The sequence below is a fragment of the Anomaloglossus baeobatrachus genome, chromosome 2, assembly GCF_048569485.1.
Source record: "Anomaloglossus baeobatrachus isolate aAnoBae1 chromosome 2, aAnoBae1.hap1, whole genome shotgun sequence".
NCBI classification, from domain to species: Eukaryota; Metazoa; Chordata; class Amphibia; order Anura; family Aromobatidae; genus Anomaloglossus; species Anomaloglossus baeobatrachus.
Window position 1 is genome coordinate 416,600,301 of NC_134354.1, and position 288,358 is coordinate 416,888,658.

Genomic DNA, 288,358 nt, shown 5'->3' on the forward strand with positions numbered 1-288,358 from the left:
TGGAAGGAGTATCATACCACTGCAAATCTACCAAGACCCGGCCATCCCTCAAAAATATCATCTCAAACAAGGAGAAGACTGATCAGAGATTCAGCCAAGAGGCCCATGATCACTCTGGATGAACTGCAGAGATCTACAGCTGAGGTGGGAGAGTCTGTCCATAGGTCAACAATCAGTTGTACACTGCACAAATCTGGCCTTTATGGAAGAGTGCTACGAAGAAAGCCATTTCTCAAAGATATAAAAAATATAAAATATAAAAAGTTTTGTTTCAAATTTGCCACAAGCCACCTTGGAGAGATACCAAACATGTGGAAGAAGGTGCTCTGGTCAGATGAAACCAAAATCAAACTTTTTGGGCACAATGCCAAACGATATGTTTGGTGTTAATACAACACAGCTCATCACACTGAACACACTATCCCCACTGTCAAACATGGTGGTGGCAGCATCATGGTTTGGGCGTGCTTTTCTTCAGCAGGGACAGGGAAGATGGTTAAAATTGATGGGACAATGGATGGAGCCAAATACAGGACCATTCTTGAAGAAAACCTGTTGAAGTCTGCAAAAGACCTGAGACTGGGACGGAGATTTGTTTTCCAACAAGACAATGATCTCAAACATAAAGCAAAATCTACAATGGAATGGTTCACAAATAAATATATCCAGGTGTTAGAATGGCCAAGTCAAAGTCCTGACCTGAATCCAATCGAGAATCTGTGGAAAGAGCTGAAAACTGCTGTTCACAATCACTTTCCATCCTACCTAATTCAGCTCGAGCTGCTTGCAAAGGAAGAATGGGCAAAAATTTCAGTTTCTCGATGTGCAAAACTGATACAGACATACCCCAAGCGACTTGCAGCTATAATCGCAGCAAAAAGTAGCGCTACAAAGTATTAATTTAAAGGGGCCAAATAATATTGCACGCTCAGTTTATTTTTTATAAAAGTTTAAAATAAGCAATACATTTCGTTCAACTTCACAATTGTGTCCCACTTGTTGATTCTTCATCAAAAAATTTAAACTTTTTATGTTTATGTTTGAAGCCTGAAATGTGGGAAAAGGTTGAAAAATTCAAAGGTGCCGAATACTTTCGCAAGGCACTGTATATATACAGTACAGACCAAAAGTTTGGACACACTTCTTATCTCTAGAACAACTATTAAGAGGAGACTTTGTGCAGCAGGCCTTCATGGTAAAATAGCTGCTAGGAAACCACTGCTAAGGACAGGCAACAAGCAGAAGAGACTTGTTTGGGTTAAAGAACACAAGGAATGGACATTAGACCAGTGGAAATCTGTGCTTTGGTCTGATGAGTCCAAATTTGAGATCTTTGGATGCAACCACCGTGTCTTTGTTGAAAAGGTGAACGGATGGACTCTACATGCCTGGTTCCCACCGTGAAGCATGGAGGTGTGACGGTGTGGGGGTGCTTTGCTGGTGACACTGTTGGGGATTTATTCAAAATTGAAGGCATAATAAACCAGCATGGCTACCACAGAATCTTGCAGTGGCATGCTATTCCATCTGGTTTGCGTTTAGTTGGACCATCATTTAGTTTTCAACAGGACAATGACCCCAAACACACCTCCAGGCAGTGTAAGGGCTGTTTGACTAAGAAGGAGAGTGATGGGATTTTATGCCAAATGACCTGGCCTCCACAGTCACCAGACCTGAACCCAATTGAGATGGTTTGGGGTGAGCTGGACCGCAGAGTGAAGGCAAAAGGGCCAACAAGTGCTAAGCATCTCTGGGAACTCCTTCAAGACTGTTGGAAGACCATTTCCGGTGACTACCTCTTGAAGCTCATCAAGAGAATGCCAAGAGTGTGCAAAGCAGTAATCAAAGCAAAAGGTGGCTACTTTGAAAAACCTAGAATATAAGACATAGTTTCAGTTGTTTCACACTTTTTTAAGTAATTCATTCCACATGTTTTCATTCATAGTTTTGATGTCTTCAATGTGAATCGACAATTTTTAGAGTCATGAAAATAAAGAAAACTCTTTGAATGAGAAGGTGTGTCCAAACTTTTGGTCAGTACTGTATATACACACACAGTCATACATACTGACATACTGTACATAGATACACATCATACAAGCACACACAGACACATTACAGATATTTTTAAAATGGGGAAGCCGGCAGCAGCCTCACTTCAGCTCTTTCCGGGCATGTGGCTGTGCAGGTTGCGCTGCATAATGGACATCACTTTAACAGACCTAGCCGTGCACAGTGCACACTGACACCGCTGTACATACATCGCATAAGAGGCTAATGGCTACAGTATATACATCACAGACGGCTGGGGGTTTGCTCATACAGGTGTGGGGGCCCATAATGCTCTGGGGGTAGCTCATACAGGTCTGGGGGCCCATATCGCTGTGGGGATGGCTCATACAGGTCTGGAGGCCCATACTGCTCTGAGGATGGCCCATACTGCTTTCGGAGGGTGGTTCATACAGGTCTTGGGGGCCCATACTGCTCTGGAGGGTTGGTCATACAGGTCTTAGGGGCCCATAATGCTCTGGGGCTTAGCTCATACAGGTAAGGGAGCCCATACTGCTCTGGAGGGATGGCTCATACAGGTCTGGGGGCCCACACTGCTCTGGAGGTGACTAATACAGGTCTGAGGCTCATACTGCTCTGGGGGCGGCTCATACAGGTCTGGGGGGCCCATACTGCTCTGGGAGGGTGGCTCATACAGGTCTGGGGGCCCATACAGCTTGGGGGAAGCAAGGGAGAGGTGTACATACGGTTCTGGGCCAGCTTCCTGGTGATACTGCACTGCGGCTTCTCTCTCTCTTCATCTGTGGGACAGGAGTGAATGTTGTGCTAGCTCCAGTCTCATGTACAAAAGCAATATTAAGAGGCTAAAATGTAACTTTTAATCCTAATAGTCATAAAACCTAGATTAGGTAACAAGTAACCCAAAACTCCTTGGTGGTACCAAGGAGCCTATAGACATATAGCAAAATTATCAAAAAAACACAACAAACAAACAAAAAATATTGAGTATGGTTATTTGTTCCATCCTGCAGGATCCTTACTGCTGTTCCATGTGCTGAAAATACGGTTGTGTAACCCTAGCCCAAAGAGCACAGGGAGATAGACTGCTCCCTGCTACATCACTTGCCAAAAGTTAGATTTCTGTACCTGACAAGGAGTATCACCCATTAATGAGACCGCACCTCAACACTGAGTGCCAATGAGTGGGGGTTTACTTATTGGTGATATAGGGTGAGAGGGATCAGTCAATTAATTTGTTTCACCCATAACTGACTGAGCCTTTCCTCCTGTATCAACCCTGACAGACTGAGCCCCTCTCCCTGTATCAGCCTTGACTGACTGAGCTGACTCCCCCTGTATCAGCCCTGATTGACTGAATCCCTCTTATAACATCCTTGACTGACTCAGCCCCTTTTCCTGTATCTACCCTAACTGAGCCCCTCCTCCTGTATCAGCCCTGACTGACTAAGTCCCTCCCCCTGTATCAGCCTTGACTGACTGAGCTGACTCCCCCTGTATTAGCCCTGATTGACTGACTGAATCCCTCTTATATCACCCCTGGCCGACTGAGCCCCTCATCATGTATCCACCCTGAGTGGCTGAGCCCCTCCCCCTGTATCAGCCCTGAATGACTGATCTCCTCCCCTATATCAGCCCTGACTGACTGAGCCACTCTCCCCTGTATTAGCCCTGACAGACTGAGCCCCTCCACTTAGAACACTCTGACTGAGCCCCTCCACCTGAATCGCCCCTGACTGGCTCAGCCACTCCCTTTGTATCAGCCCTGTTTGAGTGAGCCCCTCTTTCACCCCTGACTGGCTGAGCCCCTCACTCTGTATTAGCCCTAACTGATGGAGCACTTCTCCCCTTGAGACCCCTGACTGACTGAGCCCCTCCTCCTGTATCAGCCCTGACTGAGCCCCTCCTCCTGTATCAGCCCTGACTGACTGAGCCCCTCCACCTGTATCAGCCCTGACTGACTGAGCCTCTCTCCCCTTGTAACCCCCTGAGTACCTCTCCCCTTGTAACACCCTTGACTAATTGAACCCCTTCCTTACATCAGTTTTGATAAATGGGTACCATTGGGTTTTTACATTTTGCCAATTGATAGTCTTGTATTATATATATGTAGCTATATAGTGAGCCCAAAGAATTATTTTCTCTAGGGCCCAAAGTGCTCCAGTCCAACGCTGGGTTCTACTTCTGAGCCCTCTCCACAGTCCATAACATGGTTCATTATTTCTATAGTCATCATGGAGCATGAGCAAGTTAAAATACTGTAAAATGTCATTTATATGGGAAAGTGAATGGAGTAAAAATGAAAAAAAAAAATCCAATTCCCAAAAAAGTGTGAAAACTACATTATATGTAACCAAAAGTGATGGTAAAAATGCAGCTTGTTCAATATAGCTACAGTTGATAGAAGCATGTAAAAGTTATGGCTCTTGGAACGCACTAGTGAAAAAAAAACAAACAAAAATAAGTGTGTACTCAAGCCTCAAAATAGTTGTGTCCTGAAAGGAGCTAAACAACTTTTCACTTTCATTGTTCGGGAGGATGGCCATTTTCAAGATGACTGGTTTATCAAATGTATTGCTATTTCTTCATAAGCCCTAAAAGACCTAGTGAATATCTGTCAAGAAGGCGACGTGTTCATTGTCCTACTGACCTCTGCTGTTGATCTGCTCTAAAGAGAATAGTTATATCCTTTGGCCGGTACTATCTTCTCTAATGTATAAATAAGATTCTTGTCTCAATCATATTATCCACAGTAGCCAAAATACTAGGTAATACTAGTATTATGATGACATAAAAACAGTGGTCACATAAAGGTCTCGAGAGATTTTCAGTTGACTGAGCATCTGGTCCATAAATATTGTGGCAATGTCAGCAGGTGAATAGATTCTAGAAATGCGTGTACTCCCATTGATGTTATCACTTTTATAAGACTTTGTAAATCACTCGCTCAAGCTGTAAAAAAAACTTGTGAGATTTATGATTTTAGCTTGTAATATTTCATTAGTTCATGGGAAATAATTTTTTCTTTTGCTGGATACTGATTAATGATGAACTCATTACCCTACTCCAGGTTATTTATAAGTAGGTTGATAAAATGTGGATCCAGTATACACACTATTGTTGGCTGACAACGGTTTTTAGTTTCTCATTTCACACCTTTCTCTAATCTTATTGCATTCACTGAGATGTTAACACTTTACACATTTGCAACAAAGTCCTCAAGAATGTTTATGGATCAATTTCTACTCCCGGTCCACACATAAGAGGCTGTGTGATTTGGATAGTCTGACTTGCTGGGAGAAGACAGCAATTTATAAGTACACGAACACATGCACAGTGTACAACTTAGGCTGCTTTCACACATCAGTTTTTTGCAATCAGGCACAATCCGGCGCTTTGCAGAAAAAACGCATCCGTTTTTTTTGCCGCCGAATGCGTTTTTTCCTCATAGACTTGCATTAGCGCTGGATTGTGCTGCATGGCCTTGCATTGCGTCCGTTTTTTGCTGGATGCGGCATATTTAGTCAATGCGGCGGCCACATGGAACGTTGCTTGCAGCATTTTTTGTCTGCAGCGAAAAACCGCATTGCGCCGAGGTCGGAGCGATGTGGCGCGATTTACAATGCAAGCCTATGGACGTGGATGTGGCGTCCTGTGGCAAAAACCGCATCTGGCAGCCGGATACGGTTTTTTGAACTGCGCATGCTCAGTATCATACCGGATCCATCTAAAAACGGACGGGCCGCATGGAAAAATTTATGTAACGGATACATTCTTTTCGCCGCATCCGTTGCATAGGTTTTTGAGGCGGATTGTGCCTGATGCAAAAAAATGATGTGTGAAAACAGCCTTACCTGTTACGCACATAAGTATTCCAACAGGGGTAAAAAGGTAATAGAGCCTATCTCTATTAACCCTACTGGTTCATGTACAGACTAGTATCACTAACTACACAACACCCTGATAGCTCTTTCACAGACTGGAACACCACTAGCCGAAGAACTATAAACCCACAAATCGGATCTGTCGCTTGAAAGGTCGGCGAATTATTTTTCGTACCTCCTGAGGAGCTAGAGGAGAGGTCGCAATCATTACAAATCAAGATAAGGTATGCATGCAGAACGGATCCAAGGTGTGGAAACATAAAACACGTACACAAGTGGACAATGGAGAATTAATAAATCATGAAAGGGTGAACTCCTAAGAATCTAACAGACCTTGTAAAACTGTAGGGTGGAAAAAAGCGCAATAGGGTCTTACCCAGTATGAGGGTAGACAGACAAGACAAAGAAGCACTCACCTGGTGAGGTTGTGCCAGTCACAACCCCTGATGATAGCCTGTGAGTGCCCGGTGGTTTAGCTGCAGCCCCGGGAGAGGAATTTTGTATCACACAGGTAGAAGAGAAGACCGGGTTTATGCCGCGCTAAAAACCACTGATGTGTGTAAATTAAAAGATTTCCTTTTTATTTGACAGTTCCTACGCGTTTCAGAGACATCCGTCTCCTTCCTCAGGAAAAGAAATCATATTACAGCAAGGCCGCTTGGACCTATATATAAGGAGCAAACAGCCATGTATGCATTAAGGACTGTCCGTATGACTCAGAGCTGATGACTCAGAGCCACATGGTAAAGAAGAGAAAAAAAAAAAGAGAGAAAAAGAAGAAAAAAAGGAAAATGGAAAAATTGTGAACAACAGAAAAAAGTGTCTGAAACAGCATGATCCCAAGAAACATGGATAATTCCAACAAAGGGAATACTGAAAGAATAGAAAATAAATAAATACATGAAAACAGTTGTTCCTCGTGTTATTTAATAAATTCAGGGGGGAAGGGATGTGTTTAAGATGGTGTGTGTTAGGGCCAGGTGGACGGGCAGACCCAGGAGGTGGATCCACTGGGCCGAACTCCTTGATGATGGTAAGGGGTCCGGTAGCTGGAGCACTACAGGTAGCAGGACAGTCCGTGTACAAGAGGAGAATGCAGAAGTCCCTGGGACCACGGAGTCACTGAGGGTAGTCCGGGTGACGGAGCTCAGGTTCGGAGGCCAAGATGTTGTCAGGCGGAGTCCGGAACCGATGGAGCGAGCAGACGGGTCACCGCAGGGATCAGAGAGGGAACGGACTGTCAGGATGGCAGATAGGCAGCGTTCGGGGTTCGGGATTCGGCAGGACCGGATGGCGAAGCAGGATCGGCTCTAGAAGAGAGAGAGGTGAGTATCTCACAGGAACACAAGGAGACCTGACTCCTAGCTTGGGAAACACGAAGAACAGGCTCCGCCCACTTGGACACTTAACCCTTTTATACCCTGTACCTGTGTGCCCAAGTTCCTGTTAGTGGACGCTGGCCCTTTAAGAAAGGGTCAGTGACCGCGCGCGCGCCCTAATGCGCATGCGCGAGGCCCGGGTGCCAGAAGCCAAGGCAGGGAGCGGTGAGGAGGACGCAGCAGAGCTGGGCTGGGGCTGAGAAGCCGACGGGCGCCAGGAGCGGGGACCAGGACGCCTGGGAACCGCCAGCAATGGAGGCTGGAGACCGGGGAGCGGCGGAGACCGGACAGAAGAACCGGGGAGCGACGCAGGGAAGCCGGGGAGCGTGGCAGGTGAGCCGGGGAACAGAGCAGGGGACCCGGGGAGCGTGACAGTACCCCACCCCACGCCCTCCTCCCCGCAACAGGGACAGGAAGGCACGGATCAAAGGAGTACCCACATTAGCCCGGGGTTCCCAGGACCTATCCTCAGGACCATAGCCTGCCCAGTCCACCAGGAAGAACTGTCGGCCCCGTACAGTTTTCATGGCCACGATATCCCTTACCGCATAGATGTCGTCATCGGCAATAGGAGGAGGAGCCGAACTGGCAGCAGCGGAGAAGGGACCAATGACAACCGGCTTGAGCAGGGAGACGTGGAAGGAGTTGGGTATCTTCATCGTGGCCGGGAGCTGCAGCTTGTAGGAGACCTCATTGATCTTGCCGAGGACTTTAAACGGCCCGATGTAGCGAGGTCCCAGCTTGTAGGATGGTAGCTTCAATCGGACGTACTTGGAAGCAAGCCAGACGAGATCTCCTGGAGAGAAACACGGAGGGTCCAGGCGCCTCTTGTCTGCGTGTCTTTTCATCCGCAGGGAAGCACGTCCAAGGGACGCCTTAACAGAGTCCCAAATGGTTGCAAAGTCACGGGCTACAGCATCAGCAGCAGGGACATCCGAGGAAGAGGATACAGGTAATGGGACGGAAGGCTGAAGTCCGTAAACGACATGGAAGGGAGAGCTGGAGGAGGACTCACTGACGTGGTGGTTATGGGAGAATTCAGCCCAAGGAAGAAGCGTGGACCAGTCGTCATGATGGGCGTTGACGTAGTGACGTAAGAAGGAGGTCGTTCGACTGAGGATGGTAGGCTGAAGAAAAGTCCAGAGTCACTCCCATATTTTTGCAGAGAGCCCTCCAGAAGCGGGAGGTGAACTGAGTTCCTCTGTCGGACACAATGTGTGATGGAAAGCCATGCAAGCGGAAGATGTGTTGTACGTAGGCGTCAGCGAGTTCCTGGGCAGAGGGCAGTCCAGCCATAGGGACGAAATGAGCCATTTTAGAGAACCGATCCACCACGACCCATATGACTGTGTGTCCGGAGGACAATGGCAAGTCCGTAATAAAGTCCATCGCAATGTGTTGCCACGGTACTGAGGGTATAGGCAGAGGCAGAAGACGGCCATATGGCAGATGTTTGGGCGTCTTATTCCTGGCACAAGAGGAGCAGGCTGAGACAAAAGAAGCGACGTCCGTGCGAAGGGATGGCCACCAGTAATGACGTACAATTGTACTCCATGTTCTCTTCTGACCAGCATGACCGGCTATTTTCGAGGCATGACCCCAGTGTAGCACTTTTTGCCTGTCAGTCTCAGAGACATAGGTCTTCCCGGGCGGTATTTGGGCCAGAGTGACAGGAGTCACCGGAATGATCTTACTAGGGCAAATGATGGGCTGGGATGTCTCCTCCTCCTGCTCCATGGGCATGAAAGACCTGGACAAGGCATCTGCGCGTACATTCTTGTCCGCGGGTCGGAAATGGAGCTGGAAATCAAATCTGGCAAAGAACAAGGACCACCTGGCTTGCCGTGGGTTCAGTCGCTGAGCAGACCGCAGGTATTCCAGGTTCTTGTGGTCCGTGTAAATAATAACGGGGTACACGGCTCCTTCCAGAAGGTAGCGCCATTCCTCCAGAGCCAGTTTTACTGCCAATAGTTCTCGGTCACCGATGGTGTAGTTGCGTTCAGGCGCTGAGAAGCTCTTGGAGAAGAAACCGCAAGTCACCATCTTCCCGGAGGAGGACTTCTGCATGAGCACTGCTCCAGCTCCCGAGGAGGAGGCATCCACCTCCAAGGTGAACTGTCGGTTTAACTCCGGACGGTGGAGCACAGGAGAGGAGGCAAATGCCCGCTTCAGAGAGCCAAACGCGGCGTCGGCCGCAGGTGACCAGTCCTTTGGATTAGCCCCCTTCTTGGTCAAGGCGGAGAGAGGAGCAGTCAGAGCAGAGAAGTGAGGGATGAACTGGCGGTAATAGTTGGCGAATCCCAGAAAGCGTTGGATTGCCTTCAGTCCAGAAGGAGGGGGCCAGTTGAGAATGGAAGAGACCTTCTTCGGATCCATCTGCAGTCCGGTATCGGAGATGACGTAACCCAGGAAGGGAAGAGAAGACTGCTCGAAGACACACTTCTCGTACTTGGCGTACAGACGATTCTCCCTCAGTCGTCGTAGTACCAGCTGCACGTTCTCTCTGTGGGTCTGGAGGTCCGGAGAAAAGACCAGGATGTCATCGAGATACACCACCACACAGATGTAAAGAAGGTCCCGGAACACGTCGTTCACCAATTCCTGAAAGACTGCTGGTGCGTTACACAGGCCGAAGGGCATCACACAGTATTCATAGTGCCCATCGCGAGTATTGAACGCGGTCTTCCATTCGTCCCCCGAGCGGATGCGGACCAGGTTGTAGGCACCCCGAAGATCCAACTTGGTGAACACACGAGCTCCTCTAAGCCGATCAAACAATTCGGGGATGAGCGGCAGAGGGTACTTGTTTTTCACGGTGATTTGGTTTAATCCCCGGTAGTCTATGCATGGACGTAGATCACCTTCTTTCTTCTTAACGAAGAAGAAGCCTGCTCCAGCAGGAGAGGAGGATCTCCGAATGAATCCCCTTGCCAGGCTCTCTGTGATGTAAGTAGACATGGCCCTTGTTTCGGCTGGAGACAGCGGATATATCCGTCCTCGAGGTGGTGTACTTCCCGGGAGCAGGTCGATGGCACAATCGTAAGGACGATGTGGCGGAAGTACCTCTGATTCCTTTTTGTCGAAGACATCCGCGAAGGACCAATAGGCCGAGGGCAGTCCCGGTAGGGACTCTGGAACCGGAGGTCGTCGGATGGGTTGGATGGTCTTCAGACACTTCTCGTGGCAAGAGGAGCCCCATCGGGTGATTTCACCAGTACCCCAGCTGACTGATGGTTCGTGTGTCCATAACCAGGGAAGTCCCAGCAGGATTTGATGGGACATGTGTGGAAGGACGTAGAGAGCGATGTTCTCGGTGTGCAGAGCACCGATACGCAGTTTGACCGGCCTGGTGATCCACGAGATGGTGTCAGAGAGGGGTCTCCCATCCACAGAGGCAATCACGAGGGGTTTGTCGAGTGGAGTAACAGGCACCTGGTACTTGTCCACCGTGGCCTGCTGGATGAAATTGCCTGTTGCCCCAGAATCAAGGTACGCCTCAGCCGTGAACCGCGTATCTCCCGTTGTCACTTGCACAGTCCAGGTAACCGGGTCTGAGAGAGTCCCAGCACCTAGGGTGGCCTCTCCTACCAACCCTAGGCTTTGGAGTTTCCCGGCCTTTCTGGACAGGAGCGTAGCAGGTGTGTGCCCTCTCCGCAGTAGAAGCAGAGGCCCTTGGCGAGCCGCTCTGCTCGGCGTTGTTCAGACTGCCGCACACGGTCGATCTGCATGGGCTCGTGGACGGAGACACCAGATGCCGTTGACTGAAGTACGGCGGGCTTCTGCGGAGGAGAGGAATGCCGTACCGGACGTCTCTCACGGGACACCTCTTTGGATCGCTCCTGAAAGCGAATGTCCACTCGAGTCGCTAGGGTAATCAGGGCATCCAGGGTGGACGGTACGTCACGACCAGCCAGCTCATCTTCAATTCGACCCGAGAGTCCTTCCCAGAAGGCGGCGGTTAGAGCCTCATTGTTCCACCCGAGTTCCGAAGCCAAGGTGCGAAAACGTATGGCGTATTGACCCACCGTCAGAGTCCCCTGACGTAACCGGAGAAGAGATGAGGCAGACGCGGAGGCGCGTCCGGGCTCGTCAAAGGTGCCACGAAATGCCTGCAGGAACTCCTGGATGTTCGTGGTCACAGGATCCTCCTTTTCCCACAAGGGGTTCATCCACGCCAGTGCCTCACCCTCTAGATGGGACATGATGAACGCGACCTTGGCTTGGTCGGAGGCGAACAAATGCGGCAGCTGCGTGAAATGGAGGGAGCATTGGTTTCTGAATCCCCTGCAGGTCTTGGGATCTCCGGCGTACCGGGGTGGTGAGGCCAAACGAAGTCTTGAAGCATCCGAAGAGGCTGCCACGGGGGCTGGAGCCGTGGATTGTCTAGTGGAAGCCCGAGATGCTGAAGATGTAACTGACGCTTGTAGCGTGTTCAGGCGGGCGTCCACAGAAGACATGAATTGCAGCATGCGGGTCTGAGTCTCACGCTGGCGTGTGAGTTCCTCCTGCAGGGCTGCTAGTGCTTCAGCGGGATCCATGGCCTGTTCTTACTGTTAGGGCCAGGTGGACGGGCAGACCCAGGAGGTGGATCCACTGGGCCGAACTCCTTGATGATGGTAAGGGGTCCGGTAGCTGGAGCACTACAGGTAGCAGGACAGTCCGTGTACAAGAGGAGAATGCAGAAGTCCCTGGGACCACGGAGTCACTGAGGGTAGTCCGGGTGACGGAGCTCAGGTTCGGAGGCCAAGATGTTGTCAGGCGGAGTCCGGAACCGATGGAGCGAGCAGACGGGTCACCGCAGGGATCAGAGAGGGAACGGACTGTCAGGATGGCAGATAGGCAGCGTTCGGGGTTCGGGATTCGGCAGGACCGGATGGCGAAGCAGGATCGGCTCTAGAAGAGAGAGAGGTGAGTATCTCACAGGAACACAAGGAGACCTGACTCCTAGCTTGGGAAACACGAAGAACAGGCCCCGCCCACTTGGACACTTAACCCCTTTATACCCTGTACCTGTGTGCCCAATTTCCTGTTAGTGGACGCTGGCTCTTTAAGAAAGGGTCAGTGACCGCGCGCGCGCCCTAATGCGCATGCGCGAGGCCCGGGTGCCAGAAGCCAAGGCAGGGAGCGGTGAGGAGGACGCAGCAGAGCCGGGCTGGGGCTGAGAAGCCGACGGGCGCCGGGAGCGGGGACCAGGACGCCTGGGAACCGCCAGCAATGGAGGCTGGAGACCGGGGAGCGGCGGAGACCGGACAGAAGAACCGGGGAGCGACGCAGGGAAGCCGGGGAGCGTGGCAGGTGAGCCGGGGAACAGAGCAGGGGACCCGGGGAGCGTGACAGTGTGGAGGAATCCACTAAAATGAGGGGGGACATTTATATATAAAAAAGACGTCCGGGGACTTGTACTTTCTAATGCTTAGTATGCATTCTATTTCCGTAAAGGAGACATGCTCCGATAGGAAGCAAGTACAAAGAAAAAAAGCTAGGGCGCCTGCGCGGTAGAGGTGATACAAGTTCAAGGAACCGAGGGGTGACCAGAGTTCACTACCGTGGGAACCAGATACAATGTGCTTGCGCTAGACAAGCAGAAGAGGAGGTTTTGTCAATCTAGCGGCAATGAGTGCAAAGAGTGCAGAAAGACAGCAAAAAAAGTGTACCAGACACATATAGCAGTCATTTGCATGAAGAATAAGAGTATTAACGAGAGATGGAGGAACATAGGGGACAAATACAGAAACGCAATAGAAATAAATAATACATGGTAAAACAATAAGGCTATCCTTATTGTAGATATATATAGGACAGTGTCAATTTAAAAATTACTACATTGTTTTCAAATTATAAATATAAATACAATATTAATTCAATAAAACACAATAAATGAGTAAAAAGTTTGTTAGCACTAGATATAAAAACAACGGCCAAGCCACTATATAAAACCAGATAAAAGTGTACTTCATAACTGATGGGGGATAAAAACGAATTAATAAAACAAGTCAGTGACCTCATTTAGACCAAAGGGTTTTAACGTATTTAGTTTGTTGATCCAAAAGGTCTCCTTTCTGCTCAGGGTTTCCATTCTATTGGGGGCATTTGGGGCTATCTGCTCTATTTGTGTAATATTAAAAACCATCCCCTTATTGTGTTTCAGAGTGCAATGCTTAGAGAGTCCATGGAGCATATAGCCTATCTTCACATTGTGCCTATGTGAATTTAGCCTATTGTGGAGGGCCTGACTCGTCCTTCCTACATATTGTTTCCCACACACACAGTCCACTAAATATATAACAAAGTCCGACTGGCATGTTAAACGACTTCTGATGGGGAAATTTTCTGAGCTCCCCTGAGAGCAGAAAGTGTTTTTTTTGTGGCAAATACTTTTACAACAGAGACAATTTTTGAGACCGCATCTATAGGAGCCAATTATGGTAGCTGTTTTTTTTATCAACAGAGGAGTTTTTAACCTGCTGGGAGCTATAATATTCTTAATGGTCAGCGCCCTTCTAAAAGTAACCCCTGGGCGAGCAGGTAACATATTTCTAAGGATGGGGTCACTTAGTAATATCCACCAGTGTCTGGAGAAAATATTTCTAATGGTTAAATTGTCACTGCTGTAAGTAGTGATGAAGTTAGCAGAAAAATCGCCCTTTCCAGCAGCATTAATAATCCCTCTTGTACCCGAGATAGATGCGGTCTTTTTGGGTTTCAGCATGTCTCTTTGTTTCAATTTGGCTGTCTCTAGGTAAGCTTTTTTCATCAAAGACCTGGGGAAGTCCTTCTCAATGAAGCGATCCCTCAAAATCCCAACCTGTTCTTTAAAATCAGCATCTAAGGTACAATTCCTTCTAATCCGTTTATACTGATTTATGGGGATGTTGTGCAACCACTTAGCATAGTGTTCACTGTGATTGTGAATGTAACTGTTTGCATCTACTTTCTTAAAGAAAGTTTTTGTAAGAATTTTGTGGTCTTTATGAAATATGGTGAGGTCCAGGAAGTTTATCTCCTTTTCATGCACAGTGGGGGCGAATTGCAAGCCCCAATCATTATTATTTAGGTGCTGAGGAAGGATTCTAAATTATTATGTTTACTATCCCAGATGATGAACAGATCATCTATAAATCTTTTGTAGACTATGGTGCTGCTATCAAAAATCCCATGTGTAATAATTCAAAGACCCCAATAAATAAATTTGCATATGAAAAAGCTGCTTTCGAGCCCATGGCTGTGCCAAGGCACTGGTGATACAGATTGCCATCAAAAGTGAAAAAATTGTTAGAGAATTAAGCTCTTTCCCTCCACTAAAAAATCTTTTTGGGGTTGTGGGATTCTGCTGTCGTTCTCAAGAAAATATGAGAATCAAAAAAGTCCTAGGTGATGGTGAATATTAGAATACAGGGATGCTACATCAATAGTAAGAAATGTGTAGGAATCCTTCCATGGTATATCCTTTATAAGGTCAATGAGATGGGCTGAATCCCTAAGGTGGCTACTTAAACTGGAGACATGTGGTTGCATGATTTGTCAAAATAATTTGATAAATTAGCCGTCAGGGAATCTATACCAGATATTATCGGCCTCCCCGGGGGATTTACCAGACTTTTATGGATTTTGGGAAGGTGGTAGAAAAATTCCATACTGGGGTCCTTTACTTGTAGAAATCTCTTATAAAGGATATACCATGGAAGGATTCCTACACATTGACAAAACCTCCTCTTCTGCTTGTCTAGCACAAGCACATTGTATCTGGTTCCCATGGTAGTGAACTCTGGTCACCCCTCGGTTCCTTGAACTTGTATCACCTCTACCGCGCAGGCGCCCTAGCTTTTTTTCTCTGCACTCGCTTCCTATCGGAGCATGTCTCCTTTACGGAAATAGAACGCATACTAAGCATTAGAAAGTAAAAATCCCCGGACGTCTTTTTTATATATAAATGTCCCCCCTCATTTTAGTGGTTTCCTCACTGAGACTGCTTTTTTTGTCATTGTCAGACATTATAAAATTTTGAATCAAAATAATTTTCAATCGCAGTGTCCTTGCAGTTCTGTTCCTCATTCTTTATAGTTTTATATATATAAATAAATAAATATAAAAATATTTATATATATATATATATATATATATATATATATATATTCTTTTTTACAAAAGATGAGGATGTCCAGCTCTTCAGGCAAAAAAATCACGTCTTTATTTTATCATGCAGACACAAAGAATGACATGACCAGCACAACGCGTTTCAGGTGAAAGCACTCACCCTTAATCATGATACTGGATAGATGGTGCTGCAAAGCTTATATGCAAATGCTAATCAGTGTAACAGATGTTTAAATTACTTCAGCACCTTACATGCACGCAATAGGTTTTACCATGAAAAACATTACATACATATACAATTAAAAAACAATGATACAATACAATACAATACAGTACACATTTTTCAATGGTTTTCTGGATTTGAAGATATATACGTTTATAACCAAACCAGTTGCAGTGCGCCATTCAGTGTGTGCAGATAAAACACCTTCAAGTTTAATGCACATACAAATGTGCGAATATATCATATTTAAATAAATAAATCTGCACTCAACAAATAGCGCACACCGGAATTTTTTTACAAACATATTTACTCATGTATATCCCCATGTATATGCACACATATTGCCCTTCTATATATGTGCTCAGTTGTCATACTATGTAAAAGCTTTTAAGTTCCGACATGGAAGTTTAATATCTATATTATGTGGATTTTCCTGCACTTCGGAGTACCTAAATGCTTATATATGAACTCAAATGGATTTATATACTTTGAAGGAAGCTTCCTTCAAAGTATATAAATCCATTTGAGTTCATATATAAGCATTTAGGTACTCCGAAGTGCAGGAAAATCCACATAATATAGATATTAAACTTCCATGTCGGAACTTAAAAGCTTTTACATAGTATGACAACTGAGCACATATATAGAAGGGCAATATGTGTGCATATACATGGGGATATACATGAGTAAATATGTTTGTAAAAAAATTCCGGTGTGCGCTATTTGTTGAGTGCAGATTTATTTATTTAAATATGATATATTGGCACATTTGTATGTGCATTAAACTTGAAGGTGTTATATCTGCACACACTGAATGGCGCACTGCAACTGGTTTGGTTATAAACGTATATATCTTCAAATCCAGAAAACCATTGAAAAATGTGTACTTTATTGTATTGTATTGTATTGTATCATTGTTTTTTAATTGTATATGTATGTAATGTTTTTCATGGTAAAACCTATTTCGTGCATGTAAGGTGCTGAAGTAATTTAAACATCTGTTACACTGATTAGCATTTGCATATAAGCTTTGCAGCACCATCTATCCAGTATCATGATTAAGGGTGAGTGCTTTCACCTGAAACGCGTTGTGCTGGTCATGTCATTCTCTGTGTCTGCATGATAAAATAAAGACGTGATTTTTTTGCCTGAAGAGCTGGACATCCTCATCTTTTGTATTATTTTGGGCTGTGGCAGTGCCTGTCCGTGCTCCAGGACGAAATCAAGACTGAGCTTTTTCCACGGTGAGCTGATTCATACTATTATTCTTTTTTACACATTGTTTTGAATTTTCACTCACAATCTCTGTATCCCCATGTAGAATAGAGAACTAAACACCAGTATATTCACCTATACGCCATAGGTTCGCACACCATCTTAAACACATCCCTTCCCCCCTGACTTTATTAAATAACACGAGGAACAACTGTTTTCATGTCTTTATTCATTCATTTATTTATTTTCTATTTTTTCAGTATTCCCTTTGTTGGAATTATCCATGTTTCTTGGGATCATGCTGTTTCAGACACGTTTCCCTGTTGTTCACGATTTTTCCATCTTTCCTTTTTTTTCTTCTTTTTCTCTCCTTTTTTTTTTTCTCTTCTTTACCATGTGGCTCTGAGTCATCAGCTCTGAGTCATACGGGCAGTCCTTAATGCATACATGGCTGTTTGCTCCTTATATATAGGTCCAAGCGGCCTTGCTGTAATATGATTTATTTTCCTGAGGAAGGAGACGGATATATAACGCCTGCCTGGATCCACAGACTCAGATGGGCTGTAAAGGGGAGGCTAGGGGGAAGCCACTCACCAAGCAGGACCCCCAGAACCCTGAAACCCTTTAACCCCTCTACAGGGATTTGGAATTACACAGGGAACTGGAGATCATTACCTGTGGAAGGCTGCAGTCCGATGAGAGTAGTAGTCAGGCAGGGTCAAACCAGGAATTGTGGAACAGGGACAGAATCGGCAGGCAATGACGTAGTCAACAAATGTAGCAGAGGTCAAATCCGGATCGGGCAGCGAGGTACATAAACAGCAGGCAGAAGGGTAGTCAGAAAACAAGCAGAAGTCAGCACACAGGAATCACCAAACAGAATAGGACGTAACAGGAGCCAGGAAAATCAGAACTATCTCTAGCAGTGGTCATGTGACAGGAGGGGGAATAAGAAGGGTGTGGTGTCTTCCCATTGGCTGTAGCTGAACGCTGGCAACTTCAGCTGGAAGACACATGCCACCCACAGTCAGCCAGCGGTACTGCACATCCCAAGCTAACCCAGCCCAGTGGATGATCGGAGCCTGCGCCCACCGCTGGCATCGACTCCTCTCCCATCACCAGCACCATCCACGGCAGGAACACGGCATCGCCTGGCGATCGGAGCAGAAGTCGCTGGAGCAGACTCCGACGGTGACGTAACAGGATGTCTCTGAAACGCGTAGGAACTGTCAAATAAAAAGGAAATCTTTTAATTTACACGCATCAGTGGTTTTTAGCGCGGCATAAACCCGGTCTTCTCTTCTACCTGTGTGATACAAGAATCTAACAGAAAACAACGATCGGAAACTCAAATAAGAAAACACAGAGAAAACAACACTGGTCTCTGCCGAAATCCTTTAGCTGCATGATAGAACTCCTTAGCAGCAATTTAAATAAAAATATAGCCGGTAGAGAAGGCTAGAATCAGGAGAGTATAAACAGCCCCACCTGGGATGTGATAGGACAGAGAAAATAAGCAAGTGAGAACACTTGAAAACCAAAAGGAGAAAACAAAGGTAAAAGAACATCAGCATTTGGACTGCGACTAACCAGGCTGTGGCTCAGCAAGGAAGGCAACTGACCTTGCAGCACAAGGTTGCCAGATTGAATCCTGACCCCGAGGCATGGCAATACCTAAGTGTAACCAGTCTTTTAGTATCAGAGCTGCCAAGATGAATTACAGGAAGTTTAGGGCAGGTCTTTGTCTCTCTATTCCTGCTCTTCTGTCTAACTGCATACAGGAATATCAGAGAGTCAAGCTTTTAGTTTTGGGCATACAGGCCATTGTACAATGCATCCTGGGATGTGAGGGAGAGGAAGTTCCTGCACTTATAATGCTAGTAGAATGCTGATATAGAAGAAATAGTAAAAAAACAAGTAAATATCATGTTACAGAGTTTGATTGTTAGGACAGTAATTGGTCTACTGCTGGCACCACTGCAGTCAGTCTCGATCAGTATTTATTAACAATTTTAAACTGGTTAATATAAAATAGTAGCTGTTGAATATAATGTAACCTTGACATACTGGGAGAAGCAGTACCCTGAATCTAATATATAAAGCTGAGTTTATGTATGTATGTATGTATGTGCGTATGTCTGCTAAAGGAATCCGCACCGTCGCATTTACAATCACGAAATTTTGCACAGACACCTCATGTGACCCAGGGAACATCGTAGACTATGTTTTGACAGGAAAATTTAACCCCCGCCCTTTACAGTTACTCTCCAAAAAGCTGCCGCCATTAAAGAGACATGAGCCAGGAACTACAGTTTATTAATAGGAGCTGTGATTGGTTGCTATAGGAACAAAGGACATTCATAGTATAAGAAGCTTGTGTATGAGGTAATATGATGTCAGTGGGGAAACGGATAGAGAGAGACAGACAGAGACAGACAGGGAAAGAGACAGAGAGATAGAGACAGACAGAGACAGCCTGGGAATGAGACAGACGGGGAAAGAGACAGGCCATGGAAAGGGACAGACCAGGAAAGAGACCGAAAGGGGAAAGAGACAAACCTTGAAAGAGACAGACCTTGAAAGAGACAAACCTGGAAAGAGACAGATGGGGAAAGAGACAGACGGGGAAAGAGACAGACGGGTAAAGAGGCAGACGGGGAAAGAGACAGACGGGGAAAGAGAGAGACAGACAGACACAGACATAGAGACAGACACAGAGATAGACAGACAGACACAGAGACACAGAGATAGAGACAGATAGACTGATACAAAGACAGACAGATAGAAACAGACAGAGACATAGACACAGACAAGGAAAGAGACAGACAGAGAGACAGACAGACAGCGACACACAGGCAGAGACTGGGAGAGAGACAGTTACTATCCCAGGCAACGCCTGGGTACTACAGCTAGTATTAACATAAAAACAAGTTGTCCGGTAATGGACAACACCTCATTATTGCGCCAGGGTGATGAAAAAAAAAATAATACCAATAAAAAAAAAAGAAATCTCCTGGATTGGTACCACACTAGTGAATGCAGCACTGTGTTACACTATGTTCTTCTGGCTGACTTTCTTTTCTGAAGGTAAAGATCATATGACCACTGCAGCCAATCACCTGCTTCCCATCAGCTGCATCCTTCAAATTTTATCCAAGCTCAAAGAAATACTGTTCTTGACAAACAGTAAGTATATTAAGAAATACACCGCTTATACCACATACACTTAAAGGGGACCTGTCAGTAAGACCATCCATGTGCAAGTAAAACATATTAAAGATGCATCACTGTGCAAAAATTCTGCTTTAATTAAGATGTAAATTAGGTTTACAAGTGCACTGATCAGTGTCTACTACATTACAGCGGATGGCTCTGTAATAAGCATCCTTCATAATGGTTTATACTACCTCTGCTTGCATACATGTAGTGTTACTGACCGATTTCCTTTGTACTGGAATAATAAACATTTTAATGTGAGTGCTTCTTTAAGAATGATCACAAAACAAAGCAGTCTTAACTTTATTTTTTGATTATAAAATTCGGCAGAATTCTTTGCAATATTGGAATTCTTATCACATCTGTTTTTTTCTTTCTTTTCAGAAACAGAATTATTTTAAGAAAAATCAGAACATTCATTATTGTTGAAAAAAATAATATCAAATAGTTCTGTAATGTTATAAATAATAATAAAAAAAAAATTCAATTAAGTATCTGGTTTAGACAAACTCTTGTAAAATAAGGCATTTTATAGTAGTAGGGCTAGTCCCATGATCAAGACCCCTCTAAGGGTGGCTTTACACGCTGCGGCATCGCTAGCCGATGCTAGCGACGGCGAGCGTGATAGCACCCGCCCCTATCGATATGCCGATATGTGAAGATCGCTGCCGTAGCGAACATTATCGCTACAGCAGCGTCACACGTACTTACTTGCTCGGCGACGTCGCTGTGACCGGCGAACCGCCTCCTTTCTAAGGGGGCAGTTCGCTCGGCGTCACAGCGACGTCACTAAGCGGCCGCCCAATCAAAGCGGAAGGGCGGAGATGAGCGGGACGAACATCCTGCCCACCTCCTTCCTTCCATATTGCTGGCGTGTGGCAGTTAAGGAGAGGTTCCTCGTTCCTGCGGCGTCACAAGTAGCGATTTGAGCTGCTGCAGGGACGAGGATCAACTTCGCCCAAGCGACAGCAGCGATAATTGGGAGAGGACCCCCATGTCAATGAGGAGCGATTTTGGACGTTTTTGCAACGATCCAAAATCGCTCCTAGGAGTCACACACAACGAGATCGCTACAGCGGCTGGATGTGCGTCACAAAATCCGTGACCCCAACGAGATCGCTGTAGCGATCTCGTAGCGTGTAAAGCACACTTAAGAGTCTCTCTCCAGGGCCTGGATAGGAGAGAAGGAAGAATATCTAACCTCCTAGGGTGCTACTAAAGGCGGTGATGCAATTTATGAATTTAAAACCATAAAAACAACTAGAACTTGTGTGTATGTATCCCACAGTACAGTAGGATGTGAGTATTAGCTCGGTGTGGGACCATCTATCAGCACCTGTTACCAATTAGCAAGTTCTCAGTCCCCTTCAGTGCAATTTACTTACACTCTATATCAGCTTTTTCTAGATGTGATAGCATTAATACCTTAAAGTCAGCAGTTTTTTACTACCTTACCTGAGAGCAGCATGATGTAGGTAAAGAGATCCTGAATCCAACGATGCATCACTTAGATTACTGGGTGCAGCCCTTCTGACACAATCAGAACTTTTAGATTTAGTGATGTAGCAGAGGTACATGAGATAATAGAGATTATACATTGACAGTGAGGTATCATTCAGAGGAGGGGGCGTGCCAGACTGCCATGTGACTTTGTAGACTGCGCAATGATAAGGATCCTGCTGCTTAAACAAACATAGGAAATAAACAACAGATTGAAACTTGATAAGAAAGGCATCCCTGAATATTCTGTGTAACCCTTGCAGCATACTGGCTTCAGATTACATAGCAAAAACGTGCTGACAGATGTCCTTTAATTCTTTAATTCAAAATGACATGTGGGTATGCCATTGCTAAGGCGTATGAGTGTTGTGGGGGCTCAAAAGCCGAACTCTTTCCACCTGTGGTAGGTACATGCTGTCTATATTACATAACTGACAACTGTAGTGCCCATCAGCTCAAGGCTATATGGAGGAACTAATAGATTACCATGTCACCTGGGGGCCCCGCAGATCGCTGCCATCCTGGTACTCCTGGGGGGCACTGATTCTGTCGACAGCTGTGTTATAGTGAAAATATGCATGTAAATACCTGTATTAGTAAATGTACATCATCCAATGCTACCCATGACAAAAATGCCAAAGCTTCATTTTACGTTTCACTGTCACATTGAGACTAGGGATAATTGTTTAGTCTAATTCACTAGTCCATAGAACACAATAAAAGGGTGGGAAAAGTCAAGTAAGAAGAAACATTTGCTCATCTCTATATATGACCAAACATTTTACCTTTAGTGCATTTACAAGGGTGGTAGCATTGGGGTGCAGAGATGTACCACTACAAGACCTCATATTCTTCGTGTTGAAGTCTTTTGTCAATGACTGCGTCACGTTTATTTCAGGAATGAGTTTTAGGAAATGCAAAATATCTTCCCCAATTTAAGTCAATGGATGAAGAACCAAAAATACAGTATATACAGTATATACAGTATATTACAGTATATTACAAAGTATTTAATTACTATCGTATTGCTTTTGTGTTTGTACTAGATTTCATGTACCGGTATACTGTATGTAAGGCGCCATATCTGTAACGTTCCACCAGAAGCTGATTATAGGTGATACAAACCTATTACAGTCCCTATTTTGTCTCAACATGCCAAGATGTTATATTTGACCTTTGAAATAACATAACAGCATTGAATACATTTGTTTACTCTTGTACCGTACCTAATAATTTGTAAAGTTCTATTATAATATACAATATGCGATTGCTTTACACATAAAAGACAATCATTTATGCTTCACAATGGCTGTGATTTCTACATGAAATGCACCTATTATTCCTGAAGATAGCTGTCTCCTGCAAGCTCCTCTACTTCAACTACCAGGAAAATTCTTTCATCATCCAAGTACGATCTGTTCTGACTACATCTGGGGAAACACCAAACCCCGTATCACATACAAAATCCTGCATCCCCCCAGATAAGGCCATAATTGGATTCCTACTAATTACTAAAAATTAAGGCAACCTTCCACATGGGCCTGAAGACTGACTACATTTCACATGTATAGACATCCTACATGTTAACTCTCCTACTAGTTAACCTACTATGTTTACCCAAAAATAAGACACAGTCATATTTTTTTTTGCCTTAAAAAAAAGCACTAGGGCTTATTTTTGGGTAGTGCTTATTCTCGGGGAAACCCAGTTGAAAGAAACAATCAAAAATAGGCACGAGCAGGCTGTAGCAGCACCTGCCGTGACCACGTGGGCCCGCTCATTTCATATGCATGTCCATCCTCCCGCCCATCCTCTTTAAGCTCTGAAGCCGGCGCTGACAGGTGGGCGGTATGATGGGCGGGGGTTACGCGCATAGTAAACAGCCGGCCCGCATGATCACCCCTGGCAACTACAGCATGGAGTGATCATGTGCGGCTGTATTCACTGCCCCCCACGCATCATCATCAGCGCGGGGTGCAGTGAATAAGTATACTCACCGGTCACTGTTCCCTGCAGCATCACGATGTCCACCTGTCTGCTGGCCAGCTGATCTGTGTAGAGAGCGGTGAGCACAGGGATGACGTCATCGCTGTGCGCACTGCTAGTCTCCACACAGGTCAGCGGGAGACAGACAGGAGGACATCGTGATGCTGCAGGGGAACGGTGACGGCTCCACACAGGTCAGCGGCACTGCTGCTGACACAGAGAGGAAGATGATTGATGCTGCAAGGAGTGAGGAAAGGTGAGTATAAATGTTTATTTTTTTCTGTGCCATAGGATACAGGCCATATAGCAGGATGGGGGTATATAGCAGGATGGGGGTATATGAGCAGGATGGGGGTATATATCAGGATGGGGGTATATATTAGCATGGGGGTATATAGCAGGTTGGGAGTATATAGCAGGATGGATGGAGGTATATAGCAGGATGGATGGGGGTATATACCAGGATGGGGGTATATTATGAGCAGGATGGGGGTATATAGCAGGATAGGGGTATATGAGCAGGATGGGGGTATATTGCAGGATGGGGGTATATAGCAGGATGGGGCTATGCAGCAGGATGGGGCTATGCAGCAGGATAGGGCTATATAGCAGGATTGGGGTATATAGCAGGATGGGGATAATTATCAGGATGGGGGTATTTATCAGGATGGGGGTATATAACAGGATGGGGGCTATAACAGGATGGGGGTATTTATCAGGATGGGGGTATTTATCAGGATGGGGGCTATACCAGGATGAGCAACATATATACAAGGATGGGGATCATATACAAGGCAGGAGGATCAATACCAGGATGGGGTACCTTAGTAGAGAATTTGGGGACATTACCCCCCCATAATAGTGTCAGCAGCAGATCCTTGTCCCATAACAGTGAGTCATGTCCACATTTTTTGCTTAAAATTTTATTTTCCTATTTTCCTCCTCTAAAACCAGGGTGCGTCTTATGGTCCGGTGCGTCTTATAGTCCGAAAAATACGGTAAATGGGTGTACATCTTACTGTAGTTGCAAGCATGGAATAGTTTTGAATAGTTACAACATCTTTCTAAATGTGAATTGTAACTGAGATTTTACTATTTTTTGCTGTCATGTATCCCTAAGAAATAATTCTTTAATTATATGTTAACATCTAATTTTAAGCACATAACATTGTTGGTTATAAGTGACTTAGTGACCAAATGTAGAACAGGTGGAGGAAGGTTGAACTAGATGGACCTAGGTCTTTTTTCAACCTAAGTAACTATGTAATTAATAACATCATAACAAAAAAACGTGAGATTTATATTTTAATATTTTTTGAACAATAAAAACATTAACAAAAGGTAAAAATATAAAAACATCTTTAAAAATGTTGAATAGCACTGTAAAAGTTTTCATTTTTAACACTGTTTACATAAATATCCTTCAAGACATGAAGAATGTTTTTTCCAAACCTACTCTAAAATCTCACAAACATGTTGGTTTTAGAAAGTATAAGGGTTTTGGCCAGATGGACCAAACATGGTCGATGGGTCAAACATGGCAGCAGGATCACTGCTGAAAGAAACAGGAGCCTGAAAACTAGGAGCCATGGGATATGAAGGCCAACCAGGGGCTGCGGCTGGAGTGGGGTTTGTCTGGGTAGCTGGGGGTGTAGCCTGAAAATGATTGTTATTTTGTTCAGCAATCCCCTGCAGGTTATTTGACAGAAAACACAGCATATTCATTAGCTCTGGCATACCCACTTCTCCCACCCCAGTGGTCTGCTGCCCCACAGGTGGCAGCCCTTGTTCTGCCATCTCCTTCTCCTCCCTTTCCACATCTTCTACTATAGATGTGAATATATCATCTGGAACATCGAGCTGCTCCTCTCTCAACACTCTGGTGACCTTTCTGGGACATGAAGACCAGCATGGATGGTTTGGAAGAAGCAGAGCCAGTAAAAGGTGAGGATGTTCCTCCTCGAGACCTATAAAATACAAAACATGATTCAGCAAGTAAGTGCACCCTTCAAAGGTAATGATTACAAACAATGAAACCATACATTTAGCCTCTTTAATTGTAACACAAATAAGTCATATTCCAAAAAACTTTCAATAGATGGCATGGCTATAGATTCATCTTTACAGTCTGCTATACAATTTTGGATGGCTCATACCCTTTTTATTTACTTACATACTCCATCCCATATCAGAATATACCAGTACTACAGCATCTTCAAATACTTTTGATTCTCTATGATCCTATATTAGTGCATTTTTATACATATACTTTGGTATGTCTTTCATTTCTTTTTAGAATTTCCATGCCCTCGGCTTTATTATTTTTTTCTAATTCGAGTCACCAGTTAGAGCTTCATGCATACCATAAATGATACCACTCATATCACACTCACAATCCAGTTTTGCGTTACTGCAGCATATTTTTTTTTATACTTGTTTATCACTCTATTTTTAGTGTTTTCACTCTTTTCAGGTGCTCTTCTATTACTTTCCATCTCATCAGACATGCTTTTACTGTCATTTGGTTAGAACTTCATTCATACTCTGTGTGCAAAATTATTAGGCAAATGAGTATTTTGATCACATGATGGTTTTTATACATGTTGTCCTACTCCAAGCTGTTTAGGCTTGAGAGCCAACTACCAATTAAGTAAATCAGGGGATGTGCATCTCTGTAATGCAAGGAGGCTGTGGGAAAAAAAGGGCGCAAATAGGGTCTTACCCGGTATAACAGTGTAAGGTGAATGTGAGAAGGGACACTCACCTGATAAGGTTGTGACAGTCACAACCCCTTTGTCAGCATAAAAGTAACGTGGAAGGCAGCAGTCCCGCGAAACGGAGTAGTTACGGACAGCAGGAGAAAAGCAGGTTAAAGTACCGCGCCAAACCACAGGAGTACAAATGGAATTAATAGATCTCTTTTCTTTATTTTCACAGGTCTACGCGTTTCAAGGACATATCCGTCCTCTTCCTCAGGACAAATGCAGAGAATACTATAGCGAAACTGAGGCTACAGGCTCTAATATATGTGTAAGAAAAGAGCCACGTATGCATTAATTGCGTCATCAGCCTCCCCGTGACTCATAGGCACGTGGAGGAGTGAATAAAGTTCAGAACAAAAAGAGAAAAAAAGAGAAAAAAAAGGAAGAAAAAAGAAAAAGAGAAAAAAAGAAAAAAAAAAGGGAGGAAAAAAGGGGGAGATGAAAGCAAAGAAAAAGAAAGAGAATAAAGAAAAAAGTGTGGAAAAATGAAATAAATAAATGGATGAAAATATAGTGATTGGGACTCAAATGTCATTAAAAAACTGTGTGGGAACCTACGGATCCACAAAATAATATGTGCATGTCTTAATAAAAAATATGTGTGATGAATTTAATAAATGAATAAAAATGTGCTATGATGGTTGTCACTATCTTTTGAAATAGCATATAGAAAATGTGAAAAAAACTAAATGAAGGATCAACGTAAAAACATGACATAGGATCGCTGTGCCAGAGCAGTGTGAGCAGCTCTGCGGTAGAAAGATTTACAAGTGAAAAAACAACGGGGCGGGAGCGGTGAACACTCGTTATAGGAGCAAATAGAAGTTGACAGCGTGGGAAAAAATGATGTGCGCCTGCGCGAAAGGTGAAGTGAGGTGAGAGCGTGCAGGGAAAGGAAATAGTGAGCGCCTGCGCGAAAGGGTGACTAGAGGTTAATACCGTGGGAAAAAAGGACATTGCGCTTGCGCGAAAAGGAACAAAAAAGGGGGGGTGGAAGCCGTGTAGATAATAATCCGCGGTCAGCGGCTAGGGGCTAGGAAAGTGATTAAAAACAAAAATGAGAGTGGGTGAAAGGAAAAAAAATGTTTAAATCACAAACGGAATAAGTGAAACCGAAAAGGAAAAAGACCAGTGGAATTGAATGGATGAGAATAGGACTTTGGGTCAGAAGGGGGAGAAAGCGTTCACTAAATTAGCGGGATCCCTTTATAAAAATGTATATATAGAGGTACTTGGAGGGGAATCAAAATCTAAATCTAATTTCACCCACTCTCATTTTTGTTTTTAATCACTTTCCTAGCCCCTAGCCGCTGACCGCGGATTATTATCTACACGGCTTCCACCCCCCCTTTTTTGTTCCTTTTCGCGCAAGCGCAATGTCCTTTTTTCCCACGGTATTAACCTCTAGTCACCCTTTCGCGCAGGCGCTCACTATTTCCTTTCCCTGCACGCTCTCACCTCACTTCACCTTTCGCGCAGGCGCACATCATTTTTTCCCACGCTGTCAACTTCTATTTGCTCCTATAACGAGTGTTCACCGCTCCCGCCCCGTTGTTTTTTCACTTGTAAATCTTTCTACCGCAGAGCTGCTCACACTGCTCTGGCACAGCGATCCTATGTCATGTTTTTACGTTGATCCTTCATTTAGTTTTTTTCACATTTTCTATATGCTATTTCAAAAGATAGTGACAACCATCATAGCACATTTTTATTCATTTATTAAATTCATCACACATATTTTTTATTAAGACATGCACATATTATTTTGTGGATCCGTAGGTTCCCACACAGTTTTTTAATGACATTTGAGTCCCAATCACTATATTTTCATCCATTTATTTATTTCATTTTTCCACACTTTTTTCTTTATTCTCTTTCTTTTTCTTTGCTTTCATCTCCCCCTTTTTTCCTCCCTTTTTTTTTTTCTTTTTTTCTCTTTTTCTTTTTTCTTCCTTTTTTTTCTCTTTTTGTTCTGAACTTTATTCACTCCTCCACGTGCCTATGAGTCACGGGGAGGCTGATGACGCAATTAATGCATACGTGGCTCTTTTCTTACACATATATTAGAGCCTGTAGCCTCAGTTTCGCTATAGTATTCTCTGCATTTGTCCTGAGGAAGAGGACGGATATGTCCTTGAAACGCGTAGACCTGTGAAAATAAAGAAAAGAGATCTATTAATTCCATTTGTACTCCTGTGGTTTGGCGCGGTACTTTAACCTGCTTTTCTCCTGCTGTCCGTAACATCTCTGTAATGAGGAGGGGTGTGGTGCAATGACTTCAACACCCTATAGAAGGTGTGCTTACTTATTAAACAACTTCCTTTCTTTTGGCAAAATGGGTCAGAAGAGCGATTTGAAAAGTCCATAATTGTGAGATGTCATGAGAGAAATGCAGCAGGCTTGAAATTGCCAAACGTTTGAAGCGTGATCACTGAACAATCAAGCGTTTCATGGCAAATAGCCAACAGGGTCGCAAGAAGCGTGTTGGGCAAAAAAGGCACAAAATAACTGCCCATGAATTGAGGAAAATCAAGCGTGAAACTGCCAAGATGCCATTTGCCACCAGTTTGGCCATATTTCAGAGCTGTAACGTTACTGGAGTATCAAAAAGCACAAGATGTGCCATACTCAGGGAAAGGTCCAAGGTAAGGAAGTGTTACGGGGGACCGGCAGATTAGGACCAGGGGGTATATATCCCAATTGCCATTCGGGGCCCACCGTGCTACAGATGGTAATGGAGCTGCTAGCACCCTGTAGGTTAGGCGGAGACTATAGAGCTGGATGGCTCTGAGATAATCCAGGGAACCGGTCACGTGTGTAGTGACACGTCAGACCGAACGACAACCCAGTTAGCGTTTTGGTGGAATTTGGGCAACCCCGACCACGTGTGCAGGGAACATGTCAGGCCGGATGGTAACCAGGTAGCGTTGAGCGAGAAGACCGCTGCGACAGCGCCCTGTCGGCCACGTGTGTCAGACACGACAGGCCGAGCGGTCCTTCGATTAGCGTTTCTGGTCACTACGCGAATGGCCACATGTGTAGAGGACATGTCAGGCCAAGGGATCACACCAGTAGCGTTGACTGGGAAGCCAAGGAGGATAATAGGTTCACACACCCAATCCTGGAACACCCTGTTAACTCCACAGGGGTCCTGGGGTATGCTGTCCGTGCGCGTAGGAGGCACAACCAGACAGGTGACGCAGCAGGTATGCTGTCCGTGTGCGTAGGAGGCAGAACCGGAAAGGTGACACAGCAGGTATGCTGTCCGTGTGCGTAGGAGGCACAACTGAACAGGTGACGCAGCAGCCGCAGCCCAGTTAACGCCATTGGACTGCTATAGCACAACAGGATCGGTAGCAAGGAAGCACGGCGCCTGACCCTCATGTGCTGAGCCACGAATCTTGGCGTGACAGGAACCGTTCGCCTAGCCCTACCTACCGCTTCCAACAAGGCTTAAGCCACCATAAATTCGAAGTGAATATGAGTGAAGACTGCGCACCTCCATGTTGTCTCCAGCCCCTTTTATAACCTAGATCCGCCCCAAACCCAGAGTGAAACCACCAAGGTCCAATAGCAGAGTGCCATATCATCAGCGACGTCACCAGCGGCCAATCCGGAACCACCACGTCATTGATGACCTCATGGCAGCCACACCCCAAACACTTCACCAGTCATCGTCTGATGACCAATGGTGAGGTGCCAGAGCATGCTCAGTAACCTGAACAACAGACTCAGAAATCGGACTGCCTGAGCATGCTCAGTAGGCACATCCCAGAACTTAGACACAGCACGAAGTCCAAGTACCTGTGCAAAGAGGCTGTTAGGATTAATTGTGGGAGCATGCTCAGTAGCCTGAACTGAAGACATAGTCTCAAAAATGACAATCAGGCTGAGCATGCTCAGTAGGCAAAACACTGGGCTTAGACTCTGGCTGGGGTAAATCGGCGCACTCATGTGCAGTAGCCGCCTCTCCACACTTAGACGTGGTGGAAGGAGCAGCCAACTGGACGACCCGAGGTACGGCCAAGAACGGCAGCCGGTGCCTGGGCGCAACAGGAACCGCAGCAGGCTGCTTGCGGCTATGGCGGCGCCGGTTCGTAACAGGAAGGCTGAAAAACGACCACCTTTGAACAAGAAACATAATATAAAACGTCAAGACTGGGCCAAGAAATATCTTAAGACACATTTTTTCAAAGGTTTTATGGACTGATGAAATGAGAGTGACTCTTGATAGGCCAGATGGATGGGCCAGAGGCTGGATCAGTAAAGAGCAGAGAGCTCTACTCCGACTCAGACGCCAGCAAGGTGGAGGTGGGGTACTGGTGTTGGGTGGTACCATCAAAGATGAACTTGTGGGACCTTTTCGGGTTGAGGATGGAGTGAATCTCAACTCCCAGACCTACTGCCGGATTCTGGAAGACAACTTCTTCAAGCCGTGGTACAAGAAGAAGTCGGTATCAGTCAAGAAAAACATGATTTTCAGGCTGCACAATGCTCCATCACATGCATCCAACTACTCCACAGCATGGCTGGCCAGTAAAGGTCTAAAAGATGAAAAAATAATGACATGGCCCCCTTGTTCACCTGAACTGAACCCCATAGAGAACCTGTGGTCCCTCATAAAATGTGAGATCTACAGGGAGGGAAAACAGTGGACCTCTCGGAACAGTGTCTGGGAGGTTGTGGTGGCTGCTGCACACAATGTTGATCGTAAACAAGTCAAGCAACTGACAGAATCTATAGATGGTAGGCTGTTGAGTGACATCATAAAGAAAGGTGGCTATATTGGTCACTAATTTTTGGGGGTTTTGTTTTTGCATGTCAGAAATGTTTATTTTTAAATTTTGTGCAGTTATATTGGTTTACCTGGTGAAAATAAACAAGTGAGATGGGAATATATTTGGTTTTTATTAAGTTGCCTAATAATTCTGCACAGTAATAGTTACCTACACAAACAGATATCCTCCTACGATAGCCAAATCTAAAAAAAAACCACTCCAACTTCCAAAAATCTGAAGCTTTGATATTTATGAGTCTTTTACGTTGATTGAGAACATAGTTGTTGATCAATAATAAAAAAATCCTCTAAAATACAACTTGCCTAATAATTCTGCACACGGTGTATGCTTCTATCTATATGCATGTTATACGGGCTTTACACGAGACGAGCTATCGTGCGATGCATCGTCAGGGTCACGGTTTTCGTGACGCACATCCGGCATCGTTCACGACGTCGTCTCGTGTGACACCTGAGAGCGACGCAGTATCGCTCACAAATCGTGAGTCATGTACTCGTCGCTCAGTTTTAAAAAAATGTTTAATTAAAATGGCGCCGGTTGTTCATCGTACCCGGGGCAGCACACATCGCTCCGTGTGACACCCCGGGAACGATGAACACAGCTTACCTTTGTCCCGCGGCTCCCGGCGTCTATGCGGAAGGAAGGAGGTGGGCGGGATGTTTACTTTCCCGCTCATCTCCGCCCCTCCGCTTCTATTGGCCGGAGGCTGTTTGACGTCACTGTGACGCTGATTGTCCCTCCCCCTTCAGGAAGTGGATGTTCGCCGCCCACAGCGAGGTCGCTCAGCAGGTAAGTACGTGTGACGGGGGTTTCACGACTTTGTGCGACACGGGCAGCGATTTGCCCGTGACGCACAAACGACTGGGGTGGGTACGATCGATCATGAAATCGCACGATCGGTCGACTTGTGTAAAGCAGGCATTAGGATTGGAAATTAAAATATGTATCAAATGTATCATTTTCTATTTTGTTGATAGCTTCTGCCCCTTTTTATGCGCACCCCCTGGATGCATCGTGATGCCACATGTATGCCCCAGTGTTGGGCATTCCCACTGACATGGCATGTATGTGTACTCTGTACACATTAGTAGTAAAAGGCCGAGTCCAATGTTTCACCATGCCACCTGTGGGAATGGCATCTTGGTGACTCTTTATAGTCGGGGGTCAGTGAATGGGCTTCCAGATGTTTTACACAGTTACTCTGTCTCATCTCTCCCTAAAGGGAATATGTTTTGCTATGAAATCTGAGAGCAGCGTAATGTAGAGACAAAAACCCTGTTTTCAGTGTTGCACATACTGGGCTGCTTGCTGTAATTTTGATAGTCTCCTGCTGATAAATCATTGATTTTATCAGTAGAGGACTAGTAAATCTGCTGGCATGTAGTCATCATATTCATAAGCTCTGTATAACCATACTCCCTCTGATTGCCAGCTTTTTGCCTACACACAGCACACATAGAAAGCTGCCAATCAGTGGTGCGGGCTTATGCAGAGCTCAGGATTCTGACACTTGGTAGATCTGCAGCAGATAAAACACTGATTATAACAAAAATACAATGCAGCCCAGTAAGTGACACACTGCTGGAATCAGGGTCTCTGCCACTACATCATCATCTTCTCAAATTTGGAAGAAAAAACTTGGTGACTGATCTCTTTTAAGGTAATACTGGTGGAGACTCAGAAAATCATATACAGTGCCTTGCGAAAGTATTCGGCCCCCTTGAATTTTTAATTAAACCTTTTCCCACATTTCAGGCTTCAAACATAAAGATAAAAATGTTAATGTTATGGTGAAGAATCAACAACAAGTGGGACACAATTGTGAAGCTGAACGAAATTTATTGCTTATTTTAAACTTTTGTAAAAAAAAATGAACTAAAAATTGGTGCGTGCAATATTATTCGGCCCCTTTACTTTCAGTGCAGCAAACTCACTCCAGAAGTTCATTGAGGGTCTCTGAATGATCCAATGTTGTCCTAAATGACTGATGATGATAAATATAAGCCACCTGTGTGTAATCTAGTCTCTGTATAAATGCACCTGCTCTGTGATAGTCTCAGTGTTCTGTTTTAGGCCTGTTTCACACGTCAGTGATTCTGGTACGTTTGTGCTTTTTTTTAAACGTACCAGAATCACTGACATACGCAGACCCATTATAATGAATGGGTCTGCTCACACGTCAGTGATTTTTCACTGCATGTGTCTCCGTGCGGCGTACCCGCGTGTGCGTGATTGCCGCACGGAGACATGTCCATTTTTTTCTGGCATCACTGATGTTCCACGGAGCACGCAGTGGTATGGTCCGTGAAACACGTGCCAGAAAAAAACGTGCTTTTAAAATAAAAATCATTTTTACTCACCCGGCGTCCAGCGGCGCTCTCTGCAGCCCGTTCTCCCTGCTGCTTCTGAGCCGGCTCATTATTGTCGCGCATATTCATTATGCGCGACACAGCCGACCCGGAAGCAGCTGCTGCGGGGGTCACCGCCGGCCGGATGCTGCACCGCGGGAGCGATCAGCACCATGTACAGCGGGAGCGCGCACAGGTGAGTTGTTTTCTAAGTGCAATCACGGGCCACGGTGAACGGAGCCCGGATTGCACTTAGACAACCCACGTGTGCCGTGAATCACGGCACACGCAGGGACATGTGCGTGTTTTACACGCCAGTGAAAAACGTCACTGTTTTTCACTGACGTGTGAAACGGGCCTAAAGCACAGAGAGCATCATGAAGACCAAGGAACACAACAGGCAGGTCTGTGGTACTGTTGTGGAGAAGTGAAAAGCTGTATTTGGTTACAAAAAGATTTCCACAACTTTAAACATCCCAAGAAGCACTGTGCAAGCGATCATATTGAAATGGAAGGAGTATCATACCACTGCAAATCTGCCAAGACCCGGCCGTCCCTCTAAACTAATCTCAAAAAAGGAGAAGACTGATCAGAGATGCAGCCAAGAGGCTCATGATCACTCTGGATGAACTGCAGAGATCTACAGCTGAGGTAGGAGAGTCTGTCCATAGGACAACAATCAGGCATACACTGCACAAATCTGGCCTTTTTGGAAAAGTGGCAAGAAGAAAGCCATTTCTCAAAGATAACCATAAAAAGTGTCAGTTAAAGTTTTCCACAAGCCACCTGGGAGACACACCAAACATGTTGAAGAAGGTGCTCTGGTCAGATGAAACCAAAAAACGAACTTTTTGGGCACAATGCCAAACGATATGTTTGGCATAAAAGCAACAGAGCTCATCACCCTGAACACACCATCCCCACTGTCACACATGGTGGTGGCAGCATCATGGTTTGGGTCTGCTTTTCTTCAGCAGGAAAAGGGAAGATGGTTAAAATTGATGGGAAGATAAATGGAACCAAATACAGGATCATTCTTGAAGAAAACCTGTTGGAGTCTGCAAAAGACCTGAGACTGGGACGGAGATTTGTCTTCCAACAAGAAAATGATCCCAAACATAAAGCAAAATCTACAATGGAATGGTTCACAAATAAACGTATCCAGGTGTTAGAATGGCCAAGTCAAAGTCCAGACCTGAATCCAATCGAGAATCTGTGGAAAGAGCTGAAAACTGCTGTTCACAAACACTCTCCATCCAACCTCACTCAGCTCGAGCTATTTGCAAAGAAAGAATGGGCAAGAATTTCAGTCTCTCGATAGACACATACCCCAAGCGACTTGCAGCTGTAATCGCAGCAAAAGGTGGCGCTACAAAGTATTAAATTAAAGGGGCCGAATAATATTGCACGCCCCAATTTTCAGCTATTTATTTTTTATAAAAGTTTAAAATAAGCAATAAATTTCATTCAACTTCACAATTGTGTCCCACTTGTTGTTGATTCTTCACCATAATATTAAAATTTGTATCTTTATGTTTGAAGCCTGAAATGTGGGAAAAGGTTGAAAAATTCAAAGAGGCCGAATACTTTTGCAAGGCACTGTATGGTTCACTAATTGTCTCTGTTAGAAGTTTTCCGCAATGTAACCTGAAGACGGCATGCTACAAGAGTTATAACAGAAAATTCAGCCCCACGTGTCTTCTCTCACAGTCTTTTTTTGTTTACTTGCAATGCTAGTAAAGGCCTCTTATTTTTATCATTAGTTGGTATCAGCGGCGCGTGAGCTCAAGTCCGACTCCACCTCCCTCTGTGATTAGCAACGTCTGACTATGGAAATGTACACTGAAAGCCTGGTGTGAGCGGGACAGCTCTCCTAGCACTGCTACATGCAAAATCAAAAATCTTTCACTGTGTCAGAATGGCTGCTCACAGAAATCTAAATGATACATCATTGAACTCAGGGTCTCTTTGCCTACATCATGCTGCTCTTAAATGAGGTAGCAAAAACCTGCTGACAGATTCCAGTTACGCTTTAAGAAAATGAGCCATTCTCAGAGCAGTCTGGCTGCGGCTTAAGGCTACTTTACACACTGCGATATCGGTCCCGATATCGCTAGTGTGGGTACCCGCCCCCATCTGTTGCGCGACACGGGCAAATCGCTGCCCATGCCGCACAACATCGCCCAGACCCGTCACACATACTTACCTGCCCGGTGACGTCGCTGTGACCGGCGAACCGCCTGCTTTCTAAGGGGGCGGTCCGTGCGGCGTCACAGCGACGTCACTGAGCGGCCGCCCAATAGCAGCGGAGGGGCGGAGATGAGTGGGACGTAACATCCCGCCCACCTCCTTCCTTCCTCATAGCGGCCGGGAGGCAGGTAAGGAGAGCTTCCTCGTTCCTGCGGCGTCACACATAGCGATGTGTGCTGCCGCAGGAGCGACGAACTACATCGTTACTGCTGCAGTAACGATAATCGAGAATGGACCCCCATGTCACCGATGAGCGATTTTGCACGTTTTTGCAACGATGCAAAATCACTCATCGGTGTCACACGCAGCAACATCACTAATGCGGCCGGATGTGCGTCACCAATTCCGTGACCCCAACGAGTTCGAGCCACACATTTCATCCATTGTGCATTGTTTCTTTTCGCTACAATCAATGTGAAGATGCAAAGTTTTTGCCATGATTTTTGAAAATCATGGCAAAACTAAGAGAATACAGCCTAAAGTCCCCCATACGCTTCAGATCGCTCTGGTTGAATGATGGTTTGACCGGCTGCTATCTCGCCCAACAGTGTTGGAAGTTCCAAATGAGACATCAAAGAACCTAAAGGGGGCTTTACACGCAGCAATATCGCTAGCAAGCGTACCCGCCCCCGTCGTTTGTGTGTCATGGGCAAATCGCTGCCAGTGGCGCACAATATCGTTAGGAGCAGTCACACGGACTTACCTGCTTAGCGATGTTGCTGTGGCCAACAAACCGCCTCCTTCCTAAGGGGGCGGTTCGTGCAGCGTCACAGCGGCGTCACTAAGCGGCCGCCCAATAGAAGCGGAGGGGCGGAGATGAGCGGCCGTAACATCCCATCCACCTCTTTCCTTCCTCATTGCCAGCGGCCGCTGGTAAGCTGTAGTTCGTCGTTCCCGCGGTGTCACACATAGCGATGTGTGCTGCCTCGGGAATGCCGAACAACATGCATCCTCAACAATCAACGATTTTTTGAAAATGAATGACGTTTCAACTATGGATGATTTGGTGAGTATTTTCCATCATTAACGGCCGCTCGTTGGTGTCACACGCAACGACGTCGCTAACAATGCCGGATGTGCGTCACGGAATCCGTGACCCCGGCGATATATCGTTAAATACGTCGTTGCGTGTAACGGGGCCTTTAGTGACAATTATCTGTCAGGGGCCTCCATAGACTGTTGTTTATATTCAGCCGACATTAGTCTAATGTAAAGGGGGGCTTAAGTCTTTAAATTACGTACTCTTAATTAGACATTAACAATTTATTGGCATTGTGTAGGACAGTACACCAAAGAGATCACTGTTACTTGAAAAGCAGAGAAACTCCATCCTACTAGAAACATGTCCGGTGTAGCCTGTATTTGAACATCTTAATTCAAATTTCCCATTTTTTCTAAGAAAAAGTTTAAGTTTGTACATGATTTACTTACACAACAAGTCTTACCTGACCCCCCTAAGGGGCGAAGTTTGGCAGGTATTGGCTGGCATGCTGGAAGTGGAATTATAAAGGCCTCCATCTTGTGGGTATTGATAATTCCATATCTCAGTTTGCGGTTGAGGTAGGAAAAGAGTCGACCATATAACACAACATCATTGGAGGTCCGGGGGCAGAAACGCAAAAGGCACATATCCTATTTCATAAAATAAAAACAGTTCTTAACATATGTATAAGACAATGATATATTAGGAAAATCGAATGGATTTACAAAAAATTCTCAGCAATATATTCGCTGTACATTTTTGTTTCAGGAACATGTAGACTACCTTGAAGACTGATCTGCAATGCGACCGATGTCATAGGTTGTGTGGCGTAGGGTGTGTATACAGCACCAAACAACCTGCAACATCAATCGTACTTCTCATAGTGCTTATTAGGCCTGTTTCAGACGTCCGTGTTTCAGGTACGTGTGACATCTGTTTTTAACACGGATGCCGCACATACCCATGTTATTCTATACTGTTACTCACACGGCCGTGTTTTCAAACGGACCGTGTGAGCACTCTTGGCCCCGCCTGCACGCACACATGGAGAAATGTCCGTTTTTTCTCTGGCACCACGGGTGTCACACGGATCGCACACTGATGTGATCTCTGCGACATCAGTGTGACACGTACCCAAGAAAGCACGGGTCTTTGAAATAAAAAGATTTTTTATATTCACCTGTATCCAGCACTGTATTCTTCGGCTCTGCTGTCTTCCGCTTCTGACCCCCACTCATTATATTCATTGATTATTCACTCCACTGAAGAGCTGGAAGCAGGAGCAACGCATCGCTGGGGACAGGTGAATATCCAGCAGTGTGTGTGTGTGTGTGTGGACCGGGAAGACGGAGCATCGCGGGGACAGCACCAGGGACAGCATCCAGAGGACAGCATCGCCGGTGACAGGTGAGCATTCAGCAAGCAGTGTGTGTGCAGTGACGTCCAGGAGGTCATCAGAGTTCACAATGAACTTTGATGAACCTGTGAAGTTACCGTCCTGACACCTGCTATAGCGCGGGTGACGTGGGGGTGTCATCAGGATGTCATCAGAGTTCATTGATAACTCAAATGACCTCCTGGATGACACTGCACACACGCTGCTTGCTGAATGCTTACCTGTCACCGGCGATGCGGCCAATCTGTCCCCGCGATGCTGTCCCGATGTTGTCCCTGCAATGCTCCGACTTCCAGCTCCTCAGTGCGGTGAATACTCTATGAATATAATGAGCGGTGGTCAGGAGCGGGAGACAACAGAGACGAAGAAAACAGCGCTGGATACAGGTGAATATAGAAATTCTTTTTATTTAAAAGACCCATGTTTTCTCCGGTACCTGTCACACATATGCAAATACAGATGTCACATGTGTGACATACGCGAGACACACGTATTATACACATATGACCATAACCATGCGTGTGGCTTGTACCTGAATAAACACGGACAACTGAAACCGGCCTTACATGGATCTTTGAAGCCCTATACAATTACATGAATTTTACTGGGAATCCCCAGTCACAACCACATAGTGTCTCCCAACTATAATTTTTTTTTTTAAAGACAAATAAATAAGACAAGTACAGACACAAATACAGTTTATATAGTATATATATATATATATATATATACTGCCCAATGTAAACCCCTTATTGCCATAGGTGAGAAATGCGTTATCAGAAACACAAGGGGGAGAAGTATTATGTTAATAAAATTAACAATTAAATCCTATTGAGTCATGTGATAATAACACAGAAATAGCTCGATATAGTGATCTCTGAGGATAACAGAGTAACAAAGGACATATACATCAAATAGCAGTATCTTGCAAAATTAAGACAGGCTTAATAAGAAAAATGTCCTCATTAATTCACTAATTACTAAATTATCTTCAATTATGCGCCAAACAGCTCCATAAAACTCTTCTCTCTTACTAGTGTGTTTGGAGCTAACACTGGCTTATCTAAACATAGAGCCCATAGTTTATCATATATTGTTAAAGTTCCTCTTTTTCCGATGAACATGTTTTTCCATTAACAACAACCAATTCACTTTACTTTTAAATGTAGTTATTGTTGGCAACACATCAATCCAATACTGAGCCGATAGCTGCCTGGTTACATATACAAGTCTAGCTACTGCAGTTTTTACCCAGTCATGTGGAAAAATATCCTCCACCTTCCCAAGAATTATTATCTATTATTATAGTGCCATTTATTCCATGGCGCTGTACATGTGAAAGGGGTATACATAATAGGGACAAGTACGATAATCATAAACAATACAAGGCACAGACTGGTACAGGAGGAGAGAGGTCCCTGCCCTCGAGGGCTCACAGTCTACAAGAATACACAAGAATGGGGAATCATCAATGGAGATTTGGTAGATTGTGGTGATCATGTCAATCGCCTCTCTCCAGATGACAGTACTTTTGGAACAACTCTACATCATATGAAGGAGAGTACTCAATCTCACACATTGGACATAAGGGTGAGTTGTGCAGGTAACAGCAGACATAAACACTGGAGTTCTGTATATACGGTACAATAAAAATAGTTAAGACAGATGATGAGATTCACTTTCTGATAGTTTAGTGTTACGGTACGTGCCCACGATCAGGACTCACTGCCTCCTGGATGCGGCAGGCCCTGATCTGCGGGGTCACGAGTCTCCTCTGCAGGTGAACGCAGGAGACCGCAGCTGCTCGTGGCCACGATCCAGGCTCAGGCACTTGCAGCCTCTCTCTTCTGTCCTCCCTGCAGAGGACATTTGCCACTCCGCAGAAAACAATTGACATGCTGCGGCTCAGAAACAAGCACAGTGGCCATGAGATTTCTACAAATCCCATCCACCGTGCTTGTACTTTACTTCGCAGCGATTTGGACGCAGCTGAAACATGCTGCGTCCAAAACGCGGTAAAAACTGATCGTGGGCACGTACCCTTATAAAAACACATCAGGATATAGGATGGGTCAGTAACCATACACCTGAAGTGCATATTTTAGTACAGTTCTTAGAATCTTATTGTTCAGGCAATCAGGAGAGGTTTTCTTGCGTATCCTGGGTTAGCTGAATATTTGTTGTGGACCATTATATTGGTTGCTCTTTGGCCTTTTCAGAGACTGGAAGTCAGCACCAAAACATCCCAACACTCGTATATGCTTAGCACATGGCCGCATCTAGATTGCAAGAGGTCAGGAAGAAGGAGCACACTGGCAGGTACCAGCTGCAGTGATTGGGGAGGTTAGAAATCAGGGTAGGGACTGTTGGGAGGAGGATTATGTTGTATTCCCTGGCTCTGGTCTTTCAGAGAACATTCCCTCAGGACAAAGATGCTGCAGATTTTTCCTACAGATATGCTCTGGAAAAATCACCAACAGAATATAAGTGGATGAGATTTTACCAAAACAGGTGTAGAGGCAATGGAAATTGTAGAGCAAATTTTTTAAAGCGCACCAATCACCAGGATTTTTGTATATAACCTAAAGCCAGTGCTATACTGGCACTATCAGGCTAATTCTATACATACCTGTAGTGGTCAGCTCAGATGTATAGGTTTTCAAACAAAAGCAAGTAAAGTTTGTAAAATGAGCAGCTTTTTGAATAATAGTAGCTGCTGATCAGCTGATAGCTGGGTAATCAAAATGACTACCGCCCACCAGCCTGTCCGCCCTCCCCCTGTTATTTATGTTAATTCTATTATTATTATTAATATTATTATAGCGCCATTTATTCCATGGCGCTTTACATGTGAAAGGGGTATACAAAATAGGGACAGGTACAATAATCATAAACAATACAAGGCACAGATAGGTACAGGAGGACAAAGATCCCTTGCTTCGTTTTACTAACTGACTAGGATTTGTGCTGATGTCATACCCATGTGACCAGAAGGGGCGGGGCCTCAGCCAACATAGCTAATAACAGGAGGCAACATTATTTTTCTGTTGGCTGAGGCCTTGCCCCTTCTGGTCACATGGTATGACATCAGCAAAGGTCCTTCTAGTCAGTTAGCAAAATGATTCTATAATAGAATTAGCATAAATAACAGAGACACAATGGATAGGCAGGGGGGGCGGGATTCACTATGAATACCTACCAAAGCTATCAGCTGATTAGCAACTGCTGCCAATCAAAAAGCTGCTCATTTTACAAACTTTACTTGCTTGTGTTTCAAAAACTATACATCCTAACTGACCACTAAAGGTATGTATAGAGTCAGCCTGATAGTGGCAGTATAGCACCAGTCAAAATCTACAATAAATGAATTTCTATTGTGTTTGTTCTGGACTACTTTGACATCCTTACCAAAAATCACTGGTGAGGTCATGTACCAGTGATTATGTGTCACCACAAAATCCTTGAAGCCAAGTAAAAGAGGCCTACAAGGGACTAAGGAAGCATTGACAGGGAAGTGGCAGGGAATTGGTAATGTGAGGTTTTCTGTTTTGTAGATGATTAGTTGTTGAAATCTGCACCGTAGAGGCAAATCCTCAATAAAATCCACAAATAATTATGATTATTTTCTTGCCGATTTCACTGCGGATTCTTGATCAGATTTACTGAGGAATTTTATCCATAGTGGATCCACTCCAGGTCACGGTCCCAGACCATTTATCGACTGTGGATCGTTGATATTCTGTTCTTTTCAGTAGTGATGAATATAGGCTGATGTGGCAATATGTGAGACGTAGGCATAAACAACATTTATGAATTCTGCATATCCTTACCCTTTTATTTTCAGGCATTATATTATTCTCATAAGGTTTGTCAGAAAGGTTGTCAAAAACATTAATTTTTATCTATTTCTTTATTTGCAAAACATTGAAACTGCATTAAGATGCTTGTGACTGTAAGTACTGTGTGGCGTTTCTACAATCAGATCCTATTCCCAATTGTAGAGCACATACCGGCTCTAAGTCTGGGAACCCAAGCTATAGTCACAAAAGTGAACTTTGGAGACAAATGACAGCTTTTATCTTCCATCACAGGTTCTTCTAATTGCATTTACGGGCTTTTAAAGAGCTATCAATATTCTCCTAAAGTAATCCGCTAGTTCTCCTAGCTAAATGCTTTTCTTTGACATTTAACACATTAAAGCACGGCACACAGTGTTTGAGAATAATGACATTTAAACAGAATACATGATAATATGCATTTTGTAAAGTATTGATTAATAACAAAGAGATTAAGTCCTCACTAATAGAACTATACTAAATATTACAAAATTGCTGTACAAAGGCCACTAAATGTAACATACAGAATGACAATAATTGTCAATAGTTGAGTGAACCTCCCGAAATTCAGAGGGATTAGTCGGCAGCCGGGCTGAAAGACCCGGAATCAGAAGAAGAACGAAGAGGAGCAATAGCAGGACTGGGCCAGGAGTGGCAAGGATGGGGCAGGTATGGGGAGGGCAAAGGTGAGAAGACAGTATAATAGTCTATCAGACAGATGGACAGGCCTGGTCACATGCTCCTTCTCTAGCAGACATTTTATAGAATGGAGATCTGTGCCATCTGTGAGGACAGCTTCAGTAACAAGTGCAGAGAAGGATATGTGACGCCGATATAATAGTAAGTGCCACCAGATCATGCCCCCAACGCATCTGGTAAATTTGCGGGGGTGGCCCCATTATGTTTAATTCCCTCTGCTGTCAGCAAAAGACAGTGCAGTACAGCGGCTATAGGAGGCAAACGATAATTTTCAATGAAACGCAATTGTAAAAAGGATTTTTATCCTGAACTGCATGTATTTAAGTAAGAAAAAAAAAATTGTCCCCAAAGGTGGAGAACCCCCTTTAAAATATGTTAATACTCAAACTCAAACTGTTCAGCCTCACCTAGCCCTACGTGAAAAAATAGTGGACCAATCAGTTTGTAATACAACCTGTTATCCAAATTAAATTGTCAATTGTTTTCAATGTTACTACCCAGAAAGTGTCCAGGAAAAAGTGGAGAGCCGATAAGAATATAAGGCTGAGGCCACACGGGGATTACTGCGATCCTCGCATGACACTCGGCTCACCCTGGCAGTACAACAGGAGCTAAGGGTCATGCGAGTGTCATGCGACTGTGATCTGATCATGCGATCAGACCACAGCTGCGGAGGGGAGGGCTGGCGCTGCGGAGGGGAGGGCCGGTGCTACAATGGGGAGGGCCAGCGCTGCGGAGGAGAGGGCCAGCGCTGCTGAGGGGAGCGCCGTCGCTGCCGCGGAGAGGGAGGGATTTATTTCCCCATCTCCTCTGTAGCCGGCTGATGCGAGAATCGCACTGCACTCACATTGCACCGGCGTAACGCGAGTGCAATGCGATGTTTCCCTCGCCCCCATAGATTTGAATGGGTGCGAGTGAAACAGGATCACATTTCACCCACAGCATGTTGCGACTGTTTTCTTGGTCAGATTAGGGCTGAGAAAATGATCGCTCATGGGACTTGCCCCATAGAGTAATATTGGTCCGAGTGGAATGCGATTTTTTTTATCGCACTCCACTCGCTCCGTATTACTCGCCATGTGTGCTGACCCTTAGTCTTCAGTTGGAGCTTGCGTAAGGAGAGGACATGTTTGTATCCGGTGGCTGCACCTTATCAAGAGGCAGTTACCTTGTAGGGTCTCATGAATAAGGAGACATAAGTGGAGATTAGATGTGCTGGGCTATGCTGTAAAGGGCAGCATGAATCATGTGTGTTAGGTCTAATGGTAGCAATATACTCATTGGTGGACATCTTCTTCTGGTTTCCGTAGCACTCCTGGTCCTTCCGGCAGCATGTCACCACATTTGTAACCTGCCTGCCACCAGCCTTGTTCTGAGTCTCAAAAACCCAAACAGTGACCTCTCCTCCACATAGAAACCATTGTATGTTACAGTAGGTCACAAATGAAATGACATGATGCCAGAATGCCGCTGACAACGATAAAAACCCTTTCAGTGCCAATGACATATGCAATTCTTCCTTTTCTCAAACAATTTCTGTCACTAGAATATAGGGAAGAGACATTAGGTCTTAGCTTTCTAACGATACCAGGATCAAGGCTCCTTCAGGCTCTACTTCTCTGGAAGGCTGGGGTACACCCAAGATTGTTTAAATTTCTAGATGAACAATCCGTGATGGCCGACAGCAGTCTGTCCAAACAGTGATCGGGCAAACTGAGAATTTTCAGGCACAAGATCCTGAAAAAATATGGCTAATCATTCATTGTACATTTTTTTTTTTCTTTAAATATGTCTATTTGCCAGATTAGTTCATGGACAAATTGTACATAAGAACAATCCAACCTACAGCTGGCCACATTCTGACCGTTCCTAATTTTAGGTGTATCGGCAACCTCTAAGTGGTGGGAGAGATTAAACTACAAATCATAAAAGGACGAGAGCAAAAACGTTCAGAAGCGTCATGCAATAACTTTTGTCTTAGGGGTCTATTTTTCAGCCAAAGGTGTGAGTAAACTAGTAGTTTCCTATTTATTCATACCCAATTCCTCCACCATTCGGGCTTCGAAGTTTTCTGGTCTCAATAGGTTTATGATATTCTGAAAATATGTGCCAGTGACATAGGTATAAGTAACATATTCATATGTATGTCTCTTTTCTTACTTTATCTTATGGCTTAAAATATCCTAAGATGAGCGGTGCAAGATTACCAGCTTTATAAAACAACATTATTTTGAGGTAGCCTGTTGCAATGTCTTTTTAAAGAGGTTGTCAATGATACTGATTACCTAGCCTCATTATAAGTCATCAATATACGGTCTATGTTTACACATAGAACGCAGAGGTAGAACAGAAAAAAGCAGTTAAAGAGCCGAAACCCCACAGCTCCATACACTTTAGATGGCATTGTTGGGTACTACAGTTCGGCTAACTGAAGTGAATGGTAGCTGATCTGCAGTACTCGAGAACAGCACTACACAGTGCACGGAGCTGTTATATTGCAGCTCTGTACATCCTTAACTTCCAGCTTTCACCAGACCTGTGAACAGCTGATAAGTGGGCATGTAGGGTGTGGGACTCCCCAAAATTTTTATATTACAGTAGGGAACCTGTCAGCAGATTTGTTTCCTATAAGCTGCAGCCACCACTAGAGAGCCCTTATATACAGCATTCTAGGACACTCTATATAAGAAATCAGGCCGCGCTGTATAATGTAAAACACACCTTTTATTATACTCATCTAGGGGGCGGTCCGGTCCGACGAGCGCCGTTTATCTCAGTCAAAGATCCTTTCTTCTTGCGTTCTCCTTCCTTGCGCCATGTGGATGATGAATCCTATGTCATCCACACAGAGGCCTCCATTGCACCCTGCACACGCCCACTTCTCTCTGTCCTGCTGAGGGCAGATCAAAGTGTTGTAGTACACATGCGCAGGCGGTCTTTGACCTTTCCCAGCACTTGCACATTACAGTACTTTGCTCTCAGCAGGGCAGAGAGAAGTGTGCATGTGCAGGAGCGCAATGGAGGCCTCTGTGTGGATGATGTAGGATGTATCATTCAAACGGAGCAGGTTAAGAGGACGGCGACCGCAAGAAGATAGGAAGCACTAGATCAAGACCAGTGACACCCATCGGACCCGACCGCTCCCCTCAGGTGAGTATAATAAAAGGTCTTATTACATTATACAAAGCGGCCGGGGCTCTTATATATAGTATTCTAGAATGCTGTATATAAGGGTTTGCTGGTTCTGGACTCAATTTATAGGGGCCAAATCTGTTGACAGATGTCCTTTAAGGATGACTGCTTTAATATTGTTGCTGGTTAAGGGTTTTACTATTTTTTTTTAGGGGTTCTACTGTCAGTTCTCCTCAGACCATATGCATCAAACCAAGTTTTATGCATTTTTTTTTATGTTAATGATAACATGAATGAGTTTAGTGTAATGTGCTAAGCAACATATATAAGAAAAGTATATAGCACTGAGTATATTAAAAGTTTTATTTGTGTATGTTTGTGAAGTTGGGAAATATCACACCTGCCAGCCTGTCATGAACATGAGGGGGTCTAAATACCACTAAAATAAATAGAGTGAAATAAATTAGCTAAAAATGGTATTGATAAAAGTGTTGTTCTCAGAAGTTGAAAATGGGTACTGCAGAGATATAAATGATTGTGGTATGACAAATCTGCCTGGAGTCCAAATTAGATAAAAGAACCAGTTATACAGATGAGGAGCACTAACAATTTAGAGATTCTCAAAAGCAGGCATCTCTGTGGTAGGGCGGTTAGACAAAGGGGGTTTCAGGCAACAGGCTGTTTTTTCTCGTTTACTATTTACAGGGAGCCACTGACAGATGTCTACACCCAATACTTGCTCAAATACTAGGGAAAACTAATCGTAAAGGCTCGTTTACACAGCCTAATGCACAGTGTTAAATGACCGCCAACTGGCAACAGGCTTGCCGGTGGATGGTCATTTCATAGCCTGATTCAGGTGCATACTGAACAATCTGTAATAGATAATCAGTGAATCAGTGCCCATAAGCTGGCATTGTTCTCGGAAGCCCAGGTCCTGTTTACATAGGATGGCTTGCCGAGACTGATAATGTTTTGTGCGGTCCAAAAGATCATTTTGCTCATTTGTCGGGTGATCGTCAACCTGTTTAGACAGCATTATCCTTCACAATAATTGTGCAGTGTAAAGGGATCCTAAAGAGAATCTCTCACCAGGTTTTTGCTATCTCATATGAGAGCAGTATAATGTAGGAAAATAGATTCTGATTCCAATGATGTATCAATTAGCTTAATGGGTGCAGCAGTGACACAATCTGAGTTCTTAGATGTAGCTAAGCTCAGAAGGCTAACCCCGCCCACACCCCAGCTTTGAGTGAACTTTGTATATATTGACAGTGATCTGCTTATCACAGGGGGGAGCATGGTCGTTTTAGCAGGTGTTTGAGCTATAGTCCGGGCTGTGATAATCTCCTGGAGATAAAAGAAACATTGTAAATAAACAACAGCACACAGCCACAAAGTGACACATTGCTGAAATCTGCATTTCAGTTTCTACTTCATGCTGTCTTCAAATTACATAGCAAAAATCTGCTGACAGATTAATTTTAAGAATGGGTATTTTGTAGCCTAAAAGTAAAAGAATTTGGCCTAAGGAAGATCTCCACAGCATTTATGAAGTGATGACACTGCCCTAAGAAATTTCCTATCACTTCTCAACAGATTCTTAAAGAGGACGAACCAGCAGGATTTTTCTATGAGGTAAAGGCAGTGCCATACAGGCAGTAAGATGCTGATTGCAGGCATACCTGTTCTAGAAAGATCCAATGCTTGGTTGATTAAATATCTTTAATCAGAAGAAATGCACCGCACTTTGATTGATGTGTGCAATATGGGTGGGCCTTTGTGGGTCGGGTCCTCAGTGTTTATTCCTCCTCTAGCATGCCCCTTTTTTGTATTTGATTATCATGCCATGGCGCTGTTGCTGGTGGCGCGTGCACATTGCCACAGGACTCAGGTCTTCATTAAAATGGCGCCAGAGATAGCGCATGGGCGTACCGCGATCTCCAGCGCCATTTTATTGATCACACTGCGATGAAGACTGAGAAGCATCGGCATATGTGCAGATGTAAAAAAAAATAAATCTACGCACAAGCCGATGCTTCTCATAGTCGTCACCAAAGTTGTTCAATAAAATGTCGCCGGAGATCGCGGTATGCGCATGTGCGGACTCCGGCACCATTTCAATGAAGACCTGAGAACTGTAGCAATGTGCACGCGCCACCAACAACAGCAATGGCGGCATGATATTCAAATACAGAAAAGAAGGCATGCCAGAGGATGCCGGAGGAATAGGAATAAACACGAGGACTCGACCCACAAAGATCCGCCCATGTTGCACATGTTAATCAAAGTGCGGTGCTTTTCTGTAACTTTGTTTAAAGATATTTAATCATCCAAGCATCGGATATTTCTATAACAGGTATGCCTGGATTCAGCATCTTAGTGCCTGTATGGCACTGCCTTTACCTCATATAGAAAAATCCTGCTGGTTGGTCCTCTTTAATAGTATGGCTAGCCAATCAGATTACAGATTAAAGGTGCTTGTATTTCCAGTCAACTCCAGTGTGTGATTTTGTGTCCTGGGTATCCAATCCAGTCCATCAACTCCACATGCCTCCTTTACTGCCACAGGACATCAATCGCTTCATCAAGTGGTTCGCTTTTCCTACAAAACAATTTTACTTAGGGAATATGTGAATTTCAAATCCAAGTGCTGTGGTCACTTGATATAAAAGTCAATGTGAAAACAGCAATCCACCTGGATTCCGCAGTGAGTTCTGGGAATTAATGGCGCTTTATAAACAAATAATGACAACCAACTATATGTTTTACCGCACTATACAAGTGAAAACCACACCTATACATGAAATCCAAATTACCTTAAAGGGAACCTGTCAGCAGATTTGGGGCCCATAAGCTGCGGCCACCACCAGTGGGCTCTAACATACAGCATTCTAACATTCTGTATATAAGAAACCAGGCCACTGTGTAGAACGTAAAAATGACTTCATAATACCTATCTAAACAGTCCCTGCGGTAGAGTTGGTCATATGAGCGACTTCATTCTCCGGTGACGGTGCCTCCTCTTTTGGCCATCTTTGTCCTCCTTCTTCTGAAGCCAGGGTGCATGACGCGTCATACCTCATCCACACTCACCGGCATTGAGGGCCTGTACAGGCGCACTTTGATCTGACCTGAGCAGGGCAGATCAAAGTATTGTAGTGCACCTGCGCGGGACCGGCAAGTGTGGATAACGTAGGACGCGTCATGCACCCCGGCTTCAGAAGGGAGACAAAGATGGCCAAAAGAGGAGGTGCTGGCACCGGAGACGCCCATATGGCCCAACCCCACCACAGAGACTGTTTAGGTGAGTATTATAAAGTGATTTTTAAAGTAAAATAAGACTGTTGGGCACTGCAGCACTAGGCTGTGTAGTGGAGCCGTACTCACGGATTTCTGCGATCAGCTATTCCAGGACTTTTTAGCTGTTCCAGGTGGTGCTCTGCTGGTAGCGTGGTCAAGATAAAGATTATCCAAATGGAGAAAGAAAGCGGCAGCTCACTCTGGAGAATAGCGAACTTTATTCTGTGAATAGAAACATCATCACGAAAGGGGGGAGAGGTGAGTGCGGGGGCGGCAGACGGACGACAGCCGTTTTGCGCTGTGGCTAGTTTTTTGACTCGTCGAAGCGCTAGCCACAGCGCGAAATGGCTGTCATCCGTCTGCCGCCCACGCACTCCCCTCTCCCCCCTTTTGTGATGATGTCTGTATTCACAGAATAAAGTTCGCTATTCTCCAGAGTTCTCCATTTATAAAGTGATTTTTTACGTTCTACACAGCGGCCTCAGCTCTTATATACAGAATGTTAGAACGCTGTATATAAGAGCTCACTGGTGGTGGCCGCAGTTTATAGGCCCCAAATCTGGTGACGGGTTCCCTTTAATTTAACACAAATGAAAAAGAATCCTCATCGGCATCAAAATTGCATTATTCTACAGGCATGTTTTCTAGAAAGCATAGATGCCATAACAGCCCTGTCCTTAAAGGGTTAAGCAAAGCTCTTCCTTGCATCATGAATACAACCACTGGGGAAATAAAATCCCAACTGCGCTCCTGAAAGCATGTTGTAATATTACAAAGGAAGTAATAGGCAATCATTAGCTAATGGATCTCTAAAGGGCACTGATTTACTTTATCAAAGATAGAGGAAGCATGACACAAGCCATCATTTTCATAAAGTCTATTTATGGGAAGTTGTAAAAAAATTGAAAATTTCCTTTTATTATACTCCACAGGTCAACTTGGAACTTTAACAAAGAATACAGGCACAGTTCACCTTGAAATAAGCAAACTAGACGTTTAAAAAAACATTAAGAGTCAATTACACACATCCCAACTGTGTGCAGCGCACCAATTATGGACCTGCTCCAGATTGTATAAGTGTACGCACATGCAGACACATAGATCAGTGTAAGTGCATACATGTAGCTATGTCTACAAGTGGAAACAAGCTTTAGCAGGTCACAAGTCTTTAAAGGGAATCGGTCAGCAGGTTTTTGCTACCTCATCTGAGAGCAGCATGATGTATGCATAGACATCCTGAATCCAACTATGTATCACATATATGACTGGGTGCTGCCTTTCTGATATAATCAAAGATTTATTTTTTTTTGCATGTAGCAGAGCTGGGAGAGTTGTCCCCGCCCACACCAGCCTTTTAATGTTCATTTCCATTGACAGAAGCTGCTAATCACAGAAGGGGGCGGAGTCAGTCTTCAGCTCAAGTGCTCCCCAGTTAGACTAATGAAAAAGCAAGGAGGCATAAAGGGAACCTGTCAGGTGCAATATGTACCCAGAACCAAGAGCAGTTCTGGGTGCATATTAGTAATCCCTGCCTGCTAGTCCCTGTATACACTAGCGCGGGGACTAGTCCCAAGGGCGTTTCTTCCCTTAATTAGTCGGCCCACATAGCATGCTAGCACGTCCCTGTGGGCATACTACCATGCTAATGAATACGCAGCGACGCCGCACATACCTCACTGTTCATGGCGGCCGGCGCAGGATGTGTGCTACCATGCTATGTGGGTCGACTAGCTAAGGGGAGAAACGCCCTTGGGACTAGTCCCCGCGCTCATTAGCATACGATAAAAGATCTTTAGAAGCACTTTTCTAAAGATCCCTTAATCTATGCTAGTGTATACAGGGATGGTTAGGCAGGGATTAGCAATTTGCACCCAGAACTGCTCTGCATACTGCACCTTACAGGTTCCCTTTAAACTAACATTGCAGGTAACCAAAAACACACTTTGAGATAAGAGACGCCTGTCTATAATCTGATTGCTAGCCCTTGCAGCATGCTGTTTTAAGATTACATGGCAAAAATTTGCTGACCGATTCCCTTTAATGTCAAAATATAGTATAAATTATGTATTAAAGGGCTTTTCCACCCATATGATGAAGTCATAGGCGGACATACCGCTGGTGCAGCTGCATCGTGGCTCAGAGGTGAAGGGGGACCGCCAATAACAGCGACTATTGCAGATGGATGAGTAATAGATATCAGATATTGAGATCTAATATCAGATTATAAATTATTGTATAAGATTATATAAGATTTTGAGGGGATTCATAAGTAACTCTGCTTGTTATAATAAAGGCACCACAGATTTCTCAAATGAGTGAAGTTGAATATATATAGATATATATATATATATATATATATATATAGATATACAGTATATCGTGATGTTTTCATCATTATGAATAAGAGAGGGGTCTGATTTCAAATTAAGATAATTGATGAAGTTTAAGAATATAATAGCACGACTCATCAACTGACCCATATGTCAAAATTACTAACCACAACAATTCACTACATTTTAAAAGCCAAAATCCAAAAATATGGTAAGATGTTTACCATCATCTCAACTTCTGCGAGTCAAGAGAATTGGGAGAAGTGATGAACCGAGCCATTATAAAGAGAGGCCATCCACAGGTACAAGAGAGAATTGGGAGAAGTGATGAACCGAGCCATTATAAAGAGAGGCCATCCACAGGTACAAGAGAGAATTGGGAGAGGTGATGAACCGAGCCATTATAAAGAGAGGCCATCCACAGGTACAAGAGAGAATTGGGAAAAGTGATGAACCGAGCCATTATAAAGAGAGGCCATCCACAGGTACAAGAGAAAATTGGGAGAAGTGATGAACCGAGCCATTATAAAGAGAGGCCATCCACAGGTACAAGAGAGAATTGGGAGAAGTGATGAACCGAGCCATTATAAAGAGAGGCCATCCACAGGTACAAGAGAAAATTGGGAGAAGTGATGAACCGAGCCATTATAAAGAGAGGCCATCCACAGGTACAAGAGAAAATTGGGAGAAGTGATGAACCGAGCCATTATAAAGAGAGGCCATCCACAGGTACAAGAGAAAATTGGGAGAAGTGATGAACCGAGCCATTATAAAGAGAGGCCATCCACAGGTACAAGAGAAAATTGGGAGAAGTGATGAACCGAGCCATTATAAAGAGAGGCCATCCACAGGTACAAGAGAGAATTGGGAGAAGTGATGAACCGAGCCATTATAAAGAGAGGCCATCCACAGGTACAAGAGAGAATTGGGAGAAGTGATGAACCGAGCCATTATAAAGAGAGGCCATCCACAGGTACAAGAGAGAATTGGGAGAAGTGATGAACCGAGCCATTATAAAGAGAGGCCATCCACAGGTACAAGAGAGAATTGGGAGAAGTGATGAAACGAGCCATTATAAAGAGAGGCCATCCACAGGTACAAGAGAGAATTGGGAGAAGTGATGAACCGAGCCATTATAAAGAGAGGCCATCCACAGGTACAAGAGAGAATTGGGAGAAGTGATGAACCGAGCCATTATAAAGAGAGGCCATCCACAGGTACAAGAGAGAATTGGGAGAAGTGATGAACCGAGCCATTATAAAGAGAGGCCATCCACAGGTACAAGAGAGAATTGGGAGAAGTGATGAACCGAGCCAATATAATAATAATAATAATAATTTTTATTTCTATAGCGCCAACATATTCCGCAGCGCTTTACAATTCAGGAGGATAATATACAAACAAGTAACAGTTACAGAAAATACAATATTTAGAGGGAAAAAAAAAGAAAAGAAAAACAACCCGGCTCGTGAGAGCTTACAATCTACAATGAGATATGACGGGGAGGGGGGAGGGGGCGGGGGCAAGGTACAAGTGCTTATTTACAATGACAATCCAGCCATCTCACGGAAATGGGGGATGGTTTCCTGGACCAGTTGACCAGAGCCTTGAGATGCATTTGGGTGCCATGGAGTTTGATGTGGAGTTATGTTGTGAGAAGTTGTAGAGGGACTATGTGAAACGAATCTGATTAGTGAGTGTGATAAGCCGCCCTAAAAAGATGCGTCTTTAGGGTGCGCCTGCAGCTGAGTAAGTTGTGATTTGTCCTAACTTCTTTGGGTAGAGTGTCCAGATGGTTGGTGCAGCTCAGAAGAAGTATTGGATCCTAAAGTGGGAGGTTCGAATTAGTGTGGATGTTAGTCGAAAGTCATTTGCAGAGCGTAGAGAACAGGTGGGGTGATAGAGAGGAGGGTGGAGATGTAGGGGGGTGCTGCACTGTGGAGAGCTTTGTGGGTGAGAACAAGCAATTTGAATTGGATCCTATGATATATGGGCAGCCAGTGCAATGACTGGCACAGAGCAGAGGCATCCGAGTAGCAGTTAGCCAGATAGGTGACCCTGGCTGCTGCATTAAGGATGGACTGTAGAGGGGAGAGTCTAGTTAGGGGGAGACCAATTAATAGAGAGTTACAGTAGTCAAGGCGAGAGTGGATCAGGGCCACGGTTAGGGTTTTTGTCGTTTCCATTGTGAGAAAGGGGCGGAGTCTAGAGATGTTCTTGAGGTGCAAGCTGCAGGAGCGGGCAAGAGATTGTATGTGGTAGGTATATAAAGAGAGGCCATCCACAGGTACAACCCCTGCCCCATCATTGCACATAGAGGACTTTAAAACATGAGAGTTCGTCAGTTATTGGACCAGTACCCGGCTTCAAAGAGACAACTGTTTATTAGGAGCAATTTGCCTTCCTTGAACTGTCACAGCTCCAAGGCTTATTCTTCAATATAAGCTAGGACAAGAGATACTTACCATGTACAGGATAGTATACCTGCAAATCCATTCTATTCATTTCTCTCTGACCACCTGACGATGTACTTTGCTGTAGAAATACAGTATATCTCGAGTACACCCCTCACATTTTGTAAATATTTTTTATCTCTTCCTAGTACAACTCTGAATATATGACACTTTGATACAATGTAAAGTAGTCAGTGTACAGCTTATAGAACAGTGTAAATGTTGTGTGCACATTAAATAACTCAACAGACAGCCATTAACACCTTCACCACTCAGCGTTTTCCGTTTTTTTCCTCCCCTTCTTCTAAGAACCATAACAATTGTATGTGTCCATCAATATTGCCATATGAGGGCTTATTTTTTTGTGGGACAAGTTGTACTTTTGAAAGAAACATTAATTTTACCATACAGTGTACTGGAAAACAGTGGAGGGACGTGGCCTCACACAGGCACAGATCTTTATCAAGGTAATGAATATCTAGTACTGTACTGCTATCTCCATAGTTATGGATGAGATCATTTGACTGTTTGCACTTTTAAACTTATGTTGATGATCACTTGAGTCATGCTTACATAGAAGGTTGTTTTTTTACTGAGCATTAGCTTGTCTTACCACGTGCACGTTAATAACCCAGCTGATTCTTCCTTTTGATTCCTATTTACAGAGGAGACATATGCTGCACTATAGCTATATATATATATATATATATATATATATATATATATATACATACACTACAGCTCAAAAGTTTAGGGTCACTTAGATATTTCCTTATTTTTAAAACGAAAAGCACATTTTTTTTTTTCCAATGAAGCTAACATTAAATTAAACAGAAATACACTGTACTTTGTTAATGTGGTAAATGACTATTCTAGCTGCAAACATCTGGTTTGTAATGCAATATCTACATAGGTGTATAGAGGCCCATTTCCAACAACCACCACTCCAGTGGTGTTCTAATGGTACATTGTGTTTGCTAATTGTGTTAGAAAGCTAATGGATGTTTAGGAATCCCTTCAAAACCCTTGTGCAAGTATGTTAGCACAGCTGAAAACAGTTTTGCTGATTAGAGAAGCTATAAAACTGACCTTCCTTTGAGCTAGTTGAGGATCTGGAGCATTAAATCTGTGGGTTCCATTAAACTCTCAAAATGGCCAGAAAAAGAGAACTTTCATGTGAAACTCAACAGTGTATTCTTGTTCTTAAAAATGAAGGATATTCCATGTGAGAAACTGCCAAGAAACTAAAGATTTCCTACAACGGTGTGTACTACTCCCTTCAGAGGAGAGCACAAACAGGCTCTAACCAGAGTACAAAGAGAAGTGGGAGGCCCCACTGCACAACTGAGCAACAAGACAAGTACATTAGAGTCTCTAGTTTGAGAAATCAACGCCTCACAGGTCCTCAGCTGGTAGCTTCTTTAAATAGTATCCGCAAAAGGCCAGTGTCAACGAAAGAAAAAGCCATATCTGAGACTGGCTAATACAAGGAAAAGATTAATATGGGTGAAAGAACACAGACATTGGACAGAGGAAGACTGGAAAAAAAAGTGTTATGGACAGACAAATCGAAGTTTGAGGTGTTTGGATCACACAGAAGAACATTTGTAAGACGCAGAACTGTGAAAAGATGCTGGAAGAGTGCCTGATGCCATCTGTCAAGCATGGTGGTGGTAATGTGATAGTCTGGGGTTGCTTTGGTGTCGGTAAAGTGGAAGATTTGTACAAGACAAAAGGGATTTTGAATAAGGAAGGCTATCACTCCATTTTGTAACGCGATGCCATACCCTGTGGACAGCGCTTGATTGGAGCCAATTTCATCCTACAACAGGACAATGACCCAAAGCACACCTCCAAATTATGCATGAACTATTTAGGGAAGAAGCAGGCAGCTGGTATTCTATCTGTAATGGAGTGGCCAGCCCAGTCTCCAGATCTCAACCCTATTGAGCTGTTGTGGGAACAGCTTGACCGTATAGTACGTAAAAAGTGCCCATCAAGCCAATCCAACTTGTGGGAGGGGGGAAGCATGGGGTGAAATATCTCCAGATTACCTCTGCAAATTAACAGCTAGAATGCCAAAGGTCTGCAAAGCTGGAAATGCTGCAAAGGAAGCATTCTGTGCCGAAAGCAAAGTTTGAAGGAGAAAATTATTATTTCAAGTAAAAATCATTATTTCTAACCTCGTCAATGTCTGGACTATATTTTCTATTCACTATGCAACTCATTTGATAAATAAAAGTAGGATTTTTCATGGAAAAGACAAAATTGTCCGGGTGACCCCAAACTTTTGAACTGTAGTGTGGCTGTATGAGGGCTTATTTTTTTTTGGGACAAGTTGTACTTTTGAAAGAAACAATTTTACCATATAGTGTACTGGAAAACAGTGGAGGGATGTGGACTCACACAGGCACAGATCTTTATCAAGGTAATGAATATCTAGTACTGTATTGCTACTACTGGACTGGAACAGAACGGATACGGATGCCACACGGATGTATCCGTGGAAAAACAGGACCGTTTTTTGTGGACCGCAAAAACGGGACGGTCGTGCGAATGTAGACTAAGTTTTAACTTCTGATCTGTTTTCTATGTTCTACTGTGAATAAAATAAGGCATAAAGAGATTTCCAAATCATTGCATTTGTGTTTTCTTTACATTTTGCAGTCTACAAACTTTTTTTGGATTTGGGGTTGTTTCACTTATTGGGGTATGTTTTCCCCATTGCTAAAGAATGCAGAACAGAGGTTTCTCTACTCTTAATGGTGTCGAAAGTAAAGTAGAACGAGATGTTATTACAAAGACATATGCTCCAGAGAAAAGTCCCAGCCTTGTAGCCCTGTGTTTCTTATACAGCCATATAATACTACAATGACACCTTAACAGTCTTGTATTTCACAGCAGGAGGTTCGCTTTTCAATATGGTAAATACTTAATTTAAGGGGAAATGATCATTTATAGATCATTTCTATTTGTTAGCACAGCTATGTCTTGTCTCCGAAAATATCTTAAGAATTTCACATGAAGATAAAATTATCCTTTCAAGATCACACACGCAGCAAGTGCCTTGAGCATTTAGCTATTGATAATCTACACAGGCAATGCTCTAAAGATCAGATAACTCTGTGATTTCAACATGAAGGCTGCGAGTGCACGATACAAATGAGGCATGGAAGGGAGATAAATATGAAATATTTGTGCCAAGAAAGATAACAAAAAATGAGAAACAACAAGGTTATGAATCAGCATCTTCTTTTATCAGCAGGACACAATCCATTGTACGATTTCACCAGTACAAGTGTAACAATTACAGCTATGTGGATCTTATTAGATGCCATTTACATCAGAGATCAGGCGAAGTAATGAAAGCATACAAGGGACTACAAATAAATCTGAAGGGTTCTTTGCCATGCCTTATTTTCTATTCTAAACTTGTTAACACTTCCAGATTTAGGGTCAGCACATATTCTGAGCTTTCCGTCATTATCCCCATCAAACCAGCTGACGACATGGTAGAACCTTATGTGCAAATCAATGTCTGCCATGTAAGGGACCAGGCAGAAGGCTATGGCTTCTATTCAAAACAGAAGCCCAACGTCAATATGAACATAGCCTTAGATCAAGATTTCTGTTATGCTTTTTGAGCCATTGTTTTTCCTCATTTTGTAGTGAAAATAACATGAACCTTTACGCTTGCCTAATACTGTGTGCAACTGGCAGACAGGTAGTAGTAAGTATCAAAGGCTACCAGGCCTTAGGCACATACTTACCGTACATGGGTTGAAAAAAGACCTAGGTTCACCTAGTTCAACCTTCTATTAAAGGTTTGTTTCCTCTTATACAGAGATATTTGCAAGGTTTTACCATCACTTAGTATCGGTGGCATCCCAATCTGTGGAATATAGCCTAAGGCTGGCTTTGCACGTTGCGACATCGCAAGCCGATGCTGCGATGTCGCACGTGATAGTCCCCGCCCCCGTCGCAGGTACGATATCTTGTGATAGCTGGCGTAGCGAAAATAATCGCTACGCCAGCTTCACATGCACTCACCTGCCCTGCGACCGTCGCTCTGGCCGGCGACCCGCCTCCTTCCTAAGGGGGCGGGTTGTGCGGCGTCATAGCGACGTCACACGTCAGGCGGCCAATAGCGGCGGAGGGGCGGAGATGAGCAGGATGTAAACATCCCGCCCACCTCCTTCCTTCCGTATAGCCGCCGGCGGCAGGTAAGGTGAAGTTCCTCGCTCCTGCGGCTTCACACACAGCGATGTGTGCTGCCGCAGGAACGAGGAACAGCATCGTACCTGTCGCGGCAGCATAATTATGGAAAAGTTGGAGCTTGCAACGATGATACGATAATGACGCTTTTGCGCTCATTAATCGTATCATCTAGAATTTACACACAACGATGCCGAAAGTGACGCCGGATGTGCGTCACTTTCGATTTGACCCCACCGACATCGCACGTGCGATGTTGCAACGTGCAAAGCCGCCCTTAGGGTGGAGTCACACTTACGTGTGACTCGTGCGAGTATCGGATCGCACTGCCCAGACCGGCTGGCTTCTCTTCTGCCAGGAGCGGCTCCGCTGTATGTATTTCTGTGATGCTGACCCGCTCCTGTCAGGAGAGCCGCGGCCGGTCCGGCCAGTGCGATACATGTGACTCGTGCAAGTATCGGAAGTGTGATTCCAGCCTTAAGGCCGCTTTACACGCAACGAAGTCGCTAATGAGATATTGCTGGGGTCACGGAATTCGTGACGCACATCCTGCCTCGTTAGCGACGTTGTTGGGTGTGACACCTATGAGCGTCCGCTAACGATCAGAAATACTCACCAAATCGTTGATCGTTGACACGTTATTAATTTCCCAAATATCGTTGCTCGTTCTGGATGCAGGTTGTTCGTCATTCCTGAGGCAGCACACATCGCTACGTGTGACACCCCGGGAATGACGAACAACAGAGTTCCTGCATCCTCTGGCAACGAGTTGGGAGTGCCGTTAATGCGGCTGCTCTCCGCCCCTCCGCTTCTATTGGTGGGCCGCTATGTGACGTCGCACGAACCTCCCCCTTAAAAAAGAGGTTGTTCACCGGCCACAGCGTCGTTAGGAAGGTAAGTTGGTGTGACGCGATGTGCCCGTGACGCACAAACGACGGGGGCGGGTGTGATCGCTAGCGATGTTGCAGCGTGTAAAGCGGCCTTTAGGGTTAGCTCACACTGGCGTATAAATACGACGAGTGCAATGCAGGAAAAAAAGATATTGTACTTTAACCAATGTTATTCAATGAGGCAGTTCAAATCTGCAATGTTTTATCAACTGTTACAATGGACACGTAAATCGGACGAGACTCGCCAATGCAAGTCTATGGGTGCGAAAAAAAATAATCAGACGGCACATGGACCATCCTACTGGCATCTGTTTTTTACACATACAATACTATGCTGTAGCATAGAACACTGTAGATGGTCTTGTAAATGAATGTTGAATTATAGTTGCAGAGAAAAAAACGCATTGTATACGGATTTTAGGCGAGAAAATAATTGCACCCTCGCATGACATATGGATTTGCCTACACATGACACTTGTCCAACTTTTCTGGATGAATACGCAAGAGTGAGCAAACCTTAAGAATAATAAGGCCGTAGTGCTCCATCTCTTCATTGCGCTTTTCTTCAAGAACTGCACCAAGGCTTCACTTAAGAAAAACAAAAAATAGTGATACCCCTTCATTATCACGAACAATGAAGGTCCCAAGGGCTGGGCTACAACCATCATAAAGTATTCAGAGTGGGACAACCCCTGCAAACGTAATAAAAAGCATTAGGATTTCATGCAGACTTATCTTTGGTACACTGAGGAATGAACATGTGGTATGAAAATGGTATATGATGCAAATGGATGTCTCCCATTACCTGGAATAACTAAAGATGCAATGGTGCTTTATCTGATCTTACAAACTGAAATAACAAAAGTTCATTCTTATTTTTTACTGAAGATGAAAAGTGAACACTGACATACAGTGCTGGCCAAAAGTATTGGCACCCCTGCAATTCTGTCAGATAGTACTCAGTTTCTTCTTGATAATGATTGCAATCACAAATTCTTTGATATTATTATCTTCATATATTTTGCTTGCAATGAAAAATACAAAAGAGAATGAAACAAAAATCAAATCATTGATCATTTCACACAAAAATCCAAAAATGGGACAGACAAAAGTATTGGCACCGTTAGCCTAATACTTGGTTGCACATTTAGCCAAAATAACTGCGAACAACCGCTTCCAGTAACCACCAATGAGTTTCTTACAATTCTCTGCAGAAATTTTAGACCATTCGTCTTTGGCAAACTGCTCCAGGTCCCTGAGATTTGAAGGGTGCCTTCTCCAAACTGCCATTTTGAGATCTCTCCACAGGTGTTCTATGGGATTCAGGTCTGGACTCATTGCTGGCCACTTTAGTAGTCTCCAGTGCTTTCTATCAAACCATTTTCTAGTGCTTTATGAAGTGTGTTTTGGGTCATTGTCCTGCTGTAAGACTCATGACCTCTGAGGAAGACCCAGCTTTCTCACACTGGGCACTACATTATGCTGCAAAATTTGTTGGTAGTCTTCAGACTTCATAATGCCATGCACACGGTCAAGCAGTCCAGTGCCAGAGTCAGCAAAGCAACCCCAAAACATCAGGGAACCTCCGCCATGTTTGACTGTAGGGACCGTGTTCTTTTCTTTGAATGCCTCTTTTTTTTCCTGTAAGCTCTATGTTGATGGCTTTTCCCAAAAAGCTCTACTTCTGTCTCATCTGACCAGAGAACATTCTTCCAAAACGTTTTAGGCTTTCTCAGGTACGTTTTGGCAAACTCCAGCCTGGCTTTTTTATGTCTCGGGGTAAGAAGTAGGGTCTTCCTGGGTATCCTACCATACAGTCCCTTTTCATTCAGACGCCGACGGATAGTACGGGTTGACACTGTTGTACCCTCGGACTGCAGGGCAGCTTGAACTTGTTTGGATGTTAGTCGAGGTTCTTTATCCACTATCCGCACAATCTTGCGTTGAAATCTCTCGTCAATTTTTCTTTTCCTTCCACATCTAGGGAGGTTAGCCACAGTGCCATGGGCTTTAAACTTATTGATGACACTGCGCACCGTAGACACAGGAACTTTCATGTCTTTGGAGATGGACTTATAGCCTTAAGATTGCTCATGCTTCCTCACAATTTGGATTCTCAAGTCCTCAGACAGTTCTTTGGTCTTCTTTCTTTTCTCCATGCTCAATGTGGTACATACAAGGACACAGGACAGAGGTTGAGTCAACTTTAATCCATGTCCACTGGCTGCAAGTGTAATTTAGTTATTGCTAACACCTGTTAGGTTCCACAGGTAAGTTACAGGTGCTGTTAATTACACAAATTAGAGAAGCATCACATGATTTTTCAAACAGTGCCAATACTTTTGTCCACCCCCTTTTTTATGTTTGGTGTGGAATTATATCCAATTTGGCTTTATGACAATTTTTTTTTCATTGAAGACAAATTAACTGAAGATAATAATACCAAAGAATTTGTGATTGCAATCATTTTCAGGAAGAAACTGAGTATTCTCTGACAGAATTGCAGGGGTGCCAATACTTTTGGCCAGCACTGTAAGCAGAACTGGTGGTGCTTGTCCTTTTCGGTATAAGAGCTGGAATACAAGAATCACTTGATTTAATGCAGTAAATGGTTCACTACCTTTGTGCTTGCAGGCCAGATAAGGTCCACATATTCCCAGACTGATTCCTGGCAGATCACGCCTTTGCTTGTAATCATCTTTGGTAATTTCTGTGTAATATAAATAAAACATAAATAAAACATATAATGAACCTGGACAATATGACAATTCATATAACACGATATCAACAAGATGAAAGCTAGATGGGGAAAAATGCATTTCCAACAACTCAAAAATATCATTGTATATCAAGTGTTAAAAAATCCTAGCCCTCATTAATATTACCTAATACGGCAGTCTAATGAGCACAAGGCCCTGTGCGCACGCTGCGGTTTTGCTGCATGAATTGCTGCAGAAAATTTTCATAACCTTTCTGCAGTCCTTCCCCAGCAAAAAGCACACAGCACGCAGAGAGGAACGTTTTTTGCCAGCGGCAAAAAACTGCATAGCGCCGGGTGCGGCGCCGTGCGCCATGGTGCATAATGAAAGTCTATACGTGCCGAATCTGGGGGGATGCGTAAAACGCCGGACGCATGTACCGGTTTTGGTTTTTACTTCTGAGCATGCCCAGAAGTGATATAAATTCATTGCTTGTCAGAAAATCAATCACTCTTTCACTCTCTCTCAAACTCTCTCACTCACTGACTCATTCACTCACTCTCACCCACTCACCGATCATGGGCGCGGCGCTGCACGGCTGTCACAAAGCTCTGGCGGCTTCTCCTGATTTGAAAATGACGGCCGCTCATTATTCAATCTTGTATTCACTGCTTTCCCCGCCCACCGGCGCCTATGATTGGTTGCAGTCAGACACGCCCGCACGCTGAGTGACAACTGTCACACTGCAACCAATCACAGCCACCGGTGAGCGGGTCTATATCTTGCAGTAAAATAAATAATTAAAAAAAAAACAGTGTGCGGTCCCCCCAATTTTGATACCAGCCAAGATAGAGCCACACGGCTGAAGGCTGGTATTCTCAGGATGGAGAGCTCCACGTTATGGGGAGCACACCACCCTAACAATATCAGCCAGCAGCCGCCCGGAATTGCTGCATCCATTAGATGCGACAGTCCCGGGACTCTACCCGGCTCATCCCGAATTACCCTGGTGCGGTGGTAATCGGGGTAATAAGGGGTTAATCATGGCAGGTGTCTATGAGACGCCCCCAATGATTAACCTGTAAGTGAAAGTAAATAAACACATACACCTGAAAAAATACTTTATTTGGAATAAAAGACAAAAAAAACACCCTCTTTCACCATTTTATTAAAATCCCCAAACACCCCTCCAGGTTCGACTTAATCCACAGAGGTCCCACGACGATTTCAGCTCTGCTACATGAAGCTGACAGGCGCCGTAGAAGACCGACGTTCCTGGGAGCTCCATGCAGCAACTGAAGGTAGTGCCAGGGCGTGTGCGGTGATGATGCGTGCGGTGATGATGGGGGCTGTAGTGCCTGCGTGTGCGATGATGATGCGTGCGGTAAAGCCTGCATGTGCGGTGATGATGCATGCGGTAGTGCCTGCGTGTGCGGTGATGATGCGTGCTGTAGTGCCTGCGTGTGCGGTGATGATGCGTGCGGTAGTGCCTGCGTGTGCGGTGATGATGGGTGCAGTAGTGCCTGCGTGTGCGGTGATGATGATGGGGGCAGTAGTGGCGGGATGTGTGTGATGATGCGTGCGGTAGTGCCTGCGTGTGCGGTGATGATGCGTGTGGTAGTGCTTGCGTGTGCGGTAATGGTGGGGGCGGTAGTGGCGGTGTTTGTGCGGTGATGAAGGGTCTCTCTCTCTCGATCCGTCGCATCAGTTTTTACACAATCTGATACAGATCCGTTGCATCAGGCACAAACTGGATTGTGCCTGATTGGAAAAAAACTGATGTGTGAACTTAGCCATAGCCTAAAGGTGCTTGTTATTCCCCATTTACATGGAATTTCAGAAGATTCATGGTGCCCGAATCACAGGCAGCATGAGTCAGACACTGAAGATTATGAGTCACAGATGACTAGTCCCTGCCCTGCTCTCCAGGTTTTGCGCTATGTGTGTGTATGTCGGGAAGCACCTGTCAGTTTTGGGGAGCAGGGTGCAGAGAAGCTGTCAGGAACCTTACTCTGGCAAGAAATCCAGGACATGTACTCTCCATGTTTTCTCTGAAACGCTATAGTTACAGAATAAAATATACATGGCTGCAATAACGTAACTGAAGGCTGATTCATGCGGCATGTGATTCGGACAGCATGAATCCCATGGCAGGTTCTCATTAAAATAACCTGCATATATAAAAATATCTGAAGCGGACCTGAAAATCATGTTTTTTTTTATTTCAAGTAGATGTATTTATTTACCTCTCAAAATAATTAGTCAGTTTACATGCAGCATACATTAATACCCAGTGCTGTGTCATGGTCCTAAATGGAGTGGCATTGTGCTTGCTTGCCCTTCTGCTCCATTCTATCCCTTCTGATTAGACTGTACCCCCACGATATAACATTGAGGGTATGTGCGCACGTTGCTTTTTACCTGCTTTTTTGCTGCTTTTTCTTCTGCGCTGTTTAATGCCAAAATGGATGTGTTCTTCTATTCAAGCAAAGTCTATGGGAATTTGGGTTTCTTGTTCACACTATGTTGTTCAAAATGCTGCCTTTTTGTGGCAGAACTTTGGTCAAAAACTCAGCTTTTCAAAGAAGCAACATGTCAATTGTTTTTGCCATTTGGGTTTTGCACTGCAAAGCTGAGTTTTTGACCAAAGTTCTGCCACAAAAAGGCAGCATTTTGAACAACATAGTGTGAACAAGAAACCCAAATTCCCATAGACTTTGCTTGAAAAGCAGAACACAACCATTTTGGCATTAAACAGCGCAGAAGAAAAAGCAGCAAAAAAGCAGGTAAAAAGCAGGTAAAAAGCAACGTGCGCACATACCCTTAGCCCCTATACACTGAATAAGTGATACTGTGTATATCCTAGATTACCCATTTAACGCATTATCCCCTTGCTATAGCACCCCCTGGGGATGTTTTGAGTTGATATGCCATATGCCCAGTAACATATTCCCCACTACTAAAATCCACTTGTAATCGAGCGGTGGAATGATTTCCACTATAGCGCAGACAAACCAAAAAGAAACTACAAGATAGAAGTGGTGTCTTAATATCAGCACTGGACTGATGGATGTTATGGGGGGAAATGAAATGACACCAGGGGAAGTATGTAACTATAATACCAAAACAAAGGAGCATTCTTTTTAATTACAGTAATTAAATAACAGTTCTGTTTCATATCTAACAGTTATCGCTGTCAGTTTTTCCATAAAGATCTGCAAACAAAGATTATACTTTTGTTTTTACTAATATCCTACTAGACATTTGGCAGTGATCACAATGAAGACAACATAATGACAGGAATTCTAGGCAAGGTTTAAGGGACAGCAAACACAAGAAACACATACACCACAACTGTCAGCCAGACAATGGTTCTGCCGATTGTTTGGTGGCAGCTATCTCTGCTGACCCCTCTATACATAGGAGTGTTCATTTTATCGAGTGCTCCTGTGTAGTGATGGGTGATCCTCCCGATGTTCGTGTTTGGAAGCCTAGTCCGAATGTTTTGTAAAGATCGAATTCGGGTTCTCAGATAACGCAAACTTGCGTCCGAACACCGAATTTGGACTTTACACTTATGGAATGGGGCGGGAGGGTCTGTAAAATAAAGAATATAGTTAATAGTAAACATTGTTATTATACTTACAGGTCCCGCGACGTGTCCTGCAGACTCTGTCTCCCGGTCGCTTGTGCTTCCAGGTCTGATCATTGCCCCCGTGTAACCACCACTAACTTACACGACCTTCCATGACATCATAGCCTTGTGACCAGTCTGGTGTGAATGTTGTACAGACATTGGGTTACAGACTGATCACATGGCTATGACGTCACAGGTCATGTAACCCACGAGGTAACGACATTCACATTAGACTAGTCACATGGCTATGACGTCATGTAAGGTCCTGTAAGTCAAATGTAGCAGAGCTGAAGCTCCCTCGCCTTTGGACCATGTCAGAGGTTTTGTTTAAGTAATAAACATGGAGTCCTAAATGTCTTCTGTTATATTTCTAATAAAAAAATTTTTCTCTGTGTTGTTGTTTTATTTTACTGTTAAAACAACAAACAATCACTCGCTGTCAGAGAGTGGGCGACTGTGATTGGATGCTGGAGTAATCTGAAACCAGCCCATACATTCTATTAACTAGAATGTATGGGCAGATTCCAGTTTACTCCAACAGCCAATCACAGACGCCCATTCTGCATGACAGCGTATGAGATTGGCTGTTGGGTTCCTCACACATATAGTAGTGTAAAAATTAATTTAAAAAAATGACGTAGCGCTCTACAGTATTTTTGATTCACAGCGCAGATAAAGCGGACGGCTACGGGATGCCACTCCCATCTGCCTGGCTTTACTTTTTCTGGCAATCAAAATACAGAAAGCTCATTCATTTCTTTTCAATTATTTAAAAAAATAATTAAAAAAAATTGTGTGAGCTCCCACCGTATTTTGATCGCCAGTCAGGTAAAGCCAGGCAGCTGGAGGCTGGGATTCTCAGCGTGGTAAGGCCCAAGCGTTCTGGGCCCCCCAAACTAAATTCAGCAGCCCGAAGACGCCCCTGGAAATGGCGCATTGTTTCTTAGCGTCATTTTCAGGCACTTTACCTGGCTCGTCCAGCGGCCCTGATGAGGGTGGCATGCTGAGTAATAAAGGGGTGAATACCAGCTTTGTATTCTCAGCTGATGCTAAGTCCGAAATTCAAGGTGTCACGCCAAATTAGACATGCCCACCATGAATTTCTAGTAAACAGTAAAAAAACCCACAACATATAGAAAAAAATTTTTGTTAGACATAAAACAAAAAAAACATTTAGAGACTCCATCTTTAGTATAAAAAAAATCCTTAGTCCGACGTTGTCCACAGGTAGAGCAATGTCAGCTCTGCTTCATCGCTCTGTATAGACAAGTGTCTCTACAGAGCGAGAAGCAGGCAGAGCACTGTCAGCTCTGCTTCATCACTCTGTACAGATAAATGTCTCTACAGAGCGAGAAGCTTAGAGAGCAGTGTCAGCAATGCTTCATCACTCTGTACAGACAAGTGTCTACAGAGCGAGAAGCAGAGAGAGCAATGTCAGCTTTGCTTTATCACTCTGTACACTGAGGGTATGATTCCACTTGCGTATGACTCCTGCGAGTCTCGCATTGCATCACCTCGCATGGCCTGACACTCTCCTGACAGGAGCGCCTCAGCTGCATAGAAATACATGCAGCCGACCGCTTCTGTCAGGAGAGTGTGCGCTGTGCCGGGTGATGCGATGAGAGACTCAGACAGTGACAATCAAAGTTCAATCGAGTCTATGAACCATGGACTCGGGTGAACCCTGACGTTACCGCGAACACGGCCGACAACAGCCAAAGACTGATGAGTGACGAGCAGTGCAATGAATACCCCCAGAAGTTAACAGTAATTTTCATGACATCATAGCCATGTGACCAGTCTGTAAGTCAATGTCTGTACAACATTTACATCAGACTGGTCACATGGCTATGACGTCACGGAAGGTCCTTTAGTCAGTGGTGGTTACCTGGGTGCACTGCAATGATCAGACGTGGAAACAGAGGCAGCTGGGAGACAGAGTCGGCAGGACGCGTCGCGGGACCTGTAAGTATAATCATAATGTTTTTTTTAATAATGTGCTTTTTTTTTTTTTTACAACCCCTGGACCCGAATTGTAACACGAGCTTCCTAGGAACGCTCACGTTCTGGATTGTGTGCACAAACACTATGTGTTCGGTATGGACCCCAAACTTTACAGTTCGGGTTTGCCCATCACTACTCCTGTGTTCTCCTCGAGAGATCCACTGCATGCCTCCTTGAGTGGCAGCTTTTCTCGCCAAGAACAAAAGGATCAGCAGTCTGAAATACTGGATCATCATCTGTTCAGGTAAAGTGGAGGCCCTCATACAGATCAGACTGTTGATAAGTTCACCTATATCAATGGGTTAGGCCAACGTTGAGGGCCTTTAGATAGTTTTACCATTAAAGGAGTATTGTAACATTTTGAAGTTATCTGTCTCACTAGGTATGGGGGAGTACCAAATGAATCGCGAAAGGGAAGGGAAGGGAAACCCTGCGACTAGGGAAGGGGGAGTGAATCCTGACCGAATCTACCACTGGTTCCTGGGGTCCCTCACTACCCTAAATAGTTCCACATCTATGCGCCGAGCCAGTTACCTGAACATAGGATGACCCTAGACCTGGGCCCTAGATAGGAAACGGGTGGGATGAACTCTTTGTCAACCCATCAACTAAAGAAGACACAGGGAGCACACACATCGGGGAAAGTGCATGAACAACTTATCTCCAGATGCCTCAGAAAGAAGTTCAGCAAAGAGCAGCAATGATCCTACAGATGAGTGCAAGCCACCTGCTTGCATCCAGAGCTTGTGAAGGAACTGAAAATCACCAGCACAAGTCAAGGAAAAATGCGAGTATTTAAACCCAAGTGGAATTACAGATGATTAGCAGCTGAAGGGAAGAGGAGCTGTGCAGGGTCCTAAAGGGAAAAAGATAAAAACCTAGAAGAGGAGATACCTAGTAAACTGAACACTAACGACAGGAATAATAGAAAGTCAGGGAGCATTTTGAGCAGCCAAACGCTGTGACCTTTTATTGCCAGACACCACAGAACTGTCACTCGTCACACACTCGTGACATTATGCCATTAAAATGAAATAGGGGATAATTTCCTGATTAATGGTGGGTCCCCTCCCAGGAACTCCATGTGAATGAAGTGGAGGTCACTACTGCTTCATTCATTCTTATAGTAGTGCTAAAGACCAAGTAAGTGCACTGCTCGGCTACTTATGGTGGTCCTATAAAGCAGAGTTCCCAAATTCTAGTCCTGCAGGCCCACCAACAGTGCATGCTGTCAGTATTTCCTCAGTATTACCCAGGTGATAATGTAAATCACCTGCATAGGTGATTATTCCAACAGCTCTGCAATGCTGAGGAAATCCTGAAAACATGCACTGTTGGTGGGCCTTTAGATTGGAGTTGGGGATCACTGCAAAGTGGAAATTGAGCAGTAGTGAGCACACTGACCACTGCTCCATTCACATGGGGCTCTTCAGATCCCGATACTCGAGATCCAGCAATCGTACCCCCAGGGATCGGGAAGATATATCTTATCCCAATGAGAGGGAATAGCTTCCAAACTTGAGAATGCCCCTTTAAGCAGGTTATAGGATCTAGGGAAATGCCTATTCCTAGTGTTTCATTTTTCTTTAAGTCAGCAATAAATACACATAACTCAGCAGATAATTAGCTTTTGTGCCACTAAGTGAATTTACAGACACAAATCAATGTGTGCAACCAATAAAATATGTGCTGTCTGAATGTAAATGGTGATCAGACAGAGAACTTGCTAGGCAGGTGATGCCAGGGCTACGGCTAGGGAAATACCTTGCTGAACGTGCGGTACAAAATATATTACATGAAGGATCAGAGTGCTGGGGGAAATAACATGGCATCTTCATTGGAAAAAGGGAAAACCTTTAAATCAATTGCAGACTTTACAAAGTAATAACCAAAGTTGATGAGCCGGTCAACAAGGAATGGCTCCCATGAGGAACAAGAAAATAAGTTGTGTCTATCCGGGGAGTCATAGGAGCTCTTCCAGGCGACGGGTGACAAACCTTTCGGAAGTGGGGCTGCCTATTCCAACACACTTAGAACAATCCAGGTGATAGATCTGCAATATGGACTGTACTCTGGAGGGTAATCTATCTAACGGAGTTTATTATTGCTATTTAATTCTAGATGTATTTTATTACCTTATGACAAATCGATAGTTTTTTTAAAATCAATTGTAGATAATTAGTGTATTGTGATAGCACAGTTTAAGTAAAGGTAATTGATCGTCGGCAGTAGCTCATATGACAACCGAGATATACGGAAAAGCAATTACAGCAATGAAATAGCACAGATGGAAAACTCAAAAATAATATTATCTGGAAAAATCCCAAAACACGGCAATAAAAAGCGTTCAGCTGCTCTTTTACTTTACATCTGACCACTAAATGGCCAACACACGGCTGTACGGTTAGGATGTTTCTCTATGTAATCACGGAGCTGACCTGACAAAGGTGGGCGCTATAACCCGAAACTTGTACGGCTTTCACTTGGAACTGCTTAATGGCAAACATCTGAATCATGCCTTTCCATACTGCAGATTGAGATGAGGAGGCGTTCTGACTTTTACCGCCCAGGTCATCACTAAAAAAGGAAAGCAAACATTATAATGCATACTTCATAGCAGAAACCTCAATACATAGGCGAACGCCTAAAATAGGAAAATACTTTACCTTTCCATGCAGTCAATGGCTTCTCCTGCCTCTGAGAATTGAAGCTTCTCTCTATGGCTGTCTTCCTTGGCCTTTGTGATTGGTGCTTTTACTTTTCTCCACTGGCCCATATTATTTATATCTGAAGGTTTCATTTTCCCTGTAGAATGCAAGAAGACATCACTATTAGGGATGATCGAATACCTCAAATATTCGGCTTTGCGAATATTTTCCGAATACCTCGCCGCTATTCGACTATTCGATGCGCAATGTAAGTCTATGGGAAGGCCGAATAGTACCAAATAATTGTTATTCCATTTTTCCATAGACTTACATTGTGCATCGAATGTTCGCGAATATTGACATCAAACGAACTATTCGATCATCCCTAATCACTGTTAAAGATAGATTTCATGCAACATAACCTGGAAAACTTATCTTGGTCAATACTAGAAAAATCTAACTTACCCAAAAGTAATCAATTACCCTAAAAAGATCAACAACCATTGATGTATAAAGGCCCCTTTACACACGGAGACTTTCTAGCGATCCCACCAGCGATCCCAACCTGGCCGGGATCGCTACAAAGTCTCTGGTGAGTCGCTGGTGAGCTGTCAAACAGGCAAACCTGGCCAACGACGCAACAGCGATCCGGACCTGCAGAACAACCTAGCTAGTCATTGGGGATGTTGTAAAGCAGCTTTTTGAAAGGGAAGTCGCTAACGAAGTCGCTGTAAAGTCCCCTTTACACACTGAGACTTTCTAGCGATCATGCTGCACAGCGGGAAACAAAGGACCAAAGAATGGTCCTGAGAGATGTGTAGCGATCAGCAACTTCACAGCAGGGGCCAGGTCGCTGATGTGTTTCACACACTGCAATGTCGCTGGGGAGGTCGCTATTACGTCACAAAACCGGTGACATTACAGCGATGTCGTTTGCGATGTTGCAGTGTGTGAAGCCACCTTAACTGTTATTCCTTTCAGAGTAATATCCTGTTTTTTGACTAAGGGAATATGCGGTATTTAGGTGCTTATTCACATTACCAGAATGGAGCTCCTTATAGAGTATTAAAGCACCACACTAGCGGATTTTTTTTTTCAGCGCTGGAGTGGTGCTTTTAATATAAGATCCCTGCCTCTATTCATATACCGTATTTTTCGGACTATAAGATGCCCTTTTCTCCACCAAATGTTGGGGGAAAGTGGGGGGTGCGTCTTATAGTTTGAATTTAGGGCTGTGGGGAATGAAGGTGCTGCGGTGGAGCGGGTCATCGGGGGCATGAGCATGCTGTAGCAGCCTGCCGTGATCACGTGGGCCCGCTCATTTCATATGCATCCTCCTGCCTATCATCTCTCAGCGCTGAAGCCGGCGCTGACAGGTGGGCGGGATGATGGGCAGGGGGTGCGCGCATAGTAAACAGCCGGCCTGCATGATCACCCCTGGCAACTACAGCCTGGAGTGATCATGTGCGGCTGTATTCACTGCTCCCCGCGCATCATTATCAGCGTGGGGTGCAGTGAATCAGTGTACTCACCCGTCACCGTTCCCATGCAGCTTCGCGATGTCTTCTTCTCTGTGCCGGTCAGCTGATCTGTGTAGAGAGCGGTGAGCACAGCGATGACGTCATCGCTGTGCGCGCCGCTAGTGTCTACACAGATCAGCTGACCGGCACAGACAGGAAGACATCGCGATGCTGCAAGGGGACGGCTCCACACAGGTCAGCGGCGCTGCTGCTGAGGCACAGAGGAAGATGATTGATGCTGCAGGGAGTGAGGAAAGGTGAGTATAAACGTTTATTTTTTTTCTGTGCCATAGGATACAGGCCATATACCAGGATGGGGGTATATTATGAGCAGGATGGGGGTATATAGCAGGATGGGAGTATATGAGCAGGATGGATGGGGGTATATGAGCAGGATGCTGGTATATGAGCAGGATGGGGGTATATGAACAGGATGGGGGGTATATGAGCAGGATGGGGGGTATATGAGCAGGATGCGGGTATATGAGCAGGATGGGGGTATATGAGCAGGATGGGGGTATATGAGCAGGATGGGGGTATATGAGCAGGACGCTGGTATATGAGCAGGATGGGGGTATATGAGCAAGATGGGGGTATATAGAAGGATGGGGGTATATGAGCAGGATCATATACAAGGCAGGAGGATCATTACCAGGATGGGGTACCTTAGTAGAGAATTTGGAGACATTACACCTATAACAGTGTCAGTAGCAGATCCTCGTCCCATAACAGTGTGTCATGACCACATTTTTTGCTTAAAATTTTATTTTCCTATTTTCATCCACTAAAACCAGGGTGTGTCTTATAGTCCGGTGCGTCTTATAGTCCGAAAAATACGGTACTCACAATCTGACATTATAGGGATGATCGAATACCTCAAATATTCGGCTTCGGGAATATTTGCCGAATAGGTCGCCGCTATGTGAATATTCGATGCACAATATAAGTCTATGGGAAACCCGAATAACAACTATTTGGAACTATTCGGGCTTCACATAGATTTATATTGCGCATCAAATATTCGCATAGCGGAAAAAAAAAGAAGACATATCTAGCTTATATCTCTTTTTTCAAATATTCCTACAGCAGTAATGCAATGCCAGAGTTCCCTTATTCACCGTTAGCATTTTAGAGTGCAGCTGTATGTGTTTTGTAGTTAGAATGTGTTTTCAGCTATCACCTGTTCACACCTGTTGGATGTGCAGGTCAGCCTTTTTGATATATCTGTAGTGCATTTCTTTCTAAATTAATACACCGCCCTGTGACCAGTCTGTGTCCACCCTCTTTGATAGCAGGATCCTTTCTGCCCAGACATGGAGGTTTTTAACCCAGATAGTGGCATTTCCAGTTAGGTTCCCAGTATACAGAGATATACCTTGTCATGGTGACTGGGCTCACATGCATTGGCCAACACATAAACTAAATATCTCTTTTTTTCAAATATCCCTATAGCAGTAATGCAATACCCTAGTTCCCTTATTCAATGTTAGCATTTTAGTGTGCAGCTGTAATTATTTTTGCTATTTATAACTGCCCGGAAGTCTCTCAATGCAAGTCTATTACCACCAGAAAGAGGCTCTCATAGATTTAAATTGAAGAGTGACCTCCAGTGCACTCTTTGAAACATTAGAGAGGACACGAAGTGCCCAAGAATAACAGCAGCAACGCTAATAAGGTGAAAACGCCGGAGCGTGAATATAAGATCGGGAGACAGGGATCTTAGCCTAGAGGGGGTGTTACACGGTACGATATATCTAACGATATGTCGTCGGGGTCACGGATTCCGTGACGCACATCCGACATCGTTAGACATATGTGTGACAGCTACAAGCGACTGTGAAAGAGCAAAAATACTCACCTTATCGTTGCTCGTTGACACGTCGTTCATTTTCATAATATCGGTCACATTCCTGGATGCCGGTTGTTCGTTGTTCCTGAGGCAGCACACATCGCTCCGTGTGACACCCCGGGAATGACGAACACAGCTTACCTGCGTCCTCCGGTAATGAGGAAGGAAGGAGGTGGGCGGGATGTTTACGTCCTGCTCATCTCTGCCCCTCCGCTTCTATTGGGCGGCCGCTGAGTGACGTTGCTGTGACGCCAAACGTCCCTCCCTCTTCAGGAAGAGGATGTTCGCCCACAGCGAGGTCGTTTGGGAGGTAAGTATGTGTGACGGGGGTTACCGACTTTGTGCGACACGGGCAACAAATTGCCTGTGACGCACAAACGATAGGGGCGGGTGCGATCGCACATGCGATCGCACGAGATATCGACGCGTGTAAAGCAGCCTTAAGGTGTCAATAAGAGGAGGGGGCATGTCGCACTGTTGTGCACGTGACATTGTAGTCTAGCAATGATAATCACTAGGTGATAAAGCCTTTAGTTTAAGTAAACAACAGTTTTTAAATAGCTGGATTACTTTTTTCTTTTTTACTTTGGAGCCTATGGAAGATGGATCCGTTAACGGATTACTATTCATCTGCCATTTGAAACTGATTCAGTTAGCAAAAAAGGGATCCATTGCAAATGAAAGAAAAACGGATGGCTAATTAACAGATCCGTTTTCTGTAGACTTCAATTTTAAAAAAAATGGATATAGCTGACATCAGTTATTTAAAAATGGACTAAAAAGTTGTGTCTCCACAACCTTATGTCAGCAGATTGTTGCTGGATCCTTTCTAACAGATAAGTACTACATATTTGAACCTAGCCTTATATTAAAAGCTCCAGCTGCGAAAAACAAAACGCTGCAGTGGTGCTTGATTCCCAAGTTGTCTCTTGAGCAGTTCAGAGCAATGCAGTCTCCTTGGTTTTCTTAATTTTTGTTTTTTTGGCAGGGCTGTCTCTTCCTTGAGTGATAGCTTTGGTGAATAGCAATACTGTAGTATTAGTAAAACTATAAAGCTCAGCACAAGTTCTGCTATAACACATTCAGCTACCGGTGTTTGTTCTGGATTGCACACTTTTACCAAAATATATATATATATATATATATATATAGAGATAACAGGGCATTTGAACAAGCACACAGCTCAGTGATTAGGAGACCTGTTCTAAAGGGATGGTGCTGTATAACTGCATCTCTTCAGAAGATGTCAAGAAGGGGGAATGACTGCTGTATACAATCAATGGGTTGGAGAGCTGAGTGGGATGTTAAGAGTTAACCGTTCTCCTGGAATGTATCTACTCTACCTTCTCAGCCAGGGTATGGAGGCCAAGCTCCATGGTGGGAACAACTGTACATGAAAAAAGATAAAAAAAATTTCTCACATTTCATTCTCACAGCAGGAGAATGACACCAGATAAAAAAGCAAGTCAACTTTAAACTTGCTTATTTTCATGTTCTGTAACTAAATAAATCAATTTAAAAACTTGAGAAAACCCTTTTAAAGGAAACCTGTCATGTAGAATATGCGTTCTGACCTATCAGCAGACGCATGTGTGCCCTAATTACACCTCCCTACCCATCCTTGTGTTGTAAAATTGTGTAATATGAAAGTAATAAAAAACTTTTTATTACTTTCATATGTCCTATGCAAATAGCAGATCTCGTCGCCCCATGGGCGTCACATCACCCTGTGGGCGTGTGCATACTTTCCATGGTATCACACCCCTGTGAGCGTGATACCATGGATTCACACGAGTGACGTCCCCAGTTGCTCCTTCAGAATCCCGCGAGTGCGCACTTATCACTCCTGCAGCCTTTTCCGGATGCTCGTTGTCAGTTTCAGATGCGCTTTGTGCACGATCAGAAGAGTCTGATCATGCGCAGAGCGCGTCTGAAGCCGGCGAGTGAACACCCGGAAAAGGCTGCGGGAATGATAAGTGCAAACACACGCAGGATCTGAAGGAGCGACTGGAGACGTCGCACATGTGAATCCATGGTATCACACCCAAAGGGGCGTGATACCATGGAAAGTATGCACACGCCCACAGGGTGATGAGATGCCCATGGGGCGACGAGCTCTGCTATTTACATAGGAAATATGGAAGTAATAAAACGATTTTTATTACTTTCATATTACACAATTTTACAACACAAGGATAGGTATGGAGGTGTAATTAGGGCACATATGCGTCTGCTGATAGGTCAGAACGCATACTGTATGTGATAGATTCCCTTTAAGAGCTCTATCCTAGAAGCTTTGAGCAGGACATGGTTGCAGAGAGAATATCCCCTAGGCTTTCCATTCCAATACAGTCACAAAATACAGCAGCATTATGAGAACATACTGAAAGGTTTGAGCATTGTATGAACTCACAGGTAAAGAAGATTTGGAACTGCCAGAGTATTCAGCTTACCCATGCATATAAGACAATTGAGGTCCATAAGGTGACTTTTGTGATGAGCTGTTGTATCTGTTGTGTCCTCGGTTATGTTAACAACATCTGAACTCAATAAATCCTTGTTTTTCCAAGGAGCATCCTATGGATGAAAATTATATAATGCATCATATTAATCCGTTTAAAATATTAACAATGACATAAAAAGCATTTATAACCTTTACTTGCCATACAGCTCAGACCTAATCTCCCAAACCCTCTTACAAATAATCTACAATCCACACAAGACCCCCTTCTCTGTTCTCCCCTCATGGGCTCCTAACACAAAGAAAACCAATACACAATGCACAATTTTACAAACAATGTAATATGTCAGGCTTGCTTACGGGGTTGGAAATTACTTTGATGATCGTTGGGAGTCTGAAATACGGACCATTACTGATATTAAGATGTCCTGCAGTCCAAAAGTGAATAATGAAGAGAAGAAGCCTATGCTCGACCTTAGCTCCATTCAGACTGAGCCTAACTCTCAGGATTAGTGCTGTCCCACTGATAAGACCCATAGCGATCAAAAAGATATCCTCTATACCATAGATAGGAGATATCTTCCAAACTTGGCACAAACTCTTTAGTGGTGCTTTAAAATAAATAATAAAAATAAATAACATTTTTATCTGTGTATGACATTCTACATATAGTGTTTATAGCGCCTTTTCTAATCAAGTGGAATAATACAGCGAGCAGCAGAATAAAATATTGAACCACATAGTGAAGATTTTAATCCCTTCACCCCCTGGCGATTTTCCATTTTCCTCCCCATCTTCCAAGAGCCATAACTTTTTATTTTTCTGTCAATATTGCCATATGAGTGCTTGTTTTTTGCAAGACGAGTTGTACTTTTGAATGACACCATTTATTTTACTATACAGTCTACTGGAAAATGTAATTTTGGAGTTTGGAATTTTTTTATTGCCACGCCGCGTACTGATAAGATTAACTGATTTTATATTTTGATAGACTTGGCATTTCTGAACGTGGAAATACCAAATATGTATTTTTTTTTATTATTTTATTTTCAATGGTGTAAAAGGGGGGTGATTTGAACGTTGAGGGTTTTTTTTATATTATTTTAAAACTTTTTTATTGATTTTACTAGTCCTCCTGGGGACTTTAACATTACACTTATATAGGAGATACAGGCTCTACCACATATACTAGAGGTGCTTTGGGGATAAAGAATCACATAGTAAAGTAAATCCCAGCACTCAAAATGAAGACAAAGGGGGAATATTGCAAAAGTGAATTTATTGACTAATACACTGCAAAAGGAGCCTAACCAGAGCAACAGCACCAACGTTTCGGCATAGAGCCTTTCTCAAGGTTGTTGCATCACTGGTCAGAGTGAGGAAACACGGGTCTCGAAGGACAAAAGTGGCTGCAGCCTCTCTCCTTGCCACTGATGCCAGTTCCGGATCTCCACTGCAGGCGTCCTCTCACCTCACATAGTGATCCTGTCACCCCTTCACCCACGAGCATACTCTGCAAAACGTGTGGAACCTTACCTTTATTTACAAACCTCCGGTTGTCCTTCGAGACCCGGGTTTCCTCACTCTGACCAGTGATGCAACAACCTTGAGAAAGGCTCTATGCCGAAACGTTGGTGCTGTTGCTCTGGTTAGGTTCCTTTTGCAGTGTATTAGTCAATAAATTCACTTTTGCAATATTCCCCCTTTGTCTTCATTTTGAGTGCTGGGATTTACTTTACTTTAACATTACACTGTCTGATCGCTTCTACTACTTCAGCAAAAATGCTGTGTTCCTGTGAGTGCCGGCTCTCTGTCAGTTCCTTGAAGAAGTTGTCCACGTTGGGCACAAAAGTCTGCAGTCACTCTATGTGACTGCAAACATGTAAATCCTCACAGTCTACACAGTGCGCATTGTCAGGATTCTTCAACGCCGGATACAAGATTGGGCGGTTATGTGACCACATGTATGTGATATATATACTTCCAGCCACATTTGGAATAGACGTACGTGGCTTTTCTCATGTCACTGGTATAAAGTGAGGTTGCGCACGTCTAGTCAGAATAAGGCCAGGGAGATGCATATTGCATACTTGCAGTTACATGACCGCCAGCTTTCGTTGACAGCATGCACTGTGAGGAGTCACAAGTCTGCAGTCACATACAGTGACTACACACTTTCGGATCAAACCTGGATAACCCCTTTAATGTTCTGACATGGCTCATACAGAAGGTTTTTATGTCACTATAATGACACTAGTGAGATACATATGTGAAATAATGACATAAAGCTCTGTAATGTCTAAATTCTAAGAACCAATGATACAGAGAAAACCTTTATGCCTCTCTCAATCGAAAAGGGGCCACACATGCACAGTCACCATCTCTTAAAGTGTATGGGAGATGAGGAAACACAACTGCTTCTTAAATAAATCAGAATATCCTCAAAAAGTTAATTCATTTCAGTAATTCAGTACAAAAATGGATTTTCATTGGCTGCAAGCCATAATCATCAACATTAACAGAAATAAACATGTGAAATAGATCACTCTGGAATGACTCTATATAATATATGCATTTCCCTTTTTGTATTGAATTACTGAAATAAATTAACTTTTTGATGATATTCTAATTTATTGAGATGCACTTGTATCTGGCAGAGTAAGCCTATCTCTGTGTACCCTATGGGCTTTAATGAGAATCACTGTGCACGTGCTGATTTCCCCTCGGAATCCCCTCCAGAGGTCGGATTATCCCGGCAATCACAAACTTGCAGTATTCCATCTCAGATATTTACTCACAGACAGATCCTCCAAGGTAAACATTTGATCTGGTGATGTATCGATTTCTATTAGCCCCTTGTGTGTGAGTTTTATCATTTGCTGCTTTTGATTTAGCTCCTTCTCCTCTTTCTCAATCATCTCCAAAGTCTAGAACAGAGGGAGAAGAGTTATGATTCAGAGTCTGGCTAAAAGCGAAATATTGCTGTCTTGCCAAAGTAATGGCTCACATGCTGCCTCTCCTGGTTTCTCCAATCAGCTAGCTCTGGGCGAGCCATGTCTGCAGCGCTCATCTGAACAAGACCTTGTGGAGTGATCTCACCTAAGACCACACGCTGAAAGAAACCCTGAAAAATACAAGGCCAAAGAATATGACAAAGAATTGATTTACCTGAAGAACACAGAATTACAATCTAAATTGCTTCTTAAATTCTGACCTATGGGTATGAGCGCATATGGGGGCTATATAGATAACCTTTTTTCTATTTCAGGAGGACAATGTAATGTAGCATCTGTACAGAATTTCATTCAGTATGTTACTAGAAATGATGGCAACTTAAATTCCACATTTCACTCCCTATTGATGTACAAAACACCACTCCTGATGATATGGAATGTAAAGTAGTATGTGACGGGGCCTCATGTTTACATAGACGCAGCTCACATAATGTTCTGTGAATATGACATAATGTAAGAGATGAGAATACCCCTTTAACATTGTGGAAATTTGGGCACTATGTATGAAACCAAGTATTGCAGAAGGATCTATCGGATTATAAAGTGCACTTCTTAACCATAAAAACGCCTGCTAAAAAGTGTGTGATTAGGTTGTACGCACAGTGCGTTTTGTATCGTGGTGTTTGATGCGTCTTTTGATGCGTCTGAATAAGACGTTGTATGCACAAGATAGAATCCGGAGAAAAAAAGTGGATGTAATGCCAACATTTTTACAAGTTTATTAATGCTTGATACATAGACACAGAAACAAAAGATACGTCAGTACATGTAAAAGAGGTGACAGAAAAAGGCAGGAACACTACTGGCACAAATGTACAATGTAAAAAAGAGCACATAACCAAAGAGCATACATAGGTACAAGGTAACATATAACACCATAATAATGTCTTCCTATTCTCATTTGGTTTAGTACATTTTACAAAAAAGGGTACACAAAGTCCATCTATGTAGACAGTCTGTGGTACTACAAGTACAAAAAAATATAACAGGCAAGTGCCAATAAACACAGCTGTGCTACATACCAACCTAATGCAGGGTGTGTTGGAAACAAAAAGCCAATAGTGTAAGGTCTGGACAAGCCCCCCCGGGGGTGGGTAACGCGCGTTTCGCGTATTAAGATGTACCACGCTTCATCAGACCAGGGAGAAGTGTTGTATGCACAAGCCCTATAGATGCATTTCTTAATAAATCTTAATAAATAAATATCTTTATTTATCTTAATAAATAAACATGTTTTAGGCCGAGACAGAAAATGCACTACAGTCATGAGTAAATTTCTGCTAAAATTACGCCACTTTTTGGTGCAAATTAAAGTGAATATGTTGACAAGGTATAGACCACACCTTTTCAGATAAGCTCCACCCATCTACCTGAAAAGTGGTGGGGCTCAAGTAAAAATGCCAAAAGTCATTTTTGTATAGCTATATGCAAAAATGTGTGACTTGTATATATCAGTTTTTTAGCATAAATTGAAAGATGAATCCCACACACTATTGTACAGTTGCTTTTATGAGCGCCTGGTTGAAGAACCTGTCATCTCACTTACTGCCTAAAGAAGCACTCCCATTAACTTTTATACCCCAAACCTGTGTAAATGATAGTGTTGTGTCAGTGTGTTCATATACTCACCGATTGCCATCTGCTCCACGGTCTAGTGCTGTTCCGCTCAGCTATTGAGTCAAGTGATGGCGATTCCGGCTCTCTGGATCATAGTGTGCTCAATGTGTGAGTCAGAAGTCACCTTACAGTGTAAGTCTACATAGCCTTGTTCTGACATCCCATAGGCTTATATTGGAAAAGCCACCCCTCTGGGGCGTGTGAGCTGGAAAGTCTAAATAGCCATCATGTGACCCAGAAGAGGAGCTGAGCACTGCTGGATACCGGAGAGGCCGAAATCATTGAATTTATCAACACCCTGACACTACACTATTATTTACATAGATTTAATGGAAAAAAAACTTAATAGGAGGTTTCTGTAAATCGAAAAAAGCTTATTCACAAAAAAATAAGACAGACACAAAATGGCACAAAAGAAAAAAAGGCTTTATTTAGAAGTTAATTATAACCTAAACACTTTGAAGATTTATGTGGGTTCAAATTTTTCACTGCATACAAATAAATAGTGCGGGAGTTTGCAGATTGTGAAATACCTTATTTTTAGGGTCCTTTAGGTTGAATAGAAGACTTCTGTACTTATTTTTGTATCTTAAACCAGTATCCCGATACAGGCTAAATATTTCTTCTTCAACATTTTCCGCCAGTTTTTTTAATGTTTCCTCAGGCAACTTAAGATACCGAGTCTCCTTAACCCTAAAATGCCGGTAAAAATCAGTTCACATTATGTGAAAATGTAGTTAAACATAGTTAATATTGTATTTGCCCTTTCTAAAGATAGTTCTACAAGAATATAAATGTGAATGTACAGAATGAGGCAGGTTTCTTAATACTGTCAAATTCTTAGATGGTGCAAGCTTAGACTAGACTGTGTCATAAAATGCGTTCATTTTATCAAAGTGGCTCATGCTGTTTGATAAAAATGTCTAGCTTTAAAGGGAATCTGTCAGCAAGTTTATGCTATGTAATCTGAGGGCAGCATGAAGTAGGGGATGAGACACTGAATTCAGGGACGTGTCACTTATTAGGTTGTGAACTGTTTAAATACAATGAGTGTTTTATCAGCAGGAGATCATCATTGTAGGACTAGCTACTCTTGTGTCTCCTGGTCCAACCCCGCCGACTGATTAGCAGTTCACTGTCACTATACAATGTGCACAGAAGCCTGTGGGCCGAGTTAGCGTTCTGAGCTCTGCTGTAAGATACATGTAAAAAACTCTGATAGATGAAGGAGCAAATATCTGGTGACACATTCCCTTTAAGACTGCCAAGTTGGCTTACTTTCTGCCAAAAATGTGCCCCACAAGTTTGACACATTTCTTGGCGTATGATGTTGCATGTTATGCTACACGTTTCATGATAAGCTACACATTGTTTTGGCAAAACCACGGCCCCTTGTGGAACATGGCACAGAAACTGTCTAAAAAATATCACAAATATGTTGCAGATAATGAAAGACTGTTTTGTGGAAAATTATACCAAAATTTTGATGTATTTAGCTTAATAAACCCCCAACTGAACACACACATTTTGTATAGTGGCAAATGAAATACATCAAGGGTCAAGTAAGCGGTAGCAAGAGACCATTTAATCAATCTGAGCTTGGTGGCATGTGAAGCTTCTCGATAGGCAAATACAGTTAGGTCCAGAAATATTTGCACAGTGACACAAGTTTTGTTATTTTAGCTGTTTACAAAAACATGTTCAGAAATACAATTATATATATAATATGGGCTGAAAGTGCACACTCCCAGCTGCAATATGAGATTTTTCACATCCAAATCGGAGAAAGGGTTTAGGAATCATAGCTCTGTAATGCATAGCCTCCTCTTTTTCAAGGGACCAAAAGTAATTGGACAAGGGACTCTAAGGGCTGCAATTAACTCTGAAGGCGTCTCCCTCGTTAACCTGTAATCAATGAAGTAGTTAAAAGGTCTGGGGTTGATTACAGGTGTGTGGTTTTGCATTTGGAAGCTGTTGCTGTGACCAGACAACATGCGGTCTAAGGAACTCTCAATTGAGGTGAAGCAGAACATCCTGAGGCTGAAAAAAAAGAAAAAATCCATCAGAGAGATAGCAGACATGCTTGGAGTAGCAAAATCAACAATCGGGTACATTCTGAGAAAAAAGGAATTGACTGGTGAGCTTGGGAACTCAAAAAGGCCTGGGCGTACACGGATGACAACAATGGTGGATGATCGCTGCATACTTTCTTTGGTGAAGAAGAACCCGTTCACAACATCAACTGAAGTCCAGAACACTCTCAGTGAAGTAGGTGTATCTGTCTCTAAGTCAACAGTAAAGAGAAGACTCCATGAAAGTAAATACAAAGGGTTCACATCTAGATGCAAACCATTCATCAATTCCAAAAATAGACAGGCCAGAGTTAAATTTGCTGAAAAACACCTCATGAAGCCAGCTCAGTTCTGGAAAAGTATTCTATGGACAGATGAGACCAAGATCAACCTGTACCAGAATGATGGGAAGAAAAAAGTTTGGAGAAGAAAGGGAACGGCACATGATCCAAGGCACACCACATCCTCTGTAAAACATGGTGGAGGCAACGTGATGGCATGGGCATGCATGGCTTTCAATGGCACTGGGTCACTTGTGTTTATTGATAAAATAACAGCGGACAAGAGTAGCCGGATGAATTCTGAAGTGTACCGGGATATACTTTCAGCCCAGATTCAGCCAAATGCCGCAAAGTTGATCGGACGGCGCTTCATAGTACAGATGGACAATGACCCCAAGCATACAGCCAAAGCTACCCAGGAGTTCATGAGTGCAAAAAAGTGGAACATTCTGCAATGGCCAAGTCAATCACCAGATCTTAACCCAATTGAGCATGCATTTCACTTGCTCAAATCCAAACTTAAGACGGAAAGACCCACAAACAAGCAAGACCTGAAGGCTGCGGCTGTAAAGGCCTGGCACAGCATTAAGAAGGAGGAAACCCAGCGTTTGGTGATGTCCATGGGTTCCAGACTTAAGGCAGTGATTGCCTCCAAAGGATTCGCAACAAAATATTGAAAATAAAATTTTTTTTTTTGGGTTTGGTTTATTTGTCCAATTACTTTTGACCTCCTAAAATGTGGAGTGTTTGTAAAGAAATGTGTACAATTCCTACAATTTCTATCAGATATTTTTGTTCAAACCTTCAAATTAAACGTTACAATCTGCACTTGAATTCTGTTTTAGAGGTTTCATTTCAAATCCAATGTGGTGGCATGCAGAGCCCAACTCGCGAAAATTGTGTCACTGTCCAAATATTTCTGGACCTAACTGTATCTTTTAAACTACAATTTATTTCTTAAAGACCCACTCTTAGATTTAAAGCACTTTAAATCTAGGCCCCCTGCACCCAGTCATATACTCACCTTCCAGCGGCTTAACCTTTTACCGACACCACTGCAGTCCTACAGCGCCATCTTGTGCCCATAGCTTCTGACTGGCCGCAAATCAGACGCTACGTCAAAAGCTCACAATACATCTCTATGACAGCCAGAACTTGGCTCTCATAAACTTGTATTGAGCTGTGACCTACGGCACGCTCCATGAAACACTGAAGCTGCAGGCAGGTCACAAACCGCTGGAGACTGACCAAAGTGATGGCAATAGAGGGTGAAGCTGCCCGAAGGTGAGTATGAGACAGAGGCCTTACATTTAAAGCACCATTCCAGCAGTACAATATAGAAAAAAATGCTGTAGTGGTGCGTTAAACACTTTGTAGTACTTTACTGTAGAGTAAGGTCATTGATTTCATGATATGTATACAGATGGCCATTTCTGACAGATTCCCTTTCAAGGATTATTCATATGTTTATAAATGGGTATCGGCAGATAATGCTTGTAAATACAAGTCATTTTGCCATTTCATGAATATTAAAATTTCTAGTCGTTTTTTTTAAATATTTACTTTTGTTTTCTTTACGGCTTACTGCCTTAGAGACTGACCACTGAAGTTAGATAGCAAAAAAATGCTTTTGACATAAAAGCTCCTTTCTAGTGGACAAGTGAGAACAATTTTGAAGCTGGGCAACATTGCTGGAGCACACTGTTACCTCCTAATCAAAGGCAGCTAAAGCGCTTACAAGCTAGACTGAAACAGTGGTCAGTCACCTATTTAATGTGCTGAAAAGAAAAATGTTAATATCTCAAGAACTTGGGGCAAAATGATCGCAGTCGTAGGCATCACGACAGTTCTCAGCCCCAACTTCACCTGATATGCATCCAAAGGTGCATTTCCAGCTGAAATGCATCGTGGTGCAGAGACCCATCGGGTCCCCTGTACTGCGATACAAACTGCCGGCCAAAAAGAAGCCGGCAACGTTCATCTGCATTCTATTGATTGAGGGTGGTGTATGATGATGACATCATGCGTTGTCATAGCATGGACGCTGATGAAAGCTGCAAGCCACTGCGGGCTGGCTAAACAGGAGGACGCCTTGCAATGTTGGCGCCAGGGAAGGTGAGTAGAATGGGGTTTCTATGTTAAACAAAATGGAGACATATTTACCAGGATGGGCCTGGGAGGGGGACAGTATATACCAGGAGGGGGCAGTGGATACCAGGAGGAGGACAGTAGATCCCAGGAGAGGGACAGTATATACCAGGAAGGGGACATATATACCAATATATACCAGGAGGAGAACATATATCCCTGGAGGGTCCCAAGAGGGATACAAATAAACCATGATGGGGAGATATATACCATAAGGGGCCCCGAGAGTGGGGATATATATTCCAGGAGGCGGACATATATAATAATAATAATAATAATAATAATCTTTACTTCTATAGCGCCAACATATTCCACAACTCTTTACAATTCAGGAGTATCATAATGGGGGCATATATACCAGGATGGGGCTTAGAATAGGGAACAGATTTACCAGGATAGGGGTATACATACCAGGATTTGGCCCAGAATGGGGACATATATACCAGGATGGGCCTAGGATGGGGAACATACAGCTCTGGCAAAAATTAAGAGACCACTGCACAGTTTTATAAAAAATCAGCTAAACATATCTGACAGCCATTCCATTCCAGTGTCAGTTGAATTCCAACCAGAGTACACCTCTTTATACTTAATGTGCTTCTGATTAGGTGATCACCTGAACCAAATCTTATTTAATGAGGGAAAGTATACAAAACACTGCTGTGGTCTTCACAATCCTCTTGCAATAGGGAGAGCTGGATGGCAAAACAAGTGCTAGTAATATCCCAAAAGTAATAGGAATGAAAAAGTAACTTTTAACCATGCCAAAAGAGTTGAAAAGAAAAGTCTTGAGTGAGGAAAAGAAGGGCTCAATTCTGGCTTTACTAGCAGAGGGATACAGTGAGCATCATGTTGCCTCCATCCTTAAAATTTCTAAGACGGCAGTCCATTACAACAAGGTCAAGTAGCAGACATTGGGGACAACAAAGCTACAGAATGGCAGAGGGCGAAAGCGACTCTCCACTGACAGGGATGACCGTCATCTTATTCGAATGTCACTCAGCAACCGCAGGATGACATCAAGTGACCCACAAAAGGAATGGCAAATGTCAGCTGGGGTAAAGTGCACGTCAAGAACAGTTCGTAACAGGCTCCTAGAGGCAGAGTCAAGTCATGTAAAGCTAGAAAAAAAGCCTTTCATCAATGAGAAAGAAAGAAGAGCCAAGCTGAAGTTTGCCAGATGATAAGGAATGGACCATAGAGGACTTGAGTAAGGTAATCTTCTCTGATAAGTCTAATTTTCAGCTTTGCCCATCACCTGGTTGTCTAATGGTTAGACGGAGACCTGAAGAGGTGTACAAGCCACAGTGTCTTGCAACCACTGTCCACTGTGAAATTTGGTGGAGGATCGGTGATGATCTGGGGATGCTTCAACAAGGCTGGAATTGTGTAAACTTTGTGAAGGATGTATGAATCAAGCTGCATACAAGGTTATCCTGGAAAAACAATTGCTTCCTTCTGCTCAGGCAATGTTCCCCAACTCTGAGGACTGTTTTTTCCAGCAGGACAATGCGCAATGCCAAACAGCTAAGTCAATCAATGTGTGGATGAAGGACCACCACATCCAATCCCTGTCATGGCCAGCTCAATCTCCAGACCTGAACCCCATTGAAAACCTTTGGAATGTAATCAAGAGGAATATGGATAGTCACAAGCCATCAAACAAAGAACTGCTTAAATTTTTTGCACAAGGAGTGGCATAGGGTCACCCAAAAGCAGTGTGAAAGACTGGTGGAAAGCATGTCAAGATGTATGAAAGCTGTGAATAAAAATCATGGTTATTCTACAAAATATTGATTTCTGAACTCTTCCTGAGGTAAAACATTAGTATTGTTGTTTCTAAATGATTATGAACTTGTTTTCTTTGCATTATTTGAGGTCTGAAAGCAATGCATTTTTTTGTTATTTTGACCATTTCTCATTTTCAGAAAATAAATACAAAATTAATTGTTTGAAAATTTGGAGACATGTTGTCAGTAGTTTATAGAATAAAAGAACAATTTACATTTTACTCAAAAATATACCTATAAAGACAAAAATCAGAAAAACTGAAAATTTTGTAGTGGTTTCTTAATTTTTGCCAGAGCTGTGTATACTAGGATGGGAACATGTATACCAGGATAGGGGTCATACTTACCAGGATGGGGGGCATATATACCAGGATTGGGGGCATATTGACCAGGAAGGAGCCCAGGATGCTGGCATATATACCAGGATTGGGGGCATATTGACCAGGAAGGAGCTCATGATGGGGGACATTAGAACAGGATGGGGGACATTACTCTATAATGGGGGGGCAACTCATATGTCTTTATAAGATTTAGAACACTAAATGTATGTATACAATTGACCAACATTCGGTGGGGCGGCGGAGGTGACCATGTCCAAATTTTGCACTGAGCCCATTGAACTCTAGTTACACCAAACAAGAACCATTGCAAATTTTAATAAGTAGAAAATTGCAAAGGTGCTAGATTTTGCAAGCACTATCCAACAATAGCCATTTATAAAGATGGGAATAACCCTTTAACCTCTACAAAGATCTGTAGCTATGGTTTTGCAAATGAAAACCACTGGGACATCCTACATAAAAATGTTGCAATTTTTGCCCAATGAGATACATTTTACCCCTAGGGATAAGCAGATAACAAAGAGAGTGACAAGCACACATTCCCTGACTGCAGACTCTGACAAGAGAAACTTAAAAGGTTATTGGGCCAATCAATCAAACGATAAATTGGCCAGAAGTTACCCAATATGGCTGGCGTTATAGGACATAGCATAATAAGTGCATGGTGACAATACCTTCTCATCAGGACTTCATACAGTATCTGCACTGTGTTGTCGCGAACAGTTTTAGGGGACTTTGTGGAAAAAACCATGAGACTATTATGTGCCTTCTCCACTTCAAATGTCTTCTTAGATTTTCTTTTTCTCAATTTCTCCTTTGGATCTGAAAGTTAGAAACATATTTCTCAATCTTCACAAGAGCTTACAGTGAATGAAGCGCCATATCTCAGAACTGTAAGATGGAGGAAACTTACTTTTTTGCAGAGTCTTTGCATCAGGAAAAAGTATTCTTTATAATATTTCTCTAAGGCTGTGTGCACACGTCGCGTTTTTTACCGCGGAAACGCTGCGTTTAGAACCGCAGCGTTTCAGTGGCAAATTGCATGCGTTCAGCTTTCCCAGCAAAGTGTATGAGAAAGCCGAAAAATCAGTGCACACGCTGCGTTTCTAAACGCAGCGTTTTGGATGCCAAAAATCGGTGCGGAAAGAAAAGCAGCATGTCACTTCTTTTGTGCGGTGTGGCTGCGTTCTCTCCCCCATTAAATCAATGATGTGGGGTCAGAACGCAGCTACACCGCAGTGAGCTGCTTTTTTGTTGCGGTCCGCGGGCTTTGTCGGCATGCCAGAACGCATGCATTTACCTGGAAGTGAGGTCAAGAGGTTTCCTGTTGACCTCACTTCCTGGCAAAGTCCTGGAAAGCCCCCGGTGTCGCCAAAGTGCCCGCCCCAACCCCCGACCCCCCTCCCGAAAATCCAACATGGCCGCGCGCACAGTAGCGCACCGGCCGCCCTGCTCCTATGATTTCTGTCGCATGTGCCTTGAGACATGCGACAGAAAAATGCCCCCCAGGCCCTGCCCGGTCACCCCCTATTCCCCCGGTATTCCCCCTTACCTGTCCGGTCGCAGTGCTGATCCCCCGCGGCCCCCTCCTCCTTCACAGCAGACGCCGGCCGGTCACATGAGCAGAGCAGCTGACAGCCAGCACTGTGTTCAGAGAGCTGTGCTGGCTGCTCGCACTCTGCAGCTGTGACCCGGGGAGAGTGGGTGCAGATTTTTGGCACCCACTCTCCTCAAATGGAGAGTCTGCCCTCCTAGAAAATGGGGGTACGTTCCCTGAACGTGCCCCCATATTCTAGAAGGTCCAGAGGCGACGTGGGACATCCAAATGGATTTCTGCAGACCCATTTTTTTCAAATTTTTTGATTAAATTGGAGAACGAGGGAATGATTTGGGGAGTGTTTTTTCTAATAAAAAATGTTTTGTCATTTTTTTTTGCTTTTGTTTACTGTCAATTAGTTATGTCTGGTATCTGATAGACGTCGTGACATCACTAATTGCTGGGCTTGATGCCAGGTGACATTACACATCTGGTATCAACCCCATTTATTACCCCGTTTGCCAACGCACCAGGGCGCGGGATGAGTTGGGGCGAAGCGCCAGGATTGGCGCATCTAATGGATGCGCCACTTCTGGGGCGGCTGCGGCCTGCTATTTTTAGGCTGGGAAGAGTCCAATAACCATGGCTCTTCCCACCCTGAGAATACCAGACCCCAGCTGTCAGCTTCACCTTGGCTGGTGATATAATTTGGGGGGACCCCACGTTATTTTTTTTTTAATTCTTTATTTATAAATAAAAAAAAAAAGCCTGGGGAGCCCTCCAAATTGATCACCAGCCAAGATGAAGCTGCCAGCTGTGGTTTGCAGGCTACAGCTGTCTGCTTTACCCTGACTGGCTATCAAAAATAGGGGGGACCCCACGCCATTTTTTTCATTGTTTTTGTTTTTTTTTTGATAAATACTAAGCTAGGCACCCTTTAGTGCCACATGAAAGGTACTAAAGGTGCCAGCTTAGAATATGCAGGCGGGGGTGGGACGTTATATATATTTGACATCCATTCATCCATTGACGCTTTTTAGGCTGTGTGCCCACAATCAGGGTTTGCAGCGTTATGGGCGCTGAGTGTTTTCCCTGCGTCCATAACGCTGCGTTGTGCAGTAGAAGCACAGTGGAAGGATTTTTGGAGATCCCATGCCCACTGTGCTTCTTTTGTCTACAGCATAAACTGACCGGTAGCGTGGCTTCCCGAGCCTCAGCATGTCAATTTATGCTGCGGAGACGAGAGTGCTCTCTGCAGGTAGCATAGAGCTCCACAGCAGCCTGAACCCAAATCGTGGGCATGGGCAGCTGCAGGAAGGCTGACACTGTGTACTAGACGCCGTGTCGCTGGATCATGGCCACATAGCCTTAGGCCCCTTTCACACGTCAGTGATTCTGGTACGTTTGTGCCTTTTTTTAAACGTACCAGAATCACTGACATACGCAGACCCATTATAATGAATGGGTCTGCTCACACATCAGTGATTTGTCACTGCACGTGTCTCCGTGCAGCGTACCCGCGTGTGCGTGATTGCCGCACGGAGACATGTCCATTTTTTTCTGACATCACTGATGTTCCACGGACCACGCAGTGGTGTGGTCCGTGAAACACGTGCCAGAAAAAAACGTGCTTTTAAAATAAAAAGCATTTTTACTCACCCGGCGTCCAGCGATGTCCTCTGCAGCCCGTGCAGCTTGCTGCTTCTGAGCCGGCTCATTATTGTCGCGCATATTCATGATGCGCGACACAGCCGACCCGGAAGCAGCTGCTGCGGGGGTCAGCACCAGCCGGAAGCTGCACCACGGGAGCGATCAGCACCATGGAGAGCGGGAGCGGGCGCAGGTGAGATGATTACTGAGTGCAATCACGGGCCACGGAGAACAGAGCCCGGATTGCACTTAGACAACCCACGTGTGCCGTGATTCACGGCACACGGAGGGACATGTGCGTGTTTTACACGCCAGTGAAAAACGTCAGTGTTTGTCACTGACATGTGAAACGGGCCTAAAAGTGAGAATATTGTTGCTACAGCAACATTTTGGTGGAAGTAGCTGTGGATTCAAAATGCTTAATATACTCCTGAATAAAATCCTTGAGGGGTGCAGATTCCAAAATGGGGTCACTTGTGGGGGTTTTCTGACGTATAGGTACCCAAGGGGCCCTGCTACTGTGACATGGTGCGCGAAGTTTATTTCAACTTTTCCAAAATTCAAATGGTGCTCCTTCCATTCCAAGCCCTCCCATTTATCCAAACAGAATGTGGAGAAGGAAATGACATCACAGGGTTTTTTTTCCAAAGGTCTGTGTTCAACCAACTTTATTAACACTGACAAGTCTTAAAAAAACGCACCTAAAAAAACGCATGAAAAACGCATGAAAACCGCATGAAAACCGCATGAAAACGCATGCGTTTTCGATGCGTTTTTCTCAAAAAGCATTGTTTACAATTCTCCCCTCTGCCAGAGGGTGCGTTTTTTTCTGCGCTGAAAAAAAAGCAACGTGTGCACATAGCCTAAGAGATTTTTAGCGTTGATTTTGAGCTAAAGAATGCAGGAATCTGTCAGTAGGTTTTTGCGACCTCATCTGAGAGCACCATCATGTAGGCAAAGAGACCCTGAATCCAACAATATGTAACTTAAATTACTGGCTGCAGCCATTCTGACACAAAAAGAATTTTTAAATCTAGCAATGCAGCAGAGCTGAAAAAGCTGTCCCCGCCACACCATGCTATCTATAGAGATTGTACATTGACAGTAAGGTGTCAATAAGAGGAGGGGGCATGTCGCACTGCTGTGCACGTGACATTGTAGTCCAGCAATGATAATCACTAGGTGATCAAGCCTTTTGTTTATGTAAACAACAGTACACAGTCTGATAAGAGAGGCATGGTTGATTTTTGTTTTTCAACCCCTACAGCAAGCTGTCATACATAGCAAAAACCTGCTGACAGATTCTGTTTAAACAGCCATCTCAGGAGTGCTGGCAAGACCTCTATAAGATACAGTTTAAACTGTACTGTCATGAATGCCAAATTATGGGAGCCCATGGTTCTGGCAGCTCTTTTTGAGTCCCACCTAACAAACCCAGGCATGGATGTAGGTTTCTTTTTTTAAATCAGATCTTTTTTTATTAAATCATTAGGGATCAATACAGAGAGTATTTCACTTTTCATATAACTGATAACAATAAACAACAGATAAACACATGTGGTTTATAAATCAGGTTCTTTCTCTGCATGTATGTAAATATAGTAATAGAGTTCTCAAATCATAATTATATTATATAGCTTGAGCCTACAAACCTCGTGGCTCTACAAATAAACAAAACTTAAATTATGCAATAATGCCTCAGACTAACAGGAACACCTCCTCCATCAGCCGTGTCGCTCCACATCATATTGCTATACTCTCCTGCCCCTCCCTCTCCGTGCAGTCATCCATGAAACCGTTCCAGTCCTCTCTCACCTCTTCATTCAAAGTCCACTTCGTCACAGAAAAAATTAGTTTTAATTCCCTTCCTCACACATGCCATCACTGCAGGCACAACAGTAACCGGTCCAGCATTGCATCCCGAAACAGTGCACTAGAGGGTAGGCCCGGCAACTCCATCCATGGCCGCCAAATGCTGTAAAACTTTTTCAATGTTTTTCTTTTTAAATAAACTCCCCTTTCCAATCTTATGACGTTATTTAATTTGTTTTTGAGCTCTGGTAATGTTGGTGGTAGAGGGTCTAACCAGTGATATGCAAGTAGCTTTCTTGCTTGGTACAAGATACGGGCTATTCCCAGAGCTGTTGGAGAATCCGGATCCACTTCTCCTTCCCACAGACTCAACAGGCACAGGCGGGGCGACGGTTCTATTGAGATATGATATATTTGATCTATAAGTCCCAGGGTTTGGTTCCAGAAATCACCAATGTGTCCACACTCCCACATAACATGCATCAAATGGGCATCATCCTGTCCACACCTAACACACTGTGTGTTTGGTCTGAGTCCCATCTTAAATAGTAGACTGGGAGTTTTATATACCCTGTGGATGAGATATATTTGAGACAGCTTTTGGCACTCCGATACCGCCAGTTTAGGAACTTGTTCCAATATATCAGACCACTGGCCTTCCGTCAGGGGACCGACGTCTCGTTCCCATTTGCTTTTAACAATCAATGGATGTGTTTCCAGATGGGCAGGTAGCAATTTTTTATATAGTTCTGAAATAAGACCCTTAGAGGACTCAGATGTAAGCAGCCTATGTAATGTTTGATTATGTGTCACTGTTACCGGGTTTGTCCTCCCCTGTCTTTCCAGTGCGTGTCTCAGCTGCAAATACTGATAAAAGAAGACATGCGGAAGGTGAAACTCCGTTCTCAGTTGTTCAAAGCTTTTAAGAGTATTATTTTGTAGTACTTGTGACACTAAATGGATCCCTTTATCCTCCCATCCTCTGAACCCTACTAATTTTTTAATTTCTGGCAAGTCGGGGTTCTGCCACAGTGGCCAGAGCTCTGTAGGTCCGCTTATCCCCAAAAGAGACTTACCCCTGTCCCACACCCGGAATATCATAGCCAGTGTGGGATATCGTGCCCCATTTATCTGTCTTTGTCCCACATCCAACCGGCAACCTGGGTACTTCCATACTGATCCCTCTCTCACTATATCACCACTGGTATCATACCCTCCTTCTTTGCCCCAACCCCTCAGATGTTGCATCTGGGAGGCTATATAGTATATATATGGGTTTGGTACCGCCAGTCCTCCCTCCTCCTTTCCCCGCTGTAGCACTTCCAGTCGAATCCTAGCTTGCTTTTTCTTCCAAATAAGTTCCCGGAATATTGTATTAATTTTTACAAAAAATTCCCTACATATCCACACTGGAGAATTATGTATAAGGTATAGTAATTGTGGCATCATTACCATTTTAATTAAATTGGATCTGCCGATATTTGATAGCGGCAAACGGCACCAGGTATGCACTTTTGCTCTGAATCGCTGTAACAGGGGTTCCAGATTTAGGGCCTGGAAATCCTTCGGGATTGGGCTGACAATTACTCCCAGATATTTAAACTCCCGGACCACAGGAACTGGAATCTGTAAGTCCGAAAAGTCCCCCGGAAGGGGGTCCAACAGCATTAAAGCCGACTTGGACCAGTTGATTCGTAGACCAGACCTCTATCCAAATTCCCGAATGATATTCATTGCCGGCAAAATCGAGGAACGTACCCTGTCTAAATATAAGAGTAGATCGTCTGCGTATAATGATATCTTTTGTTCCATGGCTCCACACCGAAATCCCTCTACCTCCCTGGATTTCCGTATTGCCACTGCCAACGGCTCCACTGCAGTCGCGAATAGCAAGGGTGAAAGCGGGCACCCCTGTCTAGTACCTCTTCCAAGAGGAAAAGACTCGGAGACCCTGCCATTAACCCTAACCTTCGCCACCGGTGAGTCATATAGCAGTTTTACCCAATTTATGAATCTATGTCCAAAGCTTATTTTCCGAAGTACAGCCCACATATATTCCCATTCAAGGCTATCGAACGCCTTAGCGGCGTCTAAAGACAAAATTGCCCTTTCCCCCGGTACCTCAGAACTATGTTGAATTCCCAAATATAATTTCCTGAGATTCATAGATGTGGTTCTGCATGGAATGAATCCTGTCTGATCACTCTGCACTATAGATGAGATGACTCGGGACATCCTATTGGCGAGCACCTTGGCCAGCAATTTAATGTCTGTTTGTAGGAGAGAAATTGGGCGATACGAATCCGGGATCTCTGGATCTTTTCCGGGTTTTAATATTAAGACTATTAAGGCTTCCCTCATAGAGGGCGGGAGGACCCTCTGCCTTTCAGATTCTTCAAATACCTTAAGTAGTTTGGGTAGCAGTAAGGGTGCATACGTTTTATAAAACTCTCCAGGCAGGCCATCTGTTCCCGGAGCTTTTTCATTTTGTGTCTGGCCAAGCGCTTCCTCCAGTTCTTCCAATGAGATGTCCCGGTCCAGCAATTCCCTGTTTACATCACTCAGTGTAGGTAGAGAGAGAGCATCCAAATACTGCTCAATCTCAGTCTCCGTGAGGTCACAGTCTGATGTGTGTAGCCGCATATAATACCTCTTTATTTCTCTTATTATATCCTTGCTTGCTGTTACAAAGTCACCTGATTCCGTTTTTAACCTATTTATATAAGAAGATCCTTCCTGTGCTCTAATGACTGTGGCCAGTAGGTGCCCCACGCCCTCCCCTGCCATAAAATAATTTTGTTTAAGGAAATAGCGTTTTATTTTCTGCCACCGACATGAGATTTTCTTTGAGTGACATCTGTGCCTTCTCTAGAGTGTTTTTAGTTTCTACTGTCGGGTTGAGCACCACCGCAGCCTCCGCATCAGATACCTTCTGAATCAGACTCTGGGTGTAACATTTGGTTTGATTTTTGCGTATGCATATTTCTCTAATATATATGCCCCTTACCACAGCTTTCATAGAGTCCCAAACTATGTGTGGCGGTGCAGAGCACTCATTAAGATGAAAGTATTCCAGAATGTTATCATATAAAGATCCCCCAGATCCAGAAGGGATTAAGTTTCCAGATAGGCCTGGGCAGAGTGAGGGGGTTTCCCCATGCAAGCGTAACATGTAATGGTGAATGATCAGATACACTTCTAGGTAGGTAGGCCACCTTTTGTGTATATGAGGCCATAAGTGCGTTTCCAATAGCCAGGTCTATCCGTGACATGGTGTGGTGGGAGCTAGAGTAACAGGAGATTTGTTTGGTTGTGGGGTGTTGGGCACGCCAAAGATCTACAAAACCCAGCTCTGTTAGCATTCTAGCAAATGAAGTCGGGGCGGCGTTCTCCGATATGTTTCCCGAGTGTAATTTATCTAGAAAGGGATGTAAGTAATTATTAAAATCCCCTATCAAAAGCGTCGGCACAGATGGAAGGGAATCTAAAATAGACAATATCCTTTTTACCGGTTCGACTGAATATGGTGGAGGGATATATATCGCAACCAGAATAAATTGTATACCATACAGCGTGCAAAGCAAACATACAAATCTGCCCCCCGGGTCAATCACTGATTTGGTACATGAGAACGGGATGGATTTGTGCACCAACACACTCACACCCCGTGCATGGGTCGAGTATGTGGAATGATATTCATGTGCGATCCATCCCTTCCTCAGCCAATGAACATTATCCCTGACCATGTGGGTCTCGGAGAGACATAAAATAGCCGGTAAAAGTTTCTGTAGGTGATTAAATATAGCACATCTTTTGTTCGCATCTCAAAGCCCTCTAACATTCCACGCTACGATATTTAAAGATGTCGCCATAAGCGTAGACTAAGATATGATCCGGACGGATACTTCATACCTGGAGGAGAGAGGCGTTCTCCACCGATTCTCAAAAACATTAGGTTGAGCGACACGACTGAGGCACACCACACTTCCCAAACAGATTGCATCATACAACAATAAACAAGAAAAACAAGGAGAGAGATAGGGCTCCGCACACCAGTGCGCAGTGCCCCTGCCCTCAAAATCAAGTGTATCTTACACATTTCTCCCAAATAGAGAGAATCAGGGCTCAAAACACGCCCCAAGTCCATGCAGGGAGGGGGTTCACAACTCGCTAGTGCAGCGTGTGTCCACAATGAACTGGCCGTCTCCCAACCTGGATCCTAGATTAATTTAACTGTAATGAGCTCACCAGCATAGCGTCCCAAACAAAAACAACGCCTGGCGGCAGAAAGGGAAATCTCAGGTATTCTTCCTCCTCAGGGATCTCTCATTGATATCCAGCCAAGACAATGCCGCCCCAGCCGTATAAAAAAAATGAGTCTCTCCGTTCGCAGCAATCCGCAGCTTAGCAGGGTACATCATGGAATATGGCACTTGTAGGTTGCGCAATTGTTTTTTGATCTCAATAAATTGCGCTCTTTTACGTTGCACTTCCATGGAGAAATCAGGAAATATTGATATCTTCCTCCCATCAATTGCAAGTTCTTTGATATCTCTGGCTCTGCGCAGGATAGTGTCCCTATCTTTATAGTGCAGTAGTTTAATCAGGGGAGGGGGTGCTCCCGGCTGTGGGGCACGCGCAGGGACCCTGTGCGCCCTTTCAATGGTGAAGAAAGAGGATAGTATGTCTTTTCCCATGGTGTCTTTAAGCCATTTTTCAAAGAAATTCAATGGGTCATTGCCCTCCATCCTCTCTGGGACCCCCACCAGTCTCAAATTACTTCTGCGGGAGCGGTTCTCTAAATCATCCACCTTGTTTAGCAGTGTGGAGATATTTTGCGTGGCCTTTCCCAGCTCTCGTGACATTGGTGGTAATTTATCCTCTGTTGTACTCACTCTTTCCTCCTGCTCCCCCATACTGACAGTCACCCCTTGCAGCTCACGTTTAATACAGGCCATATCTGAGGTAACAGTTCCCATCTGGCTGCTTAGAGTGGCCAATGTGGTATTGCAAGAGTTAATTGCTGCCAGAATGTCTCTCAGTATGGCCTCAGTGAAAACAGGTGTTGTTTGCTCCACATCTCCCCCTCCTCCCTCTGCCAGCGCAGGCCTCTGTGTCTGCATATCTTGTGCTGCTGAACATGCAGGGACCAGGGTACTCACAGTCTCACCGTCGGGTATGTTTTCTCCCTGCTCCAGGGCCCGTTCAGCGCTGCCATCGGGTGCCTCGTTGTAGGTAGGCTCTGTGCCAGGGGCCACTCTGGCAAACCGCTCCAACCTGCTTGCTACTCCCACTGCTCCAGCTCGGGATGGTGTGGATGCCGGCGGCGCCATATTGGATTCTTCAGAGGCGCGCTCCTGCGCGTCTCTGTCCCTTTTATTGCTGCTGCAGGTCGGCATATCCTGGCTGTGCTCGCTTCCCCGGGTGTTATAAGTAGTGTTGCAGCCCTCCAGGGTCGGTAGTGCCTGTCAGCAAGGCCGGTGTGCAGGATGATTCAGGATCCAGGCAGGAGCTCACCCACGCTGCTTCCTCTCTACATGAGGTCCAGCATGGATGTAGGTTTCTAATGTAGTGCCTCATATGCCACACTGATTTTTAAACTATTATCGGTCAATTAGCCAAATTCACAAAAAGTAATAGTTTATATATTCTATAGCCCGATACAATGAACATAAAAATGTCCCTGATAATCAACTCCTTCACCCCAGCACATACATCATTACCACCTACTTCAGATCGTGGTGTCATCATCAACTATGGAGCTTCAAGTATGTCACTAATTATTAGGCTGGGTTCACACAACCGTATTTTTTCCATCCGTGAAAACCAGTCCTATTATGCTAATCAGAGTCTGATCAGAGTGGGACCTGCTTTTCTCGGAAGTGGAGAGGAATTTAAAAAAAAGAAACAGAGTTCTCCACCTACTTTATTATGTCAGGTCGTGAAAACGTTAGACTGCAAGTTGGATGCAAAATTGCAATTATTTGAAGTCATAAAGTAGCATGAAACGTTTTACCTCTTGTTTTTGTGTCCTTTTAATAGATGATTGAGCTTGTGGAAAGTCTTAATATATGATATGGTATCAAGAAGAAAGATACCGACCTGTACAGGTGTCCAAACACCTTAGATAGCAGCCAGCTAAACTCTCCCAACTCCTTCATACACAAGTTCTTGAGGAGAGCACAGTAAGACCTCATTTATCTTAACATCTTAGTTTTTCCCCATATGAGTACTATCTGTGTTTTTCACGGATAGAACTGGTTCCATTTATAATCTGTGGGGCTGTTCTAATGTCCGATGAGTGGTCTGCATCAAATCATGGAGACATCTGATCTGAGTCATGGATAAACTCAAGAGTGCAACTCTATGGGTTCGTGAAAAAGTCAGACAGTACTTGGTTACAATCCGTGTGCAAAGATGGTCAATTTTCATGTTTGTTTCGTTTGATATGCGAAGCTTGACAAACCAAAACGTAACTCGGATGGATAAAAACTGACACAATGACCAAACACTGATGAAAATGTAACTGACAGCTGAATGAGCCCTAAAGATGCATTTCCATCTGCCGAACACGGCTGTTAAATGACAGCAGATTAGCTATACAAGCCAACTAGTGATAAATGTCAGTTATATCAAAACTGTTCTGCTGTAGTTTTGTTCAAATCAAAGTTTATTAGAATAGAAGAAGATAATCAAACAATTGCACAGCGCGCAGGCAGAGGGTATATATCCAAGCTAGCTGCTAAAAACACAACAGTTCTTTGACTACACCTGCGCCACTGGCGACCAAAAATAACAAGTACAATTCGTATGTGTTTGAAATAGGAAGAACAAGTTGAAAAAAAAGAGATAAAGAAGAGGAGGTGGAAGAAGAATTTAGAGACAGTAAAGACAACAGAAACGTGGGAAAGTAAGATGAAAGGGGAAGGGTACAAAGAGTTCCCACCCGAGTGGACGCGCCCTCCTACATCAAAACCACATTTTCAAGGCTAACCTTCTAGGTACAGAAATAAGAGAATGGAAAATTACCTACATACCTGCCCCCCTGTGAATCCATAGACCCATATCCGGTGAGTCCCTGAACATGATCCACGGGGCCCACGTAGCATCAACTTTGTCCTTGTTGCCGAGTGTCTGACCTATCAAGGTCTCCATCCTGAAGATCTCGTTGCACTCTGCTATGAATTCATCCCGTGATGGGATTCTAGTTTGCTTCCAATATGTTCTGCTGTAGTTTTATCACTTACTTATAATGTTTTTGTTGTTGCTACAAAACACAGGTTTCTTTTGTGTCATTGGACCTAGCAGTGACAGACAACGTTAAGCAGGGTGCCATCTTGCAGTAATAGGGTGCCAACCTCTGTGACTAGGTAGAGCATATACCTAGGGCTAATCTAGGGTCAGTGTATCAGTGATATCAATTTCCTGCAGAACTTTTCATCTATTTTGCTACCCCTGTGACACGTTTAGGTAGTTTTTCCTGACCTGTACCAATTTTATTGGGAGTGTTCTATTTTTGTATTTGTGACTTGTTTATTTCATATTTATTAAACTTCATAGTTTTAAATGGGGATTTTTTTTTCCCCTTGTTAGCACACTTGTACATGCCTTCATAGCAAATGTATGCCTTGATGGCAAACAAATGAGCAGTAATGATTCTAAGAACATGACAAACAGTTAAAAGAATCAAAGTTGCAGGTGCTGACTTGGGCTCCAAAATCTCTATTTAATCAAGTACGTCTGGCATTTGCTAGAAACAATCAAATCCAATCCATTGAGGCTCAGCCCTACAACTTACAAAAATTAGAGGGTCTGCTGCTGTCCTGGTGTCAGGTACCATTGGATACTTTTATAGGTCTTGTAGAGTTTGTGTCTCAATAGGTTACAGCTGTTCTGCAGGCACACGGCTGACCTACACAATATTAGGCAGAGTTTTTACAGGGGTTGTGCAATACAGTCCCTGACAGACGTTCTGTAACTTATCCATGTTATGGAAATAAAAGCTTATAACTTGACTTTAAATTCATCCATTGGTTTTATAAATTACTCTTTTGAAAGCTGAAACCCTCCCAAATTTGGTTTAGGTTATGAAAATAAAGTTGCTGAAATATTGATCATTTAATGAACACAGAAAGGTCAGATTTTGGCAAGACAAAAGTTTTGGCACCCACAGAAAGTAATGTGAAATTCAAACAAATAATTAACTTCTAATACAAAGATAAGTTGGATAACATTGGTGAATGAAGTTGTGGTGCTATTAGAGCCATATTTAATATTTTGTTTGACTTCCATGAGCTTGAAGGACTGCATCCATGCGGTTCAACAATAATTCATACAATTTATTGATGAAGTCATCAGGAATAGCAAAGAATGCAGTCTTACATGCCTCCGAGAGTTCATCTAGATTCTTTGATTTTGTTTTCCAAGCTTCCTCTTTCATCCTACCCCAAACATGCTCAATGATGTTCATGTCTGGTGACTGGGCTGGCCAGTCCTTGAGCACTTTGATCTTCTTTGCCAGGAGGAACTTTGTTGCAGAGATGGATGTATGAGATGGATCACCATCTGCTGCAGAATGTGACCCCTTTTATGATTGGGAATGTAAGATGCAGCTAATACTTCTTGATGTTTTAGGCTATTGATATTGCCTTCCACCTTGCAAATGTTTTGCACACCCCCATATTGAATGTAACCCCAGAGCCTGATCTTTCCACCATCAAACTTAACTCTTTTCTGGATCCATACGGGCTCCAGTAGGTCTCCTGTAGTATTTGCAGTGGCTGTGGTGTAATTCAACTAAAGATTCATGAGAGAAATCCACTTTCTGCCACGTTTCCAGCGTCTATCTGTTTAGCAGGCTGTGGGACTTGGCAAATTCCACATGGTTTTTTAATTGCCTTTTGTTTAGTGCTGGTTTCTGGGCACTGATTCGACCATGGAGGCCATTTCGAGACAGAATTCTACAAACTGTTCTAGTTGACACAGGGACTTGAGGTGACCATGCCTTTTAGAGCTCTGCTGCAGTGGAAGAGGGACTGGTTTTGGATTTTCTAACCAATAAACCTTCCTCCTGAGCAGTTGTATTGCGGGGTCTGCCAGACCTGGGCTTGTCAAAAACATCTCCAGTCTCTTCAAATCTTTTTCTAATTCTTTGAACTTGACGCTGAGACACATTAAAGGTTCCAGCCACCTCTGCAGTGGATCTGTTCTTCAGCCTCTTGATAATCAAGGCTTTGGTTAAAGGGTGGATTTTTGGCATGTTGTCAAGTTGCAGTTCAACTGAAGGTCTGGGGTGCTGGGTTTCTTTTTATACAAACCCACTAATTAATCACTGATCATTTAGTGAGCACAGGTGAGGATGTAAACTAGGATTGGGTGCATTATATGACAAGGCGACAAAACTTTTGTCTTGCCAAAATTTGACCTTTCTGTGTTAATTAAATGATCGATATTTCAGCTTTGCAGCAACTTTATTTTCATAACCTAAACCAAATTTGGGAGGGTTTCAGCTTTCAAAAGAGTAATTTATGAAACCAATGGATGAATTTAAAGTCAGGTTATAAGCTTTTATTTACATAACATGGATAAGCGACAGAACTTCTATCAGGGACTGTACTTTTACATTGATGGCCTAGGTCAGTCATGGCGAACCTTTTACAGGCCGAGTGCCCAAACTGTAGCCCTAAACCCAATTTTTTTTCCGAAGTGCCAACCAATCCTATTATGTAAAGAATTGATTTTAATCTTACCTTTGCTGTCTTCTCTTCAGCAGGGGGCATCACGCTCATGCATGCTTACCACACATTGGAGCTGAGCCCCCTGCCCTTTCCAGACACAGCAGTTGGATTGATCTTTCTGGGAAAAAAATTGCAGCATATTAGACAGAGATTTTAGCCTGGAATGCAATCAGATGTCCCCCTGTAATCCACATCTACATTTCAAAGTCTGAACATCTTGAAATCCCATAAAGACGTACGAGTGGCTCCCCTCCCCATCATTGTGTACTTCTGTCCCCCTTCCTCGGCCACTTCCTGGTAAACATGTCCCCCATCCTGATATATATTTCCTACATTCTGGTATATTTGTCCCCATCACGGCCCCATCCTGGTAAATGTTCTCCATCCTGGTAAATGTTACCCATTCTGGCATGTACCCCATTCCTGGTAAATGTTCCCAATCCTGGTTAATTTACCCCATCCAGGTAAATGTACCCCTTCCTGGTAAATGTACCCTATCGTGGCATGTTTCCTCCATCCTGGCATGCATGTTTCCTCCATCCTGGCATGCATGTTTCCTCCATCCTGGCATGCATATTTTCCCCATCCTGGCATGCATGTTTCCTCCATCCTGGCATGCATGTTTCCTCCATCCTGGCATGTATGTTTCCTCCATCCTGGCATGCATGTTTTCCCCATCCTGGCATGCATGTTTCCTCCATCCTGGCATGCATGTTTCCCCATCCTGGCATGCATGTTTTCCCCATCCTGGCATGCATGTTTCCCCATCCTGGCATGCATGTTTTCCCCATCCTGGCATGCATGTTTTCCCCATCCTGGCATGCTGTGAGGGCCGGGGAGGACTGGTAGGCCCAGGAGGTGGATCCACTGGACCGAGCACCCCACCTGGAGGGCAGGGTACACGGTAGCTGGAGCACTAACGTGGCAGGAACGGGTGCAGGTATCAGGAAGCAAAGACAGGACCAGGTCACTAAGGTCACAGCGTACTTTAAGGCAGTAATAGGAAACAGGAACAAAGACCTGAGCACTTAGCTCACAAGACAAGGCATAGAAACACAAGTGATGATCAGGCGCCGCCCACATGGAGAGGCCAGTCTTATATACTCAGCACAGCCTCAGGTCATTTCCTGTTGCAGCAGTGCTGGGGCTATAAGACCAGGTGAGTGGGCGCGGCCCGGTCCTATACAGAACATTAGTCAGAATCAGACTCCTGAGACCAGGAACAGGACTCTGGGGAGCATGAGCGGGAATGGCAGGCGTGACCGGTGGACGCATGGACTGGACCAGTGAGGAAGGAGCGGTGGTACGCTGGCGAGGCTGGATCAGTGGGTACAGAGCGGTGGCGTGACACAGGTGTGACTGGCTCAGTGGTTACGGAGCGGTGCCTGGATGGTGAGACCGGCTCAGTAGGTAAGGAGCGCTGCTGGGACACCGGGAGCGTGACACATGCATGTTTCCTCCATCCTGGCATGCATTTTTCCCCATCCTGGCATGCATGTTTTCCCCATCCTGGCATGCATGTTTTCCCATCCTGGCATGCATGTTTTCCCCATCCTGGCATGCATGTTTCCTCCATCCTGGCATGCATGTTTCCTCCATCCTGGCATGCATGTTTTCCCATCCTGGCATGTATGTTTCCCCCCCATCCTGGCATGCATGTTCCCCCCCCCATGCTGGCATGCGCGTTCCCCCACCCCACGCTGCCATGTGCGTTTCCCCACCCTGCCATGTGCGTTCCCCCACCCCCACCCCACGCTGCCATGTGCGTTCCCCCACCCCCACCCCACGCTGCCATGTGCGTTCCCCCTCTCCCACCCCACGCTGCCGTGCGTTCCCCCACCCCACGCTGCCATGTGTGTTCCCCCACCCCACGCTGCCATGTGCGTTCCCCCACCCCACGCTGCCATGTGCGTTCCCCCACCCCACCCCACGCTGCCATGTGCGTTCCCCCACCCCACGCTGCCATGTGTGTTCCCCCACCCCCACCCCACGCTGCCATGTGCGTCCCCCCTCTCCCACCCCACACTGCCATGTGCGTTCCCCCTCTCCCACCCCACGCTGCCATGTGCGTTCCCCCTCTCCCACCCCACGCTGCCATGTGCGTTCCCACTCTCCCACCCCACGCTGCCATGTGCGTTCCCACTCTCCCACCCCACGCTGCCATGTGCGTTCCCCCACCCCATGCTGGTGCTGCCGCACATGAGTTATAAAAAAAAAAAAGCAACACACAACTTACCTTTCTGCACCCGCTCCACCGCTGCACGCTGCTCAGTTCCCATGCGGCCAGCAGACGGCGCTGGCGCCGCTCTCTGACGCTCCTCCGTCTCCTAGGCAACACACCTGCAGCCTGGGGGAGGAGGAGTGTCAGAGCGGAGGAGAAATGTCTCCTCCGCTCCAACACAGATTTGATCTGCCGGCGCGACTGCACTAGCAGACCAAAACTGCAGGATCGGGCGACAGCACGCGTGCCAACAGAATGGGCTCAGCGTGCCCCTGGTGGCACGCGTGCCATAGGTTCGCCATCACTGGCCTAGGTCATCAATGTCTGATCGGCTGGGGTCCAACAACCATTACCTCACCGATCAGCTGTTTTCGGTGCTGGTGGTGGCCCACAGCAGGCGGCCAGAAATGCTCAGTTCCTTAACTGCCCCATCAACTGATGGCGGCTGAGGCCAGGTACTGCCCCTCCGCCTCCCAGTCACATCAATAGAAGGGGGATGTGAAGTACCCAGCTGCTATCAGTTGATGGAGCAGTTCCGGAACTGAGCATTTCCGGATGCCTGCTGCTGGCACCGAGAACAACTGATTGGAAGGGTGCTGCCGGGTGTCGGACTCCAGCATCAGAAATTGATAATCTATCCAAAGGATAGGCCATCAATGTAAACAAAGTGGATAACGTCTTTAAGTTATCACAATCTATGTTTATGGCAGCTATCTTTCGTTCTGTTTTCTTATCATGTTCTACCAAAGACTATTAATGCCTTCTATCATCAATTTATTGCAACTGCTTTAAAAGCAGCATAAGTGGAATATGATACAATCAGTATAGGAAAGTAAATGAAAAAACAAAGAACCTTGTGATGCTACAAATGATGCTTCAGCTAAATGTATTTTACTTCATCTAGTTGGAACTGTTGTGCATGGTTAACATCTGATCTCTCCATGTAATTCCTAACACGCCATTGTCCAATTGTGTTTAATGTGTAACCCAGGGAAACCAGCGACAAAACGGAACTAGAATTTACAGAGATTAAAGAAAGGGGAAGAAAAGAAAAATGAAAGTTTCTCCACAATGTAACCTTCTTTGATGAGTCTAAATGCAGTAAATTACAGGCCACAAAAGACTGAACTAAAAATACAAAGCTCATTGTTTCTCTCAAGGTTATGTCTGTAGGAAAGACAATAAATCATTGACAAATCTACAAAAGATGACAAGGTAAATGTTGAAAAACAGCTAATTGCACCATAAATGCCTAAATTTCCCTAGAATTACGCCATCTTTCACGTGCAAAATATTGTAAAACACTTTATGCTAAAAATGCAAACGGGGCTAAGTATTACATGTCAGAGACTATCAGTCAAATGGAAGATAAAGGGGTTGTTCTGTATCCAGAAAGGTTTTTAAAGGGGTTGTCCAGGACTCTTAGGCTATGTGTCCACGGTAGAATGTACCTGCGGATTTTTCTGCATCAAAATCCGCAGCTTTCCCCCGGAATCTGCACCTTAGCATAGGTGCGGATTTGACGCGGATTTGACGCGGATTTCGTTGCGGATTTTGATGCGGATTTTGTCCATTGTACTCTATTGTGTTTCTGAATAAAGCTTGTTTGAAAAAAAAAGGCTCTTTATGTCATTTCCTGTCCCAACCCTCCTTTCTTCTCCATTATCCATTTTGTAATAAAGGGGCAGAAATGTTTAAAGGGAACCTGTCGCCACTTTTTTTGTAAAAAGCTGCGGCCAACACCATTGTGCTCTTATATACAGCATTTTAACAGGCTGTATATAATAACAACTGAGGGCTGTGCTTCTCAGCGGGATAAGGCTGAAGCATTCTCTGCCCCTCCCGCTGAGAAAAACAGTCCTCAGCTGCCCCTGAAAATGGCGGCTCCGTTGTGAAGCGCCATTCACAGGTGCTGTACCGAGGCTCATCCAGCTGCCCTGATGCATTTGGCTGGCTGGGTAATTACGGGGTTAATGCCAGTTTTCTGCAAACTGGCACTAAGCACGAGGTTCATAATGTCATGCCTGTGTAGACACGGCCATTATGAACCTCCATTTGGTAATAAAGAAAAGAAAATACTTTTTTAAAAATTTTATTTGAAAGAAAAACACACACACATCCCTGATTGCCATCTTTATTACTCCCTGAATCCCCCGACGATAATCCATGACAACTCCGAGCCGGGCTCCGATGTGCACCCGGCTGACCCGGGCACTGACGTCAGCCGGTGACAGCAGCCGTCAGTGTATTATTAAATGCTGCACAGCTCTTTTCCGGCAGCTGGGAACGTCTGACGTCAGAGCCCTGGTCAGCTGACTTAATTCGCGAGCGCGGGCGGGTCAGCTGACTGCACACCGACCAGCTGATGTGCCGGGCTCCGATGTGCACTCATGTGACCCGGGCACGGACGTCAGCCGGTACCAGCAGCCGGAAAAGAGCTTTGCAGCATCTCGAACACTGACGGCTGCTGGGACCGGCTGACGTCCGTGCCCGGGTCACATGAGTGCACATTGTCAGCTGTCGGTGTGCAGTCAGCTGACCCGACTGCGCTCGCGAATTAAGTCAGCTGACCAGGGCTCTGATATCAGACGTTCCCAGCTGCCGGAAAAGAGCTGTGCAGCATTTAATAATACACTGACGGCTGCTGTCACCGGCTGACGTCAGTGCCCGGGTCAGCCGGGTGCACATCGGAGCCCGGCTCGGAGTTGTCATGGATTATCGTCGGGGGATTCAGGGAGTAATAAAGATGGCAATCAGGGATGTGTGTGTGTTTTTCTTTCAAATAAAATTTTTAAAAAAGTGTTTTCTTTTCTTTAGTACCAAATGGAGGTTCATAATGGCCGTGTCTACACAGGCATGACATTATGAACCTCGTGCTTAGTGCCAGTTTGCAGAAAACTGGCATTAACCCCGTAATTACCCAGCCAGCCAAATGCATCAGGGCAGCTGGATGAGCCTCGGTACAGCACCTGTGAATGGCGCTTCACAACGGAGCCGCCATTTTCAGGGGCAGCTGAGGACTGTTTTTCTCAGCGGGAGGGGCAGAGAATGCTTCAGCCTTATCCCGCTGAGAAGCACAGCCCTCAGTTGCTTGCTTGCATCGGGCTGGACAGTGAAAATACAGCGGAGCACATTTTTTTTTTTTTTAAAAGAATTGTGAAAAAAGACCTGGGATCCTGTTTTGCCAGCTAAAAGCAAGCAGCCTGTAACTAGCTGCTTTTAGCTGGCAATCCAGAGTCCGGACACAACACGACTACACTGCCACTACTCTACACTACAAAATGGTGAAACTTCCTCTTCCTGAACTATCCTACATCACTTCCTGCGGATTTGTTTGCGAAATCCGCACCAAATCCGCAGGAAAAAGAGCCTGTGGGAACAGACCTGCGGATTTCTTGCGGATTTTACACCTTGCATTGACTTGCATGGGAAAAATCCGCAACAAAATCCGCAACAATAATTGACATGCTGCAGATTTTTCCGGATCAAAATCCGCGGCAAATCCGCCGCGGAAAAATCCGCAGCATGGGCACAGCATTTCCAAAATGCCATTGAAATGGCTTGGAAGTGCCGCTGCTGCAGATTTTCGGCAAATCCGCGGTAAATCCACGGCAAATCCGCGGTAAATCCGCAGCATGGGCACATAGCCTTAGGGTAAGTTCACACAGTGCGTTTTTCGCGGCATTTTTGCACAGTTTTCGGGTGCGTTTTTGCTCAGAAAACTGCATGACTTTGCTTCCCCAGCAAAGTCTATGAGTTTTCATTTTTGCTGTCTGCACACAGCGGTTTTTTTCAGCTGCGTTTTTGTGGTGCCACAAAAACGCAGCATGTCAATTATTCCCTTTTCACTGCGCTTTTCATCCATTGAGTGCAATGGGATGTTGAAAGACGCAATGAGAAACGCAAATAGCTGCGTTTTGGTGCGTTTCTAAGACCAAAAACGCAGCTATAAACGCAGGAGGTGGGTAGTAAAGTGACATGTACAGGAAGAGGATTCCTTCTGTCAGTAAACACAGAAGCGTGAATCCTCCCGGTGCCGTCACCGCCGCTTCCACCTCCAGTCCTGTGCATGTCTGCTGCCGTGCGGCGTCATGTACGGGCGGGAGGTGGAAGCGGCTGCGAAAACAAAAGTGAACAGTAGAAAAAAAAAAAAAAGTTATACTCACCTGTCTGCAGACTCCCGGTGCCATGCCCGCTCCCAGATCCTCCTACCGGTACCGCCGCTCGGGGTGTGTGCAGTCTCCCCGGGTGCGTATGCCTGCAGGATGAAGGACCTGGCGATGGATCACCTGATGCAGTCACCTGACGCATCAGCTGATCGTAAGTCTCGGGCTGACGCCGGCGCCCAGCCGGTTATCAGCGGATGCGTCAGGAGACTTCATCCCTGATTACCGGCAGCTGCTGAAGCGATCGGACGGGATCAGACTCCCGCCCCATCGCTCCAGGAGCTGCCGGTAATCAGCACATAAGTGAGTATTTTTTTTTTCCACCGATGCATCAGCTGATTGTATAATCGGCTTTTATACAATCAGCTGATGTGTGATGTGATTCAGCCCCTAGAACCTGACACATCATCTGATCGCTTTGCCTTCCAGCAAACCGAACAGATGATATTGGATCCGGATTGGACGGCGCGGGACCCTTGACCCAGGATTACTGCGGAGGGGGGGTTCTTTATTTCAATAAAGATGGAGTCACTAATTGTGTTGTGTTTAATTTCTAATAAAAATATTTTTCTGTGTGTTGAGTTTTTTTTTTATCTTTACTAGAAATTCATGGTGGCCATGTCTAATATTGGCGTGACACCATGAATTTCGGGCTTAGGGCCAGCTATACAGCTAGCCCTAACCCCATTATTACCCAGCGAGCACCCGGCATCAGGGCAGCTGGAAGAGTTGGATACAGCGCCAGAAGATGGCGCTTCTATGAAAGCGCCATTTTCTGGGGTGGCTGCGGGACTGCAATTCACAGCGGGGGTGCCCAGAAAGCATGGGAACCCTGCACTGTGGATTCCAATCCCCAGCTGCCTAGTTGTACCCGGCTGGACTCAAAAATTGGGCGAAGCTCACGTCATTTTTTTTTTAAATTATTTCATGAAATTCATGAAATAATTAAAAAAAAAAGGGCTTCCCTATAATTTTGGTTCCCAGCCGGGTACAAATAGGCAGCTGGGGGTTGGGGGCAGCCCGTACCTGCCTGCTGTACCCGGCTAGCATACAAAAATATGGCGAAGCCCACGTCATTTTTTTTTGTTTGGGGGGGGCAAAGAAATCCTGCATACAGTCCTGGAAGGAGGATGCTGAGCCTTGTAGTTCGACAGCTGCTGTCTGCTCTCCTGCATACACTATTGGATGGAGGCTGCTGAGCCTTGTAGTTCGACAGCTGCTGTCTGCTCTCCTGCATACACTATTGGATGGAGGATGCTGAGCCTTGTAGTTCGACAGCTGCTGTCTGCTCTCCTGCATACACTATTGGATGGAGGATGCTGAGCCTTGTAGGTCTGCTCCCCCTGACTCTCCCTCAAGCATACAGTCCTGGATGGAGCATGCTGAGCCTTGTAGTTCTGCAGCTGCTGTCTGCTCTCCTGCATACACTATTGGATGGAGTATGCTGAGCCTTGTAGTTCTGCAGCTGTCTGCTCTTCTGCATACACTAGTGGAGAATGAAGAACACATTGAAGAAGGAAATGACATCAGACCTTTTTTTTTTTTGTTCACTGATAAAAAACGCATAAAGACGCAGTGAGCAAAAACGCAGCAAAACGCAGCAAAAAAACGCACCAAATCGCGGCAAAACGCGTGCGTTTTTTGCCGCGTTTTTTTGCCGCGGGTGTGTTTTTGTGCGTTTTTTGCCGCAAAAAATGCACAAAAACGCAGTGTGTGAACCTAGCCTAAAATTGATGACTTATCCTTAGAAAAGATCTACAGGTGAAACCAGAAGTTTACATACACTATCTAAAAGACATATCTCCATGTTTTTCTCACTTTCTGACGTGAAATCAGAGTAAACCTTTCCGTTTTAGGTCAATTAGGAACCAAATTTTTTTATATTTACCAAATGCCAAAATAATGAATGTTTTAAGGCATTTTTATTTCTTTCTACAAAGTCAAAAGTTTACATACACTAAAGGGTACATTACACACAACGATATCGCTAACGATATATCGTCGGGGGTCACAGTGTTCGTGACGCACATCCGGCGCTGTTAGCGATATCGTTGTGTGTGACTAAAAGGAGCGACGAAGAACGATCGGAAAAACATCAAAAATCGTTGATCGTTGACACGTCGCTCCTTTTCATAATATCGTTGGTGGTGCATGCCGTTGGTTGTTCGTCGTTCCTGCGGCATCACAGATCGCTATGTGATGAACATCTCCTTACCTGCGTCCACTGGCAATGAGGAAGGAAGGACGTAGGCGGTATGTTCCGGCGGCTCATCTCCGCCCCTCCTCTGCTATTGGGCGGCCGCTTAGTGACGCCGCTGTGACGTAGAACGAACTGCCCCCTAAGGCTGCTTTCACACATCTGGTTTTAGCAGTGCGGCCAAATCTGGCTCTAAAACCTATGCAACGGATGCAGCGAAAAAAACGCATCCTTTGCATAGGTTTTTACATGCGGCCCGTCCGTTTTTTGCCAGTTGCGGCACGCTACTGAGCATGCGCAGTGCAAAAAAAACGCATGAGGCGGCCGGATGCGGTTTTTGCCGCATTGCGCCGCATCCGGCGTCCATAGGCATGCATTGGAAAAAGCGCCGCATCGGCCGGATGCGGCGCGTTGTTTTTTTTTTTTTGCCGGACAAAAAAACGTGCCAGGCAACGTTCCATCCGGCCGCCGCATGGGCTAAATATGCCGCATCCGGCAAAAACCGGACCGAACGCAAGGCCATGCGGCACAATCCGGCACTAATGAAAAAACGCAAACGGCGGCAAAAAAAAACGGTTGCGTTTTTCTGCAAAGAGCCGGATTGTGCTGCACAGCAAAAACCGGATGTGTGAAAGCAGCCTTAAAGGAGAGATTGTTCGGTGTCTCCAGCGATGTCGCTAAGCAGGTATGTGCGTGTGACGCTGCCATAGCGATATTGTTCGCTACGGCAACGATCACCCCCATGACAAAACAGCGACGGGGGCAGGTGCTATCGCTAGCGATGTTGCATCGTGTAAAGCACCCTTAAGAGTACTATGCCTTTAAACAATATGGGACGACACATATGATGATGTCATGTGTCTGGAAGCTTCTGATTTATTCGCAATATTTAAGTTAATTATGAGACCCACCTGTGGATGTATTTTAATGCACACCTAAAACAAACGGCTTGTTTGGAGCATCATGGGAAAGTCAAAAGAAATCAGCCGAGATCTCAGGAAGAGAATTATGGACTTGCACAAGTCTGGTTCATCCTTGGGTGCAATTTCCAAATTCCTGAAGGTGTCTCGCTAGTCTGTACAAACAATTACTGTATTCGTAAGTACAAACAAGATGGGAATGTCCAGCCATCATACCGCTCAGGAAGGAGACGGGTTCTATGTACCAGAGATAAATGTGCTTTGGTCAGATATGTTCATATCAACCGAAGAAGAAAAGGAAAAGACCTTGTGAAGATGCTGGGGGAAGCTGGTAAGATTGTGTCATTATCCACAGTGAAATGAGAACTGCATAAACATGGGATGAAAGGCCACTCTGCAAGTAAGAAGCCATTACTCCAAAAGAAACATAAAACAAGCCACATTAATGTTTTCAAATTCACACAGGAACAAATATGTAAATTTTTGGAGACATGTCCTTTGGTCTCACGAAACAAAAATTAAACTGTGTGGCCATAATGACCATCATTATGTTTGGAGGAAAAAAGGAGAAGCTTTGAAGCCTAAGAACACCATCCCAACTGTGAAACACGGGGGTGGCTGCGTCATGTTGTGGGATTGTTTTGCTGCACGAGGGACTGGGGCACTTCACAAAATAAATGGCACCATGAGGAAAGAGGATTATGTGGCAATACTGAAGCAACATCTCAAGACATCATCCAGCAACTTAAAGCTTGGGCAGAACTGGGTCTGCCAAATAGACAATGACCCAAACCATACTGCCAAACTGGTTACAAAGCGTCTTAAGTGTAACAAAGTCAATGTTTTGAAGTAGCCATCACAAAGCCCTGATCTCAATCCTATTGAAAATTTATGATCAATGCTGAAAAGGCCGGTGCGACCTACAAACATGGCTGTTACACAGTTATGTCAGGAGGAATGGGCCCAAATTCCTACCAACTATTGTGAGAAGCTTGTGGAAGGAGATCCAAAATGTTTGACCCAAGCCATATAGTTTAACGGCAATGGTACCAAATACTAACAAAATATATGTAAACTTTTGACTTTTCAGAAAATAATATAAATGCCTTAAAACATTCTCTCTACATTATTCTCTTTCATTATCATTATTCTGGCATTTGGTAAATATAAATTTGGGTTCCTAATTGACCTAAAACTGAAAGGCTTACTCTGATTTCTTGTCAGATAGTGAGAAAAAACATGCAGATGTGTCTTTATAGATGGTGTATGAAAACTTCTGGTTTCAACTGTAAATGTTCTTTAATTTATTGGCAAAAAAAAAGGTTATTGAATGGGGGTTAAAATGACCCGTAGTGGTAGTTATAGGCATTATGAAACATTTAGTTCTAGTGTTAATGGCCCTAAAGAATGGATTGAATCTGGAAATGAATTACCGTATTTTTCGGACTACAAGACGCACCGGACCATAAGGCGCACCCTGGTTTTAGAGAAGGAAAATAGGAAAATAAAATCTTAAGCAAAAAATGTGGTCATGACACACTGTTATGGGGCGAGGATCTGCTGCTGACACTGTTATGGGGGTAATATCCCCAAATTCTCTACTAAGGTACCTCATTCTGGTAATGATCCTCCTGCCTTGTATATACAGTATATGTCCTTCATCCTGGTATAGCCCCCATCCTGCTATATACCGTCATCCTGGCATATGGCCGCATCCTACTATACACTGGCATATGGCCGCATCCTGCTATATACCCCATCCTGGCATATGGCCCCATCCTTCTATATACCCCATCCTGGCATATGGCCGCATCCTGCTATATACCCCATCCTGGCATATGGCCGCATCCTGCTATATACCCCATCCTGGCATATGGCCCCATCCTGCTATATACCCCCATCCTGCTATATACCTCCATCCTGCTATATACCCCCATCCTGCTCATATACCCCCATCCTGCTCATATACTCCCATCCTGCTCATATACTCCCATCCTGCTATATACCCCCATTCTGCTATATACCCCCATCCTGCTATATAATCCATCCTGCTATATACCCCCATCCTGCTATATACCCCCATCCTGCTCATATACCCCCATCCTGCTCATATACCCCTATCCTGCTCATATACCCCCATCCTGCTCATGATATACCCCCATCCTGCTCATAATATACCCCCATCCTGCTATATGCCCTCATCCTGCTATACACCCCAATCCTGCTATATACCCCCATCCTAGTATACGGCCCGCATCCTGTGGCACATAAAAAAAGATAAACGTTCATACTCACCTCACTCCCTGCAGCATCGCTCCTCCTCCCGTCTGTGTTAGCAGCAGCGCCACTGACCTGTGTGGAGCCGGCCACGAACCCTGCAGCAACGCGATGTCCTCATGTCTGTGCCGGCGGCTGCGTGTGGACACGTGCACACAGCGATGACGTCATCGCTGTGTGCACAGCAATAACGTCATCGCTGTGCGCACCGCTAGTCTCCATACAGTCGCCGCCACAGACAGGAGAAGATCGCGGTGCTGCAGGGATCGTGGCCGGTGAGTATACTGGTTCACTGCACCCCACACTGATGATGATGCACGGGGGGCAGTGAATGCAGCCGCACATAATCACTCCAGGCTGTAGTTGCCAGGGGTGATCACGAAGGCCCGCTGTTTATCCCCCGACCATCATCCCGCCCACCTGTCAGCGTCGGCTTCAGCGCTGAGAGATGATGGGCGGGATGATGGGTGTGCATATTAAATGAGCGGGTCCACGTGGTCACGGCAGGCTGCTAGAGCCTGCTCATACCACCGATGACCCGCTCCATCGCAGCACCCTCATTCCCCGCAGCCCTACATTCAGACTATAAGACACCCCCCCCCCACTTTCCCCCAACATTTGGGGGGGGAAAGTGCGTCTTATAGTCCGAAAAATATGGTATGTTTAAATATTATACTCTAAAATGATTTTTGGATTAACTAACAAAACTGAATCCAAATAAAAATGGTTGCTAGAATACAAAATTTAAATGTAACAATAGCAACCCTTAAATAGGAACTGTTCTTTTAACAGTAAAGGAGATTATAGGAAACTTTGTAATATATCTTATCAGAGAAATCAGCTTATTTCCCCACTTATCAGACATACGTCCCCCTTTTCCTTGCCTCCTAAGCTGAACATCCACAGTGAAAAAGCAGCTCAGAGGAGATGGACTGCAGGCTTCATATGACACAGCCCATTATACTCTATGAAGACTGGAAGGGGTCAAGTGAGCAGCAGGGAAGAGAACAGACAGACAATAAAACATGGTGCAGAGCTCTGTAACACGTCTTTTACCTCACATCAGAGCTTAATTCAGATAAAGACACCTCAGCTCTGCTGTTATAATGTCCTCTATGTTCCTGCAGCTTGTGTATATGAGCTAAAAAGCGAATGATGAGCAGGCGCTTTCCCCAATCTGTGCTGTGCTATCTCAGGCCTCTTTCACACGTCGATGAAAATCACGAGCGTGTCAAAGGTGCGTATTCTCCTCCGTGTGCCGTGTTTATGGCACACGAATGTTCTCCGTGATAACACATGGAGAACGGGAACTTTCTGCTCATCTGTCCCTGGCTTTGCTGTCCATGGTGCTGATCTACGGTCTCTGGTCTTGCCGACTCCAGCAAAGTGAGCAAGTGACAGCAGCGGCAGAGACAGCAGCGCTGGAGAAGGTGAGTATAGAAATTCTTTTAATTTCACAGACACGTGTGTTTTCTCCAGTTTGTGTCACACGGATCACATCCGTGCGGACCGTGTGCGGTCCGTGTGACACCCGTGATGCCGGAGAAAAATGGACATGTCTGCATGTGGAGCACATGGGCACACGTATGCTCCACACGTACACAGGGGCCATGGCAAAACACGAACGAGTGCGCAGACCCATTCATTTTAATGGGTCTACGTGTGCCTGTGTCGCCGGCATGTGAGGTAACGGACCAAACACGTACCGGAGACACGGACGTGTGAAGGAGGCCTAAGGGAGAAATTACTGCAGCTCGTCTCCTCCCAACATCTCCAAGTGGATTGAAAATACAGATGGCACATGCAATGGGGAAATCTGGTGCGAATGCAGGAAATAAGTCATGTAATGGCCAAAAATTGCGGTATTACTTTTGTACACACACACACTGAAAATGTTTCTAGCGTTTTTGGAATGGTCAGTTCTTTTGTATGTGGTAGTGAGTGTATTGCAGATGGAATATTTGGATACTGTAAAGTCTCTTTGTCGATTCTGTCATTATTCCCATCTTTCTGGTACTAACACGACTTGTTTACGATTTTACTGTCTACTCTCTACCAACGGCCGCACACCAGTGAAGGCAGGTCAGACCCCAGTAAAGGGGTTTAAAGGATGAAAGCCAAACCAATGACCAGGACCTAAGTGGCGTAACTTGCTCCAGGTTTATCCATAAGGCTATGTTCACACACTGCATCTTTTCCTAACCAAAAAGATGCAGAGTTTTTGGCCCCAAAAAACGCACTCGTGATAAGAACGCATCAAAAAAACGCATGTTTTTACCGCATTTTTCCCAATGCGTTTTTTTAAGTCAAATCTATTGACTGGAAGGGCTCAAAAAAGCTGGCAAAAATGCGAAAAGAATTGACAAGCTGCATCTTCAAAAACACAGCCAAGATGCAGACAAAAAGAATGCATAGTGTGGACCGTAAAATAGAAATCTCATAGACTTTGCAGGGGGAAGGAAATGCATGCATTTGGGTGCATCTTTGTGATCTCAAAAATGCACCAAGGCCTTGTGCGCGTATTTGCCGCGTTCTTGCAAGTTTTTTTGGGTGCAGTTTTGGTACTAAAACTGTATGCATTTCCTTCCCCAGTCTATGGGATTTCATTTTTTCTGTCCGCACTTTGCAGCTTTGTTTTGGCTGCGTCTTTGGTGACCACAAATATGAAGCATGTCAATTCTTTCTGCGTTTTTGAGCCCTTCCAGACAATAGATTTTAGTTAAAGAAAGTACTGGGCAAAAACATAGTAAAAAAAACTCAGTAAAATGCGGCAAAACATGCATGACGAGGGTGCGTTTTTATGGGACCAAACACGTGCATCTTTGTGGTCACCAAAAAGCTGCAGCGTGCGCACATAGCCTAAAAGATACAGCGTGCGCACATAGCCTAAAAGATGCAGTGTGTGAAAATAGCCTATGAGTTTTAAAGAGTAACTAAACTTTCTTTTTGTTTTTTTAGATTTAGAAAGTTATAAAACTTTGAAAATCACTTTATTAGGGGATTTGCCTTAATTCATGTAAAACAATTGCATGTGAATGGCTTCCAAACCCTTGCTTTTCCTTGATCTATTTACCAGCCTACAGCTGTTTTGATTTCAGAACCTACTCATTTGGAGTACAGATGATAGCAGTGATGGGTCAGCACCATAGGCGGATTATAATGATGGCAATCTGGGCTACCGCCCGGGGCCCAAGGCTCCAGGGGGCCCATTCAGGGCAGTTAGTAAAGATGGCAATCTGGCCAGGTGTTCGGAGCCTCAGGCTCCGGGGGGCCCATGGTCAGATTGCCCTCATCTGTTATCAGCGGTGCGGTGCGCCGGGAGCAATCCTTCTGCAGAGTAGAAGCAGCGAAGCCGGAGGAATCCCCCTGTTGCTACAATGTATTTGCTCCTGTGAGGTGATGATGTAACCGGAGGGGGCGGGGCTTCCTCCTCCAGCGCGGGAGCTATGATCACTGTGTGTACTGTGGCTGCTGGAGACTGGAGAGGCTGAGGGGCTGCACCATGGAGCAAGGGGCTTCATACACAGGAGTAAGGGTGAGTAATGTGAGGTGTTTGTTTTTTGGGGGGTCGCAGTATAGCTGGATTTTCCAACATGGGCCTGCATATTAAAGGGAATCTGTCAGGGCAAAAAAGCGTTCTGACCTACAAGCAGCAGCCTGTGTGAGCTAGTAACCCCTTCCTACCCATCCCTGTGTTGTTATATTGTGTAATATGAAAGTAATAAAATAACGTTTTATTACTTATATATTCCCTATGTAAATGAGCAGGGTCTCTAGCCCTATGAGTGTCACATCGTCCTGTGGGCGTGATACCATGGATTTACATGAGCGACATCACATCAGCCCCTTCAGAATCTCGTGCGTGTGTGCGCTTACCATTCTCGCCACCTTATCCTGGTGTTTGCATGTCGGCTTCTGACGCGCACTGCACATGCTCAGAAGACTACTGTGGTTCCTGTCATGCGCAATGCGTGTCAGAAACCGACCAGCAAACACCAGGATGAGGCGGCGGTGAGAATGGTAAGCTCGCGCACGCGAGATTCTGAAAGTGCAGACATGACGTCGCTCATGTAAATCCATGGTATCACGCCCACAGGAGCGTGATATCATGGAAAGCATGTAGACGCCCACAGGGTGATGCAACGCCCATGGGGCTAGAGACCTATGCTATTTACATAGGGAGTATGTAAGTAATAAAACATATTTTATTACTTTCATAATGTACAATATTAAAAGAAAGGGATGGGTAGGAAGGGGTTAATAGCTCACACAGGCTCCTGCTTGTAGGTTATAACACTTTTTTGACCTAACAGGTTCCCTTTAAGGATTGTACAGTATGGGCCTGCATAATGAGGATTGTACAGTATGAGGCTGCATATTGGGAATTGTACAATATGAGCCTGCATATTGAGGGATTGCACAGTATGGGTGTGCATAAAGGCGGATTGTACAGTGAAAGTGCTGCATATTGGGAATTGTGCAGGGAAAGGGTGATTTTATTTATATGTGTGTGTGTATATATATATATATATATATATATATATATATATATATATGGGACTGGATGGGAAAAGGGGTGATCTTGTATGTGTCGGACTGCATACTGGGATGCTGTGCAGGAAAGGGGGTGATGTTACACTCTTGGGGAAGGAGGGGGTGATGTTACAGTTGTTAGAGGGCTGCGTACTCTGGGGCTTCATGCTGGGGTACTACCTGCTAATGGGGGACTGAGTGGGGAAGGATTAGGGTTAGATTTACTTGCTTGGGGCTGCAAGCTAGGGGGGCTGCATGGAGAAGAGGGTGATGCTGCTTGCTGGGGGGCTGTGTGGTGAAGGGAGTAATGTTATATGCATGGGGCTGTATAGGGAAGGGGATTATATTATACGTGGGGAGCTCCGTGCTGGTGGGGCTGAATGGTGAAGGATTATGGTTACTTATGTGGGGAAGTGGGTAGTGTTTCATATGTGGAGAAGGGGGTGATGTTACGTATGTGGGGAAGTCCTCCCTAGCCCACAATTCATTATATAGTTCTCAGTGTCCTCCCCATCCCACAATTTATAATATGGCCCTGATCCTGTACTCCCCACCCCACAATTCATTATGGGGTCTTCAGTGTCCTCCCTACCCCACAATTTATTATACAGTCCTCAGTGTCCTCCCCACTCCACAATTCATTTTATGTAATGATGATATTATGTATGCTAATGTACATAACAAGAGAGGGAACTATGTAATATATTGTATCTATATCTGTATTTGTAGCTTTGTCGCCATAAACAGAGGGGAGGAGGCAGGCACAATTTCTTGCACAGGAGCCCCAAACTGTCAGTGTCCGCCCCTGTGAAGATGGACCATTGAGTGGTGACCTGTTCTGTGGAGGTGCCTGCCGACCTGTTCACTAGGGGCAACCAACGGCGGCACACTATGTGAAAGGGGGAATGTTCTGCATGTATCATGATGTATGTAGTGGATATAATGGAGGGGCACACACAGTGTACAGGCCGGGGACATCTGTCCACACCAATCCCATACCCCATATATATTTTCACTACTACAATAAGGACATTTGCACATATTGTGCATTTCAGGTTTTTTACCTCAGTATTTTTTACAAATACAGAGGTAGAAAAGTCACCAAATACTGAACATGTGCACGTGACCTTACAAATAATGAGGTAAATAACTCACCAAATACTCAATGTGTGCATATGCCCCAAGGCCTTGTGCACACGTTCAGTATTAGAGTTTTTGTTACCTTAGTATTTGTTAAGCTATGTTCACATAGGGCGGTTTTGCAGTTGTTGTTTTTTCATTGGATTAGTGTAAATATATGCTAATAACAAGATGCAGCTTTTGCTCAGATTTTGCTGCAGAAAAATACACCCGGTGTGAACATAGCCTACGGTCATGTGCCCTGTTTAGTATTGGTGAGGGTTTTTTTTACCTCAGTATGTGTAAGGCCTCGTGCACACACTGAGAATTTGATGAGTGTTTTACTTCAGTATTTGTTAAACTATGTTCACACAGGGGTTTTTTGCTCAGTTTTTCATTTTTTATTTTTTTGCAATAGTCTTGTTTACAGATTGAAGTTGGACTGTTCAATACTAGGCCTAAAGGGTTTTACACGCTGCGACATTGCTAGCGATTGCTAGCGATGTCGAGCGCAATTGCACCCACCCCCGTCGTACGTGCGACATGTGGTGATCGCTGCCGTAGTGAACATTATTGCTACAGCAGTGTCACACGCACCTGTTCAGCGACGTCGCTGTGACCGGCAAACAATCCCTCCTTCAAGGGGGAGGTGCGTTCGGCATCACAGCGGCGTCACTAAGCGGCCGCCCAATAGCAGAGGAGGGGCGGAGATGAGTGGGACCTAACATCTCGCCCACCTCCTTCCTTCCTCATTGCCGGTGGACGCATGTAAGGAGATGTTCGTCGCTCCTGTGGTGTCACACATAGCGATGTGTGATGCCGCAGGAGCGACGAACAAGCAGCGGCATGCACCACCACCGATATTTCGTAAAGGAACGACGTGTCAATGATCAACAATTTTTGAAGTTTTTGCGAACGTTGAACGTCGCTCCTTGGTGTCACACGCTGCGATGCTAATGGCGCCGAATGTGCGTCACAACCACCGTGACCCCGACGATATATCGTTAGCGATGTCGCAACGTGTAAAGCACCCTTTAGTGTTTTTGTTTTTTTAAACTGAAGGGAATATTTATTAGATAAGTGGATGTTTTTAGGTTATAGTTTCACCAACTATTTTTTAGAAATTATCTGTTTCAGGTGTAAGATGATGGATCCATCACATGACCTGTCACATGACCCGTGTATAGGGATGGGGGGGGGGGGGGGGCCATAGATCCAGAACAGCTCGGGGCCCTGGTTACCCTTAATCCGCCCCTGGTCAGCACCTGTGACTTACTCTGAGTGTTCTTCTTAGGCCCGTTTCACACGTCAGTGAAAAACACTGACGTTCTTCACTGACGTTCTTCACTGACGTGTAAAACACGCACATGTCCCTCCGTGTTCCGTGATTCACGGCACACGTGGGTCGTCCATGTGCAATCCGTGATCCGTGATCCCGTGATTGCATATGGACATTACTCACCTGCCTTTCTCTGCTGCTGTCCATGGTGCTGAAGTCTCCAGCTCTGCAGCGTCCGCCCACCGCTCTCAGCACTTACTTCCTGGTCGGCAGTTCCTGCTTTCATGAATATTCATGAGCCAGGCAGGAGCTGCCGAAAGCAGAGGCTGCAGAGCGAATCGCAGGCAAGGTAAGTTGATCATTTTTAATATTTAATATGTCTGTGATTTTCTTGCACGTGTTTCACTGATCACACACGGATCACACCATAGTGTGGTCTGTGGGTCATCAGTGATGCCAGACAAAAACTGACATGTTTCCGTGCAGAATCACGGCCAAGGGTGCACGCTGCACGGAGACACGTTCAGTGAAAAATCACTGATGTGTGAGCATACCCATTCATTATAATGGGTCTGTGTATGTCAGTGATTCTGGTACGTTTTAAAAAAAGCACATACGTACCAGAATCACTGACATGTGAAAGGGGCCTTATCAGAACACTCTTCTGCAGCGGCTTATCATTTTTGACTTTGATGCCAATCCATCTTAAAGGCAATGTATGACCTATATTATTATCTTAATAATTAAAAGGTGTTGTCCACAACCCCTTCTGAATCCCTGTTTCCACCCAGTAAAACAATACCACTTAGGGTACACTCACACGAGTGTGACTTGTGCGAGGTTTGCATCACATCACCCGGCACGGCAGCACATTCTCCTGACAGGAGCAGATCGGCTGCATGTATTTCTATGCAGCTAAGACGTTCCTATCTGGAGAGTGTGCGCGGCCGCGCCGGGTGATGCAATGCGCAAGTCATACGTTTATGTGAGCGTAACCTTACACTCATCTCTGTTGTTGGCACCGTTCCAATGTTATAGGCCCTAGCTCTCCCGGGATCATGTACCTCTGTGGTATAACAATGCCACGAGATCCCTGTGGTCAATCAGTGCTGTCCGCTAGCTTTACTCTCCCTTCCTTCAAGCAAATTCAGAAATCTTGAAAAAATGAGACCTGCGGCTTCACTCTCACCTCCTCCAGTAACAGTAAGCCGGTAACAGGCGAGATTGATGACTGTGCTGGTTGTCCAAAGGGATCACGTGATATAGCAATGTCAAGCGAAGCCCAGGAGAGCGAGTGCTGACACCACTGGAGCAGAGCTGGCACTAGAGGTGAGTACAAGTGGTGTTATTTTACTGGGTGGAAACATTGGGATTCAGATGGGGTTGTCTGAGTAGTGGACAGTCCCTTTAAAAAAAGAAACTGAATTAAATTTGTTTCAAAATGTTGGTTTGCTTTTTTTTTTTTTTAAATTAAAAAAAAAAAATGTTTAATTTTCTATACATAGTTATGGGGACAGTCACCTTGTCTGAGCTGCTGTTAACTATATTCACATATTTGTTTTACAGCAGCTACATGTACCATAGGGGACAATAATATGGAGGTAAAACACTGTGATCTCAGAAGGTGTTCTATGCATGAATACTCTCATTGTGCAGAGAGGGGGAGAAAGGGAGCTGTGACCATCGTCGATTGTTAATGGTGTACCCTGTGTTATTTATATTTAGGCATTACCTTAATAAAGACAGGAGGATGTAAAAACCTAATTTAATCAGTAGGTTATTTTTCATCACACATTCATATAACTTTTAAAGTGGACGTTTTTGCCAATCTTCTATAATATGTGCTTTAGTCAAGGAGTCTGACTGAGAAGGATTGTAGCAGAAACTTCAATAATATCCGGCATCAGCACTTATTGTATTTTGTTTTATGGTTCATTAAAAGTAATGTTTGCCAAAGGGGATAAAAATTATTTTGTATTTATTTGGAAGATAAAGTACTTGCATAAATAATATTCCGTTTGCAAATAAAAAGATGATTGAGAGATCCCAGTATTGTGTCACTAGATTCATGCTGCCTGGTGCGATTTCAGCAACGTATGAACACTGTTAAAGGGACTGTGTCACCTGCAATGTTAGTATAAGCCGGTTATCTTTCTCATTAGTGGGTCTGAGGAGCTCTAGTCTGACTCTGCCCCTTCTCTGATTAGCAGCTTCTGTCTATGGAAATGTACACTGAAAGCCTGATGAAGCCGGGTGTATGCGTCCTGGCTTCTAACTGAAGTAGTGCACATGACCAAAAGTCTGCGATCATGCGCACTGAGCCGAAATCCCGATAGACGCGATGGAAGCAGAGAGGTGAGCGAGATCATCCTCTGACGCTGCACATTCATTAGAATGATAGAATGACCACAGGGGTGCACTAACATATGCTAATGAGGCCGACTAGTAAAGGTGGCTTTACACACTGCAACATCTCAAACGACATCGCTGTAACGTCACCGGTTTTGTGACGTAATAGCGACCTCCCCAGCGACATTGCAGTGTGTGAAACACATCAGCGACCTGGCCCCTGCTGTGAAGTTGCTGATCGCTACAAATCGTTCAGGACCATTCTTTGGTCCTTTGTTTCCCGCTGTGCAGCAAAGTCTCAGTGTGTAAAGGGGACTTAAAACACTGGAAACGAGTGATGTGTCACAATATCTGTCAATCACTATTCTCTGTCAGTCGGTCTCTCCCTCTCTGTCACTATCTCTGTCCCTCTCTCACAGTCTGTCTGTCATTTTCCCCTCCTCTCTCATACTCACCGATCCCCGACGCGGCGCTGCACGGCATTCACACTGCTGCTGCGGCTTTTCCTCTTTTGAAAAAGCCGGCCACTCATTAAACAATCTTGTATTCCCTACTTTCCCCGCCCACAGGCGCCTATGATTGGTTGCAGTGAGACACGCACCCACACTGAGTGACAAGTGTCTCACTGCACCCAATCACAGCAGCCGGTGGGCGTGTCTATACTGTGCAGTGAAATAAATAATTAAATAATTAAAAAAACAACGTGCGGTTCCCCCCAATTTTAATACCAGCCAGATAAAGCCATATGGCTGAAGGCTGGTATTCTCAGGATGGGGAGCTCCACGTTATGGGGAGCCCCCCAGCCTAACAATATCAGTCAGCAGCCGCCCAGAATTGCCGCATACATTAGATGTGACAGTTCTGGGACTGTACCCGGCTCTTTCCGATTTGCCCTGGTGCGTTGGCAAATCGGGGTAATAAGGAGTTAATGGCAGCCCATAGCTGCCACTAAATCCTAGATTAATCAGGTCAGGCGTCTCCCCGAGATACCTTCCATGATTAATCTGTAAGTGACAGTAAATAAACACACACACACACACACACACCTGAAAAAATCATTTATTAGAAATAAAAAACACTAACAAATTCCCTGGTTCACCAATTTAATAAGCCCCAAAAAGCCCTCCATGTCCGGCGTAATCCAGGATGGTCCAGCGTCGCTTCCAGCTCTGCTGCATGAAGGTGACCGGAGCTGCAGAAGACACCGCCGCTCCTGTCAGCTCCACGCAGCAACTGAGGACAGCCGCGCGATCAGCTGAGCTGTCACTGAGGTTACCCGCGGCCACCGCTGTAATCAGTGACAGCGGGTAACCTCAGTGACAGCTCAGATGATCGCGCTACTCACCTCAGTTGCTGCGTGGAGCTGACAGGAGCGGCGGTGTCTTCTGAAGCTCCGGTCACCTTCATGCAGCAGAGCTGGAAGCGACGCTGGACCATCCTGGATTACGCCGGACATGGAGGGCTTTTTGGGGCTGATTAAATTGGTGAACCAGGGAATTTGTTAGTGTTTTTTATTTCTAATAAATGATTTTTTCAGGTGTGTGTGTGTTTATTTACTGTAACTTACAGATTAATCATGGAAGGTATCTCGTGGAGACGCCTGACATGATTAATCTAGGATTTAGTGGCAGCTATGGGCTGCCATTAACTCCTTATTACCTCGATTTGCCAACGCACCAGGGAAAATTGGAAAGAGCCGGGTACAGTCCCAGAACTGTCGCATCTAATGTATGCGGCAATTCTGGGCGGCTGCTGACTGATATTGTTAGGCTGGGGGGCTCCCCATAACGTGGAGCTCCCCATCCTGAGAATACCAGCCTTCAGCCGTATGGCTTTATCTGGCTGGTATTAAAATTGGGGGGAACCGCACGCCGTTTTTTTAAATTATTTAATTATTTATTTCACTGCACAGTATAGACACGCCCACCGGCTGCTGTGATTGGGTGCAGTGAGACACCTGTCACTCAGCGTGGGGGCGTGTCTCACTGCAACCAAGCATCGGCGCCTGTGGGCGGGGAAAGCAGGGAATACGAGATTGTTTAATGAGCGGCCGGCTTTTTCAAAATAGTAAAAGCCGCCGGAGCAGTGTGAACGCCGTGCAGCGCCACGCCGGGGATCGGAGAACGGTGAGTATGAGGAGGGGAAAATGACCGACAGACTGTGAGAGAGGGACAGAGATAGTGACGGACCGACAGAGAGAGAATAGAGACCGATAGGGAGAGACCGACTGACAGAGAATAGTGATTGACAGACATTGTGAGACATCTCTCATTTCCAGTGTTTTAGGAAACATGCGAGAAATGTATTTAGAAAATCGCATGTCACTAGGATGGTGTGATTGCCGTCCCGTGACATCCGATTATTTACACGCTCCCATAGACTTGCATTGGAGAGACTCGCAGTAGAAACTTGCAAAAAAGCAGCATGCTGCGATTTTTTTCTCAGTCCGATTTGGACTGAGAAAAAAAGTCGCAAATGCGAGCTGAATCATTGACTAACATGTGTCCGATTCCAATGCGAGTTTTTCTCGCATTGCTCTACTGCGAGAAACTCGAAAGTGAGAAGCAGCCCTAAAGAAAACACACACACACACATAGGAAAAAAAATAGTATGTTTGAAAAAAGATTCCTTCATACGCCCTCGTTCACCAATTTATTAATTAATAAGAAATCCTCAAAATTCCTACATAATCCAATGGAGTAATATCTCACAAAGTCCATTGAATCCTATGAAGACTCGTTATGAAAATGAGGCTCCATAGGTCCCTCCCGGTCAGCGGCAGATCTGGAATTTCTCAAGCTCGTGAGAAATTCTATACCTACCGCTGACCGCAAGTGACGTTCTTAGAACAAGCCTCCAAAGGTCACTTGCGGTCAGCGGCAGTACGGAATTTCTCATTTTTGTGAGAAATTTTGTACCTGCTGCTTAACAAGAGTAACCTATGAAGCTTTGTTCTCAGAATGAGGCTACCTAGGATTTGATAGGCGCTGTAGGACATTACACCATTGGATTACGTCGGAACGAAACATGAAGAATTTATTTTTAATTAATAAACTGGTGAACGACGGAGTGTGGGGGAGGTGATAATCACGTCGGAACTTTGAGGGTTTTTTTAATTAATACATTCATTAATGGGTGAATGGGGGGGGTGTTAATCATTATTCAAATAAACTACTTTTTTTTTTCATGTGTCTTTTAACTGTAAATTTAGTGGGTTAGTAATGGGGGTGTTTGATAGACGCCTATCCAATACTAATTCCTGGACTTTATGTCAGCTGTCAACTCACAGCTGACATCAACCCCAACGGTATTACATCAATTGTCGCCACACCAGAGTAAGCAGAAAGAGCCAGGGAAAATGCCAGAATTGGTGCATCTAACGGATGCGCCATATCTGGGCTGGCTGTGGCAGGCTATTTTTAGGTTCGGAAGGGACAAATAACCATGGGGCTTCCCAGACTGATATTACCAGCTCACAGCTGTCTGCTTTACCTTGGCTGATTATCAAAAATGGGGCGAACCCTGTGCTGTTTTTTTAAAATCATTTAAATAAAATATTTCAAGAAATGAAGTAGGTTGCCATTTATTTTTGACAACCAGCCAAGGTAAAGCAGACAACTGACGGCTGTTTATCAAAAATAGGGGAGACCTAATGTAATTTTTTTTTCATTTGCTTTATTCACAGCAGTGTATAGGCATTTTTCCCATGCTAAAAATCTTGTTGATTGGCTGCACTGCAGCCTTTCAACAAACTTTATTGGCATACAAATAGCATTCTAAATCCAATCTCTGATATGGAAAAGTTTGTGTTCGAGTTCGAGCCCTGGACATCAAGTGTCCGGTACGAACCTGAAACTTTATAGTTCTGGTTCGCTCATTCCCAAAGCACAGCAAAGGGATCTCACTGTGGAAAGTTACCAGTCAGGAGAAGGGTACAAATAAGTTTCCAAGTCATTAAATATATCATGGAAGAAGTCATGATGAAGTAGCATAGAATTGTCACATCAGTGACATTACTTACAACTGGATGTCCCTCAATATTGATCCGGAAGGCTGCCAAGTGCCCACATCAACATTAAATGAGCTGGTGGAATATCTGGCAAACATTGGTTGTGTACTGCATGTAACAACAATCCCCCAGCAGCCTTAGGGTCCCGTCACACGTAGCGACGTTCCAGCAATCCTACCAGCGATCCGACCTGGCAGGGATCGCTAGAGCATCGCTACATGGTCGCTGGTGAGCTGTCAATCAGGCAGATCTCTACAGCGATCAGAGACCAGCCACCAGCGACCCATGTAACGATGCTGTGCTTGGTAGCCAGGGTACACATCGGGTAACTAAGCAAAGCGCTTTGCAAAGTTACCCGATGTGTACCCTGGCTACATGTGCAGGGAGCCTGTATCCGGCGTACGCTGGTAGCCATGGTACACATCGGGTAACTAAGCAAAGTGCTTTGAATAGTTACCCGATGTGTACCATGGTTACCAGCATACCGCTGGTTCCCTGCACATTCAGATCGTTGGTCTCCTGCCGTCAAACACGCCGATACGTGCTGCACAGTGGGAGACCAAGGAGCAAAAAATGGTCCTGATCGTTTTGTAACAATCAGCAACCTCGCAGCAGGGGCCCGCTCCCTGCTGCTTGTCACATACAGCGATATCGCTGGTGAGGTCACTGATACGTCACAAAAGTCTGTGACGTTTCAGTGATCTTGCTGTGTGTGACGGGGGCTTTAGGTTTTGGGACTGTTTTTTGGCAGCTGCAACTGTAAGTCAAGTGGAGGAGATTATGAATTATTCCAAATATTAGTTAATTTAGCAACAAAACCTTCAGTTGTCTGCTAAAAAGCTAAAGATGAAGTGGAATTTCACCTTTCAGCAAGACAATGACATGAAATATACAGTACTTCTAAATGAACAAAAGAATGGCTCCGCCAGAAAAAGATCACAGGTATGGAATGCCGCATTTAGAGCCCAGACCTGAATCCAATTGTAAATCCGTGGGTTGACCTGAAGAGGGCTGTACACCGGAGATGTCCTCAAAGTCTGACAGATTTGAAGCAATACTACAAGGATGTGCCATGGTGATAGACTACTAACCAAAAAACTTCAACAAGGGATGTCCATATTTATACAATCACATTATTTTAGTTCTTTATTTTTCTTTTTGCACCTAAAGAAATTTCAGTTTGTTCTTCAGTTGAATTGGACAGATTATGTGGACATAATTAACATCCAGATTAAGAGAGCGAGCAATCACAGCTCTCACTGTCTAATTGAGGTGAGACTAAAGGGGCTATTGATTGGACGCAGGGATCACTTGACATAACAATGTCACGTGATCCCTGGGAGAGAGTCAGACCACTGGATTGGTGAGTATAGGTGCTATTATTTACAGGGGGGAATTATAGGGATTGAGAAGGGGTTGTCCAAGAAGTGAGAAAAAAACGTGAAATGATTCTCCCTAGTATGATTTTTGTACATTGTGTGTAAACTCTTTCAATTCAATGTAGCTTGCTGAATTAAATCAAGAAAAAGAACTAAGATTAAAATATATATATAACTTAATATTCATGAAATGACCATAAGAATATGAGAGTTTAGAAGTACTGCTAAAGTGTTAAATCAAGTAAAGTTTTAGAATGCATCATTAGAGTTATATTACAACAGCTTTTCTGATGTGGCTGCCTGGAATGATACATTACAGACGTAACTGTGGCTAGAAGACTACGCACATAAAAGCAAGTACTGGTGCATAGTACTGCTTAATAACACAAGAAAGTACACATAAGAAATTCTCAACAACACAGAAACTTTAAAGCGTGTGTTTTTCTGCACTAAAATCCATCATCTAATGACGCCTGTTCTAAATCCCTCTGAAGCTAGAGACAAATACGATTGCCACTTTGTACGCCTATCTAAGCGTTACGGAACAGAGAAGTGGTGTTTTGCCACTGAACCATGCATTTGATCATTTAGGCATTTCCTACTTTTACAATAAGGTTTTGCAAGACACAGAATCTAAAGATGACTTAGTCTTCCAAGAAAGCAAACAGGTTTGCTTAGCGGGAATGTTTTTCATAAAGTCCATTTGATTTCCCCTTCTAATCTTATTATCAGTCTCTCTGCAGAGGATTGGGTCAATATGTCATTTTGATGTTATCGCTACGGCTTCTGTTTTTATTTCATTGTTGCTGCCTATATTGCTCATGGTTTCTCGGTCATCTGTCTGCGCTATGCTTGTTTACATTCTTCATAACAAGAAATGAAAAGATTAAGAAAAAGAAATGTTATGAGATCCAAGGCAACAGAGACAAAGTAAGTTTATTTAAGGGCAAAGAGGAAACTAGCCTGGATACAATGATATCTCCAGGATTTGAGTGCGCCACAAGTTCATCATGCCCTGGTTAACCCACACCGGTCATCTGGAGTCACTATATTGAATAAAACCATTGTGCATAAACTCCAAACTCTATAAAGGGCTACCATATGATGTTTTTCACTAGACACCCTGCTTAACAGATCCCAGAGGACAGTTTGAGTTTACCTTTTACCCCTGAACAGGGATCCTTGCCTTTCCTGCAAAGGCCCTTGGGTTGTGTTCATGCATAGCTGCTGGCTGGTGAAGGGGGATAGTATGCAGGATGTAAAAAACAAGCTGGGAAAAAAAGAGGATCAAAACCACTAACTAAATCACCATGTAAGGCCTCCTTCACACGTCCGTGTCTCCGGTACGTGTTTGGTCCGTTTCCTCACGTGCCGGAGACACGACCACACGTAGACCCATTAAAATCAATGGGTCTGCGCACACGTGTGTGTTTTGCTATGGACCGTGTGTACGTGTGGAGCATACGTGTGTCCGTGTGCTCCACACGTAGACATGTCAGTTTTTCTCCGTGATCCGTGTGACTTGCACCGAAGAAAACACGTGTTTGTAAAAAAAAAATCTATACTCACCTTCTCCAGAACTGCTGTCTCTGCCACTGCTGTCACTTGCTTCCGACCCCCACTAATTATGCTCATTGCATATTCACTGTACTGCGAGCCGGAAGCACCAGCAGCGGGGAGTCGGCAGGATCGGAGACTGTAGATCAGAACCACGGACAGCAACGCCAGAGACAGGTGAGCAGAAAGTTCCGGTTCTCCGTGTGTTATCATGGATAACACACGGAGAACACACGTTGTGCCATAAAAACGGCACACGCAGAACGATATACACCTTTGACACGTCCATGAAAAACTTGCATGATTTTCACGGACGTGTGAAGGGGGCCTTATACAAAGGTCTAACAGTTCAGGTTCAAAGGAGTTCAAGGGGTACAAATGGATGTCTCACGCAAAGAACACTAACATCAGAGTAGATGACCAGCTGACATGGATGAGGATTGGTGAAGAATCTTTTATTGGTCTCTTAGCACACGTCTAGCAAAGCCAACTGAAGACCCTGGACATTGGAAGTGATTAATTCCAGCTATACCCTATATACTATGACCTTTTTGGAGTTGTGCTAGCTGTAGAACAACAGTCTAAAGAGATCCTGTAACCTGCCTTTTTTGTTTCACTACCATGACTGCATGAGTGCCTTTGTTTTAGTTTTCATGCCTTTGAATGTGTAGCAGTCAAGAGACAATGGTCAAGTCAAAGTAATTGTCACAATGCGACTCTGGGATAGCGAGGGACAGGGGCTCTTATGCTGTTTCTCCTCAAGCTAGGAGACCCTAGGCTATCCCTATCCTGAGGGTTAGGCCTAATGGTGGAGTTGCCTGAGTCCTGTGATGGCTATGCTAATGACCAGAACTAATCTGATTCCCCCCTCCCACCAGGGAAAGAAGGGGCAGGAGTGAGATGAAACAGAAAAAAAAGACAAGGGAAAACAAAAACTCTGACACACTGCACACACACAGGAATAGACAATGAGAGACTCAGGAGAAAAGCAAGAGCAGTAAGGTAGATACAAAAGGCAACAAGGGTTAACTCCACAACTGCACTCAGAAAAAAATACCACAAACACCAGATAATCTGGATCATAACACCTCATCAGATAAGCTAAGAAAAACTATTGATGGCATAGAAAGAAGGATCTAGCCAGCATGTATAAGACACACTTGTCTTAGTACTCCTCACCTGGTTGCAGCCACACACGCTTGACATCATCTAAACTAAACAAGTTTATCTTGGTTTAATCACAACACAGGACATGGTTCTATTAATCAATGTCCTTAGTCTGCTTGTCTTCAGCAAACTGTTTGAGGGCTTTCTTTTGCATCAGCTTTAGAAGAGGCTTCCTTCTAAGATGACAGCTACACAGACCAAATTGATACAGTGAGCAGCCTATGGTGTGAGCACTGACACCCCCCCACCCCTTTGGTTGACCATGGTGAGGTTTATTCTGAGCAGATACTGTCTTGTTAAACTGCTGCATGAGAAGGCGTTATCCTAGTAGTGCTCAACCCCTTTAACATTTTTGTAACAACAGAGCTGTATGGGGGGATGTAATTTTCATTGATAGCATTTAGTTTTATGTAAGACTGTTTGATCACTTTTTATTACACTTTGGAAAAGAAAAATAGAAAACAAAAAAAATTTGATTTCTAAAACAGTATTCACCATTCAGTATTGTTTACATGTTAACTTTATAATGTGGGTAAAAGCGGATTACAGTGATTCTGAATGAGCTTACTCATCTTCTCGCACAATCACACCTCAACCCATCCCACCTCCTCCCCATGTCACCACATGCTTATCCCAGTCCTAACCTATCTGTTCAAAATATCATTTGCTTCTAATAACTTCTCTTCTGCTTTTAAACATGCCACAATCACACATGTCCTGAAAAAGCCACTCCTGGACCCGACCTCTACATCCAGTCATCGCCCCATATCGCTGCTCCCAATCACCTCCAAACTCCTCGAACAGCACGTCCACATCAAACTTTCCTCCAACATCTCATAGAGTTCACTCTTCTCCTATAATCTGGCTTCTATCCCCACCAAAAATTCCCTAACTAAAATGTCAACTTACCGCCATAGCTAACAGACAATTCTCTATACTCCTCCCTTTAGACCTCTCTTCTGCATTTGACAGTTGACTATTCCCTCCTACTACAGATCCTTTCTTCCCTTGGCATCAAAGACCTTGCCATTTCCTGGACCTCCTCATCCTTTACTAACTGCACATTTAGCATCTACCATTCCCATACTAGCTCCTCTTCCCGCCCTCTCTTTCTGTCGGTGTCCCTTAAGGCTAATTTCACACATCGTTTTTTTTCCATCAGGCACAATCTGGAAAAAAACGGGTAAAACGGATCCGGTGCCGGATCCGTTTTATCCCCATTGATTTGCATTAGCGCCGGATTGGGCCTGATGGCCTTGCGTTGCATCCGGCTTTTGCCGGATCCGTAATAATTGCCTAAAGCGGCGGCCGGAGGGAACGTATCTTGTAACGTTTTTTTGTCCGGCAAAAAAACTGCATCGCGCCGGATCCGGCGTGTTTTACAATAGAAGCCTATGGACGCCAGATCCGGCGTAATGCGGTAAAAAACGGATGCGGCCGCCGGATCCGTTTTTGTAAACTGAGCATGCTCCAATGTATTGAAAAAAAAACGGATCCAGCAAAAAAAAAAAACGGACACAAAGGATGCAAAAACGGATGCGCCGGATCAGTTTTTTGACGGATCAGGTATATTGGAACCGTCAAAAAAAAGGATCAGGCACATCAGTTTTTGCATATTCTGCGCCAGATCCGTTGCATCAGGCACACGCCGGATTGTGCCTGATGCAAAAAACTGATGTGTGACATTAGCCTAAGGCTCACTTCTCGAATCACTACTTTTCTTCATCTATGCCTTTGGTATGGGAAAACTCATGAAGTCCCATGGCTTCCAATACCACCTACACATTTATGACACTCAAATCTACCTCTCTGACCCAGACATCACCTCTTTGCTGTCCAGAATCTCAGAGTGTCTATCAGCCATATCCTCCTTCATCTCATCACACCTCCTAAAGCTCAATGTGGACAAAACTGAAGTCACCATCTATCCTCAATTCAACTCAACTTCCATAGCCAAGCTACCTATCACAATAGCTAGGAATAACCTTTGACTCTGACAAGTCCTTAAAACCACAAATCCAAGGTCTTTTCACATAGTGCTGCCTCGAACTCAAAAATATTTCCAGAATCTATTATCTTTCTCAACCCTGAATCTACTAAAATGCTAGTTAATGCCTTTATGATTTCCCGTCTCAACAACTGCAATATCCTGTTTAGTTTATCATTAACTCTGCTGCCCAATTAATCCAGCGCTCTACTCAGTACTTCTCTGCTTCTCCTCTCTACAATTCCCTACATTGGCTCACCAATTCTTCAATAAATCCAGTTCAAACTAATAATACTGACCTACAAGCTGTCTCCTCTATATATCGCCAAACTAATCTCCCAATATCTCCCCACAAGTACTTTCCGGTGCTCCCAAGATCTTCTTCTCTCTTCCAGACTACTATCTCTTTCCCCAATACCCTGAAGACTGTAAGCCCGTAAGGGCAAGGTCCTCAATTCTTTGTACCAGTTTATCATTGTAAGTTTGTTCATTAAATTTTAATTGTTGCCCGGTATAGTATCTGTCTCTCTGTCTCTCCCTCTCGTTCTCTCTCATTTCTCAGTCTCCGTGTCTCCTTCTCTGTCTCTCTGTCTGTCTCTCTGTCTGCCTCTATCTGTCTTTCTCTCTGTCTCTCTTTGCCTCCGTCTGTCTCTCTCTATCGGTCTGTCTGTCTGTCTCTGTCTCTCTCTATCCGTCTCTCCACCAAAATCATATTACCTCACACATAAGCTTCTTATACTAAGAATGTCCTTCGTTGACTATAGCAACCAATTACAGCTCCTATTAATGACCTGTAGCTCTCAACTCCACTGACTTTAATATAAGTAGGATTTTTGGTGAATAACTGTAACGGCTGCTTCTCACTTGCGAGTTTCTCGCAGTAGAGCAATGCGAGAAAATCTCGCATTGGAATCGGACACATATTAGTGAATGATTCAGCTCGCATATGCAATTTTTTTTCTCAGTACAAATCGGACTGAGAAAAAAATCGCAGCGTGCTGCTTTTTTGCGAGTTTCTACTGCGAGTCTCTCCAATGCAAGTCTATGGGAGCGTGTAACTCACACCATCCTAGTAACAGCCGATTTTCTAAATACATTTCTCGCATGTTTCCTAAAACACTGGAAACAAGTGATGTCTCACAATGTCTGTCAATCTCTGTTCTCTGTCAGTCGGTCTCTCCCTCTCGGTCTCTATTCTCTTTCTGTCGGTCGGTCTGTCGGTCGGTCACTATCTCTGTCCCTCTCTCTCTGTCCATGTCGGTCTATCCCTCTCCCCCCCTTTCTCATACTCACCGATCCCCGATCACCAGCGCAGCGCTGCACGGCGTTCACACTGCTCCGGCGGCTTCTCCTCTTTTGAAAAAGCCGGCCGCTCATTATTCAATCTCGTATTTCCTGCTTTACCCGTCCACCGGCGCCTATGATTAGTTGCAGTCAGACACGCCCCCACGCTGAGTGACAGCTGTCTCACTGCAACCAATCACAGCAGCCGTTGGGCGTGTCTATGCTGTACAGTAAAATTAATTTTAATACCAGCCAGATAAAGCCATACGGCTGAAGGCTGGTATTCTCAAGATGGGGAGCTCCACGTTATGGGGAGCCCCTCAGCCTAACAATATCAGTCATCAGCCGCCCAGAATTGCCGCATACATTACATGCGACAGTTCTGGGACTCTACCCGGCTCTTCCCAATTTGCCCTGGTGCGTTGGCAATCGGGGTAATAAGGAGTTAATGGCAGCCCATAGCTGCCACTAAATCCTAGATTAATCATTGCAGGCGTCTATGAGACACCCCCAATGATTAACCTGTAAATTAAAGTTAATAAACACACACACTGAAAAAATTCTTTATTTGAAATAATAAACAATAACAAATACCCTCGTTCACCACTTTATTAAGTACCCAAAAAAAAACCTCCATGTCCGACGTAATCCACGGATGTCCAGTGTCGCTTCCAGCTCTGCTACATGAAGGTGACAGGACACCACCGCTCCTCTCACCTCCACGCAGCAACTGAGGTGAGAAGCGCGATCAGCTGATGTCACTAATCGCGCTGCTCAATTCAGTCACTCAGGGGATTAGCAGTCACTGGTGAGTACTTCACGGGTGACCGCTAATCAGGACGTGACACAGACAGAGCCGCGGCATGACAATGAAGTCGGGTGAAGTTCACCCGAGTTCATTCTGATCGTGCGGCTGTCTGTGTCTGCTGTCATCTGCCATTCAGCTCTGCTATATAGCTGTCTGTATCTGCTGTCAGCGGCCATGTAGCAGAGCTGAATGGCAGATGACAGCTGCTGAGAAAAAAAGGATCACACACGCATTGCACACACACTGCAATCATGAGAAAAATCTCAGGATCGCAGTGCAGTTGCATTGCACTCTGACCTAATGTGACCTAAAATCAGCCGAGTTTTTTTCAGCCAACTCGGACCAATTTTACTCGCATAGATGTGTTTCCAGCCTAAAGTGCGGGGTTAATTTTTCCCCTCAAAACATAGTCTTTGACGTTCCCCGAGTCAAATGAGTTGGGTGTACAAAATTTCACGATTCTAAATGCGACGGTGCAGATTCCTTTAGCGGACATACATACACACATACATACATACATATACACATACACACAATTAGATTTTGTATTTTAACCCCTTATTACATGTACAGCACCACAGAAACAAAATAAACAATAATAACAAAAATATCTTCTTTAGGTTTTAGTTTATTTCTGAACACAACAAAAAAAAGTTTTTTCGTTTTTTTTAAAAAAAAAGAAACTTTTTTGTTCATCAAACTGAGAGTTGTGAGAGCTGCAATTTTCTTCTCCATTTTGTGATACATACAATCTTTTGATCACTTTTTATTTCATGTTTCAAGAGGCACTAAAACTACATTTCTGACATTGTTTTTCATAAGTTTTTCTGACATTCACAACAAATAAAGACAGTTTTACAGTATGGAACACAGAAATAAACACCAAACCTGCTTCTTTCTTCTTGGGAAACATTTGTTTTATTCTAAAATGTGACTATTTTATATTCAGAAGACTGCAGTTTGTTCTTTTTTTGGGGGAGGCATTTTTTTTAACACTTAAAAATCATTTTTTTAGTTTCTTTCTTTTTTTTTTTTACAATATTTATTAGTGCACAAGGGATCTTGAACACGTGATCCTTTGACCACTTGGACAATATAGTGCATTATTGATGTGATGCACTGTAATATCTCAGTCTGTCACTCTATTGTATACTGCAGACCTGTAGGCCATTGTTAATCTTTCAGCTGCCATAACACATAGTACTACTACCGGATGGGGTGAAATTTGCTTCAACCGGACATACTAGCACATCACAGAGATGGCGCATACACAACGACTATGTCCAAGCCATCTGCAGTGGGAGCTGGCCATCTGCATCTGCTGATACCTGAACTAGTTATGAACCCCGCAGAATGATTGTGGAGTGCTGGTGGATGGCTATAGCAGCTGGAAGACTTAAGCGGGCTTTACACGCTACAAGATCGCTACAACGATCTCGTTGGGATCACGGATTTTGTGACGCACATCCGGCCGCTGTAGCGATGCCTTTGCGTGTGACACCTATGAGCGATTTTGCATCGTAGCAAAAACGTGCAAAATCGCTCATCGGTGACATGGGGGTCCATTCTCAAATATCGTTACTGCAGCAGTAACGAAGTTGTTCCTCGTTCCTGCGGCAGCACACATCGCTCCGTGTGACACCGCAGGAACGAGGAACCTCTCCTTACCTGCCTCCCGGCCACAATGCGGAAGGTAGGAGGTGGGCGGGATGTTCGTCCCTCTCATCTCCGTCCCTCCGCTTCTATTGGGCGGCGGTTCAGTGACGCTGCTGTGACGTCGCTGTGACGCTGAACGAACCGCCCCCTTAGAAAGAAGGCGGTTCGCCGGTCACAGCGACGTCGCAGGGAAGGTAAGTGGTGTGATGGGTCCGGGCGATGTTGTGCGACACGGGAAGAGATTTGCCCGTGTCGCACAACCGATGGGGGCGGGTACGCTCGCTAGCGATATCGGTACCGATATCGCAGTGTGTAAAGCGGCCTTAAGGCTGTGTCCGCACTTTGCGTTTTCACCTGCGTTTCAGCTGCTTTTAAGGTCCGTTTTGAACTGCAGCGTTTTCATGCCAAAATGCATGCTTTTTGATTTTCCAGCAAAGTCTATGGAAAATTGGGATTTCCTGTCCGCACTTTGCGTTTCCAAACGCAGCGTTTAATTTGCATAATTTGTGGCAAAAACCATGCTTTCAAAGAAGCAGAATGTCAATTGTTTTTGCCATTTGGGATGCGTTTTGCTAACATTGAAGTCAATGAGAAGTAGCAAAAAGCAAGAAACATCAAAATTAAAGCGTTTTACCTGCTTTTTAGCTGCAGAAAGAATGCGTTTTGGAAATCCAAAACGCATGCTTTTCTGACTTCAAAATAATGGATTAATATGTCCCTTTACACACACACATAGTCCAACAATTAAAATAATGAAAAATATAAATTTAATGCTATTTTACCGTTAAATAGTATAAAACCGCTATAATTATAAGAAATAAAACTCTTTTCTTTATCATTTCAATAATTATATATGTGTTCCTTTTTTTTCCCCTTTTTTCATTGTGTTTGACTATTTAAACTTTATTTAGCAGTGTCTTTATGTTGAAAACGCATCTTTGAAAACGCAATGGAAAAGCTTGTAAAAAGTGCAAAAAACGCACCTAAAATGCAGTAAATACGCATGCGTTTTTAGCGCTATTTTGTGGTCAAAAGCAACTTTGGCAAAATTAATTACTGCCAGAGGATGCGTTTTGAACTGCAAGTAGGGCGACGCAAAGTACGGACACAGCCTTAACATGGCCTACAAGTCTGCAATATACAGATCTCAGACTGAAAACCCCCAGCATTTAGGGGCACTTTGCACACTACAACATCGCAAGCCGATGCTGCGATGCCGTGCGCGATAGTCCCCGCCCCTGTCGCAGCTGCGATATCATGGTGATAGCTGCCGTAGCGAACATTATCGCTATGGCAGCTTCACATGCACTCACCTGCCCTGCGACGTCGCTCTGGCTGGTGAACCGCCTCCTTATTAAGGGGGCGGGTCGTGCGGCGTCATAGCGACGTCACATGGCAGGCGGCCAATAGTAGCGGAGTGGCGGAGATGAGCGGGACGTAAACATCCCGCCCACCTCCTTCCTTTCGCATAGCCGGCGTGAGCCGCAGGACGCAGGTAAGGATATGTTCTTCGCTCCTGCGGCTTCACACACAGCGTTGTGTGCTGCCGCAGGAACGAGGAACAACATCGTAACATTGGTATTTCCCAATTCATGGAAATGCCGGACCCTACACCGATGATACAATAACGACGCTTTTGCGCTCGTTAATCGTATCAAAAAGGATTTACACACTACGATATCGACTGCGATGCCGGATGTGCGTCACTTTCGATTTGACCCCACCGACATCGCAGCTGCGATGTCGTAGTGTGCAAAGTGCCCCTTACGTTTCAGACCAGACCCTGCAAACAGACCTCATATTACAGAAACAGAGAGGGTCCTGACATAAAAAAATCAGGACTTTGATTATGACCAGTGCCAAACAGTGGAGATAATTGCAGAAATGTGGAGAGATGAGTATGAGTCAAGATGCCAGGGCACATGAGAGATCTTTCAACTCTTAGAGGCCCTGTGCGCACTTGCCGGTTTTTGCCGCGGATTTCCTGCGGATTTGCTGCATGTTTCGCTGCAGAAAATGTTCATAACATCTCTGCAGTGAATCACCAGCAAATCCTATGGGAAAAAAATGCTGTGCGCACTATGCGGATTTTGACAGCTGCATGTTTTGCTGCGGGATTCCTGCAGCAAAAACAATTGCATGTCACTTCTTTTCCGCACGTTGCTGCGGCATTGCACTCCATTGACTGTAATGTAATCGTGAAATCCCGCAGGGAATAACGCAGGCAGCAAATTCTAGGCGGTTCATTGCGTTTTTCTGCGTTATTCCATGCGGTATTTCGCGGTTTTCGGGACATAATGTTCATCACTGCCTACAGTTTTCAGGGAAGTGATGTCATTATGACAGGAAGAGGAAGCGGAGCAGAGAGTAAACACACACATATTAGACACAGACATATAGTAAACACACACACATCGCACTCACACACAGACACAGACATATAGAACACACATAGAAATCAAACGTACATATAAAAAAAAAAAAAACGCGGACTCCGCCGTATTTTTACCATCCAGCCGCGGTAAACACACAGCGGCGGCACGTTATTCTCAGGCTGGGGAGGGCGAGGGGCAGGGTTAATGCCCCACCCCCTCCCGCAACCGAAAATATCAGCATGCAGCTGCCCCGGGACTGTCGCATCCATTATGCGACAGTCCCGGAGTGTCCCCGACTCTTCCAGATTGCCGTGATGCTGTGGCAATCCAGGTAATAAGGAGTTAAATGGCAGCGGATCGCTGTCATTTAAAGGGGTGGTTCACCCATATTTTTTATTGTCTAGATCGATATTATATTGAGAAACAATGTTTCTCTCAAATACCTTGTGTTGGCAATAGTGCCTGTGAGAGGCGCTATTGCAGACCGCTGTTCCCCGTCCAGTGACGTACCCGTCAAATGCTGCCACGTCACATCCGTGCAGCCAGCTACAGTCTTCCAGACTCTGAGCTGTGAGCGGTGTTTCACTGCTGTCACAGCCCATTTGCTCCCCCCTCCTCCTCCCTCCTAGCACGGCGCGTCTCCTGCTCCCCCCTCCTCCTCCCTCCTAGCACAGCACGGCGCGTCTCCTGCTCCCCCCTCCCTCCTCCCTCCTAGCACGGCGCGTCTCCTGCTCCCCTCCTCCCTCCTAGCACAGCACGGCGCGTCTCCTGCTCCCCCCTCCCTCCTCCCTCCTAGCACGGCGCGTCTCTTGCTCCCCTCCTCCCTCCTCCCTCCTAGCACAGCACGGCGCGTCTCCTGCTCCCCCCTCCCTCCTCCCTCCTCGCAGAACGCTGCAAGCAAGAGACATGCTGTGAGGGAGGAGGAGCAGGGAGCAGATGGGCTCAGAATGTAGCCAGCTGCACGGATGTGACGAGGCAGCATTGGACGGGTACGTTACTGGACGGGGAGCAGCGGTCTGCAATAGCGCCTCTCACAGGCACTATTGCCAACACAAGGTATTTGAGAGAAACATTGTTTCTCAATATAATATCGATCTAGACAATAAAAAATATGGGTGAACCACCCCTTTAAGTCCAGGCTTAATCATGGCAGTGTCTATGAGACAGCTTACATGATTAACCCGTAAGTAAAGTGAATAAACACACACACCGAAAAATCCTTTATTTTAAATAAAAGACAAACCCCCCCTTCTTTCACCCCTTTATTAACCCCTCCAAACACACAGCTCCGGCGTAATCCACCGAGGTCCCACGCCGCTGGCATCCAGCCACGACTGACACATACTGAATGCAGCCTCGTAACGAGCCTACAGGGGTAATTACAGGTCATTTCTCACGGTCGGTAATATGAACACACTACCGACCGTGAGAACTGCAGTCACAGGGACTCTATCTATTGATTGATAGAGGACAGATCAATCTATTGATTATCCATCTATCTATCTATCCTCCTATCTATCCTTCTGTCTATCTATCCTTCTAGCTATCTATCTATCCATTATCTATCTATCCATTATCTATCTATCTATTCTTCTATCTATCTATCCATTATCTATCTATCTATCCATTATCCATCTATTTCTCTATCTATCTATATCAGAAGGAAATGACCTTTTTTTTTTTTCTTCAATGTGCTTTATTGCATTAAATGCATTAAAACACATGTACCAACCCGCGGAAAAACCGCACCAAAACCGCACCGAAACCACACCAAAACGCAATAAAACACATGCGGATTTCAATGCGGTTTTTTTGCGGTTTTTTTCCGCGAGTGCAGTAATCTTTCAGTGCCTGCGGAATTTTCTTAAGAAAATTCCTTTTGAATTAAAGGGAACCTGTCAGGTGCAATATGCCCCCAGGACCACGAGCAGTTCTGGGTGTATATTGCTAATCCCTGCCTGACTGTCCCTGTATACACTAGAATAGATAAAGAGATCTTTAGAAAAAGTATTTCTAAGGCCAGAATCACACTTGCTAGTGCCTCGCGTGTAACTCGCGCGAGTCTCTCATGGTGGAACCCGGCTTGACCGCACACTCCCCTGACAGGAGCGGGTCGGTGGCATGTATCTCTATGCATCTCAGACGCTCCTGTATGCATAGTGTGCGGCCATGTCGGGTTCTACCATGAGAGACTCGCGCGAGTTACACGCGAGGCACTAACAAGTGTGATTCTGGCCTAAAGATCTTTTACCGTATGCTAATGAGCGAGGGCACTAGTTATATCCCTCGACTAGTCGATCCTCTTAGCATGTTAGCACGCCCACAGGTGTGTATTAACATGCTATTCAATGCAGCATCACCAGTGGTGCTGTGTGTACCTGTACTCGCTGTGACCATGCCTCTGAATGCCGGGCACTTCCGGTCATGCACAGTAGACCTCTCTGAAGCCGGGACACGTACACCCGGCTTCATACTGCACATGACCGGAAGTGCCCGGTATTCAGAAGTGTGGTCACAGCAAACACAGGTACGCGCGGCACCGCTGGTGATGCTGAATTAAATAGCATGTTAGTACACCCCTGAGGGCGTACTAACATGCTAACAAGGCAGACTAGTCGGGGGATAAAATGCCCTTGGGACTAGACCCCTCATTCATTAGCATAAGATAAAAGATCTTTAGAAATTCTTTCTCTAAAGATTTCTTTATCTATGCTAGTATATACAGGGACGGTTAGGCAGGGATTCGCAATATTCGCCCAGATCTGCTCGTGATTCTGGGGGCATATTGCACCTGACAGGTTCCCTTTAAAGTTAATTTACCTGCAAGATTTGTGTGAATGAGCATTCCTAGTAACACTCGATTTACAATAATATTACACCCAATGACCAAGGAAAACGTTTGTTCGTCAGGTGAAATGATCTTTTGGTCTGCACACGAGATCATCATTCTCAGCAGCAAACCATCCTGTATAAACAAAGACCTGTGCTGTTGAGAAAAATGACAGCCTATGTGCACTGCAGATCTGTAATGCATCGCAGTGTGCCTGTGTAAACTGGCTATTAAACAACTGTCAATTAGCAAACAAGTAACAGAACGGTGGCTATTTAGTGCCGCCGGTCGTTAGGTGTGAACACATTTTCAGTAAGTATAATTTAAATCAAACACAGAAAGCTGAATACTAAATTATGTAAATCCTGTGAAGGCATTTACATGGCCGGAAGAAACAGCATTATTAAAGGTCATTTATTTTACAGCAGATGGTTTCTCTTTATCACATTTTATGCACAATTTCAGCGACACATTTATTAAAGTGACCACTTTTCCCTAAGTGAGAAACAAAAGTACCATGAGAACATAACAGTTCTCCCATATGCTACTACATTTGTGCAATTATTTCAGTATTTATCTATTTTGCTCCAGTTTTATTTCATTTCAATAGTTTTTGGGTCTTATAAAGTCCATAAGAGGGTCAAGAGAAACTTACTTATTGGAGGAGCCAATGCTTGCAGATTGTCAGTTGACTTGGGTGCAGGAAGTATAGTTTTGACCTTCATCTCTGTAAGTTGTCCTTCTTCTTCGGAAATCAGAACATTATGATCATCAGAGACATCCTAATGAACCGAGAGATTATTATATATTTGCAAAGCATACTTCACAAGAGAAAAATCATTGAAATTTGTCAACTCACAATGGAGTTCGGGAGATCTCCCTTTTTCGGGGATTTTCTGGACATTTTGGGTGAGTAAAGGTTTTTGTACACTGCAAGATTTTCATGAACGAGCTTTCCTAGGAACACTTGTTTCCCAATAATTTTGCAGTCTACGGCCCCCTTCACACGTCCGTGAAAATCCCGCACATTTTTCACGGACGTGTCAAAGGTGCGTATTGACCTCTGTGTGCCGTGTTTATGGCACAACGTGTGTTCTCCGTGTGCTATCCGTGATAACACATGGAGAACCGGAACTTTCTTCTCACCTGTCCCTGGCGTTGCTGTCCGTGGTGCTGATCTTTGGTCTCCAGTCCTGCCGACTCCCCGCAGAAGCAAGTGACAGCAGCGGAAGATACTGCAGCACTGGGGACAGGTGAGTATAGACATTTTTTTTTTTTCACAAACACGTGTGTTTTCGTCGGTGCGTGTCACATGGATCACATCCGTGCGGTCCATGTGCGGGCCGTGTGATGCCGGAGAAAAACGGACATGTCTACGTGTGGGGCACACATATGCTCCACATGTACAAACGGTCCATAGCAAAACACGCACGTGTGCGCAGACCCACTGATTTTAATGGGTCTACGTGTGCCCGTGTCTCCGGCACGTGAGGAAACAGACCAAACACATACCAGAGACACGGACGTGTGAAGGAGGCCTAACAGAAGCTTACTAATTAAACTTCAAATTAGCAAAATCCTTTTTCATTGGGTGAAATGATCTTTTTTCTCAAAATATCATGGTTCTCGGCAGCACATCGTCCTGTGAAAACAGGGCCTGAGCTGCCGAGAACAACAGCACACTGAACGATCTATTACAAGAGATATCCCGAAGGGCAAAATGCTTTTCATATATCACAGACGGTTATGTCCATCACTAGTTATCATGATATAAAATGGATCTACGCAAAAAGATGAGTACATTTGTAGCTACGGTAAGTGGCATTACTCTTAGGCCCTGTGCGCACACTGCGTTTTTACACGCGGTTTTTTGGCGTTTTTGCTGCAGAAAAACAGGGGTAAAAATCCAACTGCAGTGAAATTGCAAAAAAAGTGCGATTGCACGATTGTTTTTTTTATTTACTATGTCCACTATTTGGTAAAACTGACCTGCAATATGATCCTCCAGGTCAGTACGAGCACATAGATACCAAATGTATAATTTTACTTTTATCCAAGTGGTGAAAAAAAATTCTGAAGTTTGTAAAGAAAAACGAATAGCGCTTTTGTCGCCCTTTTTCGGGATCTGTGGCTCAGTGATGGCTTATTTTTTGCGTCTTGAGCTGGCATTTTTAATTATACCATTTTTGTGTAGATGCGATGTTTTGATCGCTTATTATTGCATTTTAATACAATGTTGCAGCGACCACAAAATGTAATTTTGGCACTGGAATTTTTTTTTCAGTGGTACATTTACCGATCAGATTAATTGATTTTGTATTTTGATAGATCGGGCACTGTGAAAGCGGCGACACCAAATATGTGCTTTGTTTTTTAATTGTTTTATTCTCAATGGGGTAAATGGGGGATGATTTGAACTTTTAGTTTTTTTAATCTTTAATATTTTTTAAAACATTTTTTTATTTGTTTTTTTAATGTTTTAATATTTTAAAAATGCTTTTTTATTTATTTTACCAATTAAAAGAAATGTTTGGAGATTGCTTTTACAAAGTTTTACATTTTTAAGGGAACCTCTCAGACGATTTGGGGCCTATAAGCTGCGGCCACCACCAGTGAGCTCTTATATACAGCATTCTAACATGCTGTATATAAGAGCCCAGGCCGCTGTGTAGAACGTAAACAACACTTTATAATACTTACCTAAACGGTCGCTGTGGTGGAGTTGGGTCATATGGGTGTCTCTGTTCTCCGGTGCCGGTGCCTCCTCTTTCGTCCATCTTCGTTCTCTTTCTGAAGCCGGGGTGCATGACGCGTCCTCTGTCATACATACTCACCAGTCCTGCGCAGGCGCACTACAATACCTAAGCAGGTCAGATCAAAGTGCGCCTGCGCAGGACCTCTGTGCCAGCGAGTGTGGATGATATAGGACGCATCATGTACCCCACCCCGGCTTCAGAAGAATGACGACAAAGATGGCCAAAAGAGAGGCGCCAGCACCGGAGAACGGAGACACCCATCTGACCCAACGCCACCGCAGTGACTGCTTAGATAGGTATTATAAAGTATTTTTTCTATTCCACACAGCGGCCTGGGCTCTTATATACAGTATGTTAGAATGCTGTTTATACCAGCCCACTGGTGGTGGCCGCAGCTTATAGGCCCCAATTCTGGTGACAGGTTCCCTTTAAATCCTCTGCTAAAAATATACTCCAGGAAAAACTTGTATTTGACTGAGTCAGTGCGCCTGGTTTCCATGTCACAGGTATGTTTTTTGGACACAGTTCTTCTAAGACAACTTTTGGTTAGACATTTCCAAACATTAAATGGATGTAGCTGGATCCCATTGAATGCTACCAGTTTTGAGCTGATGGAAGTGAACATTTTCTTATTTTGAAGTGCTGAGAGGTCTATTTAATGGGCCCATATTTTGGGTCCAGATTTTATTAACGACTGGAAAAGATGGGTGGGTCCGGTCAGTCCATTATCTCCAATCCTGGATTTGCAGCTCATTTAGCAGGCAGCTGAGCTGCCTCAAAAACTGTCTGGGAGAAGAGGTGGAAAGAACTCAAAAGATCTGTGATCCTGTGCAGATCTATGTGGAGACCTGGCACCTCTGGCAATCAGTTCTTACCAGCTCCAGATGAAAGTTCTTGAATGCTGCCAGAACACTCCATCAAAACTTTAGAGGCTGTGGTGGTTACTATGTTAAAGATCCAGCTCCTAGTTAATGGAATAGAGGGTTGATTTGTAGTACCCATCCACAACCACAATAGAAATGACACAGCTGTTGTGTTTCACCAGTATTTATGGCAATGTGCTGAACATTAGATAGTATCACAGGATGATATACTGTCTAATGATAAGCACATCGTAGCACTGCACTATAAACTAGACTGAGAGGAGAAAGAAGTGTGATCTGACCAGTAACTTGCACTGTTCAGTGTGTCCGATTCCCGTCCCCAGATCGGAAGCAGTACAGCCAGACCACCAACATAGGAATATAGAAGCCGGAGAGAGATCAGCTTACAGGAGCAGGGTTGGTAGCAGAAGTAAATTAGGTAAGTGTTAGGAAGAGTTACGACAAATGAAAGGGGGTGACATTAAACCTCTTAAAAGACATTGGCTGTATGCTTGGGGTTGTTGTCCTACTGAATGTAAATTTAGAGCCAAAAAGATGCCTCTCTGATGGATAAGTGTCTAACGGTATTTATCAGCATTTAGGACATCAAGAAGTGGACAATATTGAGGACCATAGATGCAATCATCGTCCAAGGAAACTGTCACGGGTGTTTCACGGTTGTCAGACAGTCATGTGGTGTGTGGCTGTAGAAGGTTGCAGCGTTTGGCTACACAAACTGCTCCCTAACATTCTATTCTTCCTGCTGTGGTGTAAATGGTATCCTATGTATGTTTTTCTGCTTGGGATTAATCCCTTTCCTTTTAGGAGCCTGCGGATATTTTTATGTCTCAGCTGTCAAGGCCCCTTTACACACGGAGACTTTCTAGCGATCCCACCAGCGATCCCGACCTGGCCGGGATCGCTGGAAAGTCTCTGGTGAGCTGTCAAACAGGCAAACCTGGCCAACGACGCAGCAGCGATACGGACCTGCAGAACGACCTAGCTGGTCGTTGGGGATGTGTCAAAGCAGCTATTTGAAAGGGAAGTCGCTAACGAAGTCGTTGTAACGGTGTTAAACACAACGATGCTTGCTGCGCAGCGGGAAACAAAGGACCAAAAAATGTTCCTGAGAGATGTGTAGCGATTAGCGATCTCACAGCGGGGGCCAGGTCACTGATGTGTTTCACACACTGCAATGTCGCTGGGGAGGTCGCTATTACGTCACAAAACCGGTGACGTTACAGCGATGTCGCTAGCGATGTTGCAGTGTGCAAAGGGGCCTTTAGTCATTATCACTTCCCCTTGTGTCCTTAGACATACAAATTTGCCCTTGGTGTTTGCTGGTGATATAGTTATATTCCTATACAGGCCTTGGGTGCAAGCAGTCGGTTGTATTCATCTGGAGAAACTTTGCTGTGCGTTGCTGTTCCCCCCTGAGTCTTCTTTGCGATAAATGTTCATTCACTTCCCCCAGTTTCTGCTCCCTGTGTCTTCTTTAGAGCTTAGTGGGGTTGACTAAGCATTCATCCCTGCCGTTCCTTACCTAGAGTCCAGTTCAGGGTTAGTCCCAGCCAGGTATCCTGCTTGGCGCATAGGTGCGGAACTTTTCTAGGGTGGTCAGGGCAGCGGAAGGTTGAAGTTGAAGGGGTCACTATCTCCCCCTTCCCCAGACACAGGTCTTCCTTTCCCTCCCTATTCGCCGTTCACTTGGTATTTCCCCATACCTAGTGTGACAGAACTTTAGTGTATCAGATTACAATTACAGAATACAATTAAGACACATCATGCTTACGTTAGTTCGAAATCAAAAGATGCCTAACATTTCCGTCAGCTTAGAACTGGCAGAAACCAGTGGCATACAGCTACACCTATCTAGAGGTCTGGCTAAAAGCGGTCTTCATGGAAAAATCGCAACCAAAAACCATACCTTTGACATTTTAGCAAGGCCAAGTGGCTCAACCGTACTTGAAAAAATAGGAGCTGCGGTGCAGAAAAATGTCAGCAGGTGCTCTGGATTAAATATTCAATGTGTGAAATACTGGACTGTAAAAGGCAATTTCTTCACCAAACGGCTAGAGTGCTGTACAATAAGAGTATTTGCAGACATCAGTGAAGCAGTGTAGAGGTACCTTGCAAGTTTAGGGCTGCATTTCAGCTAATGGAGTTGGGAACTTGGTCAAGATTAAGGCTATGTTCACACACTGCATTTTTTACCTGCGTTTTTGGTCCGTTTTTGCTGCAGAAATTTCTTGAGAAATTCTTGTAACCTTTCTGCAGACATTCCCCAGCAAAAAAATTAGCTGTGCGCACACTGCGTTTTTTTCTTAAGAAAATTCTTTCAGTAGATTTTCTTAAGAAAAAGAATGAGCATGTCACTTCTTTTCTGCAGCTAACTGCGTTATTTCACTCCATTGACTGTAATGTAATCATGAAATAGCGCAGGTATAACGCAGGTAGCAAGTGATGTGCACTATTCCTGCGTTATACCTGTGTTATACCTGCGTTATTCCCGCGTTATTTCGCATTTTCAAGACATAGTGTACTTCCCTGCACTGCGTTTTGCAGGGAAGTGATGGCACTAGGACAGGAAGAGGAAGGAGAAAAGAAAAAAAAAAGCGTGGGCTCCGCTGTATTTTTACCTTCCAGCCGGGTAAACACACAGCGGCGGCCCGGTATTCTCAGGCTGGGGAGAACGAGGGACAGGGTTAATGCCCCCTCCCCCTCCCGCAGCCGAGAATATCAGCCGCAGCTGCCCCAGGACTGTCGCATCCATTATGCGACAGTCCCGGCGTGTTACCGGCTCCTCCAGATGCCGTGATGCTGGGGCAATCCAGGTAATATGGAGTTAATGGCAACTAATAGCTGCCGCTAAATCCAAGATTAGTGATCGCAGCGTCTATGACACGCCGTCACTAATCTGAAAGTGAAAGTAAAGAAACACACACCGAAAAATCCTTTATTTTGAATAAAAGACAAAAGGCCCCTCTTTCTCCACTGTATTAACCCCTCCCAGACACAGCTCCGACGTAATCCACAGCGATGTCCCCCGGCGCTTCCAGCCCTGCTCCAGCCGCGTGTGACAGTTCTCCACGGGTCAGTGAGCGAGTGCTGAATGCGGCTCCTGAGCGAGGCTGCGGGTAACTACAGGACATTTCTCATGGCCGCTGATGTGAACACATTACCGGCCATGAGAAGTGCAGTGTGTGGGGTGAAACATCATAAATAAAGCTGGAATATCTATCCCTCTATTATCTATCTATGTATCTATTATCTATCTATCTATCTATCTATCTATCCCTCTATATATCCCTCTATCTATCTATCCCTCTATCTATCCCTCTATATATCCCTCTATCTATCTATCCCTCTATCTATCCCTCTATCTATCCCTCTATCTATCCCTCTATCTATCCCTCTATCTATCCCTCTATCTATCCCTCTATCTATCCCTCTATTTATCTATCTATCTATCCCTCTATTATCTATCTATATCTATCTATCTATCCATCTATCCATCTATCCATCTATCTATCTATCCCTCTATCTATCTATCCCTCTATTATTTATCTATCTATCTATACCCTAAATATCTATTATCTATCTATCCCTCTATCTATCTATCCCTCTATTTATCTATCTATCTATCCCTCTATTATCTATCTATATCTATCTATCTATCCCTCTAGCTATCCCTCTATCTATCCCTCTATCTATCCCTCTATTTATCTATCTATCTATCCCTCTATTATCTATCTATCTATCCCTCTATCTAGCTATTCCTCTATCTATCCCTCTATCTATCTATCTATCTATCCATCTATTATTTATCTATCTATCTATCTATACCCTAAATATCTATTATCTATCTATCTATCCCTCTATTATCTATCTATATCTATCTATCCATCTATCTATCCCTCTATCTATCTATCCCTCTATCTATCTCTCTATTTATCTATCTATCCGTCTATTATCTATCTATCTCTCTATTATCTATCAATCTATCTATCTATCCCTCTATCTATCCCTCTATCTATCCCTCTATTTATCTATCTATCTATCCCTCTATTATCTATATATATCTATCTATCTATCCATCTATCTATCTATCCCTCTATTTATCTATCTATCCCTCTATTATCTATCTATCTATCCCTCTATCTATCTATCTATCCCTCTATCTATCCCTCCATCTATGTATCTATGTATCCATCTATTATTTATCTATCTATCTATCTATACCCTAAGGGTACCTTCACACTTTAGCGATGCAGCAGCGATCCGACCAGCGATCTGACCTGGTCAGGATCGCTGCTGCATCGCTACATGGTCGCTGGTGAGCTGTCAAACAGGCAGATCTCACCAGCGACCAGTGACCAGCCCCCAGCCAGCAGCGACGTGCAAGCGACGCTTAGTTACAGCTTACCGCAGGCTGTCAGACGCCGGCTCCTGCTCCCTGCACATTCAGGATTGTTGCTCTCTCGCTGTCACACACAGCGATGTGTGCTTATCAGCGGGAGAGCAACAATAAAAAAACGAACCAGGGCTGTGTGTAACGAGCAGCGATCTCACAGCAGGGGCCAGATCGCTGCTCAGTGTCACACACAGCGAGATCGCTAATGAGGTCACAAAAAACGTGACTCAGCAGCGATCTCAGTAGCGATCTCGCTGTGTGTGAAGTACCCCTAAATATCTATTATCTATCTATCTATCCCTCTATCTATCCCTCTATATATCTATCTATCCCTCTATCTATCTATCTATCCCTCTATTATCTATCTATCTATCTATCCCTCTATCTATCTATCCCTCTATCTATCTATCCCTCTATCTATCTATCCATCTATCCATCTATCTATCTATCTATCTATTATTTATCTATCTATCTATACCCTAAATATCTATTATCTATCTATCTATTCCTCTATCTATCTATATTATCTATCTATCTATACCCCTAAATATCTATCTATTATCTATCTATATCTATCTATTATCTATCTTTCTATATTATCTGTCTATCTTTCTATATTATCTATCCTTCTGTCGGTCTATCATCTATCTGTCTATCTATCTATCTATCTATCCATCTATCCCTCTATCTATCTATCTATCTATCTAGCCATCTATCTTATCTATCTATCTATACCCCTAAATATCTATCTATTATCTATCTATTATCTAGCTATACCCCTAAATATCTATTATCTATATCTATCCCTCTATACTCTATCTATTCCCCTAAATATTTATATCTATCTATCTATCATATATCTATCTCTATATCTATTTTTTTTTTTTTTTTCAATGTGCTTTTGTTGCCGTAAAGGCATTAAAAAACGCAGGGACCAACATGAAAGAAAACGCACCAAAAACGCACCGAAAACGCATGAAAAACGCACCAAAAACGCACCTGCGTTATTGGTGCGTTTTTTAACGCAGGTGCGCTAATCCTTCACTCTCAAGAATTTTCTTAAGAAATTTCTTAAGAAAAATCATTTTTCTAGTGTGAACATAGCCTAATGGTTTCCTCAATGGTGAAAAATATTGCCAGACACTTAACCATGATGCAGTGCCATGATCTGATTCCAAATTTATTCTGCAGCAGGACAATGACCCTAAACATATAGCCAATGTCATTAAGAAATATATTCAGTGTAAAGAAGAACGTAGATCCATGGAACGTAGTGGCAAACGCTATCTGAACCCAGCATAATGCTGAAAGAAATCAACACTTCACCCATCCTACCGAGACTTGAGTATTGGCAAGGAGCTGACACAAAAATGGCGAGTATTATCTGTTTTCATTATTTTAAATTGCCGGAATTGTCCATGGTATTGGAGTACTCCTTCAAGTAACAAGCCGCACAAAAAAAACAAAATTCTAATTCTGACATTCCACCTGATTTTGGACACTTTCCAGGTAACACTAGCTAGTTTTCTATACTGGGCAAGGTTAAGATGGGCAAGGCTAAGATGGACAAGGCAGACAAGTGAGAAAGATGTCACTATAAGTATGCGAGATAGTAGACAATAGTAAAGAAATATGCAGCTTAAAAAAAGAATAAAAAATAAATAGTAAAACGTTCTGTTCAGGAAAGATGTTCCCTATAACATTTCCCGTGCCCTGTTATCATGACCTTGTTGTACGCTCACAAAAGGTCATTGAGAAAATTTGAGAAAATGAACACTCCGGGCAATGTAAGAGAAATACAGTGGTTGCTAATGTCATACTCCATCAGATAATATGTCACATTTATTGAGATAAAACATCCATGGATGGTTAAGTCTACACTAAAGCAAGCGAGTTACATTTTATACATATAACCTTTACTGACCACACATGGATACATAGCATTTTATATCTCATTAGAAGAATTTGTGGTGTGGAGAAGCACAGGGCTATCACGCATCCATTTTATTGGAGTGGCATCCGCTACAGTTTGAGCAAGTACACCGAATTCTCTGCGATACCTCATGGTTCAATGGCACCATGTAAGAAAGAAAACAAAAATGGCAAGTGATTACTGCTAAAACAATTTTGGTGCAAAAAGTGCAAACAAACTGCTCCCAGCAGCTGGGGGGGAACAGGGGAGTGGGGTCTGTAACTCTGGAAATCACTGGGGGTCCCAATGGTCAGATGTTTAATTAAGCAATTTCATACAAAAATTTGTTTTAACCCCTTAACACCCAGGTCATATTTTGTTTTCCGTTTTTTCCTCCCCTTTTTATTTTTTCGTCAATATAGCCATATATAGCTTGTTTTTTGCTGGACGAGTTGTACTTGTGAACAATCCATTCATTCCGCATTCATTCTACTACATATTGTACTGCAAAAACTGGAAAAAATTCCAAGTGCGGTGAGATTGCAAAATAAAATGGAATTCCGCAATGAGGTTTTGGGTGTTTTCTTTGTCACGTTAAAGGCTGCTTTACACGCTGCGACATCGCTAGCGATGTCGCTGCCGATCGCACCCGCCCCTGTCGTTTGTGCGTCACGGGCAAATCCCTGCCCGTGGCGCACAATATCGCTAATACCTGTCACACGTACTTACCTTCCAACAGGGTGGATTTGATTTAAATCTAACTGATTTAAATCACGATTTAAATCACGATTTAAATCACTAGTCAGTAAGGCTTGATTTAAATCAGTGATTTAAATCAAAGTTTCTACCTAAACTAGTTCTTGCTACTTTAACATGCAAGTAGATGAAGATTTTTAGAATCACTTTTTATATTACTTTTTTCTCCCCAGTTTAATGGGTTAATCATTCATATTTGGACACCACTGTTCTGTTGTACTTAGGAAGGAGAAAAATAATCCTGACCTTAATAACAATTTAAATAGATTTATTCAACTGAAACAATAACAACATTACAGCATAAGTTATTTGCTTAAACAAACATCCATGTTTGTTAACTAATTTGGCTAAACAAAATATATATATATTTTAAGAAACTTAGACTGTCAGCCCAGCCGACACATGAAAAACTTAAATACTACTGTCCCTGCTGTCCTCTGTAGCTCACTTGTCGTCATCTTCATCATCATCTTCTTCTTTGTTCCTATTTATAATCTGGAAAAGAAAAACAAGCTTTCCTGCTTTATTGGGTCCCAACCGATTTCTCAATTTAGAATGAATGAGTCCAAAGGAAGAGAATATTCTTTCAACGCCTGCAGAAGAAGCTACTGCTGTTAAAAGTGAAATCATTACTTGAACAGTCTCTAAATCCAAGCGCTTAAGTGACTTCCACCAGTTTACTGGTGTGACCTTCCTTAACCCCTTCAGCCCCCGGGCACTTTTCGTTTTTGCGTTTTTGTTTTTTGCTCCTTTTCTTCCGAGAGCCGTAACTTTTTTATTATTCCGTCAATCTTGCCATATGAGGGCTTGTTTTTTGCGGGACGCATTGTACTTTTAAATGAAACCATAGGTTTTACCATATATTGTACTGAAAAACAGCAAAAAAATTCCAAGTGTGGAAAAACTGCAAAAAGAGTGTGATCGCACAATAGTTTTTGGGATGTTTTATTCACCGTGTTCACTATATGATAAAACTGATGTATCTATGTGATACCTCAGGTCGGTGCAAGTTTGTAGACACCAAACATGTATAGGTTTACTTGTATCTAAGGGGTTAAAAAAAATTCACAAGTTTGCCCAATAAAAGTGGCGCACATTTTGCGCCATTTTCCGAAACACGTAGCGTTCTTATTTTTTGGGATCTATGGCTCAGTGATGGCTTATATTTTGCGTCTTGAGCTGACGTTTATAATGGTACCATTTTTGCACAGATGCTACGTTTTGATCGCCTGTTATTGCATTTTGCGTAAAACTTGCGGCGACCAAAAAACGGAATTTTGGCGTTTGGAATTTTTTTTCCACTACGCCGTTTACCAATCAGATTAATTGATTTTATATTTTGATAGATCGGGCATTTCTGAACGCGGCGATACCAAATATGTGTATATTTATTTATTTTTTAAGCCTTTAATTTTCAATGGGGGGAATGGGGGGTGATTTGAACTTTTAGGTTTTTTGTTTTTTTTTATTTTTTAAAACTTTTTTTTTTACTTTTTTTTTTTTATTTTACTAGTCCCCTTAGGGAGCTATAGCAATCAGCAATCCGATCGCTATCTGCTGATCACAGCAATACAGCTGTAAACAGCAGATTCAGTCACTTTGGTTTTCCCTCTGCTCTTGGCCAAGGGAAAACGAAAGTGAAACATCATAGCAGCAGGCGTCATCACATGACCCTGTGCTACGATGGCAACCACCGATAGTCACGTGATAACACATGTGACTTCCGGTGGGGGCGGCGGTAAGTAACAAACATGGCCGCGCGCATTTAAATCTTGCTGCCAGACTTTGGCAGCAAGATTTAAGGGGTTAATGGCCGCGGGTGGAAGCGATTCCACCCGCGGCTAGCAGGCACACATGTCAGCTGTTGAAAACAGCTGATATGTGTGCCGATCCACGCCGCCTGCCCGCGGCAGGGGGCGGGGCTTAACGGGACACGATCCTGGACGGATAGATCCGTCCAACGTCGTGAAGGGGTTAAAATATCTTCAGCAAACATATATTTCTTGAATGGTTCCCCCTTAGCTCTGAAGTTTATTATAGTTGGCATTAAAGATGGATGATTGCTGGATACCCATGTCATAGCTAACTCCTCTTCCTCAGCACTTAGGTTTTGACCCTGATATTGGATATTGACAATATTTGCCAAAAAATGAGCTGGAGTCAGTGCTTGTCCCATTCGTTTGTTTACTGCTTGTAATTTAATTCTGTCCATGTGTAGTTCTGTTTTTAAGTGTTCACTCAGTTCCTTCCAAATTTCAACAGCATCCGCAATAAAACAGCTATTTTTCTGTATTTTGTTTAAAGCTTGAGAGATGGGTTTCAGGAAGCTCAGCATATGTTCAACATTTCTCTTAAGCCCAATGGTGAGGATTTTGGCCGTGACAGTGCCATCTATTTTATCTCGATTTTCTTCACAAAGTGTCATCAGAATAGGCCAGTTTTTGATATACTGCTCAAAACAGTCCACCACAGAGTTCCATCTAACATCTTGTGGGAGCGTTAGCTTGGTTCCACCCATCCTTTTCAGAGCTGCTGCAGCAAAATGATTATTACGGAAGTATTTAGCAATTTCAACAACATTAGCCTTTATTTCTGGAACACTTAAGTCTTTGGCTAAGAGGTGCAGCAAATGAGCACTGCAACCATATGTTATTAGCAGCTTTGTATTCCCTCCCTGCTCTTCTAAATCTCTTCTCATCTTGGATACGTTTGCAGCATTGTCAGTGACCAAACTGCGTACTAAACATTTGAATTTTTGTTCACATGTCGTTATAGCTTTTACTGCCACTTCTTGTAAGTATTCTGCTGTGTGTGCATTTCCTGACGTATCAGTTGTTTGTGCAAGGAAGACTTTACCTTCTTCTGTTGTTATACAAGCACATACAATAGGATCATTGTGGACATTACTCCACCCATCAATACTTAGGTTAACAATTTTACCCTCCAGAGCTGTTGCACATTGCTCCATTTCTCTGTCATACACTTGATCCAGCAGTTTCCCTACAACATCAGCTCTGCTGGGTGGACTGTATCCTGGTCTCAGTGACTGAACCATATTAATGTGGGTTCTCAGTCAGACGGAAAGAAGAGTTCGTTGCATAAATAAACTGGGCAATTTTTTCATCAATCAACTCTTTTTCTAATCTGCTAGTTCTTATCACAAACCTATCTATGGTGGTTCCAGGAGGTAAAGGTTTTTTCTTCCTTTTGGGTGATGGAGATATGTGGCTGTGGGTGTCTGATGATGATGCTGCTGCTAATGAAGCACTATCCTGGATGGATAACTCTGAAACTGTAGAACAGGATGATGGTGATCTTGGAGGTGGATAGTTTCCAGAATCCATGAATTCCCCTAAACAAAAAAAGTCAATGCTGTTATTTTATTGTTTATTATACAATTTCTGCTTATTGTACACAACACATCACTGCCCCTGCCCCAAAAGGAATATTTGTTTTTCTTCATAACTGTACCAAATAACAGTAACATGCAGTAATAATAAGAAATATAATTTTTCTCACACATGACAGTTCAGTCTTTAGAAATAGGATTCAATAAAAATGTTTACCAACCTGAAGATCCTGCCTGTTCAGAAGTGTTTCTTTGGTCATCTTCATCACCGCACTTCTCATGATGTTGCCTCATTCGCGCCACCAGGCCTTGCATCTCTTTGTTGCATCGTTTGCATTTTGCACGCATGCCTGCCTTACCGATAGGCGAAGGAGCTTCATTAAAATATTCCCAAACTGGGTCTCTTTTACGGCCTGCTGCCATTATAAGGAAAGAATGTAATAAACCTCAGATCGTACACACAAACAGATCCAGACTTGTCTGTCTGTGGCTATGCTGCAGTATTGTGCTCAAAGTTTCACTTTCATTTTCTTGTCTGCTTGCCCTTCCTCCTCCTCACACTTAGGGGCACTTTGCACACTGCGACATCGCAGGCCGATGCTGCGATGCCGAGTGCGATAGTGCCCGCCCCCGTCGCAGCAGCGATATGTGGTGATAGCTGGCGTAGCGAAAATTATCGCTACGCCAGCTTCACACACACACTCACCTGCCGTGCGACGTCCCTGTGGCCGGCGACCCGCCTCCTTGTTAAGGGGGCGGGTCGTGCGGCGTCACTGTGACGTCACACGGCAGGCGGCCAATCGGAGCGGAGGGGCGGAGATGAGCAGGATGTAAACATCCTGCCCACCTCCTTCCTTCCGCATATCCTAGGGAGCCGCAGTGAGGCCGGTAGGAGATGTTCCTCGCTCCTGCGGCTTCACACACAGCGATGTGTGCTGCCGCAGGAGCGAGGAACAACATCGGACCGTCGCGTCAGCGTAATCATGGATTACGCCGACGCTGCACCGATGATACGATAACGACGCTTTTGCGCTCGTTAATCGTATCATCTAGGCTTTACACACTGCGATGTCGCATGCGATGCCGGAAGTGCGTCATTTTCAATTTGACCCCACCGACATCGCACCTGCGATGTCGCAGTGTGCAAAGCCCGCCTTAGATTCACATTCTTCTTGTGTTGTGCAGATCTATTCCACTCCAAACAATCAGAAACATATTGTCTAACTTCTTGGACTTGGCACTGAAGGGGTTGATTCTGTATTCATAGGTTTGTAGAACAATAGGATTAAGGTCTTTTTCTCAACTCTGTTCATGTTGTAATATTTTTGCCGTGAAGAAGAGGCTGGGACCTCTGTGGAGTCAAATTCAGTTTTGAGAACTGCGTAAGTAAAGCGAGCGTCTGTGATAATATAGGAGAGAAACTGCCCACTAATCCTACAGAAACCTCTGGAAGAGCATGGCATTGTGAATGTTACACATATACAGCCTTTATTCTACTGAGTTAAACAACTCAGCTTTATCTCATGATGGAAGAACCTTTGGGTGGTAAAATATTTTCCTCAAAAAGCAGTTTATTGAAAAAAATCCGATTTAAATCAAAAAAATCCGATTTAAATAAAAAAATCCGATTTTGATTTTTTTTTTAAAAAAAACATTGATTTTTATCCACCCTGCCTTCCAAGCGACGTCGCTGTGGCCGGCGAACAGCCTCTTTTCTAAGGGGGCGGTTCGTGCAGCGTCACAGCAACGTCACACGGCAGGCGTCCAATTGAAGCGGAGGGGTGGAGACCAGGCGCAGGAAAGTCATGCCCACCTCATTGCCGGAGGACGCAGGTACGGTGTTGTTCCTCGTTCCTGGGGTGTCACACGTAGCGATGTGTGCTGCCTCAGGAAAGACGAACAACCTGCGTCCAGAACAAGGAACGATATTTGGGAAATGGACGACGTGTCAACAATCAATGTTTTGGTGAGTATTTTACATCGTTAGCGGTCGCTCATATGTGTCACACGCATTGACATCGCTCGCTCGTAGGTGTCACACACAACGATGTCGCTAACGAGGCCGGATGTGCGTCATGAATTCCGTGACCCCTACGACATATCGTTAGCAATGTCGTTGCGTGTAAAGCCCCATTTACTATATGGCAAAACTGACCTGTAACTATGATTCCCCAGGTCAGTATTAGCTGGTAGACACCAAACATGTATAGTTTTACTGTTATCTAAGTAATGAAAAAAAAAATCCTAAATTTGTGGAAAAAAAAAAGAAATTAACTTTTGTTGCCATGTTCCAAGACCCATATCATTCTCACTTTTCAGGATCGGGGGCTTAGTGATGGCTTATTTTTTGATCCCTAAGCTGGCATTTTCAATTATACCATTTTGGGGTAGATACAGTGTTTTAATCGCTTGTTGCGATGACCAAATAAATGGAATTCTTGCATTTCGATTTTTTTTCTCGTTACGCTGTGTACCGATCTGATTAATTGATTTTCTATTTTGATACATCCGGCATTTTTGAACACGGCAATACCAAATATGTGTATATTTTTTAAAATATTTTTATTGTTTTATTTTCATACTGATCTCCTGTAAATGCTGACACTCAGCTTTCACAGGAAGCACGCCATGACAGCAATAGAGGTCATCAGTTGACCCCCAATTATCATGATGACAATCCATCGGCGCCCCATGATTGCATCCGAGGCCTCCATTGGCAGCACAATCTAGTTAACATTAACAGGCACGGTTGGATCTCTGAACCACATGTTAGCTGCACATGTCGGCTGGTCAGATCGGCCAACATGTGAAGGAAAAAATGTGGGATCACTGTGGAGCCCGCATTGAAGGGACAGACACGGCCATGGACATAGAGGTACATCCAAGATCGTAAAGGGGTTAAATGGAATATGTCAGCAGGATTTCACATCAAACTATATATTTGTGCATGTAACTCTTTCAAAGGCAAGTCCAGCAATAAATTTACATGGCCAGTCTGTTCCTCCGTTACTGATAATTCAGTATTTGAGCTGATATGCAAATGGATATAGTAGATCTGAAGCCTCTGTCACTCCAGCTCTATTTACCATCAAGTGCAACCTCCTCCTGCTTGACTCTTTTGAAGTTGCACAGCATAGAGCCTCAGTAAAGCAGGAGAAGTTGTGCTGAAAAAGGAACAGAGCTAGACTGACAGAGGTTTCAGATCTAAAAAATAGTTCTTCAGCCTCATTTGCATATCACGTCAAACGCTGATTTCTCAGTAATGGAGGAACAGACTGGCTATATCAAGGTATTGCAGGACTTGTCATTGAAATAACTAAACGCACATACAGTGTGTCCACCCATATCCTGTCCACCGCCATTAACTTGAGAACGGCGGCAGCTATAGGCATAGAAATGGTGTCTAGGTATAGTAAAGTAGCCATGCGCTACGCAATGAAACCACCTATTGCGCCACCTGGTGGAAAACAACGGAGTTAGCATTTTTATTTCGAAAACGGAATGAGATAGAGAAAAATTCAATTCAATACGAATCGACACCTTGCATACAGAAATGCTATGATATGAAACCCAGGCCCCCCCCACCCCCCAAAACATTGAATGCTGGTCATGCATATGGCGCTCATTTATATTTGATGTTCAAAGTAGCCACCATCAGCTGCAATGCAAATCTGGACTCTGGACAGCATACTGTATCTTGCTGCACATTGTGCAATATGGTAGGTGACACGTTTGCACAAGCATCTGTGATACGTCGTAGTAGGTCCTGCAATGTTGGTGGAGGGGTCGCATACACCTGCTTTTTGATGTGACCTCACAGAAAGAAGTCCAATGGGGTCAGGTCAGGTGAGTGTGGAGGCCACTCCACGCAGCCACCATACCCAATGACTTGTAGGAAGGTCTACATGAGGTATAGTTTCTTGTCCGCAGCCTTGTGAGTTTTACACGTTCTAATCATAGCATTTCTGTATGCAAGGTGTCGATTCGTATTGAATTGATGATGCCCTACAACTTTGTATTTTACTTTTTTTCTCTATCTCGTTCCGTTTTCGAGATAAAAATGCTAACTCCGTTGTTTTCCACCAGGTGGCGCTATAGGTGGTTTCATTGCGTAGCGCATGGCTACTTTACTATACCTAGACATCACTTTTATGCCTATAGCTGCCCCCGTTCACAAGTTAATGGCGGTTGACAGGATATGGGTGGACACACTGTATAAATAGTCTGCTGACAGAATTCCTTTAAATGTAGCCAGAACTAGAAAAATCCTGAGAGTCTGGCTTCTCTGGCTCTCACACACTGACAGATTTACAAGTATATAAACTTATAGAGGAAATGCTGTCAATCAACGTAACAGCATGTAACCCCTAATTAAGGCAAAATTCTCATCATATATATTTATGGCATGTTCACAAAAATGGATAGTAAGAATTAGGTGCCACCAACGGGATCTGAATCACTGAATTCCAATTAATTTGTAATTATAACCACTTCTTTAATTACATAAGTGAGTGACAGTGCTTCATTCCTGAAATAGATGCAGGTCTCATCGGTGGGACTTGCATATACAATACATGTATGGCTCAAACTCAGAAGTGCCACCTTATGAATATTTGCTGCGTTATTTATCTATAGTGGCTCTGAGTGGCTGGGGATGGGCGTGATTCCGGTGCAAAATGGGGTGAGACTTTTAGACCTTTAAAAAATCTATTGATTTTGCCCCGAATCCAACTAGCAATCATGCTGATGATATGTGATCACATCACATTAATCTATATAATACACTGTTAGCGCCTGATGATTAAAGCAGTGAGCTATTAGTGAAGAAATGCATAGGGATATCTCCTTAAAGGGAATCTGTCAGCAAGTTTAGGTGCTTCACAGCAATTAATGCAATGTTGAAGGAAAAAATTAAAATATTACTTTTTCCAACAAAAATATTACTTTAACCCCAAATTTTGTATATTCATGAAGGTAACAGAAGAAAATGGACGGCCCCTTTAGATGAGCAATTTCTGCCGAGTATGCAGATACCCTATATGTTGTGAAAAACTACCGTTTGGCACACGGCAGGGCTCGGAAGGGAAACAGCACTATTTGACCTTTGGAGCACAAAATTGGCTGGAATGCCATGTTGCGTTTGAAGAGTCCCCTTATGTGTCTAAAGAGTAAAAAAATACTCACAAGTGACCCCAGTTTGAAAACTACAAATCTTTATTTAGAGTTGTGAGGAACATCTTGAACCCACAGGTGCCTCACAGAATTTTTTAACATTGAGGCGTGGAAATGAGATCAGTGTTTTTGCGACAGAAAATGTTGCTGTAGCCCCAAATTTTTCAATTTCACAAGGATAACAGGAGACAATTGACCATAATTTGTTGTGCAATTTCTTCTGAGTATGCTGATAACCCATATGTGGTGGAAAACTACTGTTTGGGTGCACGGCAGGGCTCAGACGGAAAGGAGTGCTATTTGAATTTTGGAGCACTATTTTGACTGCGGACGCTTTGTCACATTTGAAAAGCCCCTGACCTGCCAAAACAGCAGAAACCCCCCACAAGTGACCACATTTTGGAAACTACACCTCTCAAGTAATTCATCTTGGGGAGTAGTGAGCATTTTTCACCCTCAGGTGATTCACAGAATGGAATAACATTGGGCTGAGTAAATGAAAAATTCCCATTTTTTCAATAAAGTGTTTTTTGGTTTTTTTTCAAAAGGATTAATAATAGGGGGGGTGGCCTGCATGCTGAAGGCAATGGCTGCTTAAGAGAGAAGCTCTGTGCTGTGGCTGTACAAACTGGCTCAAAGCTGCTTCAAATCGCTGGGAACTCTCCTCTGAAACAGTGAGTAATCCCCCCTGCACAGTATGCCAAAGGGTAGACCCCGAAAATCTGGCCCCCCCAGCCAAGCTTACTGACTTTTATCCCAGGGATAGGGGATCCCCCTCTCCTCAGAAGATGTCTGCTGCTGCAGTGTCTCCCTTACACCAGGAAGAGACAGGGTTGGGAAGCAGTGTCACAGGCACTCCTCTCACAGACGAAAGGCTGCAAGCCATGCTCAGTTCTCTGAGGTCATCACTGCAGGAGGATTTCAGGGATCTTAAGAACATGATTAAAGAAGTTAAAGAGGAAATCAAATCACTGGGGGACCGTACAGACCATGTGGAGTCTAAAATGGCCGAACTTGCTCAGTCACACAATGATCTGATTGATGCTAACACAGCACTTGAGGAGGAGGTGGGAATACTGAAAAACAAGCTTGGGGATCTGGAAGACAGATCCAGAAGGAACAATCTTAAAATTAGGGGCATTCCTGTGTCAGTAGCTGATAAAGAGCTGCCAGATTTCTTTCACAAGTTTCTCCAACTACTGCTCCCAGAACACACAGAAAGAGATCTCATAGTGGATAGAATACATAGAATCCCTAAACCTAAAGGTATCGACCCCACTCTGCCCAGGGACACGCTGGCACGACTGCATTTTTATAAAACAAAGGAAGCAGTGCTCCAGATACTGAGGGATAACCCTATCCTCCCAGATGAATGTAATGATCTAAAGGTGTTCCCGGACCTGTCTGCTGCAACTCTGGCAAAAAGAAGAGAATTTTCCCAGTTCTCCAGAATCCTGAGGGAGCATGACATACACTATAAATGGGGATTCCCGGTGAAATTGATTATCTTCAGGGATTCTAAAACACATGTATGCCAGTCCCCTCCTCAACTGAGCAAACTACTTGAGTCCTGGGGATTACCTCTTACAATGCACTCAGACTCACGCCGGGAGCAGGGGGATGCTCAGAAGAAAAAGATCAATCCTGAGTGGGAACCAGCTTGAGGGAGTCTCGCCAGCCGCAGGCGTGTGTAGCTCTCATGTGACCTGTGATGTCACTTAAGCCCTCTGTTGTTCTCGCCTATGGCGAGCAAGTACTTCCCAGCTGTCCGGTAAGGATGAAGCTGAAGTATTCAAGTTTTTTTGTTTTTGTTGTTTTTTCCCTCCACCCGTGCACCTTCCCTAACTGGTCCTCTTGCCTGCCTCTGCCTGCCCTATGCCTCTCAGTCGGCCTGCCTGGAAACATCGTCCTTTCTGGGATTCGCCATGAGTATTAAGTTTCTGTCTCTCAATGTGAAGGGTCTCAATTCTCCTGCAAAAAGATCCATGCTGTGGAGAGAAGTTATAGCATCCAAATGTGATATAGCATGTATTCAAGAAACTCACCTTCTTACTGATGACAATAAAAGGCTACTACATCCAAGATTTCCACATATGTTCTCTGCAAATGACTCAAAAAAAAAAAAAAGGAGGAGTGGCTATCCTGATTAAAAGCTCTGTGGCTTTCAAAATGATTCATGTAAGCTATGGTGCAGACGGGAGATATATTATTCTAAAGTGCCTCCTGAATGGGCTTTTGTATACCTTGGCATCGATTTACGCTCCAAACTCATCTCAACTAACATTTGCCCGGAAATTTTTCCAGATGTTTAGGAGCACCACACAGGGGTCAGAGATAATCTGCGGGGACTTTAACACTCCAGTTCTTCGAGCTATGGACTGCTCGGCGGGGTCCGCTAAGTCAGGAAAGGAACTGAAACAGTTGGTCGCGGAGTTTCATCTACATGACATATGGAGATACCTTCATGCATCGGAAAGGGACTATACTTTCTTTCCCCCAAGGCATCGGTCGTACAGCAGGATCGACTTCTTCCTGACGGATAGTAAGACTGTTCACAAGTGTACGGGTGCTGAAGTGGGTCTGATAACATGGTCGGATCATGCTCCGATAACTTTGGTTGTACAGGACTCTACTAGTGGATTTATGGTGCCTCAGTGGAGACTTAATACTAGTTTACTGAACCAAAAGAACGTTCAGGAGGAGGTTGTGGCAGGCCTGTTGGAATACTTTGGACATAATGACAATGGGGAGGTCTCTGACGAGACCTTATGGGCTGCACACAAATCAGTTATTAGAGGGCAGTTTTTAAAAACTGCATCATTCTTGAAAAAGCAAAGAGAAGCAGAAATTAAAGAAATTATAGCCCATATTCAACACTTAGAAACTATTAACAAGGCCTCCCCGTCGTCTACACTGTCCAGGGAAATTCTTACTTGCAGGTTTCAACTGCGATCCCTCCTGTTGTATAGATATGAACATAATCTTAAAAAGAGTAAATCAACTTTTTATGCGATGGGGGATAGAGCCAGCACCTTACTAGCTAGAAGAACAAAGAAACGGGAAATTAAATCTAAAATTGAATATTTGAAGGGCCCAGACGGATCACTTATAAGGCACCCTAATGGGATAGCAGACGCCTTTGCCAAGTATTATGCTGCCCTGTACAATTTGAGGGATGACCCGCAAACCCCTCAGCCAACACCGGAAAAAATTCAGGAGTTTTTGGACGGTCTGGAATTGCCTCGGGTCTCAGACCGGCAATTAGAATCTTTAAATCTTCCCTTTACTATACAGGAAATTTTGGACACCATTAGAGCTTCTAAACGAAACTCAGCCCCAGGCCCGGATGGGCTTCCCTATGAATATTATCAGCAATTTGCCTCTATTCTAGCCCCTTTTTTTACTAAAGACCTTTAATTTGTGGCAAACGGCCGGGACTATTTCCTCAGAGAACCTAGAAGCAGTTATCACTACACTACCCAAACCGGGGAAAACGGCAGATACCCCTGGGAATTTCAGACCAATTTCATTGCTCAACTGTGATTTAAAAATTTACTCAAAAATGGTAGCCACCAGACTCCATAAAATAATCCCCTCCTTGGTAGCCCCGGATCAGGTGGGTTTTGTGGCGGGCAGGCAATCCAAAGATGGCACCAGGCGGATGCTGGATTTAATTGGGGTGATGGAGAAGTCGGGTGTCCCTGGTGTATTCTTGTCACTCGACGCCGAAAAGGCCTTTGATAGGGTGCACTGGGGATATCTGGAAAGAGTGCTTATGAAATTTGGTTTTGAAGGAAGAATTAAGTCATCTGTTTTGGCCTTGTACTCTCACCCAAATGCTTCAGTTCTAGCCTCGGGTTTTCGCTCATTAAAATTTTCTATAACCAATGGCACCCGCCAGGGGTGCCCGCTGTCCCCTATTGTTTTTGCTCTGGTGGTGGAACCTCTGGCGGAGGCAATTAGGGTGAACCCGAACATAACTGGTATAAGGGTAGGGGAGCATGAACATAAATTGGGTCTATATGCGGATGATGTAATAATATCATGTACTAACCTTGAATATTCCTTTCCAGCAGTGATGTCCACCCTGTCGACCTTTTCTGAGGTGTCTTATTACAAATTGAATGCCACTAAGTCCTTAGTACTACCATTTAATGTACCCGCAAGGTCCAGAAGGATTTTGGAGGCAGCCTTTCCTTTCCAGTGGTGCGAAGACAGTATCCCTTATCTAGGTATCCGTTTGACACCAACCCATTCCCTCATCAGATCCAATCTCGATCACCTACTCAAAAACGTAGGTCAGGCTCTAGGCAGGTATGAGAAGTTGTCGCTATCTTGGATGGCGAGAATTCAATCCTTTAACATGACGTTCCTTCCTAAGCTGCTGTATATGTTTAGGTGTCTCCCTCTTAAAATTCCATATAGATATTTGATAAAACTGCAGTCGATGACCAATAAGTTTATTTGGGGTAATAAAAGAGCTAGAGTTGCTAGTAAGATTATGCATCTGCCATATGGAATGGGAGGTCTGGGTACGCCTAATGTGATGGCCTATTATAAAGCTTCTCTTATAGAATCACTCAAAGAATGGTGGAACACGGAGAGCTCCCATAGGTGGGTTCAACTTGAGAACTCTCTGATAGACCAGGGTTCGACGAGGAAACTGATGGAGGTGGAATATCTAAAACGTACTAGGTCCACCCTGTGTCTCCCTACTATGACAGCATCGATAGCCATATGGCGCAGTGAGATGATCCCTAAGATCCAGGTCCCGCTGTCAGAAATTTCGCTCAGAGCAATAGAATCCCACATTCCATATACAAATTTGAGTAGATGGGAATCAGCGGGTTTTGGAGTTTTGGCGGACTTTTACGATGGTGCAGAGATTAGGCCCTTCAACGATATACTTCGGGAGCACCCCTCCCTAAAGGGGTGTTTTTATCAACACCTGCAGATTCGCCATTTTCTAAGCACAAAATTCCCCCCGGGATCAAACCCGACCTTACCCACTGTTAAGGCACTATTGTTTAAAAAACTAATGAGGCAACCGGGAATCTCTTTAACCTACAAATGGTTGAACAACCCCTCTGACGAGCAAAAGCTCCCATACATGACTAAATGGGAATCAGATTTAGGCATTAACACCTCCCCCTCGGCGTGGCATACTGCGACACAGTGGGTGCAAAGATCCTCAAAATGCATTAACCATTTGGAACAGCTGAAAAAGGTGCATCTACGTTGGTACCATACGCCGGCAAAATTGGTGCATTACATTCCCAACTACTCACCGCTCTGTTGGAAGGGCTGCCTCCAGAGGGGATCACTGGGACACTGTTGGTGGTACTGTCCGAGCGTCCAACCTTTTTGGATAGCAGTTTTCAGACTCATTAGTGAAATAACAGGTGTGCACACCAACCCCAACCCAGGGCTGGCAGTTCTGAATTTGGGCATAGACTCGTACCCGCAGAATTTTAGGGGACTGATTGTGCAAATTCTAATAGCTGCCAGACAGTGTCTGAGCCATTCGTGGAAGGCCACTGAAGCTCCCTCTGGAGCCGAGTTATATAGTAGGATCGACCAACAATGCCAATCTGAATACTGCCTTGCCCACTCCCTAAAACAAAAAACTAGAATTCTTATAATATGGGAACCCTGGCTGTCATCCAGCCATGCAACACCTATTACACAACTATTCCCCGGGCAAAGAGCACCTAGTTGAGATAGAGCTGATGGAATTATAGCCCTGGCTCGGCTAGCCAGGGGGCTAAAGCATTGAGACCCTGACTGAGGCAGCAGTTTATGAGAGAAATCTAGGAGGAGTTGATGGCCCCGGCTGGTGGACTGGGGTTGGTAATGCAGGCAGGCATCTAACCCTGTACCCCTACTAACTCCCCCCCCCCAATTCCCCCCCAACCCTACCTTCTTCCCCTCCCCCTTTGTTCTTGTTCCCCCTTACTTGAATGAAGTCCCCATCTTTCCTCCCCTCTCCTCCCTCCCCATGTTGTTGTGTGGTTAAAGTGTAAGGCAGAGGAATTGTAACTGGATTGTCTCTGAGTATATTAATGTATGGAGCCCTCATGTGCGGGCAGTTGACAATTGTTCTCTTAAATTACCATGTATGATTTTGTATCTGCCGTGTTTTCAATAAAAAAACGAATTGGATTAAAAAGGATTAATAATAGGTGAAAACGAACGGTACCATTTATTATGCAATTTTTACTGAGTTCGCAAATACCTATGTGGTCGAAAACTACTTTGGAGGCAAAGTACAAAGCTCAGAGGGGAAGGAGCGCCATATTATAAAGGCCATTTTGCTGGAATGATATGAGGGTACCATGACACTATGGCAGAGCCCCTTAGCTGCCAGAGAAAAAGGCCCCCATAAGTGACCCTATTTTGCAAACTACACCCTTCAATCAATTCTTCTAAGTGTGCAGTGAGCATGTACATACCACGTGTGCCTCACAGAATTTTAAACCATTTTGAGGTGAAGAAGGAATAATTACATTTTTACCACTAAAAGTTCGATTTAACCCCAAGTTTTTCATTTTTATAAGGGCTTGTAAGAAAAATGGACACATAGTTAGCTGTGCAATTTCTCCTGATTGCGACAATACCCTAAATGTAATCGGGAACGTCTTTTTAGGCACACTGGAAGGGCTCAGAAGGGAAAGAGAGCTATATTATAATGCAGATTTTACTGTTATGGTTTGCCATGTCACATTGTCAGAGCCCCTGAGATGCTAGAACAGCAGAACCCCCCATAACTGACCCCATTTTACAAACTTCACCTCTCAATAAATTCAGATGTGTCACAGAATTTTATACTATTGGGCGGTGAAGAAAAAATAATTATATTTTTACCACAAAAATTTAGCTTTAGCCCCAAATGTTACATTTTCACAAGGGAAATGGGTAAAAATGGCATCAAAATGTGTCACACAATTTCTGCTGAAAATAGCAATACCCTAAATGTGGCTTGACAGTACTGCTTAGCTAGAAGCTGAGACTTGTAAGGGAGGGAAGGAGCACTATTTGACCCTATTAGCATAGATTTTCCTAGAATAGTTTACAGACACCATATACAAAAGGCCTTAAGTGCCAGAATCCCTCCCAAGTGACTCCATTTGGAAAACTACTCCCCTCTGGGAATTTATCTCCAGGTGTAGTGACAGTTTTGACTCTATGGGTGTTTTCCCGAAACAAGCAGCAATGGTTGTTGCAGAGTGAAAATTTCAAATCTCCTATTGTAGTGCTTAATACATTGTAGTGGCTGTACATTGTGCCCAGCTCGTGCTTCTGGAAACACGCACCCAGTAAGTTAAGCAGGCTCTCCTCACTACAGTATTGGCAAACGTGGACGCTAAATATGGACTAGGCACACTGTGGGGACCAGAAGGAAGGGGTGGCGTTTTGATTTGGGAGTGTAGATTTTGCTAGACTTCTTTTGTGGGAGAACCATAGCGCTTTTCCTGAATCTTTGTATTACCAGTAATATGAAACCCCCTATATTTCCATTTACAGAAAACGGACCTGAGTGGGGGCTTGGTTTTTTTGTGGATTGAGTTGAAGCTTTTATTGGGAACATCTTACATATACAGTTAAAACCAGAAGTTTACATACACTATCTATAAAGACACATCTGCATGTTTTTCTCACTATCTGACATGAAATCAAAATAAACCTTTCCCATTTTAGGTCAATTAGGAACCAAAATTATTTTTATAAATGCCAGAATAATGAGAGAGAGAGAATGATTAAGACATTTTTATTACTTTCTGCAAAGTTTAAAGTTTAAGGGAAAAATACTCCAAAATACCATATAACATGAAAGGTGGGTCCAGATACTGCTGGACCCCAACCATTAGCACAAACTCGATAGCATAACATGAGGAAAGAGAGCAAGAGTTTTTAAGGTGCAAAAGTATAAATCTTTATTTGGACACAGTGGGGGTGGACATCCAAAAGTCCATTAAAAACACATTAAAACATTAGTGACAGGAAAAGTCCCATGTATGATCATAACATTGGCAGTGGTGTACAGATACATAACATATTAACAGTTGTACAGGGAGAATATGTGGGTATTACATATCAATGAGCAGTCCCTCTAGGTAACAGAACAACCTATAAGCATCACAGCATAGTGCTAGAGACGGCCCATATTTAGACGATTAGCCCTAATGGGTTCCCTGCACAAACCAATATATGGTACCTATGGTGACAGTGAGCACCACTGATCAGCCAAGGGAGGTAAGAAGAAAGGGACCCCGTCAGGGAAACACCTCAAGAAGACCTACGTACGTTTCGTTTTTAACGGGTAATAATCTTCGTCAGGGAGGAGGCATCCCATACCGCTCACTCCCGATGAGTAGGCATTAAATATCTGATGCTGAACGGCACAGACCCGGAAGTCTCGTTATCGGCGAGCGCGTCAGTGCGCCGGGCGAGATCATGTGAGACGTTGGCCGTCACGTCACATCCGCGCATGCGCGGGAGCAGGGACGCGTCTCCAAGACTCCCGCGCGACGTCAAGACGGCCGCGGCTGCGCGTGCACGACCATAGCACTGGGCGCGATCGCACAGAGACAACCGAACATCATAAAAGCAAAGGTAATTCCATTCATCAGTTCCTGTACATGTAATATACATCTTGTAAGGTTTGATATTCCTAAAGTATAACGATATTATGTGGAACGGTTCATCCATAGATTTCTTTTATGGGACAGGAAGACCTTAATTCTCCTTTCGGATAACGGATCATGTGGTTAATTTCTATGTCCTATTAACAAAAGGACACATATAAAAAAATTACAATAGCCTGGACTTCAAGGGGAGATGCACGAGGGCATGATTTAAAACAATTAAAAGAATAAAAAGGGGGAACAAAGGATGCAGGTAACGGAAAAGACGGCATATTCACAGAAACCACATAAAATTTGATTAAATGTCACATATGGTAAGATATGAATAACCATAATTACATACACCAGATACTGTGGAACTCGATGATCTCCAGGGGAGCAAGAACACACAAATGTGTATACAACTGGTGTTATAAAAACGGAGCAAAGCTCACTGATTCATTGAGACCTTTCGGAACCAATGTGTCCAGAGTCACTATCCATTTGGTCTCACACTGCGCCAGGCGTTTCTTGAGATCACCACCCCTGATCCCCCCCAGTTACTACATCAATTCCCCTTATCTTTAATTTGGAGGGGTCACAGGAGTGATGTGATCTGAAGTGCCTGGGCAGTGTTTTCAAAATTGTCGGATCTTTCTCTGTTTTGGCCGCAGCAATGTCCCTCACGTGTTCCCTGACCCTGACGCGGAGTTCTCGGGAGGTGAGTCCCACGTAGGTCAGGGGGCACGTGCATGTAGCAAAGTACACCACATATGTGGTTCCACACGTGATGTAGTGCTTGATATCAAATTGTTTCAGTCCATCAGATGAACTGAATGTATTGCTCCGAAGGACATTGCTGCAGGCCACGCAGTGACCACATGGGAAACAACCATGTGGAGATCCACAAGACCCAAATGGATTTGTTCGGGGTGGAACATAGTGGCTCTGGACCAAAATATCTCTTAAATTTCTTGCTCTCCTAGAGGTCATCAAAGGGTTTGGGGCAAGTACCTCAGCAAGTGCCGGATCTGTCATTAAGACCGGCCAGTGCTTCCTCAGAATGTGACGCATGGTCTCCCATTCCTGGTTGTATGCTCCAATGAATCTCACCGCGACATCACGATCTGCCTGTTTGTTTGAGGTATCCATAAGCAGCTGTAGCCGGGGGGTCCTCTTGGCCCGATTATAGCCCGCCCTAATGCTTCTGCCGCTATAGCCTCTTTCACGGAATCGATCCCTGAGATCAGCTAACTGAGCCTCAAAATTACTGCCGGAAGAGCATATACGCTTCATTCTCAAGTACTGACCGGTCGGAATGGCGCGGATCATTGAAGGGTTGTGGGCAGATGAAGCGTGTAGTAATGCGTTTACAGACGTTTCCTTACGGAAAACGTCCGTCTGGATTGACCCCTTCTGATCGACCTCGATCATGATATCAAGGAAATCAATCCTACATCTGCTACTTTTATGAGTGAGTTTGATGTTAAAGTTGTTATGGTTTAACGGTCCCATAAACTGGTCGAGCTGCTCGATCGTGCCCTGCCACACAAACAAGATGTCGTCAATATATCTTAGCCAGCACTGCACATGGGCGCTAAGCCCAGAGCCCTCGTCAGCAAAAACTAGCCTCTCCCAGAAACCCAGGAAGAGGCCAGCATACGAGGGCGCACAGGCCGCGCCCATGGCAGTGCCACGCAGTTGTAAATAATAGACATCCTTGAAGACAAAAAAGTTGTGCGACAGGGTAAACTCGAGCAGCTCGATTATCAGTCCACTCAATTCGCCACTCCGACCAGACACTTCGAGAAAGAAACGGACCGCCTGTATTCCGTCAGTGTGGGATATACAAGTATAGAGGCTCTCAATGTCAGCTGTCACAAGGATCATGTCATCCTCCAGAAAGATGCCGTCAATGCGCCTAAGGACGTTCGTAGTGTCCCGGACATAAGAGGGTAATGTCTCCACCAAAGATTTTAAATGGTAATCTATAAATTTACAGATTGGATCACATAAACCCTCTATGCCGGACACAATCGGGCGTCCAGGCGGATTGACAGCATCCTTATGGATCTTGGGCAGTATATAAAATGTGGTTACTCTGGGATGTTTTTTACATAATCCGTCAAACATCTTTTTGTTGATGAGACCGGTGTCCAGGGCCCTTCGTAATATCGAGGTGAGTTCAGTGGAAAAGGCAACCAGGGGGTTGGAGGGGAGTCTCTTATAGGTGCTCTTATTGCGGAGTTGTCTAAGTACCTCACGTTCATATTGATCACAGGAGAGCACCACAATATTCCCCCCTTTGTCAGCTGGTTTTATGACAATGTCATGAAAGCCCTGCAATTCAGTGAGGGCCCTCCTTTGAGGGTGGGTCAAATTATCAAACCTCCGATTGGTCGGAATCTGTTTGAAATCCTCACTCACCATTTTAGTAAAAATGTCAATTGCAGGGCTGATTGACAGAGGGGGGAATTTGGTCTCAATGAATCAGTGAGCTTTGCTCCGTTTTTATAACACCAGTTGTATACACATTTGTGTGTTCTTGCTCCCCTGGAGATCATCGAGTTCCACAGTATCTGGTGTATGCATCTCCCCTTGAAGTCCAGGCTATTGTAATTTTTTTTATATGTGTCCTTTTGTTAATAGGACATAGAAATTAACCACATGATCCGTTATCCGAAAGGAGAATTAAGGTCTTCCTGTCCCATAAAAGAAATCTATGGATGAACCGTTCCACATAATATCATTATACTTTAGGAATATCGAACCTTACAAGATGTATATTACATGTACAGGGACTGATGAATGGAATTACCTTTGCTTTTATGATGTTCGGTTGTCTCTGTGCGATCGCGCCCAGTGCTATGGTCGTGCACGCGCAGCCGCGGCCGTCTTGACGTCGCGCACATGCGCGGGAGCCTTGGAGACGCGTCCCTGCTCCCGCGCATGCGCGGATGTGACGTGACGGCCAACGTCTCGCGTGATCTCGCCCGGCGCACTGACGCGCTCGCCGATAACGAGACTTCCGGGTCTGTGCTGTTTACCATTAGATATTTAATGCCTGCTCATCGGGAGTGAGCGGTATGGGATGCCTCCTCCCTGACGAAGATTATTACCCGTAAAAATCGAAAAACGTAAGTAGATCTTCTTGAGGTGTTTCCCTGACGGGGTCCCTTTCTTCTTACCTCCCTTGGCTGATCAGTGGTGCTCACTGTCACCATAGGTACCATATATTGGTTTGTGCAGGGAATCCATTAGGGCTAATCGTCTAAATATGGGCCGTCTCTAGCACTATGCTGTGATGCTTATAGGTTGTTCTGTTACCTAGAGGGAATGCTCATTGATATGTAATACCCAGATATTCTCCCTGTACAACTGTTAATATGTTATGTATCTGTACACCACTGCCAATGTTATGATCATACATGGGACTTTTCCTGTCACTGATGTTTTAATGTGTTTTTAATGGACTTTTGGATGTCCACCCCCACTGTGTCCAAATAAAGATTTATACTTTTGCACCTTAAAAACTCTTGCTCTCTTTCCTAAAGTTTAAAGTTTACATACATTTCATTAGTATTTGGTACCACTGCCATTAAAGTGTATGACTTGGGTGAAACATTTTGGATCTCCTTCTACAAGCTTCTCACAATAGTTGGTAGGAATTTGGGCCCATTCCTCCTGACAGAACTAGCGTAACTGAGCCATGTTTGTAGGTCGGTTTGCTCGCACCTGCCTTTTCAGCTTTGCCCATAAATTTTTAATAGCGTTGAGATAACAATACATAACATTTATTTACTTATACAGCGCTATTAATTCCATAGCGCTTTACATACATCAGCAATCAAGGTTTTGTGATGGCTGATCCAAAACATTGAATTTGCTATTCTTAAGCCTCTTTGTAACAGAACTGGTGTAACTAAGCCATGGTTGTAAGTTGTTTTGCTCGCACCTGCCTTTTCGGCTTTGCCCATAAATTTTCAATAGAATTAAGATCAGGGTTTTGTGATGGTCATGCCAAAACATTGACTTTGTTATATTTAAGCCACTTTGTCATTGTCCATTTGGAAGACCCATTTCTGCTCAAGTTTTAAGTTTCTGGCTGATGTCTTGAGATGTGGCTTCAGTATTGCCACATAACCTTCTTTCCTCATGACGCCATTTATTTTGTAAAGTGCAAGAGTCCTTCCTGCAGCAAAACAACCCCACAACATGATGCTGCCATCCCCATGTTTCACAGGTGGGATGGTGTTATTAGGCTTCAAAGCTTCTCCCCTGTTCCTCCAAATGTAATGGTGACCATTATGGCCAAGCAGGTTTAATTTTGGTTTCATCAGACCACAGGCCATTTCTCCAAAAATTAAGGTCTTGTTCCTGTGTACATTTGCAAACATTAATCTGGCTTTTTCATGTTTCTTTTGCAGTAATGGCTTCTTCCTGCCAGAGTGGCCTTTCAGCTCATGTTGATACAGTACTTGTTTCACTGTGGATAATAACACAATCTTACCAGCTTCCATCAGCATCTTCACAAGGTCTTTTGCTTTTGTTCTTGGGTTGATATGCAAATCTGACCAAAGCATGTTGATCTCTGGTACACAGAACCCATCTCTTTCCTGAGCGGTATGATGACTTGATATTCCCATCTTGTTTGTAATTGCGTATAATTGTTTGTACAGATGAATGAGGCAACTTCAGGTATCTAAAAATTGTGCCCAAGGATGAACCAGACTTGTGCAAGTTCACAATTCTCTTGCTGAAATCTTGGCTGATTTCTTTTGACTTTCCCGTGATGCTACACAAAGAAGCAGTGTATTTCAGGTATGCATTAAAATACATCACAGGTAAGTTTCTAATTAACTCAGATGTTGCCAATAAACCAATCAGAAGCATCCAAAGACATTATATCATCATATGGGCTGTGCCATATTGTTTAAAGGCATAGTACGCTTAGTGTATGTAAACCTTTCACTTTGCAGAAAGTACTTAAAATGCCTTAAAACATTCTCTCTCAATATTTTGGCATTTGGCAAATATAAATAATTTTAATAATCCTAAATGACATTAAATGGGAAAGGTTTATTTTGTTTTCATGTCAGATACTGAGAAAAACATGCAGATGTGTCTTTTTAGATAGTGTATGTAAACTTCTGGTTTCAACTGTCAATGTGGATCACATTTATCCTGTGGGTTATGCAGAGGGTTTCCATCTAAATCTCTAAATGACATGATTCAGATGAAACCTCCAAGGGATCCCTTCAATATAATGAGGCATCAGAGTTACTCTGGACTTCATCTGTTCTCTGATCAGTGATGTCTGTCTTTTCAGAAGTACAGAAGACTGTTGCCAACCATGCTTTTACACACGCTTAAAAAGATGGACACCACAGGACTATAGGCCAGAGAGAGTCTAAAATTACTCCCTCTGCCTCACTATAGTGAATGTTCTGTCAGGAGAATTGTCTGAATCACATATTTCAGAGATTTACATGTAACCCCCGTGTAAGCACTCAGCATAGAGTGCAGGATACATGTGAGCTGAGCCTTACTGCAATCTGTGGGTCGAATAATGAACAGACCAACATCAGGTCAAGTATTAGTTTTATTTATTTTTTACGTCATTCACCGTGTGGTATGAGTGATAAGATAACTTTGGGTCGTTTCGATTTCAGCGATACCAGATTTATTTATATTTTTTAAATATGGCTACTATCAAAAAACACATTACAAAAAAACGTTTTTGCAACATCATATTTTGCAAACTATAATTTTTCTATATTTCTGCTGACAGAGTCATGTTAGGGCTTGTTTCTTGCAGGGTGAATTGACGTTTGTATTGGAACCACTTTTGGGCACATAATACCGTTTGATCATTTCCTATTGCAATTTTTGAGAGGCAGAATGAATATGAAACAGCAATTTAGGAATTCTTTTTTGTTTTGCTTCCACATGGTTTACTGTGTGGTAAAGTTGATAAGACAGCTTTATTCTTCAGGTCAGTACGATTACAGCGATAGCACATTTACCGTATATCATTTTTATATGTTTTGCAGCTATTACACAATAACAATAATTTTACTGAAAAAATAATTGTTTTTGTACTGCTGTACTCTAAGAGCTATAGAATTTTTACTTTTCCTCTGATTGTGCTGAATTGGGGGCCTGTCTGTTGCAGGACATGATTAAGTTTTCAGTGATACCATTTTTATTTACATGTGACTTTTTGATTGCGTTTTATTCCCCTTTTTTCGGCGGTTTGAAGAAAAAAGCATTTTCTGGGCTGCTTTTTTAAAAAAAAAAATCACGGAAGGGGTTAAATAGTGGGTTTTTTTTTGTTTGTTTATTATTTGTGATTTTTTTAAAAATATTTTTTTAAAAAAATCACTTTTTTACTTTAGTCCTTATGTGGACTTATTATTCTGATGACATTGCTGGGCAGCTGATGAGTTACTATGATAGCCTTGGGACTGTCATATACCTCTATGTCTCTCATCACAGTACCCAGCCTTATAGCTGGGCTTCAAAGGAGACTGATGAGGTGATTTTTGCAACATACAGGAACACTGTGGTATAATTGCATCCAAATAAGTCCGAGCTATCAAAATGTAAAATTAATCTGATCAGTAAACACCGTAAACAGAAGAAAAAAAATCAAAAGGGCAAAATTGTATGTTTTTGTTTGGCCCAAAATCAAAATCAAAAGGAAATGCTGTAAAACAAGATCCAAGCTTCGCATCTATCCCTAAATGGTAAAAGCACTGTCTCATCCACACAAAGAAAAAAAAGCTCTCACACAGCTTAATTGACTGAAAAATAAACATGTAACGAAAAATAGTAGCACAATCCAAAAAATATATTTTGGTATTGCTGTAATTGTAATGAGGAGAAGAATCATGATGCCAGGTTATTTGGTAAAATGGATGTTGTCATTCAAAATTTACGCACAAAACAACAAGTCCTCATGCGTCTGTGTGGACAAAAATGTAAAATAGTTATGGTATATTACTTGCAAAAAGGGGAGTAAAAAAAAGAAAACGCAAAAAACATGTTTATTTCTTAAATGACTTTCTTTAAGTGCTAACACACCAAAACAACTATATATACTGTATATATATATATATATATATATATATATATATATATATATAAGCTGAGTGGAGGATACCGGGCACTGCTGATCCCTGGTATGGCTAGTAGAACTGTGCTTTCATGCTGGTGGAGACCTGGGTGCGTGTCCCAAAGCGAAGACGATATAAAATCCACAATATAGAGATGAATAGGTCGCACTCCAAAGGTCAAATAAAGGAAATCTCTTTATTCCACGGTCACATCAGGGGTACAGGTAGTGAGGGAGGATGAGGGTGTGCCACGTCGGACGTGGCACACCCTCATCCTCCCTCACTACCTGTACCCCTGATGTGACCGTGGAATAAAGAGATTTCCTTTATTTGACCTTTGGAGTGCGACCTATTCATCTCTATATTGTGGATTATATATATATATATATATTATACTAGAAATAGGCTATTGCATCGGGAGTGCAGAAAAATGAACATCTGTGTATGCTTAGTGGTGCTGACAGGAGCAGTGGACATGTGTCACACTATTTCCGCTTTCCAATATATCTGTTGTATGTCATCCCTCTGCATGTGTATTATATGTGTTGCTTCATTTGACCTCTTTCACCTCTGTGCACTGTATCTTCCTTGTTGTGTGCTGTTTATTAGTATCTGGTGTTGTGTTTCTTGAGCTGTGTTCAATATGTGATGTCTCCCCTGTGTGCTGTGTGTGTTTACACTATATGGTCTCTTGTAAGCTGTTGTGACTATAATTGGAGGTGATACAGTATGTATTTTTTTTTTTTCTTTCTCTCTCTCTCGTCAGTGCCGCCATGTCTCGTCAGGTCTCATCAGTGCCACCATGTCTCATCGCTCGCCGCAACATTGCTCAAAGCATGGCGATGTAAGGCAAGGGCGGACATACCCGGCCACGCCTCCTTACTGCTCGTGACATCGCAAATGTGTAATTTAAAACACCACACCTCATTATACCTGGATGTGGTATGGGTAGCACAATGTTAGACTGGGAACAGAATTGTGCTTACTCAGCCCACAATATGGGTTCCGCCTGCACTGTTGTCCCTGGTTACCATGGCTATGATGTGGGTGCGAACTGCGGCTGTGCAACTGACAGTGCATTGTGGGATATAGTTACATCCACAACTGGCAATTATGCATGTATGTATATATATATATATATATATATATATATTTTTTTTTTTTTTTAAAGGCACATCAGTTCACAAGAGGAGTTTAAATTTGGTTTATCACAGCAATTCCAGAGGTAGGTTTACAAATATTAGGCACCTATCATCCTGAAAAGCCAGCAATGAACGGTGTGGATCAAACACTCTGCAATAATACAGTATTTACCTCTACCAATATCTGATGGTCCAATTCTGTCTGGGTAGAAGGTTGCTCTAACTCTTCTATTCTCTCCACCTCCTTGGAATCTGTGTTCCAGGATCCCAACAGAATGCAAGAATCATCTTCGTCTCTCTGTAGATGCAAAAAAAAACAAAGAAAAAGCACAAATGTCAAGTTTTATACTCGCCTACAGTACATCTGCTTAAAGGGTTTACCCAGGATGTTTTTTTTATTATGTGTCTTAAAATTAAAGCCTGCTTTACACGAGACGATAGATTGTGCGATAGCACAATCGATCGTACCTGCCCCGTCGTTTTTGCGTCACGGGCAATTAGTTGCCCATGGCGCACAAACTCGTTTACCCCCGTCACACATACTTACCTTCCGGACGACCTCGCTGTGGGTGACGAACGTCCACTTCCTGGTGTGGGCGGTACGTTCGGCGTCACAGCGACGTCACACGGCAGGCGGCCAATAGAAGCGGAGGGGCGGAGATGAGCGGGATGTAAACATCCCGCCCACATTCTTCCTTCCATTAAGCCGTCGGGTGCCGCGGGAGGCAGGTAAAGCTGCTGTTCATCGTTCCCGTGGTGTCACACGGCGCAACGTGTGATGCCACGTCAACGATGAACAACCTCCGCCATTTTAATTAAACAATTTTATGAAACCTAGCGACGAGTACACGACTCACGATTTGTGAGCGTTACTGCGTCGCTAGGAGGTGTCACACGAGACGACGTCGTGCGGTATGCCGGATGTGCGTCACGAAAACCGTGACCCCGACGACATATCGTACAATCTATCGCCTCGTGAAAAGCCCGCTTAACAAGCAATTAGTTCTCAACAGAGGTAACTACCTTCCTACTGTACCTAGCGCTGGCACAGAGTAGTCACGGACCGCTCCTGACGATGATTCAGCAGCTTTACATCAATAGAGCAGCTCTTCTTCTCCGTGCTGCTCTGTCACGGGCATGGCTGCTAATTGACAGCCAGCTTCTTGCAGTTAGGCAGTGGGGAGCCGGCTGTCAATCAGCATGACATCGGCAGTCATGCCCCCTCGAAAAAGCAGAGCAGAAAAGAAGCCACTGTTTAGTCGATGAGATGTCAGCGGAAGGCGCTGAATCCCTGGCAGGACCGCTATTTGCCGGCAGAGAATGGCACCAGGCACAACAGGTGCTGGATATCCCTTACAATGGTAGGTATTTAAATATATAAAAAAAAATTGTTACATTAATTAGAAAGGCTTCGATGTGACCAGCTGATAATCTGTGTATAGGGGCCTCCTATCTGTATCCCGATGATAGATTTTAACTTCCCAATCTTTTTCTGTTAAGAAAGATAAGAAATTGTCAAAGGTTTCTGGCAACAGCTTACTGCCCTTTTCTATTGAGAATACAACACGCTTGGTCACGCATGTATTTCTTAGGCCATAGTGGCCCAGAGAGACATCTAATTTGACTAGAAGCTGACTAAAGTGTATTTCAAGCTGTAGACTCTAAGGCCAAGTGGACAAGAGTACCATGTTTCTCAGAAAATAAGACCTATCTCAAATGTATGATTTTACAGGATTTTTAACCCCTTAATGACCTTTGACGGATCTTTCCTTCATGGAGCGTGTGCCGCTAAGCCCCGCCCCCTGCCGCAGGCAGGATGCGGCGATCGGCGCACATATTAGCTGTTTTCAACAGCTGACATGTGTGCCTGCATGTTACGAGTGGAATTGCATTCCACCCGTAACATTAACCCCTTACATCTCGCTGCCAAAGTCTAGCAGCGAGCTGTATATATGCGCGGTCACAATTTTTACTTACCGCCGCCCCCACCGGATGTCACGTGAGCGATCACGTGACTTTCGGTGGTTGCCATGGTAGCACAGGGTCATGTGATGACGCCTGCAGCTATGACAAGTCACTTTCGTTTTCACTCGGCCGGGAGGCCAGTGAAGCAGGAAGTGACCGTATCTCCTGTTTACAGCTGTATAGCTATGATCAGCAGATAGGGCAGAGCGATCGGATTGCTGATCGCTATAGCCCCCTAGGGGGACTAGTAAAATAAAAAAAAAAAAGTAAAAGAAAAGTTTTAAAAAATAAAAAAAAACAAAAACCTAAAACTTCAATCACCCCCCTTTCATCCCATTGAAAATTAAAGGGTTTACAAAAAAAAAAAAATATACACATATTTGGTATCGCCGCGTTCAAAAATGCCCGATCTATCAAAATATAAAATCAATTAATCTGATTGGTAAACGGCGTAGTGGAAAAAAAATTCCAAATGCCAAAATTACGTTTTTTGGTTGCCGCAAGTTTTACGCAAAATGCAATAACAGGCGATCAAAACGTAGCATCTGCGCAAAAATGGTACCATTAGAAACGTCAGCTCGAGACGCAAAAAATAAGCCATCAGTGCGCCATAGATTCCAAAAAATGAGAACGCTACGGGTTTCGGAAAATGGCGCAAAACGTACGCCACTTTTATTGGACAAGCTTGTGAATTTTTTTTAACCCCTTAGATACAAGTAAACCTATACATGTTTGGTGTCTACAAACTCGTACCGACCTCAAGCATCATACCCACATATCAGTTTTACCATATAGGGAACACCGTGAATAAAACATCCCAAAAACTATTGTGCCATCACACTTTTTTTGCAGTTTTTCCACACTTGGAATTTTTTTGCTGTTTTCCAGTACACCATATGGTACAAAAAAAGTTACGGCTCTCGGAAGAAGGGGAGCAAAAAACAAAAATGCAAAAACGGAAAGTTCCCGGGGGCTGAAGGGGTTAAAGTATGCTGGAAATATAAACCCTACTTCAAAAGTAAGCCCTAGTTATAGTCATGGCCAGTGTTAGGGGGAGTCAAGCTGCACAAGCTCTCAGGGCCCCCACTCTCTTAGGGACCTCCAACATTTGTATTCCGAGGTTAAGATTGTTTAAGGACCTTTGGTGACTTCAGTCATGTGACCAAAGTTCTCTTAATTGCTGGAGTCCAATAGAACTGAATAGGAAAAAGGATGGTATGTAGGACTGGCATAAGGGCTCTTCTCCACTGGCGTTTTTTTAATCACAGCGATACTCGGCTCAAAATGTGAGTCGAGTATCCTGCGTGTGATCTGCGTGTGATATGCGTACAGTGTGTGTTTTTTTCCTCACATAGCATCCGTATGACATGTGAGCGTTATGCAAGTGCTATGTGAGTTTTTAGGTAAGCAGTGTAGGGCTGGCTACGGGAGAAATCTCCTGTAAAACCAGTCCTGGCCGGGGTTACCTGCACTCAGCTCCAGAGCTGTCACCTGAGCTCCAGCGTTCTGCCTGATCTGTCTGCAGCTGTGCTGACCTGAACAGCAATCGCCGGGGAATCCATCACTCGGCGCTCGCTGTTCAGGCTGCAGTCTGGAGCTCAGGTGACAGCTCCGGTGTTCAGTGCATGTAACCGCGGCCAGGACTGGTTTTACAGGAGATTCCTCCGGTAGCCAGTCTGACGCGGTATGCAAGTGTCAGGATCCGTGTGACATGCGCATGCCACCCGGATTCTGACTTGCATGGGGGTGAGAGAGCTGAGAATTGCATCAAATCGCAGCATGCTGCGATTTCAAGGAGAGCCCGTGTATCGTCTGAGAAAAACAGGGAAATGGAGACAGCATCATTAGAAACCATTTGCAAGATTGCAATCCGTTTCTCAATGCGATGGAATTTGGAGAAAAAAAAACGCTAGTGGAGAAGAGGCCTAAGGGCTCTTCTCCACTGGCGTTTTTTTTCTCCAAATTCAATCACTTGAAAAAACGGATTGCAATCTGTGTAATGATTTCCTATGAGGCTGTCTCCTTTTACCCGTTTTTTTACGTCTATACACGGTTCCACCTTCAAATCGCAGCATGCTGCGATTTGATGCGATTCTTAGCTCTCTCACCCCCATGAAATTCTATGGGGGTGAGAGAAAAGTCAGAATCCGGGTGGCATACACATGTCACACGGATCCTGACACTTGCATACCGCGTCAGACTGGCTACCGGAGAAATCTCCTGTAAAACCAGTCCTGGCCGCGGTTACATGCACTGAACCCCGGAGCTGTCACCAGAGCTCCAGACTGCAGCCTGAACAGCGAGCGCCGAGTGATTGATTCCCCGGCGACTGCTGTTCAGGTCAGCACAGCTGCGGACAGATCAGGCAGAATGCTGGAGGTCAGGTGACAGCTCTGGAGCTCAGTGCAGGTAACCGCGGCCAGGACTGGTTTTACAGGAGAGTTCCCCTGTAGCCAGTCTGACGCTGCTTACCTAAAAACTCACATAGCACTCGCATGACGCTCACATGTCATACGGATGCTATGTGAGGAAAAAAACCACACACCGTACGCAGATCACATGCAGATCACACGCAGGATACTCGACTCACATTTTGAGCCGATTATCGCTGTGATTAAAAAAACGCCAGTGGAGAAGAGCCCTAAGGGAGAATCTGGTATGGGTGTGCAGTGTATGTGTGTGTGGATAATCAAATACATACATAGATACACACACGTGTTACACAGTTTTTGGTGAGTTATTTTGATGTTCCAGAATGAGATATGACTATATCTGAATAAATGTTGATTTTTTTTTTGTTCAAGAAAAAATATGGATTGCTGTCCATGAAAAAAAAAATAAGACATCCCCTGAAAATAAGCCCTAGCCCATCTTTCGAGGCAAAAAATAACATAAGATCCTATCTTATTTAAGAAATACAGAAGTGGTGCTCGTGTTTCTATTCTACTTTTCCTCTGATTGTCCCACTCCTAGTTTTGCCTTACAAATACTGAGGTAAAAACCTCACCAAATACTCAACGTCTACACGTGGCCTTACAAATACTACCGGTAAAAATCTCACCAAATACTCAACGTGTGCATGTGGCCCAGGATTGAAAGAAATATTTTAGGCTCTGTATACGCTGTTAGCATGTTTACAGGATCCATGGTCAATTCACAATGCATTATGATCCATTTTGTAACAAATCCTTAAATATCTCACTCATGTAAGATGTGTTTATTAGGTTTTCATTCTTATCATATGGGCATTAGCAGCTAGTTATTATTAGTAAAAAGGCAACAGAAACAAGTCAGAAAAGAACAGAACCTTAATTACAGGTGAGGTGACAACAGGGTCATTGTGGGCTGTAAGCTTTCTTAAAGAGATGGGTTTTCTGACTGAGGGTTTTGAATATTGGAGAAAATTGGACATGTTGGGGCACAGAATTTCAGAGGATGGGGCATGTTCTGGAGAAGACTTGGAGGCGACTGGGCGAGGAACTGGACAAGTATGGAGGAGAACAGGTCTTGTGAGGACTTGAGATTACGTGTAAGAAGGATATCAAGAGATTAGTTTGGAGATGTATGTAGGAGACAGATTATAAATGGTTTTCTAGGTCAATGTTAGTAAAAATGTTATTCATTGGGAAATTAGCATAAATGGTTATCAGGAAAGACGAGTGTCATGCCGCGCTCATCACCAAATCCAGGAGGCAGGTAATGCTAATCCATGTCTTTTATTCACAAAGAAGATACAGGTCAACGCGTTTCAAGGGTCACAGCCCCCTTCCTCAGGACATATATCAAATGACAGGATATATGGTCAGAAATTCTGACCGTTCTCCATTGACAGTGGCATGTATCAGGGCCACGTTCTTTAGATACACATCCCATTGATTGGATCAACATCTACTACACATTTATGGCATATCTTATGAATATGCCATAAACGTATAAGAGTGGAATACCCCATTAAATTTCTATTTATTGTAAAAACAAAAATGTTACAGAATAAGAACCACCTCTCCTTTTTTAATGATTAGAAATGTTCTTCCTCTGGGATCTTCTGTTCCAATTTTCAGTGAAATAGAAAGCAAAAAGAGTAATAAATGCTGGTGTGAACTGGATCTAAATGACATTCATTTTACTTTTTCAGTCTCTTGCTGAGTACTCTACAGAGTCCGGCAGGAAAATAAACCTTCCAGCAACTACAATTAATAAAACTCTGACTTATTTAAGTCATTTAAAATAGTTACAAGCTCCCTGAAGCCTATCACAATCCTTGCTGATCCTTCTAATGGGCATCCTGCATGTCTTAGGTCATAACTCCCTTCAGACTGAATATGAAAGTGTACATGACTATATGCCCCATGCCTACTTATTCATTTTGCAATGAAGAATCAGTCTGTAAATCAAGCTACCAAAGATAGCAACCGAGTGAGATACAGTGCCTTGCGAAAGTATTTGCCTCCCTTCAATTTTTCAACCTTTTCCCACATTTCAGGCTTCAAACATAAAGATAAAAATTTTAAATTTTACAGTGACTAATCAACAACAAGTGGGACACAATTGTGAAGGTGAACGATATTTATTGCTTATTTTAAATTTTTGTACAAAATAAAAAACTGAAAAGTGGGGCGTGCAATATTATTCGGCCCCTTTAAATTAGTACTTTGTAGCGCCACCTTTTGCTGCGATTACAGCTGCAAGTCGCTTGGGGTATGTGTCTATCAGTTTTGCACATCGAGAGACTGAAATTCTTGCCCATTCTTCCTTTGAAAACAGCTCGAGCTGAGTGAGGTTGGATGGAGAGCGTTTGTGAACAGCAGTTTTCTGCTCTTTCCACAGATTCTCGATTGGATTCAGGTCTGGACTGTGACTTGGCCATTCTAACACCTGGATACGTTTATTTGTGAACCACTCCATTGTAGATTTTGCTTTATGTTTTGGATCATTGTCTTGTTGAAAGACAAATCTCCGTCCCAGTATCAGGTCTTTTGCAGACTCCAACAGGTTTTCTTCAAGAATGGTCCTGTATTTGGCTCCATCCATCTTCCCATCAATTTTAACCATCTTCCCTGTCCCTGCTGAAGAAAAGCAGGCTCAAACCATGATGCTGCCACCACCATGTTTAACAGTGGGGATGGTGTGTTCAGGGTAATAAGCTGTGTTGCTTTTATGACAAACATATCGTTTGGCATTGTGCCTAAAAAGTTTGATTTTTGGTTTCATCTGACCAGAGCACTTTCTTCCAAATGTTTGGTGTGTCTCCCAGGTGGCTTGTGGCAAACTTTAAACAACACTTTTTATGTATAGCTTTGAGAAATGGCTTTCTTCTTGCCACTCTTCTATAAAGGCCAGATTTGTGCAGTGTAAGACTGATTGTTGTCCTATGGACAGACTCTCCCACCTCAGCTGTAAATCTCTGCAGTTCATCCAGAGTGATCATGGGCCTCTTGGCTGCATCTCTAATCAGTCTTCTAATTGTTTGACATGAAATTTTTGCGGGACGGCCGAGTCTTGGTAGATTTGCAGTGGTATGATACTCCTTCCATTTCAATATGATCGCTTGCACAGTGCTTCTTGGGATGTTTAAAGTTTTGGAAATCTTTAACCTTCTCCACAACAGTATCACAGACCTGCCTGTTGTGTTCCTTGGTCTTCATGATGCTCTCTGTGCTTTAAACAGAACACTGAGACTATCACACAGCAGGTGCATTTATACGGAGACTTCATTACACACAGTTGGATATTTATCATCATCAGTCATTTAGGAGAACATTGGATCATTCAGAGATCCTCAATAAACTTTTGGAGTGAGTTTGCTGCACTGAAAGCAAAGGGGCCGAATAATATTGCACATACCAATTTTAAGTTTTTTATTTTTTTCAAAAATTTAAAATAAGCAATAAATATTGTTCACCTTCACAATTGTGTCCGACTTGTTGTTGAGTCTTCACCATAACATTAACATTTTTATCTTTATGTTTGAAGCCTGAAATGTGGGAAAAGGTTGAAAAATTCAAGGGGGCCGAATACTTTCGCAAGGCACTATATGTGGGAGCTTCAGAAGCCTATTACTACTGAGAATATCTTAATTAAAAAATTTAATATTAGTGTGAAATCAAAGACTATGTAGTGAGTGCAAAAGGAAAACATCACCACTATATTTCCAGCACATGTAGGCATATGCATATTTAGGTGGTTGTGCTACTCTCTTAAGTTCAGTTGTTACAGTAGAAATGCCGCAAACTTACTCTCCGATTTGATATCTATATTGTAAGATGGTGAGTCTGGGACCTGTAGTACTAAGAGACTCATTAGGGCGTGTCTGCCTTTTCACATACCTCCACTCATGGATGGGTCCCATATATTTTATGGTGTCTGTTTGTTTGGATGGAATCACACTTATGCGTGTAAAATTGGACCAAGTTTCATGCTAGAAAGTAGCATGAGCTCTGTTCAGCGTTATGATCAGTGTGCAATCCAACAGCAATGCGAATCTGTGATTTTTCAATTGATTGTAGTCCATGTGCAATCCGTGTTTGATGCGTATGGGTTCCGCTTTTATTCTCAGCAGCTATGTCATCTGCCATTCAGCTCTGCTACATGGTCGCTGACAGCAGACACAGACAGAGCCATGTAGCAGAGATGAATGGCCGCTGACAGCAGACACAGACAGAGCCGCGGGATCAGAATGAACTCGAATGAACTTCACCTGACTTCATTGTCATCCCGCGGCTCTGTCTGTGTGTCGTGGCCTGATTTTCGGTGAAGGTCTCACCGGTGACCGCAAATCCCCTGAGTGACTGAAGTGATCTCCGCTATCAGCGGTGCCGTCACTGAGGTTACCCGCAGCCACAGCTGCAGTCCTCCACCTGATATCTGTGGCCGTGGGTAACCTGAGTGACGTCATCGCTGATAGCGCAACTCACTTCAGTCGCTGCGGAGAGCTCACAGAGAGCGGACGTGGTCTGTGAACGCTCTCTGTCAGCTTCTGATGTAGCAGAGCTGAAAGCGTCATGGGACTTCTGTGGATTACGTCGGACTGTGTGTGTTTATTTTCTTTAACTAACAGGTTAATTATGGAAGGTATCTCGTGGAGATGCCTGCCATGAATAACCTAGCACTTAGTGGCAGCTATTGGCTGCTGCCATTAACTCCTTATTACCCCGATTGCAACCGCACCAGGGCAATTCGGGATGAGCCGGGTACAGTCCCGGGACTGTCGCATCTAATGGATGCGGCAATTCCGGGCGGCTGTAGGCTGATATTTTTAGGGTGGGGGGGCTCCCCATAACGTGGAGCTCCCCATCCTAAGAATACCAGCCTTCAGCCGTGTGGCTTTATCCTGGCTGGTATCAAAATTGGGGGGGAACCGCACGCCGTTTTTTAAAATTATTTATTTATTTATTTTACTTCATGATATAGACCCGCCCACCGGCAGCTGTGATTGGTTGAAGTGAGACAGCTGTCACTCATCGTGGGGGCGTGTCTGACTGCAACCAATCATATGCGCCGGTGGGCAAGGGAAGCAGGGAATACGAGATTCAATAATGAGCGGCCGGCTTTTTCAAAAGAGGAAAAGCCGCCAGAGCAGTGTGAACGCCGTGCAGCGCCACGCTGGTGATCGGGGATCAGTGAGTATGAGAGAGGGGAGGAGAGGGATAGACCGACATGGACAGAGAGAGAGGGACAGAGAGAGAGAGACCGACCGACAGAGAGAGAATAGAGACCGAGAGGGAGAGACCGACTGACAGAGATAGAGATTGACCGACATTGTGAGACCTCACTCATTTCCAGTGTTTTCTGAAACATGCGATAAATGTATTTAGAAAAACGGATGTCACTAGGATGGTGTGTGTGCCGTCCGTGTGACATCCGTTTATTTACCCGCTCCCATAGAGTTGCATTGGAGAGACTCGCGTGAGAAACTCACCAAAACGCAGCATGCTGTGATTTTTTTTCTCAGTCCGATTTGGACTGAGAAAAAAATAGCAGATGGGAGCTGCCTCATTGATTAACATGTGTCTGAGTGCAATGCGAGATTTTCGAGCATTGCACTCGTGCGAGTTAATCGCAAGTGTGAAGCTGGCCTTTGGCACATGCGTGCAGAGGCTTGGATGCCTCTGGAATGATTTTCTGGGAAAAAGAACATCCGCTTGCCCTGACCAGGAATGGACTGTAAACCGGATTTGTGTTCCATTGAAGCCGCAAAAGGAGAATGTTATGTTGCTGGAGAGCCAGTTTCTGTGTATGCAATAAACTTGCTAGACTCTTTAAGTGAAAGTGCTCAGGATTTAACCTCGAGTAGCGAGTCTAAGTGAGTGATTCCTCACATTTAGTGGAGAATGCAGACAGCAATCCAGGAGGCTGCAGAATGGTGTTTGCTGTGGATCGGAGGATCCATGAAGATTCTCCACACACTACAAGGTGTTTTTACCTGTGGATCGGCAGGTCCATGAAGGTACATGAAGGTTCATCACACACTGCAAGGAGCTTTTGCCTGTGGATCATCAGGCTCACAAAGACTCTCTAAGTGGTGTAGTATAAGCTACAACAGCAGCAGGCCAAGGACCAACAGATGGATCTTCTGACATAGGAAGCACAGGATCAGATCGACGAGCTGTGGATCTAGCTGGTGCAGGTTCGTGATCAGCTAAAGGGAACCAGCAAGCGGAAGAGCCCAGAGAGCCAGCGATGGCAGCATGAGCACCGGCAGTATCACGAGCCACTGATAGAGCGTTTTGATAAGTCGATAATAGACCAGTTTGTGCAATCCCTTGTGGGGCCAGTACAGACATCTGTAAAAGTAGCAACAAATCCAGCTCACCATCTCTGCATCTACTCTCTGCTCAGAGCCCGGCCGGACATAGGCCCTGCCACGGCCTGACAACCAAACAAGTAAGGCCCTGTGCGCACGCTGCAGATTTTACCGCGGAATTGCCGCGGATTTCGCTGAAGGAATGCTGCAGATAATGTTTATAACATTTCTGCAGTCCTTCTCTAGCAAAACCTATGGGGATAAAAAAAAATGCTGTGCGCACACTGCGTTTTTTTGTCACTGCGGGTTTTGCTGCGGAATTTCCGCTGCAGAATTAATGTGCATGTCACTTCTTTTCCACAGGTCCCTGCTCTTTGGAGGGCTGGCAGATCAATCACCCGCTGACTCTGGGTCGGCAGAGGATTGATCCCCGGTATCTGGCCAGATACTGCTCCCCATATAACGTTTATGGGGAACACAATCTGGTGCAAAGGGGTAGGAGCAAGCGCTTTATACTCACCGATCACGAGGCGGCTGTAATACTGCTCCCGCGGCAGCTCTTTCATCTTCCAGATCCGGCCACTCATTAGTCTCATAACATATTCACGCCTTCCCTGCTCACCAGTGGCTGTGATTGGTTGCAGTCATACCCGCCCCCACGCTGAGTGACAGCTGTCTGACTGCAACCAATCACAGACGCCGGTGGGCGGGTCTATAGCGTACAGTAAAATAAATAAATAAATAATTAAAAAAAAAAAAAAACAACATGCGTTCCCCCAATTTTGATAACCAGCCAGGATAAAGCCTCACAGCTGGGGGCTTGTATTCTCAGGCTGGGGAGCCCCCCAGCCTAAAAATATGAGCCAGCAGCCGCCCGGAATTGCCGCATCCATTAGATTAAGGGTGGAAACACACCAAAAATGCGTCGATGCATATGCCATTATAGCGGCTTCCCTGTGAAAATTTTGATATCCCGTGTACTTGAAATTCTCAAGGAATAAAGAAGAAACTGTTCATTTGAGCTGGACTTTCCTGTGTTAGGCCCTGTGCGCACTAGAAAATGGAATTTTCTTAAGAAAATTCTGCACCCTCTGAAAGATTACCGCACCTGCAGTAAAAAAACGCAGCAAATCGCACCCGAAATCCGCATGCGGTATTACCGCGGTTTGCTGCGGATTTGCTGTGGTTTTGCTGTGGTATATCCCTGCGTTATTGATAGCACAGGGAGATACTCACCTGTCCCCACTCCTTCTGTTCGTGGTGCTGATGTCTCCGGCGATGCTGTGTCCCATGTGGCTGTCTCCGGCGCTCTGCTACTTACGGGTCGGCTGTGCAGTGCATATGCATCAACGCATTTTTGGTGTGTTTCCACCCTTAATCATGATTAAGGGTGGAAATACACCAGAAATGTGCTGATGCATATGCCATTATAGCGACTTCCCTGTGAAAATGTTGATGTCCCGTGTACTTGAAATTCTCAAGAAATAAAGAAGAAACTGTTCATTTGAGCTCAACTTTCCTGTTTCTTGTCCAGTACACGCATCCCAAATCCAAAGGAACGGCTGCAGTAGTGCCCAAGGACTCATTTGAAGGCATAATCTCCAAGAAATGTGAGGGTTGAGTACATTTAGCAGATCAATGTCCCCTGAACAGTGAGCAGATGGACTATGGTTAGGGACAGTGGTGTGCGTGCTACACATGCCTGACCTGCAGTGTAGACTGGAGTCACGAGTGTGTTTTCTAAAGGTGAATGGAGAAAATTTGACTGGGCGTCTGGATGCGGGGAGCTGGGTGACCCTTGTGTGCCCGTGCCCGATATGTTCATGATGCCTGAATGAAGATCCAAGTCAACTGCATTCATGGGGACAATACAGAATATCTAATGGTCAGAGTGTTCATTAAGATGGCCAAGGGAAAAAGGGTCTATGACGATGGTTTAGTCCCGAATTTACTCTATTCAATTATAATAGGCCAAGACACTGTTTTTTGGGGGGGACTTGTGGGAGAAAAGGGAGGTTCCAAGTTAGTCAGATAAGAGCCGAAACGGCCCTAAGGAAGCCCCGCCATAGCGTGAGGCTGAAGGGGTTCCTTCTGGTATTTTGGTATGTAATAAGAAGAAGATAGCGCATCCTCGGGTTGGCAGTCCGCACAGCGGGTGCTTATATTACCTGGCATCCAATGGACACCTCTGACTTGACCATCGTGATTATGAACTATTGAGGCATAAAGGCAATTTTGCCATCTCTGTTCTCCTGATGAACCAAAAGTAAAAGAGTGGGGGGAAATGCGTCAAGTGATGAGAATATTTTTGGTGTATCCAATTCAATCCCTACAAGGCACTCCTTATGAAGACCAGTCAGCTGAGCTAAATGACATACTTGTTTCTACCATTTGGTCTCTTTAGATATATTAGCAAAGTGAGTATATGGACTTCTTCAAGGGATAGCCATTGAAGAATGGGGGTACCAAACACAGTAGGGAATTCAAAGTCCACTGATAGGATCAGCCTATACTAGGGAGAGTTTACCCCACTCCAGCATTAATTCCTTGTCCCTAATAAGTGGCAGGAGGAGGACATATATACCAGGAGTGGCCCAAGTTGGGGATATACAGTTGTGCTCAGAAGTTTACATACCCCGGTAGATTTTTTTTGCTTTATTGGCCTTTTTTTCAGAGAATATGAATGATAACACAAAATCTTTTTTTCCACTAATGGTTAGTGGTTGGGTGAAAGCCATTTATTGTCAAACTACTGTGTTTTCTCTTTTTAAATCATAATAACAACCAAAAACATCCAATTGACCTTGATCAAAACTTCACATACCTCAGTTCTTAATATTGTGTACTGCCTCTCTAACATCAATGACAGCTTGAAGTCTTGTGTGGTAGCTGTGGATGAGGCTCTTTATTTTTTCAGATGGTGAAGCTGCCCATTCTTCTTGACAAAAAGCCTCCAGTTGCTGTAATTTCCTGAGCTTTCTTGCATGAACTGCGCGCTTGAGATGGCCACTCCAGAACCTTCACTTTGTTCTGTTGTAGCCAATGATAGGTTGACTTAGCTTTGTGTTTTGGATCGTTATCATGTTGGAACGTCCAAGCACGTCCCATGCGCAGCTTCCGGGCTGATGAGTGCAAATTTGCCTTCAGTATTTGCTGATAATCTGCTGCATTCATCTTTGCTTCAACTTTGACTAAGTTTCCTCCGTGCTTTACAGTAAGAATGGCGTTCCTTTCATCATAGGCCGTGTTGACACCTCTTCAAATTTAAAATTTATGGTTGTGGCCAAAAAGTTCAATTTTGGTCTCATCACTCCAAATTATCTTGTTCCAGAAGTTCAGAGGCTTGTCTCTGTGCTGTCTTGCGTATTGTGGGCAAGATACTTTGTGGCATTTGCGCAGTAATGTCTTTCTTCTGGCGACTCAACCATGCAGCCTATTTTTCTTCAAGTGCCTCCTTATTGCGCATCTTGAAACAGCCACACCGCTGGTTTTCAGTGAGTCCTGTATTTCAGCTGATGGTATTTCTGGGTTTTTCTTTGCATCCCGAACAATTTTCCTGGCAGTTGTGGCCGAAATTTTTGTCTGTCTACCTGATCGTGGTAAGTTTTCACAGAGCCCCTGATTTTCCATTTGTTAGTAACAGTTTGAACACTGCTGACTGGTATTATCAATTCCTTGGATATCTTTTTGTATTCCTTTCCTGTTTTATACAGTTCAACTATCTTTTCCGTTGACAATTAGCTTGCTTTCCCCATAACTCACAATTTAGAAAGGTCAGTGGCTGTATGAAAGATGTAAGAGTCTGTCTGGATCCCAGAAACTCACTCAGCTTTTATGTGCACACACTGATTACAAGCAAACAGGTCACAGGTGAGCATGGTACCTTTATTAGCTCAACTTCTGTGCATGCTATCAGGCCAAAATCACCAGGGTATGTGAACTTTTGATCAGGGTCACTTGGATGTTTTTGGTTGTGATTATGATATAACAAGATAAAACACAGTAGTTTGACAGTAAATGTGAGTGGAAAAAAAGATTTTGTGTTATCATTTATATTCTCTGAAAAAACTACAATAAAGTAAAAAATCTGCCGGGATATGTAAACTTTTGAGCACAACTGTATATATCAGGAGGGGGACATATATATACTGCTCAAAAAAATAAAGGGAGTACTTAAACAAGGATTTTGTATTTTAGTTTTCCCTTTATTTTTTTGATCAGCAAATTTATATATAAACTTGGCTCTTATTGATTCAAAACATAACGTTGACAAAAACAAAGGTTGAAAAGATGATTGACATGAGAAAAATAATGGATGAAATTGGGGGATGGACATAATAATCCTGTACTTAGCCCCAATGAAGTTATCAGGGCATTGATAATAGAATGCATAATAAGTATATAAACAAGGCAATTTCAGCAGATAAATAATGTAATTCCAAAACACATAATACCTGCCTATAGAGCCTCACCAGGACATTTTTTTATACCCTCCATTGACTTACTGCCATACTTTAAGATAAGGCTCTACAACCAGGTATTTATGTGATTTGGAATTATATTATTTATGTGCAAACACTGGCTTGGTTATATACTTATTGTGCATTCTATTATCAGAGCCCTGGTACTTCACTGGGGATAAGTACAGGATTATTATGTCTATCCCCCTATTTCATCCATTCTTTTTCGCTTTTCAATCATGTTTTAATTGTTTTTAACCTTTGTTTTTGTCAGCCTTATATGTTTTGTATCAAGAAAAGCCATGTTTATATATAAAGAGATGTGTGTGCGCATTTTTACTAAGGCTGGTTTCACACTACGTCTTTTTAACATCCGCTGAAAACGTTTTTTTAGCGGAAGTACGGATCCTGCTTTTACAGCAAATAACGTATGCAAACGCATATGTTATTTTGCAGGATCCTGCACTGGATGTTTAGGGGCGGGCAAAGGAGTCATGTGATCGGGAGTGAGGGGAACTAGACTGGGAGGAGGCTTCTGACAGCTGCAGACGCTGGTAACCAAGGTAAACATCGGCCTTGGATACCCGATATTTATCTTGGTTACGAGTGTCTGCAGCTGCTAGGAGCAGGGCTGCCTGCACGCGTAACCAACGTAAACATCGGGTAACTAAGAGAAGTGGTTACGCGATATTTACCTTGGTTCCGAGTGTCCGCAGCTCTCAGGTGGGAGAGAGAGGAAGGGGGAAAGACAGAGATAGAGAGAGAGAGGGTGAGGGAGGGAGTAGAGAGATAGACAGATCACGCGAGACTGGTTCTGGGCATGCTCAGTACTTTCTGGGCATGCTCAGTACAAAAGCAGGATCCTGTCTATCCGCACGCCAGCGTTCACCTGCGTTTGCGTGCGTTATAGTCAGGATCCAGCAATTTGCAGTATTTGGACGGAGCTCAAAAACGCTACATGTTGCGTTTTTGAAACATGTTAAAATAACGCAAAAGGACGGATCCTGCGTCTAACGGACGCAAACGCATGCGAACGGAGGTGGACGCGAGTCCATTGAAAATGCATTGAAGGGAAAACGGATTTGCACAGGATCCGTACTTCCGTTAAAAAAACGTTTTCAACGGATGTTAAAAAGACGTAGTGTGAAACCAGCCTAAGCAGCTTTTTTCCTCATGTTACAATTCATTTATGAGCATAGTTTTTGTTAGCACTCCTCCCTTTATTTATATTTATTACCCTGTGCTGCACACTACATTATACAGAGGGGCAATGTGTGTGGGGTGATATTATACAGAGGAGCAGTGTGTAGGAGGATATTATACAGAGGGGCAGTGTGTGTGGGGGATATTATACAGACGGGCAATGTGTATATAGGGGGATTATACAAAGGGGCAGTGTGTGGAGGAGGATAATATACATAGGGGTAGTGTGTGGGGCGATACTATACAAAGACAGTGTGTGTGGGGGAATATTATACATAGGGCAGAGTGGGAGAGATATTAGAGAGGCGAGGTGTAGAGGATGCACTATGGAGGGAGTGGCGCAGAAGGTGTATTATGGAGAGAGGGTGTATTATTAATTTAATAAGGACAAGACTTCATTTTCCGTAACAACTTCAAGGGTGCTAACACCTTCAGTCATGAGTGTGTGTGTGTGTGTGTGTGTGTGTGTGTGTGTGTGTGTGTGTGTGTGTGTGTGTGTGTGTTTGTATACAGTGTTTGATGGAAACTATCACTGTGTGATTGGTGAGGATGTAATACAGAAGTGGAGTTTCTCCAAGAGTGGCGGTGGGACTGTGGAAGGTTGAGGGGTGGATGCGGAGCTGGGGTGGAGCCTGGGCGGAGTCTCAAGGGGGCCTGTAAATTTTGCAGTATGGGGAACTGAAATTCCTGGTGGCGGGCCTGACTTGCTACTAACCATGCAGGGTGCCCAAACATTTGCACTGGCCCATTTTCCTTTTTGTTAATTTTAAAATGTAAAAGATGAAAATATATATTTTTTTTTTGCCTAAAATACCAAGGAAATGTGTTATCTTTAACTTTATGCCTTTTAAAAATAATTTAATCTTCAAGTTGCTTAACTATTCTCAATAACAGTAATTTTGACCAGGGGTGGCCAAACTTTTGCATACCACTGTAGATGTTCTATGAGACAACCAATGACTAGCCACATATTTCAAGCAATATACAAGGATTCAATTAGATACTGCCAGCTGATGTCACCGACTATGATTCAGAGTCAATAAACAAAAGGCAGATGCGTGAGTTCTCTGAGCCAGGCATCGATAGACTGTCATGTAGAAATCTAAGTTCTAAAGGATTGGTTACTCTTTAAAGCATTCCTCCGACTTTGTTTTTCTTACTTCACTGCCGGTTTAATCAGGAATGCCTGTTTCCTGCTGTTCTTGGCACCATTCAGTTTGTCTTCTGCTGGATTTTATCTACTGGATGAGCCAGAAGTCACTTCTTAATGTAAGTCTATGAGAGCCAGGAGGAGGCTCATATAGACTTACATTGGAAGCTTGTGATCGCAAGCTCTGACTTCTCGCCAAGATGGTAGAACGGGACCAGAGCAGATCAGTGAGAAGACGGCGACTGGTAAGTATCTTACTACAGACAGGGAACATGCATTAGTGTTACCACTCCAGCAGTGAAATAATAAAAGAAATGCTGGAGTGCTGCTTTGATATTCTACTTTTTTCTGAAAGCAATTTCCAGTAGAGAAAGTTTGAAGAAAAAAACATTACATGTAACTATTAAATTTAGACTGCAATGTTTGAGGAATTGATTCATGTTTGCATAGCATCCAGTCAAATGTCAATGCTGAATTGTGGTTGACAGATTCTTTATTTGTTAATTAACCAAAGGCAGACTTCCCTTATGTGTGATTGCGGTTGTTAACAAGACCTTGATATCTGATTGCTCAGATGAAGTGAAAATGAAACAAGAATGTAAATAAAATACGTACATAAAATACGACTTTGACACCGTTTGGGTGGAGATCATCTTCCTCCTGAGTTGCAAATAGAACATGCATATTGTAATATAACAATATCAATCCATATTGTAAAGAATGAAGTCTCTCTCTATGGGCTTGTTCACATGCTGCATTATGCTGAATTGTTTCCACGCTTTTTTGCCAAGGAAAAAATGCAGCATTTTACAGAATCATGAAGTGAAGGAGTTTTCTGACATCTCATGCACATGCGCCTTATTTTTTCCTTACAGATTTAAACCTTTAACCATTCATAGTGTTTTGTCCAAATCTACAGTATGTCAATTCTTTTAGCGTTTTCCATGCATTCAACTGAATGGGAAAAAATGCATGCAAAAATGTACATATGTAATGCAGCAATATTCTCGTCCACACTTGTTTGTGGGAGGCAGAAAGATCGGCTGCCAATACTAAAGGCCCTGTCACACACAGAGATAAATCTGCGGCAGATCTGTGGTTGCAGTGAAATTGTGGACAATCAGTGCCAGGTTTGGGGCTGTGTACAAATGGAACAATATGTCCATGATTTCACTGCAACCACAGATCTGCCAAAGATTTATCTCTGTGTGTGACAGGGCCTTTAGTGTAAGCAAATAGCCTTAGAAGGAATCTGTCAGCAGTTTTCTATGTAATATGAGAGCACCATAATATAGGAGCAGACACCTTTATTATGTGATGTCACTTACTAGGCTGTGTTTAGCTGCTTCAATACAATCAATATTTTATCAGCAGGAGATTATCACTACAGGACAATCTGGTATATGTAGAGTAGTATAACCCCGCCTCCAGCACTGATTAGCAGCTGTCACTATATAATGTACACAGAAAGCTGTGCTGTGAGTGGGGTTATACACAGGGTAACAACTGCAGCCATTCACTGATCTTGTGCCTTAGGCTGGAATCCCACTAGCGTGAGAATTGCATAGCCTGCACTGGACTGGCCGCTGGCTCTCCTGACAGGAGCTGCTTATAAAAACATGACCCGCTCCTATAAGGAGAGCCAGCGGCTGGTCTGGGCAATGCGATGCGATCCTCGCGTGAGTCACACTCAAGTGATAACCTCAGTAATTGGCTGCAGTGGTAATGTGAGCTCTCCACATGATGTCAAAATAAAAATGGAGCAAAAGCACTGGACCTGGGGAGGGTGAGAACCTGCTCTGTTTCTTATAATAAATGTACAAAACAATTTGGGTTCCAGTTTTTTTTAAGGGGAAATCCCCTTTAATCAGTGTTATACTTAATTGCTCGAGAAAGTTCATGAATGTGAAGATTTTTTAATGTTTTCATTGATTTAATTTAACATTATTACATATCCAGTAGACTAAATACAGAATGCAATAATACAAATAATGCACAAAAGGGAAACACTGATTTATAAAGTAAACTATCTGTAGTATCTGGTGTTGCCCTGGATAGTAACTAAAGGCCCTGTCACACACAGAGATACATCTGCGGCAGATCTGTTGTTGCAGTGAGATTGTGGACAATCAGTGCCAGGTTTGTGGCTGTGTACAAATGGAACAATATGTCCATGATTTCACTGCAACCACAGATCTGCCAAAGATTTACCTGTGTGTGACGGGGCCTTAAGTCTCTCTCCCTCTCTCCCACTGTCCCAGTCTCCCGCTCTCCCTTTGTCTCTCTCTCCCACTCTATGACCCAATCGCAACATCGCATCAGTCGCATGACCCTGACTGACGCACGCAGCAGAGGTTCATTAGCATATCACTTCCAATGCTCTACCATCGGAGGCTATGCGCAAGTGGAACCGTACCCTTATACTAAGAATGTCATTTGTTGACTATAGCAACCAATAAGAGTTCTTATTAATGACCTTTAGCAAAATAGAAGCAGAGCTGTGATTGGTTGCTATAGGCCACCTGATAAATATCTTATCTAACTGTCAAAACAGCCAATATATTACTTCACATATACAGTTTTTGTGTGTCTCTTTCTGTGTGTGTCTCACTTTCTGTGTGTCTCTTTCTGTGTGTGTCTTTTAGTGCGTGTCTCTTTCTGTCTTTCAGAGTGTCTCTTTTTGTGTGTGTCTCTCTTTTGGTGTGTCTTTCTGTGTGTGTCTATTTCTGTGCGCGTGTGTGTGTCTGTGTCTCTTTTTGTGTGTGTGTGTGTGTGTGTGTGTGTCTGTGTGTCTCTTTCTGTGTGTGTGTGTGTGTGTGTGTGTGTGTCTGTGTGTGTCTGTGTGTCTCTTTCTGTGTGTGCTTGTGTCTCTTTTTGTATATGTTTGTCTTTCTGTGTATGTGTTGCTTTCTGTCTGTGTGCCTCTGTGTGTCTCTTTCTGTGTGTGTGTCTCTTTCTGTGTATGTGTCTCTGTATGTGTCTCTTTCTGTGTGTATGTCCCTTTATGTGTGTGTCTCTTTCTCTGTGTGTGGGTCTTTCTGTGGGTCTCTTTCTCTGTCCATAATAGGAGTCTATAATAACAGATCCGTTTCCAGCTACATTGACTTTAATGTAAGCAGGTTTTTTAGCGAATAACTGTAAAGCGTGGGGTTAAAGTTTCCCCTCAAAACATAGTCTATGACGTTCCCTGACTCAAATGAGGTGTCTGTGCAAATTTCGTGATTTCAAATGCGGCAGTGCGGATTCCTTTAGCAGACACACACACACACACACACACACACACACACACGCACACATGCACACGCACACATGCACACACACACATGCACACACACACATGCACACACACACATGCACACACACATGCACACACACACATGCACACACACACATGCACACACACACATGCACAAACACACATGCACAAACACACATGCACACACACACATGCACACACACATGCACACACACACACATACATAAAAAACACAGCTTTATATATTAGATGATAAAACATGGTGTGAGAGAAATTCCAGACTGGCTTCAAGGGGCTTGGGGCGCTCTGCGGAGAGGGACAACTTCCTCAATTTGTGAATCATGAAGTTCCCAATCCACATCAATGGCGTTTTCTGATATGTCCAGTTATTTGGCTGGCAGGACTTTTAGTGAAGTAAGAACGGGGAACATCAAAGTCTTTTAAAATAAAAGTATCGTGGTGTGGTGTCACAGAAAAACCTGCTAGACCTTAGTCATTTTTTTTTGCAGTGCGATCTAAAACCAGAATCTGTCTCCTGACACAGTGGCGATTGATACCCTGGAGCTGTCACATCTAGTTTCTTCGTTTCACCTCCGTAGGTTCGAAATGACAGTGACTGTATTCATGCTGCGAAATCCGGAAAGGTCAATTAATGTAGAAATGATCACATACATACACCTCTATAATAACTGCAACAAGACCTTGAAGAAATCAGAAAATGATAGCGGGCACATGAAATGCTGGGTATTGTTAGCTAGGATTTTACAGGACAACTTGAACCTCTGGATAATGTGTCATTCATTTTGTGCATTGTAGGCATTTCCTGAACATCAGTAAGTGAACACATTTCCATCCGGCTTTGTCTGTAATTATTTAGCCGGCACTGTACAGAGGCCTGTAGACTGGGGACAATACGCTTAATCAGACTGATAGGAAAGCAGATTACACTAAATTACCTGGTATCCATTGCAATGAATAAAAAGCTCTGTTTAGCCACGCTAAAACAGGATGATTAAATCTATTTTCGGTGACCAATTACCTTGACAAATCAACATTTTCTTTTGCAAGTGCAGCTACAAGTCTCCGAAAGGAGCTTTGTATCTAGTAACAAGAATCTGGGAGTGAACAAATGGCAATTTCTGGCGATTATATAGCGAAGCTATGTAATTGGCTGTTAGGGAGAAAAGCGAGCCTCCGAGAGTCAGAATGAAAGGAGGAATAGTAATAGAAAGCTTCAATATGAGGTGCCCAAGGTTCAGAGACTTCGATACTTCAAGGATCCATTATATCAGGGCAGAGACACTGCTATTTATTAAAGGGAACCTGTCATGGTGAAATGACATCTGCAGGCAAGATGTGGTAGAGCAGGAGGAGCTGATCAGACTGATAAGAGTCCATGTAACTTGTATTTTCTTCATTAAAATCCCTGATGTTTGTATTGACATGATTCCAGTGGGTGTCCATACTGTCACAGTGTGACTGCAGGTGTCCCGCCAGGTACAAAAGGACCCAGCGAGCGATACAACACAGAGAGAACACCAGGGTAATAATACAATAAAAGGCTCGGGGGCCTAGGGAGAGGGGAGTGGGGTCACCTCCTAACTCGAGCCTGAGACTGATCCATGCATTCCCTTAAGTCCCTAGATGTATCCTTCCCCTGTACGCGAGTCACATACCTAGGCCCTCGCTGGTCTTTACTAGTAAGGTTGAGTTCAGGGCCAGTGAGGGCCTAGGCATGTGACCGGCATCCTTCCCCTCGTGCGCCGATCACATACCTAGGCCCTCGCTGGTCTTTACTAGTAAGGTTGAGTTCAGGGCCAGTGAGGGTCTAGGCATGTGACCGGCATCCTTCCCCTCGTGCGCCGGTCACATACCTAGGTCCTCCCTGGCCTTTACTAGTAAGGTTGAGTTCAGAGCCAGTGAGGGCCTAGGCATGTGACCGGCATCCTTCCCCTCGTGCGCCGATCACATACCTAGGCCCTCGCTGGTCTTTACTAGTAAGGGTGAGTTCAGGGCCAGTGAGGGCCTAGGCATGTGACCGGCATCCTTCCCCTCCTGCGCCAGTCACATACCTAGGTCCTCACTGGCCTTTACTAGTAAGGTTGAGTTCAGGGCCAGTGAGGACCTAGGCATGTGACCGGCATCCTTCCCCTCGTGAGCCGGTCACATACCTAGGCCCTTGCTGGCCTTTACTAGTAAGGTTGAATTCAGGGCCAGTGAGGGCCTAGGTATGTGACCGGCATTCTTCCCCCCCCCCCCCCCCCGTGAGCCGGTCATATACCTAGGCGCTCACTGGCCTTTACTAGTCAGGGTGATTTCAGGGCCAGCAAGGGCCTAGGCAAGTGACCGGCTGACGGGGGGAAGAACACCAGTCACTTGCCTAGGTCCTAGCTGGCCCTGAACTCACCCTGACTAGTAAAGGACAGTGAAACACTAGTCTCGCCACCGCAATAAGATAACATGGGATAGGTAAGACAAACAGGTGGCGAAAGACACACCAAAAAGCACTCCTAGGATTTTTGCACAGGAACTTCACAGCTGCAACAGAAACAACACCATAGCTATGCAGAGACAAGCTCCATCAACATGAACAGCATAGGTTTTGAGATATAGCCGCCACAGAGTGAAGTGAAAAGCGGATATGTATGGTAGAAGGGAGTGGCTGCAGCTGAGGTTACAACTACCTGTTAGATCACTGCAGGATAGAAATGAACCTTAACCCCTTCTGTACCGGATGGAATGAAATACGCTACAACTCAGGGTAAACAACGAGTGGGCACTAAAGTGGATCTGCAATCCACAATATGCTGTGACCTTCTGATCCCAGATCACCCTGAGATCACATCAGGTCGTGACACACTCGTAACAACTACTCAGTGATGGAAAGTCTTCTCTGTATGACACAGCATGTAGAGATAGCTCTCAATTACTGATAGGGCCACCCACTGGACTCATACATATAAATACCAGGGTTTTCAAAGAATAAAATACCAATTATACTGAATCTTTTCCAACAGACATACACCATGTTCCAAATTATTATGCAATTATATTTTTCTCTGATTTTCCTAAATAATCGGTGCAAATGACAGTCAGTCTAATAAAAGTCATCACCTGTTCGAGTATACATTGCATTTTATTGAAGAAACCTCCCAATGATAACAGTATAATCTTCAAAATTAAAAAAAAACCTCAAAATGCACTGTTCCAAATTAGGCCCAGTAGAGTTTCTAAACATTTTATATGTTTTAAAGAACTGAAAATGCTCATTTGTGGAATTTGCAGCATTAGGAGGTCACATTCACTGAAATAAAAAGCTATTTAAATCCAAAACATCCTAACAGGCCAAGTTACATGTTAACATAGGAACCCATATTTAATATCACCTTCACAATTCTTGCATCCATTGAACTTGTGAGTTTTTTGAGAGTTTCCGCTTGAATTTCTTTGCATGATGTCAGAATAGCCTCCCAGAGCTGCTGTTTTGATGTGAACTGCCTCCCGCCCTCATAGATCTTTTGCCTGATGATACTCCAGAGGTTCTCTATAGGGTTGAGGTCAGGGGAAGATAGAGGCCACACCATGAGTTTATCTCCTTTTATGCCCATAGCAGCCAATGACACACAGATATTCTTTGCAGCATGAGATGGTGCATTGTCATGCATGAAGATGATTTTGCTTCTGAAAGGACGTTTCTGCTTTTTGTACCATGGAAGAAAGTTGTCAGTCAGAAACTCTAAATACTTAGCAGAGGTCATTTTCACACCTTCAGGAACCCTAAAGGGGCCTACCAGATGTTTCTACATGATTCCGGCACAAAACATGACTCCTCCACCTCCTTGCTGACGTCACAGCCTTGTTGGGATATGGTGGCCATCCACCAACCATCCACTACTCCATCCATCTGGACCATCCAGGGTTGCTCGACACTCATCAGTAAACAAGACTGTTTGAAAAATAGTCTTCATGTATGTCTGGGCCCACTGCAACCGTTTCTGCTTGTGAGCACTGGTTAGTGGTGGCCGAATAGTAGGTTTATGCACCACAGCAAGCCTTTGAAGTATCCTACACCTTGAGGTTCGATGGACTCCAAAGGCACCAGCTGCTTCAAATATCTGATTGCTGGTTTATAATGGCTTTTTAGCAGCTGCTCTCTTAGGCTAGGGCCCCACTTTGCGTTTTTAACCTGTGTTTCTGCAGCGTTCTGAGCTGCAGCGTTTTATGGCCAAATAGCTTGCGTTTTGTTTTTCCATGTTATCCTATGGAAATTGTGAAATTTCTGACCCCACTTTGCGTTTTAAAACGCTGCGTTTAATTTGCATATTTTGTGGCAACAACCATGCATTCAAAGAAGCAGCATGTCAGTTGTTTTTGCCATTTTGGGTGCGTTTTGCTAACACTGAAGTCTATGAGAAATGGCAAAAAACAAGATTCCAGCAAATTCCTGCGTTTTACCTGCTTTTCCACTCCAGAAAACATGCGTTTTGGACTTCAAAAACGCATGCTTTTTGGACATCAAAATAATGATTTTATATGTCCCTTTACACACACACATAGTCCGACAATTAAAAATAAGATTTTTAATAAACTATTGCAATTTTTCCATTAAATATCATATTACCGCTATAATTTAATTAAATTACCGTATCTTTCGCTTTATAAGACGCACCGGAATATAAGACGCACCCCAAACTTAGACATAAAAAAAAGGTAAAAAAAAGAAAAATGGGGTCCGTCTTATACTCCGGTGTTCTCTTACCGGAGGGGGGCAGCAGTGGTGGTGAAGCGGGGTCACAGGAGGCACAGGTTGTGCTGGCAGGCGCGGCAGGTCAGTGGCAGCGGGGTCCGTGGTTGCAGGTGCCGTGGCGTCCGTGGTTGTAGGCGCGGTGGCGTCCGCGGTGGCAGGAGCCGTGGGGTCCGTGGTGGCGGCAGCAGCGTGGCGGGTGAGCCGTGCAGCAGGCCGGTGCAGTGAGTGTCCGCGGTCCCGGTTCAGTGGTGGCAGCGGCGGCAGCGACGGCTCAGTGGTGGGAGCGGCGGCGACTGCTCAGTGGTGGCAGCGGCAGGGACTGCTCAGTGGTGGGGTGTGTCCGCGTTCCCGGTTCAGTGGTGGCAGCGGCGGCGACGGCTCAGTGGTGGGAGCGGTGGCGACTGCTCAGTGGTGGCAGCGGCAGGGACTGCTCAGTGGTGGAGTGTGTCCGCGGTCCCGGTTCAGTGGTGGCAGCGGCGGCGACGGCTCAGTGGTGGGAGCGGTGGCGACTGCTCAGTGGTGGCAGCGGCAGGGACTGCTCAGTGGTGGAGTGTGTCCGCGGTCCCGATTCAAGTAATGGCGCCCGGAGCGACGCATGCGCAGATGGAGCTCTCATCCAAGGGCTCCATCTGCGCACGCGCTGACTCCCGGAGCAGCGCGTGCGCAGATGGAGCTCTCATCCAAGAGCTCCACCGGCGCCATCATTTGAAAGTGAGACCGCGGACAACTGGTAACATGCTGCACAGCCGCCCGCCCCGCATGCACAGAGTGGCAGCCAGCAGGCTGCCCGCCCACCCTGCGTACAAGCCGCCGGGTACCTGTGCTTGCGTGCGGTGGCAGCCGGGTACCCATGGCTGTGTGCGGGCGGCAGCTGGGTGACTGTGTGAGGGCGGCAGCCGGGTGCCTGTGTGAGGGCACCCGACTGCCGCTCGCACATAGCACCCGGCTGCCGCCCGCACACAGCCATGGGTACCCGGCTGCCACCGCATGCAAGCACAGGTACCCGGCTGCCGACCCCACACAGCACCCGCTGCCGCCCGCACACAGCCACGGGTACCCGGCTGCCGCCGCACGCAAGCACAGGCACCCGGCCGCCCGATCGCCTCAGGCAGGACGCCCCCCCCCCCCCCGGTACCGCTTTGTAAGACGCACCCCCCATTTTCCTCCCAAATTTTGGGGAGGAAAAGTGCGTCTTATAAAGCGAAAAATACGGTAATCTATTTTCATTATTTTTCACAAAAATATAGATGTTTCTTTTTTCCAATTTTTTCATTGAGTTTGACTATTTAAACTTTATTTAGCAGTGTCATGATGTTCAAAACGCATCTGTCAAAACGCAGGTGGAAAAGCATCTAAAAAGCGCTGAAAATGCATCTAAAACGCGGTAAATACACATGCGTTTTCAGCGCTAAATTTCTGAAAAAGGCAACTTTGGTCAAATCAATTAAGCCCAAAACGTGCGTTTAGAACTGCAAGTAGGTGAACGCAAAGTGGGGCCCTAGCCTTAATCCGATGGACTTGCCAGGCAGAAACCTTCCTCATTCTGCCTTTATCAGCACGAACACGTATGTGCCCAGAATCAGCCACAGATCTCTTCACAGTACGATGATCACGCTTAAGTTTTCGTGAAATATCTAATGTTTTCATCCCTTGTCCAAGGCATTGCACTACTATTTGATGATTTTCGGCAGCCGAGAGATCCATTTCTTTCCCATGTTACTTGACAACTGTGGCCTGCTTAATATTGTGGAACATCCAGTTTTCCTTTTATTGGGCTCACCTGGCAAACTAATTATCACAGGTATCTGAGATTCATTTCAGTTATCTAAAGAACCCTGAGACACAATACCATCAATGAGTTCCATTGCAAAAAAAATTAATCGCTATGACACAAATTCAATTTGCATAATAATTTGGAACATGGTGTATATCATTCTGTACAGCTTTTCATTCTCTATGCCATGCTGTCCACAGCTTGAACTGCATTTACATCATGACAGGTACGGAAGTGGCCTAAAAAAATAAAATTTTACGTGTCCTGGCTTTAACCAACATTTATATCATGTGATATTTATTGTGGGGTTTTTTCTTACAATTGTATTCAATACTGTATCCCATGAGCCAAAGTGTGTACGAAATTTTGACAATGACTTAATAATTGGGTTAGTCATGAGATTCCCATGACTAGATCATAACAATGAATATTTTTTACTATATGTATTGAGAGCTCCACATAAAGAAACTAATAAATAGGCCAGGAAGGTGAAGTCTTAAGGCCGCTTTACACGCTGCGATATCTGTACCGATATCGCTAGCGTGGGTACCCGCCCCCATCGGTTGTGCGACATGGGCAAATCGCTGCCCGTGGCGCACAACATCTCCCACACCCGTCACACTACTTACCTGCCCTGCGACGTCGCTGTGACCGGCGAAACGCCTCCTTTCTAAGGGGGCGGTTCGTTCAGCGTCACAGCGACGTCACAGCTGCGTCACTGAACCGCTGCCCAATAGAAGCGGAGGGGCGGAGATGAGTGGGACGAACATCCCGCCCACCTTCTTCCTTCCGCATTGCGGGCGGGAGGCAGGTAAGGTGAGGTTCCTCGTTCCTGCGGTGTCACACGGAGCAATGTGTGCTGCCGTAGGAACGAGGAACAACTTCGTTACTGCTGCAGCAACGATATTCGAGAATGGACCCCCGTGTCACCGATGAGCGATTTTGCACGTTTTTTCAACAATGCAAAATCACTCGAAGGTGTCACACGCAACGGCATCGCTAAAGCAACCGGATGTGCGTCTCAAATTCCGTGACCCAAACGAGATCGCTTGAGCGATGTTGCAGCGTGTAAAGCGGCCTTTAGGTTCTGTTTACACAGACTGAACGCAGCACAAAACCATCACCGATCAGTAAACTTTTACCAATCGGCAGTTGTTTAATAGCCTGATTACTCAGGGAGACCAAAGTAAACGATGCACGCTGAGCGATTTGTAATAGACCGCTTAGTGAGCATAGACTGTCATGGTCCTTGGCAAAGTTTTCTTTACACAGGACAATACATTACCAAAAATCATTTCACATAAGGAATGAGCATTTTATTCATTCAACAGGTAGCCTGTTTACACAGCTAGATTATTATGAACCGAACAATCTTGACCTCTTCATGACCAAGGACGTACAGTACAAACCAAAAGTTCGGACACACCTTCTCATTCAAAGAGTTTTCTTTATTTTCAGGACTCTGAAAATTGTAGATTCACATTGAAGGCATCAACACTATGAATTAAAACATGTGCAATGCAATACTTAAAAAAGTGTGAAACAACTGAAAATATGTTGTCACGCTCCCCGGGTCCCCTGCGCTGTCCCCCGGCTCACCTGTCACGCGTCCCGGCTCCCCTGCCTCGCTTCCCGGTTCCTTGGTCCGGTCACCGCCGCTCCCCGCTCTCCAGCGTCCATTGCCAGCCCGTCCCCGGCGTCCTGGTCCCCGCTCCCGGCGCCCGTCGGCTTCTCAGCCCCAGCCCAGCCCTGCTGCTTCCTCCTCGCAGCTTCCTGCCCTGGCTTCTGGCACTCGGGCCGCGCGCATGCGCATTAGGGCGCGCGCGCGGTCATTGACCCTTTCTTAAAGGGCCAGCGTCCATTAACAGGAAATGATGCAAACAGGTACAGGGTATAAAGGGGTTTAATGTCCAAGGGGGCGGGGCCTGATCTTCGTGTTTCCCAAGCTAGGAGTCAGGTCTCCTGGTGTCTATATGATATACTCACCTATCTCTCTTGTAGAGCCGTGCCTGCCTCGCCATCCGGTCCTGCCGAATCCCGAACCCCGAACGCTGTCCGTCTGCCATCCTGACAGTCCGTACCATCTCGGATCCTGCGGTGACCCGTCATCTCGCTCCGAAGGTTCCGGACCCCGCCTGACATCTTCTCGGCTTCCGAACCTGAGCTACGTCACCCGGACTACCTACAGTGACTCCGTGGGTCCCAGGGACTTCTCCGTTAAACTCATATGCACGGACTGTTCTGCTGCCTATAGTGCTCCAGCTACCGGACCCCTTACCACCATCTAGGAGTTCGGCCCAGTGGATCCACCTCCTGGGTCTGCCCGTCCACCTGGCCTGACAGTAAGATCAGGCCATGGATCCCGCTGCAGCACTAGCAGCCGTACAGGAGGAACTCCAACGCCAGCGTGAGACTCAGACCCGCATGCTGCAGTTCATGTCTTCTGTGGACGCCCGCCTGAACACGCTACAAGCAGCAGTTGTGTCTTCAACATCCCGGGCTTCCACTAGTCAAGCCACGGCTCCAGCTCCCGTGGCGACTTCTTCAGATACTTCCAGACTTCGTTTGGCCTCACCACCCCGGTACGCCGGAGACCCCAAGACCTGCAGGGGATTCTTAAACCAATGCTCCCTCCATTTCACGCAGCTGCCGCATTTGTTTGCCTCCGACCAAGCCAAGGTCGCCTTCATCATGTCCCATCTAGAGGGTGAGGCACTGGCGTGGATGAACCCCTTGTGGGAGAAGGGGGATCCTGTGACCACGAACATCCAAGAGTTCCTGCAGGCATTCCGTGGCACCTTTGATGAGCCCGGACGCGCCTCCGCGTCTGCTTCGTCTCTTCTCCGGTTGCGTCAGGGGACTCTGACGGTGGGTCAGTACGCAGTCCGGTTTCGCACCCTGGCTTCGGAACTCGGCTGGAACAATGAGGCCCTAACCGCCGCCTTCTGGGAAGGACTCTCGGGGCGAATTAAAGATGAGCTGGCGGGTCGTGACGTACCGACCACCCTGGATGCCCTGATTGCCCTAGCGACACGAGTAGACATTCGCTTTCAGGAGCGAGCCAAGGAAGTGTCCCGTGAGAGACGTCCGGTACGGCATTCCTCTCCTCCGCAGAAGCCCTCCGTACTTCAGTCATCGACAGCTGGGGTCCCCGTCCACGAGCCCATGCAGATCGACCGAGTGCGGCAATCTGAACAACGTCGAGCAGAGCGGCTCGCCAAGGGTCTCTGCTTTTACTGCGGAGAGGGCACACACCTGCTACGCTCCTGTCCAGAGAGGCCGGGAAACTCCAAAGCCTAGGGTTGGTAGGAGAGGCCACCCTAGGTGCTGGGACTCTCTCAGACCCGGTTACGTGGACTGTGCAAGTGACAACGGGAGAGACGCGGTTCACGGCTGAAGCATACCTCGATTCCGGGGCAGCAGGCAATTTCATCCAGCAGGCCACGGTGGACAAGTACCAGGTGCCTGTTACTCCACTCGACAAGCCCCTAGTGATTGCCTCTGTGGATGGGAGACCCCTCTCTGACACCATCTCCTGGGTCACCAGGCCGGTCGAACTGCGTATCGGTGCCCTGCACACCGAGAACATCGCTCTCTATGTCCTTCCACGCATGTCCCATCAGATCCTGCTGGGACTTCCCTGGTTGCGGACACATGAACCATCAGTCAGCTGGGGCACTGGCGAAATCACCCGATGGGGCTCTTCGTGCCATGAGAAGTGTCTGAAGTCCATACAACCCATCCGACGGCCTCCGGTTCCAGAGAACCTACCGGGACTGCCCTCGGCCTATTGGTCCTTCGCAGACGTCTTTGATAAAAAGGAGTCTGAGGTACTTCCGCCACATCGTCCTTACGATTGTGCCATTGACCTGCTCCCAGGAACAACACCACCTCGAGGACGGATATATCCATTGTCTCCAGCCGAAACAAGGGCCATGTCTACTTACATCACAGAGAGCCTGGCAAGGGGATTCATTCGGAGATCCTCCTCTCCTGCTGGAGCAGGCTTCTTCTTCGTGAAGAAGAAAGAGGGCGACCTACGCCCATGTATAGACTACCGGGGATTGAACCAGATCACCGTGAAAAACAAGTACCCTCTGCCACTCATCCCCGAATTGTTTGACCGGCTTAGGGGAGCTCGTGTGTTCACCAAGCTGGATCTTCGGGGTGCTTACAATCTGGTACGCATCCGCTCTGGGGACGAATGGAAGACTGCGTTCAATACTCGCGATGGGCACTATGAATACTGCGTGATGCCCTTCGGCCTGTGTAATGCCCCAGCCGTCTTCCAAGAACTGGTGAACGACGTTTTCCGGGACCTTCTCTACGTCTGTGTGGTAGTGTATCTGGATGACATCCTTGTCTTCTCTGCGAACCTCCAGACCCACAGAGAGAACGTACAGCTGGTTCTACAAAGACTGAGAGAGAATCGTCTGTACGCCAAGTACGAGAAGTGTGTCTTTGAGCAGTCCTCTCTCCCCTTCCTGGGGTACATCATCTCTGATACCGGACTGCAGATGGATCCAAAGAAGGTCTCCTCCATTCTCAACTGGCCTCCTCCTTCTGGACTGAAGGCAATCCAACGTTTCCTGGGATTTGCCAACTACTACCGCCAGTTTATCCCTCACTTCTCTGCTCTGACTGCTCCTCTCTCCGCTTTGACCAAGAAGGAGGCTAATCCAAAGGACTGGTCACCTGCGGCCGACGCCGCGTTTTGCTCTCTGAAGCGGGCATTTGCCTCCTCTCCTGTACTCCACCGTCCGGAGTTAAACCGCCAGTTCACCTTGGAGGTGGATGCCTCCTCCTCGGGAGCCGGAGCAGTCCTCATGCAGAAGTCCTCCTCCGGGAAGATGGTGACTTGCGGTTTCTTCTCCAAGAGCTTCTCTGCGCCTGAACGCAACTACACCATCGGTGACCGAGAGCTCTTGGCAGTCAAACTGGCTCTGGAGGAATGGCGCTACCTTCTGGAAGGAGCAGTGTACCCCGTGATTATTTACACGGACCACAAGAACCTGGAATACCTGCGGTCCGCTCAGCGACTGAACCCACGGCAAGCCAGGTGGTCCTTATTCTTTGCCAGGTTTGATTTCCAGCTCCATTTCCGACCTGCGGACAAGAATGTACGCGCTGATGCCTTGTCCAGGTCTTTCATGCCCATGGAGCAGGAGGAGGAGACTACCCAACCCATCATCTGTCCTAGCAAAATCATTCCGGTGGCCCCTGTCACCCTGGCCCAGATACCGCCCGGGAAGACCTATGTCTCTGAGACTGACAGGCAAAAAGTGTTACACTGGGGCCATGCCTCGAAAACAGCCGGTCATGCTGGTCAGAAGAGAACATGGAGCACGATTGTACGTCACTACTGGTGGCCATCTCTTCGCACGGACGTCGCTGCTTTTGTCTCTGCCTGCTCCTCTTGTGCCAGGAACAAGACGCCCAAACACCTGCCATATGGCCGTCTTCTGCCTCTGCCGATACCCTCAGTTCCGTGGCAACACATAGCGATGGACTTTATTACGGACTTGCCATTGTCCTCCGGACACACAGTCATATGGGTCGTGGTGGATCGTTTCTCTAAAATGGCACATTTCGTCCCTATGACTGGACTGCCCTCTGCTCAGGAACTCGCGGACGCCTATATACATCACATTTTCCGCCTGCATGGCTTTCCATCACACATCGTATCCGACAGAGGAACTCAGTTCACTTCCCGCTTCTGAAGGGCGCTCTGCAAACATCTGGGAGTGACTCTGGACTTTTCTTCTGCTTACCATCCTCAGTCTAATGGCCAAGTGGAGAGGGTCAATCAAATCTTGACCTCCTTCTTACGTCATTATGTCAACGCCCATCACGACGACTGGTCCACGCTTCTTCCTTGGGCGGAATTCTCCCATAACCACCACATCAGTGAGTCGTCCTCCAGCTCTCCCTTCCATGTCGTTTACGGACTTCAGCCCTCCGTCCCATTGCCTGTATCCCCTTCTTCGGATGTCCCTGCTGCCGATACTGTAGCCCGTGACTTTGCAACCATTTGGGACTCTGTCAAGGCGTCCCTTGGGCGTGCTTCCCTACGGATGAAGAGACACGCAGACAAGAGACGTCTGGACCCTCCGTGTTTCTCTCCTGGAGATCTAGTCTGGCTTGCTTCCAAGTATGTCCGATTGAAGATACCATCCTACAAGCTGGGTCCTCGCTACATCGGGCCGTTTAAAGTCCTCAACAAGATCAATGAGGTCTCCTACAAGCTACAGCTCCCGGCCACGATGAGGATACCCAATTCCTTCCACGTCTCCCTGCTCAAGCCGGTTGTCCTTGGTCCCTTCTCCGCTGCTGCCAGTTCGGCTCCTCCTCCTATTGCCGATGATGACATCTATGCGGTAAGGGATATCGTGGCCATGAAAACCGTCCGGGGTCGACAGTTCTTCCTGGTGGACTGGGCAGGGTATGGTCCTGAGGATAGATCCTGGGAGCCCCGGGAGAATGTGGGTACTCCGCTGATCCGTGCCTTCCTGTCCCGGTTGCGGGGAGGGGGGCGTGGGGGGGGGGGGTACTGTCACGCTCCCCGGGTCCCCCTGCGCTGTCCCCCGGCTCATCTGTCACGCGTCCCGGCTCCCCTGCCTCGCTTCCCGGTTCCTTGGTCCGGTCACCGCCGCTCCCCGCTCTCCAGCGTCCATTGCCAGCCCGTCCCCGGCGTCCTGGTCCCCGCTCCCGGCGCCCGTCGGCTTCTCAGCCCCAGCCCAGCCCTGCTGCTTCCTCCTCGCAGCTTCCTGCCCTGGCTTCTGGCACTCGGGCCGCGCGCATGCGCATTAGGGCGCGCGCGCGGTCATTGACCCTTTCTTAAAGGGCCAGCGTCCATTAACAGGAAATGATGCAAACAGGTACAGGGTATAAAGGGGTTTAATGTCCAAGGGGGCGGGGCCTGATCTTCGTGTTTCCCAAGCTAGGAGTCAGGTCTCCTGGTGTCTATATGATATACTCACCTATCTCTCTTGTAGAGCCGTGCCTGCCTCGCCATCCGGTCCTGCCGAATCCCGAACCCCGAACGCTGTCCGTCTGCCATCCTGACAGTCCGTACCATCTCGGATCCCTGCGGTGACCCGTCATCTCGCTCCGAAGGTTCCGGACCCCGCCTGACATCTTCTCGGCTTCCGAACCTGAGCTACGTCACCCGGACTACCTACAGTGACTCCGTGGTCCCAGGGACTTCTCCGTTAAACTCATATGCACGGACTGTTCTGCTGCCTATAGTGCTCCAGCTACCGGACCCCTTACCACCATCTAGGAGTTCGGCCCAGTGGATCCACCTCCTGGGTCTGCCCGTCCACCTGGCCCTGACATATGTCTTATATTCTAGGTTCTTCAAAGTAGCCACCTTTTGCTTTGATTACTGCTTTACACACTCTTGGCATTCTCTTGATGAGCTTCAAGAGGTTGTCACCGGAAATGGTTTTCCAACAGTCTTGAAGAAGTTCCCAGAGATGCTTAGCACTTGTTGGCCCTTTTGCCTTCACTCTGCGGTCCAGCTCACCCCAGACCATCTCAATTGGGTTCAGGTCTGGTGTGGAGGGCAGGTCATCTGGTGTAGCACCCCATCACTCTCCTTTTTAGTCAAAAGGCTCTTACACAGCCTGGAGGTGTGTTTGGAGTCATTGTCCCGTTGAAAAATAAATGATGGTCCAACTAAACGCAACCCGTATGGAATAGCACACCACTGCAAGATGCTGTGGTAGCCATGTTGGTTCTGTATGCCTTCAATTTTGAATAAATCCCCAACAGTGTCACCAGCAAAGCACCCCCACACCATCACACCTCCTCCTCCATGCTTCACAGTGGGAACCAGCCATGTAGAATCCATCCGTTCGCCTTTTCTACAAAGACACGGTGGTTGGATCCAAAGATCTCAAATTTGGACTCATCAGACCAAAGCACAGATTTCCACTGGTTTAATGTCCATTCCTTGTGTTCTTTAGCCCAAACAAGTCTCTTCTGCTTGTTGCCTGTCCTTTGCAGTGGTTTCCTAGCAGCTATTTTACCATGAAGGCCTGCTGCACAAAATCTCTGCTTAACAGTTGTTCTAGAGATGAGAAGGTGTGTCCAAACCTTTGGTCTGTACTGTATATATACGTCCTTGGTCATATATCTGTCCCTTTAATGCGGGCTCACGCGGTGAGCCGCATTATTTTCTGCACATATCTGCTGATCTGTTCAGCAGACATGTGCAGCTAACAGGCACACGTGGATCTCCAATCCATCCGCACCTGTTAACCCCAGCGAGATCTAACAAGCGCCGGCGGGCATTGTTCCCTGCCACCATCAGCGGCCCCATGACAAGATCACAGTGCACCAATGAGTTGTCATGTCAGAGTGGGGTCACATGATGACCCCTATCACTGTCATGAGTCACTTCCTGTGAATGCCAACAGAGCGCTGGCACTCACAGGAGATCAGCAGAAGCGATTAGTCAGTGCACGCATAATTTCCCCTGGTGGAATGTTAAAATCAATAAAAAATTGCAAAAAATGTTTTTTAAAATATGAAGAAAAAAAAACCTAAAAGTTCAAATCACCCACCCTTTGATCCATTAAAAATAAAACAATTGAAAAAATGCATGTTTAGTATTGCCGTTTTCAGAAATGCCCGATCTATCAAAATATGAAATCAATTACCGTATATACTCGAGTATAAGCCAATCCAAGTATAAGCCGAGGCCCATAGTTCCCTAATTTTACCACTAAAATCTGGGAAAATGTATTGACTCAAGTATAAGCCTAGAGTGGGAAATGCAGCAGCTACAGGTAAATTTAAAAAATAAAAATAGATACTAATAAAATGTAATGTCCCGATCCCTGCTTGCCCCTTTGTAGCAATGTGCCCCATCCTTGCTTGCCCCTTGTAACAATGTGCCCCATTCTTGCTTGCCCCTTGTAGCAATGTGCCCCAATCTTGCTTGTCTCATGTAGCAATGTGCCCCATCCTTGCTTGCTCCTTGTAGCAATGTGCCCCATCCTTGCTTATCCCTTGTAGCAATGTGCTCCATCCTTGCTTGCCCCTTGTAGCAATGTGCCCAATTTTTGCTTGTCCCTTGTAGCAATGTGCCCCATCCTTGCTTGTCCCTTGTAGCAATGTGCCCCATCCTTGCTTGCCCCTTGTAGCAATGTGCCCCATCCTTCCTTGTCCCTTGTAGCAATGTGCCCCATCCTTGCTTGCCCCTTGTATCAATGTACCAAACCCTTGCTTGCCCCTTGTAGCAATGTGTCCCATGCTTGCTTGTCCCATGTAGCAATGTGCCCCATCCTTACTTGCCCCTTGTAGCAATGTGCCCCATTCTTGCTTGTGCCATGTAGCAATGTGACCCATCCTTGCTTGCTTCTTGTAGCAATGTGCCCCATCCTTGCTTGCCCCTTGTAGCAATGTGCCCCATCCTTGCTTGCCTCTTGTAGCAATGTGCCCCATCCTTGCTTGCCTCTTGTAGCAATGTGCCCCATCCTTGCTTGCCCCTTGTAGCAGTGTGCCCCATCGTTGCTTGCCCCTTGTAGCAATGTGCCCCATCCTTGCCCCTTGTAGCAATGTGCCCCATCCTTGCTTGGTCCCTTTTAGCAATTTGCGCTGTAGTTATGAGCCCTAGAAATGTACCCCATCCTTTAGTAATGTCCTCATTCAGGTCCCCTTCTTGTCCCCTACGCATATTATGCCGTTCACAAACAAAAAAAAAAAATATTCTCACCTGTCCTCCGCTCCTGCGGTTCCTCTTAGGCCGGGGTCACATTTGTGGGTGACTCTCACAGCACCTGGCACAGCGCACACTCTCCTGACAGGAGCGGGTCGGCCATGCCGGGTGATGTGATGCGAGACTCCGGCCTTACCTGTTCTTGCTGACCGCTGGCACACAGACCCCCTCCGTAATCACTGTGGGTGCACAAAGCCGTAACTGGCATCTGCCGTCATCGCTTTGCTGCAGTTGAATGCTTTGCGGCTGCAAAGCAGTCAACTGCAGTAAAGTGATGGCGGCAGACGGCAGGGTAGATGCTACAATGTATGGGCTCCTTCCTGGTATGATGCGGCGGCCTCATGCAGCGATCACAGAGGGGGTCTGTGTACCTGCGGTCAGAAAGAAGCCGGTAAGAGACAGCGCAGGAACACAGGACAGGTGAGAATTTTGTTGTGTTTTGGTTCTTTTTTTACCTCACTCCAGTATAAGCCGAGGGGGCGTTTTCAGCATAAAAAATGGGCTGAAAAACTCGGCTTATACTCAAGTATATACGATAATCTGATCAGCAATGGGCATAGAGAGACAAAAAATCAAAACGCCAGAATTACGTTTTTTGATTGCTGCAACATTGCATTAAAATGCAATAACAGGTGATCAAACATCACATCTACCCAAACATGGTATAATTAAACACATTAAGCCCTCACTGAGCCCCAGATCCCAAACAAATGAGAAAGCTACAGGTCTCGGAAAATGGAGACAAGAGCGCAATTCTTTTTTTCTTACAAAATTCTGGGGGGTTTTTTCACCACTTAGATAGAAGTAAAACTATACATGTTTGGTATCTACGAACTTGTACTGACCTGGGGACTCATAATGTCTAGTATGTTTTACGATATAGTGAACACTACACGGTAAATGGGGAAAAAAAATAAAAAATTGTGGAATTGCACTTTTTTCACCATTTTTCAGTGTCCAACTTGTCCCGCAATAAACAAGCCCCCATATGGCTATATTGAGAGAAAAATAAAAAATGTATGGCTCTTGGAAGAAGGGGAGGAAAAAACAAAAAATGGAGAATGTCCCAGAGGTGAAGGGGTTAAGAATGCTTGTGCACAATAATCTTTCAATGTACATGCCTCTAACATTTGAAATATGCCTTGAGGTCAGTATAATTATGCAAGGGCTGAGTGCTGTATGGAGTCACAGCGTACCAAAATGAGGAACAATGCTTGTAATCGCTCTCAATATTGTGTGTGGAAGCATAGACTCAGTACCAGAGACCATCTACTAGTTTATAGGGGTGCAGCCATCACAGGTATGTCTGAGCTGAGTCCTAGGGAGGGGGTTCAGTGATCACCTGCCACATTGTTAAAGCTGGACTCAAAACCACGCCACCCTCCGGTGTGTGTCTGTAACAGATGATGACAAAATATGTCAATGCACACTGCCTACTACTAAGGGAGTGAGTGCAGAGGCAGGCTCACATAGGCAGGCACACATAGGCAGAACCACATAAGCAGGCACACATAGGCAGAACCACATAGGCAGGCAAAACATAGGTAGGACCACATAGGCAGGACTACATAGGCAGGACCACATAGGCAGGCACACATAGGCAGGCACACATAGGCAGGCACACATAGGCAGGACCACATAGGCAGGACCACATAGGCAAGACCACATAGGCAGACACACACAGGCAGGCCCACATAGGCAGGCCCACATAGGCAGGAACCGGATTATAAAGAAGAATGAAGTCAGTACACATAGGCAGGACCACATAGGCAGGACCACATAGGCAGGCACGCATAGGCAGGACCACATAGGCAGGCCCACATAAGCAGGCACCGGATTATAAAGAAGAATGAAGTCAGTACACATAGGCAGGACCACATAGGCAGGCACACATAGGCAGGTACACAAAGGCAGGCACACATAGGCAGGCATAATTAGGCAGGACCACATAGGCAGGCACACATAGGCAGGCCCATATAGGCAGGCACACATAGGCAGGACCACATAGGCAGGACCACATAGGCAGGCACACACAGGCAGGCCCACATAGGCAGGTACCGGATTATAAAGAAGAATGAAGTCAGTACACATAGGCAGGACCACATAGGCAGGCACACATAGGCAGGCACACATAGGCAGGCACACATAGGCAGGCACACATAGGCAGGCACACATAGGCAGGCCCACATAGGCAGGCCCACATAAGCAGGCACCGGATTATAAAGAAGAATTAAGTCAGTACACATAGGCAGGACTACATAGGCAGGCACACATAGGCAGAACCACATAGGCAGGCACACATAGGCAGGCACACATTGGCAGGCACACATAGGCAGGACCACATAGGCAGGACCACATAGGCAGGCACACATAGGCAGGTACACATAGGCAGGTACACATAGGCAGGCACACATAAGCAGGCATACATAGGCAGGCCCACATAGGCAGGCACACGTAGGCAGGTAGGCAGGCACACATAGGCAGGCCCAAGTAGCCAAGCACACATACGCAGGCCCACATAGGCAGGCACCGGATTATAAAGAAGAATGAAGTCCGCTACATCTGCTAGATAATTTACTTTTTGGATCAAGGAGGTTGTCTAGTTCTTCAAACATTCCTCCTGACTTATCCTTAAGAGAGGGTATCAATGTTAAATTAAAGGGGGACAGCCATCTCACCATGACACCCCCACTACTCAACTCTGTGAAAGCACCACAGCATTCCACGGAGCGCTGCATCTACTTTATTACTTACTAGGCACAGCTCTTTGCTTCTACTAGTGGCTGTAGCTGGTATTACAGTGGCAGCCCTATTCACTTGAATGAATGACCTGCAATAGTAGGCACAACTGTTAAAAGTACCAAGGTACACCTGGCAGACAATAAGAGGAATGTGGCCCCCAAACAGCTGATTGACGAGTCGGAGAGGTGGACTAAACTTAATGGCCTAAACTAAAGAGCCGGAAAACTCCTTTAAAGGGAACCTGTCAGGTCCAATATGCACCCAACACCACGAACAATTCTAGGTGCATATTGCAAATCCCTGCCTAACCATCCCTGTATACACTAGCATACATAAAGGGATCTTTACAAAAAGTATTTCTAAAGATCTTATATCATATGCTAACGAGGCCAGGGACTAATCACATGTGTGTTGCTTCCCTTGCTAGTCGGCTCCATTAGCATGTTAGTACACCCCTGTGGGCGTGCTAACATGCTAATTAATGTTATCTCACTCACCTCTCTGCTGCCATCGGCGCCCAACACTGGATTTCGGTTCAGTGCGCCTGATCCTGGACTTTCCATCATGCACACTACTTCAGTTTGAAGCCAGAACTCGTACACCCGGCTTTGAAACTCTGGGGTCATGCCCACTGAGCCGAAATCCAGCATCGGGCGGCGATGGCAGTGGAGAGGTGAGTAAAGCTGGTGTCACACACAGCGACAACGACAACGACGTCGCTGCTACGTCACCATTTTCTGTGACGTTGCAGCGACGTCCCGTCGCTGTCGCTGTGTGTGACATCCAGCAACGACCTGGCCCCTGCTGTGAGGTCGCCGGTCGTTGCTGAATGTCCAGCTTCATTTTTTGGTCGTCACTCTCCCGCTGTGACACACACATCGCTGTGTGTGACAGCGAGAGAGCGACGAAATGAAGCAAGCAGGGAGCAGGAGCCGGCGTCTGGCAGCTGCGGTAAGCTGTAACCAGCGTAAACATCGGGTAACCAAGGGAAGACCTTTCCCTGGTTACCCGATATTTACCTTCGTTACCAGCCTCCGCCCTTGCTGCCCGCGCCGGCTCCTGCTCTGTGCACATGTGACTGCAGTACGCATCGGGTAATTAACCCGATGTATACTGTAGCAAGGAGAGCAAGGAGCCAGCGCTAAGCAGTGTGCGCGGCTCCCTGCTCTCTGCACTGTGACATGTAGCTGCAGTACACATCGGGTTAATTAACCCGATGTGTACTGTACCTAGGAGAGCAAGGAGCCAGCGCTAAGCGTCACTGTGTTTGACAGCTAAGCAGCGATCATAACAGCGACATACAAGGTCGCTGTTACGTCACAGAAAATGGTGACGTAACAGCGACGTCGTTGTCGCTGTCGCTTAGTGTGAACCCAGCTTAAGATCATCCTCTGACACTGCGCATTCATTAGCATGTTAGTCCACCCACAGGGGCGTACTAACATGGTAATGGAGCCTACTAGCAAGGGAAGCAAAGCCCTTGGGACTAGTCCACTCGCTCATTAGCATACAATAAAAGATCTTTAGAAATACTTTTTGTAAAGATTCCTACGCTAGTATATACATGGACGGTTAGGCAGGGATTAGCAATATGCACCCAGAACTGCTCGTGGTTCTGGGTGCATATTGGACCTGACAGGTTCCCTTTAAATAACCTTGTCAGGCAGGTAAGATGTGAGTCCTGTAATAGTTGTGAAATGGAGCATTTCTTGCCCCATTCTTGCCTCACACCACCCGATACTAAAGAGTAGCACTTGTCAGTTCGGAGGGTTATTGGGGACAGACTTCTATAACCCCGGTTGCTCTGACTGTGAAGGAAAGCCCCCTCAAGTGCTCTCATGTGGTGAAAACATTATTTCACGTCCCATCTAATATTCTCTATTGATCTCTCTTGGAGATATTTTTTGTACCACTGGTTGTAAAAACATTTTATACAATGGATAAAAATGGAAGAGAAAAAAAAGCATTAAAAACGTCAGTACTCACATTTTTGACAGCGGAGCTTGTATTCACCACCCAGCGCATTCGCTCCAATAAGGTGCTTTTCTTAATGCTGGATACATTGACCTTTTGAGAATTGGCGGTGATCATAGAATATTTGGACCCCCATGTGGACGGAGATTCTGATACTATCTGTACGTCAGGATCTGGAGAAGATGCCGGATCTGGAGGAGATGCCGGATCTGGAGGAGATGCCGGATCTGGAGGAGATGCCGGATCTGGAGGAGATGCCGGATCTGGAGGAGATGCCGGATCTGGAGGAGATGCCGGATCTGGAGGGATTTCTATTTTGAATTTGTCAAACAAGCCCAGTGGACTGTGACAGTCGCGATCCTTTGGCTTTGCTCGGTCCACACATGGCTTATCCATGGTTTATCCTTCTTAATTCACCTGAAATGGAACACACAATTTTGATTTCAGAGAAATAATTTCTATTAATTACTGGTAATTTAACAGAGGTTAAAGGGTTGTGTCCCACCTTAACAAGCCTCTACGAAAACCAATCCAGGGGCGGACCACGGGTCTGATAGCCAAAAGTGACCATCTGCTATGCACACGGTAACAAGTGGACAGCCATTGGAGTGTACAGTTACACGTCACCCACTGGTATTAATGGAAGACCATGTGTTTACTAAAGAAGCCTATGGGTGATGTAACGTATTTTTCGGACCATAAGACGCACTTTTTTTCCCCCAAATGTTGGGGGAAAGTGGGGGGGTGCGTCTTATGGTCTGAATATAGGGCTGCGGGGAATGAGGATGCTGCGGTAGAGCGGGTCATCGGGGGCACGAGCAGGCTGTAGCAGCCTGCCGTGACCACGTGGACCCGCTCATTTAATATGGACGCCCATCATCCCGCCCATCATCTCTCAGTGCTGAAGCCGGCACTGACAGGTGGGCGAGATGATGGGCGGGGGATAAACAGCCGGCCCGCATGATCACCCCTGGCAACTACAGCTTGGAGTGATCATGTGCGGCTGTATTCACTGCCCCCCGAACATTATCATCAGTGCGGGGGGGCAGTGAATCAGTACACATTACTCACCGTTCCCCTGCAGCATCACGATCTCGTCCTGTCTGTGCCGGTCAGCTGACTTGCGTGGAGACTAGCGGTTCGCACAGCGATGACGTCATCGCAGTGCGCACGTGTCCACATGCAGCCGCCGGCACAGACAGGAGGAGATCGTGATGCTGCAGGGGAACGGGGACGGCTCCACTCAGCGGCGCTGTCGCTGACATAGACGGTAAGAGGAGCGGAGCTGCAGGGAGTGAAGTGAGGTAAGGTGAGTATGAACATTTTTTTTTTTTTATCTGCCACAGGATGCGGCCATACACCAGGATGATTGGGGTATATGAGCAGGATAGGGGTTTATTATGAGCAGCATGGGGAGTATATGAGCAGGCTGGGGAGTATATGAGCAGGCTGGGGAGTATATGAGCAGCACAGGGAGTATATGAGCAGCACAGGGAGTATATGAGCAGGCTGGGGAGTATATGAGCAGCATGGGGAGTATATGAGCAGGCTGGGGAGTATATGAGCAGGCTGGGGAGTATATGAGCAGCATGGGGAGTATATGAGCAGCATGGGGAGTATATGAGCAGCATGGGGAGTATATGAGCAGGCTGGGGAGTATATGAGCAGCACAGGGAGTATATGAGCAGCACAGGGAGTATATGAGCAGGCTGGGGAGTATATGAGCAGCATGGGGAGTATATGAGCAGCATGGGGAGTATATGAGCAGGCTGGGGAGTATATGAGCAGCATGGGGAGTATATGAGCAGGCTGGGGAGTATATGAGCAGCATGGGGAGTATATGAGCAGGCTGGGGAGTATATGAGCAGGCTGGGGAGTATATGAGCAGCATGGGGAGTATATGAGCAGGCTGGGGAGTATATGAGCAGCATGGGGAGTATATGAGCAGGCTGGGGAGTATATGAGCAGGCTGGGGAGTATATGAGCAGCATGGGGAGTATATGAGCAGGCTGGGGAGTATATGAGCAGGACATTACCCCATAACAGTGTCAGCAGCAGATCCTCGCCCCATAAGTGTGTCATGACCACATTTTTTGCTTATAATTTTATTTTCCTATTTTCCGTCTTTAAAACCAGGGTGCGTCTTATGGTCCGGTGCGTCTTATAGTCCGAAAAATATGGTATGTCACATTAGCCCCTTCACAACGCAGGCATTTCCATTTTTCCTCCCTTTGTTCTGTCGATGGAGCCATGTGATGGCTTACTTTTTGCAGACCAAGGCGACATCTGTGTTGAAACCATTTTGGGATTGATATGATGTTTTGATCGCTTGTTACAGCGGTTTTGGTGGTATTGCAGAAACAAAACAACTTAATTTTGGCATTTTTGTAGTTTTAGGTTTACAATGTTTACCGATGGGGTCAATCATATTTGTATCTTGATAGATCTGACTGTTCTGAACATGGCAATACCACATATGTGCATTTTTTATGATCTTGATTTTAAATTTTTATGTTTTACAATTTTTTTTCATATTTTTAAAACCTTTTTTTTTTATTTTTCACTGTATTTGTTAGTCCGCATATGGGACTATAACCTGCAACTGTCTGATCGCTTGTACTATATACAGCAGTATATTACTGTATATAGTGAAAATCACAGTCTCCTTTGAAGCCCGGCCACAGATATGGCTTTAAAGACGATCTGTCAAGCACAGAGGTATTCAGCAGACCCCCCCCAACTGTCATTGTAACCCATCAGCGACCTGCAACATGTCACGGATGTGTTGATGGGTGCATATAATGGTGCACACCCATGACAGAGCACAATAAATGCCACTGTCAGAGTTTGACAGCTGCATGTAAAATTTAGGGGCAGATCCTGGATGTAGTACACAGCCATTACCTGCTGATTGTGAGCCCACGCCATGCACCCACTTCTGACTTGTACTGTACATGTACGGCGGATGTTCTGAAGGGGTTAAAGCAGACCTGTCAGTTACTCAGAAAAATTTAGATAAAGGGAACCTGTCAGCAGATTTGGGGCCACCACCAGTGGGCTCTTCATTCTAACATGCTGTATATAAGAGCCCAGGCCACTGTGTAGATCATAAAAAACACTTTATAATACTCACCTAAACCGTTCAGTGCGGTGTAGTTGGGTCATATGAGCCTCTCCGTTCTCCGGTGCCGGCGCCTCCTCTTTCGGCCATCTTTCTCATCCGTCTTCTGAAGCCGGGGCATATGACGCGTCCGATGTCATACACACTCGCCGATCCCGCGCAGGCGCACTATAATACTTTGAACTGCCCTGCTCAGGACCTCTATGCCGGCGAGTATGGATGACGTAGGACACGTCATGCACACAGGCTTCAGAAGAAGGACGACAAAGATGGCCAAAAGAGGAGGCACCGTTACCAGAGAATGGAGACGCCCATATAACCCAACTCTATCGCAGTGACCGTTTAGGTAAATATTATAAAGTGTTTTATATGTTCTACACAGCGGCCTGGGCTCTTATATACAGAATGTTAGAATGTTGTATATAAGAGCTCACTGGTGGTGGCTGCAGCTTATAGGCCCCAAATCTGGTGACAGGTTCTCTTTAAACACTGTGTAAAAATCCCTGTGCTAACATGATTTACTCCTCTGTAGATACTCACATGTTGCTTTGGGGTGTGATCTTTCACCCCTCCCTCCCAGATGCTACCAATCTCAGCGAGCAGCCGAGCAGGGTGAGGAGCCACAGAGTTGTGACTGGCAGCATCTGGGAGGGAGGGGTGAAAGGTCACATCCCAGAGAAGACCATGAAGAAACACCCAAAACATAAAGTGGGGAAAAACGTCAAAATCAGGGGAGCTCAGGGGTTCTTACAAGAAATCTGTCAATTGTTCGAAGCATCAATACCCCTAACAGGGCCAGAATACATGTATGCATGTCATCATTTAAAAAAATAATAGATATGTATATCGACTTTATATATATATATATATATATATATATATATATATATATATATACTGCTCAAAAAAATAAAGAGAACACTAAAATACCATTGTGGTCTTTAAGTGTTTCCTTTATTTTTTTGAGCAGCAGTATATATACTGTGTATATATATATATATATATATATATATATATATATATATATATATATATATATATATATATATACACACACACACACATAGAGACTGCAGAAGACAACCCCTTGCAATGGCCCTAACATGTCCACCCTTACCCTAATAGGGCACATGCATACACACGTTAGAGGAGTATACGGCAGTTATGAGCTCAGGCCCACAGCTCGGCACCATCCATTACACAGTGATGTCGCCACACACCACCAGGCCTGGCCAGTAGTGGAGCCATTCCCTGCACTGCATGGTGGCTGTGTGCCTGCTGTCACCAGGGAGGCAGGTCATATACTATGATGTACCAGGTAAGGGCAGGCATGTCTCCTCAGATCCCAGTCATGACGGCCTCGCCCACTCAGCAGAAAGTGGCCGGTTGGTTTAACTGCCCGCAGCCATGGGACCCTGTGGATGCGGCCATGTATTGCTCCAGCCACCCCAGCAGCGCCGCAATCGTACTCACTTCCTCCACCTCCCGTTCACTTCAGGGAATTTTCCCGGTCACGTTTTTCTGTTGGCTCCACCCTCACAGAGCGTTACTACTTTGACCAATAGGAGAAGCGGGTGTCGGAGTGTGACGTCATCACCCAGACACAGCGTACTGTGGAGCCGCCATCACGTGGTGAACGGCTGGGCCGCACCAGGACAGTTATGGGCGCCCTCTATAGGTGCACTCGTGTACAGGAATCAGGGCTACACATATCTGTGTAAGATGTGTTTGTATAGATCATACTGTATAGAGGCAGAAGTGGAAAGATACAGGATATATAGATATGACATAAATACCTGGACGTCCTAAATATTGTTTTAACACATTTTTTTCTGTTACTGCGACAGTACCTCATGAGAGTCACTGTAATGTCACAATGGCCTCTATAATCACAAAGACAGTGCCCCCCCAAATAGTGGCAGCTGTAAAGGGGCTCTCCTGTCTAAAAGGAAAAGTCTGCAGTCACTGGTGAATCCTCACATCAGACGCACACTTCACACTGTGAGGATTCTCCAGTGTCAGTGCTGGGCATGGCAGTTGTACTGCCCCGCGGGCTCGGCTGCGACCGCCAAGCCGCTCGGATCCGTGCTCATACTGCGGGTGGTGTCTCAAGCCTCTCACGGACCCAGGGGTCACGTCGCTCTGCAAGGGGGTTGGCGCTACAAGCAGGGACTTGACGGGGAAGTTCCGCGGCCGGGGCCGCGGTGGTTTGGTTTGGGATGTAAGTTCGTAACGCCACCCACGGGTTGTGGTGAATAGATGGACACTAGGCCTCCCGGGGACGGTGTTGCGCAGCTTGATGTTGACCCCTCCGTGGGTAGGGGAGTGATGGTCCCGGGGGCCCGACGGAGGTGCTGAGGCGTGGGAGCGGGTGCGAGCGTATGCTGAAGGGGTGCGGCGCGGTGCGCGGCCCAAAAGCACTGGCGTACTCACTATGACACAATACACTGGAGTCTCCGGTAAACCAAACGGGATGATGAACGGGGCTCGCAGCCGGCTGCAGCTTCTCCCAGAATAGGTTGGTGGTTTCCGCCTTTCTCCTGCACCTCTTTGTAAGAATGTGTGACTCCTATGCCTAAGCAACGGTAGTCCGCTCCCCAACTGGTATATGCCGTAGGAGCCCGTTTGCCCGCAGACGCTGGCACTTTGGGTCTCTATGCCTTGGCGGTGGCTTTACCCTGTATGGTTGGGCTGTTGTCTTCTAACAGGTCTTGTGTGGGATAGGTCCTTAAGTCCAGTCCTCAATCAGTTGAATTGACTCGGCCCTGTTGGTTCAGGGCTTTGTACTGGGTCTGAGTACCCCTCCTGGTGCTCCGGTTTCCAATCGGTTCCTCGGTTCGGTACCGGCGGGCCACCGCCCGAACCCGGTCCCTACGGTTCCACCGGCTGTAATCCCAGCTCCTGCAGGTGGTCACCACCGTCTGCCTCGTTGCCAAAGGTGAGTGGGCTCCAACCCAGCCACCGGAGTAGTCTCTTGGCAGGCCTGGTCACAGGTCTGCCCTTGAACTCGTCCTCCCTCCTTCACTGTCGAGGTTACTCCACACACTGCTCTAGAACTTCTCTCTGAACTTGTGTCTTTCCCGCCTCCAGGCCTGTGAACTCCTTGGTGGGTGGGGCCAACTGCCTGGCTCCGCTCCCCCCCCCCCCTCGGTGTGGACATCAGACCTGGAGGGTGGTGACAAGGGTTTCTTGGTTGGCTGCTGTCATCTACTCGGGGAGGGGGTGATGTGTGTGTGTGACTACCTGGGACGACCTGATTAGTCCAGGACGTCACACAGTCACGTGGCAATAAGTATGTGCTATGTATACTCCCGGCCAGAATCCGACTAGATGGGCACAGCATTGAGCGAAGCAGTGTCCCTCTAATCAGATTCTGGCAGGAGTGTACATATTGCATATGTGGGACCCAGGGGCGCAGGGGGTTCAGTTGCGGTGCGGTACCTGTTACTCATCACCAAGCCGGTGTGGAGGTCTGGGATGTCACGGTGGCCTGCCCGGTTTCGTGCCCCAAGGTGTCCACAATAAAAAGGGGATAGGAGGAGATGATGGGAGTTGTTGTCGTGTCGTGACATCACCTGTGGTACACGGCCAGGGATTAGCCGCCGCTGCTGTCGCTGTCCTCTGGGGTGTATGGTTGTAGCAGTAAAGATGGTTTCACTCCCCACAGGTGGAGCGGACCCCAGGGAGGATGATGAGGGGAGTAGCAATGGCAGGCACCGAGGCGCGGGGCAGCGATGTCGGCAATAACAGGCTCATATGGTCTCTGCGGTTCCAGGTTGCTTTTACTCACTGTTATGCCACGCGCCCAAGTAGTACCGGTCACCTGCTGTGATGGGCCCCGTCGAACCTGGATCCCGTTGGAGGTCAGTCCGGTGTGGTGGTCGGTGGGCCCTTCCTCCTAGCGCGATGTAAGGTGGATCCCCGTGGCTTAAAGCTACTTGGGGACCCCAGTCCGTGTTGAGTGAAAACTCCCGTCCTGTTTGAAGGTGCCGCGGTTCCGCAATGGGGCCCGACTCTGATCAAAGCCCCGGATCCTATATGGCATTGTGCTTCAGGCACTGTGTTGGCCAGGGAGATGTGCAATCTCCCCGTCCCGGCAGATTCTGGAAAACCAGCTTGAAGAAGGATTCTTCCTAGGGTCCTGCACCCTGTGTGTGCACCGGCCCCGGGGGAGCAATGAAGCTCTCCCTTCAGCAACCGTATGAACTCCTTTTTCCCACCAGATCCACTAGTGAGACCATCTGCTCCTTCCCTCTCCTGCTTGAGAACTCTCTAACCGTTGTGTTGGCTCCTGACTAACCCTGGTGGCTGCTGCTCCCTGGGTCCCTGTCACTAGTGGGTGGCTGCCCCTATATTTGGAGACTGCCTTAGGACCCTACTCTAGTCCAGTCCCCAGTGGGTAGGGCAACCTGGTTGTGTGTTTGAGTTGTCTAAGTGGTGAAGCCAGTACCGACCTCCTCTGAATCCGGGTTGAGTACTGCACCTTAAGTGAGGTGCAGTACCCTGTGGCGACTGAGGCCTCAGGGGCACCACACATATTTACAGCCATGTGACCGCCATGTCCATTGCTGATGTACTGCCCCCGTGTCAGCGGCCGAGCCACTCAGATCCGTAACCGCGATGGCTCGAGGGGTCTCCGGACCCGGGAGTTGGTGTGGACACTCGAGTTTAAGAAAGGGAGTATGTACAGGGGAGTTAGAAGTTTGTGACGCCACCCACGGTGCATGGTAAAGTGGATTACCACCGCTGCTGTTGGGGGCAGCCCGGTGGCGGTGGTATGGCAGCAAGGTGTTTGACCTCTCCGTGGGTAGGGGGTTGCGCCCCGGGGCCCGGTGATGGGGATGCCGTTGAGAGAAGGAAAGGGATTTTTGCGTACTCACTCAGTCCAAGAATACTAACACCGACAGCTTGTAAACCAGAATTCTGAGCACCACTGCAGCAGGGAGGGAGTACTCGTGGATCCTTGCTCTTGGTGTTGCTTGTTAGCCTGTGGCCTTTTCTGTGGCACCTTCTCACTGTTGGACCCTATAGTATGGAACTAATCGGGTCCCGCTCACCCGTATGGCTAACGGAGTGAGCTTGCTCTCAGGGTTCACGCTTGGGATTTGATGAACTGTGTTTTGGGAAAAGTCCTATCCTATCGATGCGCTAGTACCCCGATTTTGGAGCGGGTGAGGGATGAATCTTGAAGACTTCACCCCGTCGGGTAAATTACCAGGACGCTTGAAGCTACTTCCCGGCCTAGGGTCCACGTACCCCGTCGTGCCCTGGCCCCTGCCCGGAGATGGCTCAAGGCCTCCGACTGCCCTCCTCGGTAATCCATGCCCCTTGACACGATCCCCTGCGACCGGGGTTCCAGCTCCCACCAGGCCCAGACCAACGTCTGCCACCTTGTAGACTCAAGGATCCCTGCTCCTGACCTCCTCTCTCTTTCACCTCCAACTCAACACAACTCCTTTCAGTTTTTCACTTTCTCCTACCAACCCCCAAGTGGGTGACCTTATTCCCTTCAGGCCCCCCAATGGTGTGTCTGGTGGGTATGGTGTAAAGTGCTCCTAGGATTTTGACTGGCTCAGCTCTTAGCAACACCAAAGGACCAGGATCCGTAACCAAGGAGGATTGTATACTGTGCATAAGGGCAGATTGCACAATACCCTGTGACGACCTGATAGGCCAGGGCGTCACACTGACACCACAGAATCCTCACATTGTGCAGTGTACACTCTGTGAGGATGCACAAGTATGCATTCATATAGAGTGACACATAGAGGGACTGCAGACTTGTCATGTCAGACTAGACAAAGCCTTTAAGGTCCTTTACAAAATATTACACCAAATTGCCTTTGACAGAGCTGGCTCTATTGGCCTCTGTAATGACACACACAGCTTCTCCATTAACAGAGCCAGATATAGTAACTTAAGTGAAAAAATAAAAAAAGTTAAATAAAACGTGTAAAAGGGTGCGAGTGCAATCCGATAAAACTTCAGATTGCACTCGCACCAGTGCAAAACTATGCGGCAGCGTCCATCTGTGATTGATTTCTCATGCTACAGCGGCATGCGGAATGAATCGCAGCATGCTGCGTTTTTCAGCGAGTCTCAGCTCACGCACCTCCATACAAGCCTATGGGAGCGTATGAGACATCGCACTGCACTCACATGTAATCCAACTGCAGTGCGATATACGCAGAGACAGGCCGGACATAATTAAATGTCAAGATACTTATTCTGTATTGCAAATACTGTAAAAAAAAACATTAAGAAACGCTCAAATATGTAAAAAAAAGTTATAGAAATTAAAACGCCAAACCGTCCAGCGCAAAACAAGCTCTAAAATGGCTCATTTGGAAAAAATAAAAAAGTTACAGCTCTCAGAATATGGTGATACAAAAAAAAATTAAAAATATAGTTTTTTTTGTGTAAAAGTAGAAAAGCATAAAAAAGTTATATAAGTCTGATATCGCTGTAACCGTACTGAACTGATGAATATATTGATCTTATCACCAATCGCACAATAAGAATATATACAAAAAAATTTTTTGTTTTTTGTTCATTCTTTATTTGAAAAATCTGAAGAAAAAGCATAAAAATATGTCCCCCAAAATGGTACCAAAAAAATCTCCAACTTGTTGCACAAAAAATAAAAATTACAGCTCTCAGAACATTGTAATGGAAAAACTATTTATTATAAAACAGCATTTTTACTGTGTTATACAAGCACAACATAAAATAATACAATAAAACTATGTTATCACTAATACTGCACGGTGAACCGCACAAAAATAATAAAAAATAATAATAAATATAATTTACACGCTACGACTTATCTAACGATCTCATGAGCGACGTGACACACCCAGATCGTAGTTACGATTTGCCGAGATCGCACACAGGTCGTATATTAGCGGTCACACGTAACGATCTCAAAAACGACGCAACATCGTTCAGCGATATATTGTTTGAACAAGGCGGTCGTGTGGATGTTGTTCGGCGTTGGCAGGGTGTCAAACGTACCAATATGTCTGCTGCGATCCAAACGACAAACAATATTTTGAAAATGAACGACGTGTCAACGATCACTGATTTTCAACCTATTTGCGATAGTGCTGAGTCGCTCGTAGGTGTCACACGCAACGACGTCACTAACAATTCCGGATGTGCGTCACGGAAACCGTGACCCCGCCGACATATCGTCAGATAAATCGTAGCGTGTAACGCCGCCTTTACTCTAATGAGGCAGATAAAGAGACAATTTAGACTCCATTTGATCCTTGTTTCAGCAGTGTCCCATCATTTTAGCACAAAAATATGGACAACCATTATTTTGTGCATGTCTAAAATGATGGACACCAGCAAAACAGACGCATAGCGGAGTCCAAAGTCTCTCCATCTGCCTCATTAGAGGGAGTAGTTCTGTCTGTTTTGAGGGGATTTACATGAAAACCTCGACGTAAGTGCTCAGCGCAGAACATAAGAATGTGATCCCAGTTTTATACTGAAAGTGATCAAAAATATTCTGTACCCCAAAATGTTACCACTAAAACCCCTAACTTATCCCAACAAAACAAGCCCCGACTCAGGTCCATCATCTCTCACTGGAAATATATGGAGGTCCCACATTACTGGAAAAGGGATATGGCTCCCTCCCGCCAAATAAAATCTAGTGAAATCTGGGCTCAAAATCCAAATGCCCCCTTCTTCCTCCTTCTCGGCCCCTGTGCCTAAACCTCAGTAAGCGACCACGTTTATGATATTATTGTCATGGGGAGAGCACATTTAACATTTTAAGAGGTGCATGTCACCAAAAGCACAAGATGGGCACAATGTATGGGGGTGCTACAAAATATGGTGGCACAATGTATAGGCACTAAACTATTTGTATTTCTCCAGAAAGAGAGTGTGACTTGGATGCTAAAAAATAGTCACTGCAGCCATAGATAAATTATTTGAGAGGTGCAATTTATACCATGGGGTCACTTTTGGGGGTTTTCTGCTTTTCTGATACTTTGGAAGTTCTGCAAATGTCGGCCGCAAACTATTCTAGCAAAATCTGTACTCCAAAACCCAAATAGTGCCCATACCTACTCAGTTCTGCTGTGTGGCCACGCAGTAGTTTCTGATGACATATAGGACATCACCACGTTTGGGAGAAATTACGCAATAAATTGTGGTGTCCATTTTCACCTTTTATTCCTTGTGTAACTGATAAATTTGCAGCTAATGAAAAAGTTACATTTTACCACTAAAATGTTATATTTTCATGTCACAATGTTATAAAATTCTGTGAGACACCTGTGGGTTAAAAATAATCACTGCATCTGAGGCCTCTTTCACACGCCCGTGAAAATCACGCACGTGTTTCACGGACGTGTCAAAGATGCGTATGGCTCTCGGTGTGCTGTGTGTATGGCACACGTGTGTTCTCCGTGTGTTATCCGTGATAACACACAGAGAATGGGAACTTTCTCCTCTCCTGTCCCTGGCGTCGCTGTCTGTGGTGCTGATCTTCGGTCTCCGGTCCTGCGACTCCCCGCTGTTGCTGCTTCTGGCTGCAGTGAAGTGAATATTAAATGAGCATAATGAGCGGCGGTCGGCAGCAAGTGACAGCAGCGGCAGAGACTGCAGAGCTGGAGAAGGTGAGTAAAGGTTTGGTTTTTTTAATAGACACATGTCTTTTCTCTGGTGCGTGTCACACGGAACACATCCGTGTGGTCTGTGTGTGTTACGTGTGACAGGTTTGCGCTCCGTGTGACACCCGTGATGCCGGAAAAAAATGGACATGTCGGCGTGTGGAGCACACGGGCAGACGTAAGTACGGAACGGACACACGTTCTGTGCAAAAATATTTATGTGTGCCCGAAACTATAGGAAAACATATGTCAACGTATGCCCGTGTCTCCGGTACGTGAGAAAACTGTCCATATACGTACCGGAGGCACGGACGTGTGAAAGAGGCCTAAATTAATTTCTTATGTAGTGACGTTTCCAATAGGTGTTACTTGTGGGGTTTCTGCTAATCCTCAGGAGCTCAGGTAGTTGAGACCCCAATCAATTAAAATGAAATCTGTGTTTTGAATACCAAGTCGTGCTCCTTCCTATGTGATCCCCGTCGTGTACTCAAATAGTAGTGTACAACCACATATGGGGTAGTGCATAATTCGGTAAAAATTGCATAACAAATTGTACTGCCCATTTTCTCCTGTTACCCTTTGTGTGAATGAACATTATGAGGCTAAAGTAAAATTTAAAGTAAAATACTCACCACACCAATACAGGAATTCATTATAGGGTTCAGTTTCCCAAATGGGCTCCCTTGTGGTTGTTTCTGATTTTTTGGCACCTCAGGGGCTATGCAAATGCAACACATTGTCCAAATTTGCATCCCAAAAATTAAATAGCGCTGTTCGCTTTCTGAGCCCTGCCCAGACATTAATTTTTGACGATTTATCACTCACTATCTTTGGGAGCAATTGCGTAACAAATTATGTGGTACGTTTTCTCCTTTTTTTTCCCATTGTCTTCCATTGTCAAAATTACAAATTTCTGCTAAAATAATACTTTAGTGTGAAAAAACATAGCTATCATTTTCATATCCACATTTTAAAACGTTATGTGAAGCACCTATGGATTCAAAATGCTCAGTATACTCCTGGATAAAATACTTGAGGGGTTTAGTTTTCAAAGTTGGGTCACTTGTGGGGGATTTCTGCTTGTTAGGTACCTTAGCGGCACTGCAAATGCGACATAATGCCCACAATCTATTTCCAAAATTCAAAAATTGCTCCTTTCATTTCAAACCCTCCAACTTGTTCATAAACAGAATTTTTTTATTACACGTGGGTTATTTCCGCTCTCATAAGAAAGTAGCTAACAAATTGTGGAGTCCACCTTTTGGTGGCACCTTTTGTAAAAGTGAGAAATTTGGTGCTAAAGCAACATTTTTGTGAAAAAAATTAAAAATGTTAATATGATGACCTAATGTTCTCAAATTCTGTGAAGTACCTGTGGGCTCAAAATGCTCACTATAACCCTAGATAAAATCATTCAGGGGTTCAATTTCCAGAATGGGGTCACTTGTGGGAGGTTTCTTCTGTTTAGGTACCTTAAGGGGCCCTGCAAATGCGTCATGGTGCCCGTAATCTATTTCAGTCAAACTTGTGTTCCAAAATTCAAATATTGCTCTTTTCCATCCAGGCCCTCCCATTTGTCCAAACAGAGGTTTCTGACCACATGTGGGGCATCAGTGTGCTCAGAAGAAACTGGGGAATAAAGTTTGGGGTCTATGTTGTAATTTCTTTTAAAAGTGAATAAATTAGAGCTAAACAACATTTTTAGGTAAAATGTAATATTTTTTCCTTACACTTTGCATTCATTCATGTGAAGCTTCTGACAATAAATAAACTTCTTGGATGTGGTTTTGAGTACTTTGAGGGGTGCAGTTTTTAGAATGGTGTCACTTTTGGGTATTTTCTGTCACCTAGGCCTGTCAAAGTTACTTCAAATGTGATGTGGTCCCTAAAAAAATGGTTTTGTAAGTCTTGTTGGAAAAATGAGAAATTGTTGATTACCTATGAACCCTTCGGATTTCTTTGCAAAAAAATGATGTTTCTAAAATTGCTCTGATGCAATGTGCACATGTGGGAAATGTTATTTATTAAATATTTTGTGTGACATAACTCTGGTTTACGGGCATAAAATTCAAAGTTTGAAAATTGTTAAATTTTTGCCAAATCTCCGTTTTTTTCACAAAGAAACGAAAAAAGTATCATCTTAAATTTACCACTAACATGAAGTACTATATGTCACGACAAAACAGTCTCAGAATCACTGGGATCCATTGAAGTGTTCCAGAGTTATTACCTCATAAATTGACACTGGTCATAGTTATAAAATTTTGCCTGGTCATTATAGGGAATCTGTTACCAGGATTTTCCAATGTAAGCTGAGGACAGCATGCTGCAAGAGTTAAAAAAGTAAAAAAACATCTGTGCTTCTCTTATCTGTGTGGAAGCTATTGTTTAGCTATTCTAAGGGCGGCGTCACACGCAATGATTTATTGGGCGATCGCATGAGCGATCACACCCGACCCCGTCGTTTGTGCGTCAATTTGTTGCCCGTGGCGCACAAAGTCGTTTACCCCCGTCACACGTACTTACCTCCCGAACTACCTCGCTGTGGGCGGCGTACATCCTCTTCCTGAAGGGGGAGGGACGTTCAGCGTCACAGCGACGTCACACAGCGGCCGCCCAATAGAAGCGGAGGGGCGGAGATGAGCGGGACGTAACATCCCGCCCACCTCCTTCCTTCCGCATTGCCGGCGGGACGCAGGTAAGCTGTGTTCATCGTTCCCGGGGTGTCACACAGAGCGATGTGTGCTGCCTCGGGAACGACGAACAACCGGCACGCAGAAGGAGGAACGACTTTATGAAAATGAACGACGTGTCAACAAGCAACGATAAGGTGAGTATTTTTGCTCGTTCAAAGTTGTTCGTAGCTATCACACGCTACGATATCTCTAACGAAGTCGGATGTGCGTCACAGAATCTGTGACCCCGACGACATATCGCACGATATATCGTAGCATGTGACGCCGCCCTAAAGGGCTTATTGCTATGTGATTAACATCGGTGTAACTCCTCTGCAACTGCAGAGCAGAGGGGCCAGCTGCTGTGATTGACAGCTCACAGTCAATGTACAATCTCTATTGGCCTGAGGTGGGCGGGGACAGCTCCCAGCTCTGCTACAGTCAATTCTGAGATAAATTCAGAACAGAGGTGTACCGCCCCGTGCTCGGCAGCCGAGCCGCTCGGATCCGGACCTTCAGTGGGTGGCTCGAGGGTCTCCGGACCCAGGGGTCTCGCGGTCACTTCAACTAAAAGGGGGGTTGTGGTTTGGGGACGTAGGTGTACGGCCGGAGCCGTGATAAGTTCATGACGCCACCTACGGGATGTGGTGAAGGTGGACACCACTGCTGCAGTTACAGGGCACCCTGGGGAGATGTTTGGCAGCAAGTTGTTAACCCCTCCGTGGGCAGGAATGGTGGCCCCGGGACCCATTGGGGTTGGTTGGCGGTGCAGGGAGATGGGCGACCGGAGGGTGCTGATGTACTCACTATTAGTAAACACATGAGTCTCTGGTAAACCAAGGTGATGGTGGTCGGTGCCCGCAGCCGTCTGCAGTCTGGTCACCCACCCGGCTGGTGGTCTCTGTCTTTCTCCTGCACCTGTGTAAGATGGTAGACTGCCTGTGCTTGAAACTTCAGGAGTCCGCTCCCGGCTTGTGGTTGCCTATGGAGCCCTTTGCCCACAGACGCTGGCCCATGGGATCTCTGAGCCGTGGCGGAGGCCTTTTATCCCCCTCGTTGGGCTGTTGCCTTCAGTCGGGACTTTGGGTGGGACAGGACCTCTAGTCCTGGCCGCAATCAGTTAATTAGCTAGCCCCCAGTAGCTTCTGGACCTAGCTTCAGGGTCTGAGTACCCCCCTTTGTGCTCCGGTTTCCGAGTCGGTTCCCTGGGTCAGTACCGGCGGGCCACTACCCTGTCCCAGTCCACCTCAGTTCCACCGAGCTGTCTTCCCAGCTCCTGCAGACGGAGACCGCTGTCTGCCTCCTAGCCAAAGGTACCAGGGCTCCTACCCCGGCACCTGCTCAAATTGGGTTCTCTCCTCTGCTGGAGCTGCACACAGCTCCAGCCCACACACCTCTCCAACTTGAACTCTCAAACTGTTCTGAACTTTCCCACCCCAGGCTGTCTGAGACTCCTTGGTGGGTGTCTTCCAACCGCCTGATTCTGCCCCCTGGTGTGTCCATCAAGCCCTGAGGGGGTGACTAGGGTTTTAGTGTTTGGCTGAATGTTACCTATGAGGGACAGGTGTAATGCGGGGCCCTATTTGTGACTACCTGGCCCGGCCAGGGCGTCACAGCTGCACAAAGAGATCTAAGATAAGCCTGGTTACTTTCACAATCTCTTTGCCTACAACATGCTGTTCTTAAGCCCGCTTTACACGCTACAGTATATCTTACGATGTGTCGGCGGGGTCACGTCGTAAGTGACGCACATTCGGCTTCGTAAGGTACATTGTAGTGTGTGACAGGTACGTGCGATTGCGATTGAACGTTAAAACGTTCATCACATACACGTCGTTGAATCCTGACGAATTGCAAGTCGGGTTGTTCAATGTTCCCGAGGTAGCACACATCGCAGTGTGTGACACCCCAGGAACATTGAACAGATCTTACCTGCCTCCCGCGGCTCCAACCGGCAATGTGGAAGGAAAGAAGTGGGCGGGATGTTTACGGCCCGCTCATCTCCGCCCCTCCGCTTCTATTGGCCAGCTGCCGCGTGACGTCGATGTGACGCCGAACGTCCCTCCCACTCCAGGAAGTGAACGTTCGCCGCCAACAGCAAGGTCGTATGGACGGGTAAGTATGTGTGACGTGGGTTAATTGTTTGTGCGGCACGTTCAACAAATTGAACGTGCCACACATACGATGGGGGCGTTGCAAATCGCATACGATATCGTATGCGAAATTGCAACATGTAAAGCAGGCTTTAGATTAAGCAACAGAAAGCTGGTGACAGATTCCCTTTAAGGTCAAAATTGGCTCAATCACTAAGGGGATATTGGTGTTGCAGCATCTGTGACCTTTCAAAAAAGTGTGTATATACTGACAGACCTTTGACACTAAAGGGAGCTTTACACGCTGCGACATCGCTAGCGATTGCTAGCGATGTCGAGCGCGATAGCACCCGCCCCCGTCGCTCGTGCGACATTTGGTGATCGCAGCCGTAAAGATCATTATCGCTACGGCAACGTCACACTCACATACCTTGTCAGCGACGTCGCTGTGACCGCCGAACAATCCCTCTCTCAAGGGGGAGGTGCGTTCGGCGTCATAGCGACGTCACTAAGCGGCCGGCCAATAGAAGAGGAGGGGCGGAGATGAGTGGGACATAACATCCCGCCCACCTCCTTCCTTTCGCCTTGCCGGTGGACGCAGGTAAGGAGATGTTCGTCGTTCCTGCGGTGTCACACATAGCGATGTGTGCTGCCGCAGGAACGTCGAACAACATTGTACCTGTGGCAGCAGCGATATTAAGCAAAGGAGCAACGTGTCAACGATCACCGTTTTTGAACGATTTTGTGATCGTTGACCATTGCTCCTTGGTGTCACACGCTGCGATGTCGCTAAAGGCGCCGGATGTGCATCACTAACGACGTGACCCCGACAATATATCGGTAGCGATGTTGCAGCGTATAAAGCACCCTTAAGACTCTGTACCCGCGGATTTTGCCGCGGAAAACCTGCGGATTTATCTGGATTTTCTAGATAAATCCGCAGGTTTTAGCAAGTACAGACACTCCCCATGTTATCCTATGGGACATGGGGAGTGTCTGTGTCCTTGCTGTGATATGTGCGGCTGCGGAATATGCTGCGGATGTCCCGCAGCTGCACGTAACTGCATGTCAATTATTCCTGCGGAAATACCTGATGAATTCCTGGCCCTCCTCTATGGAGATAGAGGCCGGGACTTCCGCAGGTAAGTCGCATGAATGTCTGCAAGTTTACCGCAGCTATTTCGCTGGAATCCCGCAGCTATGTATAGATATACATATACAGCTACAGATACATCCGCGGGTACAGAGTCCCGTGGGCACATAGCCTTAGATTGCACACAGGTGGGGTTTTTTTACCTCAGTATTTGTAAGACAAAACCAGGAGTGGAACAATCAGAGGAAAAGTATAATAGAAACACGAGCACCACTTCTGTATTTCTTACCAACTCCTGGTTTTGTCTTACAAATCCTGAGGTAAAAACTCACCAAATACTCATTGTGTGCACGTGACCTTACATATGCTGAGGTAAAAACTCACTAAATACTCAACGTGTGCTGACAGAGTCTATTTACAGCAGTGATGACTTCCATAATGCTGAGGTCTCCTTATGTGGTAGTCATGCTTTTTGGTTGTATCAGGCAACAGGGCATCAACTGTATGCCCTATTTGTACACATCTGTACACAATAAACTGGCCTTTGTACTTTCTCTGAATTTATTTATGTTTGTGCCTCATTTGAATTGGCTTCCTTTTACACAAATAGAAAAAAACTAAAAAAAACTACTGGCAAAATGTTTTGTGCAAAGACATGCTGGCACAGAAAATAGTTGTTACTGAGCCTGTTTTCTCTGCCTTCCTTTGGTACAAAATGAAAAAATGTCTTCATTTACGTGACTTTTCTGAGTCATTGGGACTTTTACACCGCATGATGCACTACAATAAAAGACCACCAATCAGCAACATGTTTCTTGGTCAGCGGTAATAGTCTTTAAGACAGGTAGACCACGCTTGAGATGCACAGTGATTAAACCTTCACTGTGCATTGATTGTAATTGTTCTTAGCAGCACGAGTTGAGACAAGATGATGTGCTGCCGAGAATGATTCTCTTGTGGGCAAACCAAAGATCATTTTACACTCTTGTATGTCTGGTAATCAGCAGCCTGATTAGGTGGCACCATTATTTTGAAACGAGCTTTACTAGGAACCCTTAGGCTATTTGCACATGCTGCGTTTTTTTACGCTACGTTTTTGTGCGTTTTTGGCCGCTAAATCGAGCAGTGTAAAGCCCTTTTATTAAGAGATTTTTCTGGTCTTCTGATAATAGACTGCAGAATTTTAAGTCTTTATAGCGTGCACACCACATGCTGGCAGTATTCCCTTGTGTTGCCAGTGCGAAAATATAATATATTTTTCTATGTGCTTTCTACTGTGAGAATACAATACATTTTTCTATATGCTTTTTCTATAACTAAGTTTTTTTCTATATGAGTAACGAGAGCCTATAAGCATATCTACACCAAGTTTAGGAGCTGATATCATGAAACAAGGGAACAGAATGAAGAATAATGACTGGCTATCTGCGCAAGTCTAAATTTATGACTGTGAGGTACATGATAAACACTCTGCAAGCTATGGAGTTGGAACACAGGAGGGGCAGGTGAGGAAATTCCAAAAAATGGATAAACGTCACATATTTTTTGCTAATGCTTTTAATATAGCCAATGGCATATTTAGGAATTTTACTATAAGATTGACCTACTATGGCTCTATAAAAGTCTTGTAAAAATAAAGCATGTCACATGTGCACCTGCTCTTACTGAAAAAGGAATTCATACCAGCTATACTGTGTGGTGTGAATTTCTCCGCTGGCTCTCAGTGACCTTCAATCTGAGATTAGAGCAGACATTCACTGTTAGGGTACGCTCACACGAGCGTATAAATCGGACGAGTGCAATGCGAGAAAATCTCGCATTGCACTCTGCCCCATGTAAGACAATACTGCAGCTCAGATCAGCGATTTTTTTTCTCAGCCCTAAATGGACTGAGAAAAAAATCACAGCCTGCTGCGATTTTCTGTGAGGGCCATACCACTCGCACTCACTCAAGTGAATGGGTGCGAGAGAAACATCGACATGCACTCCTAGTGCAGTGCGATATACGTGTTACACCCCGGGCAGCAGAGCTGCTCAGATCCGGGTGGTCCGTGGCTCGAGGGGTCCCGAACCCGTGGGCACTGTCAACAGTTTTTAAATAAAAAGAAAATAAAAATAAAAATATAGTCCGACTACATCACTCGCAGTGTGCGGCCAGGGATGGTAGGGGCGCCGCTGCGGGTTCTCGCTGGGGATGATGGATGGGGGCAGCATGGATGGTCGAGCCCTCCACGTGCAGGGCTTTTCCCCAGGGGTAGGTGAAGGGTTAATGTGAAGGTGCACGGCAATAAATCAGCCCAGATAGGGAGTGCAGTTTGGTTGTGTTTACTTACTGGGTTCACACCCTGGAGACGTGCTGGATCCCAGGTGCACCCAAGTCCTCAATAGCTGTGCCAGCCAACCTGGTGCCATTCTCCCACCGATGCACTCTGGTGTATTTGTTGGTTCTCCCTGGCGTGGAGCTCCTGGAGATCTGTCTGTGTCTGGGTCCTGCTGCAGACAGCTTGAACTATTTAAGGGAATTTCTCCTGGTCCCCTCTTTGCTGCTGATGCCTTGGACGTTAGTGGTGGCAGATGAGTCCTGGAAACCCACCCCCCTGACAGAGTTAACAGATGGTTTGAAGTCCTAGTCTGTTCTGGGATCTGCACCCCGTATATGCAAAGTACTGGGAGCCCTGGATGTCCACCCCACAGGATCCCTCTGTCCTTGGAGCTTGCTCTCTCGCTATCCAGCTACTTTATCCTCTGAGTGGCTGATCTTTCTACTCAGGCCTTTGCGGAGTCTTGGCTACTTTCCCTGTGTTTCAAGATTCTGTGGTCTGTCTTGACACCTGTCCTTTTACTACCGCTCACTTCTCTCCTCTTCTCACAACTCCTTTCTCTTTCTACTCCTACCAACTAACTCACTCCCGCTGTCTACTCACACTTCCCAGGTCCCTCTCTCCTCCCCCAGGTCTGGTCCCTCCCTTCCCAATTGGCTGCCTGTTAGCTCACAGTGCCCAGCTCTGTCACCTGGTTCTAAGGGGGGGTCTCCCACCCTGGTTGTGAGTGTATATGTCCTGGTGTGCTAGTGTGTGTGTGATGACTTGCACAGTCATGTAGGACCTGAGCTGTTACTGTCGCGGGCGGGGAGGAGGGTGTCAGCACACCGCGCTCACCCCTTCTGCTCGGGTCCGGCAGCTGCTCCTGGTGGCTCGAGCCGTAGGCCGGATCCCGGGGTTTCTCGAGCGACACTCCTCGCCCGTGAGTGAAAGGGGGGATGTTTGTTGGGTGTGGGGGTTGTTATAGTTCGTGACGCCACCCACGGTTGTGGTGATTGCACCACCGCTGCTCAGTGTGGGGGTCCCGGGGATGGTGATGCGGAGCAGCCAGGTGTTGTGTTGCCCCTCCGTGGGTAGGGGTTGGTGATCCCGGGGCCCAGTGAAGAGATGTAAAGTGTAGGGCCTGGAGGGCGCAGGGACGCGGGGGCAGCGCTGTGCCTTGCGGCACTGTGGTACTCACTCAGCCTGAGACTTGGACACAGTTTGTACGGTAAACCAAACGGCTGGTAGGACGGTCCCACGGACGGTTCACGGTGCTGCGGTTCCCTGCAGTTGACGGTGATGGTCACTCTTCCCTGCACCTATGTTAAGTCTATTGGTAGCGATGGATTCCCACCGGTTACCCGCTCCCCGACTACAATCTGGGCCGGAGGAGCTCCACACTTTGCCCGCAGGCGCTGGCCCTGGGGAAACTGGTGCCCTGGCGGTGGCGGTGTCTCCCCTGTACTGGTTGAGCTGTTGCCTTCAATCGGGACTTGGTTGTTGGGGGATCTACGTCCCCTTCACTGACGGATTTAGCAATTTACGGCGACTCCAAGCCTTGCTGGGATCCGAAAGGCCCCTGCCCTGGTGCTGACTGCCTTTTGTATACTGCTCCAGACCACCGGGCACACAGCCTCCGGGGTCCTTCCAGCAACCTCCAGGTAGTCCCACTCCAGACCTTCACCGCCGTCTGCTGACCTTGCTGATTCCGTCTGGGCACACAGCCACAGACCAACTTCAGGCTTTCTGTCACTTCTCTTACTTCCCTAGTTGTCCACTCCTCACTCAAGCTCTCCCTGAGCTGAACTTCACTCTTGCCCTGCCTGGGCTAATCTGCCTGACACTTCCTGCCTCCAGAGCTGTGAGCTCCTAGGTGGGCGGAGCCAACCGCCTGGCCCACCCCCTGGTGTGCATCAACAGACTCCTGGAGGAAGGCAACAAGGATTTCTGGTTAGCTGGTGTACCTGCAGGGAATGTGGGGTGTGTGTGTTGTTGTGACCTGTGTCCCCTGGCTTGCCCAGGGCGACACATTACCTTGTTGCTACCTTCTTTTTGTGACACCTGGTTACCGCTGGCGCATCACATACGCACAGGCAGATAATGGAAGAGATGGGGGGATTTAACCCCTCCCTCGTCTCCGCAGCGCTCGCCCTCAGCTTCACAGCTGTAACCTGATCGGCTCACGCTCGCAGCAGAGCCTGAGTCGGGGGTCATTAGCATATTGCATCCGTTGCTCTCGCATAAAATGCCATACGCTAATGTGTCTGCAGCCTTAAGAAGGAGATTTCCCGAAAACTATGAAATTCTCCTTAACACCGGTAAGAGTAGGCGGTCATGTAGATGATTTGCATAAATGTGGTCATGTGCTGACTAATCATGCTCAGTATCACTCAGAGCAAGTGAATTGAGCAAAGCCGAGCACGTCTAGTCAGAATTTGGCCAGAAGTATGAAAATTCCATTTTTGCGGCCACATAATCACCAGCTGTCACCAGTAACACTGGTGAATCCTGACAGCGTGGTGCGGGGCACATTTCTGTGTCACTTTCTGTGACTGCAGACTTTCATCAGAAGACCAGACATTTCCTTTAATGCCATCCAGAGTATTTATAATACAGGAGTTGGAGTCAGAGTTATTAATATCACTCTTCGCAGTCATTCTCATAAGAGATAATCCTGTAACTATCACCTCTCTGAGCTGGTAATCTTTTTATATGTAATTTCTTGTCCATCAGGATAAGCCACATGTTCCTGGAATATTCAGTGTAGAAAATGTTTTTTTCCATTCAACAGGACTGTGATAAAAGTATTCTGCTGAAATATACATTTTAATAGGAATATCTGCAAGATTACATGTAGTCAGGACCTCAACATTTTGAAGTGATCACAATTCCGGTATGTTTTGGTTTTTTTTGTTTTTTTTTCAAAAAGTAACACAATTATCTAAGGTCCAAGCTGGCAGCCATTATCTTCTGTAAAATGAATGATTTAAAATATTTTATTTCATGAATGAGTGTTGTGCATAAATGTTTTTTGTAAGACAAATAATAATTTTGGATTCATGAAACAGAACTAAAGATTTTATAGATTTTCATAGGCCTTGCATTGATTAAATTAACACAAAAAAGATTGTTTCTTTGATATAGTTTGTTCAACAAAATAATTTGCCTGACCAAGGCTAGCTTTCTGTATGTCATGTTAGGATATATACACATCCTAGAGATGGTATCATCACTCAAGACTTCCTTCTTTTTGCTAGAGCATAGTAGTAATGGGATAGCTAGCTCTTTTTGGTGAATCTCATCTTACGACTGTTAAGAACATGCTCCCCCCACTCACACGGTTAATAGAAGAAGAGAGAAAAGACTAACTAGGTGAAACACAGCACCTGCACCCAACTGCAGACTAGGAAAAACACTAATTACACAACTAACAACATCTTCTGAGACCTGGCTCCTTGAAAGGCTGTCAAGGGGTTTCTAGTACCTCCTGAGGAACCAGCGGAGAGGCTGTGACACAATCCTAACAAACAGAGAGAGTATCATGCTGGGAGACACAAGTACTCAGCTTTAGAACGGGAAAATAAACAGAACCAAGAAAAAGCGGAATACATGAAATTTCCCAGACACCCAAATTAAAAGAAAAGGAAGAGGTGGTGGAAGGAGAAAAACTCACAGACTCTCTGTAGGGAAAACAAATTGTGGATAAACCCCTAGCTGAGAAGCTGGAACTCCAACCACCTATCCAGTTGGAAACAAAGCCAGTAAAGAAGGTAGGGGAAACGTGAATCTAAAAAGACCTGTTGAGAAGTAACCAATAAAATGAAAGCAAGGACAAAAGAACTATCAACATTTGGACAGAGATGAAATGGGCTATATCTCAACAGAGTGGGAAGCAACCACACTGCACAAGGTCAGCGGATTGAGTCCTAAAACCAAGCCATGACAGTGGCTCAGCATTGTTAGCTCACAAATAACTACAGCTGTATACAGGTCCTAGGGTAAAATCACAAAGTCCCATTGCTGCCAAAATCTAACCCAGTTGTAATTATACAATGGCTGCAGGATTTGGAAAATTTAATTTAAAATGCTAGGTGGTCTAGCAGGGTTATGGTCACATCTCTAGCCGTACTAATTCCAAAGAACAAACCAGTTAAAGGGAAACTGTCAGCAGGGGGTTTTTTACCTCATCTGAGAGAAACATAATGTAGGCAAAGAGACTCTGACTCCAATGATGTGTCACTTAGTTTACTGGGTGTGACAATCAGAAGTTTTAGATTTAGCAATGCAGCGGAGCTCAGAAAGTTAACCCACCCACATCAGGCTCTCTATGTACAAATTTATTCCAAACATCAGCCGTATATAAACAGCCAAAAATGTGAAGTGACAACGTCAACCATTAAAAGCAATTTTTATTGATATACATTAAAAATATTAATAAAAAACAACACAAGGTGCTACATGTAGGTTATTATGTATAGGGTTACAGACAATATTAATTAAAAAGGTCCCAAACAAAAACTAATCACACAAGGGATACCAATATCACCACCAAGCACAATATAATATCTGAAGAATTTTTTATAAGAAAAAACAGCACAAAGCAAGATTTAACTAGACGTTCCAACCAATTGTCGTCCAGAATAAATTATATCCATTAACATCCAAACATTAGTAATAATGTAAGAAATAATGTAATAAAGTAAGATAGTTTTGTTAATAAATAAATAAATAAATAACTGCACTATATCTATACCAATCAATAAATATCTGGATATTAATAAATAACAATAATATGAGGTAGATTAGTTAATAAATAAATATAAATAGTCTCTTGCCCATATATGTGCATATTGTCATATAATGAAAAAGTTCAGTGCATACCGTAATCATCACACTTCAGTACAACAATAAATAACATGGCATAAATGGAAACCATAGCATTACCTAATAACAGGGTGATGTATCCTGCCCGCAGCCCCTCACTCCGACACGTGTTTCGCTCTCGGTTTCTCAAGGAGCGTGACCGGAGTGGAGGACACTGCAGTTTAAATAGAAGTGACCAATGGGTTCACAGAGTATTGGGATATAGATGAATCAACCAATGATGTACTAGTATACTGGCCAGTATATGGTGCATGCGCTCACAGTGCAGCAATCATTGAAGTTTAAACTGACCTCTGATAAGCGCGATCACATGCCACGTGACACCTCTGCTCACATGATACGTGAATCATAGGGTCATGTGGTATTGTACAAAGTCTATAGACAAAGAGCTGCAAATCAGATGGAGAGGGGGCATGATCGGACTAGTCTAGTCGGCAATAATAAACCTAGATAATAAAAGGTTCACAATAGTAAACAACAGCATAGCATGGTAATAAATTATATATTTGTATAAGAGCCAACTCAAAATGTGGGTTTCTTTGTGACCAATGCACACTAGAGAATAAAGCCAGTGCAAAAAAAGATGCAATTGGAGTGTATACACATCATTTAATACAACTAGACACTGAATGTGAAATGTGTTGGTCTTTATTTAGAATAGTAGTTGCCCCCTATAGTGTGTATTACGATATTGAAGAGCAAAAGTTCACCAACAGCTCCCATTTACTACAATAGGAGCCAAGCAGCAGTACCCAAGAATGGTTACTACATAGCATACACATGTCACAATCTTCTCCCTGCATGTGGAGATCAGTGACAGCCTTTAGACAGTAGCCTCTCATCTGGATCTCTTCATTTAAATGGGATTCATTTCTTTTTGACACTGTAGTGGTTAAGTGCCAGTGTTGCTATTGCAGTTTTTTCCAAGGCAGTTCCTTGCTGAGTGATCAGCTGCAGTCACTAAGTAGTCACTCCCTTCTGCCTTAAATAGAGGTGATACCCAGCAATCCCTGCTGAAGATAGAGTTCATTCTACTCTGGCCAGCCTGGTGGAGGAATTGTCCTGAGTCCATCCATCTGCTATTTTGAGTCTGTCTGCTGCTGTGAAGTTTCGTGTTTGTATCCTCCAGTGTATCCCCCAGTCTGTCTTTCCTTCCGTGTTTATTAGTTTAGTGGTGAGTCTATTGAACTTGTTGGCCTACTCACTAGGTATGGTGAGTTTAGGGCCTGCAAAGGAATAGGTATCCTGCTCGGGTCAGGTTGAAAGAACCTGTATAGGGACACTAGGGTGCTCAGGAGTCAGCTTGAGGTGAGTTCAGGAGGTGCCCCCTCAACCCTCTCCCTAGCGGCAGGGAACTTTGCTGTATCGTTACCCTGGTGTTTTGCCCTTTTTGTGGAGTTTTTTTAGTGCGTCAGATACTTGTTGGTCTGATCGTGGGTGTCACGCATTATATACGAATATCACCTACTCCATATGTGACAACACAGCTATACTGTTTCAGTTCTATGCATCCAGCCACTATGGAAGCTACAAACAGCTGATGTGTTATGGTGCTGGGGGATTGACCGCCACCGATCTTGTAGTGATAACCTACCCCAAGGATCTTTCATTTTTGTATGTCTTTGACAGCCCTGTAAACTGTATAATATGTCAAACAATCAGTACAGATGCTGTAATTTCTAGTATATGCAATAGCCTTGAATATTTCAGCAGTGTTAAGTGTAAAGGTACTGACTCGCCCACCCCAGGGCTATGGGACACCCGGTGCCGGGCCGGACTAGTCCGGTGGTAGTCAGTGGTGGCTGGGCCCGGCTCCGTGGCCCTAGTGGGTGTCAGTAAAATATGTGGCTTGGTGAATAAAGTTGTGTTCGTGACGCCACCTGTGGTATGCGGCTATGAAGCCGCCGCTGCTGTGTAAGGCCTCCGGGGTGATGTTATGGCAGCAATGGTGGTACTGCTCCCCACAGGTGGAGCAATGCCCGGGGCACAGTTGGTGCTCGTGAGTGTCTATGCAGCTGAAATAACAGAGACCACTCCAGGGGTGCAGTTCAAGTTCTTTACTCACACTTCTTGTCACAGTACTGTAGGGACCCTTGGACTGCTGGGACCACTGTCAGGGACCTCCGCCGTTTCTGGGTGATTCAGAGAGTAAAAGCCGGTACCCTTCTCTTAAGTGTCTCTTTCTTCTGCTGTCTTCCTTAGCCTTGCCTTTAATAGGGTAAACCTGGCTTGGCCTCCACTACAGCCTCCAGGCTGGGGGGTCACCTGTCGGCTGATTACCCCTTTTCTGGAAGTTCTGCTATGGGTTCTGGCCCGGGGAGTCTACAACATTCCCTGGGCCTCGGTTTTTACTGTTTGGAGATGATCTTTGCACTCCTCCAGTCTCTAGGGACCGTCCCCTGTCGCAGCTTGATCCCTCCACCGATGTTATTGTGGACCAGGCCACCGTAGCTCTAAATTGCCCCGACAGCTATACAGACTACCCGTGGCCCTGCGACTCCTTCTGTCTTCTACGTGGTGTCACCTGGACCCTCCGAGTCCCAGGATCTTCACCAGGAAGCGTCTCTTTCTGTTTCTCTGCTCCTGTCTGACTTGGAGCTTTCTTTCTCTTTTCTTCTCCTCCTTGCCTGCCTCCAGCAGGCCTCCTCCTCCTCCTTCACCACTCTCTCTCCAACTTCGACTACATGCTCGCTCCTCACTCTCTCACTCCCTGAGGTAAACTGAAACTAACTTGACCTTCCTCTCTGTGTCTGCTCTCAGATGGCTCCTCCCACCTCCCCATTTGCCCTGTTCTACCCCATAGGAGCAGGGATGGGTCTTACGACCCCTCCCAGCATGCAGCATGGGAGGGTTGTCTGCCACTTTCCCTGGTCCCAGTGTGTTCCTAGCAATGGGTGTAGTGTGGATTTACCAGGGGACCGGAGTTCACTCTCTTCCTCTCCCAGAATGGGGCATCACACCGCTGGATGGGGTGCAATGACCTGTGGCGACGGAAGCCTCAGGGGCGCCACAGTACCGTCACACATAACGAGATCGCTAGCAAGATTGCTGCTGAGTCACGGTTTCTGTGATGCAGTAGCGATCCCATTAGCGATCTCGTTATGTATGACACCGACCAGTGATCAGGCCCCTGCTGTGAGATCTCTAGTCGTTGCAGAATGGTCCAGGCCATTTTCTTCAAAGACGATGTCCTGCTGGGCAGGACACATCGCTGTGTTTGACACTGTGTGACAGGTTCACAGTGACTGCTGAGATCGTTATAGAGGTCGCTACTGTGATCTGTATTGTTCCTGCATCGCTGGTAAGGTCTGACTGTGTGACATTTCACCAGCGACCTCCCAGCAACTTACCAGCGATCCCTATCAGGTCGCATCGTTTTCGGGATCGATGGTAAGTCGTTGTGTGTGACTGGGCCTTAAGAGGCATAATCATCCGATGTATTCTAGTTAGTGATGAGCGAGTACTAAAAAGCTCGGGTGCTCGAGGCTCAGGCCGAGCATCCCAAGATACTCGTGTACTCGGCCCGAGCACCGAGCCCAATGTTATCCTATGGGAGACCCGAGTATTTTTGTGAAATGACCACCGGCAGCATGTAGAAACCCTAAAAATGGCACAAAAGTCTCAGAAGAGTGCTCAAATGACATGGCAACAGCATGGGGAAGACCCCTTGAAGCATTTATCACTCAAAAGTCACAGCTGTGAACAATTTTGTCCGCGTTTTACGCCATTTTTATGGACTCACCAGAAAACCTTCAAAAATGACACCAAAATGAATTTTCATGGCGGAAATGTTAAGGGCACATACCCAATAGTGAGATAGAGCTAATGTATGTTACTTTTTGAGATCAACATGAAAGATTTTACGTAAAACATTGTGTGGCACTCCGATGTCCCTGAGAAGAGACGTACATAAAGGCCTCTGAGTCTAATGTGCCCATTTTGAGGAAGTGAGTCTTTGTAGTATTTTCCTTTGCCAGGGCAGTCCAAAATTGTGAGGTTCACCAATGACCCTGCATACAGACGTGCATGAGGGCCTGTAAACCTGAAGTGCCTATTGGAAGGAAGTGGGTCTATTGTAGTATAGCCCTTAGGCAGGGCAGCCAAAAATTGGGAGGCTCCACGTTGTCCCTGGATAGAGACGTGCATGAGGGCCTGTAAACCTGAAGTGCCCATTGGAAGGAAGTGGGTCTATTGTAGTATAGCCCTTAGGCAGGGCAGCCAAAAATTGGGAGGCTCCACGTTGTCCCTGGATAGAGACGTGCATGAGGGCCTGTAAACCTGAAGTGCCCATTGGAAGGAAGTGGGTCTATTGTAGTATAGCCCTTAGGCAGGGCAGCCAAAAATTGGGAGGCTCCACGTTGTCCCTGGATAGAGACGTGCATGAGGGCCTGTAAACCTGAAGTGCCCATTGGAAGGAAGTGGGTCTATTGTAGTATAGCCCTTAGGCAGGGCAGCCAAAAATTGGGAGGCTCCACGTTGTCCCTGGATAGAGACGTGCATGAGGGCCTGTAAACCTGAAGTGCCCATTAGAAGGAAGTGGGTCTATTGTAGTATAGCCCTTAGGCAGGGCAGCCAAAAATTGGGAGGCTCCACGTTGTCCCTGGATAGAGACGTGCATGAGGGCCTGTAAACCTGAAGTGCCCATTGGAAGGAAGTGGGTCTATTGTAGTATAGCCCTTAGGCAGGGCAGCCAAAAATTGGGAGGCTCCACGTTGTCCCTGGATAGAGACGTGCATGAGGGCCTGTAAACCTGAAGTGCCCATTGGAAGGAAGTGGGTCTATTGTAGTATAACCCTTAGGCAGGGCAGCCAAAAATTGGGAGGCTCCACGTTGTCCCTGGATAGAGACGTGCATGAGGGCCTGTAAACCTGAAGTGCCCATTGGAAGGAAGTGGGTCTATTGTAGTATAGCCCTTAGGCAGGGCAGCCAAAAATTGGGAGGCTCCACGTTGTCCCTGGATAGAGACGTGCATGAGGGCCTGTAAACCTGAAGTGCCCATTGGAAGGAAGTGGGTCTATTGTAGTATAGCCCTTAGGCAGGGCAGCCAAAAATTGGGAGGCTCCACGTTGTCCCTGGATAGAGACGTGCATGAGGGCCTGTAAACCTGAAGTGCCCATTGGAAGGAAGTGGGTCTATTGTAGTATAGCCCTTAGGCAGGGCAGCCAAAAATTGGGAGGCTCCACGTTGTCCCTGGATAGAGACCTGTTAGGTTCTTAGTGCCTCCGTGCTTGCATTTAAAAACCGCACGTGTGTGCCTGTTGGTGGCAGCGTTCAGGTGCACTTGTGTGCGTTTTGCACAAACTTGGATATAACGCACAAATCTAGTGAATACACATCAGCACAGCATTGCAAAATGCGCAAGGGCGTTGTCAACGAACAAGGAAGTGGACGTGATGGTGGTGCAGGCAGAGACCGAGGTCGTGTGCAAGCTCTAATTTCGCCACAACAAAGGGCCACATCTACTCGCTCGCACGTCCTGTCCCAAATTCTTGGGGACCGCAGCAGTTCACCGCTCTTGAACCAAGACCAGTGTCAACAGGTTGTTAGTTGGATAGCGGATAATGCTTCCAGTCAGATTGGCACCACCACAAACACTCTGTCTTCCACACGGTCAAGTGTCAGTAGCCGTGATACTGCACCGCACATTTCAGAACCTGATCCTCCTTCCTACCACCAGGCCGAGTACACGTCCACGGACATTACTGATCCCACACTTGGACACTCGGAAGAGCTGTTCGTTCACGTTTCCATTCACACATTCTGGCCTCTCGCCAGCTCCTGTTGAAGTGGGCCATGACGAGATTGTATGTACAGATGCCCAAATATTTGAGCAGCCACGTTCTCACGAAGTTGGCAACGTGTCTCAACAAGGGGTGGACGATGATGAGACACAATTGTCAGGAAGTCAGGAGGATGAGCAGGGTGCGGAAGAGGAAGACGACGTGGTGGATGATCCAGTAACTGACCCAACCTGGCAGGAGGATATGCAGAGCGAGGACAGCAGTGCACAGGGGGAGGGAGGCGTAGCATCCCAACAGGCAGTAAGAAGCAGAGTGGTGGCCCCAGGCAGACGTCAGGCAACTGTTCCCCGGAACAACAACACGACACAAGGTGCCTGTACAAATGTTAGGTCTTCCCGAGTCTGGCAGTTTTTTAAGTTGGCTCCAGATGATTCTAAAAAGGCCATTTGCAACACCTGCCATGCCAGCATCAGCAGGGGTACCAAAACTAGCAGCCTGACCACCACCAGCATGATCAGGCACATGTCAGCCAAGCACCCGACTTTGTGGGAAGTACAACAGAGTCGAGGAGCAGTGCTTGCTGATGTCACTGCTACGTCTTCGCTGGTTGTGCATGCGAGCCAATCCCCTGTCCATGCTGCCTGCGAACAAGCCTCCTCCGGCCCTGCACCTGCAGTTACCCACGCAGAAATAACACCATCATCAAGCACGTCCTTGTCCCAGCGCAGCGTTCAGTTATCCATTCAGCAAACCTTTGAACGCAGGTGCAAATACACTGCCAACGCCCCACATGCCACACTTCTAAATGCTAACTTTTCGCGACTGCTTGCGCTGGAAATGTTGCCTTTTAGGCTGGTTGAGACAGAAGCATTCCGCGACCTGATGGTGGCAGCTGTCCCACGTTACTCGGTCCCCAGCCGCCACTATTTCTCCCGGTGTGCCGTCCCCGCATTGCATAACCACGTGTCACAAAACATCACACGTGCCCTGAACAACGCTGTTTCAGCCAAAGTCCACCTAACCACAGACACGTGGAAAAGTGCATGTGGGCAAGGCCGCTACATCTCGTTGACGTCACACTGGGTTAATATTGTGGAAGCTGGGACCCAGTCTGAGCGAGGGACGGAACACATCCTTCACACACCAAGTTTTGCAGGCCCTACCTCAGTCAGGGTTTCACCCACACTCTACAGCTCCGGAATGTCATGCTCCTCAGCCTCCTCCTCCTCCTGCGCATCCTCATCCACTTTACCCTCCACACCAGTCCCAAGCTGGAAGTGTCGCGGGCGGAGGAGGGGACGGTGCGCTCTCCCACTGCTCGGGTCCGGCTGCCGCTGCTCTACGGCTGCTGCTGCTCGTTGGCTCGAGCGATGGCCGGATCCCGGGGACTCGAGCGGCGCTACTCGCCCGTGAGTGAAAAGGGGTAGTTTGGGTTTTGGGGATATTGTCCGTGACGCCACCCACGGTTGTGGTGATTGTGTGGACACCACCGCTGCTCTGGACGGGGATCCCGGGAGCCTGTGACAGGGAGCAGCTTTGTTGTTATTTCTCCCCTCCGTGGGTAGGGGGGTTGGTTGTCCCGGGGCCCGGTGATGGGGTAGAGATGGATGACAGGCGGGTTCCGGGCCTGATGAGGTGCAGGGTCGCAGGGGCAGCGCTGTGCCGCACGGCACGGAGGTACTCACTCAGCCCAATGATGATGACACAGTTCACGGTAAAACAAGTGGCTGGATGGACGGGTCCCTCGGACGGCTGCGGTTGTTCCTCCCTGCAGGTTAGTGATGACTGTCTCTCCCTGCACCTAAGTTAAGTGTTGGTAGTGATGGTTTCCCACCGGTAACCCGCTCCCCGACCTGGATATGGGCCGGAGGAGCCCCTTTTGCCCACAGGCGCTGGCCCTGGGAGACGGTTGCCCTTGGCGGTGGCGGTGTCTCCCCTTCACGGTTGGACGGTTGCCTTCTATCGGGACTTGGCTGTTTGGAAACCCTGAGGTCCCCTTCACTAACGGATTTGGCAAATTCACGGCGACACCAAGCCTTGCCGGGATCCGAAAGTCCTCTGCCAATGGTGCTGGCTTCTCTTTGTATACCGGTCCGGTACGGCCGGGTCACCACCCGTCCACGGTCCTTACGGCAGACTCCAATCGGCCTCCACTGCAGACGGTCACCACATCCTGCCAACCTTGCTGTCCTGTCCGGGCCACACACCCGGACCAACTTCAGGCTCTTTGCTGTCACTTTTCTCCTCTCTACTACTTTCCTCCTTCCACTTCCTTAGCTTAACTCTCACTGCCTGTGTTTTCCCTCCTCCTTGGTGGGTGGAGACCAACCGCCTGGCTCCACCCCCTGGTGTGGACAACAGCCCCTGGGGAAGGCAACAAGGATTTTGTGTTTTGACTATGATATGCCTGCAGGGAGTGTGGGGTGTTTAAGTGTTGTGCTCTGTGGCCCCTGGCTTGTCCAGGGCGACACAGAAGCACTGCAGCACTGCCTCGGCGAAGCGGCAACAGGCAGTGCTGAAGCTAATCTGCATAGGTGACAAACCCCACAATGCAGAGGAGGTGTGGACAGCTCTGAAACAGCAGGCAGATCACTGGCTCACAACTCTGAACCTAAAGCCAGGAAAGGTCGTGTGTGACAATGGCCGGAACCTGGTGGCGGCTTTGAGGCGAGGCCAGCTGACATGTTCCATGCGTGGCCCATGTGCTCAACCTCGTGGTTCAGCGGTTTATAAAGTCATACCCAGAGCTGTCTGATCTGCTGGTAAAAGTTCGCCGCCTGTCTGCACATTTTCGAAAGTCACCTACTGCTTCAGCCGGCCTTGCCGGCTTTCAGCGCCGTTTGCATCTTCCGGCTCACAGACTGGTGTGTGATGTCCCCACGCGTTGGAATTCAACTCTGCACATGTTGGTCAGGATATGTGAGCAGAAGAGGGCAGTTGTTGAGTACCTGCATCACCTAAGCCGTCGGGAAATGGGTCAAACTCCACACATAACACCTGAGGAGTGGAGATGGATGTCCGACCTATGTACCATCCGCCAAAACTTTGAGGACTCCACCAAGATGGTGAGCGGCGATGACGACATTATTAGCGTCACCATACCGCTTCTCTGCCTTCTAAAATGGTCTCTGCTCAAAAAACAACCATGATGCATTGCAGGCGGAGCGCGATGAGTTTGAGCAAGAAACAGTAGTGGGTGTGGGTGATAACACACAGCCCAGCCTCGTCTCATCACAACGTGCAGTGGAGGACTATGACGAGGAGGAGGATGAAGACATGGAGCAACTCTCTGGCCAAATTGAGGATATGACATGCAGTCATATCCTCGGTTCAGCGTGGCTGGCCAGAGGACAGGGTAGATGATGAGGAGGAGGAGGAGGAGGACAGCATGTTCAGTCATCGTGTTGGTCAGGATACTGAAGTGATGGCTGTTAAGAGTCTGGCACACATGGCTGACTTTATGGTAAGCTGCCTGTCTCGTGACCCTCGCGTTAAGAACATCTTGGCCGACAATCATTACTGGTTGGTAACACTGTTAGACCCACGCTAAAAGGAGAACTTTATGTCTCTTATTCCCTAGGCGGAGAGGTCAGGCAAAATGCAGCAGTTCCAGAAGGCCATAGTCACGGAAGTAGGCAAAGCATTCCCCTCACAAAACGCTAGCGGCATAGGTCAGGAATCAGTGGACAACCAAGGCGTACAGCCGAGAGGGGCACAAGTCCAATCCGCCAGAGGTAGGGGAACAGTCTTTAAGATGTGGGACAGTTTTCTCAGCCCCTCACATACCACAGCCCCTGAGGTGAGGGGTAGTGCCACAAGAAATCCTAAGTTTGCCCAGATGCTCAAGGAGTACCTTGCAGATCAAACAACTGTACTCCGACATTCCTCTGTGCCTTACAATTAATGGGTATCCAAGCTGGACAGACACGTGGCATGAATTGGCTCTCTACGCCTTGGAAGTCCTGGCCTGCCCTGCCGCTAGCGTTTTGTCAGAGCGTGTTTTTAGTGCCGCAGGTGGAATCATTACAGATAAACGCACCCGCCTGTCAACTGTAAATGCTGACAGGCTGACTCTGATCAAGATGAACAAGGGTTGGATTGGGCCAGACTTCACCACACCACCAGCAAATGACAGCGGAATTTAAAGTTTGTAACGGGAATTTGCCATGTACCTCCACTCAACCCTGGTAACACACTTCTGGACTTTGGCTAATCGCTGGACTGCTCCTCCTTCTCCTCATGCGCCATCATGATGACCGTTACAATAGTTAGGCCGTTGTTTCAGGTATACCCCCAGTGTTAAATTTTTTCGCCCATTCTTTCAGAATGGGCATTACAACGACAGGAGACCCGCTCCTTTGCAATGGTAACAATGTTTTGAGGCCCTCATGCACATCTCTATCCAGGGACAATGTGGAGCCTCCAAATTTTTGGCTGCCCTGCCTAAGGGCTATACTACAATAGACCCACTGCCTTACAATGGGCACTTCAGGTTTACAGGCCATCATGCACGTCTCTATCCAGGGACAATATGGAGCCTGACGCTGCCACCGACAGGCACACACGTGCGGTTTTTAAATGCAAGCACGGACGCAATAAGAACCTAACAGCTTTTTAGGAGCGACAATTACTGAGAAGTCTGACACTATCAGCCACTGCTGACTGACGTGTATTATACACTAGACTTGTGCGTTATATAATAGTTTGTGAAAAACGCACACAAGTGCACCTGTACGCTGCCACCGACAGGCACACACGTGCGGTTTTTAAATGCAAGCACGGACGCACTAAGAACCTAACAGCTTTTTAGGAGCGACAATTACTGAGAAGTCTGACACTATCAGCCACTGCTGACTGACGTGTATTATTCACTAGACTTGTGCGTTATATAATAGTTTGTGAAAAACGCACACAAGTGCACCTGTACGCTGCCACCGACAGGCACACACATGCGGTTTTTAAATGCAAGCACGGACGCACTAAGAACCTAACAGCTTTTTAGGAGCGACAATTACTGAGAAGTCTGACACTATCAGCCACTGCTGACTGACGTGTATTATTCACTAGACTTGTGCGTTATATAATAGTTTGTGAAAAACGCACACAAGTGCACCTGTACGCTGCCACCGACAGGCATACACGTGCGGTTTTTAAATGCAAGCACGGACGCACTAAGAACCTAACAGCTTTTTAGGAGCGACAATTACTGAGAAGTCTGACACTATCAGCCACTGCTGACTGACGTGTATTATTCACTAGACTTGTGCGTTGTATAATAGTTTGTGAAAAACGCACACAAGTGCACCTGTACGCTGCCACCGACAGGCACACACGTGCGGTTTTTAAATGCAAGCACGGACGCAATAAGAACCTAACAGGTTTTTAGGAGCGACAATTACTGAGAAGTCTGACACTATCAGCCACTGCTGACTGACGTGTATTATTCACTAGACTTGTGCGTTATATAATAGTTTGTGAAAAACGCACACAAGTGCACCTGTACGCTGCCACCGACAGGCACACACGTGCGGTTTTTAAATGCAAGCATGGACGCAATAAGAACCTAACAGGTTTTTAGGAGCGACAATTACTGAGAAGTCTGACACTATCAGCCACTGCTGACTGACGTGTATTATTCACTAGACTTGTGCGTTATATAATAGTTTGTGAAAAACGCACACAAGTGCACCTGTACGCTGCCACCGACAGGCACACACGTGCGGTTTTTAAATGCAAGCACGGACGCAATAAGAACCTAACAGGTTTTTAGGAGCGACAATTACTGAGAAGTCTGACACTATCAGCCACTGCTGACTGACGTGTATTATTCACTAGACTTGTGCGTTATATAATAGTTTGTGAAAAACGCACACAAGTGCACCTGTACGCTGCCACCGACAGGCACACACGTGCGGTTTTTAAATGCAAGCACGGACGCAATAAGAACCTAACAGGTTTTTAGGAGCGACAATTACTGAGAAGTCTGACACTATCAGGACTGTTTTAGACTGTGTACACCAGCCCCAGATATGATGAAGGCTGGTATACGGTCACCACTAGGAATGGCTATATACCCTGCCTGCCTGCCTGCCTGTATACTGCTACAATAGTCCTGACAAGGACTCTTCTGGTCACTAGCCTGTATTCCGACCTGGCTATACCCTGCCTGTATATAGCAACAATAGTCCTGAGAAGGACTCTGCTACTGTACTCCGACCTGGCTATTCCCTGCCTGCCTGTATACAACTTATTGTATGTCCTGAGAAGGACTTCTGGTCACACTGTTTGCAGCCCTGCTCCGGAACTAACTATAAAGGGCCGCAAACCTTTCCCTGAAGCAGCGACACTCTCCCTGCACTGACTGTCTGGATGGCTGTGAGCAGAGCACAGCGCGCCGGCCGGTATAAAGGCTCGGTCACGCTGTGCAGGCCGGCCAATCACTGCAATTCCACAACTAACAGGGCTGTGGCATTGCAGTGGTCTGACAGCCAATCCCTGCATGAGGGCTGGCTCTCAAAAGAGCGCCAACATGCAGAAATGAAGACCACGAGTACAGCACGAGTATCGCGAGATTACTCGGTCCCCGCCGAGTAGCCCGAGTACAGTGATACTCGTGCGAGTACCGAGTAGTAACAAGCATACTCGCTCATCACTAATTCTAGTACTTCAGTAGGGTCGCTTTGGCAAATGACATAGCCATGAAGAGAAGTCCAATCATTCAGCTTGTTCTCTTTTAGCAGATACTTCCACTTGTTCCATCACTCAACAACTTGATGCTATAAACACAACAGTAACAGACCTTTAACAACCTTTAGAAAATAAAATTCCAATCTATTTTTACAATTAAAGCAGCATCTGCTTAAACACCAATAATAGGGGAATTTAACAAGGCTGGAATTAATTAGCCAGGGAAATTCAGCAGGGCGTCCTTGTTTCCCACTGTATGCCCTTGTCCTTGATAAGGTTTTGAAATTAGAACAATCCTCTCTCTTCCTATCTCCCGGGAGTAGAGCTTTGAAAGGTAAATCCTACAGAGCAGTGTATGCAAATCTCCCATAGCTTTGAACGTGATTTCATTCTGACATATGCAAAAAGAAACTCTTTCAAGCATCTCGTACTTCATCCTCAATAATTCTCATCATCTTGACGTATATTTAGGCTTTAAAATGAAGTATAAAAAAAAAAAAAAGGTGTCATGCCGATCTCCGAGAAGGTAACCTCCATTTCTCCTCTTTATAGTGCTACAACAAACCAGCATCATTCTGACATCTACATTAATATCAGAGGCTTGTACGATGAAGTAAGACTTCTCCAATTAGTCAAGATGAAATTAAAAGCTGAATATGACAGCTCAAACTAAGTGCTTGTCCCACACTGTTCAATGACTGGCTTTCATTTATAATATGGCCAGTTGTTTGCGTGTCGCAAGCTATTGCTAATTCTTCTACATCCAGCCATGCTGCACCAAGGTCTTCGTAATACATTCTGACAATCTAAAATAAAAAGCCAAACAGGGAAAAATTGTTTTTTATGTAATTCACAGCCAATGATTTGCAATAGTTTTATATCTAATATATAGTGTGTGTATGAGTGTATAGCTGAGTGTATGTATGTGTGTATCTGTGTATGTCCGCTAAAGGAATCCGCACCATCGCATTTACAATCACGAAATTTTGCACAGACACTCCATGTGACCCAGGGAATGTCGTAGACTATGTTTTGACAGAAAAATTTAACCCCGTGCTTTACAGTTAGTCTCTAAAATTCTGCCGCCATTAAACTGAATGGAGGTGGGAGCTATAGGTTATTAATAGCAACTGTCAGTGGTTGCTATAGGAACAAAATAAACTTTTAGTTGAAGCTTATGCGTGCGGTGATGTGATGTCGGTGGAGAGATGGATAGAGAGACAGAAAAAGACAGACAGACAGAGACACAGACAGAGACAGATGGGGAAAGAGACAGACAGACGGGGAAAGAGACAGCCCTGGAAAGAGACTGCCCTGGAAAGAGACAGACGGGCAAAGACACAGACGGGCAAAGACAGACAGGCAAAGAGACAGCCCTGGAAAGAGACAGCCCTGGAAAGAGACAGACGGGCAAAGAGACAGACGGGCAAAGAGACAGATGGGCAAAGAGAGAGCCCTGGAAAGAGACAGCCGGGCAAAGAGACAGACCTGGAAAGAGACAGACCTGGAAAGAGACAGACGGGGAAAGAGACAGCCCTGGAAAGAGACAGCCCTGGAAAGAGACAGCCCTGGAAAGAGACTGCCCTGGAAAGAGACAGACGGGCAAAGACACAGACGGGCAAAGACAGACAGGCAAAGAGACAGCCCTGGAAAGAGACAGCCCTGGAAAGAGACAGACGGGCAAAGAGACAGACGGGCAAAGAGACAGATGGGCAAAGAGAGAGCCCTGGAAAGAGACAGCCGGGCAAAGAGACAGACCTGGAAAGAGACAGACCTGGAAAGAGACAGACGGGGAAAGAGACAGCCCTGGAAAGAGACAGCCCTGGAAAGAGACAGCTGGGCAAAGAGACAGCCGGGCAAAGAGACAGCCCTGGAAAGAGACAGCCCTGGAAAGATACAGCCCTGGAAAGAGACAGACGGGCAAAGAGACAGATGGGCAAAGAGACAGCCCTGGAAAGAGACAGATGGGTTAAGAGACAGACGGGGAAAGAGACAGCCCTGGAAAGAGACAGATGGGGAAAGAGACAGATGGGGAAAGAGACAGATGGGGAAAGAGACAGATGGGGAAAGAGACAGCCCTGGAAAGAGACAGATGGGGAAAGAGACAGATGGGGAAAGAGACAGATGGGGAAAGAGACAGATGGGCAAAGAGAAAACCCTGGAAAGATACAGCCCTGGAAACAGACAGCCCTGGAAAGAGAGAGACTGGGCAAAGAAAGAGACTGGGCAAAGAGAGAGATTGGTCAAAGAGAGAGATTGGGCAAAGAGAGAGATTGGGCAAAGAGAGAGACTGGGCAAAGAGAGAGACTGGGCAAAGAGAGAGACTGGGAAAGAGACAGACGGGGAAAGAGACAGACAGACAGACACACACATAGAGACAGACACAGAGATAGAGAGAGTCAGCAAGACACAGAGATGGAGACAGACTGATACAGATACAGACAGAGACATAGACACAGACAGAAAGACAGCAACACACAGACAGAGACTGGGAGAGAGACGGAGAGACAGTTACTATCCCGGGCAACGCCCGGGTACTACAGCTAGTCTAATATACTGTATAAAGCTGAGTGTATGTGTGTGTGTGTCTGTATGTGTGTATATCCGCTAAAGAAATCCGCACCGTCGCATTTAAAATCACGAAATTTTGCACAGATGCCTCATGTGACTCAGGGAACGTCATAGAGTATGTTTTTATGGGAAAATTTAACCCCACGCTTTACAGTTACTCTCCAAAAATCCTGCCTCCATTAAAGTCAATGGACCTGCGAGCTATTAGGTTATTAATAAGAGCTGTCAGTGGTTGATATAGGAACAAAATTAATTGTTAGTATAAGAAGCTTATGTGTGAGGTAATAAGATGTCAGTGGGGAGATGGATAGAGAGAGACAGAAAGAGACAGAGAGACAGACAGTTAAAGAGACAGAGGTAGACAGACACAGACACAGACAGAGAAAGACACAGGCAGACAGGGAAAGAGACAGCCAGACAGGGAAATAGACAAGGGAAGAGACAGAGACAAGGAAAGAGACAGACAGAGACAGACAGGGAAATAGACAGCCAGAGAGGGAAAGAAACAGGGAAAGAGACAGAGACAAGGAAAGAGACAGGGAAAGAGACAGAGACAAGGAAAGATACGGGGAAAGAGACGGGGAACAAGACAGATGGGGAACGAGACAGACAGGGAACGAGACAGATGGGAAACGAGACAGACAGGGAACGAGACAGACGGGAAACGAGACAGAAGGGGAAAGAGACAGACGTGGAAAGATACTGACGTGGAAAGATACTCACATGGAAAGATACTGACGTGGAAAGATACTGACGTGGAAAGAGACAGACGGGGAAAGAGACAGACGGGGAAAGAGACAGACCTGGAACGAGACAGACGGGGAACGAGACAAACGGGGAACGAGACAAACGGGGAACGAGACAAACGGGGAACGAGACAGACGGAAAACGAGACAGACGGGGAACGAGACAGACGGGGAACGAGACAGACGGGGAACGAGACAGACGGGAAATGAGACAGACGGGAAACGAGACAGACGGGAAACGAGACAGACGGGGAAAGAGGCAGACGGGGAAAAAGGCAGACGGGGAAAGAGGCAGACGGGGAAAGAGACATATGGGGAAAGAGTCATACGAGGAAAGAGACAGACCTGGAACGAGACAGACCTGGAACGAGACAGACGCGGAAAGAGACTGACAGACAGAGAGACAGACAGACACAGACAGACACAGAGTAAAGGCCCAGTCACACTAAACAACTTACCAGCGATCCCAACAACGATCCAACCTGATAGGGATCGCTGGTAAGTTGCTAGGAGGTTGCTGGTGAGATGTCACACTGCGACGCTCCAGCGATCCCACCAGCAACCTGACCTGGCAGGGATCGCTGGAGCGTGGCTACACGAGTTGCTGGTGAGCTCACCAGCAACCAGTGACCAGCCCCCAGCCAGCAGCGCCGCGTGGAAGATGCTGCGCTTGGTAACTAAGGTAAATATCGGGTAACCAACCCGATATTTACCTTGGTTACCAGCGCACGCAGCTACACGTGCAGAGAGCAGGGAGCAGCGAACACCGCTTAGCGCTGGCTCCCTGCTCTCCTAGTTACAGCACACATCGGGTTAATTACCCGATGTGTACTGCAGCTAAATGTGCACAGAGCAGGGAGCAGCGCACAATGCTTAGCGCTGGCTCCCTGCTCTCCTAGTTACAGCACACATTGGGTTAATTACCCGATGTGTACTCTGCTACACGTGCAAGGTGCAGGAGCCGGCACTGACAGTGAGAGCGGAGGAGGCTGGTAACGAAGGTAAATATCGGGTAACCAAGGACAGGGCTTCTTGGTTACCCGATGTTTACCGTGGTTACCAGTGTCCGCAGAAGCCGGCTCCTGCTACCTGCACATTTAGTTGTTGCTGTCTCGCTGTCACACACAGCGATGTGTGCTTCACAGTGGGACAGCAACAACTAAAAAATGGCCCAGGACATTCAGCAACAACCAACGACCTCACAGCAGGGGCCAGGTTGTTGCTGGATGTCACACTAAGCAACATCACTAGCAACATCTCTGTTACGTCACAAAAGTTGTTCGTTAGCAGCGATGTTGCTAGCGATGTTGCTTAGTGTGACGGGGCCTTAAGAGAGAGACAAAGAGATAGAGAGAGACAGACAGAGAGACTGATACAGAGACAGACAAACTGATACAGACAGATAGAGACAGAGACAGACAGACAGACAGAAACTCAAAGAAAGACAGTTACTATATATATATTATCATTAGTCTTATTATTTAAAACACCTTGCGATTTTCCATTTTCCACTTTTCGTTTTTTCCTCACCTTTTTCTAAGAGCCACAACTTTTTAATTTTTCCGTGTAAGGGCTTGTCTTTTGCAGGACGAGTTGTACTTTTGAACAACACTATTCATTCTGCTCCATATTGTACTGAAAAATTCCAAGCACAGTGAAATTGCAAAAAAAGTGTAATTGCATGATTGTTTTTATTTTATTTATTGTTCACTGTATGGTAAAACTGATCAGGCATTATGATTTCCCAGGTCAGTATTAGTTCAACGATATCAAACTTAAAGTATATAATTTTACTGTTATCTAAGTGGAGAAAAAAAAATCAGAATTTTGTAAAAAAAAACAAAAAAAAAATGAGAGTAACGCTTTTGTCACCATTTTCTGAGACCCGTAGCATTCTCATCTATCAGGGTCTGGGGCTCAGTGATGGCTTATTTTTTCTGTCTTGAATTAATGTTTTTAATAATACCATTTATGGGTTGATACAATGTTTTGATCGTTTGCTATTGCATTTTGTTTTAATGTTTTGTTTATTGAAGCAAAAAATAAGAATACACAGTCAACAGAAAGCACAGTCTTAACTAATATTATTGCAACTGTATCGTATGCTTCCCATTTTATCTCTATGACTCAGACTACTTATGTGTTGTCTGAGCTTATCCAAATAATAGACTTAGCCATCAGGCCGTGGGGAAGTCCGATCTAGATTATTAGCCTGGTTTCTGGATTAATATGAAACAATTTTTAACAGTAAGTATCATAGGAACTAGGGGTAGGGGGGGGGTAGCTGGAATCTAGAAGAGCAAATTTATATCGCATGAAATTCAGTTAAGGGATTAGAGTTACTGGGTTCAAGAGACGGAGAGAGAAGGGGAAGGGATAGAAGAGAAAGGAGAAAGGAGAGGATTTTGGTCTTGGGTCCACTCATTCCGTGGTAGGGATGGTCAGACAGCTGTCCTTCATCTCATTGGAGGGGGGTAGGATGACTCACATTCCCCTATGTTGCCGTCTGCGAAGTAATTACTGAAAATTGGGGTTTAGACTTATAGGCCTGCCAAGCCTTCCAAACCTGGAGGAAAGAGAGCATATTCTGACGTGAAAGGGCTGAAAGTTCTTCAACATGATATAATTGATCAATCTTCAGCAAGAGCTGCGTGAGAGTGGGAATTTTCGTTGTGCGCCACAATTGGGCAATGAGAAGTTTACAAGCTGAGCCTACAAATGACGCTAGTTTCGAAGTAGCTTTATCTTTAGGCCACATTGGGAAGTTCAGAAGCATTTGTCTAGGGTCCAGGACCCCTTTTTTGCCTGTGAGGTCAAATATTAACTGTGATGCTATCCGCCAGAAGGTCTGGATAATCGGACATTCCCACCACACATGTAAATATGTTCCCTTGTCCCTCTCGCATCGCCAGCATTGATCTGAGGTGGAAGAGCTCCACGTACTAGACGAGGTGGGAACAATGTACCATCTCGCAATCACTTTGAAAGAATTCTCTTGAACTCTCACACAACATGACGGACCGTGTGAGGCATTATAAATTTGGCTCGTTTGTAAATCGGTAAATGTAGTTTTCAGGTCCCTTTCCCATCTTAGTATATATGCTCTCTTTACCACCAGTTTTTTTGTAAGCAGGGTATGGTATAGATTAGAAAGAATTTTTCTGGGGGCCCGGGTTTGCATGCAGAAAGATTCAAATGTAGTTAAAGGTCTGTCGAGATGGGTATGAGGTAATAATGGGTGGATCACATGTTTTAATTTCGTATGATGGAGAAATGTGAGCCTAGCGAGGAAAGGGTTCGTACCCATCTCCTGTTCAGATATCAAAGAGCCATCTACCAAAAGATCAGCTAACGGAACATTCACATTGGTCAGGAATGTGGACTTCGTGGACGCGGCTTGATTTACATCAGCGTCTAGTATGTCTGAAACTTGGGTTAGAGGGGAAAGAGGTGGGGCCAATATCTCCCTATTTTCCTTCCATTTGTGCAAAAGAGTTCTCGTTAGTTCATTTGTAATGGTTCTTTTATCTTTCTGGTTAGGAGGGGAAAGTAACATAGCTCGTAGAGGGGTGGGGGCTAGGTATTCTTCTATAGATATCCACAATTTACTCGGTGGGCGTCTGATCCAGTCTACCGTTCTGGAAAGGACGGCGGCTTGGTAATATAACGATATATTGGGTAATCCCATGCCCCCTTTGTCTTTTGGAAGGTTCAATGTTTGAAAGTTGATTCTCGGTTTATGTTTATTCCAGACGTAGTTGGAGATTAAAGAGTTACATTGAGAGAGAAAAGCTGTGGGAATTGGTATGGGTAACATTTGAAAGAGGTAGATAAACTTTGGGAGTATAATGCTTTTAATTAAGTTTTTCCGGCCCATCCACGAAAGAAAGGGAGCCTTCCACGAGGCTATTTGTGCGGTAAGATTAGGAAGAAGGGGCTTGTAGTTGAGATCAAACAAGGACTTGAAGGTTTTCCCTAGCTTAATGCCTAGGTATGTTATGTGACTATTTGGCCATCGAAAAGGAAACGAGTTTTGGAGAGACTTAGTAACTTTACTGGCGATATTAATGCTTAATGCTTCTGATTTAGATAGGTTAATTTTGAAGTTAGACCAGTGGCCGTATTCCTCTAGTAATTTCATAAAGGCAGGGAAACCCCTTTCCGGCCTGGACATTACCACCAACAAGTCGTCGGCAAAGGCGGCAGACTTGTGGTGAACTCCCTGCAGGTTGAACCCCTCGATTTCCCGGTCCTGCTGGATGGAAGTTAGCAGTGGCTCCATGACCAAGACAAAGAGTAGGGGGGATAAGGGGCATCCCTGTCTTGTGCCATTTTTAATGTCGAGGGGGTCTGTGAGAGTATTGTTTATCTTAATCCTGGCCGTGGGGGATGTGTACATCTGTAGGATTGCGCGTATGGTATCTGGAGGGAAACTGAAGGCCTCCATCGTCCCCTGCAAGAAGGTCCAGTCCACCCTGTCAAACGCCTTCTCAGCGTCCGTTCCCAGCAGCACCAGAGGCAGCTTATGGGTCCTGGCGTGTTGCATTAAGTTTATTACTCTCAGCGCGTTATCCTTCCCCTCTCTACCTCTAACAAATCCCGATTGTTCAGGGGAGATGAGATCTGGAAGGATACCCGCCACTCGGTTAGCAATTAAGCTAGCATATATCTTTAGGTCTACATTCAAGAGTGAGATGGGCCTATAGTTTCCACAACACTCCGGATCTTTCCCGTCTTTGTGTATTAATGATATATGCGCCTCTAGTGCTTGCTTAGGTATAGGATCGCCGTGTAGTAAAGCGTTGCATGATGCTAAGAGGTATTCCCCCAGGATGTCAAAAAAAATTTTATAATAGATAATGGGAAGGCCATCTGGACCTGGAGCCTTCCCCACGGGGCTCCTGGACAGGATGGACTGAACCTCAGCTCGAGAGAACGGTTTTCCCAGGGACGCCTGCTGTATTTTAGAGAGTTTCGGGAGATTTAATTTAGCTAAGTAGTTTTGTATACCACATTTCCTCTTGTCCCTTTCCGTTGCCGACTCTTCTGGCCGAATTTGATATAAATTTTTATAAAAACGAAGGAATTCGTCCGAGATTTGGGAATAGTCTTGCGTACGATGGCCCTGTGAGGTTTTAATTGCATGTATAAAAGTGCGAGCCTGTCTTTTTTTTATCAGGGACATCATAAGTTTAGAGGCTTTATCCCCATGGAGGAACATACGATTCCTCCAACCGAGATAAAATTTAGCCGACTGTTTATTGAGTATATCCCTAAGTTCCACACGTTTCGCAGTCAGTAGTTCTAATGTCTGTTGGGATAGGGACTTTTTATGCTGAGCCTCCAACGTGGCAATCTCAGCATACAAAGTCTGCAAGAACGATTTCCTCTGCTTGTTGAGGTGTGAGTAAATGGAGATCAATTCTCCCCTAATGACCGTCTTATGCGCTTCCCACAACATTGGGGCCGCAATATCTTGTGTCTTGTTCTCTGCAAAATAATTACGGAGACATTCAGATATGCGTTTCTTATTTTCTTCCGAGGAGAGAATTGATTCATTCAATCTCCACGTACGGTGAAGCCAATACGGCCTCAGGAGTGAGAAACTGACTGAGACATAAGCATGGTCGGAGTAAGGTGTTGATTGGATCTCTGAGTCATTGACATTAGGTAGTGTTTGCTATTGCATTTTAATACAATGTTGCGGCGACCAAAATAACGTAATTTTAGCGTTTCCCTTTTCCGATAAGATTCATTGATTTTATATTTTGATAGATCAGGCATTTCTGAACACGGCAATACAAAATGTGTGCATTTTTTTATTGTTTTATTTTCAATGAGGCAAAAGGGGGGGTGAGTTGACTTTCAGTTTTTTTATTTTTTCATATTTTTAAAAACTTTTATTTTTTTTTTTATTTTACTAGTCCTTTTAGGGGATTTTATGCTCTGCCAGTGTCATGCCCGGACCCGCAGGTCTGATCCCTACTGGGCAGGGGGAGGTCAGCGTCCAGCCTGCGGCTCCATATGGTCTGTCATCCCGCTGTCCTTCCTTCCATACACGATACTCACTCGGATTGCAGTCCTGGATCCTCCCCCAGCTCTCTGCCTGTGGCCTGCTCGTTCAGAAACATTTGCACACAGAACAGGTCTTCCAGGACCTTCCTTAGGCGATGCCCGCCACATCCTGCTGTGATTTATAGGGCCAGTACTCCTTAACCTGGAAGTGCTTCTCAGCCTATTGCAGAGAGGCACTAGATATATAAGGCATCCTCCCCTTCTGGAAGGTGCCTGAGCAACATCTTCCTGTCCCTTAGTGTGGCGTTGCTTCTGTCAGGTCCCTGTTCCCTGCCCTTGTTGTCTATCCATGTCCCTGTGCCTAATCTCTGTTCCTTGTCTCCACTCAGAGCTGGCCCTGTCTTCTACTCATTCCTTGCCATGGATTCCAGTGTTCCAAAAAGTTCACACCAGATCAGTTGTGACTACTCCAGTTCAGCCTACCAGTCTAGATCAAGCACCATCTATGGAGGGCATCTACATCCTACCTGCTACTGGACCAAGACCTTGCTTGGTGATACCATCCACCTTCACTTTGGTCTGGACCCCACTGATGCTCAGGTTGTACCTGTTGTATTCTACTTCTCAGCCATACCTTTGGGTAACTGGACCTTTCTTGTGCTAGGTGCATGTAAACTCTGTTTCCATTCTAGGAATGTTTTGACCAATAAAGCTCTCCCTTTCCTCAAGCTTTGTCCTAGTCTTTTCCTGAGGTCAGCTGCCACAGTCCTCTGTGGTCCTGTGGGTTCACTACTACGCTCCCCGCGGGTAGCGAAATAGCCAGTGTTCATAGGAAGTGAGTCATGACAGCGATTTGGGTCATCAGCTGACCTCCAGCTATCATGACACTTCTCTGCTGATTAGATAAGCATATATGAGGGGAAAAACATTGGCTCGCCATGTGAGCCCGCATTAAAGGGAGGAAGGTGACTTAGGATGTATATATACCTCCTAGGTCATAAAGGGGTTAAAGTGTCACGTGAAAAAACGCTATTAATCTGTACTGAGTGGTGACTGAACCTGCACCGGTACCACCCCTAATGCCTGCTTTACACGAGTCGATCGATCGTGCGATTTTACGATCGATCGTACCCACCCCTGTCATTTGTGCGTCACAGGCAAATCGCTGCCCGTGTCGCACAAAGTCGTGAAACCCCCGTCACACGTACTTACCTGCTGAGCGACGTCGCTGTGGGCGGCAAACATCCTCTTCCTGAAGGGGGAGGGACGTTCGGCGTCACAGCGACGTCACACAGCTGCCGGCCAATACAAGTGGAGGGGCGGAGATGAGCGGGACGTAAACATCCCGCCCACCTCCTTCCTTCCGCATAGCCGGCGGGTGCCGCTGGATGCAGGTAAGCTGAGTTCATCGTTCCCGGGGTGTCACACAGAGCGATGTGTGCTGCCCTGGGTACGATGAACAACCGGCACCATTTTAAACAAACAATATTTTGAAACTGAGCGACGAGTACACGACTCACGATTTGTGAGCAATACTGCGTCGCTCGGAGGTGTTACACAAGACGACGTCGTGAACGATGCCGGATGTGTGTCACGAAAACAGTGACCTCGACGATGCATCGCATGATAGCTCGCCTCGTGTAAAGCACCCTTTAGACTGAGAAAAGAACACTGCCAGGTGGAATAAAGTTAATTTCCTCCCGGCAATGGGGCTCTAAGTGCCGGCAGGAGGCAGGTTCAAAACGCTATTAAAATTGCAGATTAATTCCATATCTGCAGGTTAATACCGTTTGTGTGCATAACAGGTTCCCTTTAAAGACCGGGTGATTTTTCACTTTTGCACTTTTTGTTTTTTCCTCCCCTTTTTCCAATACTCATAACTTTTTTTTTTTTTTGCTATCCACATAGACTTATGACAGTTTGGGGTTTTTTTGCAGGATGGGTTGTGCTTTTGAATTACACTATTTTAACATTCGGAATCTATTGAAATTGTGAAAAAAAAATCCAATTTCGTAATGGGCTTCTGGATTTTGTCTTTACATAGTTCATTTGCAATAAAAAATGACTGATTCAATATTCTCCAGGCCAGTAAGATTACGGCAATACCAAATTTGTATCGATTTTCCAAGTAGTGAAAAAATTTTTTCAGAAACTTGTAAAAAATACATTTCAGCTTGTGTCACTATTTTCCAAGAATCGTGCCATTTTTATTTTTCCATGATAAAGTTATGTTAGGGCTTATTGCTGTGTAGGGTGAGCATATAGTTTTATTGATGAAACTTTGGGATAGATAGGATATTTTGATCATTTTTAATACATATTTGTTAGGGACAAGACATGACCGAAAAATCAAAATTCTGCTGTTTTTTTTTTTTCATATTACACTGTTTACCTATCGTGTTAACTAATTTTACATTTTGATAAATAAGACTTTTATGGACAATAGCAAATATGTTTCTTTTTAATATTTTTTCAATTTTTTTATGGGGGAAAGTGTTTGGGATTTTAATTTTTATATTTAAAATATATATATTACCTCATGAAGCCATCTACAGTATGTTGTGAAGTGCACCAATCCCTCCTGCAGCAAAACAACCTCACAACATGATGCTGCGACCCCCATGTTAGACGGTTGGGATAGTGTTCTTATGCTTCAAAGCTTCTCCCTCTTTTCTCTAAACGTAAAGATGGTCATTATGGCCAAACAGTTCAATTTTAGTTTCAACAGACCACAGGACATGTCTCCAAAAATTAAGGTCTGTGTTCCTGTGTGCATATTCAAACATTAATCTAGCTTTTTATGTTTCTTTTGGAGTATTGGCTTCTTCCTGGTAGAGTGGCCTTTCATCAAATGTTGATACAGTGCTTGTTTCACTGTGGATAATGACACAATCTTACCAGCTTCTGGCAGTATGTTCACCAGGTATTTTGCTTTTGTTCTTGGCTTGATATGCACATGTGTGACCAAAACACGCTCATCTCTGGTACACAGAACCCGTCTCCTTCCTGAGCGGTATGTTTCTACTTGCATATAATTGTTTGTACAGATGAACGAGGCACCTTCAGGTATCTGGAAATTGCACCTAGACTTGTGCAAGTCCACAATTCTCTTTCTGAGATCTTGGCTGATTTCTTTTGACTTTCCCATGATGCTACACAAAGAAGCAGTGTGTTTCAGATACATCCACACATGTGTCTCTAATTAACTCAGATGTTGCCAACAAACCTAACAGAAGCTTCCAAAGACATGACATCTCTTAGTGTATGTAAACTTTTGACTTTGTAGAAAGTAATAAAAAATGGCTTAAAACATTATCTCTCTCATTATTCTGCCATGAGGCAAATATAAATAATTTTGGTACCTAATTGACCTAACATGGGAAAGGTTTATTCTGAATTAATGTCAGATAGTGAGAAACACATGCATATTTGTCTTTTTTAGATAATGTATGTAGACTTCTGGTGTCAAATATATATATATATATATATATATATATATATATATACATATATATATTAGCTGCACTACCCGACTTCGCCCGGGTTAATAACTGCTGTTAACAAAATAGAATGTATTAACAAAAATGTATTCAGCACACAAAAACCACAAAACAAATAAATATAAATGTAATTATAATGTCTGTCTCCCCCTCTGTATATATCTCTCTGTCTCTCTCTCTATCTCTTTGTCTGTCTGTCTCTTTCCCTGTCTGTCTCTGACTGTCTCTGTCTCTTTCTCCATGTGTCTCAATCTCTTTCCCTGTCTGTCTATCTATCTCTGTCACTTTCCCTGCCTGTCTCTTTCCCTGCCTGTCTCTTTCCCTGTCTGTCTCTTTCCCTCTCTTTCCCTGTCTGTCTCTTTCCCTCTCTTTCCCTGTCTGTCTCTTTCCCTGTGTCTGTCTCTTTGTCTCTTAACCTGTCTTTGTCTGTCTCTTACCCTCTGTCTCTTTCCCTCTCTTTCCCTGTCTGTCTGTTTCCCTGTGTCTGTCTCTGTCTCTTTGTCTGTGTCTGTCTCTTAACCTGTCTCTCTCTTTCCCTCTCTTTCCCTGTCTGTCTCTTTCCCTGTCAGTCTGTCTCTTTGTCTGTGTCTGTCTCTTTGTGTCTGTGTCTTACCCTGTCTGTTTCTTACCCTGTCTGTGTCTGCCTCTTTCCCTGTCTGTGTCTGTCCCTGTCCCTGGCTTTATTGTGACATGCCAACATTCCATATAAGGGCGTGGCTGCGCATTCTTCTGAAGTTCTGGCTGCACTTTGGCTCCCAGCTCCATTTGCTTTAATGGAGGCAGGTTTTTTGGCGAATAACTGTAAAGCGCAGGGTTAAAATTTCCCCTCAAAACATAGCCTATGACGCTCTCGGGGTCCAGACGTGTGAGTGTGCAAAATTTTGTGGCTGTAGCTGCGACGGTGCAGATGCCAATCCCGGACATACACACACACACACACACACACACATACATACACACATTCAGCTTTACATTTTATATATATATATATATATATATATATATATATATATATGCACAATTTTTATTTTTATATACTTCTGGTTTTGTTACTTTATTTGTTAGTATCTTCATGTGACTTGATCTTACAATTAATTTATTTTTTTATTGAATCTGCAATACTTTTCCCTTATTTTTTATTCTGTTAGGGACCTTAGGCCTGTGATCATCAGATCACTTATACTATATACTACTCATAGTAAGGCCTCTTTCACACGTCAGTGATTCTGGGACGTTTGTGCTTTTTTTTAAACGTACCAGAATCACTGACATACGCAGACCCATTATAATGAATGGGTCTGCTCACACGTCAGTGATTTTTCACTGCACGTGTCTCCATGCAGCGTACCCGCGTGTGCGTGATTGCTGCACGGAGACATGTCCATTTTTTTCTGGCATCACTGATGTTCCACAGACAACGCAGTGGTGTGGTCCGTGAAACACGTGCCAGAAAAAAACGTGCTTTTAAAATAAAAAACATTTTAACTCACCCAGCGTCCAGCGATGTCCTCTGCAGCCCGTGCAGCAGGCTGCTTCTAAGCCGGCTGATTACTGTCGCGCATATTCCGACCCGGAAGCAGCTCCTGCAGGGGTCACCGCCGGCCAGATGCTGCACCGCGGGAGCGATCAGCACCATGGACAGCGGGAGCGGGCGCAGGTGAGTGAATCTCTAAGTGCAATCACGGGCCACGGAGAACGGAGCCCGGATTGCACTTAGACAACCCACGTGTGCCGTGATTTTCGGCACACGCAGGGACATGTGCGTGTTTTACACGCCAGTGAAAAACGTCTGTGTTTTTCACTGACGTGTGAAACGGGCCTAATATAGCATATAGAGAAAACAGCCACGTCTTCCTTCCGGAGGCCACTGGCAGCCATGGTAACCTATCAGCGTTTCGTCATTCCATTTAAATGCCATTGTCAGAGTTTAACTACAGTGTTTATATGGATAATAGTATAATAGGAGGATAATATATAAACACAGATGCCAGCTACCGTGTTTCCCCGAAAATAAGCCCTGCTCCGAAAATAAGCCTTAGCAGGAATTTTTGGCTTTTTTGGAGTATGCTTTTAATATAAGACTTACTTCAAAACTGCAGCTAAAAAAGTTAAATAATACCCACATCAGGTCACACACACACACACATCAGGTGATATTGTAGTGCTTCTGGAAGGTCATAGGGAAGGAAGGTGCGGTAATTAAAGCTAGAAATTATGAGAGCATACTAAATTTTTTGGTGACTGGAGTAAAGGATGGTTTTAGACATGTTTTTGCATTTCATACAACAGGAGGTGATGAAATCTTGGAAGTGTGGTCTCCAGGACACAGCAGAACTCAAACGTTACATCCAAAAAGCAGACATGGGAGAAGGGTAAAGTGTTGAGTAATTTCTTGCAATAGATACTGTAGGTCTGGTAGAGAAGTTGAGTGAGATGGAGAAAAAATGATGTATTTGTTTTTTCCCATATTAAATTTTAGAAGATGTAATTGTGCCGCCCCTGCAGCGGACCAAACCGCTCGGATTCGGGAGTGGTGATTACTCGTGGCTCGAGGGTCTCCGGACCCAGGGGCTAGGGACCACACTCAAATGGAAAAGGGGGGTATTTACAGGAGATTGGTATAGTTTGTGACGCCACCCGTGGTGTACGGTAATTGGGAGTACCGCCGCTGCCGTTGGGAGTACCCGGGGTGATGGAGTGGGGCAGCAAGATGACGTTACCCTCCACGGGTAGGGGAAGGCCCCAGGACTCTGGATGAAGGTGTGGGGTGCAAGAGGAGCGCAGACTCACTGGTTGCAGGGGTCAGTCAGGTACTCACTCAGCAATAAAGTAGACGCTGACAACAGGGTAAACCAAGTCTCTGACTGCCGCTGTCTCCTGAGGGGAGCTCATCCAGGTCCCGTCTCCTGCAGCACTGCCTGGTGGTCCGTGGCCTGCCTCCTGGCACAAAATTTAGATTGTCCATTGTGGCCCGGTAGTTTGGAGCTTCCCGGGCCCCGTTCCCCACTGTGGCTAAGTGAAGGAGCCTGCTCTCAGGAGCTCACGCTTGGGATTTCAGTGGGCCGTTTGCCAGGAAAGCCCTCTCCCCCTCGTTGCGCTAGTGCCCCCGATCTCTGAGCTTTGTGGGAACAGTCCATAAAGGCCCTGTCCTCCGGAGGTTAATTGCCGGGTCGCCTGAAGCTTCTCCCCGACCTAGGGTCCGTATACCCCGTCGTGCCTTCAGTCCCGGACCGGTGATAGGACCAGGCTGCTGAACGTCCTCCTTGACGGGTTCCAGGCACCTAGCCTCAATCCCCTGAGACCGGGTGTCCGACTCCTCTAGGTCCAGACCACCGTCTGCGACCTAGTCTGCTTCTCCCCTGGGAGCTACAACTCCCAGCTTCTTCAGAGCTCCTCACAGCTCGAGGGTTACTACTCGACTACTCTGACACCTCCCACCTCCCTGCCTGACCCCTAGGTGGGCGGCCCTATTCCTGCTTAATTAGCCCACTGGTGTGTCTGACAGGTGTGGTGCAAGATGTATCTACGATTTGTGAATGCTGGTGAAGGTAGTACTGCAGGATAGAGACCCAGAACCATGGGAGTTTGAGCCCTGCACGGGGAGGGCAGATTGTGCAGAACCCTGACGACTCGAATACTCCAGGGCATCACATTCCCCCTCGGTTAAACATAGCTCGTCCCCGAGCTACAGGACATCCAGAGGATTATTTTGTAACTGAAAAAGCAAAAAAGAAATAACATTTTTATTAGCATTTCATCCCTCACAGGGGAGGCACATTACTTAAACGTTTCAACTATAACAAACTTTTAGGGGTACTTTGCATGCTGCGACATCGCTAGCCGATTGTAGCGATGCTGAGCGCGATAGTCTCCGCCCCGTCGCACATGCAATATCTTGTGATAGCTGCCATAGCGAACACTTACCTGCTCAGCAACGTCGTTCTGGCCGGCGACCCGCCTCCTTCCTAAGGGGGCGGGTCATGCGGCGTCACAGCGACGTCACACGGCAGGCGACCAATAGAAGCGGAGGGGCGGAGATGAGCGGGACGTAAACATGCTGCCCACCTCCTTCTTTCCTCATTGCAGGCGGTACACAGGTAAGGAGATGTTCCTCGCTCCTGCAGCTTCATACACAGCGATGTGTGCTGCCGCAGGAACAAGGAACAACATCGTACCTGTCGCTGCAGCGAAATTATGGAAATGACCGACACTACACAGATCACCGATTTTCGACGCTTTTGCGATCGTTTATCGGTGCTTCTAGGCTTTACACGTTGCAACGTCATTACCGGTGCCGGATGGGCGTCACTTTCGATTTGACCCCGACGAGATCGCAGTAGCGATGTAGTAACGTGCAAAGTACCCCTTAGAGTTCATCTTTTGAAAAACCCGTGGAACACTACCGGTTGTATTGATAGCGGGGGCTCAACCTGCTCTGTTGCAGCCCCTTCTTGCGACAGTCCAGTTCCAATGTCCCGGATCCCATTAATCCGCCACCCAAACAAACCTGACCCGCTGCATTCAAACTTGGGGTCCGTCACAGGGTTAAAGTCCCGGATTTAAAAGGACGACTCTGGTAGGCACAGGAGGTGCAACTTATTTACAATAGCACAAGTCCGTGCTGGCCGCAACCAGTCCCGCAGCCATGGTCTATTTTTACTACTAAAATGCGAAGTCCATACATCAGGTGCAAACATTATATGAACTTTTTCAATCAGGTGAGGTACACAGTTGATTAAAACTTGGTAATTATCATTTTTCATATAAACATCACTTATAATTTTTCCAAGAAAATAACAAACTAAGGAAAATAATAAAAGAAAACACAGATTTAATATTTTAACTTCCGATAGCCTGGTACCGCTACCATTAATGCTTGTAATCTACAGCGGAAGCAGGCATGAACTGCTCATCGATCATAACAAGCCTTTTTGCATCCAAGGCATACCAGCCCCGCTCTCCACAATGCCGGGTGAACGATACCACCTCTCCCGGCTCCAGGTTCCGGCCCGGGTGCCCCCTCGGGAGATGCTCCTCTACATCTCTCCGGGAGACAAACACACCTGGCGTGAGGCCCGCTTCCCAAACAAACTCCCATCCTCGCTCGGGATCAAACCGCTCCACAAGACCTCGTTACCGATGTCCTCTGACTCGGGAGGTGGCATTCCTCAAGTTCTCCTTCTCTCTTTGGGTACGGGCAGCAATCTCCCGTCATCGCTGATCTCGTGTCGTCATCTCCAGGTGCAACTTGAGCTGTTGTCGTTCCCAGTAGGGGGTGTCAGCGTCCGGCCTCGCCTCCCTTACCGGTATGTGTCGTAGGTACTGTGACACCCTGGCAAAACCAGGTAGTCACAGAGGTTGTACAAATCTCTCTCAGGTACAAAACTCCATCCTCTTTGGCAGTCCAGCACAAAACCCACACCCAGGAGTTGGGGCCCCTGGACTACCGGACTAAGTGGCAGACGACAAGCAGGACCACAGGCGATGGAGATCCGGTCGCGGGAGACCTTAAGTGGATCGGGGCAGGGTTGTAGCCCGCCGGTGCCGACAGCGGGAATCCGGTCCGGAGGCCGTGCACAGACGGCGTGCCTGGACCCTAGGGTGAGGAAGGTTTCAAGCCCCTTGTCAATTGACCAGCCGGGGATAAGGTTTCAGGCCTTGTTCCACAGTAAGCCCAGAGAGTGAAACGGCAGCCCAACGCGGGGGATAGGGTGTCCGCCAAAACCCACTGAGATCCCAAGGGTCAGATTTTTCGGGCCACAGCTTCCAACATACAAAGTACCGGGAGTGGACCTCCCTGTTCCAAGCGGAGTCATCCCATTGAAGACACAAACACTGAGTGCAGGAGGAAGGGACCCCTGTTTGCTACACAAGGGTGTGGGACCCAAATACACCAATTCTGGCAATTTGGTTTACCACTGGACTTTGTGTGCAATTCTTTGGAACTATGAGTACACCATCCATCCCCGGTCCAACCCTGCATGACCCTCTCCGCAACCACCATTCCCGTTCACCTGGGCCCCGGGACTACACCTCCCCTACCCATGGAGGGGATTCCATCTGGCTGCCCCGCTCCATCAGTCCCGGGCGTCCCATCACCAGGCAGCGGCGGTGCTCCCAACTCTCACCGCAACCCACGGGTGGCGTCACTGACAAATCAATCCTCTGTAAATACCCCCTTCCTACGGTTGTGAGGACGGACGGCCGTACGAGCCCGGGTCCGGCTACCACTCGAGCCGCAGTAACAAACCCGGATCCGAGCAGCCCCTGCAGCGGCCCAGCCCTCGTCCGCAAGAACCCGAATCTGGCGTCACGAACAGGATACTTACCCCATCCATTGACCTGGGTGAAGTGCGCCTTTTCTGAACTGTTAGCCTGTGAAACATTGACATTTTCGGACTGCCGCCATCTTGCCCGCCATACTTGGCGCCAAAAAGAACAACTTCACCATCTTCTTCTCTGAAAATAGCGTGAATCTGAAGCCCCCCCCCAAGAACGCGGGTGGAACCCAGTGATCCCCAGAGCAGGAAGTTGCAAAAAACAGTGGACTGTTGTCGAAAACCAAGGTGGAGGGCAGGAAAAAGAGGCATGGGACCAGAGAAGATAAAGTGCAGGGACACCAGGACTCTGCAGAAACCCGTTCCTGGACACCAAGCGGCAAGATGTCCCAGCAGCGTGCGGAGAGTCCCGTTCCCGCAACCACGATGACATCTCATCCGGCCCCGAGCCAGGCCGCAACCCTGATGACATCAACCCCGGCCCCCAGCCTGGCCACACCAGTGATGACGTCGGCTCTGGCAGTCCGCCCGGCCGCAACGGAGGCAGCATCAGCATCCGACCCAAAGTCTACCCCGGCGGCAGCGCTAGCCACTCACAAGTATCCCGTCCCGGCTGAGGGGCAGCCAGAGTGTACCTGCAGAGAAGCGGACCAGGCCACTGATCAGTGGGGCCCACGGCAGTATGTGAGGCCGGTCGTAGCCGGCGCCGAGGGCATCCGAGTGGGCCTAGCTCCTGAGCAGGAGGAGGAGCACAGAAGCCGTGCCCCGTAATGGGAACAGCAGCAGCGTCTGTAAAATGTTGTTCTATGGACTTGGTAGCTGGTTCCGCTACCTCTTTTCCTCAGGACAGTTTCGTAACGTTAAAAATGGGGTTTTTTATGTGCCTTCCCTCCGGGGAATGAAACGTTTTGAAATGGTTTACTTGTTATCTTTTTCAATTGCAAAAGCAGAAAAAATGTCAGTGGCCGGACAGCCCGAGGACGGGCTGTATTCAACCAAGGGGGAGTGTGACGCCCTGGCAAAACCTGGTAGTCACAGAGGTTATACAAATCTCTCTCAGGTACAAAACTCCATCTTCCTTGGCAGTACAACACAAAACCCACACCCAGGTGCACAACACCAGCCAGTAAAGCCTAGTCACCTCCCATAACAATAGGGACACACCAGTGGGCGGGACCAGGCGGATGGGAGCGCCCACCTATGGATCCTAAGGTGTCAGGGGAGGGACCACAACAGTTAGAGCTGAGCCAGAGTCGAGTACTGAGAGTTGAAGTGGAAGGGTGTGAAGTGCAGCGGAGTAAGGGGTTGGGGCCGCTGGACTACCGGACTAGGTGGTAGATGGCAAGCAGGACCACAGGCGATGGAGATCCGGTCACGGGAGACCTTAAGTAAACCAGGGCAGGGTTGTAGCCCGCCAGTGCCGACAGCGGGAATCCGGTCCGGAGGCCGTGCACAGACGGCGTGCCTGGACCCTAGGGCGAGGAAGGTTTCAAGCCCCTTGTCAATTGACCAGCCGGGAACAAGATTTCAGGCCTTGTTCCACAGTAAGCCCAGAAAGCGAAACGGCAGCCCAACGTGGGGGATAGGGTGTCCACCAGAACCCACAGAGATCCCAAGGTTCAGATTTCACGGGCCACAGCTCCCAACATACAAAGTACAGTAACGAACCCGGATCCGAGCAGCCCCTGCAGCAGCCCGGCCCCCGTCCGCTACAGTACACTTCTGCGGCCCCAGCAGCCGCTGGGATTCCGCGCAGCAGCAGAGCTGGTAGCTCTTAAGGTTCCGCCTCCGCCATGATGGGAAAACGGCCAGACTGCTCCGCAGTGCAGAGTTCGGGTGCTCTGTATCAGGGTACGGGCCCGGTGACGCAGCCGAGTCCGGTCGGGCCGGTGTTGTGGTAACCACTGTCGTGACCTGGTCGGGTGGTTGGGTCGGAGGCTCTGCAGCTCATTCCTTGCATATGGGGACTATAGGTTCTGCTGCCAGGATTGGGGTTGGCAGCTCGGCATCCGCCGAGGACGAGGGTGATGGTGGTGGAGCGCTTGCAGCGGGCGGGGACGGACCGGACCCCGCAGTCGTATAGGCCCGGTCAACCGAGGCTGGGTAGCTGCTTACCCACTCCTCGCGCGGGACTTCAATCTCACGATCCAAGTCGCGGTTCCAGGAGCAGTGCGCTCTGGTGACCAGTCTCGTGCTGCCATCTTGCCTCTGCGGTACCCGGGAACGTTATGGGAGATTCCTGGCGTCCCTGCTCCACTTCCACTGCTGCATGCCGTCACGCCCCCTTGGTTTTTGCCAGCCACTCACTTCTGCGCTGGGGCACTCTGGGAACTTCAGGTTCCGGCCAAACTCTCAACACAAAGGGCGGGGCTTCGGCTTCGCGTGCTTTTGCTCTGGAAGATAGTATTTTGGCACCAAAGATGGCGGAAAATGGTGGGAACGAGACTTTGACACCGCAGCTTCGCGTTTCAAGGCGCACGTCACTGTTATGATCCGGAACTATGTAAGACCACCACAAATCATTGGTAAAAGGTGACAAGAGCATTGGCAACTAATCTGGCCGCCATCCCCTTACTAACCATCACAACTAGAAGTAGCCGAGGGGTGAACTAACATCCTGTGCACCGCGAACCCAGCCGGAGAACTAACTATCCTAAAGTACAAAAAGGCCCTCAGATTGCACGATCTGAACTCCGTCCTATACCAGGTGCTCTTGTCTAGGGATGAGCGAACCGGTCCCGGTTCGGCTCGAGGTCAGTTCGCCGAACGGGGGTCCCGTTCGAGTTCGGCTCGTCGAACGTTCGACGAACCGAACTAGAACCAATAGGCTATAATGGGAGGCAATCACAAACACATAAAAATGCATTATAAATGTACACAAACAGTTAATAAACATTGCCATAACACTTACCGGTCCTCGCGATCCCTTCTGCACTCTGTGTCCTGCCGCTATTCCATCCGATGATCGCTGAATCCTCCCGGTGACCGGCACTGCCAGCAGAGATGCAGGACCTATCGTGACGTCAAAATTACCATGTGACCAGTCACGTGGCTATTATCTCATTGGCTACAGACTGGTCAAATGACTATGACACGTCATGTAGGACCTGCGAGTGCATCTCTCCGGTACACAGTGCACATATGTGTATCGCCGTGTACCGGCGACATGCTCTAGCACACGGTCGACTCCCCGTTCCGTTAGGGACCGGCTGACACAGCCGGTCATTAACGGAGATCACCGTTGCCATAGCAACGCAGTTAGCGGTGACGTCACCGCTAACCGCGGCTCCGAGAGCACCGTTGCTATGGTAACGCGTCTGTCAGCGTTACCGCTGTTACCGCTGACAGCCAGCACTGATCACTCACGGAGTGAAGGCTGCACGATTGTAGTGAGCATTGTAGTGAGGATGAGGTTACCCAGCCCCAAGTGATGAGCTGGTGAACCTCATCCTTCCTCACTACAATCCTCACTACTACTACACCAGAAAGAAAGAAGACAGAAGAGCAGGATCGTGGAGGGCTGACAGGGGGTAATAAAGATGGAGTCTCTAATGTGTCTGTGTATTTATTTCTATTAAAGTATTTTTTCTCTGTGTGGTGTTTTTTTTTAACCCTTTATTGGAGATTCTTAATGGCCGGGTCAAACGTGCCTGACATTAAGAATCTCTGGCTTAATACTGGCTAGTAAAACAAAGCCAGTATTAACTCATGATTACCCAACAAGCCACCCGGCTCCAGGGCTGTTGGAAGAGTTGGATACAGCGCCAGATGATGGCGCTTCTATGAGAGCGCCATTTTCTGGGACGGCTGCGGACTGAAATCCGCAGCAGAGGCGCCCAGAAACCTCGGGCTAACCTGTGCTGCGGATTCCAATCCCCAGCTGCCTAGTTGTACCCGGCTGGACACAAAAATGGGGCGAAGCCCACGTCATTTGTTTTTTAATTATTTCATGAAATAAGTGAAATAATTAAAAAAAAACGGGCTTCCCTATATTTTTGGTTCCCAGCCGGGTACAAATAGGCAACTGGGGGTTGGAGGCAGCCCGTGGATGCCTGCTGTACCTGGCTAGCATACAAAAATATGGCGAAGCCCACGTCATTTTTTTGGTGGGCAAAAAATTCTGCATACAGTCCTGGATGGAGTATGCTGAGCCTTGTAGTTCTGCAGCTGCTGTCTGCTCTTCTCCATACAGACAGACAGCAGCTGCAGAACTACAAGGCTCAGCATACTCCATCCAGGACTGTATGCAGAAGTTTTTTGCCCCCTGAAAAAATTATGTGGGCTTCGCCATATTTTTGTATGCTAGCCAGGTACAGCAGGCAGGTACGGCTGCCCCCAACCCCCAGTTGCATATTTGTACCCGGCTGGGAACCAAAAATAAAGGGAAGCCCTTCTTTTATTATTTCATGAATTTCATGAAATAATTAGAAAACAAATATGACGTAGGCTTCGCCCCATTTTTGTGTCCAGCCAGGTACAACTAGGCAGCTGGAGATTAGAATCTGCAGCACAGGTTGGCCTGAGCTTTCTGGGCCCCACTGCTGCGAATTGCAGTCTGCAGCCGCCTCAGAAAATGGCATTTTCATAGAAGCGCCATCTTCTGGCGCTGTATCCAACTCTTCCAGCACCTGCCTGCTATACCTGGCTAGCATACAAAAAAATGGCGAAGCTCACGTCCTTTTTTTGTAGTTTTTTGGCAAAAATAATAAAAAATGCTTCCCTGGATTTTCCATTGCCAGTGAAGGTAACACCAAGCAGTGGGGGTTAGCAGCCAGTAGCTGCTTGGATTACCCTTAGCTAGCAATACAAAAAATGCAGCGGGAGCCCATAAATATTTTTTTTAATTATTTATTTAAATAACTAAAAATAAAATGGGCTTCCCTGTATTTTGATTGCTGGACATCACAGTGCTGTAAAAATAAATCTTTAAAAAAATGACGTAGCGCTCCGCGGTATTTTTGATTCTCAGCGCAGATAAAGCAGACAGCTATGGGTTGCCACCCCCATCTGCCTGCCGTTACCTTGGTTGGCAATCAAAATACAGGGAAGCCCATTATTTTTTTCTATTTAAAAAACAGTTAAAAAAAAAAATGACGTTGGGTCCCCCCATTTTTGTTAGCCAGCTAGGGTAAAGCAGACGTCTGTAGCCTGAAAACCACAGCTGGCAGCTTTACCGTGGTTGGGGATCCAATGTGGAGGTCCCCTCAGGCTCTTTTTTATAATTATTTTATAAATATTAATAATTACACAATAAAAGTAGAGTCCCCCCCAAATTGGATCACCAGCCAAGGTAAAGCGGACAGCTGTGGTCTGGTATTCTCAGGGTGGGAAGGTCCATAGTTATTGGGCCTTCACAGCCTAAAAATAGCAGGCCGCAGGCACCCCAGACGTGGCGCATCCACTAGATGCGCCAATCCTGGCGCTTCAGCCCAGCTCATCCCGTGCCCTGGTGCAGTGGAAACTGGGTAATAAATCGGGTTGATACTAGCTGTAAAGTAACCTGAGATCAAGCCCAGCAGTTTGTGATGTCATGGCGTCTATTAGATACCCAACATCATAAACTGTCAGTACTAACAAAAAAAAAAACTCGACAAAAGAAATTTATTTGAAAAAACAGTCCCCAAAACATTTCCTCTTTCACCAATTTATTGTAAGAAAAAAAATAAAGGGGTCCCACGACGACTCTGGACCGTCTAGAATATGGGGGGGAGACACTCAGGGAACGTATCCCCCATTTTCTAGGAGTGCGGACCCTTCATGTGAGGAGTGTGGGTGCAATGAATCTGCACTCACTCTTCTCGGGTCCACAGCAGCAGAGTCCATGTCATAATGGTTGCTACCAAAGCTGCAATGCCCTGCTCATGAGGTAAGGGCATGCCTAATCAGGAGAACTACTGTAGAGGAAGCTCTGCTCACTGGTATTTAGGTGCTCAGAGGTAATAATAGATAAAATTAGTGAGTAACCTCGGCACTCTAAATCTCCCAGACTAAGTCAGTAAGTCACAACGGATAGTAATGCAAAATCACTCTTTATTGGTCCGTATTAAGAAAAAAAAATTTTTCATAAGCATATATGTTTTTGTCCAAAACAAGTTACAAATGACGTTTCGGCCTGAGCCTTCGTCAGATTGGACTTATCTGCATGTAATCATGAAAAATGACAATAATCAGTATCACATAAGAGTGAGAGAACAATAACATAAACTCGAACAATGTAGAGGTACAATTGGGATGCAGCAAAAAAATTGCAACACAGCAAGAAATGAAACACATGATACAAATGTCATAATACAGTACAAGGACAATATAGTAATGACAAATATGGGGTCAGAGTAGGCTTAGACAGCTCTGGTACGAAAGAGATGTCAATCATAAAGTAACATGTGCAGTAGGTGTAGAGCTACAGTATGCATGGCAGAGCTAATGGGTAGACCGACCATACAAAAAGAACGGAGAAAAAGTGGAGAAAAAGTGGAGAAAAAGTGGAGAAAAAGTGGAGAAAAAATGGAGAAAAAAATGGAGAAAAAGTGGAGAAAAAGTGGAGAAAAAGTGGAGAAAAAATGGAGAAAAAATGGAGAAAAAATGGAGAAAAAGTGGAGAAAAAGTGGAGAAAAAGTGGAGAAAAAAATGGAGAAAAAGTGGAGAAAAAGTGGAGAAAAAGTGGAGAAAAAGTGGAGAAAAAATGGAGAAAAAGTGGAGAAAAAGTGGAGAAAAAATGGAGAAAAAGTGGAGAAAAAGTGGAGAAAAAGTGGAGAAAAAGTGGAGAAAAAATGGAGAAAAAGTGGAGAATAAGTGGAGAAAAAATGGAGAATAAGTGGAGAAAAAATGGAGAAAAAGTGGAGAAAAAATGGAGAAAAAAATGGAGAAAAAGTGGAGAAAAAGTGGAGAAAAAGTGGAGAAAAAATGGAGAAAAAATGGAGAAAAAATGGAGAAAAAATGGAGAGTAAGTGGAGAAAAAATGGAGAATAAGTGGAGAAAAAGTGGAGAAAAAATGAAGAAAAAGTGGAGAAAAAGTGGAGAATAAGTGGAGAAAAAATGGAGAATAAGTGGAGAAAAAATGGAGAAAAAGTGGAGAAAAAATGGAGAAAAAAATGGAGAAAAAGTGGAGATAAAGTGGAGAAAAAGTGGAGAAAAAGTGGAGAAAAAATGGAGAAAAAATGGAGAAAAAATGGAGAAAAAGTGGAGAAAAAGTGGAGAATAAGTGGAGAAAAAATGGAGAATAAGTGGAGAAAAAATGGAGAAAAAATGGAGAAAAAGTGGAGAAAAAGTGGAGAAAAAGTGGAGAAAAAGTGGAGAAAAAATGGAGAAAAAGTGGAGAAAAAGTGGAGAAAAAATGGAGAAAAAATGGAGAAAAAGTGAAGAAAAAGTGGAGAATAAGTGGAGAAAAAATGGTGAATAAGTGGAGAATAAGTGGAGAAAAAGTGGAGAAAAAGTGGAGAAAAAGTGGAGAAAAAATGGAGAAAAAATGGAGAAAAAGTGGAGAAAAAGTGGAGAAAAAGTGGAGAAAAAGTGGAGAAAAAATGGAGAATAAGTGGAGAAAAAATGGAGAATAAGTGGAGAAAAAATGGAGAAAAAGTGGAGAAAAAGTGGAGAAAAAGTGGAGAAAAAGTGGAGAATAAGTGGAGAAAAAATGGAGAAAAAAATGGAGAAAAAGTGGAGAAAAAAATGGAGAAAAAGTGGAGAAAAAGTGGAGAAAAAGTGGAGAAAAAGTGGAGAAAAAATGGAGAAAAAGTGGAGAAAAAGTGGAGAAAAAAATGGAGAAAAAATGGAGAAAAAATGGAGAAAAAGTGGAGAAAAAGTGGAGAATAAGTGGAGAAAAAATGGAGAATAAGTGGAGAAAAAATGGAGAAAAAATGGAGAAAAGTGGAGAAAAAGTGGAGAAAAAGTGGAGAAAAAGTGGAGAAAAAATGGAGAAAAAGTGGAGAAAAAGTGGAGAAAAAATGGAGAAAAAATGGAGAAAAAGTGGAGAAAAAGTGGAGAATAAGTGGAGAAAAAATGGTGAATAAGTGGAGAATAAGTGGAGAAAAAGTGGAGAAAAAGTGGAGAAAAAGTGGAGAAAAAATGGAGAAAAAATGGAGAAAAAGTGGAGAAAAAGTGGAGAAAAAGTGGAGAAAAAGTGGAGAAAAAATGGAGAATAAGTGGAGAAAAAATGGAGAATAAGTGGAGAAAAAATGGAGAAAAAGTGGAGAAAAAGTGGAGAAAAAGTGGAGAATAAGTGGAGAAAAAATGGAGAAAAAAATGGAGAAAAAGTGGAGAAAAAAATGGAGAAAAAGTGGAGAAAAAGTGGAGAAAAAGTGGAGAAAAAGTGGAGAAAAAATGGAGAAAAAGTGGAGAAAAAGTGGAGAAAAAAATGGAGAAAAAGTGGAGAAAAAGTGGAGTAAAAGTGGAGAAAAAGTGGAGAATAAGTGGAGAAAAAATGGAGAATAAGTGGAGAAAAAAAGGAGAAAAAAATGGAGAAAAAGTGGAGAAAAAGTGGAGAAAAAATGGAGAAAAAAATTGAGAAAAAGTGGAGAAAAAATGGAGAAAAAGTGGAGAAAAAGTGGAGCACCCTTTGGTGCCTTTCATGTGGCACTAAGGGGTGCTTAGCTTTGTATTTAGCCAAAAAATGAAAAAAAAAATGACGTAGGGTTCCCCCTAGTTTTGTAGCCAGCTAGGGTAAAGCAGACGGCTGCAGCCTGCAGACCACAGCTGGCAACCTCACCTTGGCTGGTAATCCAAAACTGAGGGCACCCCACGCTGTTATTTTAAATTAAATAAATAATTTAAAAAAAAAAACACGTAGGGGTCCCCCAAAATTGAATCACCAGCCAAGGTAAAGCAGACAGCTGGGGCCTGATATTCTCAGACTAGGGAGGTCCATGGTTATTGGACTCTCCCCAGCCTAAAAATAGAAGGCCGCAGCCGCCCCAGAAGTGGCGCATCCATTAGATGCGCCAATCCTGGTGCTTCGCCCCAGCTCATCCCGCGCCCTGGTGCGGTGGCAAACGGGGTAATATATGGGGTTAATACCAGATGTGTAATGTCACCTGGCATCAAGCCCTGGGGTTGGTGAGGTCAGGCGTCTATCAGATACCCCACATCACCAACCCAGTCAGTAACAAAAAAAAATAGACGACAAACACATTTTTATTTGAAAAAACACTCCCCAAAACATTCCCTCTTTAACCAATTTATTAGAATGAAAAACAAATCCAGGTCTGGTGTAATCCAAGGGGTTGCCATGACGATCCACACTGTCCCAGTCAATGAAGAGCAGGATGTTCCCCATTGGCTGGGAGAGCAGTGCAGTGACCTGAGCTAACATCAATGGGTCAGCCCAGGTCACTGCAGGGCATGACAAGTGCTGCTGTCAGCGAGGTACATTACCTGCGCTGATCTCCAGCACTGCCGACCTGTCACTGAGTTCAATGACCGCCGCCTTCACAGCCAAATATCGCGAGAGGCCCGTGACGTCACCGCTAGTCAGTCTCGGGTCGGAAGCGAAAGGTGATGTGACAAGCGGCGGCCATGGAGGACAGTGACAGCGCTGAGGTCGGGATGGCGGGACTTCATCACCGCAGGTAAGCCGAGCGGGGCCATGTGTGCAGAGAGTGTGTGTGTGTGTGTGTGTGTGTGTGTATGTATGTGTACATTCCGCGGGCAGGAGGGGGCGGAGCGAGCTGAGCGGGGAAGTGTGGGCTTCCTGCACGTAACTAGGATAAACATCGGGTTACTAACCAAAGCGCTTTGGTTGGATACCCGATGTTTATCTTGGTTACCAGCTTCTGGCAGGCTGCCAGCGATGGCTCCTGCACACTGTAGCTGTAAAAAGCCCTGCTTTTTGCTGCTAGAACCGTTCTCGAACGTATCTAGAACTATCGAGCTTTTGCAAAAAGCTCGAGTTCTAGTTCGATCTCGAACAGCCCCCAAAATCACTCGAGCTTAGAACTGGAGAACCTCGAACCGCGAACCGCGCTCAACTCTACTCTTGTCATACCAATGAACAGAAAACAAGAAACATAACAAATTCAACAAGCCACAAACACATGGACTTAAAAGAGCTATACTCCAAACAGAACTGCAGGGAGTTCCCCAGCCAAGCAACTGAGGGGGAAAATCCCTGCATGCAAATAAACTGAAAACAACCACAGCAAAAGACAAACCCAGATAAGAGAAAAAGAACCAAACAATAAATAAAGAGCAAGCACTTATCTGGGGTAGATGTGGTGTGGAGCAGAATGAAGCAGGCTGGTGATACAAAGAACAACTGACATCCGGCATAGCCTGCTATCAGACCAGGATTTAAATAAGCAGAGAGTTAGCAAAGGAAACGCCCATTGCACAACACACCTGGTCCAAGTCCAAACCATTCCTGGCCACCAAAGGGAGTCTCCCAGCAGCCAGAACATAACTAACATTCACAACAGTACCCCCCCTTGAGGAGGGGTCACCGAACCCTCACCAATGCCACCGGGTCGCTCGGGATGAGCATGATGGAAGGCGCGAACCAACCTGTCCGCATGAATGTCAGAAGCCACAACCCAAGAGTTATCCTCCTGCCCATAACCCTTCCATTTCACAAGGTACTGAAGCTGACGCCTATTGCGACGGGAATCCAGAATTTTTTCAACCTCATACTCCAGATCCCCTTGTACCAAAACAGGGTCAGGAGGCACTGCTGCAGGAACTGTTGGCTCCACATGTTTCTTCAACAAGGACTTATGGAAGACATTGTGAATTTTAAATGACGCAGGCAGAGTCAAACGGAAAGATACAGGGTTGATAATCTCCGAAATCTTATAAGGTCCAATAAATCTGGGCTTAAATTTTGGAGATGGAACTCTCATAGGAATATTTTTAGAGGACAACCACACCATGTCCCCTACTTTAAACCGGGGACCAACAGTCCGACGCCGGTTGGCAAACTTTTGGGCAGTTTCTTGGGACTGAAACAATTTATCCACTTCCTGCCCCCAAATCTGCTGCATCCTGTTGACCACCGAATCCACCCCTGGACAGTCAGACGCCTCAAGCTGCCCTGAGAGGAACCTAGGGTGATACCCAAAATTGCAGAAAAAGGGGGACACCAATGTGGTAGAGCTAGCTCTATTGTTAAGGGCAAATTCAGCCAAAGGCAAAAACGAAACCCAGTCATTCTGATCCGCAGAAACAAAACACCGTAAATAGGTCTCCAGGGTCTGGTTAGCCATTTCAGTCTCACCGTTGGTCTGAGGATGAAACGCCGAGGAGAAAGACAGCTGAACACCCAATTTGGGGCAAAAAATCCTCCAAAACCTGGATACAAACTGCACCCCTCTGTCAGAAACAATGTTTTCGGGAATACCATGCAAACGAACAACATGTTGGAAAAACAAAGGCACCAACTCTGATGAAGACTGCAACTTAGATAGGGGAACCAAGTGGACCATCTTGGAGAATCTGTCACAGATCACCCAAATCACAGTCATTTTCTGAGAGACGGGAAGCTCTGAAATAAAGTCCATAGAGATGTGCGTCCAAGGTGTCTTAGGTACCGGCAAAGACAATAATAGCCCACTAGAACGTGAACAACAGGGCTTGGACCTAGAACAAACTCCACATGACTGCACAAAACGACGGACATCCCGGGACAGGGAAGGCCACCAAAAAGAGTGTCTCACAAGATCCCGAGTACCAAAAATGCCAGGATGACCCGCCAAAACAGAGCAATGAACCTCAGAGACAACTCGGTCTCTCCATTGGTCCGGGACAAACAGTTTCCCTGTAGGACATCTCTCAGGTTTATCCCCCTGAAATTCCGCCAGTGCCAACCGCAGATCAGGCGAAATAGCCGAGAAAACTACACCATCATTCAGGATAGTAGACGGTTCGACAACCTCCAGAGAGTCAGCGCAGAAACTCCTGGAAAGGGCATCGGCCTTAACATTCTTGGTGCCCGGCAAAAAAGAGACCACAAAATTAAACCGGTTAAAAAACAAAGCCCACCTGGCCTGCCGAGGATTCAACCTCTTGGCCGATTCCAGATAGATGAGATTCTTGTGGTCTGTAAGCACCACAACTTGATGCCTAGCCCCCTCCAACCAATGCCTCCACTCTTCAAATGCCCACTTCATAGCCAATAATTCCCGGTTCCCCACATCATAATTCCGTTCAGAAGGAGCAAACTTCCGAGAGAAAAAGGCACAGGGCTTAAGTTTACCCGAAGTAGCGTCTCGTTGAGACAGAACAGCACCTGCTCCGATCTCTGAGGCATCGATCTCAACTTGAAATGGGCGAGACACATCAGGTTGCTGCAGGACTGGGGCAGAAGTGAATCGCCTTTTAAGCTCCTGGAAGGCCACAATT

The 288,358-nt window shown here is 45.4% G+C and overlaps 1 protein-coding gene across 4 annotated transcripts; it reads right to left on the reverse strand.

Annotated features, from left to right (window-relative positions):
- Positions 1 to 24,906: 24,906 nt before the first annotated feature.
- On the reverse strand, positions 24,907 to 224,353 carry SPOCD1 (SPOC domain containing 1). 4 transcript variants are annotated; one of them, XM_075334134.1, is made up of 15 exons: positions 224,292 to 224,353; positions 219,710 to 220,114; positions 196,093 to 196,137; positions 178,129 to 178,254; positions 142,506 to 142,632; positions 87,676 to 87,823; positions 80,903 to 81,062; positions 78,746 to 78,862; positions 78,537 to 78,665; positions 75,731 to 75,854; positions 69,927 to 70,065; positions 69,699 to 69,837; positions 61,541 to 61,630; positions 37,130 to 37,316; positions 24,907 to 25,492 (listed from the first exon to the last, which is right to left on the reverse strand). In XM_075334134.1, exons 2-15 carry the CDS (start codon positions 220,091 to 220,093, stop codon positions 25,008 to 25,010), a joined length of 2,400 nt encoding a protein of 799 aa, XP_075190249.1. In that variant the 5' UTR covers positions 220,094 to 220,114; positions 224,292 to 224,353; the 3' UTR covers positions 24,907 to 25,007. The 4 variants fall into 4 exon arrangements, with proteins under 4 accessions (XP_075190249.1, XP_075190248.1, XP_075190250.1 ...); XM_075334133.1 differs by lacking the exon at positions 224,292 to 224,353 and adding an exon at positions 224,134 to 224,257; XM_075334135.1 differs by lacking the exon at positions 224,292 to 224,353 and adding an exon at positions 222,602 to 222,665.
- Positions 224,354 to 288,358: the final 64,005 nt, after the last annotated feature.

What these genes read in the sequence shown, in the direction of transcription:
- SPOCD1 (XM_075334134.1), bottom strand. Translation starts at nt 220,093, where the DNA reads ATGGATAAGCCATGTGTGGACCGAGCAAAGCCAAAGGATCGCGACTGT. An exon ending in CAAGCTCCGCTGTCAAAAAT is followed by an intron (nt 196,138 to 219,709) that starts GTGAGTACTGAC and finishes TTTGCAACTCAG; the next exon opens with GAGGAAGATGATCTCCACCC. An exon ending in CAATTGTCTTATATGCATGG is followed by an intron (nt 70,066 to 75,730) that starts GTAAGCTGAATA and finishes TGCATTCTACAG; the next exon opens with GGAAAATGAAACCTTCAGAT.